Source organism: Nelumbo lutea, chromosome 3 (genome assembly GCF_056320005.1).
Source record: "Nelumbo lutea isolate HS-2025 chromosome 3, American lotus-T2T, whole genome shotgun sequence".
Lineage (NCBI taxonomy): Eukaryota > Viridiplantae > Streptophyta > Magnoliopsida > Proteales > Nelumbonaceae > Nelumbo > Nelumbo lutea.
The window spans coordinates 18,309,618-18,597,975 of NC_142686.1; the positions used below are offsets into that span (position 1 = coordinate 18,309,618).

Below are 288,358 nucleotides of genomic sequence, written 5' to 3' on the forward strand. Positions count from 1 at the left end.
GAAGAGCTGAGATACGTTGGTTATATCTTTAAAAGCTTTTGTTGTAACTAAATTGAATATTGAACTCGCACCAAGAAAGAACAAAGTTCTAAAGAAAATCTAATTTCCTTGTAATTGTATCACTGAGAGAACGAAATATTTTTGTGGTCTACTCTAATTTGTGTTTTGCTTCTCTATTGAGGTCAAACAATGAATTGTGTGAATTTGTTTTCTGCTATAATAGATTGATGTATTTGCTTGAAATCCATAATTTTATCTGTGTTAATTTTACTATGACTGACATGCATAGGTGACTACATCTGTTCTTATTGGAATGGTATGATCAAACTCGGAGTGGACTGGACAGTTAGATGGTTCAGACCATAACCATGGATTTTAGTTTTTCTTAAACCCAGTAAGACTGATTAGACAGGTTGATGAACAGCCCAAGTACTCTAACAACTAATTATACATCTTCTCCTCTTTCAATATTGGTCTTATCATTGGTTTTCAACCTCATCCTAAGTGTCAGAGATGGGAAGTAGCAGCAACTACAATGAGAGAGAGAGAGAGAAATTATTTCAATCCATGCTGTGTGCCTTTATGTTTCAACAGATTATTTATCTATTAATGTTTGGTATTTCAATCCATGTTTCCTCCCAACACCCCTATCGTCTGCGTTTGGATGTTTGTTTTAATTCTAGTAATATGATCAAAAGATTCAATACTCAAGTAGAAAAGTGCTTCAAAATGATTAACTAATGATTCCATGTCGATTGGGGGCATATTTATTATTGTTTGAAGATGAAGCATACTGGGGAGACATGTTGGGAGCCGAATCCTTGTTCGTTTCCTTCCAGATTTAAAAAGAATGATGGAGAGCAAGTTAATGCAAATGTAGCTGTGTAGCATTTATATGTCTTTTTAGAAGTGCTAATCCCTAAGGCTCCATTTCTGCATCTACATCTATTCCATTGACTGATTTTTCTAACTGAAGTACTAAAACTCATGACAATCTTGTTATTGCTTTAGGTAATTGTTTGGATTATTGAACATTGGGCTTCAGACCATATGAAGTTTGTATAATTGATAGGTCTCTTGATCCAATTACAAGGAAGGGTAGCATTAAGGTGACCAATGACTTCAGTCTTTCGTTTGTATTACATGTTCCTAAAGTAAATACAAATTTACCTTCAATAAGTAGTCTCAGAAAAGGTTATGCAGCTTAGTGAGGTTATGTTGTTGATTCTGCATTTTTAATAGTTTGACAGTTTGACAGTTTCACCAAATGGTGTGAGAGTTAAGCTTTTTAGATATGATAATATGAAAGAATATTTTGATAAGCATACCTTACATCATATCTGATGGGTATATGGAATTTCAAAATGCAGTAATGGACAAATTCTTGAAGTTTCTAGGAATCATGTTAATTTAGTATCAATTTTCCCATTCATTTTTTGAGGTGATGCTATCAAAACTGCTGTGTTTCTTGTTAATAGGGTTCCTTCTTATGTTCTTGGTCTTAAAACTCCAATTAGGGGGCTTTCGTTTTTTGGATTTAGAGAGGGGGAAGTTGGTCAATGGGATTTTGGTTCCCATTGACCAAGAATCCCATGTTCTTTTTTCAGTTTTATGTGGGGATCAGGGAAAATTTATTTTCATGGGTAAGCGATACCCCTCCTAGGTGGGTAAATAACTTTTCCACACGGGAAAAGTTACCAACACTTGAACGGGACAAAAATGCCCCTTTTAATAATGGATTTCTATGGCTAAAATGGCCATTACCTTATTTACCTGAGAAATAAAAGAACATGAGTAAATGCACTTACCTAGGTAAGTGTTTTTCAGGAAAAACTTACCTAAGTAATTGCATTTACCCGGGTAAATAACTTATCGAAAAACAAACGGGGCCTTAGTGTTTCAGTTTGACTATATATGACACTAGAAAGACATGATACCAGAAATTTTTAAATGAGTCCCCATCATGGGTAGGGCTGCAAATGAGTTCGATTTGATCCGATTCAAATTCCATTAATTCTGATTGGATTAATGTTCGATTCAGATATCCTTTAATTATAAATGAATCAGATTGGACCACAAAACTTGATCCGTTAAGATCTGATTAACAACATTATGTATTATATGACTTATATGAAAGTCGAGGAGGGGTGTTAACATTGAAGATAGTTATAGCAAGGTCAAAAAGAAAAACTCATCATTCCAAGCATATACATGGCAGAAGAGACCAAGAAGGGCAGTTGAAGAAATGGTGAGAATCAATTTAAGTTGATCTATGTGAAGCTAGTTCGGTGAATCTGTACCAAACCAAATGATTAACAAGTACGTATAGGCAAAGCCTGATGGAAGAAATTTCCTTATCTTGTGCGAGTCAAATGTATGCCAATTTGTGGAACTCTATCCAATTCTAATATGTGAATGACAAATTTTGGAAGCTTGGTATTTGTTGAATTCATATGGCATTGAATGCACAAAGGGTAGTAACAAGTAGACCTGTTCATGGGCCGAGTGGCCCGATGGGCTGACCCGACCTCCGAATGGGCTTGAACATGCTTATAGGCCCGCGGGCTTAAATTCGGGCCAAAAAGTCCGGCCCACAATAAATTTAAGTCGGGCTCGGATTTTGCTAAAATAGCCCGGCCCAGCCCAACCTAATATTAAGCTTAAAATTAGTTATGTGATTATGTCCATTTGAATAAATTTTTCGATTTAAGAATGTAAAATTGTGTTTTAAAATATAAAAGAAAGGGAAAAATACCATCTTGTAGGCCCATTTTTATTTTAAATAAAAAAAATACTATCTGAATTTTTAATTCTAATTTGAATAGGGAAAATTGTTTTTTTTTTCAATTAGGTCGGGCTTCGGGCTCGAGCTCGGGTTTCAGGCTTTTTACTAGGGCCGGGCTCGGGCCCAATTTATAAACCCATTGGTCAGGCCAGGCTCAGGCTCGGGTCTAGTATATTTTCCTTAGTGACAAGTGAAAGCCCGGCCCGACCCATGAACAGGTCTAGTAACAAATAAAATGCATTAGATAGAGATAGATGTGTAGTAACAAGTAAAATATGACTCCAAATTTTGTTATTAGGATATACCATATATACATTGGATGCGCAAAGGGTATTTTCGGCCATCAGCCCATACTGATCCCCTATACCTGTCATTTTGGCGGTTGGATGTGATTTCCATCCAAAATCAACCGTTGGTTTTCAAAGTATGCACAAAGAGTAGTTTGGACCATTAGATTTCAAAATATGGGACTCAAAAATCAAGGAGAGGTGCCACACCGAATCACCCATATGGCCCACTTCGTGAAACGCCCTTCCAAACAGCACAGGGTAGGAAACGTTTCTCATCGCTGAGTTGGCAAGTGCCTTTAAACACCATTTCTTGAAACGTCCGCAAATTAGCCCAACCAAATAATGAAAAGAGAAAACGTTTAAACTTTAAAGTGGAGTTTATCAGATAAACGCCCCCCTAAGGAATTCCAACAGAACCAAACATATAAGAAATCTCTCCTTTAAAAGCTCCCAATCATGATTAGATAGTATGTAGATCTGCCTATGTAGGTTAGTTTGTACATCCAAGGTATAGAGGAAACTAAGTGTTTGAGATTCTGCATATGCATAATATGAAGGTAGGACCGTAGGATAGGAGATAATGTTGATCTCAGACAAGTAGCACAAGATATTGAGGGGCTGCTTGATTTGTGAGAATAGGGGTCTGGAATTGGAATCGGAATGGGTCATTCCAAATTTTCAATTCCAACTGTTTGGTTGGGTGAAATCTCATTTCCATTTCTGGTGGAATGACCATTCCCTCCCCTCCTTTGGAAATGAAATTTCATTCCAAGTGATTTCAATTCTCATTCCGATTCATGTCTAAGCCTAAAAAGATCTCTGTAAAGAAGCTGGTATGATAATTCTGAGAGAAGACATCTCTCGCAGACTTGCACTTTTTTTTTTCCGATCATCACTTCCAAACTGTATAGAATCCATTAAAGCTACCATTAACCAGAGGAGAAATTAATACGTATGCTTAATTCATGATAACTGATAAGGAATTTATCTCTGGACTAATAATAAGTAGGGGGTTTGCGCCCAAATCATTCTCAAATATATATATAACCAAATAAAAATAGGGTTATAAAACTAGCGTGTTTTGGACTATGGATTTGTTTCCGACGGCATCTTCAGATATTTTTTTCGGCCCCATAGGCCTGAAGTGCAAACCCAAAAATAGCTGTTAACTAGGTTGTGCAGCGCACTTCCAAACCTATACAATTACGAATTTTGAGGGAAAGTGGAAATGCATAACCAGGCAGTTCAGTCGGTCCATACAAGGAATGCAGTTCGCAGCAGACCCTTTGTAGATCCAAGATATTCATCCATGAAACAAAGATTTCCCAGTAACAACCTTGAATAGTAACTAAATTATCAACCAGACAGCCACGTGGTATTTTGTTGGAATCTCTGGGGTTCTTTCAACCGGGTTTGCAACTCCACTCAGAGACCCAACCATTTAACTTCATTAGATGCCTAGTATCCACCTTCTGATGCAATGCAATTGAGGGAACTCCACAGCCATTTTCATGAAGCTAAGCTGATTGCTGGTGACACTTGATAATTGATATATAGCCTTCATGTCAAATGATAATCATACGGCTAAAGGCTGTTTTCATGATATAGTTCGACACTTGGGCTTTTCAAATGGGGAGATGAAGCAGAGCCTGTGATGTTAATAGAGAAATTGACATGTGTTTACTACTGTTTCTGTGTTGGTGGGTTTCTTGACTACTCGTTAAGTCATCATTTGTACCACAATCTTCTAAAGATGGAATTCAGATCTGTGCCCATAACATCCTACAGTACATTCTCATTGTGTACTGAAAACATCTCCCAATGATAACATCATCGATTCTGAAACCATAGACGTGAACTCCTAAAGATGCACCTGTTTCAGTGCACAGAAGGCAATTACATGAACTTCCACAGGATTTTCCATGCCCACTCTAAAGCGCAGTTGATTGAAGGCAGCAAAAATGATTCCAACCAAAGGTATTACAAGAAAAGAACAACATGAACAGAAAACCCGCAAATTTAAAGGTTTGAAACCACAGAGAGAAGATAAACAATCCCTTTTTAGGGTGTCTCAGTTTTCTGAACATATAGTAGAACGGGGAAAAAAACACATCGTTTGATGATGAGATGATGATGATGGTGGTGATACAGAATCTGCACCAATAACGCTACTAAACCTACACACGCACTGGACATGTTCTATGGAAAGTAGACTGGCCAATTGAAATAGTATGAATCTCGATGATCCTTGTCCATGTACTGGTTCCACTGCAACAGAAAAGAACAAATAAATACCCAGTCAATAGATCAAAGGGAATAGAAATAACCATCTATGAGCCAAGGTTTAAAGTATCAAAAACGTAAGGTGTATCGAAAAGATAATTTTAAGAGATGTATCAGGATACGCTTTGGATATGTATGAATACGAACGAAAAATCAAGATACGCATAAATATGCTAAAAAACTCAAATAAATCCTAAAAAAATATTAATAACGATAGTTACAAACTTTATATGATTGTAAATAAGTTATTTAAAAGTTAAAAAAAAACTATAATTTAATCGTCTATATAAAATTCGAGATATGGAGACACACTTAGTAACTATTGAACAATGATGGATAACTAAAACGTAAAAAAACAAAAAAAAAAAAACTAAAATGTATATTGATATACATTAGTTTTAAAATAATCAATATAATTTATCTTAATATTTATTAATACATAAATTTTAATAATTAATTCTAACATTTATTGATAAGCATACACTAAGAAAAAGAGAAAATTTACTTAAAAATAAAAATTCATAAACCTATAGCAAGCAAATGGGCGTGGCTTAGTGGTGAACCTCTAGTTGTTAAAGCCTATAATGTCTAGGGTTTGAATCTTGCTATTGCTAAGTTTGTAGTTTTATACTAACAAAACGAATTTAATGAGAAAGAGGGTTATTAATTAACGAAATTAATGGGAATAGAATTCCAATTAGGCGCTAAAATTGAAATTCAAATTTAAAATTATGCATTAATTATAGGAATAATTAACTAATTAATAAGAGACAAGTTGCACTTAAATATAGGAGTAAATATAAAATTAATGAGATAGTTCGGCCCTAAATATAATTTAATGAAATTAATGAGAGAGGAGGACTTGTATCAGGCTGTATCGGACTGTTTCGGAACCATATCGGCCGATACAGACCCAAAACAGTCTGATACAGGGCCCAAAACAGTCCGATACATGGAACGCATAGAAATGATCAGCCGATACGGTCCAATACGTTGCAAAATTTTGAACCTTGCTATGAGCTACCAACTCCAAAACCGGGGCAGTAATTCACACTTGTTTGTAGAGCTGGCACTGTGATACTAGAGACCACAAAAAGTCAAAAAGAGCCTATCTTAAGGAGTTGCAAAAGAACAGCACAAACAAGTATAAGGTAGACAAACAGCCATTAGCAGCCTCGAAGCTCAGTGGCATCAATACAGCTTCCTGGCACTGTCTTCTGAATTGCTTTTTCACAGTTCTATGGGCATGTTATCTGCCCATAAAGAAATTTAAAAACTGACAACAATACAGGGACTTGGCCCACCTAGACGGAAAAGCCATTAACAATCAATGAATGTACAACATTGATCTCATAAAGAAAGAAGAATCAAAGGGGTGTCCTCACCCTTGACACGCACACAAGGAAAAAAGAAGCGAGAAAAGGATATTAAAATTAATGAAAAGAACCTTCCTGCAAAAAAAAAATTGTTCACCTTGAACTTGTATGGTTGCCTCTTCTGCAGTGCTTTCTTCCAATGGTATTGCTCGAATAGCATTGCCCGATCATGCCAGCTGCATATGGAAGTATTTCTTTAAGGTGAAAAAAAAAAGATGATCAAAGAAGACTATTTTTATACTTCTAATAAAATCTTGGTTGGTTGTATACTTGCACCCCTATCTTTTAACTTGGTTGTGCCGTTCACTAAAATTAGAAGTGTTTGAATATAGCTATAACTCATGTTTCAAAACATTTATAGAAATGCATAAAAATGAAATTTAGGCCACTAAATATACGAAGGAATTCATCATAGGTGGCAGCAAACAGAAATAAACCATTATCATAAGTTACGAAAAGTTCCTCGAGTGTTCATATTAACTATAATTTGACAAGGAATTTGTCATTAAAAACAAAAGCTGCTTTAACCTGACAAAAAATTATCTAACCAAGGAATTTCTCTAACTCAGAGATATAAACATCCAAAAATTATCTAACCAAATTTCCTACATTTATTTTATCCAGCGAGCTCAGATCCTTATGGACAAAACAAACCAAAGAAAGATGGTATCTCTGCCCAAATGGAATCAACCAATCCCATCAGTCCATAACAGACCTCAGGTATCTCCCCTCATAACTGTTGAAGAGTGAAGATACCTATGATGACTGATGGTACTAGGTTTCCCAATGACTACCTGTCAAAGTTCATTTTCATGGAGCCTCGGGTAGGTGGAGCCATGGAGCCCAAGTCTGGTTATGGATCACTCCAGAGAGATAAATGGAAACAAAATGAACCCTGATGAACACCTGGACCACTCTAATAGTAATCAGTTCTGTCAAATGAACCCTGTCAAAGTTCATTTTCATGGAGCATCGGGTAGGTGGAGCCCAAGTCTGATGAGGGATCACTCTAGAGGGATAAATGGAAACAAAATGAACCCTGATGCACACCCAATGGACCACTCTAATAGTAATCAGTTCTATCAAAATGAACCCTGTCAAAGTTCATTTTCATGGAGCATCGGGTAGGTTGAGCCCAAGTCTGATGAGGGATCACTCTAGAGGGATAAATGGAAACAAAATGAACCCTGATGCACACCCAATGGACCACTCTAATAGTAATCGGTTCTATCAAAATGAACCCTGTCAAAGTTCATTTTCATGGAGCATCGGGTAGGTGGAGCCCAAGTCTGATGAGGGATCACTCTAAAGGGATAAATGGAAACAAAATGAACCCTGATGCACACACAATGGGCCACTCTAATAGTAATCAGTTCTATCAAATCCCCTCTTCAAGACCTTCCTCTCTGTCAGTGAAGGTTATGGCAGTTCCTTATTCCCAAATCAACGAACTGCTTCTCTCAGACATCTGAACATAATCCCACTCCTCTCTGTCAGTGAAGGTAATGGCAGTTCCTTATTCCCAAATCAACCATAGAACTGCTTCTCTCAGACATCTGAGCATAATCCCACCCTCATGGTTCAGGGGGGGAAGTAAGATGCATCAAACAATGTTGCAAACTCCTGTAAAAGCGTCCATCAAGACCCCAATTAAGGCATGAATCCCATTCTGCAGATAGCTGATTTATTCCTCAATCAGCTGCCTCTTTAATTGCACCCTTTGACACAAGAGCCTCAGCAACAGTGATCAGTAAGATGCATCAAAAAGTGTAGCAATCTCCTGTAAAAGTGCCCATCGAGACCCCAATCAAGCCATGAATCCCGTTCTGCGGATAGCTGATTTATTCCACAATCAGCTGCCTCTTTAATTGTACCCCTTGACACAAGAGGCTCAGCAACAGTGATCAGGGATTGCCCCCTTTTGATGGCTTTACCAAATATCAATTGCCACTTGAAAAAAACACTTTACATCTATGGTCTATATAATTAGCATGTTATCATATGGTGGCTATTGATTAAATGACCATCATCACATGTCTTACCCACACTTAGGGAGGGTCAGATACATGAACCTTATTCATCCATCTTGTTAGGACCATGTCTTAAATAATGAACTAGTGAATATTTTCACACTTCCTGAATTAAAGTTTATTTTGGCCTTTCCTTTGTTTGTTTAAATCTTCCAACTTGCACCAAACCATTAAATCTCGATTATGCATATATTGCTTCCTTCCACATGGACAATCTACCTCAATCAATTTTTTTTTGTATTGTCATTCATTTGTCTCAATATTTTTATGTTTCTCATTTCATGAATGTATTGGACCAAATATGAAACAAAATGAAATGAAGATTGCAAGCATGAGCTTTCCCTTTCTTTCTGACAAGTGTCAAGGCTCTGTTATTTCTAACACAAGGGACACAAGATTTTTTAACACCGAAATATTTCAACTTTTTAACCCCTTTGTGGCAAAAATATTGCATTTTGCTCCTAATTTCTTTCGGTGTAAAGGGCCGACAAAACAAAGCTTCCACCCTAAAAGGGGTAAAAAAATATAGCTAAGATTTTCAGTCAAAAAATATCCCATCCCTTTTATATTGGGAAAAAAAAACAGCTTAATTTTTCCAATGAGCACTTCTGAATTCAAGCTATTCTCAAAGATGTAATTATTCCATTCTTCCCACAGACCACAACAAGGAACAAAAGGCAGCAGGTTCCCATGAGACAATGTAACAGTAACTAAAGCCACAAGAAGGCCGACATATCAGCATGGATGAGTCTCCGGGAAGAGCCTAGTTAAAGCAGAAAGGGAGACAAAGTGAGATCATACGATTCTCTCATCTTAATCAACTAAGCCAGACAGTCCACGTGAAGAGTGAAACCTCCGATGGGACATAAGCATCCCAAAGCAACTCCCATAGAATGGATTCAGCAGCCGAGGGGCCAGCTAAGGAGTTATAAGAGGATTTCAATGAAGAAGAAGTATTGGTTCATATGCAGACGGTTTTTAATAAATGTGAACTGAACTCCGAAGTGCAGATCGGGAAAACCAGAAAATCGCAATAACAACTTATGCCATGGCTTATGAATTTCTAATGGAAGAAACAAGGCAGTTTCAACTGCTTGGCGGGAAATGCCAACTATGCATGGGGAGTAAGTGTGTCTGTATGTGCATATGCCCCTTTTCGGTACTGTATGCGTAGATGCTCGTACGGCAAAACTTGAACAGCCTAATGTCTGTGAATTACAACTGCTACACTATTTCCAAACCACAGTTTAAACTTAACATCATTCGTTATCTAATTAACTAATTATACAAACAGCCATAGTTTGGCCAGCAGGCACTATAACCGTGAACGACCGTAAATTTCAGTCTTTCCCCATAAATGATGGTTATACCATTATAGAAACCTCTTGTCACTGGAACAGAAGAAATAACAAAATGAGACATGATTACAGTAACATGAAACCCTAGAAAAAATCATGACCGAACAGATAAACCCTAATAAAGATTAAGATGAACACAAATGGATAAGCCTAGACAAATTTTAACGAAAGCAAAAAACAGAGTTTACTTGGATTGATTTGAGAGTTGCCACATGTATGGATGGATCCAGGCAATTGCAGAGAACGCAAAGGAACCAATCCAAATGTTCACGAATCGTTCTGGATCAGTGTGCGGAACACCAGGGTCACCTCGGTATGGATTCCCAAAATATTTCTCCATCTCTCTCTCTGACTCTCTCTCTCTCTCTCTCTTATCCACTTCGCGAGAAGCCTTGCTCTTCAAGAAAGTTTAGGCTCCGTTGGTTTGTGGGATGGAGGGGAAAATATCGAACATGCGTGTAGTATAGAAAATTTTCGATTAGAACCCTGTAATTTATTGGCCTAGTGTCACTTTATTCCAAAAAATGCGATAATTCAGCATCAAAACTTTTAAAACTTAATCTACTAACTGCCGTTAAGTATATGTTAATCAGTTGTTAAGTGGCATTTAAAAAAGATATAAATATTTTTAAAGTGCTATTTAATTTTCTTTATCAATCATATAAATGTTGATAAAAAAAAATAGTCTCAAATTCTTGACTTTTCCATTTAATAGAGTTGAGGCCACGTTTGAGTGAGCATTCTGTTGGCCCCAATTTTCTTAAATAGAAGAGGCAACAATCTGAAATTGCTAATTTTTTGTCAATATTTGGATGGTTGATCAAGAAAATTAGATAACACTTTTAGGGTATTTGTGTCTTTTTCAAATGCCACTTAATGACTAATTAACAAGTAGTTAATAGTAGATACTAGATTGTCATATTTTGAAAGTTCAAGTACTGAATTATCACATTTTAAAATTTAAGGATCAAAGTGGCACTAGGCCCAAAGTATGGGATACTAATCAAGAATTTTCCCTAGAAAATAATACCAAATAAAAGGTTTTGTGCTCTACATATTTGTATTTGTATTATTCTTGGGGTGTAAAATTCTATCATTTTGGTGGAAAAAAAATTAGGAATCAAGTGGGAAACTTGTTTAGCGAAAATAATACCTTTCTTATGATATTTTTAATAAGGCCTTATTCATTTCACGGATTTTAGTAGGGGGAAAGTTGGTTAATGGGATTGTGATTCCCATTGATAGACTCTTTTGTGTTCTTTTTTAAGGATTTAGGTGGGATCCATGGTAAATATATTTCCCCATGTATCATTTACCCGGGGAAGTGTTACCCTTCCCCCACTTGAGAAAATTAACCTTCTCAAGTAGAGAGTAAAATGCTCAAAATATAATATGTCAAAAATACCCATTAAAACAATATAATCCCAAAAACATGGACTTGGGTCCAAGGGTAAAAATGACAAAACATAGAAAAATTAACTATGTACCCAGAAAAGTGGGTAAGCCAAAAGAACAAGGGAAAGTTGAGAAGCCTCGTTTATCTAGGTAAGTTTAACAAAAAATAACATGGATATGTGCCCTTACCCATGTAAATGGCCTATTTGTTAACGAACAAGGCCTAAGAGTTAATATTAGACCCATGACTTAGATAAATTATTAATTATTTTATAACATATTAATAATTTCACCAAAAAAATAACATATTAATAAAATAATTTAATAATTAATGTTAATATCAAATTAACAATTAATAATACAATACTAAATCATAAAAAATTATTAATATTTTAATTAAAGTAAACTAATATGTAAATCAAAATAAATAATTAATAAAATAAGCAATACAAACAATTTTTAATTTATTAGTAAATTAATTTTAAAATATTAAAAATATTAAATAAATTGTGTGTATTAATAAAAATAATGATAAAATATAAACTAAAAAATTAAAATGCTAATTGATGATAATAATTAATTTTAAATAATCAATATCTAATTAATAATAAAAAAATATTATTAACCAATTTTAACAAAAAATAGTTAAAAATTCATGAACTAAGTAACTAACGAATAAATAAATAATGATTTTAGTATTAATCTAATTAATGATTAAATAAATAATTAATAGTTAAAAATAAAGTTATTAATTAATTCATAGAAAATATTAGGAAAATGAAATTTAAATTGTTAATTCTTAATTAACTAATAGAAACTATTAAATAATTAAATAAATAACAATAAAATATTACTAGTTACATAATTAATTAATTAATAGTTGTTGTTGGGAGTGATTTTAGTACCACTGTTTTTCCTTTCGAAACCAAATAATGGAATGTGAAAATTTCCCACCCATTTTCCCTTTCTCATCCCATAACATTCCATCATTTTCTATACTACCAAAATCTTCCCACAAACCAAACACAGCCTTATAGTCCATGCTCCAGTGTTCACTTCTAGAGTTATAATCTCTAACTTGGGAATGAAATATGTCGGATCTAGACATATCCAACCAAAACACATTGTCATCTGAATGGGAAAGGGATATGGATTTGGGTTCATGACATGTTAGACATATCAACCCTAGAGCAAAGTTCTTTTTGATCTACAAACTTTGTGGAAATGTGCATGGTGTTTTGAGGCAATTATGCAAGTTCGTTTTAATCTACAAGTTGTGTTTATTTGCGGTGTAAATACCAGATCGGAGGAGTTTTACATGTTGGTCTGGTTTTGTTGCCATTTGGGTCAGACCCGATAAGCTTGATTAATAACAATATTAGATTTAGGCCTTTTTTAAACTTATAATATGATCTACAGGGTATTGGGCATGTGCATGGGTTGGGATCGGGTTTTTCATTTTCTCATTAGACTAGGGGTGGATTTGAGCTGAGCTGAGCCGAATAGTACTAGGCTCAAGTTCAGGTTGAGACTATTCTACAAGGCTTGAGCTCGAGCTCGAGCTCAGTTCGAACTAGAACCTTGAGCTCGAGCTCAACATGAGTCAAAAGTTCAAAAGCTCGAGCTCAGCTTGGCATGGTTGGCTTGTTTATATTTTATAAAAATATTTTATTATATATTTTATAAATATGTTATTATAAAAAATATTTTATAAAATAAAAAATATATAAATTTTTATTTTATATTTAAAAATTTAAGAATTATAATATCTTTATTATATATATATATGTATATATATTATTTTTATAATTTTATCATATTACATATCTCTATATATATATATGTATATATTTGAGCCGGCTCGCGAGCATCACGAGCCAAGCTCTAGTAGGCTCGAGCTCGACTTGTTTAATAATCGAGCCACTAAATCGGGCTCAAACTCGAGCTCGAACTCGACTGAAACCAAACCGAGCCAAGCTCAAACAGCTCGTGAAAAGCTCGTCTCGTTGCCACCCCTACATTAGATAGACTTATCCTTATTGGCCCAAATTTAATCCATAATCGATGGCTTGAGGCACTACTAGGGGTTGTTTTATAATAGTTGGAATATCTTAGCTGAATAACTTATTGTTTTGAATAAGTTATTAAGGAGGTTGTGAGTTTTGTCATGATGAGCTGAAGTTAGGTCCATTATAATACTTTTTAAATATATATTATTTGATTATTTTCGCTATACCATATAAAGTAGATATTTGTTTTAGTTTTGGTGCAAGTCATAAAAGTTAATATAAGTATCATATGGTATAAGGTTTTACTCCATCTCAAATTGAAACGATGCATATCATGCGCCCTTACGCTAGTCCATTTAAAGGCAAAACAATGTCATTCAATTCCCTCACTCTAGATGTTATCAAATAGCCACTAAGGGTCCATTTGGGAGGGCTCTTAAGCTGGTGTAGTTGCTTTTAAGCACTTTGAATAAGTTATTCAAAAGTAGTTCTTAAAATGACTAATGGAGGGTTAATATAACTTATAAGGTTGTTTATGTGGGGGCTCACCTTGAAATGCCTAGAGCCATAACGCAGGATCTATTGCTCGCACGGCTATATGTAATATGCTACGTCCCATATTTTAGAACATTGGAGTGTTCACTTGTGATTGGATATAACTTTAGTAATATTAATGGATGTGAAGTCAAAAGAAACATATCTTTAATTAATATTTTAAAATAATACCATATGGATATGAAGAAACAAACAGGTCTTGACCTTGTTTCTTTTTGGATGTTTTAGACTTCTTTTCTTAATTAATGTTTCTTTCTACCAGAAAAAGGAAAGTTCAAACTCCAAAGGTGAGAAATATGAGTCAACTAACCAACTGGGTTTTTTAATTGACGCCAACTTTTGGTCTTTGATGGTGTTTTGATTTCAAGTGTCAACTTGTAGTTGTAGTCCCTCTCAAGCACAGTTCTTTGTATTTCCTGAAAAAACACATCACATGGAACAAAAATTATAAGCAGATTACCAAGTTCTATTGTTCCCACGAGAGAACCATCCATGAATAAGAATGAAAATGGGAATCAGCAGGAATAAGATTTCATTCTCAAGGGAGGGACAGGGAATGGCCATTCCCTCAAATGGGGAATTGCCATTCCAGCAGGAATAGGAATGGGATTCCAATTCCACCCAACCAAACAGTTAGAACCGGAATAACTCATTCCAATTCCAATTCTAGACCCCTATTCCCATAAACCAACGGGGGCCTAAGAAAACTATCGGATTCGAAAACCATATCAAAACCCAAAAAAGACAAGAAATAATATTACTCTAAACCATTGCCTCTCTACATCTTCCACAGCATTTGCTTGACCACGGAGTTGAATTTTCCTTTCTGAAATAATATTACTCGAAACCATTGCCTCTCTACGTCTTCCAGAACATTTGCTTGATCACAAAGTTTCTATAAATGTTTTTTAAAATATTAAACCTATTTTGAAAAACTTATTTTTATTAATATTAGGCCCAAAAATTGCCTTTATTAGCTATAATTCTTTTTTTTTTTTTGTTTTTTTTGCATATTGCTATTGATTGGCCAAAGAGACAAAAGATGTGTACTGTGTAGCCTAGCCACATGAATTAGCGGGATTAGCATGTGATCCATTTTATTATTTTATATAAAAAAGGAAAGCCACAACGGAAAGTGATTGATGGTTTACACAAAAATCTCTCTCCTTGTCGTACACGTGTAAACCCTCGAGAGGTCGCACTAGTTGAACGTTCATATGCATTCATAGCCTGACCTCATCTAGACGTAGAGAGCGAGAGAGATTTGATCATTTGAAATTTCGCAAAGTACTTGCAGACCTAGGAGGAAGTTTACCATGCATCACAAATTTCATGACACGATAGATCCCCGTGACTTGCAGAAATGCAGCTATTAACTGGTCCATATAATGAGCCGTCAGGATTACGCATCTGGAGAATGGACCATTAGATTACGATGGGCCATCATACATGTAATGTTTAGCGGTATTACGAAAGAGATGCCTAAAAGGTGTGAAATTTCGAAATTGCCCTATCATTGTGTTTGAATAATCTCCTCTCACCGGGTTAGTACACATCAGTTTGCGGTCTATAAATACAGCAGCCTGTCGATCTCAATCTCCGATCTTCATCTATTTTCTTTTTCCATCTCGCACCTCTCCCACTCTTCTCCCTCTCATATTTTTTTCCTTTTCTCAGTCCTTACCGTCGTTAGGGTTTTACGAGGGTTTAAAGCCATTAGTAATACAAAACCCTTGTTTCTCGCCATATTAATTATAGATTTCTCGCCAGATTAATTATTGATTTCTCGCCAGATAATCATTTATTTTTCGCCCTTGATAATAATTAGAGCCTGTGAATTCCTGATTAGGGTTTATCGACGCGACGACGACCTCGGGATCTCCCATTATTATTATTGTTGTATGAGATCCATCTCTGGTCCACCTGGTCCTCCAATGACGAATTGGATTCAAAACCCTAGGAACCACCGGTAAGGCGTAGATGGCATAAGGGCTTCATCTTTTTTGTCTTCCTTGCCCGTTCTTTGTTGGATTTGCATTTGAAATGCAATATCGGCCTAGGGTTTTCTTGAATCTCGGTGGTTTATCGGGTGAGAGAAGTATTTCTGTCGGAAATCCTAGTTGGAAACTAGGACTTGTGGGACGAGGAATGCTTTTCGGGGTGAAATACTGAGAAAGAAATGGTGCTTCTTGGAACTCTACACCTCCGGTGAAATGATATGAGGTTTTGAATATGAGCGATGGAGGTGGGGAGAGTGGAAGAGACAACGAACAGGACGCGAGGAGGAAATCGGGAGGAAGAGGAGGAGATGATTTCGGCCGAGCTATTGCCAAGATTGCTGTCGCTCAGATATGTGAGAACGTCGGGTTTCAGAGCTTCCAGCAGTCCGCGCTTGAGTCTCTCTCAGACGTCGCGATACGATACCTCCGAGATTTGGGAAAGACCGCGCATTTCTATGCTAACTTAGCTGGTAGAACTCATTGTAACGTTTTCGATGTTGTTCAAGGGTTGGAAGATTTAGGATCTTCGCAGGGATTCTCTGGTGCGTCAGATGTTAACCGTTGCCTTGCAAGTTCTGGTACAGTTCGAGAGATATCGCAATACGTGAGCTTGGAACAGGAGATTCCGTTTGCTCGTCCTGTTCCCCGTTTCCCTGTCACCAAGAACAGGAAGCCAACACCAAGTTTTCTGCAAATTGGAGAAACCCCACCTGGAAATCATATCCCCCCTTGGTTGCCTGCATTCCCCGATCCTCATACCTATATTCAGACCCCCGTATGGAATGAGAGGGCAACAGATCCTCGCACTGACAAAGTTGAGCAGGCAAGGCAGCGGAGGAAGGCAGAACGATCTTTGTTGAATTTGCAGCAGCGGTTGGCTTGCAATGGTTCAGTAGCACCTGCCCAGGCGGACCCTGCAGATGCTGGGAAGCTGAAACGAGCGGCAGAAAGTAATCCGTTTCTTGCTTCACCCCTGCAACAAGGCGAGAAAGATGTGTCTCCTGTTGTTTGTCCAGCAAAGCTTGCAAAAAACATGGCCGTGGAAAATCAGGTTTCAGTGTTGGAGGCTTTTGCTCCAGCTATTGAAGCAGTGAAGAGTGGAGTTTGTGAGTCTGTAGATGCTGGGAAAAAGGTTCTTCCCAACAAGAGGCCTACTGTACACTTCAAATTTGGGATTGGCAAGAAGGCTTTGGGTGCACCCGTGGATTTGAGTCTTCACAGCAAGAGTGCTGGGAAAACAGCTTCTTGGTTCGGGAAGGATGAAGAGAAGGATGACAAGAAAAGGAGAGCCGAGCAAATTCTAAAAGAATCTATGGAAAACCAACAGGAGTTTGCTCAGTAACTTTGTTTGTTGACTGGCTTGCTTGATGGGAATTTGTACACTTATTAAAGAAATTGGCAGCACTGGCGGCAGTGGTGGGTTGTCAAGGTCAGAGGTCATCTTGTTGTTGTCATGTTGTGGTATTGTTATTTGTGGGATTGCTGATGGGGAATTCCTCATGGTCTCACCTCAACAAGTTTTTGAGGTATGTGAATGTATGTTCCCATCTTAAGTGGCCCTTGTCGCCATTCTTTCTTTTTTCAAATGAAAGTATCCCTTCCACTTCCATGATCCAACATTGAATGGATGCATGGAGTTCTCGATATCTCAAATTTATGATTTGTTTTTTTTCGTTCCAGTTTGCCATGGGTAATAAAAAGGAATCAATATACAATATCAAAAAATAAACATGAATAAAGAGAACAAACTCTATAAAATAATTTTCTTTTCTTCCTTTCAAATAACCTTTCAGAGTTTCAGTTTGAGTGGTGGATTAAAAATTGGTTGTTCAAGTCTATGGGCTTCTTTTTAAGCACATGAGACTTAATAATTCTTCTTCCAGAAGATATCAACTTGATGCATTGGCATATTCTGCTTGCTGTGTGAGATTTTTTTTTTTTTTTTTTGGGGGGGGGGGGGGAAGGGGGTGGATTGTTCTTATATGAATGTAAGAGGACAATGTTTAAAAGATTTCACAGTGGCAGGGATTTCTTTGGTTACCAGTTGGCTGCTGTCTTTGTTGCCTGATGTGTTGCATCAACACAAAGTATTGAAATATCTGTGTTGACCATCCTTTTAAAAGGTTGGCAGAAGAGAGAATGATGAACTATAAGCAAATTGCGAAAAAAAAAGAAACAAAAAAAAAACGATGAGTGAGTTACCACTTACCACATGACAGCATTGAAATCTTTGATTTTAGAAGCTTGACATGAATCACCGCTTGTCATCCTATAAGAATCTGTTTACAGTGAAATCGACATCAATTTTATTAATCTGGAAGCAGCAGTAAAATATCAAGGGAATAAAAAATGGAACCTTACAAGAGAATTGTTTAGAAACTATTTGAATTTTGGCATATAAATGTTTTATAATCACCCTGACTTTATTTCTAGGGAGCTTAATTATTTTATGTTACTTTTATTACTTAAAATCTAGAAAAGTGGATTGAGTAGCAAGCAGAAGATAAACCTTCATATGGTCTTATTGACTTAGAGAAAACAATGTACCTCAAGAGAGATTAAATTTGAATGGTTTTGTAGGGCAACAGAGTCTCAAGTGGGACACAATTGATTGGAGAGTGGTCTCAAATTAAAGGTCCATAGTTAGAGAAAACAATTTTCTTGGGAGAGTAAATTTAACTATTTTCAAGGGACAAAGTAATTTCAAGTGGATTTATTGACATAACTAGTGCCATAATGGACCCACATTAAGGATCCACATTGCCGGAAGGATAAGTAGAAGTAAGAAATATCTGGGAACATGTCATGCTATTTTACTAAAATAGGATTAATCAAATTAGATTGCTGATGAAGTGCTCAAATACATGAGCAAAGAGGATGTTGTCCGTGACTTCGTGTATCTGTAATTAAGAGGATATTGTCAAAACAATTAGAATGGAGTGAATAAATTGGAGATATGCTTCAGGGATTGTTCTGCTATTGTGCACTCTTGAATCTGGAGTGGAAATTTTACAGAATTGTTAAAAATACTAGCTAAACTTTGCATATGAAAAGGTTGCATGATAAGTAAAACTACCTTAGTAAAATGTATGATGGAGTTGTGGATGACGAGATGGCTGGGTAACAAGAATGAGTGATACAAAATGAATACAATGTGATATGTTATATATTATATGATCAATAACAGAAGCTTTTTGTTAATAGAATAAAAATACAAGAGAAAACCAGGGGAGGGGTAAACTCTCTTAACCCTTCCCTAGCAGAAAACAAAAGCTCAATTTACAATACAGCCCAAAACAACTGCTCCTTTCCCACCCCTTGTTTAGCAAGAGCATCCACAATGCAGTTGGTACTTCTCTTTACCCACTGTAACTTAATCTCCAAACCTTGAGCCAACCAATTAGACAATCTTTTTTCATTAGCAAACTTCTATACTCCAATCTCCTCCTTTTGCAGCCAATCTATAACCACTTTTGAGTCTCCAATAATAAGCTTACGAATATTCAGTTTCTTAGGCTTCTTTAATCCTTCCATTACTATGAAAACCTCCACTAGTGAATCACCTAGACCAATAGGACCAGAAAATAAAGCCATAACTATCCCATTCTTGTCTCTAAAAGCTCCTCCAATACTAGAAGGCCTCGTCATACATTCACTGCTTCCATCGAAGTTTAATTTAATATATCTCGAAGCTAGTGGAGATCAAAGAAGACTGATCTTGGTTTTGAGAGGAGCTGAATTGCTACTTCCTTCCAATTCCTCCTAATCAGCATGTCTTTAGAGATATGCACAAACAATTCCTGAGATTTCACCCAATGCAACACTCTAACAGTTACTACTTCAATGATGTCATCCCTATTCGGCTATTCCTTTCCTTTTCATTACAAATCCTTGAGTTCCTTTCTTTCCAAATTGTCCGACAAATGGCAGCTCGTACACATCTCCATAAAATTCTACCCCTCTTCTTTGGCCTCTTGATAAAGGAAGAAGCAAACAAGCTTTGTACATCTAGCAAGTCCACCTACAACCAAACAAAGAGAAAAGCCAAACCCAAATAACTGAAACAAAAGGGCATGAGATTAATAAGTGATAGAAATTCTCACCATTAACCATACATGAATTTGGGGATGAGCACCAATTAGGTCTTTTTCTTTGAAGCAAATCACAAGTGTTGCACCTTCCCAAAAAAACTTCCCAACAAAAAGCACAAATTCTAGGAGGGATTGGTTTACCCTTGACTTCCAAGACTGGAAAGGCTTGCCCAAGACTATCAAAGGGCTGCACTAGAGCTCTGAAAAAAGAGGCACAGGAAAACACACTAGAGGAAGTCAAGGTCCAAATCTGTCTATCCCTCCTCCCTGTATCCAATACCACCCCTTCCAAGATTTGAATTAAGGTTAAGACATTATTGATTTTAGAGTCCCTAATACCTTGTCTAAGATGTGAGTCCCAATCAAACCCAAACCTTGAATTTGAAGGGACCAAAAAAGTAGACACATGCTCATTCTTAAGCAAAGAGAAGGAGTACAATGAAGGAAATTGTTCTTTCAAACATGCCTCCTCCCCTCCAATTATGCTCCCAAAGTTATACTTGGTTTCCAGAGCAGAGGTCGTGCTTGATATAAGGCAGTAAAGAAGTAAGGATAACATGTATTGATTTCCAAGGAGAAGATTGTGTATCCCATGCCAAAACTCCCACATCCCAACCATTAGCCATTTGCCTATGAATACTTAAAATCACCTTAACCGACAACTTATCCAAAGACATTCTCGACAAACATTTTTCCAATAGTGCCTCATTTCTCTTTTGATTACTCCCTATTGCCTAATCTACCCACATTCTTACTTCTAGACTCTAGTGAGCACCTCCTAGCCTACTCTATGGTCTCTTTTTTCTTCCTTGGTTCCCACCGAAAATCTCTCGTCAACTTTTCTAGCCTCCTACTCACTCCTAGAACCCTAAAGACAGATAAGAAGTACATAGGTAGGTTGGTTAATGTAGACTTTATCGATGTGATCCTACCACCCAGAGAAAAATGTTTTTCCTTCCAAGATATCTATCAACCACTGGGTCCCAAAAACTAGCATTTCTTGGATTATCCCAAGAGGCATCCTAAGTAATTCAAAGGCTAGTGAGAGATCATACATCCCAATATATCCATCCTCTCTTCTACCTCCCACATTCATATTAACCCCCATTACACAACTCTTTTCAAGATTCACTCGCACATCTTCTCAAATAATTGAATCACCAACTTTAAGTTCCTAACCCACCTAACATCATCACCCTCACAAAAGGTATAATATTGTCAACAAACCGCAAATGAGTGTTGGTACCCTATTCCTACTAATCCTCCAACCACTGACCAAGTTCCTAGAATTTGCCCTAGTTATTAGTATGCCCAAAACTTAAGCAATTAAGATGAATAGGAAGGAAGAGTGGGGGGGGGGGTCCCCTTGCCTAATCTCTCTAACCATAGGAATATGATCTACTACTATCCCATCCACCAAGATGGAGTAAAGACAAGTCTCAATACAACCCTTTATCCATTTACACCATTTTTCCCCAAAACCAAAACTCTCCATCACTTGCTGCAAAAAGGGCCAATCCACCAAATCATATGCCTTTTTCAAATCAGTAGTCGATCTAGACTACAATCAGTCTTGAATTAAAAAGAAAAAAAGGATGAAAAATTGAAGAGAAGAAGAAGAGAAGAGAGGAAGAAAAGAAGTACACGAAAAGAGTTTCAGAAAAAAGAGAGAGTAGGTCATAATTTCTGCCGACCCTCTCTTAGTATTTATAACTATTGGCTAACTGTAATAGGGTTGAATTGCCTTTATTGCTTACATGGCAAATAGAATAATAAATAACTAATAATAAAGCTGAAATAACTAACTGAAATAACTACCAACTAACACTGTCATATCTAACAGAAATATTGCTGCCATACGAACATTGTGGGGACCACATTAGTGTTCTTTACACTCCACCTCAAGTTGGGAATAGATATTTGTCATTCCCAACTTGTATAGATCTGCCTCTAACTTCTTCCTTGGAATAGCCTTAGTGAGAATATCTGCAAGTTGCATGTTGGAGGTGATATATGGAAGACACACTTCTTGAGATGAAACCCTTTCTTTGACAAAATGTCCGTCTACTTCATTAAGGGCTTCTCATAAGCAATACCCAACTCCTCAAATAGTGATTTCAACCATAGGATTTCAGCCACACCATTAGCCAATGACTTGTATTCAGCTTCTGCACTAGAATGAGAAACAACACTTTGCTTCTTACTCCTCCAGGAGGCTAGGTTACCTCCTACAAAAGCACAATATCCAGAGGTAGACATTCTATCATCAATACTCCTAGCCCAATTAGCATTCTTATAAACATCTATTTTCATGTGATTATTATTGTTGAATAGTATACTTCTACCTGGGCACCTCTTCAAATATGCTAATATCCTCTCAACTACAAGTAAGTGAATAGTCCTAGGAGAGTGCATATACTGACTGACAACGCTAACCGCATAACTGATGTCCGGTCGTGTGAGACAAAGATAGAGGAGTTTTCCAACTAACCGCTGGAACATAACTTTATCTTCAAGTGGCCCTCCACCCTCTGCACTGATCTTGTGATTCTGTTCGATAGGTGTATCTACAAGCTTAACACCTAACTTTCCAGTTTCTTCCAACAAATCTAGAACATACTTTGTTTGGGAAACAAAAATCCCATGTTTAGATCTAGCTACCTCAATACTCAAGAAGCATCGTAGCTCTCTCAGATCTTTCACCTCAAATTCTTGATGGAGTTGTTTGAGAGACTCAATCTCACCATTATCTTTCCTGTCACTACAATATCATCCATGTATACAACAAGCAAGGTCAATGTAGAGTCCACTCTCTTAATGAACAATGCATGGTCTGACTGGGCCTGTACATAGCCGAACTTTTCAAGGGCTTGTTTGAATCTATCAAACCAAGCTCTGGGGGACTTTTTAGTCCATACAAAGCTTTATTCAACTGGCAAACCTTCTTTCTTGTGTCTGCATCATAAAATCTAGAAGGCAACTGCATGTAGACTTCTTCCTGCAAGTCTCCATTGAGGAAGGCATTTTTGACATCCATCTGGAACAAGGACCAAGAGTAATTTGCTGCAAGGGACAATAAAACTCTAATAGTGGTCATCTTTGCTACTGGAGCAAAAGTCTCCAAGTAGTTTATACCATAAGTCTAAGTAAATCCCTTTGCAACTAACCGAGCCTTACACCTTTCAATGGAACCATCAACATTATGTTTCACAGTAAATACCCATCTACATCCAACCAGTTTCTTCCCTTTAGGCTAGTTAATTAGCTCCCAAGTATTAATTCTCAGAAGAGCATCCATTTCAACCTTCATTGCATCTTTCCACTCAAGAACTGACAAGGCCTCCTGCACTGATCTAGGGATAGGAATATCAGCAATAGATGTGAGGAAGGACCTGTAAGAGGGGGACAAGTGATCATAGGACAAGAATTGGGAAATGCAGTGGGATGTGGATGTGGTGCAACGCTGTTTGCCTTTACGGAGTGCAATGGGGAGGTCAAGGTCATCCAAAGGAGGTAAGGGATCAACAGTGGAAGGTATCTCAGTGGAACCCGGGTATGATAAAGGAACTGTAGTACCTGGATCTGGATCCGCAGAAGGAACTGGGGCTAGCCTGGACTACTGATGATCGAAATCAACCTGCCTTCACCGCCTTTGAGAGACTCTCAAATCCCGACACTTTTGACACCCCTCCCCATTACATCCATCATCACTCAATGGAACAGGTAAAGGAGCTTCTTATGAGTTAACCTCACACTCACTACTCTCCCCCCGAGGATAAACCCTAAGATAATAGGGTACATCTTCGAAGAAAGTAACATCCATAGAGACATCTTTTCCTAGAAGTGGGTTCATAGCAGCAATATCCCTTTTGAGTTTATGCAGAACCGAGAAAAATACATTTAGAGGCCTTAGGATTTGGATTGATGAGGTCCAAGAATCTGAACAAAGCAAGTACAACCGAAGGTTTTAAGGGGAACAATAAACAAGTCTTTATTAGGGTATAGGAGGGTAAATGGAGGCTTCATGTCAAGAACCCGTGAAGGAACTCGTTTAATGAGATACACTGCTATAAGAATAGCATTTCCCCAGAAACAAATGGGCACATTGGAGTTAAACATGATGTTTCTAGCCACCTCCAATATGTGCCTATTCTTCCTCTCAGCAACCCCATTCTGCTGTGGCGTATGAGTACAAGTACTTTGGTGGATAATCCCATGGTCAAGCAAATAGGAGGCTAATTGGTTGGCAAAGTATTCTTTCGCATTTTCGGATCTGAAGATTTTGATTTTGACCCCAAATTGGGTTAAAATCATCTGATGAAAGATCCGGGTCAAAGTAGGAACCTCATCTCTAGAACGCATAAGGTAAACCCAAGAAAATCGGGTATAGTCATCAACAAACAACAAGAAATATCTGTACCCCCCATAGCAGTGATGTGATAAGGACCCCAAACATCGGTATGCACAGTATCAAAAGGATTATTACTTCTTTTATTACTTAATGAATAAGATGTTCTACAATGCTTTGCAAGATCACAACTTTCACATCTCAAATTGGACATCTGAACATACTCAAATAAATCAGGAAACAAACTCTTCAAATACCGAAAAGATAAATGACCAAACCGATTATGCCAAAGCATAACTTGACTAACAGACTGAGAAACAAAAGACTTCCTATCTTCACTATCTTCCCAATGTGAACTCTCTCCAAGCAGATAGATCCCATTCGTTTCACGGCCAAGTCCCAGTCACCTTCCTCGTCTCCAAGTCCTGAAAAACACATCGGTCAGGGAAAAATATAATGACATTAGACAACTTGATGTCTCCCTTGCTAGAAATGGAACAAGGGAACCATCAGCAATGGGCACCTTATCTCTGTCAGAAGATAAGTGATATGTAGTGAACAGTGATGGCAAGCCAGTCATATGGTCAGATGCACCTGAATCTATTACCCAACAATGCTCAGTGTTACCTGGAGCTGAAGCATGATAAGTTGAGGCCTGAGTACCTGAATGAGCAAAAGCTGATGGTGATTGAGATGATTGAGCTGAATTGCCAAATTCCTTTTCCAACTGAGTCAGGGCAGCTCGGATAGCAGCTAGGGTGTCTAGGGGTGTGCCTTTTGTGCCCAATGAGGAGGCACAATCAGTATTAACAGCCATATTAGCATTACCCCTTTTGTTCCTGAGTTTTGCTGGGACTAAATGAGGGTGCAACTTCCAATAAGTGTCTTTAGTATGCTTGGGTTTCTTGCAATGTTCATATTACTAGATCCCGCTTGTCTTCCTTCTTTATATCCCTCTTCGTATCACCCCCGGACTTAGGTTTGACTGCTGCCAAGGCTGGTGGGAAGGGCTGATGCTGCATCATAACCTTTCTCCTAGCCTCTTCACTGCGCACTAAGGAGTAGGCTTGTGATAGGGTCGCATTGTCTCTTGTCAGTAGTTGCTGTCTCACAATATCATACTCAGGATTCAGACCAACTAGGAAATCAAAAACCCTATTAGTCTCAACCTGCTTTGTACGAGTCTGTGCATCCTTTTGGCTTTTCCCACTCAAGTGTTTCTAGGTGGTCAATTTCATGCCACAAAGATCTCAGTGTAGAGAAGTAAACCGAGACTGGTTTTTCTCCTTGCTTAAGGTTGTTAACCTCACATTTCAATTCATAAGCCCTAGCAACATTAAGGGGTTGGGAGTAGGTCTCTCACACCTGTTTGCAATCAAAGCAATAAAGCTAGAATTCAGCCTCAAAGTAATCACGCCCATCTCAAAAAAAATCATTAAACACTTTTTGAGTGTCTTGTTTTAGTATATCCCAACAGTCTTGATAAAAAGCTATTGTAAACCAAAGCCAATAAGATTATCATATATCTAAACATTAAACATCATGGTTTTCAAAATCGGATCGGACCGGAAAAACTGGGAACTGGTCAGGTGACCGGTTCCATTTTCCCCAAAACCGGATTTTCCCCAAAAACTGTTGATTTTGGTTAGCGAATTGCTGAGCCGGGCGGTTAATCGTTCTAATGGTTTTGACCATTTTTTATTATTTTTTAATTTTTTTTATTTTTTGTCAGAATGGGCCAACTGTTCGGTTCAAATGGTCAGACCATTCGACCCGGTAACCGGACCCATGACTGGTTCGGTCTTCGGGCCGGTTTTAAAAACCATGTTAAACATACAATGTGATATATTTTATATTGTCGGTCCTGTTGAGAATTTTAAAGATTGCAGCTGTAAAAAGGTCATTGTAAGGTTTAGAGATTATGATAGATATATGGTAATCTTATTGGATTTTGGATTTACTTCTCTTCCTATCATTCTAGGAGAGGGCAAATCAGGTCAAGATGTATTAGAAAGGGAACTTGAGGATCTTCACCAACATAACTCATCCTCCTAAAATCATGGTTTAATTTGGTTATAATTGAATGATTGGAGAATGAAAATTGCTTTGTCTATGGTAGTGGAAATTCTTGGGATTTGGGGTTGAGGAGAGGGTTAAGGGAGTCTGAAATGGGGTTGGTAGATGATCTTATTCCTTTTCTAAGTGTGCTGTTTTTTAATCAATCTTGTTTGAATAGCAGAATTTGGTCGACTCCCCCCTTTGGCTTTTTTATTTGTTCCTCCTACTTTGCTCTTCTTCAGTCTTCTAACTTGGTAGGATCCTTTCCAATGAAGGAAGTTTGGTGTAGTCTTGTACCCCCAAAAATAAGGGTGTTTTGTTGGGAGGTGGTGGTTCAAAAGATCAACATTTTGGACATGCTTAAAGAAGGCCAAATTGCTGCATTTTATCCCATGTTTTAGCCTTTGCTTTAGGACTGGCAACAGGGTGGGTTTGGGGTGGGGCACCCCTCCCTGTCCCTGCCCCGAAGTCACAATACCTTGCCCCGTACCCGCCCCATCCCTGGTGGTGGGGCAGGTTCGGGGCGGGGCATCCATTCCCCATCGGGGTCGGGGAATCCCTGAATTTTCCCCGCTCCAAGGCAATTACTTAAAAATTATCTATTTTATGGACAATTTATACATAGGATATAGGAATTTGGGGGTATTATAGAATTGAATTATAATACTTTAGGGGTAATTCAAAAATAAAATTATGGGATCCTAGGATTTTAAAAATTTAGGAAAAACTTAGAGATATTTTAAATATCAATATTAAACCTAGAGATATTTTACTAATTTACCTTCGGGTTCGGGGCGGGTTTGTGGAATTATATACAAAACCCGTCCTTGCCCCGTACCCGGTTCGGGGAAAATAATTTTTCCCCGTCCCCGCCCTATCCTTGTTTAGGGTCGGGGAAAACCAGCCCCATTTGGGGCGGGGCCCCGGTTTTATGGGGGAAATTGCCATCCCTACTTTGCTTAGGTTGTAGTGAGACAATTACATACCTACTAATATCCTGTCTGTAGGTTTAATTTGGGAAGAGTAGTGTGGAAAGCCACAAGAGCAACTATCCTTTGGTCAATTTGGGAAGAAAGGAACAATAGGATCTTTCAAAGGAAAGAAAGATCTAAGGAGCAAGTCATTGATTGCATAACCATTAAGGTTATACATTGGCTGAAATTGATTGAGTTGTTCAAAGATTATTTAGCTGAGAACATTTTTAGAGGTTAAAATGCATATTCAAATTCTTCATCTAAAAAGACTGGCTCTGGACCAATGGTTCCCTTCAACACAAGAAAGGTTGAAGTTGAATTTTAATGGAAGTTCATTCCTTGGGCAACCTGGGTCCCTCTAAAGTTTGGGGGAGCATTTAGAGATGGGGAGGGCAGATTGATTGTTCTGTATTTTGGACCACTAGGGTGACAAGCTCTAACTTTTTTTTGGAATCAAAGCAATGAAAGTAGAGATCAAGCCTGAATTAGTCACCCCTCTTTCAAAAAATTCAATGAACAACTTTGGATATCATTCTTTAAGTACCTCCCAACCTTTTTGGTAAAAAGCCATTGTGAAACTATCCAGACTAGGAGCTTTACATCTATCCATAGAGAAAATTGCTTCCCTTATCTCTTCCCAGTCAATATTCCTTTCTAGCCAAACATTCAGATCTTTAGGGAGCTTAGGCCAATCCAAGCCATCAAGTCGTAATCTATCATTTAGGGGTCGTCGAAAAATAAATTTGAAGTGATTCGCAAAAGCCCCTGCAATCTCATTCTGTTGGGTTAGCATAGTACCATAAATCACAATCTTAGAAATTGGATTTTTCTTTCTCCTACCATTTGCTAAAGCATAGAAGAAATTTGTATTCTTGCCTCCTTTACCCACTTGTGTTTAAGACTTTTGTCTCCAAATAAGGGCTTGTTTGGTTTGCGAGAACAGAGGTTTAGAATTGGAATTGGAATGGGCCATTCTGATTCCAACTGTTTTGGTTGGGCGGAATTGAAATCCCATTCCCATTCTTGGTGGAATGTCATTCCCCCATTTGAGGGAATGGCCATTCCCTTCCCCTCCCTTGGGAATGAAATCCTATTCCAGTTGATTCCAATTCCCATTCTGATTCTTGTATGAACCAAACAGACTATGGGAATAGACTGTTCTGATTCTGATTCCGATTCCAACTGCGAACCAAACAGATTTTATGTCAGAGGCAGCAACCAAAGGTTAGAAACTAAGCTGGCAGGAAAGCTCTATGGAAACATGAACAAGATACTTGGTGGAGTGTAAAAGGAAAAAATTGCCTAGGGTGGAAAGAGGTTTTTACAGTGTTAAAAACCCTTTCTTGTTGGAATCCCATTCCCATTCTTGGTAGAATGTCATTCCCCCATTTGAGGGAATGACCATTCCCTTCCCCTCCCTTGGGAATGAAATCCTATTCCAGTTGATTCCAATTCCCATTCTGATTCTTGTATGAACCAAATAGACTATGGGAATAGGCCGTTCTGATTCCAATTCCGATCCAACTGCGAACCAAACAGGTTTTATGTCAGAGGCAGCAACTAAAGGTTAGAAACTAAGCTGGCAGGAAAGCTCTATGGAAACATGAATAAGATACTTGGTGGAGTGTAAAAGGAAAAAATAGCCAAGGGTGGAAAGAGGTTTTTACAGTGTTAAAGACCCTTTCTTACTTGTTGGAATATAGAAAAAGGGGAGGCTATGGAAGTGGGAGAAGACCTCTCGAAGACTGCAGGTGAGGATCAAAAGCAGAATCTTTTTTGTTATGGCACATTTAAGACAACCCCATGATGAATGTTAATCTAAGGAAAGAACGTTGGGGATGGCTTGTTGGTGGTGGAGGCCAACAAGCCGATCATGGAGTGAAGTAAAGTTGCTGATCTTATAATATTTAACTTGAGTCTAAGAAGCACCTTGATTTTGACCCCCTTTGACACTTATTAGGCTATTCTTGGTCCTCTTGAAAATATGACCGGAGTTGAAGCTTTGAGTATTCAAGATGACTTAGGGACTTTTACTTTGTTTTAAGTGATCTCCTTCAAACTCAAAGTCTCTTTCAACTGAAGATGGTGTGGTGGTCCAAGTGATTGGGCTTCCTATCCCCCTTTAGAACCGTGAGATAGCAACGTCCATTACAATGCTATATGGTGCCCATCTTGATGGATAATTTTTGGGAGACCTCCATTTGACATTGTTGAGTGGAGTTAAGCCTGAGGAGATACCCACATTAATGTTGATGGGGTGTTTCTTCCGGTGTGGTTGGCCTCCTCCATTGAAGCTGTTCTATGGAGGGAGGCTCGACAGATTGAAGATGAGAAGATGGATTTTTGGCTTTACGTGGCAGCTTGGGGTTGGAGTACTTGGAGAAAGTTAAAACTTGCACAAAAAATAGAACAAGCAGCTTTTAGGCTTTCCAAAAGATTTGGGCAGCTTGGATGGTCAAAATGGTGAATCTCAAGGCTTAGTTCTGATGTCCACCAAGTCTTTTACTCAGGTGGTCGCTTCTGGCACCAAGGACTACCGTTTGAATAATTCAGACTGTTCTACTACTTAGGGTAAGGGGACGTTGGAAAAACTGGTTAGGGAATTAAAAAGGAAGGGTGAACCACTGAACCAAGTTGGAGGAGGGTCAGTCCAAAGAACTAGTTGTGGGCTTGATTTGTCGAATAGGCTTGTGGGCTAAAAGATCAAAATCCATAAAGTGTTAAATGGGCCGTTGTTAGTGGGCCCATCAATGGCTCTTGAAAAGGCACGTCTTTAAAAGCTTACATGACAAAGTATAGGCCTAAGGTAGGCGGCAATGGCAACCATCTATCTTCTTCTTCTAGCTCTTCAAGCTGTGTAAAGGCTTCCTCCTAGTCTAGCGAAACAAAGGCTCCTTTTTAGGCGTGTAGCTCTCTACAATGGTTTCCAACAAAAAAAACCTCAACCGGCTCACTGCTCATATCTAGACCGTTGCATTCGTCGTGCCAAAAAAAGTGAACTAGAGAATTTTGATTTGGCTTCTTTGTTAGAGGAGGAAGATTGCTTTGGCTCTGAAACTAAGGAAACATTGAGCCTTGGCAGTGTTGATCTACTATAGTCAAAGGACATTTTCGAAGATGATAGCCTAAACACTGAGTTGTTGTTTCTAGAGGAGGATGTTTGTGGTCCAATGGTAGGTGTTCAAGAAGCAGATCCTTCTTCCTCCCCAATTTGTGTGCCACACAAGGTTATGTTAGAATAAAAAAACATTACGGAAGCTGCATAGGGCACAACTAATCCAACAAACAAATCCTTTCATGTAATTTAGCCTGCTCAAGATATTTGTATAGAGGGGTAGGAGGAATCATCATTGTCACTTCACGCAGAGTCACCGATTAGGAGGCAACCTTCTAAGGTAGCTTCGGACATATTGATTAACATGGATTTGGTTGCAGCCTACTTCCAATGCTAAATCAGACAGGGGGTCTAGGCCTAGACTCAACGCCTCCTTCAGGAACTTTTGCTCCTGCTCCCACCCTTTCAATCCCCTTTGCTAAAGGTACACTTGTCGTTTTGGTTTTTGGTACTAACGAGGGTGCTTTGCTAGGTACTCCAACTACCTTATCAGAAGGAATAGTTAAGGGAGGGAAAGGTGGGACCGAGGTTAAGGGTTGTGGAGAAGAGGAGGGAGAGATATTTTTGAAAAAGAAACAACAAGAGGAGTTAGAGAGAATCCGGGAACAGATATGTGTTGTTTTGGAGGAATATCAATAGAAAGAAGATTTAATGGAGGTTATCCATGCAAAGATTGAACATAAGGAAGAAATTGGAGAATGTTTAAGGAGTGTTGGGGTAGAAAAGTAGGAAAAAAAAAGAAAAGATTAAAGGTGGAGAGACTAATCTCGAACATTGAAGGTGATATTGAATTTTGTGGTAGGGGGAAAGAAGGAAGGGTGCTAAGTAAATTTTGGGTTAGGTGTTTGGAAGGGTCTCTATTTCTTTCCTAATGCAAATCATAAGTTGGAATGTGAGGGAATTACAAAGTGCAAGTAAGAGAAGATTAATAATGCTGTTGCTTAGAAGAGAAAGGCTGGACATTGTAATGCTACAAGAGACCAAATTAGAAGGGCTAGAATTGTTTGAAATCAAGAGGGGTAAGTTGTGTCTTGGCTCCCTCTTGGGGAGCTTCACGGGGTATAATCACCTGGTTGAAAGATGTTGTAGAAGAAACTTTTCTCTGTCTCTGAAGTTTAGGATGATGGAGGACAGATTTACTTGGGTGCTAACCAATGTGTATGGACCAAATAATTATAGAGAGAGGAATGAGATATGGGAGGAGTCATATGGCATCCAAGGTTTATGCGAGGGTGTCCTTGGTGCTTGGGTGGGTGGAGATTTTGATGTAATTCGGTTCACAACTGGGTCAAATAACCCCCCAATTATCCATCACAACTAGTACGAGAAAATGCAATGAAATAATTATTTTTTGTGAGCTAAAGGAGATCCCTCTATTGCATGCCAACTTTACTTGGTCTAACTTTCAGGAAAACCTAACTTGTTCAAAGTTAGATAGGTTCCTATTTAATGAAGTTTGGGAGAACCACTAGAAGGGAATTGATGGCTAAAAGGTTGCCTAAAGTCACTTCGAACCATTGTCCTATTGAGCTAGGGTCTATTTTTTTGATAAATTATTGAGCTAGAACCATTGACTCACCCGGACTTTGTAAAGAAGGTTGAGTAATGGTGGAGTGATGAGCTAAGGGGGGTGAAGTGGAAAAGAGTTAGATTTCATAAAAAACTGAGAAATTTGTATGCAAAATAAAAAATTTGGAATAGGGACCAGTTCAGAAGAATAGATGACTTAACATTCTTCCTTTTTGACTCAGATTGAGGAATTGGATGTGAAGGAATCCCAAAGGACTATGATTGCATATGAACGAGAATTGAGATGGTGATTAAAGGAGTTGGAAGAGGTTCTCTTGCAAGGAGATATCTTGGAGGCAAAATCAAGATAAAATGGATCGAGGATGGAGATGGGAACACATAGTTGTCCAAATTCATGATACTATACAAGTTTTTATGAATCTAAGTTGCTAACTCACAATGCCATAGGTGGAAGATGGAGGAGAAAGTTTGTTCCAGCGAATAGGTGGAAGAAATTCCTAGGCGCGTCAAGAAGAAGAGGAAGAGGTTCTCTTGCAAGGAGATATCTTGGAGGCAAAATCAAGATAAAATGGATCGAGGATGGAGATGGGAACACATAGTTGTCCAAATTCATGATACTATACAAGTTTTTATGAATCTAAGTTGCTAACTCACAATGCCATAGGTGGAAGATGGAGGAGAAAGTTTGTTCCAGCGAATAGGTGGAAGAAATTCCTAGGCGCGTCAAGAAGAAGAGCTTCTTGTTTGAAGAATTAGGTGCTTGGCGATCAAAATTAGAGAAGACAAAAGAGCTGTTGTGGTATTAAGCAAGGTGGCTTCAAGGTGGTTTAAAGGTTTATTTGATGGCACATTATTTTCCATCACATAGATAGGATGGAAAGGGGAACTGTGTTTGCAAAAGAAAAAATTCTTAGTGGAGAAGAAGAAAAACGACAGGGTAGATTTCATCTAGTTGATTGAACTATTTGGAATGGGTAAAAGGCAGATTATATGTGATCCTGCTAGAAAAGGAAAATAGGTGTGGTTGTAGGTCGTGGAGACCTTGGACGAGTATGAACAAAGGATGTGGCTAATGGAGAAACAAAATGATTGTAGGACTATTTGTTTGGAACCCCCAAAGTTGGAACAAACCTCGAAAACTCCTTGTATCTGTGGAAACTCCCTTTGCTCATAGATGATGGTTGAAGGCAGTCAGGAGGAGTGGCGAAGAAGAAAGGTGAAGAATGTGGATGATTGGGAAGGCATGTTATAGGATGAAGTAGCACCTATGCTGATGATGAAAACGACAATACTTCGTCCCTTTGGTGATACGACAACGATCTTAGATCTGGATTGTCGAGCTGAGAATCTAATTAGAGTCTCCACAAAAGAGAGAGTAGCAATGGTGGAGAATTGGAACCTTTCTTGCAATGAGGTAGAGGTAGAATGTGACTTCATCTGCTTGAAAGTTGTGGGACTATCGTTCAATCTATGGATAGAGGAGATCTTTCTTCAGATTACAGTGACATGTGGAGGATCCCTTTAAGAAGTGGATGTGTCTGATCTTCGAGTAGCCATCATACGATTAGGAGGTTCCAAGTGAGAGAAGATGCCAATATTAATCAAAATTTTCTCCAATGACAAGTGGAGGCATGTTTGGGTAGCGTTGGAAGCTGAGTTGACACTATGGGAGAGTTGGAGGATGACGCTTACGTGGCAGGTAGAAGGCCACATGGCATAGACAAAAGGGGAGGCTTGAGTGCCAACCTTGGTTTTCCTCCAAAGGAAACCATATTGTTGAGCAAGCTTGATTTAGTCTCCAAATTCCCATTAATAGCCAATTATTCAAATCTTTTTGAATTTCGAAGGTAGGGGCTTGTATCCTATGTGGAAGTATTAAAAGGGGAGGACTTGGGAAAGAAGGCTTTTGAATTGAGGGTGAACCAAGTATTAAAAGGTCGATTCTCAAACCGCATTCACATGACAACTTAAGTATCACATGTGGGCTCGGGGGAGGGAAGATGGGGGATTCTAATCTGGCTGTATCAATGTCCCCATTGATTCCTATCAACAAAAGCTTTAGAAAACTGCCGCAGTTATAGTGGGTTAGATGTTCTCCTTCGTTGCAAGACAAGCCCAATCCTAGATACAATAGATCAGAGGAAGCGTTGGGGGACGATGATGATGGTGGTCGATAGATATGTTGTGAAGATTCTAAAGAGGAGAGTATATCCGATGACGAATCCAGTATTGGAGTGTTGACGGGCTATCCATGTGTGCTTGGATGATGAAGAGGAGTTGCAATGGTGCTCTGTTTGCGGTAGAGAGGGTCAGCGAAACTAAGATTGAACAGAGCCTTGTTGTTAAAGATTCTAAGCAGGATGAGCAAGAAGAAAAAGAGCACCGAGAAAACGTCAGATACTCAGGTTGATATAAGCTAGATCCATGAACAAAAGGGTCCCTCTTGTAACCGTTCAGATTGGAGACCCCCCTCTCTCTTGAGCAACAAAAGCAGGAAGGTCAAACGATGATTGAGCAAGGGATCTATAGAGCTTTGGAAGAGTCTCCTCCAAGGGGTATAGGACCAAGATCGAATAAGCTTATTGTAGCCATGGATCATCTTCAAATAGAAAAAATTGATGTCTCGGTGAGCAACCATGATCCAAAATAGGGCGACAAGGAATTTGAAACACTAGGTTCACCACTCTAGTGTTTTCGGTTTTTCTACTAGCTCCTCTTCTAGTTCTCATGCAGATGGCCAAACTCCAACTCCCATTGTGAAAAGGCCCATGGACTTGCATAATCTTGATGTGAGTGTGGTGGGGGAATTCCCATAAGGTGGTCTAAAGTCAGATTGCGGGAAGGAGGTAAATTCATCAGGGGAAAGCATGAGAGATGAAGAATATAGCAAGGAGGGAGGGAAGGGTAAAGAAAAAAAAAACAAAGAATTGGAGGAGGATGGCAATACTTTGCTGAAGGAAAAGGGGAAGAGTTTTAGATCTCAAGTAGACTTCTCAAGAGAAAAGATATAGGGGGAAGGGGACCAAGTGGTGAACCTAGCCAATAGAATGGGGCTTAACATAGAGAAATCTAAAGAGGTGAATGCTCAAACAAAGAAAGGAAAAAAGGGGAGTGGACAAGAAAGAAAAAAAAATGAATGAAGTGGAGAACCTCATTAATGATGTTGAAGGGGACAAGGAATTTAGTGCTGGGGGAGGAAGAAGAAAAGGAGGTCTATAGGAAGAGGAGTCACCGGGTTTTATCAGATAGCTTAATGAAGATCATTAGCTGGAATTTTAGGGGCCTAGGAAGTACCACAAAGAGAAGATTGATTAAGGAGATGCTGAAGAAGGAAAAGCCAGATATAGTGTTGATCTAGGAATCCAAAGTTCAAGAGGTAGACAAGAAACGGATCAAGAACTTTTGAGGAGAAAGAAACATTTAGTGGAGCTTTGCACCAGCTTGGGGTGCTTCGAGGGGAATAATAACAGCCTGGAAGGAAGATTTGTTCCTTTGTAGTGAAGAGCTAGCGGGAAGATTCTCAATCTCAATAAGACAGAAGAATATTTAGGATGGGCTTGAATGGGTCCTCACCAATGTTTATGGTCCAAATTCTTTATAGAGAAAAGAATGTGGTGTGGGAAGAATTAGCAGATGTCGGAGGACTGTGGGAAGGACCATGGTGCTTAGGAGGGGATTTTAATGTGACTAGGTTTGCTGATGAATCAAATGGAGGAAGACAGGGTTATTTCAAGCATGAGGAAATTTAATAGCTTTATTAAGGCTTTTGAGTTAAGAAATTTCCCACCAAGTCAATCTTATTTTACTTGGTCCAACCTTCAGGCTAACCCTATTTGCTCTAGACTAGATAGATTCTTATTGTTTCTTGACTGGGAAGAACATTGGATGGGCTTGAGGGGAAAAAACATTACCCAGAATCACCTTAGATCATTGGCCAATTTGCTTGTTTCCGAGGTCTATTGATGGTGGTCCAACTCCCATTAGGTTTGAGAATACATGGCTCACCCATCCAGAATTCAAGGGAAAGGTTAAGGAGTGGTGGGAGTCCCAAAGTCTACAATCTATTTGGGAAGGTTAGAAGTTTTTGAGAGTTGCAAAGGGGAAATTAAAGAATGGAACAAAGTGAAGTTTGGAAGATTGGAAGAGAAAAAGTCAGTCCAATTTCACAAATTGAGGAGATTGATAGGAAGGAATTGCAAGGGTACTAGAAGGTCATGATAGGGAAAGGAGATGGTCTTTATAGAAGGAGCTAGAGGTTACTTTGTTGAGAGAGGAGATCAGCTGGATGCAAAAGTTGGGAGATTGATGAATTGAGGAGGGTGATGGAAATACAAAATTGATGATCAAATTTTAATTGCAAATGAATGTATGGAGGCTCAAAAAAGGTTAAAGAGGAAGGGAGTGGCAATCAAGTTGGACTTGGAGAAAGCCTATGATCTAGTGGACTAGGGCTTTTTGATTAATATTATGAGGAGGTGTGGTTTTGGGGAATTATGTTGTAAATGGACTAGAGGTTGTTTGCAAACAAGCCACTTTTCTGTTCTAGTTAATGGTTCTACAATTGATTTCATTGAGGGGTTTCGTGGTTTTAGGCAAGGTGATCCACTCTCTCCCTTTCTCTTTACTTTGGTGACCAAGGTCTTAAGTAAGCTAATTTCAAAGGCTAACTTTATGAAGTTGTTTTAAGGGTTGGAAAATAGGAAGAGATAGAGTTTTGGTCTTGTGCTTGCAATTTGCAGATGACATTCTTGTTTTTCGTGATGGGGAAGGCAGAGAGAGGGTAGAAAATTTGAAGTTAGTAGTGAAACTCTTTGAAAGGATCTCCAATTTGAAAATCAACTAGTCTAAGAGTTTAGTGGCTGGTATCAATTTGGAAGTTGTTGATTTGAGAGAAATTGCTGATTTGTTGGGATGTGAGAAAGGAAATTGGCCTTTGTGTTATTTAGGACTGCCCCTTGGGGGAAACCCTAGATCGATTACCTTTTAGAACCCTGTAGTGGAAAGGTTTAAGAAAAGGCTGGCAAGCTGGAAAAGGAATCATGTTTAATTGGGAGGGAGAATCTCATTGATCAAGTCCACCCTAGCAAATCTCCCAGTGTACTACATGTTGGTTTTTAGGATGCCCAAGCTATGGTAAAAAGAATTGAAAAGATCATGAGGGATTTCTTTTGGGAGCCTGGGGAAGGGAAGAAAGATCACTTGGTTAGGTGGGAAAAGGTGATGCAGCTGAAGTTTGAAGGGGGACTTGGCTTTGGAAATGTTAAGTTGAAAAATTTGACTTTGTTGAGTAAATGGCTTTGGAGATTCCCTAAAGAAAATGAGAAGCTGTGGACTAAAGTTATTTCAAGTATCCATGGGCTGTCAAACAACAGTTGGGATGCGGGCTGATTGCATAGAGCTACTCTAGCTGCTCCCTAGAAGGCCGTCCATGACATTCTTCCTATGTTCCTTCCTTACATAAGGTATGATTTGGCTTTGGGTCAGAGAATTAAATTTTGGGAGGATATCTGGGTCGGGGATGCCCCCTTTTTGAGGTTTTTCCTTATCTTTTTGTTCTATTTGGTTTAAAAGGAAACCTATTTGTGGTTTTATCAGTTCATCCTCCTCCCAGTCAAACCTGAGTTAGAATCTAGGCTTTAGTAGAAATCTAGGAGAATCTGAAATTTTTAGTGTCTCTGCTCTACTTAGCCTATTGAATTCAGTGGTCTTGGGGGATGGTGTGTCAGATTCTAGAGTGTGGGCCCTCAATCAGTCATGATCTTTTTCCTGTAAGTCCTTTCTGGATTCTCTTGTAGCCACCTCCCCTCTCCTTTCCTGTCAAGGAGATCTGGTCTCAACCCATCCCTCCTAAAGTTAGTGCTTTCTGTTGGGAAGTGTTCCGTGGCTCCATTAACATTTGTGATTTGCTTAAGAGGAAAAGACCAAATTGGTGCTTGTCCCTAAGCTGGTTGCTCCTTATGTAAGCTGTATGGTGAGACTGATTTTCATCTTTTAATTTCTTGTCCTTTTGCTAACTCTATTTGGGAGTGGATTTCATCTCTGTTTGGTGGGGTAATAAGGGAAGAAGATGGAATATTTTACCCATGTATTCAGGTCCTGTTCAACATGGAGATGTGGTGAGATCAGAACTGATAGCAACAGTGTGTGGAGTAGAAAAATCTAAAGAAATGGGGATTGACAGGCTGATTATTGAAGGGGATTCAGAAATAGTTGTGGGTTGGCTGAAAAGGGGGAAGGAGTAATATGGAAGCTAAGGAATGAGCTCAGGCGCTTCAAGCAGATATCTAAAGACATGTTGGTCCAAATAAAGTGGATTAGGAGATTTGGAAACAATATGGCTAATGGTTTAGCTAAAGAAGGGATTTAGAGGCAATCTGTGTTCTGGGTTGTTTTGTAAATAGTGGGATAGTCATAGTTTTTCTTGGGCTTCTTGTTTTTGCCCACAACTTCTTGTTGTATATGCTATTTATTTTTAGGGATTATAGCTGATAAGGGTAGCTTTTGGGTCTTATTATCAATAAAAATAAAATAACATAATTTCTAGAATAAAGTAACTTTAAAAAAAAATAAAAAAAGGGTAAAAATACTATTCATCTCCTTCTTCCTTTAGATAACTGCTTCTTATTTTGGAGAGATCACAACTAATTTTCCTCCTTTCTTTTGTTTCTCCCCATCGCTTATTCTCTGCAGTCAACGAACTAGAACCAAACCAGCTCAGCCCACCGTCCCCTTCTCTTATTTTCCTCCTTCCCCTTCTTCTTCCCCCCTCTTTTCCTCCCCTTCTCTTCTTCGTTCTTCGTTCTTCCCTTTTTTCCGTAGGGCTGTGGTAGTGAGCAACTGACTCAACACTTTCTGTAGGATCATAGGGTTGTAGGGGCCACTATCTTTGATGCCAGAAAGGCCTTCTCTTCCCTTTTTTTAATCAAATATATTTTATTTATCAAGGGCTAGACCTAGAGAAGGCCTTATTTGAATCAGATTATTTCTCCCCTATTCGGTCACCAGACCTAGACTTTTTGTGTAAAACTCTAATGAATTCGGTTGACACACCATCTTTCTCCGTCATAGGAACACCCAGGGCAGATCGAATCAGTTGCAACACCGAAAATTGCAGTGAAGACCACATCCATGAAGGTCAAGACCTCCCTCATTCAAAATCTTTTCTATTTTTGTTAGGTGTGGATAAATAGCGAGAAACGCATGGTATTTATTGGAATACAAAACTCTCTCTCGTTAATCGTGAAAACCCAAAGTGTATTACGGACGGTTGATTTTCAAGAAAAAAAGGGATTTTATAGCTGAAGGAAGAAGGAGATGAATAGTATTTTTACCCTTTTTTGATATTTTTTTAAAAAGTTACTTTGTTTTAGAAATTATGTAAAAAAATTACTTTTATTGATAAATAAGATCCAAAAGCTGCCCTTATCAGCCATAATCCCTTATTTTTACTCTAATGAATCAATTTTGTGTTGCTGATAAAAAAAGAAGAAAGTAAAAAAGATAGAAAGAAAGAAATGAGATGGGAACACAATTTTTTCACATTGTGGCCAATGGGTGTAGGAGGAAAAGTTTTGTAGCACAACTTGAGATTGATGGAGAGGAAATTTCTTCTCAAGAAGAGATAGCCATGTGTTCTTTAGATCATTTCAAGTTAATATTGAGAAAGCCCTTTGATTGTTGGGTGGAAGTGGATGGTCTAGACTAAGTCTATTGGGGGGGTGGTTGGAATGAAACTTCAAGGAAGAGGAAATCAGGCATGCAGTTTTCTCAATTGATAGATCCAAGGCTCTAGGGTCGGATGGATTTACCATGCCTTTCTATTAAGATTGTTGGGATGCATTTAAAAAAGATTTGTTTCGAGGTTTTTAGAGAGTTTGGATAATTTTATTGTTGGCCCTGGAGTTGGCTTCTTTAGGTCTTATTCCCAAGAAGACAATTGCTTTACATCCTAAGAATTTCATACTTATCAGCTTGGTAACTAGTATGTACAAAATTTTGACGAAGGTTTTATCCTCGAGCTAAGCTTTTCACGAGTTGATCTCGAACAACTAGTGAAAAGCTCGACTCGTTGCCACCCCTACTCGTTCCACCATTCCTTTACTTCTTCCTAAATCCTGGATGATGTAACTACATGCTCTCAAATCTAAAAGGGGAAGGTCCCCGATCTCCAACCTTATACATATAGAGATTGGCTAATGATCTGAGGTTACTCTAGGAAGTGCCCTTAACACTGTTCCCCTATGTTCTCCGAATCTGCAATGAAAAGGAATCTCTCTAATTTTGAACAAATTGGTTCAGCCTAGAGATTGGACCAAGTGATGCTGTTGTATAATAGATTCACTTCCTTAAGTTCAAAAATGTTGATGAACTCATTAAATCTCCTCATACTTGTGGTAGTTCTCTGCCTCACATTATTAGGCTCCTCATTGAATTGAATTACATTGAAATCCCCTTCTAAACACCATGGTCCTTCCCAAAGTCCTCTAATATCACCCAACTCTTCCCACAACTCATTCCTTTCTCTCAAACCCCATTCATACCCATCAGTCACTTGTTTAAATTTGATACAGTGAAAACCTTCCAACCAATTATTCAATTCCCTCCATAACCTCGTCCTTCCCCAAGAAGGGCTTGCCCAGCTAAGACCACTTGCTTGCCCACCTGTTGTCAAAGGTTGTGAGCTTAGAATTCTGAATTAGAAAAATATCCAGGTCTTCTTTCCTTAGGACATCCCTTATTAAAGCTCTCTTCCTTACATTTCCCAAGCCTCTTGCATTCCAACTCACAATCTTCATTTTTCCAAGTTAACCTGCTCCCTACACTCTACTTCTAACTACCTACTTTACTTCCGCTCCCCTCCCTTTCACTAGACTCTTTGCTGCTTTGCTGAAGTGTTAGTCATTCCATTTGTTGATTGTCTAATCCACCTAAATGGTACCCCAATCTCGCTTTTTAGGATCATGATTTCCCTAACAGGTTGTCTAAAGGTCCAGGTTCCCAAACTATTTGTTTGCATCATTACCAACTTGGGGTCTCCCTCCACCTCTATATGTTGTAGTCGCAACTGTTTAGCCAATCTAAAACCTTGGAGTAGGGCCACTGTTTCTGCTCTTTGTGAGTCACCTACACCAATTGGGCCCGAGTAAAGGGTCGCAACACTTTTTTCCCCATCTCTAGAAACACCCTGAATTCCAGAAAGACTTGAGTTACTACAAAGCTTCCACAAAAGTTCGGTTTTACTCTATGCTATAAAGGTCGAGACCAATTTTCTTGAATGATAGGAATTGAGGATGATGAACTAGCAATGACAGTCCAACCTCTAATCATCTCATCTGCAATGAAGACCTTGAATAGATCCAAGGTTTTCAACTTTTGTATCATCTTGAATAAATCCTGCTTCTTTCTTCCCAAACCAACCACAGAATAGATGCTCTTGTTGTTCTCCACATTAACTTGCCCCTCTTCTTTGGTTTTCGGAAGAAGCTAGTGTCGAAAAGGTTCACCATACTCAAAGGAGGAGTTTACCTGCAACCAGAGAGAGGAGAATCAAACCAAAATATTAAATACATATGGTCATGTGATTCATAGATGTTGTCTTACCATCTCATCACTACTCAAGCAAAGGCTAGTTGTGGGGAAAACACACCAATTTGGTCTTTCTTTGAAGCAATCCATAGTGTTGATATTTTTGGAGAACAACTTCCCAGCAGAAAGCCCTAACCTTTGGAGGTAAAGGAGTACACCATACTTCTTTAACGGAAAAAGACTCTGCCAAGTTGGTAGATTGAAAGAAAGGCAAGCAAGAAAATGAGCTTTAAACCAAATTCTACTATCCAAGCAAGACTGATCCAAGAACACTATGTTTAAAAAAGAGAACAGTTCATCTGCAACCCCACTTCTGAATCCCTCAAACCTCTCCTCAATCCTAGATCATGACACCAAAGAAGGATACGACTTTGAATTTAGTAAAAGAAAGGGGATAAATGATAGGGAATCTGTCCTTAAGATGAATGACTGCAATCCAAATATCCTTCCACTCCAAAGGTTTGTAATATGGCTGTTCAAAGCTTGTATCTGAAGCTAGCTATAGTTCAAAAAGTGGTGGTTTATTGATTCCAGTTCACACAAGATACTTGATATATTACTTATCAAAAAAAAAAAAAGATGCATGATATATTATCCAGATTTATCCCCTCCTTAGAAGATTGTTTGCAGTTGGGCATGCTCGTAATGCTGTGGACCAAGCTAAGAAAGCCACTTTGGAGGGTATACAAGGGACCTACATACAAGATACATGATATGGTTCAAAAAGATGCATGATATATTATCCAGATTTATCCCCTCCTTAGAAGATTGTTTGCAGTTGGGCATTTTCATAATGCTGCAGACCAAGCTAAGAAAGCCACTTTGGAGGGTATATAAGGGACCTATATGTTTTACTTGGGAAGGAGTCAGCTGGCTGGGCACTCAGTTTCTTGAGCAAAGATTGCACTGAAAACTATTAGAGAACAAAAACCTATTCAGGGACCTCACCTAACAGCTTAAACTTTTAGGTTGAATGGTTCCTTGAGATGGTATCAGAGCCTGTTTGATCAAATGGCCTAGTATTCCATCCTCGCCATCACCATTATAATTAATTTCAGCTCAAGGTATGGGTGGGTCTGTGCTTGTCCATGCTTCAAGACCAATAGGCTTTCGTATGAGGGGGTGTGTTGGTGAATAAAAACCTATTCAAGAACCTCACCCAGTAACTCGAGCTTTTAGGTTGAATGGTTCCTTGAGAAGAACAAACTAGATTTATCCCAGGCCCAAATTCTCGTCTATCCTATCAGCACAAGGTGACACTTGCTGAATGTTATGCAAGAGTTCAATGAATGAGCTAACTTCCCAATTAATATAAATTCTTCTGAACTTAGGACATGAAATGATTGAATTACTTCAAAACTCATAGCATTCTTTCACCAATGTTTTCAAACCTTGCGTTGGCAAGTATAGAGAAGGAGACGATTAATTCAAAGAGATATCATCACACCATATGTGCAGTCAGAACTTAATTTATTGTGCCCCTTACCAACCGACTTTTTCTCTAGTTCTTTTTTAGAAGATATGAATCTCCTTCTCAATATCTTTCCATAGAGCATGACTGTAGGGTAGAGAAGATTTGCCAAGATCCTAGCCTATGTTTCTAGTGCCATGTTTCCCAGCAATAACCTGTCCCCAAAGGCTATTTGGTTCCACAGTAAGCCTATGTAACCATTTTACAAGTAGTGCTATGTACATCAACTTTAGATGCCTGATTCCCAATCAAAAGTTTGGTGTTCAATGCAAGGAAGTGTAACCAACTAATGGTGGCTCAATTGGTAGGATCTCTGACTTGTAACATAGACCTGGGATCAAATCCTGCTGCCACCAGGGTTTGGGGAGTTAAATGGGTTCGGGGATGGGCTACCCCCGTTGTGTAGCTTCATGAAGCTAAAAAGAAAAACAAGAAATAAGCAAGGAAGTTTTGTAAAAAAAGCTTGATAAGCTTCCCTAGTGGTCTACTGGTGATTCAAAAATTATAAGAAAAGGTGTATTTGTAGATGGGTAGTGAAAGCCATTCTCCTGATTAGATCTTTTTGTCTCTCTTTTTTTTTGTCTGATGGAGGACGTGCTAGCTTCTTGCCAAATTTTTTGAGGCACTCTTCTAGTGTTCCCTTCACTTTTCTGCTTGGTTATCTCATGGCACACTGTTGACTAATAGAAATAAGTGATTGCTGAACTTTTGTTTCATTAATGGGTGGAATTCAGTTGTTTTAAATTGTTAATAATCTACTACCACTTTATGATGTCTCAATAAGGGTGGTGGAATGCCTCTTCCTGTATTTTTGTATCTATTGCCTACCCTCATGGAAGGCTATCTAGGCATGCTAAAGGTTGGTTAATTGGAGGCTTGAATCTTTTGAGCAGTACACTTTGGACCATATGGAGTGAACAAGCATTTAATTTGCCAAGCTTTATTTGGCTCATTTAAGCCAGATTCTCATAGTAGGCCATTGCCCCATTCAAAATAAAAGATTATAAAGCGTCAAGTGTGCTGCAACAGTCCAAGGCCCATGACTAACATTTAATAAAGGAAAAAAGTAGCACTATCCAAAGTAGATATGAATGAAATAAGCATTAAATAATATGTTTGACCTTACCTTTGTCAACTGGAGGAAAAGGAGGGGGAGGATTCTGTGGAGGTGCACGTGAGCAGCTGTTTGCTGGTTGGTTTGGGAGGAAAGGAACCAAAAAGTATTTTCAGACAAGGAGAGAAGTAAAGAGGCACTCATTGAAACCGTTACCATAAGAATGGTCCACTGGGTGAAATCTTTGAGCAGTTTTGAAGGCATACCTGTTGATGACCTGTTTAGGAAATGGAAGGAAGTGGCTAACTCATCTTTACCAAGAATGTTATTAAGCCATTTTGGTCCCCTCCTACTTCTATGTTGATCAAGCTGAACTTTGATGGAAGTAGTGAGGGAAGCCCGGGCCCATCAGGCATAGGTGGTGTTTTTCGGAATGCGGAGAGGAGAGTTATTGCTCTCTGCTCAGGCCCAATTGGTTTGGGGGACTCCTTGAGGGATGAGATCATGGCTGTGATGGTGGGAGTTCAGAAAGCAAAAGAGCTAAACATCAGAAAACTGATCATTGAAGGGGACTCAAAGCTGGTAATTTGTTGGCTGCAAAAGAAGGAGTTGGGTTGGTTGAATTACATTAATAAAAGAAGTTCAAATGTATTTATCAAAAAAAAAAAAAGAAGTTCAAATTGGTAACTCAAGGCAAAGAAGTTAAGCTTCAGCGTGTTAAAAGATGTGCGAATTCTTTTGCTAAGCAAGGGGTGGGCAGGGATAATCTTTTTTGCTGTGATGTAACTTGTTTTTTCTTGTCTCCTCGGAGAGAGTTAAGAGTGTATCTCTCTTCGTGGTATTCATTGTAATTATGTTCTTGATTAATGAAAGCTTTTCTGTTATTGATAAGAAAAGCATCAAATAATATTTATTATTTATCATATCTTATTTGTTTTTTTGGCCATGTCTTATCTGTTGTGGAGACTTAAGTTTAGTGTTGTGTCTGTGTCAAACTCGTTGTTTATGCCTTGCCCCTATTGTGGGTATTTAATATAGATTAGACCCAATTTCTTATATGATATGATCTCAATGTCTTAAGTGTACCAGAATCGCCAGTTGAACGGGAATTGGACCGTTTTGCAGTTCAATGGACACCAATGAAAAAAAAAAAGACCATTGGATGAAGCTTGGAAATTTAAGGTTCAACCAAAGTTGTGAAAGGAACTCGCCATTTCTGGTTAAGTCTGTTTTTACTTTCAAAACATCTTATGTAGGGGTGGCAATGTTGACCCCAACCCATTTGACCCACTCAACCCACCCACTTAAATATCCATCCATAACCACCCATCACAACAATGGGTCAAGATGGGTTGAATGACCCATTAGGGTCAGGAAAAGAGGGTCAAGGTGGGGTTGGGTCAAGGGTACCCAAGAGGGTTAGAGCAAAGGGTCAGATGGGTTGGGCGATGTTTCATACTTTCATTAGAGGGTCTATAGTCTTTAGGGTTTGAAATTTCTAATGTTTATCAACCAGCCATTCTCAAACGTCTAGGGTTTTGACGTTTTCTCTCTTCTTACCTTCGTTAGTTCTTAGGCTTAGCTTTAGTCAATCGCTACCTCTCTTCTCCTCTCCTTCGTCTGTTCTCAGGCTTGAAGCATTACTCGATTGTTGCCTCCCTTCTCCTCTCTTCTCCTCACCTTCATTAGTTAGGGACCAATCAAGGATTGAAGTTATTAAGGGTTAGGGTTTGGATGCTCGAAGCTTCACGCTGCCCTCTGTTCACCTCTTCTGCCCCTTAAACGTTGGTACACAACTCTGAAAGATTGAATCTCTCTACTGCGACCCCTATTCTGAAAGCTTTACGCCGCCCCTATTATGCTCCGACCAATAGAAGATTAAATCTCTCTCCTCGTGCCTATTTGTAGAGAAGACAATAAATTAGGGTTTTCAAGTTCAAAGCTTCACCAATCACTTGTTCTCCTCTCCCGCCTCTGTTCACCAATCACTGCCAATGTTCAGTCACCAAATCCATGCTCTGTTTGGTTTCTCTATAATTTAATTTTTAGTTTTCTCTTTGTTCATTATTCAAAAATTGCAGAAAATAAGTGTATATGGGTATAAAATTAAGGCTTGGATTTTTGCTTAATGGTAGAACGTCCTCCTCCTCCTCCTCCTCCTCCTCTTCCTCCTCCCAATTTTGCATTTTCTAAAATTTTTTGCAAACATTTCTGCATTTTCTATGTTTTTGCTTTTTTTTTTTGTAATTTTTTTTTACATTTTCTGTGTTTCTATATTTTATACAATTTTCTATTTTTTCATTTTCTTTGCAATTTATTTTGTATTTTTAATTTTTGGCTTAAATATATATTTTTGAATTTTTTATCATTTTATGTTTTTGTAATTCTACTTTATATATATTAAATTTTTATTAATTTTTTGTATTTTTCTGCAATTTATGCATTTTTAGATGAAATAAATATATTTTTTGATATTTTATCATTTTTATGCAATTTCTGATTTTTGGCTGAAATATATATGATTTGGATTTTTTTTATAATTTTATGTGTTTTCTTGATTTTTATCATGTAATGCATTTTCTGTAATTTCTACTTTTTTGTTATATATAATAAATTTTTAGCATTATGTATTTTAGTTAAATAATATTTTTTTAGTTTTTATCATTTTATGTACTTTTTGTAAGTTCTTTTTTTGGCTGAAATATATTTAAAATTTTGCATTTATAGGTGAGGGTATGGGTGAGGGTCAGTAAGGGTCATAATGGATGGGTAAGTGGGTCAATATGGGTGGGTGAGGGTCAGGGTGGGTTTTGACCCATAAACAAAGATTAGTGATGGGTGATGTTCGGTTGGTGGGCCAATATGGGTGGGTTGGTATTCAACCCTTACCCAAGCCAAGCCAACCCACCCATTTGCCACCCCTAATCTTATGGCATATTATAATATCCAAATGAGCCAAGCTTAAAACAAATCTGGCCTCACCTATGCTCAATTCACAAATGCTAAGTTTAGGAACAACTGACCTAACCTGGATTGTTTGCAGCTCAACAATTTTCCTGGTAAGTTTATTGGGAATTTCCATATTTTGGTCAATTGCAATGCAATAAGTTATAGGTGTGCTAAATGCCTTCCAGCACTTGTTGACTTCATGCCAGGTTCTTATCTTCATAGTAATATTTTTTTCCCGATCCTATGAGGCTATGATTGGACTTTTCTAACAAAAAATTGTATGATTAGATTCCTCTCCATTTCAGATCTCTCATTATGGCTACCTCATATGCTCCATGGCTTGATCTATCAACGAAAAAAAGCAAGCTCCATTGCTCTGATCTATTGTGATTCTGCTATTAATGTGGATTCTGTAGTTGACAAGTTAGAATGTTACTGCTTTGGTGTTTCAGCCATTTTTGTTGTTTATATGCAGGTAGGAGCAAGTTGTACAAAAATTCTCCACCTAGAAATGCATTTATGCAGTCATTGTTGGTCAAAATTTGAAATCTCACAAAATATGCTTGTAAATTTACAATAACATTGTTTTCAAAGTTACGAATGAAAAATTTTCATGGAAGGGCAAGGGCACCATTTTGGTTATGATGATAATGCTTGAACCAAAGGATGGGAAATCTTCATGCTAACGAAGAAGATTGTAGGCATTTCATTAAGGATGATGGGGATGTCTTGAGTGAGTTGTCCTTGAGGCACTTATAGACCCCTGAATAACTATGGTCAATCGTCAATGTTGATGGATGGTACTTGTGGATTTTCCTTTGAGGTTCCATCTAAGTTGACCCAGAGTGAGTGATCATGTTCATTAAATTGTGGCTTCTTTTATTTTTTATTTTTATTTTTTGTAATTTTTTTCTTCGTCATTAAAAATTTACAACGGTAAGTTGAACAGTTTGATTCATGTTTTGCTGTGAGGAGTCTTCCTGGTCAGAAACATCTTAAAGTTGGCTCTAGTTGAGTGATATAGTTTCTCAATCCTGACCTGTACAAGTTCTTCCTCTTTTGCCACAAAACCAGTATGATAGGGGATGCTAGAGGAAACCTAATTTTTGGAAAGGTCTCCTCATTGAGTCACTGTTGGATACCAATTAGGGTTGAGCTTGATGGTTATTAAGTACTCTGTTGCAAGTTGTAAGACGCTAGAAGGGCTAGGAGCAGACCCAAAAAGGACATGGGTTGAAATAGTAAAATGATTTTTAAGCACCTCTTATTAGTTGGGGATAAGTCTTGGATGATAATGATGGTGATCAACTCTTTTACATTAATGCAAGCAATAGAATAAAAGGTTTCTCTTTCAAGGGGAATGTTGAACACTTTTTCCAGAGGCTCAGTTTGGAAGGAGTACAAATACAAATATGTAGAGTGCAAAACTTTGTATTTTGTATGTATTTGTACTGTACATATTTGTATTTATACTCCTTCCAAACTGAGTGAAAACGTAAATTGATTGGGAACTTAGTATGCACCAATATCAAATGATAAGTTGGGCAGCTGTAGACTAGGGAATGTTCTGCAACATGAATGCTTTTGTTTTCATTTGTTTTTGAAATTGTCACATTAGCAAGAAAAAAAAAAATCTTGAACTTGTTTAAGAAGCAAAAACAAGTTGTTTTGTTTCAAAAAAAAAAATCATGTTTTTGAAACCATCAAAATGATGGTTTTTAAGAAAAACAAGCTCTGTATTGCAGATATTATATGATTTATGAAACATGATATTATACTATATACCACAGACAACATGTTCTTTAAGCCAGATATTCAAGAAAACCTTTTGTTTTAGTTTTGGAAACAAAAACACATTATAACCAGGAACATGTTTTTTTTTTTTTCTGTTTTAAGAACCAGTTTATTTTCAACCAGATGGTTTTGATTTATGTTTAGAGCTCACAACAAGAAAAAACAATTCACATTGGAGAACACCCCCAGGTGTCTTTTCTTGTCCTTTTTTTTGTTGCAAATCTTTGCTCGTCATTTGTTCAAAAAGAAATGATCTCTGTTTGATTACAACTCCTATGCCTCAAGTAAGCATCCAATATCAATGAGGGTGGCAGAACAGAACCTTGACACCTCTCAGTGACATGTGTTTGTCTTTTTTTTGGAGTGATGGTGGTGATGGTTGATTGTTCAAGTCTTGAGGTTTATTTTTATTGCAGTGCAGTTAGTTCTATTTCCAAGTTATATCATCTTTTGATATGTTATATTCGTTGTTTTCAGTAAGCTGGTATTACAGATCCAAGGGAAAGCTTTCTTCAAGTCTTCTTTTCGCTTATGCAGGTGATTGTAGGCTTATTTTGGTTCTATGATGATATATAAAAGAGACCGGGAATGCACATTACCTGCAATTTTCCCCTTCATTTCTCTATTTGTTTTGTTTTGGCGTTGGGTGAACAATCTTACTAGATTTGGTTTATAGTTGTTTTACTGGTATCAAATGAGTCACTTTTTCTCTTTAATTCCTTCACAGTGTTGACCCTGAATCTTCAGACCCAGATGCAATGGATTCCCCGGGTTTTTTGGATCCAGGGCAAGCTGGGTTTCATGTGCACCATGAGAATGGCCACTTAAGTCCTTAACTAGTGCCTGTCTATTTGACCTGTGATCCAGTCTCCTTCCTGGTTTTGTGATCCAGTCTCCGGTTTTCTTTTTGAAACTCCAAAAGGATTGCTTGTAGAATTCAATTGGTTCTACAACATGTTTTTGACCTATTTCTGGGTGGTGCTTCGATGCCATATTTCTTCCGCGTCCTGTAGGTGGGGTAAGAGTTGCTTATGGTTCAGTTCAACATCTGCACTATTGTCTATCGTTGTTTTTTTTTTGTTTTTGTTTTTTTTTCATAAGCCTAGTTTTTTTATTGAAGCTTGGGTCCTGGTTAGGCTTAATTAGATGGATATGTAAGTGGGACGAGATGGGAGGAAGTTGTATTTTTGAGTTCTGAATTCTGATATGTATGTAAGAAATGGGCTTGTTCGCATGCTTACCAGAGAGGGTGTATCATGAGTTGTTATACTAGATGAGTGTTAATTTCCTTATAGCTTTATGGGGTGTTTTGACAGGCTAAGATTTCAAGTGAATTAAATGGTGCTGTCCATTTCCATCTCTTTACCGGTTTCCATTGATCCACGTTATTGGGTGTATTCTTTTGTTTGACCATCCAAGTGTGGTGGGTCCCACACTCCCACTTTTATGATGGGTTCCAGTATCATGGTGAGATGTGTGGTGTTAGGGGGTTGGAACGTGTTTTTTGTTGGCAGATCTCAACTCACAACTGAAGGTGTAAACCGTGCTGTGCTGGGCTTCAACTTGCACAAAGAGCGGATTGTGTCAAGCCTGGCTGTGCTTCCCTCCCCTGGAATACGTTGGGGGTTGGCCCGACATGGCTCACGGTCCATGGCCCGAGCCCGTGTGGGACTGATTTGTGCTGTATCGGGTTGTGGTTCTGGGTCGAGTGGGTTGCAAGCCATGCTATGGACCTAGGTTGGGCTACGATCCTAGGCTGAACTGGGCCAGATCGCTAAGACTTTTTTTTTATATTTTGATTTTTTTAACTTTTTTGCTAAATAAAACTAAAATGCTTATCTTTCTTTTGGGAACAAATTGGAAAAATAAAACTTCTAACAAAGAAATGAAAAACTACTTAATAAAATACAAAATGGACAACAAATTGAAAGAAAAATTGAAATTTTATTTCATTTAAATTCAAAAATTGAATGATATAATGCCACAATGGTCAAAAAATACATAACAAAATGTTGTAAAATATAAAAAATATAATACAATTACAGGTTGAAAATAAAAAATTACCTTATTGAAAAAAAATAAGAAATAATGTAAATAAAATTGAATAACAAAATTTACAATAATTTAAAAAATGTTACAAAATTATTGATTATAAATATTGCCTTCATCATTTTTCTTCAAGTTTCACCTCCATCTCCATCTTGATTTTGATAATTTGCTTCAGGTGAATCATCATGTATAGTGTTATGCCCTCTTTTGTCTTGTAATCTATCCTTGACATCCAGCCAATCTTTGAAGCAGATGTACATCTCTAGACTTTTCTCATTCATGTAGTTTCTCTTGTTATCTAACACTCTAATACTTGCATTAAAACAAAACAACAATGGAATTTTTGACATCGGAAGGGTTAGTAGATCATGTGCCATTGGCAACAATGATCGAATAATTTTTTTCATGTCCATTCCATCGAGCTAAAATATCAAAATTATCCATTCATTCTAAGTCGAAGGAATCACTTATAGGAGAAAAATTTGCTTGTAAATAAAAATTAAGTTCAATAAATGAACTTGTTGATGAGGTGGTAGTAGATTTCTGCCTCATACTTAATAAGACCGAACTCTGTCTTTTCCACTACTGGAACTAGTTATATTAGAAGTGAAAGTTGCACCTATACAAGTTGCAAATTTTTTTTGCCCTATCATTTGAGATTCATATCAATCATACATTTCAAATAATAAATCGTTAGTTTTTTTCTTTTTAATTTCTAATTTCAATATTCATATTTTCACAATATGAATCAAGTAAAATATCTAAACAATCTTTCTTAATCCTAGGATCTAACATTGCAGCAAAACAATAAATAGGAGAAATGTTCTCACAATATTTTTTAAATTTATTTTCCATTACTTCAACTATATGTTTAAATTGTGGATTTATTCTATATTTTTCAAAACATTCACTAATCATAAATAATTGATTAACTAAAGTACAACTAGTTAGATAATAGACACCTGGAAATTCAATAGTTGTTTCATAAAAATTGTGTAAAAAATCTTTTATACAAATGGTCATTTCACATTCCTCCTCAAGTATAATATCATGTGACATTTTTGCATTATAAAAATCAATAAGAATTTGTTTGTAGGAAATACAACTTTCTAACATAAAATAGGTAGAATTTCATTTATGTTGAACATCTAACATAAAATTTTTATACTTCAAATGATAGTTATGACATAAATATTTAAATTCCTGTTTTTTTTGCTCTTGAACTTTATATATATATATATATTTTAATTTTAGAAATATGATGAGAAATAATATTTAAAACATTTTGAATACATAAATTTAAGATGTGACATGCACATTTAATATGAAATAATTTACCATTTAAACATGATTTTAATTGAGATTTTAAAATATTTATTGTTGAATCTTTATTATTGACATTATCAAAACTAATAGAAAAAAAAAGTTTATTGTCAATTCCATAAGCATGTAAAGTATTTAAAATACTTACAACAATAGTTGGGCCAATATGTGGCCATGGTTATTTAAGTCTAATAAAACTTAAAATTCTTTTTTGTAAAAACTAGTTTTCATCAATAAAATGATCGATGACACAAATATAACTTGTATTAAAAAGTCCAAATATCAAAAGTTATTGCAACTCTAGAATTAAGATTTGATAAAATATAAATTAAATTTTGTTTATATGAATAAAAAAATTTCAAAGCATATGCTCTAATAGTTATTTTAGAAACTTTTTTAAATTGAGGATTTACAGAATTATGTAAAAAATTTTCAAGTTTAATATCCTCAATTAATAAAAATGGTTGTTCAGCATGTATAATATATTTTGTGAAGTCTTGCCTATTTTTTGTCAATATTTAAAAGTTCCAAAACCCCTACATCCGATTTGTGTTTGTGATTTTTTCTTTTTCTTTTCCTTCTTGTTCTTGTTTCTCATGTGTGAGCAAATGTCTGCCCAAGTGGCCAGTACCACTCTTTTTATAATACCTAAAGTCATTCCTACATTTTTGGCAAACGACCCTTTTTCCTTCCCCTCAACCTCCTCTATTTTAAATAATTTTCAAACCGGGTTAGTCAACTTAGTTCCCTTTTTTTTACTTTCTCGTAGTCTCAATAGTAGTACTAAGGGTGGGATTTCCAACAATGTTAGTAGCATCCATATCAATGCTAAAGATATCATGTTGCGACTGAACATCATCGGCATTGAACATGTTGGGAAATTGGTTTTGGGAGGAGTTTGTCATTTTTTTAATTCTAAAATAATAAAAATTAATTTAATTGTATTCACCTGGATTGTTAGTTCGAAATCTTAGTTTGATTTCAATAGTTAAAGCCTCTAAGTCCAAACCTCCCAAATTGCTAACTAGAGATATTAGAGCAAGCCTTCTTCTTGTTGAAACTTGAAAAAAGTCAAGACTTGAGAGTTGAGAATTGGATAGTAGAGAGAGAGGGTATTGAGATTTGATAGTGAGAGCATAAAGCTTTAGAGAATATGAGAAGAGAATTGCTGAATTAGTGTGATGAGAATGGTGCATGGTGGAGCTATTTATAGGAATTGAAAATAATTCAATTGCACAAAATACCCTAAAAACTAATATTTTTTTAGTTTTTTGGAAGGGGTACTTTAGTCATTGTAAAACCATTTATCACTTTATTCAAAATGCCCTCCAAATTAATTGTTATATAGTTATTAGGAGGCATTTTTGTCGTTCTTTCTCCCCCCCAAAGTCAAAATACATAAATACCCTTTGTATAGCTGTTTATAGCTATTGGGAGTACTTTTGTAAAAAAAAAAAACCTCCAAAAAATTGAAACTAACCGTTGAGGATCGGGCAGGCCACACTCAGCCCGCTACGGGCCCATGGGCTATGCTGTGTTCCATGCCGGCATGTGGGCCACGAGCGACATGGCATGCATAGTCATGTCATGTCATATCGACCCATGAACCTAAAACCCCTAACACAGCACGACCCACACAATAGTACCATATTTGACACGGCCTGTGTGCCATTATGCCAAGCCGGTCCAAAATCATGACAAGCCATATCAAGCTGCAGCACAACCCAATTTACATCTTTAGTCATAACAATAAAAGAGGGAGCCATCATGTATGAAATGTGTGGTGTCATTAACATGAGAGGGTCTTAATGTGTTATGATTGCAGGTGATCCGAGCTCCAATATGCACATACCGATAAGCCCATTATTATCTCTGATCAAAACTGAAATTGCGTGTTGCATTGATCTCCCGCCATTTGATGGGATTCGTGGAATAGCTGTTGGAAAAAGGTTGACATTAAGCCTATCCAAGCAATTGGGTAGCTAAAAAGAATATGGACAGGCCTGCCATTGATGCAGAAGATACATTTATACATGGCTTTGTTAGCTTTAATAGAAATCGCCTTGTTCTACATAGAAATTGCCTTGCAAATTCGAGGTTTAATGTTCTTCCAGATTTGTAAATTGTAATATTACCAATTATTTGAACAGTAGCTTTGTGAAAAACGAAACCCAATTGCCAGAAATTATTTGCATTGCATGGATAACTTGGAGTCTTGGACGAGACAACTTTAGCTGGCCAATGAATCCCTTGTCCATGACTATGCCATTAACCCCCGACGAAAATTTTGATCTTACTGAACCAGATAAATATAGAAAATGGAGACGGGATCTGCTCCTTACACAGACCTAACAGTCACATCCCGGAACATCTTCCCTACTTTATTATTCACGGGTGATGTTCAATTGAATATGTCCTAAACTGGTGGATGATGGTCGGTGCTAAATATAGACATGCTTAAATAATCTGTATCTGCTGTACGGTGTCCTTGAATTCATTCTTTTCTGACGCAGGGAAGGAAGTGCAATTACTTGACGCGGTTTAAAGTCGAAATATGGTTAAGTTATGAAGAACACCAAAATCAGTACGTGTATATCAACCTATTTTCCAGTAGTATTAACTTATTAACGAGAGAGAGAGATTGAACAACGAAGCAAGACAAAGAAGAACAAGGTTTTAAGATTAATTGAACGAGACCGGACGATGATACAGGAAAAAGAATGGACAACATGGATCTTTGTGTATTCAACTATTGATCATTAATTAATTATGTCATAAATGCTGAAAAGATTTCTCTTTCTTTACAAGCTAGCAAAAGAACTGCAGGTTTCATCCATGGATGGATTATTATGCTTTTACCCCCCACCCCTCACCACAAAAAAAAAAGGAAATGAAAACAGGAAACCCAAAAAAAAGATCTATTTGACAAACAGTTGCCTGCATCTCCTACTGGTCTTTGCTCTGAGACTGGCTGCCTCTCCACCCACTACTTCGTCAACCAAATCCTTAAATAACAAGCGTTCAACATCCAAGACCACGCCCGCAACTTCACTACGAAGATCTGACCAGTTATCTGATCGATGCATCACATCCTCCCATAATATGCTTTTAAGATTATCATCATTGTCGTCATACTTGCAGACCAAGTTGTTAGCTTGGAACTGTTCTACCTCAGAACACAGCTCTCTTAGAAGCTGCTGTGCATTCTGGGTCCTCCGACCCACTTTATTATCTCGGAGCCACGGCTCAGAGGGAGGCAACTTCTTCACAAGAATCTCATTCACGGTGTCAAACATGAGCTTCCGATGGAGCTTCTCCCTACTGGGTTTGCATCTTCCAACCTTTTCCAGGCTGTGCTCATTGGTTCCCTTAGTTTGCTCTAGGACGAAAAACAAGTCAGGATTGATTGGATGGCCTGATGGGTGGAGCTGAAAAGTTGTCAAGCCTGAGGTAAGATCTCTTAGTAGAAGACCGGATGTTAACAATATCTCAGAGATGTATCTGTGATCCGGATTTGCGTTTTCACACAGTGATGCAATGTAATCTGTAGTAGCCTCATTGTGATTGGAGTTCAGTTGTGCAAGTTTCTGAACAAGGTGCTCAATATTTTTCAATTTCTTACGGTTGATCTCAGAGCTAGGATTATGGACCAAATTGTCAGATGAGAGATCAAGTTGAACTGGATCCCATTCCCCTTCGCCGGGATTGTCTTCAGAATGCTTTGTCTCATCATCTGTATCCAAGATAAAATCCACGAGTATTTGATATGTCAGAAATGCTGTATATTTCATGATAAAAATTTAGGTTTTTGCTGTGCATTCTAGTCCTCTATATTTCGAAGAATTCTGGAATGGTGTTCAGAAGCATTTTTTTCCGTCAATAATTTTTTCTTGGTTGCTGTTAATGGTTACAAATATTATTACAAACAAAATATCAAAAAATGTTGTCTTGATGATAATATGATGATGATGCCTACATGTAATGACTACTATAGTATGGTTGAAAAGTAAATTTAAAATAAAAGCCTAGCTGTCAGATATGCTCAAAGTGCCACCTTTAAGTGTTTCCCAGAACCATTTTGGACACACTATCTGGGCTCAACACTGATACTCATCCCTTTCTGGTAGCAAGTATGGATCTTCTGTGATAACAAGTTTGATGGCCCACCCATGTATGCCAAATCTATTTTCATATGGGAAATCAAACACTGAAACAAAAATCAGGTTGGAGCATGGCAGAGATTGTTTTCTAACAGTTACCCATGTGAAATGCAAGTCTATCCAGTCAGTGTTTTCTCCATTTAGGGAAGACAGAACATTCCACCTCTGGTTACATTTACATCAAATGCGTAACATATACGTAAAAATGGTCAAATGAAAAGCGCATCAACCAGGACATGCAAATATATCTCTTTTATTTATTATTATTTTTTTTTGAGAAATGGTAATTATTTTATTCAAGAAAAGGACTGGGATGTACAAGAAAATAGGGCTATGCAGCTAAAAAAGGCCCTTTTCAGCAATCGGGTAAAACTATTTGCACTACACATAAAATTCCTCTCAATCCAGGTTTAGCTAAATAAACAGCCTTTGGCTCAGTTATAATTGAGAATATATCTTCGTCAAAACTATGGCAATCAAGGATTCCAAGTGCTAGAGGTATTTATTTCTTAGGTTTCAACTTTCAAGAAGTGGCACCATCTTTTTTTTTTCCAAGTACTAGAGGTATTTATTTCTTAAGTTTCAAAAGAAAATTGGAATTATCTTATTTTTAAGCCCACAGTTTCCACGGCCTGGGTGTCATGGGGCTAGTCGAAACCCAAAACACTTGGATGGCGTGCTGATGGCGCTGATGGTGGCTGAACCGTCACATGGGGGCAGAGAAAAGAATAGACTGTCTATTTGCATGCATTTTTTATTGGTATATATGCAAGTAAAAAGATACATTATGATTTCTGAGCTACCATGCTTGGAATTGTCTTGTAGAGCAATGTATTGCAATATAAAAATCAGTGTGTTGAGGTTTTTTTTCCAATACATTCTCCAATGCTGATTCATGACTTATACTACACAGAAGATGGCAATCCTTACCTGTAAAGGAAGTTGATATCTTCTTCACTGGAGATGGCAAATCATCTCTGTAGAATGAGGCATCAAGAACAGAGACAGGACTTGGTTGTTCTGGGGCCACTGTCGCAAGCTCTGCTAATGGCCCATCTTCACTTAGCCTCCCTGATGATTTCTGAAGGAGAAAGCATTAAACATGTTATGAAACGCACTAGTAAATTGAACCAACTGGATGAAATTAAGCGCACTTACCTTCTGTTTTAAGCTAGAAACTGAGTTGTTGGCAACATTCCTTGATGGACTCTGGCTACCTTGTCCAAGGAAATTACAATTGATATCAGCAGATCGGTCAGCACTAGTCACTTCTATATCCATCTGTGAGGACAAGCTAACATTGCCATCTGATTGTTGGGAATTTTCATCCCTTTGATGACTAAAATGTCTGGTTTCACTACTAATGTCACTCAACTGATCATCGCTTTGCTGCAAGTTGGAAGGCCCTTGTCTGAGCTTTCCACCAGGTGAACCTGATTCTGTTGGCTGTCTGACAGGTCGTCTTCTGGGTCTGGTTGCATCTGAGGATGGCATGGGGGGGCGGGAAGATTGCTTCTCCAACTCAAACCTCTTCTGCTGCAGTCTTGGGCTAACAGATCCCGAGTTCTTTCCAGAGATATCATTGTTTTCCCTGAAACGCTGCCGAGGATTTGTTGATATCTGTGTTGATCTTAGGTTCCTGCCATTAGTTCTCTTATCTGTTGGACTGAGAGTTCGACTGGTGGGGTCTCTAAGATTCTGTTTAGGGGGTAGGTCCTTAGCCACTCTGTTGTTAAGAGTGCCTCTTTTTTTATCCAAAGAATCACTACTCCTATGAATACCTGATAAACCATCAATTGGAATAACTGATGAAGCAGGAATACCTGATTTGTTGATCAGTCTTGCCGGTTTCATGATCACAATTGGGGATTCAAAATTCCGTGAAGGACTAGTCCCCTTGATTGTAACAGAAGTAGAGTGGTTAACCTGTGGCTCTCTCCTGTTTGCCAATCTGGGATTCTCATCGAAATTGGTGAGGTTTTGGTTGTTATATTCTCTCTTAGACACAAGTTTGGTAGCTTGATGTTCTTCTTTTTCGGTCTCCAGGAGCCCTTTAGCCTGCATTGCATCTAGTATCTGTTTGAGTGCCCTGAGATCCTTATCTGATTGTTTAAATTTGAGCTCTTTCAACCTTTTCTCAATCTCAACATAAACAGAAGGAGAGGAGTTCGATGTCCTGGCAGGGACTTCCCAATTCCTGAGTACAGCTTTCTGAAGACTACTGCCCCCATCAGGCTGTCTCCACGGAGCTGGCTCAATTGGAAACCTTGAACTAGAAAAGGGTTTCATGACCAAATCAGGACTTTTCAACTTTGGTGAGTTGGGGTCCTTGAGGGAGCTTCTGGGGGAACCAGAAAATCGAAATGGCTTGCTTTCATCAACTGTTCTCAATGACCCAGTGAAGGACTCACGATCTTCAACATAGCAGGTTTTAATCAAGGTCATTTGATCATCTGTGGCAGGGGTAGAATTTGGCAATGCTTCCAAGCCCATCAATTTTGCCACAACACTAGGAGGTCTTTTGCAAGTTCCCAGTTCTTTCTGTGAATTTGTGGCTCTACTGTTAGAGTCACTACTACCCCTCTGCAAATCCTTCAGAATAGAATTTGATTTTGAATTGGAATTAGAGCTCCTCATGGAACCTTCCCTGCTGTCCAATGACAGCCTTGGGAGATCTCTGAGCTTTGCACTGGATTTGAAGGTGTCACGTGATTCAAAAGATGCACGAGGTATCTCCCGTCCATCATAAGAGAACCGTGGAGCATCTTTGGATGCTAAAAACAAAGGCCCTTCTCTAGCTTCATATGATGATCTTGGTGATTCTTTAACTTCATTAAAATACCTAGGAGCTTCTCGAAGTTTAACAAGAACTCTGACCGATTCATTGAAATCAACAGGCACCTTCTGATTCCCATTTGTTCCAACCCCATAAGACCCAGTCAACTGCAGAGGCCTTGGTGAATCTCTGTGCTTCACAGTACGGCTTACTGTACCCTCTTTGGTTGTAGTTTTAACTGATAGACTACGGGGTTCTCTGTAGATTGAGTCCTTCACAACATCACGGAAGTCAATAGGTTGCCTACGCAGCTGTGGGGAAGCATTGGGTTCAATGGAAGTTGGCTCCCTCTGAGGCGTTTCTGAAAAAATGGATCGGTCAAATGAAGGGTGTTCTAGTTGAGCAGCTCTGTTACAGTCCATAGAAGACAGAGAAGAAGAGCAAGAAGAAGATGAAAAGGAAGCCCTGGATGACTCAATAGAAACTCTTTGGTTCTCATTCGTATTTTTGTTGGAATCTTTTTCCTGCAATTGCAAGTCAAATATACCTTTATACCTTCTAAAAGAAATATCAGATATGAAAAACTAAATATGGTGAAGCAATGGAATTTAGAGTTCTTACAGTATGTGTCTGTAGATAATCATTATTAGGCTCAACCCGAAAGCTTCCATTTTTTATGTGAGAAATACCTATGCAGGAACCAAAGCATTAAACTCAGAAAGTAGGGATACCAATAGTATGTCAGTCATGAGCATGAAACTTAACAAACTAACAAATAGATCCATTACCAACCCCATGATGAAGTAGGTTCTGCAAGGACACTTGACATACTTTATGGAAAAGCATTCTCTATGCACAGATGAATTTAATTTAGAAAAGCCTTTAAGAATAGGTACAAGTGCTCTCTGTATGTTAAGAAATTCAGCAACTAATAGAAACTGCTTTGAACATTAAAGTAGGCGGATTGTGGATATTTTGTTACCATTAACCCATTTAAGCAAGAATAGTTAAAATCAAATTAATGGCGGTTTTAAAAATTATGTTTTTTTTTTTCCTTTTGTATGTGTGTTTTGGGTTGGATGGGGCTAAAAATAAAAAGAGTTGAACAAGTTAGAAATGCTGGAAAAATAAACACAATCAGGGTATTTCTCAGATATTAACAGAAACTTTTTGGGAAAAAAAATTTAAAGCTATCATTAAATCATGAAAGGCATGATAAACTATATTCCATTAAACTTAAAAAGATTGAGCAGCAGAGATGAAATAACTCATATAAATCACTAAAGAAGAAAAACAGTAAAAGGGCTACCTGATGGAAGCCTCTTGTGGCTGTGGCCAGTGAGGCGCCTGCCTGTTATGATGTTGTGACGGTCAAAGAGTTGAAAGATCCCAGTCATGCATCCTATTTGCTTCTTCAGATTTGAATTATCATCTGCTAACTCATGTAAAAACTTGGCAGACATCTTCACAACCTCCTTTCTTCAACTATAAAGCAGTTCAGACCTTCTAAATCTCCATGACACCCTCTTTCTAGGCCAGTTACTTTCAGACTCCGCTTCCAAGAAAAGCAAAACCCAAGGCCCTCTTCAAAGTTGAAACTTGAAGTTGCTGTTTTGGCTAAAAAATTCTTGGAACAAGAGAAAAATGGAGTTTTGTTGCAGAATCACTTGGAAACAAAAGAGATTCCCTCCAAACGCATTAGAGGGAGCAAAGTTTCGTAGACCTCACTGATTCTTATAGCCCTGGAACCCAAATCTCAATAAGCATTAATCTGTTAATTCCTGTTCTTTCTTTCTTTCCCTCCTTCCTACGGAAGTTTGCAAAAGATGGCAAAAACTAGCTTTTTATTCGACAGTAAAAAGCCTCATAAATGCAAGGCTCCTCCTACGATCAAGCAAATGACAAATACTGAATCTGCCAGAACACGCTCCACCTGTCATGAAACTGGTTAAAATGAAATTAATTCCTCCAGACGCACCAAAACATGATTCTTCACCATTCCGGATGTTTTTCTTACGGCTACAGGCCTCAAATTCCACTCTTTTCCACAGCTAAATACAGCTAAGAAAATTTAAAATTTTGGATTCTTCAAATTCCCACCCTAACTCTGCAATTAAACTACAAAAAAAAAAAAAAAAGCAGTGTTTTCCTTCTATTACATACTTTATTTATAACGTCCGTCGGAGTTTATAGGACTACCCCAAGACAATAACGAGTACCAGATAGAATGGAGGAAAAAACAAAAGAATAAAGGGACCCAATACCCAAAATCACTTCTCCATTGTCAAATATCATTCCACTGGTACAATGGAAAAGAAAGAAACCTTCTTGGGTTTCATAGAAGATGCCAGACAATGCCTTGTGTGGCAACACACAAGAACCCAGAAGAAAAGGAGAAAACGTGGAAGGACCCAACACCTACAGGCTACAGGCTACATTTATCCCTCCCGCCACTGTCTATGTATCAATGCAAGGTGCAGAGAAAACTCTCTGAACCCAAGAAGATATGTTTTCTGGGTTTCCTCAGCGAAAAGTTAAAAAAATGTTGTGGCTGTCTTCTGGCTCTCTTAAAGACAGGCAGTGGAAGAAGATGGGATGATTCGTTATATGGGTATTGGGTAATGTGCGAGTGAATCTGATGAGAGTGAGACTTGGCAAAGCTTCAATTTTTATTATGACTTCTTATCTGATACTCCAAGCAGACAGACAGAGAGAGAGAGAGGGGGGAATTGCTTGATGAGTTGGGAACTTGAAGGCGAAGTTGTGTGAGTGGGCCAGATCCGGTTTGGTCTCTTTCTCACACTTCCATGTGAGTAGATAATGTGGGTGGGTCTGAATCAGTAGATCTGTCTACATGGGCATGTGAGTTCTGTCAGAAACTAGAGGGAGTAGCGTGGATTTTTGTTCTGAAAAGTGGAAAACCTGCAAAAGTCTACATACCTTTTTCAACGATCTCTGCTTGTAATTACCAAAAGACCCTTCAGTAGAATCTCAAGTTTGACCACAAACCCAGAAACAAGCAAGAATGCATGCCAAAATTTTTGTATTGTAGTGTAATGTACTGCTGTATATGTTTTATTGTTCTTCTATTTTCTATATTTGTCTGAACCTTGAATTTGATCTTATCTGATACTATTCCTTTCTCTTGATCCAAAGAAAGGGGCAAATGAATGAATGATATTGATTTGTTGTAATACAATCTTAGGTAATAAATTGGAGGATAAAGGATTGCATGATCTTGACAGCAAAGATTCATGGTGATTATCAATTTATTATCTTGATATTCTGCCTAAAAAATCTCTAGCTCTATGGTGTGACCCATTTACTGTGTTTTTTTTTTGTGTGGGGCCCTCAGTCCTCATTCTATTAAAATCATGTTTCTGGCTTGCCAGAAAGTCAATTCCTTAGTCTCTTGCCCTAATTCCTAACTTGACGTGTAATTGGAGTTGGCACTGTTTGGTGGGCTAGCTGAAATTTGTTTCTTGGGAGTATAAAGAGTTCTTAACTGCACTGCTTTTGTTTTATCTTGATTTTTTTTTTCTTTTTGTGGGGAATTAAGTGTATAATGCAATAACATCCCCTGTTAATGCAGAAAACAAAAAATGACAGAGCTTGAGAACTTGTAGTGTACTTTCAGAATTTTTATTCTCTGGTTGCAGCTGTTCATCCATCCTCTTGATGGTACTTGAGCAAATGTGGTCCAACTCCAACTCACTGATACCTGGAAGAGCTCTGGAATAAGATGACAGAGTGAAACTGAGTGCAATGCACCCTTCAAACAACCTGCTTTTCTGAGCTGCGAAGTTTCCATATGTGTACAAAATAAGCAAAATTTTCAGAGTGCAGGACCATGGTTCCTCAGAGAATGAGAAAATTTCAAGCAGGAGAGTATTTGTGTCTAGTTGTCACAGATAATGTTGTGGATGAAGCAATTTATACTTTTTCGAAAATTCCCTTAAATAGCAAGATTACACATAAGTGTGTCTATACACCCAACACAGAGTGCTCACATTATTTGGGGTGTTCTTGTTCATCATAGGGAGTGTACCTGGCTATTGGCTCGTCAGGAAGCAGGAAGCAGAAAGCAGAATGTGTTTGGATTCATTTGATTAGTAATAACCTGCACAAGAACAATATGCAGTAGCTCTTGTGGATTCTTTGCTTAAGAACTTGTCAAGATGGTGGGAATTTGGTTCTTTTTTTTTTTTTTGTGTGTGTATGTGTTAGAGTACTGAAGAATTAAATTATAAAGCATTATATATTAACACAAACTCTTAATATGGAATGGCTAAGTTGGTGAAACCCACCAAGTGTTGCTCCAGGATGTGGTCCTCTTGATATGAACAATTATTTTAGAAAATGATATTTTCTGATATTTGATTGAAGATGGAGATGGAAAACAGAAGTTTTCCTAAAAGTTAGTAGATATTGTAGGAAAATGGTTTTCCTTTCCAAGTTTAACAGAAAACCAAAAGAATTCGGGAAATAATTTATTCCTTATTGAGTATTGTTTTATGAGGAAAATTCGGTTTCCTTTCATCATTTTAGTTGCAACCAAAGCTGGAATAGTGTAACTCATTGAGTGCTGATCCAAGCACATTCCTATTTTTGATAAAAGGGCCAAAACCCCAATGGAAAAAAAATAAAAGATACCCATGACTAAATTCGTATAGAATGATATTCAGGATACATTTTCACTATTAATTAGGGAAAATCCCATCAAATCACCTTCAAACAGCTCTTATTTGGGACTCTATAACTGTAGTGACAAGATAACAAACAAACTAATAAATATTTTGAGGGAAAAGGGAGCATCATTTAACTTGTAATTAAGATTGGTAAAGTAATGTTGGGAAAGGATAAGAAAATGAGGGTATTTGGGTCAAGTTGGAAATTCCATGAGAAGTTTCTAATAGTTGATCTCTATTCCATTGTTGTTGCCCTTTCCACCCTCTAGGCTGTGTCACAGGGAATTAGAATGGTGTAGGAGATTCGTGAGGCACATGGATGCCCACAACACTTAGGCCTTGTCAAACACTGCCTGCCTCTCACCAGCCCACCCATAATGCAATGTGGGTCATCTCTTCTTTCCTCTTTCCTTAACTAATTGTTCATTTTGTCAAAATTTTTGGCATATTTTGTTAATCTAAAAATCAAACAAAAATAATTGCTTACTACTTGTAATCTATGGTAATTAGTAACTCGGCATTGCTAATATTTTATTTATGCCAATTATTTAATATAAGCCAGAGGCTAGCTAGAAGACTTTGAATGCATTGCTGATCCTTCTGCAATAGATTACATTTCTAAACTTACTAATATTTTTTTAGGCTGAAGTGGAATGTTTGATTGGCTGTCAACTGTAGAAATAAGGTTAGACAGTAAATTGTTTAATTTAGTTTTTATTGATTTAATAAGAAGGAACATTTTTGTTGGGGATTTGCTTGAGAGGCTACATGATGAAGTTGAAAAGGATTTCTAAACTTTCCCAAACAGCCACACCAAACCAAAAACTAATCAGAAGAAACGGGGAAAAAGAGTAATTTTACCCTTCCCCAAAGTTAAGGTAAATGAGTTTTCTCAGAAAATAATCTATGTAGCCTTATCTATTCATTTCATTTATCAGTTCTCTTGAAAAAGAAACTGAGTATATGATTGTTGTATTGTTGAAGTTTCTTCCAAATTGTCTGAAAGGGAAATAATTTCATCAAATTTATTAGGAACATAATCATTGGTGCTCTATGATTGGGAAATTTGTTTTCAGGCATGTATGCATGTATGTAGACATGTAGATGAGTGCATACATACACAAAATAGACATCCATGTTTATGGACCTGGATATGCCCCTGTAAGTAAAGCAATAGATGGTGATTGTTGAGATGGGGAGGATTTGAATGAGGGATCAGGGATGCATCATCACATGCATGAAGTGGAGGTATCACATGGATGATGACTTAACATCAATAGGCAGCATGAACTAACTTATCATGATAATCCTTGCCCATGTAAAACAAGGCACATTAGTTATTTGCCCACTTTGTTTGGCACATTATTTTTATCAGAAGGCACTTTCATTGGCACATGACGGTTCCCTACTTTTTCCAAGAATATTCTCCACCAAATCACCATGTGCAATACCCACATCAATGAATAGGGCTTAACAGTCAACAAAATCGGATCATATCACACCTAAAAAGTTTACCTGATCAAAATAATTCTAAAACAATGAGAGAGAGAGAGAAACTACATCTTAGGAGAACCAAAAGCATCAATCATTTATCTATATAACAACCCAAGGAGTTCCAACAAGCAGCCCAGATTTTGTAAAAGGGAGAGTTCCACATTAGAGCTTTGTTGGAAGGTGGGGAAGGAAGGTTCCTTTTCTTTTCCTTTTACAGAGGAGGGTAATTGAAGTTTAATATGAATCAAAGCTTAGGATGCAAGAAAAAGACTCTGGGTTTGAAGTCAAAACTCAAAACCATATCTATTTGCAGTTTTTATCTTTCACTTAATAAAGCGCATATAATAAATGAGTTGTGAAGTATGTGGATAGCTTCTTTTTGCCCATGAACTGAATAGAATAAGCGCATATAACAAATTTATGGCTGCAACTACATGTGAAGAGTTTGCTTCACCACTCAAGCAACCCCAAAACAGAAATGTCACAAAAAGGTTAGACCTGAACCAAAATTTAATTTGATTTTGCACCTTTTAGCCCTCAATATCTGGACATGAGGATTTATGTAACATGGATAGATCCCACATGGAGATCACTTATATTAAAACTAGGGTGTTCATCAAAAACCGAAAAATCGAAGGAATCCGATTGAGTTTTGGTTTAAAATGTTGCAAAAAACAAAAAACAAAAGACTAATTTAGTTTTTGCTAACCTAGAGAAAAAACCTACGGTTAACTTTATTTATAATATGTATTATAAATATAAAAAATCAAAGAATCGAACTAGTAAAAAAACTGAATTAATTCGAAATATTGCAAAAAACAGAAGAACCAGTTCGATTAACCCTAATCAAAATTCATGTTGTGATATGATGATATCAACCATCCATATCCACCTATTTACTTTTAAAGTGGTCTGATTATGTCATATTTCCAAAGTGGGGCCTATCCATTAATGCATTAGAGCTAGCAAGAAATTTCCTATCCTATCTATTTGTGGAAGATGGGTCCTACCCATTTGCTCAAATACCGACCAACTTGACTAAAATAATACGTGATATTAGTTGGATATTGTTGCTATATTGTCCATAGGAGTGTTCATTATACGATTCAAATCGCAAAATCAAATCGAACCAAGTTAAATTTGCGGTTTTGTTTGGTTTATACTTATAAACAGTTTGGTTCGGTTGAGGATTTTTTAAATTATGATTTGTGGTTTCAGTTTGGTTTATTGAATTTTATAAACTGAATCAAATCGTAAACCGAAATGTTATATATAAATTATTATAATATATGATATATAAACATTATATATAATATATTTGAATGGAATGCGTAAAATTATAAATATATAGTGAATTCTTTATTTTATAATAAAATAATAAATAAAAATTTTAAGTTTTAGGGGAGCTATTTGGGCTTTCTAATTGGGTTAAGCCCCAAAAAATCATAGAATGGTCCAAAGTCTTCAAATCGTATTAGAAATTGTACCAAACTGTAATAAAACGGTTTGATTCGATTTAGAAATTTCTCAAACTGTAATTTACTGGTATGGTCTGAGATCTTCTCTAAACCACACTGAACCAGACCATGAACACCCCTAATTTCCAGATTATGGATGGAATTGTAGAAATTAGAAGCAAAGTGCAGAAAATATGAAGCATGATTCTTTGGAATGGTTTGGTGAGTGAGACAGTAACATAATTCAATAACAGAAATTTGATTAATTTAATTGCACCCTAAAGCATGGCAAGTAAAAAACAGACCACATAATTGATTTCTAGGTGAAGTGGACCCCAATTCATCTGTCTCATATGCCAACTTGATTGTACTCAGATCATTTAACAAATGCTTCTGTTAAGGGAACTGAAAAAATTGTCTAAGACACCTCACACCTCAGCTCTCAATGCTAATAGAGACAGTTATTTGGCCCACTATTGTGGCTTAGGGGGGGCTTTCCGGCTTTGGTTTGTTTCATAATGGGCCCACTTGGTTGCTGTGGGCCTGAGCCTAAGATTGTTATGCTCCTCACCAAGCCCTCACACCTCCCGGATGTAATATCCCTTTGAAAAATTCAAGGGCATGATGTTATGTGGTTCTGATCCTGTTTGGTTCATGCCAAAAGTTCAATACCAACTCTTGGTACGAAGATGACGATGGTGGGAACAAAGAAGATGGGAAGCAAAGTCGTGGATTAAGGGAACAGATGGTCAGAAATTACAACTGTCCTCTGTGTTGCTTCTTCCGTACATGTGACTCATGGTAAGGAATAGAGCCACTTTCACATTTTTAGGGCATCCACCTTTAGAGAGGCCATAGCCCAAACTTGACTGATTCAATTGTCCAGTGTCCAATGTGTAAAGTCTACTGACTTGTTCACATGCTGTTAGTGATGATCTTGCGCTTTCCTTTCATGCTTTATCTCTTGATCTTATCAATTTAGGTATCTGGATCATAAGAGGCCAAAAGGATTTTTGGCTGGATTTCAATCCAGCAATGATAATTAATATTAGGGTTTTGTTTTGGCACATTCACCTATAATCCAGAAATGAAGAAACTTGAAGCTTAAGCCTATTATGATCCAGATACCTAAATCAGTTGTGCTTTGGTCCACTGAATGGACTAGGCCTCCAATGTATGAATTGGGCTAGGGTTGAATCTGAGAGTCAAGTGTAGTATGATTTAGGGCATGGTACTATTTTGGCCCACACCCACGAAATGGTGTGTGTTTTCACATACAAACAATGAGAAGTTAGGCCAAGGTTCCCTACTAGAAAAGCAAATATCCATATATTTATGACAAAAGATGATGCAAATATGGCCACGTGGAGCCATGATGTACTGCCAGCATGGATTGTAGAATACTTTTGCCATGTCGCAATGCAATCCACGTCACTTCTCTTACATAGTATGATGGGTTACATGGGACCTCCCTCAACCCTCATGACTCATGAGGGAGCATTCTAACCGATGGAAAAGATGGGAGGTGAGAGACGTGCCAATTCAAGGTAGGCTATGACCGACCTATGAGTGGAAAGAACAGTGCAGTGTGATGGATAGAAAGCCTTAGTTATAAGACGGTTCTCTTGATTCTCAATGGAAGAATCATTTCAAATGACGCGAAAGGTTGAATTATGCGCACTGCGCACAGACATTGTGTGAAGGCCGTAGAAAGTTGGCAACTACATCTACAAGTTGTCTTGGTCAGAAGGAGCAACACCCCTTGGTTGAATTGGTCCAGCACTTGAATAAACCACCAATTTTTTTTTCTTTAAACTTCTACTGTTTAATAAATCTATGCCATTCAATCGGCAAGCCCTATTCACTGATGGCTGGCTTGTTCTAATAGAGACTTGGGATCGAATCCCACAACCACCAGGGTTGAGAGGGTTATGGATATGGAAGATGGGCCACCCCTGTTGTGTAGCCCGATGAACCCCCGGTCCCCCGCCCCTCCCCCAAAAAAGGCAAGCCTGCACTACAAGAAAAGTGATTTTTAGCGACATTTGAAAATGCTGCTAAAGATAAGTAAAAACGCTACTAAAGGGTATTGCGGCATTTAGAAATTACGCCACTGATATCTGAGTCATTAAAAGTTTTAGTGGTGTTTATCCCATTTTTAGTGGCACCTAAATAAATTCCAATAAAACTTGCTTTCAGTGGCGTTTATCCAAATTTTAGTGGCACTTATATAAATGCCGACAAAAATCATTTTTAGTGGCGCTTTCTTCCTCCTTTAATGGCAGTTTCAAATGCCATTTTTAAATTTAACAATGGCATTTATTGGCACATTTAGTGGCAATTCGTAGTGCCACTAAATAGCAACCGCTATAGTGGCAATTATAAGTGTCACTATAAGGGTACCATAAAAGCAACATTTTTAAATACTTATCTGTATAGTAGAATTTATAATTGCCACTAAAGAGTCTTAATCATTTTATTCATTTAGGTTTTAGTGGCATTTACAAGTGCCATTAAATGTCTAAACGCATTCACATGCATGCTAAAAAATAATAAAAATGAAGCAACAAAAAAAGATGTTGCTTATTATATAATGGTAATTGGACCTATATCAATAAATATCAATTTCATCATGTCCTTTATATCAAATGCATATTATATATTTAATTAAAAAAATCAAATAATTATAAAATTTAACCAAATAAACCATTTTCATATAAAACAAATTTATCATAAAATGTTTATATATATAATTGTCACTTTCAAATCATAGATCCATAATGGATAAGTCCAAAAACCAACAAAAAATCATTTCACTCTATGATGTCCAAAATCTTCATCAAAATCCAAAGTATACATCTTCAATATCCTCCATGTTAACAAATTCATGAAAAAACAAATACATCTTGTTAATAAAAACTAGATATAATATTATATCTTTGGATCTAATAATAGATGGCTTAAAGATAGATAGATAAATAGAGAGAGATCTTACATAATAGATATTAAAAACTAAAAACCAAACATAGCCTAAAACATCATCAATCACAGTAAAAACTAAAAGGGTTTGACTATGATATGGAGAAGATATGATATCTGAAAATTTTCTGACCAGTCAATTGGAAACATAAACGTGGTAGCTAATCAGGTGTTATTTATCAAAATTCATGGGTGGGTTTTGATTGGCCAAAACTCTTCACATACCATATTTCCACATCATAGATTTTCCCAAACTAAAAACCTTTCAATTCGATGACTATCTATTCAAACTTTCAAACTAAAAACCTAGGCCACACATAAAGAAGGCTAAATCTATTCAAACTTTCAAAGTTCTATGGACAATCAGCAATAGATCCTTCATAAGTTATTGGGTATATTTGGAACCATGGTTGTTTCTCAAACAATCTTTATACCTCAGTTTTGTCTTGGAAATCATAAAAGTAGGTATTGTTGTGCACAGAACCTCCCAATTGAAAATATCTAATAAGTTAAATAAAATAGCAATCTAATGGATTAAAAGAGATTAATTTTTTTGTAGAATGTGATCATGGTTTTCTGTAGCTTGTCCTTTGCATGGACCGGATATGGCAAATGGTGGAGATTTGTGTATGGAAAGCAGAGTAGGTAAAGAATAGAATAGGGCAATTTTCAACAATAATGACTACATAGAAATCATACATGGATGGAGAGGTAAATACCCAAATGGGCTTTACCTATGACAGACAACTCTGGCACCACCTACTTGACAAATCAAAGGGCCAAAGCAGTTTGTGAAAAAGGGTTATGGCTTTTCAAATTGAAGTTTCAATGGATTTGTTGATTGAGATTCAAAGTAGATCTAAGATGAAGCAAATTTTAACAGTGGTTATTTTGGAACAAGGTTCCTAATGGACTTATGTAAACTTCCATCCTATTTCTGCCTTATCAAGTGATCATCTCTCCCATCTAAACTGCTAAAATTTGTCTCCTTGCAGAAGGTGAAGAAGATAAAGCATGTTTGGCCCCAACCCTGTCAACAAGCAACCTCTTTAGTAAAACAATTGTTTTCAATTTCAACATCTGAAGATGAAAGAGGACAAAATGGCTAGTTGATTCATTGTCGCTCTAATCCAAGCCATAGTTAATACTATGCAGAAGAGCACCTAACAAGTTTCCATAAAGGTTTAACATGTACACATACATGTTTCATAGTTTATTCAAAAAAGTTTATGTATTAATAAACATCCAATGAGGTATTGATGACTTGAACAACTATGTCCAATATCCTAATGGTAACTCTGAGGATTCACAGGGCATACATGATTTACATGGAGTCATTTACCTTCTTGTAAAGTTCCTGAAAGTAAGATGTTGGCAATTTCATGTTTTCAACAAAATAGTATTAAAACAGAGGAAATGATTTGGGAGTTCTTTAAGGGACAAAACCATTTAGTATGCACTATATAGCCATCAACATATATGAAGAACAATCAGAAATCACAATACAAGCAACAATGAGTAGTTGTGTCATGTGTGCATGTACAATTCCTCAAAACTGTTGCAAAATAATGGAACCTACAAGTTGCACATTATTCAAGCACAAGACATCAAAAATCGTTGAATCATGCCATTTGAGTTTCAACTTGAAAAGATCCAATTTTAGCTTAAACAATCTTCAAATGGATTGTCAAGAGAAAATAATGAATTCTATGGTGGATGGAAAAACTGTCATAGACTAATTAATAGGTTTGAATTCAAATTAGTTGGTGTTGGTCACAGACTAATTAACCACTCATAAAGGAGAAACACAAAAATTATAAATATATACTTCTACTTATGCAACGCAAACTCCAATAAAAAAGTGTGAATAAGGAGAGTGATCGTTTTGGATAAAGAATTAAATATGTTGATAAATGAAGATATGGAAGCTTAATATTGAAAAACCGATGTTAAACAGATCCTAAAAGTAAAAGCAATCTACTAATGTACAGTATACATAGATTGAGATACGATGTGCTTAGAAAAATACAATCGGGATCTACTTCAAACACTAGCATGTAAAATGGGCTATGTAACCAACCACAAGTGAACACACCAGTGTTTCATACACATGAGACCCGAATGTGGTATGGGCCCATGTGGGTCTCATGTTTACTGAACACTAGCTTATTCACTAGTGATTGGTTATAGCCCATTTTAGACATCAGTGTTTGCAGTAGGTTTGGAGTTGGAAAATGCTTAAAAGTGGGTGTGAGGCAATTGGAGATCCTAAATGTTTCCATCATATAGTACTGTATAATAACATGTCTAGTACCAGTGACATAATCTAACCTAGAATGCAATATGTGGTGAATAGACAAACTAGATCTTCAACAGTTTCAAAATATGAGATTATATAGGTCTCATGTTAGTGGCAATTGCTTGGTGCAATGGTAAAATCTCAAATTGATAAGTGTGAGAGAATATGGATTTTAGTCTAAGAGTAGCCACTTTGGGCAATGGAAAACGAAGAGATAAAGAGAAAAAAAAAAAGCAAGGTTTAGTTCCATGTCCATTCTACCTGTCTCCAGACCCAAGAGAGTCAGGACAATCATAGGGTAATGGCCCTTTTAGATTATATATTTCTCAAGATTGAAATGGGATCTTTCTCAGTTATTTGGGAGCTTATTGTTAATCATTTTTTATTAGTAATCATATCAGACTTTATTAATAAACCAACAAGGTGTAATTCAAATTACACAGCAATCAGAAACAATTTTCACTTGGCTAGTCAACAAGCTCCCCATTACACACAACTGCATTCCTTAAATAGCAAGACTACAATGCATATTTTCCCCATTATGCCCTCTCTAACAAATTCACCTCCACTAAGTTAACATATCTTTGAACCTACCTGAAAAAGAAATTTGATATGGACATAAAGGACCTCAGCTCTTCTCTAATGTAATATTGAACTAAGGTCCCCTCTTTGTTCATTCATCTATCCTATTACCAATTTGGAATCTCCTTCCAATTCATTGGAGAATGCATGCCAAAGATCTACCAAATTGTAAACCTAGTAGTAAAGAGCGAATCTTAGCTTGACTGAAGTTCAGTACACATGGGCCCTAAGTAGACTAGTGGTTCCTTCATGATTTTTAAAAGCACTCCCCCACCTTGGATAGGTCTTAATTGCCTAAAAAGAACTATTTGAAGTTTAGTTTCAGTAGTCCTATATGAGGTCAAAGCCAATGTAGGTTCTTTCTCAATCTCAAAGTATTTGCATCCATAAAATCCATTAAATTAATTTAATCTTACTAACATCATTCCACCACAAAAACAAGTTTGCAAACAACCAACCAATTTTGTAGTAAGAGAAAAGTAAAGCTTAAATATAATTTTTGTCTTAGTAAAAGTTGAATGAAATTTGTCCTGGTTGCAAACCAAGCTTCGCTAATAATCCTTGCAAAACAAGCTTTGGTAAAATCAAGAGTTTTTTTTCTCAATCTCAAAGTTGTTTCCATCCATAAAACCACTCAAGTCACAGAAATATGACTAACACACACAGTGATTTAAAAAGTAGCGACCTACACTGGCTGGTTCCCTAGCTTGTGGTAGAATTAATAAGAAGCTTTGATTTGGGAGGGGGGGAATACCTATTGCATCAGAGGAAGACTGTGCAGTTGTAGTTCAACTCTATAAAGGGATAAAGGAGCAGAATTGGGTTGACTATATATACACATAGTGACTATACTTGTTGTATGTCATCATTGTATATATTTTACTATCGAAAAGCACCACCATTTATCAATAAAAAGTTATTCAAGAAATTGTTGGTCTTAGAATATTATTAAAAATGCTCTATTTCACTTGTTCTCCATGATGTCTTTGGGAAAAACCTCTTGTTTTATCTTTGTATTGTACGGAGGCTACAGAGCTATTAGCTAATGGCTGTTGACTGTAATTTTACATTGGAACTGGTTTTCAGTTACAATGGCAGCCCAAAAGGACTCCACGTGTTGCTAATTGTCAGCCATTCAATGGGAGAGAAAACCCTTTTCTTCTTCTTGGGTTTCCCTTTTCATTAACAAACATGAGGCCGAAAGGCTCTAATAATGGGATTGGCTTACTAACTAAAGAGTTCAAACTTCAATGGTGGACAATACCATCTCTCCACATGGATAAACTCCAAGTGGAATGTTGATTTAGTCACATCCAAAACATCCATCTAGTTGGGATTCCTTAAGGTTGACAGCACCAAATTCAAATGGGTAGCCTTGCTTCAAATCCAACAAAGTATGTTTTGAATCTAGTGGAAAATCCAAAGAATAGGTACTGGTTTTTTTTCTATTAGCAAAGAACTACAACCTACAAAAATCCAGGTAATAGAAACTTACTTTATTGTTGAAGCAAAAACTTTCCCTAGTGCATATTTGTCCAAAGATCACATGTCTACAACCTACAAAAAGAAAATAAAAATCAGTAAATTAAAGGTTCTAAAAAGGTAAGAAAACTAAACTTAAATGAAAAAAAAAACTTACCAATGAAGTCAACCAAGCAACACTTGAACCATTGCATATATTATGATTTGCATGTGATGTAGTGATACGATTCAGTAATCTTTCAATGTTATAGGTCTCATAAATTTGAGGACCTAGCAAAAGGGGAGGAAGCCCCCGTGGCAAAGTTCAGGAAACTACATGAAAGATCCTAAATAAGTATAGAAATCCATTAAATGTTCTTTTCAATGTTCAGGAAACTACATGAGAGATCCTAAATAAGTTTAAGAAACTACATGAAAGATTCGATAATCTTCAAGTGATCTGTTCTTTCTAATCACATGTATTAGTTAGTATTATTATTTCATAATCTTCAAGTCTGTCAAATGTAAAATATAAATACCTACTTAATAGAAATTACCATTCTTATTGTGAGAATGAAGTTGAAGGACTTTCATTTGGGAATAGTGTGTACTAGATTTAGAAATTACTAGAACCCATGCAAAACTTACTAATCAGAATAAAACACGACCATGAAAGTTCAAAGAACAATTTGCATAAATAAAAAAGAAAGATCATTCTTTCATAACATTTTTTAGTTGTCTATCGGTAATCTTCAAGTGATCTATTCTTTATAATCACATGTATTAGTTAATATTCTTAATTCATAATCCTCAAGTCTGTCAAATGTAAAATATAAATACCTACTTAATAGAAATTACCATTCTTATTGTGAGAATGTAGTTGAAGGACTTTCATTTGGGAATAGTGTGTATTGGATTTAGAAATTACTAGAACCCGTGCAAAATTTACTAATTAGAATAAAACAAGACCATGAAAGTTCAAAGAACAATCTGCATAAATAAAAAAGAAAGATCATTCTTTCATAACATTTTGTAGTTGTCTATAATAATAAATATATTCTAAGATTATTTGTGGGGATAATGTTCTTGAATAGTGTCACATATCAGAAGAGGTCAAGAAAGGTAAACCTGAAATGAAAATCTAGAGCATCCACTCTTGAAAATAAGATCCTTCAAAGCTTTCTTTGCATCTGCACATTTTTGATGTGTTGCATATCTCACATAGTTCTGATTCTAGGTATGTTGCATTAGAGAATCTCAAAGAAACATATATGCAAACGTTAAATGTGTTAGACAGTTTTGTATGCCCTTAGCTTCAATCAAAATTGATGTACTTTATGAGTTTATTGTAAATGAATAAAAGTGCATATTTGATTCATGTTCCCTTGGTATGTTTCTGTGTAATACCCTTAAACTGGACACTTATTGAGACTCGTGTTAGTTTAGAATGTTCACAGCCAGTGAGTCGGTCTAGGGAGACCTATCCTGACAAGGCTGACACTGTGGTGCCACCAAGTCGGTTGGGGTGGCTTGTCTCAGCTACCGGGGTGAGACCCTAGGCACATACAGTGTGGGATTAATTGAATCTTTGAACTGGACCAGATTTCCAGTATTGCCCTGGACCTTGGAGATTGATGGGCAAAACTGGAAAGTTACACCCGACCCCTACACTCGATTATGATACTGCACTAGGTGTCGGATCGGGGTGTCTTTGATGTACCATTCAGTGAGATCCTTAGCGGGGGTCAAAACCTGGGTATGTTGGGACAATCCAAGAATTCATCTGAGTGGGTGATCATAGTGATAGGATCAGCCCCTTTGTCGGACAAAGGTAATGATCGGGGATGCGCTCTCACTGTTGGAAACCAAGACTGTCGGCAACCGATTTCAACCGTTGAGATTTGTTTTGCAAAGTATATTTTATATGAGATATAAAAGTATATATATTATGGTTTCTAAAATGTTTGCAAAAGGTTTTAATTCCCGGGATCCATATGAGTGGAGAGTGCAACACTGTTCCTTGCAGCCGAGGGAGAGGTCCTCTCTTGTTGAGCAGTGTATGATCATTAAGGGCTGAGAGGTTAAGTGTAAGACCATTAAGGATAATACCTGATGGGCTAATCTTGCATCTGCCCACAGTCCCTGGGTGTTACACGGTGGCTTGGCCCAGGGACCACTTAGGGTAAGTGTTGGGCCCATAGAGCCCATTCGATGGGTTTCAGGGGGTTCACTGTCTTTAACAGTGTATTCGACCAGGCCTTGTAACAAAGGCTGGGCCGAACCCATGTGGCTGATGTGTAGATCAATGCTTGGGTCCCACGTCATACAAGGAAGCCCAATTGGGCAGCAGTTAGGAAGGTTAAGTGAGCACATAAGCCTGATGGGCCTAAAGTCTATTTCGAACTGGGCTATTTATTTAGTTAATTAAAGGGGCGAATTCTGAGATGGATTAGCAGATAGGATAGGGTGTTAATCCTATCCACTCAGAGAGTCCAGATCTGAATGTGATTTAGATCTAGAAACCTCCTAATGGGATTAGGATAAAGCTGATCTAATCTGCAGATAAGATAAGGGTTTATCCTTATCACTAGAAGAGAAGGCTGAACCAAATATGATTTGGATAAGCACCTCCTAATGGGATTAGGAGCTGATCTTTTAAGTTAACAAAAGAAGGAAGGGGGCGGCAGCCTTGAGAGAGACCAAGAAACACATCAGATCTTCTTTAGTGCTGAAATCAATAAGAGAGAATTCTGCACCCTGCGAATACTCTCTTGCCGCCTCCCTGCTCTTGTCGCCCTGTTTGCCAGTTCGATCTCCAGCTATGGGAGAAGTCAAGATTGGATCTTGACGTCAGTTCTTTGAGAAAGGATTGAAAATGAAGCTGTGCTCACGTACCATTCTACTGATTCTTACGAAGGACAGAGTTCTTGGGGAAGAACACTGTTGATTCTGCTCCATCCTGCACTGCGCCATCTTCAGTGGGAGCAGTCTTTGGATCCTTCCTTGGGCGTGAACACCTTCGTTGGGAGATATTACTTCTCCGTATCAGGTATTATTCTCTCTCATTCCTTTTGGTTCAGATCTGGTTCAGTTTAAGGTTCAAGATTTATCCTTGAAAATATGATTTTCTAAATAGGGAATGTGATTCCCAGTTGAAGGGAGAGGAAAAAATTTTTAAATTCGCCCCTTATTCCACAATCTTTGGGCGTCCATGTGATGGATCTCTCATCCTTTCAAAATGGAGGTAACAAAACAAACTGATGCAATGCTAACCTGGATTGGGCAATGCTAAATAGGGCAATCCTTCTGGGCTGAATTGGGCAATGCTGACCTGGCAAAAGTGATCAAACCTTAAATGGAGGTAACAAAATAAACTGATGCAAAGAAAGAGGTAACATCAAGAGGCCAACATATATGCAAACACATGTTTCACAAGTTGCACTTTTAAGACATTAGGCTACTAAGAAAGACTAGGAAAAAATAAAGAAAAGATCATCAATTTTTTATTGGAACACAACAAATAAGGGAATAGAATTCTTGAGAATTGCAAAATCAGATGGACTCTAGATTAGGTTGAAAGGGGTTCTTGGTCATACTGAATAGGCTTTGCATACATACAAGTGATTCAGGTAAAACCTAGTACAATCTTTCCCAGTAACTGGATGCAAACTCAAACAAGTCCTTTAGATCAATTATTTTAAAACATGAAGGCAAGATGCAAGATGTTCTACCATCCTAAGGCATGAGGTGTAAGCCTCCCAGGCATGGAATTTTTAATTAATAGATAATTAAAAATAAAATCAAATAAATAAAAAAGTAAATATCCAAAGAATGGAAATTTTTATGAGAAATTAGAAAGTTTCATATTTGCAATTTCTAATAATAAAACCATCACATCTAAATATAGAATTGAAGCATTTGTATGCAGCTAACTTTTTCCCACATCAAGTGGTCTAGCCTTCTCTTCCAACATCTTTTTTGCCAAGAAATAAAATCCCCATTATTTTGAAGGGGACTTAAAACCATAACTACACACAAATGGCAATAGGGGGAGGTTAATTTGAACACCCCTTGTTAACTAAGTTCAATTTTGTAGGTAATTTATCTAAAATCAAAAACCGAAATAAAATCCCCATTATTTTGAGGGGGATTTAAAACCATATCTTCACACAGAATGGCAATAGGGAGAGGTTAATTTGAACACCCATGTTAACTAAGTTCAATTTTGTAGGTAATTTATCTAAAATCAAAAACCAAATATATACTTTTATTTTTTCTGGACATCACAAGCTCTAGGGTTTCTTTAGTTGTTTTATCAAATCACCATTTTGCACTACTTAGTAGTACAAATAATATTTATACTGAAATTTCTAATCAAGAGCAAGTGGGTGGCTCCTAAAACAAATAGAAAACAAAAAGAAAAACAGAAGCTTGTGTTTGGGGGCTTATGCAACGAGAGAAGACAAAAAATAGAAAAACAAGTTCTTCAAGAACTATTACAAGAAGAATGTCCAAATGTGAGACAGATTCAATTTGGCAATGACAAAAACAGGTTCTTCTCTAGAAACCAAAGAAGCAAAATGATACCCAATAGAGAAAGAAGATAAAAAACAAAAAAAAAAACAAAAACAAAAAAAAGCCTAAACTGAGAATGCCCAAATGTGAAGGATTCGATTTTGAGGAGATTAATAGTTGAATCAGCAACAAGAAACTTCTTCGATGGAAATTGTTCACCAGAGAGAGTTCGACTGAGTTCTTCCTTGAGAGAGTTGAATCGGTAGACTGAGTTCTTCCTTGAGAGAGTTGAATCAGTGTGGTGGTAGACTTTGACTCTGAGAGAGTTGAATCGGCTTAGAGAAGTTAAGGTGCGACTAAGTTCTTCCTTGAGTTCTTCTTGTTCGTTCTAGAATGAAAATTAGCAGGTAGAGAGAAAAGGCGCGCGGGAGGAAGAAAATTGCATCCCCACTTTTTTTCTTTCCTCTCATTATTAGATTTTTCATTTGCATTCTCAACCATTGATTTTAATTCAAATCAATGGTTCAAAAAAAATGATATATCTTAAAAGTCTAAATTTACATTAGTGGAATTTTAAAAGTGTTGTAAATGGCAAGTTCATAAAAGCCACTTAAACAAAGATATAGTGGCGTTTTATACATGCATTTTATGGCAATTTAAAATCAGCCGCTAAAAAAAATATATTTAGTGGCGATTTTTCTGCATATATTATGGCAATTCTTAAAATTGCCACTAAAACTAACGTTCAATGGCACTTAAATAAATGCTACTATAGAAAATGCCTCTAAATAATGATTTTCTTGTAGTTCTAGCTTGAAGACTTTTAATGAATGCAAAAGAACTTGACTCCATTCGCTTTTTTGGAAGCTATTTACCTGAATAATTTATCTGGGTAAGTGCATTTATCTGTGTTCTTTTATTTTTTAGGTAAATAAAAATAATCATTTTAGTCATAAAAATCTATTATTAAAAGGGACAATTTTGTTCCATCCAAGTGTTGACAACTCCCCTCCCCCCCCCCCCGGTGGAAAAGTTATCCACCTGGGAGAGATCAAGGTTCAAAGTATTAATACAATTTGGCATGCCAAATTGGGTATACCGGACTTTGTATCAACACTCCTTTATATTTTTTTTAGATTTTTTTTTTCAAAAAATGTTTGGGGAGTCAAAGGCTTGGTTACACCCTAAAACAGGTCTTACCTCGAAACTCTTAATATTTTGCGTATTAGTTATCCATCAATGTGATAAGTATCAGCTAATACATAATGAAATTTTGAACCTTAGGAGAGATACCTAGGGAAAATAATTTTTTCATGGATCCCACAAAAATCTTAATATATATATATATATATATATGGGTATTTTGGTCAATGGAACCAAAATCCCATTGATCAACTTCCCCCTTAAAATCTAAAAACCAAGCGGCCCCAAGTGTTTGACCACCCGCAGGATTGGACTGATGAATCCGTATTAGTTGCACCTAATGATTGTGTAGGGAGCTATTTAACCAATAATAACATGGGGTTTTTATAGTTCAGTCCACTTCAGAGATCTGAACCCCACCGTACAGGTCAGATGAATCCTAACTTTAGATTGATGACAAATCCACAGATAGGATGTGATTTATAGGGGGACTATTAATAGACTAGAAGAATGGCTATAATTTCAGATTTCTGAGGTGGAATGCAGTATAACTGTCCCTAATAATAAACATTGGAGAAACTGCTTGATGGCTGATGGAGACGTTTTTAATATATTGGTTAAACAGCCCGTGCAACTAATCCGGATTCTGGACTGATGACTGATCAAGCCGGAATAGTGGCTGGCATGGAGACACCAGTCACCAAGACATGGTGTCTAATTAGGAGTGCAAATTAATGGGATCTCAAATATCTTGTAATTTTTTAAGGCTCCATTTGTTTAAAACATAAAATGGGGCAGACATTTTTTCCAAGTAAATTATTTGAGATATATCTTTCTCCTTTTAGTAGAGAGGTGGAGTAGATAACTTGACTGCAAAAACTACAAGGAGCAAGTAAACAAATAGACCCGAAGAGAGGTCTCAAATCTCAACATTTGACTAAAACCCTAGTTGAGACATAAATAATTCATCTTTTAACACTCGAAATGAAAATGATATGTCATGTCTTTTAGTATCATATAATACACACATTAGAGGGGGATTAAGAGGGTAGGTCAGAATAGAGTGCATATGAAGCCCACTAACCTTACTATAGAGAATTTGTGGTTATATCGGTTTGATCCTATACCTCCATGCTTAGAGGGGGAATTGGTATCTGCTCCCCATATAGCACTCCTCACACCAACCTCACAGCTATATCTCATCATGTATTGGGAACATCTCCCATGAATAATAGCATACAGGTACTAAAACTGTTCCCCATGTGCAGGTGGAACACGATCTGAGGTTGGTGCGAGGAATAGATATGGACTCTTGGAGGGATCCCAAGCAACAATCTCAATTACTAGGTCATTATTAGCAAATGGCATGTCATGTCATGTCTTGGCTTCATTGTCTATCACATCTAATGGTATTAATTTTGATTATAACTAGTTGTCCTCTTCAAATTCCTAACAACCTTTACCTACATGATAGTTTGTAATATCTTTTTCTATCATTGTCTCTTCAAATTTTAGGCCCTGTTTGGTTTACAGGAATAAGGGTTTGGAATCGGAATCAGAATGGGCTATTTCAATTCCAACTGTTTGGTTGGACGGGATCGGAATCTCATTCTCGTTCCTGCTGGAATGGCATTCCCCATTTGAGGGAATGGCCATTCCCTGCCTCTCTCTTGGGAATGAAATCTCATTCTTGCTGATTTTAATTCTCATCCTGTCGGAACCAAATAGATTATGAGAATGGACCATTCCAATTCCGGAGGATTTCAATTCCAATTCCAACTGTGAACCAAACGGACCCTTAATAACATAATTTGATTAACTTTTATAAATAGTTTCTTCTTTCATTAGGGTTACTATAAATGAAATGGGTATATTAAGCCCCCTCTGAAAAATCCAGAATTACCCGTGGGAGATGTTCTGAATGCATTGTTGTAACATGAGGTTGGAATTATCGACAAAAAAAACATTGCTATGAGGTTGGTGAGGAGCAAATTTGAATTCCCCTTTGAAGCCTTGTGTACAAGCATGCTCAGTGTGTCAGGGCCCAGCTAGTAAACTATTGTTTTTGGTTTGGCATTTAAATGCAGAGAAAGTAAAACATTGGGTGCACTTACAAGCAGTGTTTTGGGAATCATCTAGGCAACCAATTTTATTTTACTCTTAACCCATTCCTTAGCAAAAAAAAAAAACGGTTGATTTGATTAATAATCCATTGACCCGGATAGTCGAATCATTGACCCGTTCGACTTAGACAACAGTTTATGGCCTTTTTATTTTAATTATTTTTTATTTTTTATTTTTTAAATTTAGAATGAACCATCCATTCAAAACAGATGATTGAATCACTAACCTGAAAACCAGTGGTTAAAACGGTTCCAGTTCAAAATCAGTTTTTAAAACATTACTTACAAATTGTTGAGAAGCCCAACTACCCTAAAGACTTGGTGATACCGATAATTTGAATTTTTGTGCGTTTATTAATATTTAATATTGGTTGCATATTGCCTCAATCAATTATGTTAAATTTATTAATTTATTTTTTATAAAATATACTTTCTCCTTTAATAAGATATAGTTACTATTACATTCAATCAATTGCGTTGTTTGTTACACCGTTTAACATATGCACCGTAGGTTTTTCCTGACTTCTCTTATGGAAATTTTAAAGGATTAGGAGCCAAAATCCACATATAAAACATTAACGTGATGGATGCCATGATTAATGATCCGCATATCATTTAATTCAGCAATGCACATTGGAATCATGAAACTGACCTCGACCCTATATAGTTGGGATAAGGCTATGTCTCCTGCTGCTTCTTAGCCCGATTGATCTCAAAAGACTATAACACGCATATATAAGAAAAAGAATAACAAATTGCTTCTATTTTCTCTCAAAACCAGATTTTCTTTAAAAAAACGTTGATTTTAGTCAGCAAACCACTGGCTCAGGTAATTAATCATTTGAACCGTTAGAACGATTTTGACCATTTTTTATTTTTTTATTTTTTTATTTTTTGTCAGAACAGACCAACAGTTTGACCTGACCGATTCAGTCTCCGAATCGGTTTTAAAAACCATGTTTGTGTGTGCGCGTGAACAGTTATCACACACGGACACCGAATTGTGAAGCTGTGCAGTGGAAATCAGAAATCTGCCCCTTTTTTTTTCTCCCTTGCCTATAACAATTTGATATTTTATACAAGGAACTTAAACCATACATTCCAATGAAACCAAGTACAGTGGTGCAAGTAAAAATCCATCAGCTTTGATCTCAACATCTGTCATCGCTCAACTTCTTTTGGTGCAAATTCATTGACACATTCAAGAGTTACCTTTTACATATGCTGCATCTACTGATCTACCAAGGAAGTAGAACTATTCAAGTTAAAAACCATGTAATTTTAAAGTCTATAAATCAGAATCAAATATTTCATTCCAAAAACTTGCAGTGGTTTAAGTAACAGAAGTCTGCCTATTGAATCAAGCACAAAAGCACAATCCGCTAATACCACAAGTTCTATCAGATAATGTAGCAATTGAGATGGAATAATTAGCTCTGCTTCAACTCTTTTGATTGTTTCTGTCTCTCCATCTAGGCAAGTAGATCCAATCCGCTAGCAATTCATGAAGATTGTCGGTCTCAGACGACTCTGGCCTATCCCCAGAGAAGCTTAGGGAACACTGGTTGGAACTTTGAACTGGAACCATCGACCTGTCTCTAGCCTCAGTGTGAGGAACCATTAAGGTGTTAAATTGGAATGGTACATTCCTAATAGGTTCCTTTAAATAAATTTTGTAAATTATCAAAATACAAAAATGAAAGCGATCTATTTCTTCAATCTTTTCGAGAGTACAGCATCGACAACCCTTCTGTAGAAGCGCCAAGATGGATTTGAATTTGTAAGGGCACGTTGACCAAATGGGTGTTGCTTGACATAATTTTGAACATCTGTAGCCACTGCCAAACCTTCCAAATATACTCGAAGATCTCCTCCTGGACCTGTTTTAGAATTATTCATGTAAAACTGTTGCTAGAGTTATATGCCAGACCATACAAAACTTCAGCAGATGTAAACCACTCATCATCCGGATCTCAAGGATTCTTTTCCAACCACAAAGTATTTTCATTTGCCCACACGAAACATGCCATTCTCAGTGTTCCACTGAAAGGGATATGAGATCCCAACAGTTAAACCCAGTATCATGATCCTACCTGATCATCCAACTTTAACTTTTTCCACACTTCCTCCATGTTAGAATACCATTCAAAAGAATGTGACAGATATATGGAAAACCATCTGTTGGAATTAATTCAGATGTAGGTTCAAGAGGCCCTCAATCAGTGTCACAACTGTCACTGTGGTTGGAAATTCTCCATAATCCATATCTTCTACCTAACATGCAGCTTGAACATACTGAAAACAGAGAAGTTAAGGACATACAGGAGGTCTCACCTAATGAATTATCTTTCTCATCCCGAAAGCTGTAGGAATGAGGGAAAACTGCCGTATATGGCTAAATGGTGAAAGAATAACAAAAGCAAAAAGAATTAGGCAAAACCCAAATAAGTCAATAATTCTTGTTAATAGAGCAAGAAAGCAATGCATAGCACTCACAGGGTTGAGGAGTGCTTTGTAAGGAGAGTCATCCAACAGCAATGTGTTTGATTCATTATATTCCCCTATGTTCCATGAGAGACCAGGTACGCATTTATTCCATAGTTTCTTCAACTCCTTCAAGACCAATGGCTTCTTCTCATTGCCCACAGTGGTAAAGCCTGTGGCAGTACAGTGGGATTGGTCCTGCAAAAACATGTGCAACAAAAACATATGAGAATTGCACTCTAATTTAAACTTGTACAGCGCATTGTTTGCTTCACCAACATGAAAAGTCAAAGTTTCCAGACTTCAACTAAATACAAGGCACTTGAAACAAGTTCCTAGAACTTTTCCCCCTCACAGTTTTCCCTTTTTTTCATTTTTTAACCATCAGGGTAGCTCATAACTATATAGAATTATCAAAGTTCTGTAATGACCTCAGGAATCATACTTGCATTTACATATCAACTAATTTCTTGTTTATTGACTCTGTCATGTCAGTTCCATATGGAGCAGCAAGTTAAACAAGACTGGAGATAATTGACACGTATCAACTAAAGCTCTTCTATATATGCAGTCTATCAGACACTTGGCAATCCATTTGGTTTTTTTTTTATCAGCTTGGCAATTCATATGGTTAGAACACTCAAAACATCAATTTGTTCTAGTCTAACATCAGCCCCATATATGCTTATCAAGCTCTGGTACAAACTACTGCAGTAAGCATTAGTACACCATGACCATGCTATGCTATATTTCTCTGCAAAGAGTTAAAAAGATGGACAGAAAGAACCCAAAGAATCATCAGCATAATTTGCATCTCATTTGTAACAGCCACTTAGGCTTTAATTACAAAAGTGATAGAATCCTTTTATCATAAGGATATTGACCATTTTTGCTACCACAATGAAGAAACAGGGACATGGATGGTGACTTTGCTAAATTACCTACTTCATTGACTTCAAAACAAGTTTCATTACCATTTGGCCAACTCATATTAGGGAAATGTTTATAAACCAAAACCCTTAATTATAGTGTAAAATAATAAAAACCAGCTGGCTTATCCTAAATAAGCTCACATAGAAATTTCCATTCCCCAAGGCCCCTAATTGCATTGAAGATTGAATAGAAAAAAAAAGATGTAAAATAAATAAAGAAAAATGAACAACCAGCCAACTCTATAGACACAAATATCCAGCATTTAACTTAGAAAACAACATATCAATTAGAATCTAATCAACACCTTTAAACAGAAGTGTTAGAATTGTTAGTAGTTAACAGGGGCAGTATTGTCTTTTCATGCTATTATTTCTCTCTTATATCTGCTGTAACTTTCCTAAGGCTATTGTAGTCATTTCAGCCTTAGTAGAATGCTAATACAACCTGGGTGGACAGTAAGGAAAAAAAAAACAGATTTCTCCTTTTTAGTCTTCCCTCTTTTCTTCTCTTTTCCTTCCCTTCCTCTTCCTATCTTCTTCTCTTTCTTTCTTCTATCCTTTTCTTCACCTTTTCTTACTTTAATAAAGTTGGAAAATGGTATCAGAGCCTTGAGGTCGAATGTACTGTTCGCGGCACTGTTCACGTCTCAACTTTTCGTGCCCTAAGAATAGAGAATGTTCTTTGTTCTTTGTTCTTTGTTGGAAAGGAAAAGGACTTAAGAGGACTCATCGCCCACTTGGAAAAGAGGCTTTAGTGCCTTGTTGCAGTGTTGTGTGAGTTGGTAGTATTTTTCTAAAAGCCCTCTATTCGGCAATTCTAAAAGCCCACCCTTTCAACTAATGTTATGCAACTTTATTCTTCTTAGTATAAAAGAATTTTATTAAAAATAAAGAAAAAATGAGATCCCCCTTCCTCTTCATCCTCCTCCGAAACCCCCTTAAGCATCCTTGTGTTCGGGAGGCTTACACCTCTTGCGTTCTGAACTACGCCTCACACCTCTAGGTAGTGGAATACCTCGTGTCACGCCTCTGCATTTTAAAACATTGGTTTCAAGTTGTGAGGTAAGTGCTCCTCAATTTGTGGTGATTTTGTGGTGGTTTGTGTTGTGGTGACACTTTGTGGTAAGTATGCAATCTTTCCCAAGTGTTTCTAAAGTAGAGGGCTGATGATTCTTTGTGTTTTTCCTAAAGAAAAATGTATGTTACAGTAGTTGCATACCATAAGTTTGACAATTTGCCTAGGTAACAAATCAATGATCTCCTCTCACTCATGGCTTCATCAAATGGTAGCACTAAACCTACAGTAGTTGTGCAATCAGATTTCATGACTTCTCAATTAACTATGATGAAACTCAATGGTACTAATTATATCCCGTGGGTCAAGTCGGTTGAGGTATCTCTCATTGCAAAAGAAGTACATCAAGGAGGGTCCATTGAAAAGTGAATCAAAAGGGTACAATGAATGGGTACAAGAGAATGCCCAAATTATGACATCACTTTGGAATAGTATGGAGAATCACATTAGTGTAAACCTTATGTTTCTAGACACGGCCAAGGAAATTTGGGACCATGCCAAGCAATTGTACTCTAGACAAAACAATGTCACAAGAATTTACTAGTTGCACCAAGACTATTTTTCTCTTCAACAAGAGGATAAAAGTGTTGAAGAATACTATGCTTCCCTAAAAAGCTTAAGGAATGAGCTCAATGTTTATCAACCCTTATCCGCTAATTTGAAGACTCAACAAGAACAACGAGAACATCTAGATGTAGCAAGATTTTTATCTGGGTTGAGGTATGAATTTGAACCAGTGCGGGCCCAAATCTTAGGGAGAAGTGATCTTACATCCTTGTCTGAGGTTTTCTCTCGCATAAGGAATGCCTCAAATCCACATAGTGATCATCCCCCACCTTTAGAGAGATCAGCCATGGTGGTTTCCAGAGGAGGTTTTACTAGTAGACATATGTGTGCTAGAGGTGGAGGAAATGTGAGGGGTTTTGGTTGTGGGCCCAGAGGTGCACGAAGAGGTGGTAGAGAGTTTGATAGTGCAAGGGGAGGTGGTGGTTGTAGTGGTAGTAGCTAGGGGTGGATTCAAGCCAAGCTCGAGCCTCGTACTATTCGGCTCGGCTCGGCTCGAGTAAAAAATTCATAAGCTCGAGCTCAATTTTGAGAAAAATCGTTTTATAAGATATAATTTTTTTTCATATTAAAAAATTAAGAATTATAATAATTAATAATTATAATATTTTTATTATATATATGTTATTTTCTATAATTTTATTATATATATTAATATATATATTCGAGTCGACTCGCGAACCTTACAAGCCAAGCTCTAGTAGGCTCGAGCTCGGCTCATTTCATAATCGAGCCAGTGAATTGGTCTCGAGCTCGGTTGAAACTGAGCTAAGTCGAGCCGAGCTTGAGCAGCTCATGAAAAGCCCAGCTCGTTGCCACCCCTAGTAGTAGTTGTGGTTCAGCCTGTGAGTGCTCACATTGTGGACAAGGTCACACAGTCAACTTTTGTTATGATCTTCATGGCCCTCCATCTTCCTAGGCTAACCAAGCAATGGTGGAAGGTGATTTTGGGAGTCTTAGTGTGACTGAAAATGCTCTTACTTCCAATATTGGTAAGGACAAAGGCATAATCTCTATCTCACGTTAGAAGTATGAAAAGCTTCGCCAGTCTACCTCTTCTAGTTCTGCCACTGCTACACTTGTGAAGTCAAGTACTACTTGTCTTGCTTCAAACCACATGATTGGCTCCTTAGACATGTTTGTATCCTTATCACCACCTTCTACCTCTCAAACCATTACCTTAGATGATGGTTCTTCTTCTACTATTACCGGTACCGGTAATGTGTCTCTTGGTTCTGGCCTTAGTTTATGCTCGATTTTTTTATGTTCCTAAGTTTCCCTTTAGTCTCTTGTCTGTAAGTAAGCTTACTCAAACCCATCATTGTTCTGTAACATTTATCTTTCAAATTGTGTCATTCAGGATCTCAAGACAGGGAAGACGATTGGTAGCGATTGTGAAGTTGGAGGATTGTACTACTTGGATGACCATGGTCCTTAAAAGGCTCTACATTCCTCTCTTACACCAAATCAGTGGCATTGTCTGTTAGACAGTGTATGCCCTTAGCTCCAATCAGATTGATGTACAGATACATTTATTGTAAATGAATAAAAGTACATAATTGTTTCATGTTATCATTGGTGTGTTTCTATGTAATTACCCCTTAAATTGGACACTTATGAGACTCGTGTTAGTTTAGAATGTTCTCAGCCGTTGGATAGACTTGAGGAGTTTATCCTGCCAAGGCTGACGTTGATGTGCTGCCAAAGAAGTTGGGGCAGCTTGTCTCCGCTACTAGGGTTAGACCCAAAGCACATGTAGTGTGTGTTTGTTTGAAGCACTGAACTCGGACCATTTTCCAGTTATGCCCTAGACCTAGGAGACTGATGGGCAAAACTGGAAAGTTACACCTAACCCCTGGACTTGACTATGGTATTGCATTGGGTATCGGATCGGGTTGTCTTTGATATGCCAATCAGTGAGATTCTTTGAGGGTCAAAACCTAGGTATGTTGGGGCAGTCTGAGAATTCACTTTAGTGGGTGATCATAGTGATAGGATCAGCCCCTTTGTCGGATAAAGTGAATGATCGAGACTGCACTTTCTCTGATGGAAACCAAAACTACTGGCAGTCGATTTTAACCGTGTTTGAGATTTGTTTTGCAAAATATATTTATATGATATGTATATATTATGTTTCAAGAAAAATGTTTGTAAAAATGTTTTAATTCCCGGGACCTATCTGAGCAGAAAGTGCAACACTGCACCTTGCTGTCAAGGGAAAGGTCCTTCCCTGTCGGACAGTGTTTGATCATTATGGGCTGAGAGCTTAAGTGTAATAGACCATTAAGGGTTGTTTACCTGATGGGCTATATCTTACTTAAATCCATTATCCGTGGGCCTTCATAGATGGCTGGACTCGGGGGCCATTTAATTGTAAATGTTGGGTCCATTTTTAGCCCATAGTGATGGACTCAGGGGTTCACTGTAATGACTGCACTTAGGAGTGAATTCGGCCAGGCCTTTTCATAGAGACTGGGTTGAACCCATATGAGCTTATGTGAGGTCATTGTTGGGGTTCCATGCCATACAAATTGAACCTAAATGGGCCAACAACTCTCTTGGGACGTGAGCCACTTAGTTAATGGGCCTAAAGCCCATGATTAATCAAGTGGTCACATGATTGCCTAAGCTGTCATGTGACTTGGGCGAATATGGGTTTGGAGCACCCATTCTCATAAGAGGATAAGACATATCCATTGATAGAGTCCAAATCCAAATAAAGATTTGGATTACAAACCTCCTAATTTGATTAGGAGTGGTGCTTCTTAAGGATTAAGAAAAGAGAGATCGATCTGCTTCAGATCACTTTGCTTTCAACTCTTTCTCTCTGCTCTTGCTGCCCAGAAACCCTAGTTCAACCTCCAATTCTTGGGACTGTTTTTTTATCAGTTCTACCTCTGAATTTTGCAAAAAAAAAAATGTAGAGAAAAACCGTGTTCATCTCCCTTGTTCGATCCAAAGAGTTGGATTGCAATTTTGCTGAAAACTGCGTTGCTGAACCGGCTTAACTCCAAGTTGCGCCATCTTCAGTGGAAGCTGGTTTTGGGCTTTGATTTGGGCGTGAAATACCACTTTGGGAGTTACATTTGTGGAATCCGTATCAGGTATACATCTCCCTCCTTTTGGTTTCAAATCTGATCCGATTTCGGTGCAAGAATGAACCTAGAAAAATGCTGAAACTAGGGAATGCGATTCCCGGAAGGCTGAAAGAAATTTTTGAAATTTCACCCAACCATCTAGCATGGTTCAGCCATCCATATGATGGATCTGACCTTCCTTCATTGTCCTCTTGGTCATCCTTCTTAGTGTGTTTTGAAAAAGCAAGTCCCAACCTTGGAGTCTGTAACTCAGCTAGATTGTGAGTTATGTCAGTTAAATTAACATCATAGAGTATCCTTTGTTCCTAGGGATGATAAGAGAGTCCTGAGTCCTTTTTCTTTAGTCCACTTAGATGTTTGGGGTCCTAATCGTGTGTTACCTTATAATGGATTCAGATATTTTGTAACATTTATTAATGACTATTCAAGAATGACATGGATTTACTTAATGAAGGATCGTTCAAAATTGTTCTCTATTTTTCTAATTTTTCATGCTGAGATAAGGAATTAGTTTGGTGTATGCATTAAAGTGTTTCGTTCAGATAATGCCAAGGAATACTTTCATAATAATTTTCAGTCTTATTTTGACTCTCATGGTATACATCAGTCCTCATGTTCACACACTCCTCAGCAAAATGGTGTGGCTGAAAGAAAAAATTGCCATGTGATTGAAACTGCTCAGGCCTTGTTGATTCAAATGTCAGTTTCTAAAATCTATTGGAGTGATACAATTCTCACCTCTTATTTTTTTATAAACCGTATGCCTTCTTCAGTCCTAGATGGCAAGTCACCTTTCTCTATATTGTTTCCTTCCACCTCTCCCTTCTCTCTTCCTCCTCATGTGTTTGGTTGTGTGTGTTTTGTTCACAAATTAGGCCTATGCCATGATAAACTTGACTCCAGAGCTATTAGATGTGTTTTTCTTAGTTACAATCATACCCAAAAAGGTTACAAATGCTATGATCCTGTTTTACGGAAAGCTTTTATTGCTCTAGATGTTACCTTCTTTGAGAATTTACCCTATTTCTCTAGACGTGAACCTTCTCCTTCTATTCCTCTTCCCTTTGAATCTGGTTATGTCTTTATTCCCTTGCCTACTATGGAGGAGCCTATTCAACCATCTATTCATAGAGTGTACTCTAGATGTGATAAATAACCAAAATTGTCGCCAGTAGTTGATCTAGCTCCAGCTTCTAACATGCCACCAGAGTCTTTGCCATTGGCAGATCCACCATCCACAAATCTTGATCTTCATATTGCCCTTCGTAAAGGTTAGCGTACTTGCACAGATCACCTCATTTCTCAGTATGTCTCCTTTGCTCACTTGTCTCCTTCACATAACGTTTCATTTCCCTTCTATCCTCTGCTTCTCTACCGTGTTCTCTACAGGAAGACCTCTCATCTCCTAGCTGGAAGAAGCAATGGATAAAGAATTTCATGCTCTTCAATCCAATAATACTTGGGATCTCACTTCCTTACCACCTAGGAAGCAGGTTATTGGTTGTCGATGGATATATACAGTTAAACACCATCGAGCAGTTCAAAGCTTGACTTGTTGCAAATGGGTATACTCAGACCTATGGTGTGAACTATTCAAAAACCTTCTCTCCTGTGGTTAAAATAGGTTTTGTACGAGTGTTCATTTCTTTAGCTGTCCACTTTGGTTGGCCCCTATTTCAGCCTGATGTCAAAAATGTGTTTCTCCATGGTGATCTTCAAGAGAAGGTATATATGGAGAAACTTCCTAGGTATGTTGCTCAGGGGGAGTCAGGAAAGGTGTGTCGATTGAAGAAGGCTATCTGTGTGCTGAAGTAATCATTGTGGGCATAGTTCAGTCGTTTTAGTAGTGTGGTACAAGATTTTGGCTTGAAACAATGCAATGTTGACCACTCCGTGTTTAGTAGAGACTCGTCATCTAGGAAGATCATTCTAGTAGTGAATGTTGATGATATTGTCCTCACTGGCATTGATACACATGGAATTGATGAGTTGAAACAATTCCTACAGCAACACTTTCAAACTAAGGATCTAGGAACCTTGAAGTACTTTCTTGGAATTGAGGTAGCTCGATCAAAGTGGGGAATCACTCTATCCCGAAGAAAGTATGTTGTAGAAATGTTGGATGAAACTGAGTTGTTAAGATCCAAGCTAGTTGACACTCCCAGTCTCCCATGGATCCCAATGTGAAGATTACTGATAGTCAGGGGGAGCCATTAGAAGACCCTACAAGGTATCAGAGCCTAGTAGGCAAGTTGATCTACCTTACCATCACTAGGCCGGGCATCTCCTTTAGTATTGGAGTCCTCAGTCAATTAATGCAGAATCCAACAACTGCTCATTGGGATGGTGTTATGATGGTGCTGAAGTAGAATGCTAATACAACCTTAGTATTGTAATCATTTCAGGGGCAATATCTACTGTAACTTTCCAAAAGGGAATTGTTCAGCCTTAGTAGAATGCTAATACAACCTGGGTTCTCCTTTATAGTCTTCCCTCTTTTCTTCTCTTTCCCTTCCGCTTCTCTTCCTATCTTATTCTCTTTCTTTCTTCTATCCTTTTCTTCACCTTTTCTTACTTTATTAAAGTTGGAACAATAAGCAATTATAACTTCTATTCCATCTTCAAGCATTGGATAATGAGAAGTTTCAAATTGATGGCTCAAGTATCAACTTGATGACTATTCCTGTAGGGAATGTCTTGCTAAAAAAGGATCAGATATGGAAATACAAAAACTGAGAACTAAGACCACAGTTCTTGTACCTGAAAATAAAAAAAAAAAAAGGATTTCAAATAAGTGAGCAGCAAACTAAGGTTGCGTTTGGTATCAGTGCCGTTTCTACGTGAAACCTTAGGAGTTGATCAATATAAATTGGTGTGAATTGTGAGTCGTCATGTCACATAATCAGAAATGTTTTGGGTTGACCAATACAAATTGTTGTTTGTTACCTGAAATGTCAAATTTGATTTTTCAACTCTAAATGGCAATGGCCAGTCCCCAATATGCATTTTTTTAGTTGAATGGAATCCCTTATGTGATGTGGCAACTCATATTTCTCAACAGTTTTTATTGATCAACCCCAAACATTTCATGAAGATTCAACAATGATACCAAACACAAACTAAATAATGTGCATTCTGCTTTTATGGCATTGTGGCATAGAGAATATTTATTCATTCTCCAATACTAAGAACATGGCAACAGACTGAAGGGAAAACACAAACACAAGATTAAATCTCTTACCCAGCAAAATAATAGATTATGCCTCATGTCTCCCATAAGATGGCATACCACAACATCAAGATTTTGTCTGCAGATAAGAAACACTACACATCATATATGAAACTCCACCTCCACAGTGTAGGGAAGTAACACCAGAAATATATTAAGCTGGGGAAACAATAACTAAACAAGAAGCAAATTAAGGAGCCAATGAAATATAGAATGGAGAAAGAAATAGCATGATCCATAGGTTTAAGGCATACTTTGCTCTCGAAGACCAAACACCCACATCAAATCTTTCAAAGCAGAATTTCAAGAAATCATCACAAAAAGGCCTTTTGAAAACTGAAACAGGAAAACAGCATTCCTGTTAAGAGTTAAGCAGCTACATCATCAAGAATAACTCCAAAGTAAACAAAGAAAAGTTGGATTCAATCCCCACCTGCCTTTTTCCCAACTCTTGTATATGCTGTGTAGCCAGGAGGAACAAAACAAACAATATCGGCAAGCAGCCCATTCATGTCAAGAATAAGAAGCTTTCTTCTGCAACTAACAGGTTCTCTCTCTAATGAGGTAAAAAATCTCTCAATTGGTTTATCCTCTCTTTGCATCTCACCTATAGGAACATCCATTAGGGCATTTGTAGTTGGTGGAGAAAGAACCATCTCATCCTCCTTGCCATCTCTTGGAGATGCCTCAACATCTTCCTCCTTGGTTTTATAACATTCCTTAACTGCCCTTCCCAACTCCTCTTTCTTCTGTTCCAGTTGTTTGGTCGAATGATAATGAACCCAATCTTGTACACAAAGGTCTTCCTCGGTTGTATTTTCTGGTTTCACAGCAGAAATGCTAAATCTGGAGATAACTAAATCATTGTCTTCATAAATATCTTGTTCCATAGTCCTATCGGTTCCCCTTATACATTTCTTTAGGGCAATTGTATTGTCAGGATTGTTAACAGAAACATTATCTGCAAGGTCAAGGAGCTCTTCTGAAAACTCTCTTGAATTTAGCTCTCCATGGTTCTCAACTTGATACGGTAGATTTTGCATAATCTGCAGTGAGGTACAAAGACCCTCCTCTTTGTCAATTGCCCCTGATTTACTACTTGAGGAACCAAACTTCTTCTCAAGTGACTGATCATCACTAGCAGTGGCATCTTTCATTTGTAGGTTTTGCATAATCTGCGGTGAGGTAAAAAGACCCTCCTCTTTGTCAATTGCCCCTGATTTATTACTTGAGGAACCAAACTTCTTCTCAAGTGACTGATCATCACTAGCAGTGGCATCTCTCATTTGTAGGTTTTGCATAATCTGCAGTGAGGTAGAAAGACCCTCCTCTTTGTCAATTGTCCCCAATTTATTACTTGAGGAGCTGAACTTCTTCTCAAGCTGATCATCACTAGCAGTGACATCTCTAATTTGTAGGTTTTGCATAATCTGCAGTGAGGTACAAAGACCCTCCACTTTGTCAATTGTCCTTGATTTATTACTTGAAGAACCAAACTTCTTCTCAAGGGACTGATCATCACTAGCAGTGGCATCTTTCATTTGTGGATTTTGCATTATCTGCAGTGAGGTACAAAGACCCTCCTCTTTGTCAATTGTCCCCAATTTTTTACTTGAGGAGCCAAACTTCTTCTCAAGTGACTGATCATCACTAGCAGTGGCATCTCTCATTTGTAGGTTTTGCATAATCTGCAGTGAGGTACAAAGACCCTCCTCTTTGTCAATTGTCCCTGATTTATTACTTGAGGAGCCAAACTTCTTCTCAAGTTCCTCCATATCATGTTGCCCATAAGGGTCCACTTCTCTAACAGCTTTCTGGAGTTCCCTGAGCTCATCATTCCTCTTCTGTACAAGGCATTCATCAAAATGGCTAAGCGTATAAACATCATTAGAAGCATCACCTCCATCAATAGACTTTCCTGACTTGTTCACCTCAAGGCTGTTCACCAAGGTAGCTGGAGTGTCTAAACAGTTAATAGACACAGATATTGGTGAACACTCTTCTAAACTTCTTTCCATGTAGATTCTAACTTCAGATGCTTTTTGTTGCACATTTTTAAACTCTATAACATTCTTCTGTTCTAGGCATTCTTCAGAAGATGGAGCAGATATAAGAGTGTCATCCCCCTTAGCAATCTCTTTCCCTTTCTTTCTTTTTATTTTGCTCTTACTTTTCTCCAAGGCAAGTGCACCGTCTGAACAACCAACCACAACATCCCTCATGCTAGTTTGTATAATCTGCAATGAACTGCTAAGATAATCCTCTCTTTCTGGTTTCTTACCATCTCCTGATGACCCAAACAACTTTCCTTTCTGCTTTTTATATGCTTGAACACTTAGTACTGGGGAGGAACTACCATTAATTAACATACTGATCTTCTTAGTAGAATTATCATCTGCACTTTTTGATGGGCCACTGCATTTCTTCAATGCCAGGCTACCGTCCATGAGCACTCCATGTTCCTTCCTTCCAATAGAATCCATTCTTGCTTCTTCAAGACGGCAATCAAACCTAGCTTTTTCAAGATGTTCAAAACTTTCCACCTTTGATTCATGTGGGCTACATGTTTCCGGCAGCTTTTGGCCATCAACCTTCTTCTTCCATTCTTTCTTTTTCTGATGTGTGCCCACCTCTAGCAACTTCAAGCTGCATTCTTCCAACAGCTTGTTTTCAAGGCTGTTAGAGCTCATGGTCCCCTGTCTTCCCTTTTCTAGAATTACAATTCCTTCATGATTTTCTCTTCTGCACAAAACTGATTCCATATCTCCTCTGACCAACAATTCTTGGCCACCTTTCTCAATTGGGTCCTGAAGCAGATCAGTCTTCGCAAGGATACCAGAGCTCTTCTTCCTCTTTATCTTACTTTTTGCACCATTATACTCTGTATGGTATTCTTCTATTTGAAGTGTAGTTTCAGGGTTTGTTATTAACCATTCCTGCTCCTTTATTCGATTCCCCATTTTATTTGACTTTAAATCTTTGTTTGAAGGGGCACTATACCCCTTATTCTTCCTCTTTGTCCTTGTGTTTATCATGCCAACTTCTTCACGGTTTTCTGTTCTATACAAAGTGGTTTCTAAATTTCTTTTAATTGGCATCTCCAAGTGATCATCCTCTAGCAGATTGTTATCCAGGTTACTATCTCCTAGGTATTTTGAACTGTTCCTTTTCATCTTTCTTTCTTCTGTGTCCAGTTGATCATTTTCTGTTGCCTTTGGAGCAGCCACTGGCTTCACTGGAGTGAGCAATTCCCTCATAATCTCTTCTAAATGCTTTTGATCCAATATGTTGCTTTGAGGGGAACCATGCCTCTCCTTTTTGCTCTTCCTCTCAACATTATTTCCTTTCTCATGATCCTCCAATGGATTCTGATGCATGTCATTATTTTGCTTAACAGGCAAATGCAAGGTATAATCCTGAAATGGATTTTGATGCAGGTTGCCATTTTCTGCATCATTAGACTTCTTTCTTCTCTTCTTAATATCTTTCTGTGTTGCAGACATTTCTCTACGATCCTCTCTTGTTTGAAAAACAGCCACTGCCTCTTCTTTAATCCACTGCCCCTTCAAATCCAAGCTACTATCCTCCAATATATTTTGATTTGAGTCATTGCTTTCAGAGAAATTAGGGACCTTCTTATTACTCTTTGGTTTTTTCCACGTCTTGTTTGCTTCTTTTTCACCATCTACTGTTCGCAAAGAAACTTCCAAACTTTCTTTAACATGCAAGGAAGGATTTTCATCACTCTTCTTCTTGTCCCTTCTCTTTTTTTGACCCCCATTCACCTCTACATGATTTTCTGATGTTTGCAGAACCAACTGCATATTTCTTTTGCCTTGCAGCACCTCCATGGTATTCTCCTCTAATGAATCTTGACCCAGTTCAATGTGCTGAGGGACACTATGCAATTTCCTTTTTGTCTCCACCCTTCTCACCAAAGAGCCCCCTTCCTGTGGCTTTTGATTTACGTCATTAGTTTCATGAACATCATGTATTTTCTTCTTATTCTTCTTTTTCCCTTTCTGCACCATGCCACACTGCTCAAGATGCTCTGCTGCAAAAGGAGCATAAGTGGGTAAGTGAAGATCACTATTGTCAAGAAGATCTTGGTCTATGTCAATATTTTCAAGAGAACCGGACCTTTTCTTCTTCACTTCTATCTTTTCTTCCTCCAAGTCCTCACTTGTATGATTACATTTTGTTAGTAAAGAAGTACCTGTATCTCCATGACTGGTTTGTTTGAGTGCATAATGATGAGCCAGGTTTTCATCTTCAAACTCATTGGACCTCTTCTTCTTCTTAATCTTCTCCTTCGGGATTTTCTTTGTGATACTTACTTCCTTCATAGTCATCGAACCGGCCTTTAACCTTGCACTGAATGGAGACCTCGTTTTTGAATCTTTTCCCAGGAGTACATTTTTTTGTCTTTCCTCAAGAGGAGCAGTTTCTGTACCCTTTACCGTCCTTATTAATCTCCTTTGGTCCTGCAACAATGCATTAACTATCCAAGTTCTTCTCTGAAAGCACCATCATTTTTCATCAAAAATTCTAATGGAAAACTTTGTATGAACATACAGACGATATCAGAATGGTTTCATTACCAAACATTTTTTTTCTAGTGGCGTTTCAGGAAATGCATACTTCTTCTTCGAAATACTCTCAGCGAGTTGTTATGTAGCAGTGTAGATTCTCCACCTTGCCTTATTTTATCTTCGTTGCCTTCTAGTTCAAGTTGATTTAAGAATCACTTCGCTTCTCTTCTAAGTCCTCCCTAAAAGGCAATCTAAGTAACTCCCTTTTTCTCTTCTTCAACTTGGCATCTTCTTCATCAAATCATGCGCCCGTCGAAAACATCCAGATCTACCTCTACAATTACTTCCACCATCTACGGATTTGATGCTTATTCACCACAATTCAACAAATAATACCATCTCTTCATTAGAGATGAATGCAACCAAATGCTCGAAGAATCAATGAAATTTCAGGTTTTAGATAATGCATAGAAGAAGCTCGGTTCAGAGAAAAAAAAAAAAAAAAACAATTCGATTCAGAAACAAAGAAATAGCTTGATAAATTGAAAATGTCAGAAACCAACACGGACTAGATGAAACTAAATATGGACGCTGTTTTCATGTCCAAACAGATTTCCAGGGTTTTCGAAGTTTACCTGGTGCAAGGGTTTTGCAAGCGTGCACCTGAGCACCTCTACTCGGAAAGGGAAAAAAAAAAAAAAAAAGGTAAAAAGACGTAAACCTCCTTTGATTTTTTTCCCAAATACTAAAAAAATCTCCCTTCTCAATCCAAATTGGACTAAAACCTCCCTTCTCACATCGATAAGCCGTCTTATGTAACAGAAGAGTTAACTTACCGGAAAATTTGTAACGGAAGTGTTGAAAAGTCTAATAAGACCTTGTTGAAAGCTCCGTGTGCATCAAACACAATTACGAACCCAAGTTAACATGGCCGCCGAGAGCCAAGAGCAGGGAGGTTGGCATTGACATTTTCCTCCCAATGTGTTTGAACCTGGTCGTACTCGATCGATTACATGCAATTACATTGTAGTGAAGTTACAACTGTTGTATTTGTTTGTGGTGTAAATATGAATTTGTGTAAGCACAGGTAAATGGGAAGGCAAGGAAATAATTTTGAATAATTCTTTATTGAATAGTTGGGAGATTAAAAAAGAAGAAAAAGTTAATATAATTTTCAATTAAAAATCGAATTTTAGCAATTTATATTAATTTTGTCTTATCTCATTCTTTGGGATAAATAACTCAATTTATTCATACTTGTTAAAGAACGGATACAAGGGAAAGCCCTTTAAAGTTTCAAATGCCAATAAAGTTGGAGATGGCTACCATGCAGAATGTCAAATGTGCAAACAATTTTTTACAATCTAAGAAAAAAAACTAAAAGCATAGATGGTTATTAATTATCGGTCAATTCAGGATGACAAAACTTGTTTGTGGATCTCAACTGTGGATAGATAAGATATTTTCTATGTGTCAAGATCACAAAGGCTCATCACTAATTTTTGTCTAGTGGATGTAGGGGTGTCAACAGTATTCGAAAATTTGATTTTGAATTTGATATTTGATATAATTGAATTAAATTTGGATAATTCAAATATATAATCGGTCAATTTCAGATATGACCTAATTTGATAAATATCCAATTCGATCGATTAGTTAATTCTTATATATAATATATAAAACATTTTATATAATTTATATATAATAATTAAGTTATATAAATAATTTATATGTTTATATATTTTATATCAATAAAATTTGTATTTTATCTATTTATTAATTATCTAAAATAATTAATTAATCGGATTCGAATCGAATATTTGAATATTTAATCAGATTCGAATTTAAATATTAATTTTCAATATCTTTCAGATATCGAATTGAAATCGGAATTGGAATTTATGAATGGATTCGAATTTGAATATTGTCTGATCCGATTCGAATTCGATCCGTTTACACCCTTAAGTGGATGTAGTGTTTTTAAGAGATTGATAAAAAATGATCAGGACTCACGCCCTTTTCTTAAATGTTAATTAATATCGTTACCCACACCACACGAACCATGACGTCCCCTACCTTTACCTCCTTTAAATTCTTGTAACCATCTATTCATTCTCTTATAGAGGTATAAATTGGGTTGGGTTGCCTGCGAACCACACGAACCACGACGTCCACACCACACCACACGAACCACGACGGCAAGGCATGGGTCCGTATGAGCCTAGGCCGTGAACCGTGCTGGACCGACTCCCCAACTTACCCCTAAAGGCGGCACGGCCAACACTTGCGTGAACCGCTCACGCCCGACCGACATGACCCGTATTACACCTCTAATTACTTACATGACGCTTATTAAGATTCTGATTGGATGTATAAAATTACAGACCCGTTGGATTGGAACCTCTAGTTCCAGAAATAAAATTACATAGTATGGATCTTGTATTAGTAACAGGGAATTCCCCGGCACGAAATATTCTAATCTGACGATTTTCCTGTGGGCCAATTTAATTGAGAAGACGTACTTTGCTGTAAAATCGTAACTGACAAGGGACTGTATCGTCACGCCACTCTTTCCTCGCGGACGCCATTCTCTTCGTTGGAGGAGCAATGGTGGCTTTGCTACTAGTCTGGTCTCTCTGGTCTCTCGTCGAGCCTACTCCTAACTCTTCCTCTATTTTTTCTTCTCCGGTCACCCTGCCAAACACCGCCGTCTCGGAGGCCTTCTCTGCAGAGGAATGCGCTGAAATTGCCGCCTCGGGGTTGGGGGTTAACCCACCGCCACGACCTCCTGCTCCCACCTTCTACGACGACCCGTATCTCAGCTACACCATCGACAAACCCATGAAGAACTGGGACGAGAAACGTCGGGAGTGGCTGAAGCACCACCAATCCTTCGTCCCCGGGTAAGTGAGCGAGTTCTCCTTGTGTCAGGATCGCAACCGTCTCCGTGCCGTAACCCCCATCAGCGACCACATGCACCTGAGGTTCTTCAAGAACAAGGTGGATTACAATCCCGGTGGTCCGGGCGGCAATGATTGCCCACCCGGAGACTTGGACGCGGCGTTCACGGACATGGAGTTCAAGCTGCCATTGGAGACATGGTGCTCCACGGGTGGACGGACTTGAAGGTGTGGGGAGGGTGCCCTTGCATCGCCGAACCTGAAGCTATCGAAGTCCTTCCTGGCGAGGTTCAGGGACGCAAAGAAATGGGTGTCTTCTCTCTCGCTCAAACGTCGCATGCTCGAGATCCCGTTGCACGCTCTCTTTTAGGGTCGTGTAGATTTCATTTCATAAAGCGAAATATTCCATTTTCTGAGCATATAAAACATCCGTAAACCAACCCAGTGCTTTAGGTATATAATAGATTTGTTCGGCGTTTGGATGGAGTGTAATTTTAATTACAATGATTTACAATTTTAAATCAATGAATGTTGAACTCCATTGATATACTTTTAGATGGATGAATATTTATATTCAAATGCAGTATAAAGCATTATTGGATTCATTGTAATACGTGAATAAAAGGAATTGATTGAATTGAGAGTGATCAAATAGGCAGCGTCTTTTCTTCTTTAGCCATCATCGCAGGAACGGAGACTATAACAATATTCCAATATCACCCTCTGAATTAAGGCTATCTTTGGTTTCAAGTAAAATCTATATAAGGTTTGTAAATATTTCCTTATTTATGCCCATGAAACACCAAACTCTGTATTGAAAATATCTCCCTGTGAATGAAGAGGGAGATATTCCCAATATACAGCTATTATGTCTCGTGGATAGGGATGTGGGAATAACTGGGTGGGTAGTAGATCCGAGTCTTTTTTTTGCCAAGATAACAGTGGCTTTTGGAAAAGCTATGACCTTTCTTTCTCAACCCATGTGATTTTCACCGGTGACATATAGGCCTCAATTGCTGCACATGAACATTTTTTATCCACCTCCATTTTTTTGTCCACTTCCATCATCGCCTTCTACCATTGCCTAGCATTACTAGTAAGCACCCCTGCAATTTACTTCTGAAGATTCATTGACAAAATCCTCTCTTTAATGTTAAACTCCGCTCCATAGCTATTCTCACCAGCAAAGCGAATAGAAACCAATATCTAGAACCACTGTGAGATTATTGCCCACTTAGAAGATTATAAAAGGGTGAAAATGGATTAAAAAAAATCACTTGCACAAAACAGGCACGGGCATGCTACACACGAGTTATTCTCACATCCATACCCACAAGTAATTACAATTGCACATTGAGAATATCTCTCATTCATTCATGGCCTGACATTCCCAATACAAGGTGGTGGTGGTGTTTCGTGGGTATGGTGTTCCGAGTGCAAGGGGAGGGTTGAGACTTGAGACAAATGCTCTTAATTCCAGCAGTTGCCATATCTGAGGGAAGGATAAAAAATAGGAATGGCAATGGGGTGGGGTGGGGTTGTGCATACCCCATCCCTAACTCCAAATTCAAATGCCCTGCCTCCGTTCCTATCCCGAACCCCACTAGGGCTAGAAATCTCAACCCCACCCCATCCCTAACTCCAAATTCAAAACAGGCACGGGCATGCTACACACGAGTTATTCTCACATCCATACCCACAAGTAATTACAATTGCACATTGAGAATATCTCTCATTCATTCATGGCCTGACATTCCCAATACAAGGTGGTGGTGGTGTTTCGTGGGTATGGTGTTCCGAGTGCAAGGGGAGGGTTGAGACTTGAGACAAATGCTCTTAATTCCAGCAGTTGCCATATCTGAGGGAAGGATAAAAAATAGGAATGGCAATGGGGTGGGGTGGGGTTGTGCATACCCCATCCCTAACTCCAAATTCAAATGCCCTGCCTCCGTTCCTATCCCGAACCCCACTAGGGCTAGAAATCTCAACCCCATATCCATTCCACGAGGAACAAGGATTCCCAAATTTGCCCCACCTTACCTCGAACACTCTTACTTGCATAGTTGCATAGTTGCAAATCTTTTGTTTTAACCTACATGGATCCATATGGGTTGTTAATATGTAGGGCAAATACAAATTCCTCCCCTGAAGATTTTGATAATCATAAAATCCTGTAGTTTCACTTTAACAAAAATCTTCCATCTATTTTTAAAAAATTCAACAAATACCTTCATTTTTTCAATGACCAAAATGAAAAACGTATATAATTACATTTTACCTTTAGATGTGATGGATATGATGATGGACTAGCTATTAGTGAGGAATTCTCATATCGAATTCAATCGCTGCCATGTGTTTTAGTCAGGGAGAATTGAACATGTATGAGAATTTCTCACTAACAACTAATATTTGTTTCAACAAAAATGAGATGAATGACAATCTGAATTGTCAGATGTCCAGTGATGGTACTCGGAATTTTGTTCAGCATGGTGAAGAGGTATGAGAATAAAATAAAAGAAAAAAAAATGTTATAGAGGGAAGATGGAAAAAGAAAAAGAAATGCAGAAATAATGGGAGAAAAAAAAAAGGTAAGAGGGAGTCTATAGATTCAAACCTAGTCAACGGATGGAAAACAGGGGATGGATTGGTAGAAGTAAAGAGGCTGTAGCTTCAGGTTACAAATGGAAGGAGTTAAGAAAAGAAGAAAGAGAGGGGTGAGAGAAAACGAGGACCATAGTTGCAACAGTGGTACGAGGCGGTCACGATAACTCAGCGACTATTGTTGTTCAAATAGATGAAACCGGGAATCGAGGGTGTGTTGGCAGTGACAAAAGAAAGTCAATCCATGGGAGATGAGGAGGAAGGGAAGAGAGAGAGAGTTGGAAAGAAAGGAGAAAAGATGGTCGGAGGTGGAGATCGAATTCAGTCACCGCCATCGGTGGAGAGAGAAAGATAGAGTTGAAGGTGTGGTGAATACTGTAGCCATCTTCGACGAGGAATTGAAGGTGTAGTGATCACAGTTGTAGGTAAACTTGTTGGAAGAGGGGAGCTTCTGAAGGCACTGGGACGCGATGACAGGGAAGCTGCCAGTGAACTCAACCAAGATCATCGTCCCTTGAGCCATGAAGCTGTAGATAAGTGATTCTTGCTAACTCATTTTCGAGTGGGCAGAGAAATGGAGGAGGAAATAATACCAACTCACCGCCGGACAACTCTTCTTCAATGGGGAAGCCTTCTCCTCCTACTCACTAAATCAAGTAATCAACATTTCTATTTTCTCATAAAAATCTATAAGCTGCTGGGTTGATTTTTGGAATTTAACAGATCCTTATTTAGAGAGCAAGCAAATTACAAAGTGGGAGTTCAATCCCATCAGTCAGATACATGGCTTTTTCAAATTTATACACATGGCATTTTCTAAGAAGTTGCTATTAAAACCACTACCACCATTTAGAGAAGTGGCATTCTCATTTTCTATATAGATAAATACATGACAATTTAGGAGAAATTATTGTTAAAGCCCACAACTCACTACTAGGATACAGTTCCCCACCATTAATTCACATGGTCTTCTCATTTTTTATGGAATGCTAGACGTGTGGCATTTTTCCGAAAAATTGCTACTAAAACCCACAATCCACTACCATCATTTTTAATTAATTAATAAAAAAATGTAAAAGTGGTTATCCACAGCCATTTCTACCTACATTCTATCAATCTTATTTAATCATTAATCCTTTACACATCATAACAAAATAAACTATTCATACTCTAATGAACATAAGGTGTTATCAGTGCACTTTCAAATGTGCAAGTGGGGCATGTTGTATAAGGCGCATATGTGAATTTGCAAATAGACCTGTTCATGGGCTTGCCTGTCTCGACACCCAATCTTAGGCTTGGGTAGGATTTCAAGTCCGTAGGTTCAGGCTTGGGCTTGACCTTTTTTTTTGGTTCGGGCTCGAGCTTTCTCTCAAAAGGCCGACTTAATAATGTATTATATAATATATATATTATATATTATATTATATATATATGTTTTCTTTATTAGCCTTCTATTTTTTCAAGCAATAGTGAGATCATTCGTTCTTTTTTAGGTTTGAGGTATTTTAATACAAATAAAACAGTTTTTTTATTAAATAAAAAACCCTTTTCCAATTTTTTGCAAGATTTGGGCCTGAATATATTATATTAATACAAAGAGTCAAGAGACAAAGCCTTGCCTAGCCTATGAACAGGTCAATTACAAATACCATCCCCACCCCATCTCTCATTCCCATACTTCGAGTTTTCCTGAAATCTACCCTGAACCACGACCAATGGTAAAAAAACCTGCTTGGCCGACCAGGGCGGAGATGGGTCAAAAGTTTTGGCTATATTTGGTTTAAAAAAAAAGGTAGGGAAAGGAAGGAAAAGACAAGAAAATTAATACAAGATTTATAAAGGTTTCCTACTTTTTCGTTCCTTTCCCTACATTTTCCTTCAAACCCAACATAGTATAAGGGTTTGGAAAGAATTTCCGTAATTGAAGTTTATTTTCTCGGTTCTCTGTTCCGCCAGTTACCTGTTCGAGGGAAGGGTCAAAAGCTGTTAAGCTGTTAGGGCTTCGACCACTGTGGCAAGTTTCTTCTCCCTGCTATCTGTTTCACCATTGAAGCAAACTTCGATCATTATATTATCTTCAACTCTGTTGTTTCTCGCCGCGCCATTGTTTTTCGTTGCCGTTGTTTCGCAGTTCTCACTTCTCAAGTCGCCAAGTCGCTGCTGTTTGTAGATCGGAGCGGGGGATAGGTAAAATCTTTGGTTCTCAAGTCGCAAGTTTCTTCTGCTGATATCTATACGTCACCAGAATAAACATCCAATACAACATTAGTCTCTTGCTGTTTGATGGCTGTGAAATCTTCTTTGATATTATCAGCACGCTATGATCACACTTTCGTAATACTGTGAATGTTTTTCAACACCATTTTCACTTGTTTAGACTTGAATGTTTAATGCGCGTTGGCTCAAAGGCTCTCTCTGCAGAGATATGCTACAGTACTTTCCACTTATGCACGGCCAATTGGCCATCAATTCAGAAAATGACTAGGCTCCTGTTTTGTCTACAAACCCAATTCGGTTCATCCCAAGTTTCCAAATATTCCAACTGTTTGATCACTGTTGTCGATGATAGTATTCGGTGACAGTATTAAACCAGGGGCTGCGCACTCTATACGAAACACACTTTACTTCACACTTTCACAGACTATGGTAGAAATTTGGAAGGAAAAAAATAACCAGGGGCTGCAAAATTTCTGTAACATTTTGGCATATTAAGACAAGAACAGTCTAGACCCAAAGCTATATCCTACTTAGTTTTACCTACTTTCAGTTTTTATGGCTTGTAAATAATAGCTAGAATTTTCTGTCACCAAAGCTATATCCTACACCATTTTCACCCGTGATTCTTATATTTCCATTCTTTCACACAACATGCATCTTCATGCATTTTCTGCTCGTATTTCATAACTTATAGGGATATAAAATGTTATCTTCAATAATATGACAACATGTGGCAATGTATCTTTCTATTACGATAATGTGGAATTATATATATTTCTTCTTAAGGCAGTTTAGTGATTTAAGAAATTGGAGTAAATCAAAAAGTATTTGCCTTTCATGCTCTGTTTCTCTCTAACAGGATAGCCAGAAAATGCCTTCAATGGCCCATTCAGAAGCCAGAGATTTCACCAAAACCAAACAACCTAATGGGAAAATTGTTAAGAATGGCCCAAAAGATGAATCCAGGTTCCCCCTTCCCTTTTTTTGTTGTTTCCCCCTAATGCTTACAGTTTTTTATTTTTTATTTTTCCCTCTATTTATTTTGGTTTTAATTCTTCCTCTTTCTGCTGTTAGGAGGCAAAAGATTGCACAACAGAGAAAAAGCCTACCTATCACATCAGGTGATTACTTAGATTCATGTTACTCTTAATAATTTTGTTTTTAACCAATGTTGTCAAAATATTATGTTTTACAATACATTCACAATTCGAATATTCGAATCATGAATACCAAGGGGTTCGATTCGAATCTAATGTGTTGCATGTGACAATTTCAAAATAATAATGATAACAATAATGATTTGGAGGGTGAAAAGACATGGCTTTTTGAAGGACAGCATTTTATTTGTCTTGTTCCATGGCAACATTAAGAATCTAGTCCAGGTCCAGCTTAACTTTCACACTAAGATGCTATTAAAACTAAACCAATTTTCTTGTGGTAGCTTTTACATATTTTTTTTTAGTTATTGTTTAATTTTCCTCTAACCAAAATGGTTAATATTATAGAAAAATATAAACTTTCTGTTCACCAATATTTATTTATGAAATTCAGCAACTGCTTTTTGAGAACAGGTAAGGTATAAATTCTATTATATCAAAAAAGAATGCCAATGTAACACAAGACTGTACATTGGAGATATGCAAAAGATCTAGAAAAACTAATTACAGAAACAAAAGACTCTTGATTTAAGTATTAAAATGCGTTCCTTTAAACAAAGGACTTGTTACCAGCCAAAAAAAGCAACATCCCTTTGATTACCCAAAACCTTGATTTCCTCACAGGCTTTATTTTCAGAAATATTGTCATTTCTTTTCCCCCAAATAGCCCAAATTACAGCTGCTGGAATTATTTCCCAAATTAATCTCCCTGGCTTTCTTAGGCCAGAAATCTGCTGGCCCTCTAAAAGTTGCATAACTGTTTCCATGCAGCAAATGTGAGTTCAAAAGATGCCTGGAACTTGCATCCAGAGGGAGTAGGTAAATTACAGTGAAAGAACAAGTATCCTACTGACTCCAAACAGTTGTTGCAGAAGACACACAGGAGGTTGTCCACAAACATTTCTCTCATTTGCAAATTTTTAGCAGTTAGGCACTTGTTAATGACTGTCTCCCAAAGGAGGAAAGAAATCTTTGATGGAGCAGCCCTGCACCACACTCTTGAACTAGGGAAACTACTTCTGCCTGGGGGAAGTAAACGGTTGTACATAGATTTCACTGTGAAATTCCTGGACCTGTCCCACTGCCATGATCTTCTATCAACCTGATTGCTGTTAAGACTTGTCCTATACAGAATTGACATCAGCTTAGACAGGGAATCAATTTCCCAATCATTGAGATTTCTTCTGAAAAGGGGGGTCCATACAATTGAATCATTACACATCTTGTAATTCTCTCTAATAGACGACTCCTTGTTTGTGGCTATATCAAGCATCATAGATCAAATATCTTTCAGAGGTCCCTCAGCTGCCCAAATGTCTTCCCAAAAACCCACCCTCGCTCCATCTCCCACCTCATACCTCACACCTTTATTGAATTGGTCAATTGATTTCTCTATGCCCTTCCATAAAGCACAACTATAGGAAGTAGAAACTTGCCTTGGATCCCACTCTCTGTTCCGGAGAAGCTATATTTGACTGACATTACCCTTCTCCACAGGGAGGGAACCTTGTTTGTTCTCGAGAACCATTTCCCCATGAGAGCCAAATTTATCTCCTTCACCCTTTTCACCTCCCAAACCCCAAGCTTCTAGGAGTGCATCAGAACAAACATTCTTCCAGTTAACTACGTGAAACTTGAACTATTCTTTCCATCCTCTCCACAAAAACTTCCTCATCTTCTTCTCATTTCTGTTTGCCATGCCACTTGGAATGGGGAAGAGAATCATCATGTAGGTTGGAAGGCTGGAGAAGACACTTTTGATAAGTACTAGTTTCCCTCCCTTAGACAAGTGTCTGGGCTTCCAAACAGCTAGCTTTCTCTCCATTCTTTGACGAATCAGTTTCCAAATAGATTTGGAAATGCACCTAGCTCCAAGAGGCAATCCTAAGTATTTTGTTGGAAGCTTCCCTATCTTACATCCTGATTCTTCAGCCCAAGAATTTAGAGGTGGAACGTCCCCACAGCTATTAGCTCTGATTTTTGCAAATTAATTCATAGCCCTGTGACAGTCTCAAGCCAAATCAGAGTTGCTTTTAGAACCTCCAACCAAGGTATTGCCATGATAAATAGGTACCGTGACTATTCATAATTTTGATTGTAGAGTTGTTTATAAGCTTCCAAGAAGGGGGGGGGGGTAGGGGAAATAAGGGAAAAACACAAATCTTACCATGTGATTTACTAATTTGTTCATTAAGGTATGTACTGTTCTATTACTCTGATGGCTTTGAGGTATATTCTAGCCGCTAGAACAATACTCTTTGTTACCTGGTGCTTTGAGTCTATTTAATTACTGTTGAAGCATTTCTATATTTTAGGCATGTTATGTTTATCAATGAAATATTTTATTTTTGAGTTTCTTCTTTTAGTCCTATTTGATAGTTAAAGTATAAATATATTAATATAAAAAAAGGAGGACAAGAAACCCCGTATAGAAAAATTAACATGGCTGATATACCATGCCACATCTACAATGTATACAACTTAATTATTTTCTTAGTTGTATTTGTTTAACTGTTTTCTTAGTTGAGAGACAACTTGTGGAGGAAGTGAGAAAGAATGATACATTGATCATAGTTGGTGAAACTGGAAGTGGGAAAACAACACGTAAGTTTTGTATTCCCTCAAATATAATATGTGACATTTTCTTTCTTATTCCAAACATTTTTTTAGTGTTGCTACATGCACTACTGGAGATTGATGGGTTTAATGACTAGTATAATTGGTATTTTTTTATCAGTAATGACTAGTATAATTGTTTTGTAATTGGTTTTCTTCTGATTAGCAAATATCTATACCTTTCTCTACCACTTTATTTTGTATTCATTTCTATATTCACCTTCAAATCTTTTTTTGGGGAGAAGTTAAATACTTCCATTTGTTATCCTGCAAAGTTCAATTGCCACATGTATGTGAAAAATATTAAGGAGCCATTGCAAGTATTTCACAGAGAGAGCTTGTTTTCACCATCTGTTATATATACAGTATTAGAGATTTTTTTGTCAGTAAACTGTAATCAATTCATTAATTATTGAAAGAGCATTACAAGTTAAGTTCAAGTAGAAGAGAAAGTTAAAGTCAAGTTTAACAGCCCCTATTACAAATCTGCCCAGAACAACACATCCCTATATACCCCTTGTTTTGCCAAGCTGTCTGCCATTCCATTTGCTGTTCTCTTTACCCATTTGAAGCTTGCATCTAAATCCTTCTCCATGCACTTGATTTCTCTTATTAGGTATCTGAAAATCCAAACACCTGGGTTGTTGTCATTCAACGAAGATATTACCAGTTTTGAGTTATCCTCAATCTCCTGATTCTTAAATTCACATTGTTTTGCTAGCTCTTGCAGAGCCCCCTATTCCAATCAGCCCCAAATACAGTCACCACTTTCCCTGTAGCATCTATTAATATCCCTCCAATTCCTGACAACCCTAGATTTCCTATTGAGCTTCCATCAAAGTTCAGTTTTAATCTATTAGAGTGGGGGAAGGGGCTTCCAGTCCATAATTACTCTTTCTAAAGGGGTATCACCCCAATTGATAAAAAAGGGGGTGTCACCCAACTAGACATCTTCCCAAAAAAAGGGATATCACCCAACGGATTAAAGATTTCAACATCTTTAATCTGTTTGGTGGCGAGGCAAAGGAGCAGGATTTTTTCACTTCCCATGGTTTGGCGTCGACCAGTAATAGTTCAATTGAGGTCCAAGTTTGTCTGAATGGGCGCTTAGAAAACTCTGCTACGAATTTAGAAGGTCTACATCCAATTAGAAATTCAAAGCAGGGTAGCGGTAATGGAATTGTCAATGATCACCAGAATCTCCATAGTTTTCTGCATCCTGTAAATCACTGCATTCAGTTCTGCTGTCCAATCCAGACAGATTGGACAGGTTGTTTGATGGTTCTACTTTCAGCTGGCCAAAAAGGAAGGGAAGACTAATGTGGAGGTGTACAAGGGCAGCAGTAATCTGGACCTTATGGGAGGAGAGAAATAAATGTATATTCGAGGAAAAGAAAAGGAGCAAAGAAGCATTAATTGAAGGGATTATGGCAAAAGTGGCTTTCTAGACAAAGACACTGGAGTTGTTTTCAGCTTTCTCTATTGATGACATAACAAGGAACTGGAGAACAATTGCAGCCTCAACTTCAGCCAAGTGGAAGGCACTAAAGGGTTGGGATCCCCCAGAGTTAGGATTCCTGAAATTAAACTTTGACGGAAGTAGTTTTGGGAATCCGGGTCATTTGAAATTGGAGGGGTTTTAAGAAATGAAAGTGGAGTGATCATGGGCATGTACTCAGGCCCCATTGGATTGTGTGATTCTGTAACAGCAGAACTGAATGCAGTGATTTACGGGATGCAGAAAACTATGGAGATGGGGGTAAGAAAGCTAGTAGTTGAAGGTGACTCCAAAATGGTAATAAGTTGGCGAAAACAGAATGAGAAGGCTCCGTGGTTTTTTAGAAACAAAATCAAACAATTCAAGAGGTTCTCAAGGGATATGCAGCTGATAATTCAATGGACTCCTAGGTTGGCAAATGGTCTAGCTGACCAACTAGCAAAGAAAGGGGTAAACAGGGCAGTGTGTTTATGGGCTCAGTTGTAAGACTGAATATTAAATTGTTTTTGTATTTTCTTGGTGGTAACCGAGGCTGCCTTTGATTTGTACATTTCTCTTTATCTAAGTAATAAAATTTGATGTTGATGCTGATAAAAAAAAAAGGATCGCCAGGAAGGGATAAGACACAGAGCTCAAGTAGTTTTTCGCAGGAGAATTCTTGCCCAGAATTTGGCTCCCATCAGGTCCATCCTATAAAAGACTGTGATCCTCCTCTTCTTGTGAAAGGAAAGGAAATAGAGTCTCCGTCCTCTCCCTCCCAAGGTATGGCAGTAAATTTGTTTTTGGGTACTAATGTGGGTCCTCTGTCTCTAGCCTGTTCTCCAGGTTCTCAGCCTCAATATTTGCTGCCAACCGTGGATGCAGAAGAGATTGACACTGGGAATGGGGATGAGGCTGTAGTTGAAGAAGTGGTGGGAGAAAGAATTTGGGATTTAATTGAACAATCTTTGGAAGAAATGAAGAGGAAAATAAAAACACAGAATGTGGAAAAATTGAGGAGGTAAATGCTACCACAGTAGATGGAGATATGAACAAGGGGGAAGATTTGGTGGCTGAAAAAAGGAAGAAGGCAGGGCAGAAAAGTTTGTGGAGAAATTGGGGTGTAAGGTGAAGGATTCTAACGACTTTAAAGGATTAAGAAAGCTGAGGAGAAGGTGAGAAAAGGAAGATGAGTGAGGTAGAGAGGCTAAAGCTTGATGTGGAGGGAGATAGGGAGTTTACTGAGAGGAGGGGTAGAAGAAGAGGGGGCAAGTAAATCTGGGGGTTGAGGTAGGGGCTACAAAATCAGAGTGAATTGATGAAAATGATCAGTTGGAATTTTTGAGGATTATGGAGCGCGAGGAAGAGAGCCATAATAAAGGAAATGCTGAAGAAGGAGAAACTGGATGTTGTTCTGTTGCAAGAGACTAAGCTCTCGACCTTTGATGACAGTTGGGCCAGAGGTATCTGGAGGTCTAGGGGCATAGGTTGGGCAATGTCACTGTCATGGGGTTCCTCTGGTGGTATGGTGGTACTATGGAAGAAGAATGTGTTGCAAGGAATGGAGGAACTGATGGGGAAGTTTTACAATGTCTCTTAAATTTCAACAAGAGGATGATGGTTTTGAATGGGTGTTAACATGCATTTACGGACCTAATGGGTATAGGGAGAGGAATGAGATGTGGGAAGAGCTTGAAGATATATGGGGATTGTGGGATGGACTATGGTGTATTGGAGGGGACTTCAATGTGATAAGATTTGTTGAGGAGTCTAATAAGATGAGACAAAGGGTAACCACAAGTATGAGGAAGTTTAATGAATTCATAAACAATTGCGAATTGAAGGAGTTGCCCCTCGTGAATAGTAACTTCACTTGGTCTAATCTGCAATCAAACCCAATTTGTTCTAAGCTTGATAGATTTTTATTTACAGTGGATTGGGAAGCCCATTGGGAAGGGTTGGTCTCAATGGCTTTACCTAGGTTAACCTCTGATCATTGGCCTATCTCCTTATCCAAGGTTGAGTTAAGAGGAAGTAGTCCAGCCCCATTTTGGTTTGGGAACATGTGGCTTAGTCATCAAGGGTTTAGAAAGAAGGTAAAGGATTGGTGGACAGAGGTTAATACTAGCGATCAGTGGGAGGGTATGAAATTTCAGCATAAGCTTAAAGAGTTGAAAGCAAGCATCACGATATGGAATGCACAACAATTTGGGAGACTAGAAGAGAAAAAACAAGAGGTAATTGACAATATTGAGATGCTGGATAAAAAAGAAAATGATGAACTCTTTGGAGAAAGAGAAAAACAAGAGAGTGGGAGGCTGAGAAAGGAATTGGAGGATATTATTTTCAAAGAAGCGATCACCCGGAGGCAGAAATCTAGGCAAACATGGTTAAAGGAAGTGGATAGAAACACAAAATTCTTCCATGCCTTAGCCAATGACAGAACGAGGAAAAGGTGGTTAGAAAGAAGGTTTGACTTAGAGGAAATAAATGAAGTAGTTTTTTTCGATGGATAGAGCTAAAGCACTAGGTCCATATGGCTTTACTATGGCTTTCTACTAAGACTGTTGGGACATTTCGAAGGAGGATATCCAAAACGTGTTTGATGAATTTTTTAACAGAGGGGTAATTAACCCAAGATTAAATTCTACCTTCATTGCCTTGATTCCAAAGAAAGCATTTGTTAAGGATAGGAAGATCATTGACCAAATCTTTATTGCCAATGAGAGTGTGGAGGAGCTAAAGAGATCTAGAAAGAAAGGTTTGATTTGCAAGCTCGGTTGAGAGAGCTTATGATCTGGTGGACTAGGATTTCTTAGTGGAAGTGATGAGGAATTTTGGCTTTGGAGATAGGTGGTGTAAGTGGATTAAGGGATGCATCAGTACATGTCATTACTCACTTTTGGTTAATGGCACAGTAGTTGACCACTTTCCAGCCATCGAAGGTATTAGACAGGGGGACCCACTCTCTCCATTCTTATTCACATTAGTAGCAAAAGTGCTAGGCATTCTTTTCCAGAGAGCAGATTTGAGGGGTTTGGTGAGAGGTTGGAGAGTGGGAAGAGAAAGAGTGCCTATTACTCACCTGTAGTCTACCGATGATACTGTCCTATTCTATGAGGGAGGTGATCTAAATTGGGTGAGGAATATGAAGGAGGTTATACAAGTCTTTGAGAAAATGACAAATCTGAAAGTTAACTTCAATAAGACTTGTGTAGCAGGCATCAACATGGAAGATGAAGAGGTATTTGAATGTGCAACAATATTTGGTTGTGAGGTATGCCTGTGGCCTATGAATTATTTGGGTTTACCTCTGGGGGCAACCCTAGAAGCGTGAATTTTTGGAACCCGATGGTGGATAGAATCTCAAAAAGGCTTGCCTCTTGGAAAAGGAATTAGCTCTCGATGAGTGGAAGAATTACCTTGATCAAATCAACTTTGGCCAATTTGCTAGTTTACTTTATTTCGGTCTTTAGATGCCTGCGGGGATCTGTAGAAGGTTGGAGAAGCTAATGGGGGGTTTTTTATGGAAACCGGGAGAGGAAAAGAGGGATCATAGGGTGAGATGGGAAATGGTGAGTAGAAGTAAGGAGCTAGGGGGTCTAGGAATTGGGAGTATTCAGAAGAGGAATTCAGCCTTGTTAGGAAAGTGGTTATGGAGATTTTTGGTGGATCAAGACAAATTGTTGACGAAAGTGATTAAGAGCATACATGGGTTGACGACAGATGGCTGGGACGTAGGAATTTCGGCCAGAGCAACGGCAACAACACCTTGGAAAGCCATCCATGCCATTCTTCCTTGTTTTCTACCCTTTGTCAGGTATAACTTGTGTTCTGGAAGGTTTTGGGAACATGTGTGGGTGGGGGAGACACCACTTAAAGACCAATTCCCTTCCCTGTTCTCCCTTTCTAGGTACAAAAACTTAACTGCCTCATCTTTAGTTTCATCTATTAGTTTAGGAGCTCAACTTAATTGGGATTTGGGTCTCAGACAAGGTGTTAGAGATTTTGAGATGGAGTTGGTCTTCTTAGAATTGTCAAAGGGAGATTCTCGGATTTTGACCCTTTCCTCTTCTGGCTCTTTCAGTTGTGCCTCCTTTTTCAATGCCCTAGCTCAACCCTCTCTTTCTCTTGCCATTCCATTCCTTTCTGAAGAAGTCTAGGGAAGACCGGTCCCACATAGGGTTGGAGCACTTTGTTGGGAAATAGCTTTGGAAAGAATAAATAGTTGTGATCATCTTCAAAAAAATAAGCCTTTTTGGTGCTTGTCCCCGCACTGGTGTGCCCTTTATAAAGCCAATGGTGAGTCTTGCTCTCATTTACTTATATCCTGCCTTTTTTACTTCATCTATTTGGGAGTGGTTTCTCTCTTTATTTGGTTGCAGGTGGACTCCCTCGTCAAGCATTCGAAGCCTCTTCATCTATTTAGTTGGTAGCCGGATCAAAAAGAGGGGAAAAATCTTGTGGAGGTGCACCAGGGCAACAATTTGTTGGACAATTTGGGAGGAAAGGAACCAAAGATATTTGTTGAAAATGAAAGAAGCAGGGACACAATTATAGAAGTGATTTCTTTGAGGGTAGCACAATGGGTAAAAACAATGAACATATTTGATGATGCTCCAATAGAGACCATTGCGAACAACTGGCAGGAAATAGCAGTGTCGACTCCAAGCAGAATCAATGTCCATCCTTTGTGGCTCTCCCCGATGGAAGGTTTTGTCAAACTCAACTTTGATGGGAGCAGTGAAGGAAATCTAGGGCCATCAGGGGTTGGTGGTGTTTTTAGAACAGAGGCAGGCTCAGTAATAGCCCTTTTTTCAGGATCAACTCCTTTAGGTTCCTCCACGAAACCTCACTTCGTTCCTCACAAAAGATGATATCATTTGTGAAGAGTAAACGAGAAATAATCACTTCTTGTCTACCCACTCTCCATCCCTTCAAGAGATTGTTTTCCTCTGCTTTTAAGATCAACCTGTTTAGCACATCTGCCACTAAAGTGAATAACATAGGGGAGAGAGGACCCCCTTGCCTCAAGCCCCTCTTGGCTGGAAAAAAATCCCTTGAAGCTCCATTGATAAAAATGGATTAATAGCAAGAACTTATGTAGCCTCTAATCCATATCACCATCTTTCTCCAAACCCTATTTCCTCTAAAACCTCCAAAAGAAAATCCCAGTAGAGAGTTTAGCATGTGAATACATGAAGAAGAGGCAAGCGAAAATCCCAGTAGCAATGTAAACTGCCTTTTCCCTTAATGATAAAAAAAACTGTTTTTTCCCTTAGATTTGTGCCCTTGAAGGAAGTTCAAAAGATTCTAAACCTTTTTTTCCCTTAATTTCCCGTAGAGAGTTTAGCATGTGAATACATGAAGAAGAGGCAAGCGAAAGATCAAAAGATAGATGTGGTAAGATAGATTAGATAAAACTGCAACATCTTGCATGTTAGGCATGAGACTAGACCAGTAAAGCTAGCTGGGACTCCATAACTTTCTGCATGTTGAGATGGTTAGGGCTCAAGACTGTACTTCTCTGGAGGTCAGCTGGGTGAAAAATAAACTTAAAACATGATTGCAATTATGTGGGTTACTATATAATTCAGGAGAATGAAAAATCCCCTGGGCCGGATGGCTTTTCAAACCTTTTTTATGTCAAGTGCTGGGAGTTTGTGAAGCAAGATCTACTCAATGCTTTTCAGGCCTTCCATTCAAATGCATCCTTGCAAAGAAGCTTGAATGCTACTTTTATCTCTCTTATACTAGAAATCACACTGTTTAACACTCCCTTCATCCTTGAAGGAGCTATGAATCTAAAAGCTTTTAGGCCAATAAGTCTCTTTAACGGTTTTTACAAAATTTTGGCTGAAAGGATGAAGGGGGTGTTGGTGCGATTTCCAGTAATCAATGTGCTTTTGTCCCAGGAAGGCAAATGCTTTATTCTGTTCTCATCTTTAATGAGTTGATTGACTCTAGAAGGAGAGAGGGGATCCCAGGTCTGGTGTGTAAACTGGATATAGAAAAAGGTTATGACCATGTAAATTGGAGATGCCCGGATCTTGTGTTGGAAAGAATGAACTTTGGACAAAATTGGAGGAACTGGATGAAAGTCTGCATCTCTTCCCCCAAGGTTTCCATTCTGATAAATGGACAATCTGCAGGTTTCTTTGAGAGTTTTAGAGAGCTGAGACAAGGTGGCCCTCTCTGTCCCTTGCTTTTTACATGTATCACAGAAATCCTCTCTTTTTAACTTGAGGGCTGCTGTTTCTGGGTTGTGGGAAGGTTTTGCAATCTCTCTAGGGGAGGAGAAGGTCAACATCCTCCAATTTGGTGATGATACTTTCTGCTTTATAGATGCATCCCCTGAGCAGTTGGAGACTCTACTTGGGATTCTCAGTTGGTTTGAAGTTGTTACTGGGCTGAAAGTACCTAAGTAAAAGTCAAATCATTCCAGTCAGCCAAGTGCCTAATTTGGAGGAGTGTGCCAGATTAATGGCTTGTTGGGTGGATTTTCTCCCTGTAAAATATTTGGGTCTACCCCTTGGTGCAAAATGCTCTTCTTCAGCTATTTGGGATCCAGTAATTGAAAGATTGGAGAAAAAGCTCTCTTCTTGGAAGGCTAAATATCTTTCATTTGGGGGAAGAGTAATACTTTTAAAAAGTACCCTCTCCAATTTTCCCATTTTTGGGGAAGGTTTAAGTTTCAAAGTAGGCAGAGGTGACAGAATCAGGTTCTGGAAGGACCCTTGGTGTTTGGAGAATCCTTTGTCTGAGAATTTCCCTCTTCAGTTTCAGTGTGCTGCTAACCAAATTGCCTTGGTTGCTGAGTCCTATAACATCTTGGGTAATGTTGTGACCTGGGTCCCCCAGTTCAGAAGAAGTCTGTTTGATTGGGAATTAGACGAGGTCTTGGGACTGCTGGAAACACTCCAAGCTCAGAACATTGACTTCAATCTTGAAGACGAGTGGACATGGAAGTGGAGTGGTGATGGCTTCTTCTCAGACAAATCAATGGCCATCAAACTTAACAGTTCAGGTGCAGTGAATTTTCCAAGTAAACAGACATGGAACCCAATCAGCCCCTCCAAAGTCAATTTCCTAGCCTGGACAATGGCCCTAAATAAGTGCCTATCTAGAACCAACTTAGAAAGAAGAGGAATGCAACTGTCAGATGTTTCTTGTGGCCTTTGTGGATTGCAGCCAGAGTCTACAGATCACCTATGCCTCCACTGCCTAGTTGCTGCCCAGGGGTGGGATCACTTCTTAAGTGCTGTGGGGATTTGTTGGGCCATGCTGAAATCTGTTAAAGACTTGTTATGTTGCTGGAAGATTAGGAGCTTGAAGAAAAAACGAAAGTTGGTGTGGAGAACTGTCCCGGCTGTTGTCCTATGGTCCATTTGGACTGAAAGAAACAACATAATCTTCTGTAATAAACTGAAAAGTCCAGAGGAGATAGTGCAGTGTGCAGTCAGTAAACTGTTCTTCTGGGTATCTCAATCCAGAATTCAAGCACCCGAATGTTCTGCAGTTACTTAGGACTCAGTCTATTTGGTGTCTGTAATTGGTGCTGATATCTGTTCTGTCCCTTTCTGGACAGGTTTCTGTTGTAACTTCTATCATCTTCAATAAAATTACCTTACCGTTTCAAAAAAAAAAAAAAAACAAAAAAAAAACTGGAGGTTTGGTCTCCTCCAAGTGATGGGTGGATGAAGCTCAACTTTGATGGAAGTGGTTTTGGCAATCTGGGACCTTCTGGAATCGGGGAACTGATTAGAGATGGTGATGCAGGAGCTGAAGAGTCAAAATTGGAAATTTATGAAATTTTATGTATTTCTGTATTTTTGGACAGTAGGGGTATTTTTGTCATATTACAAATTTCTGTAGGTTCCAATAAGAGGGTTTGGTTGCCTATCTATATTTTGTTTATGTTTAAAATTTCAGAGTCATTGCGTAAGTAGGATTAGGGTTATTAAGTCTTTTTTGAATTGAAAATGGGATATGACAGCTTAGTTTGAGTCCTACTAGGATTATTGAGTCTAACAGTTTGACCCCTAGGACTATTATGAGTCTAACAGTTTGACTCCTAAGGTAGTGGGGTTATTATGAGTTTAGAGTATAAATATGTATGGACGTTTTACACAAAGGCAATGGAGTTTATTGAGTTTTCTTCAGATTATTCTAACTATGGTGAGTGATTCCCATGCCCTAGAGTGATTCTAGGCACCCTGTGAGTGATCTCAGGTATTTTTCCTCTTCTTTCTCTCCCTATTTTCTCTCTTATTCCTTCAAGAAGCCATTACAGCCATCAACAACCATAAAATTCTGATCAAAGAAGACCATACATTCTCTAAGGACTAGAACTGAGCTGGTCCTACATCAGATGGGGGTGGGAATATTTGTGGCATGCTTTCGGGGCCTATTGATCAGGGTAATTCAGTGAGAGCTGACTTTTTGGCTGCCATTGAAGGGTGTAATTCTAAAAGCTAAGGAAATGGGAATTACAAGGCTGATTGTAGAAGGGGATTCAAAAATTGTCACTGGCTGGTTGAAGGGGTTTTATGGCATTTCAGAAATGATTTCAAGGGATTCAAGATGCTGTCAATACAAATGCAAATTCAAGTAAGATGGGTTAGGAGGTCCGCGAATGGGTTGGTGGATGGACTAGCCAAGCAAGGAGTAAACAGACATAATTTGTTTTGGGCTCAATGTTAAAGGGGTGGTGGGATTCTTTGTTGTAAAGGGTTTTGTCTAACAACTTCTTGTTGTATTATTTTCCCTTTTAAGCTTTAATAAAATTCTTTGCATTAAACATTGTGTTAGTTACTATATATGTTTGGATGGTTCATAAATAGTAGTATGGCTATTTTAAGAGTTCTACAATTAAAGTAACCTTGTCATGCCAGTTTTTGACATAGGTCCTTTCTTAGTGGGTCTCAAATTTCATATCGGTAAGACCTGATCATCTGAATAAGCAACACATGGGCCATGGAAAATTGTGGGGCCTCGGTACAGAACTTTGTGTCCTTTAGGTCCAGACCAACCACATTCTCCAAAAGATTAATGTAAAAGAAACTATATCCAACCTAAAAATGGTTAATGTTTGATTCATTATTCAGATAACAATAATCATTTTTTAAATCTCTAGTTATGTTAGAGGCAGTTTATATGCCATTTTTTCCTTGATCAGCAGCAGTTTATATGTCATTTGATCTACTGCTTGGTGCAAAATAGTAAAATCTAATACCAACAACATGAAAGCACAATTTCAAGCCTATGAGCAGCCACTTGGTGATTAGGTTTGTGCACAGTCCTCTCCTCCCATGACCTGGATATGGATAAATGAGACCAGCAATGGTAATAGTTGTCAACTTGTCAAAGCAAAATCTTCGTGCTCTTTTTTTGGTCTTCAATTATGGCAAATGTTTTCTTTACTTGTGCCAAGAAATCCTCCTCTAGGGGGTGGTTGTTTTGAATCTTTTAATCACTTTTTATTTCCGACTTTTGTTTCTTCTCACTTAGAGTCTTGGGTAATATTTTCTGGCAGAATTACCACAATTTTTATTTAATGCGGGGTTTTGCCGTGATGGGAAAGTTATTGGGATCACTCAACCTCGCCGTGTTGCAGCAGTCACTGTTGCTAAACGTGTAGCAGAGGAATGTGGTGTCGAGTTAGGTCAGAAGGTTGGGTATTCCATTAGATTTGAGGATGCAACTTCCAGCTCAACAAGGATCAAATACATGACCGATGGGTTGCTTTTGAGGTAAATATTATTTGAACTGGTTTATTTTATATCTGTTTTTATATTCTTCACCTTGTAAGGTAAATATTATTTATTCTTCACCTTCTAGGTAAATATTATTTTCTATATGCTATTGCTAATAGTCTTGCCAAGGGTTGGGATTGGGATTGTATCAGTGGTGGTTAGCTCTCCTAGTGCGGTGTTGTCTTGTATTCTCTTATGCGATATATTTCTTGTTGCCCTATATTTGGGATTGATAATGCTTATGCACTGCTTTCTTTCTCTTGCTTTTGTTCTCCTTTTTTCCTCATTGTCTAATAATATCCTTTTTGTTATAATTAAGGAATTCAACAAAAGGTGGCTCTACTTGGTGGGAAGAGTGTAAAGTAGAGGGGTGGGCAGGATTTCGATTCTTGTAAAAACTGAAGTTCTTAAAAAGAAATCTTTAAGCTTGGGGCAGGGAGGAATTTAAAGCAGCAAAAGAGGAAAAAAACAAAGTCTTCTTGAAGCTGGAGGATCTTGACATTATGGAGCAGAATGGGATTTTGGATGGAAGTGGTAGAAGTGGAAGGACATTTTTTAGAAAAGATTGGGAGAAGATTGTTAGGAGGGAAGAGATTTTTTGGAGGCAAAGGTCTAGATTGAGATGGTTAAAAGAAGGGGATAACAACTCCATTTTTTTATAGTTATGCAACAGGAGGCATAGGAGAAAGTGCATTTCTAAAATTAAGGTGGGGCAAAGAGAAGTGGAAAGCCAAGAAGAGATTGGGGAAACTACTTTAAACTTGTTCAAGAACCTGCATACCAAGGAAGGCAAAATGAGTTTTGAATTAAATAGTTGGAATGGATCGGCATTGCAGGAAGACAAGAGAGTGGCTAGAGAGAGATTTTGAGGAGCAAGAAGTAAAAAGGGTCTATCTTTAGTATGGATGGAGATAGAGCTCTAAGGCCTTATAGTTTCCCTATGTTCTTCTATCTGATGTGCTAGGGTATGATAAAAGTAGGGGATTTTCATCATTCAGTTATGGTGAATAAAGGTGTTAATTTGACTTATAAGTCTAATCCTAAAGAAAGAGGGAATGCTGGAGGTTAATGACTTAAGATCAATCAACTTGGTTGGGGACACTTCAAGATTTTGGCATAAGTGTTGATAAGGAGTTTGAAGGAAGTAGGAATGTGGCTCTTCTGGGGAAATGGTTATTGGAGGTTCTCTTTAGAGAAGGAGAAATTGTGGGCTAAAATAGTGGCTAGCATTCATGGGCTGGAGGACAACGGATAGGATCCTAGAATTCGGGCAAGGACAAGTGCATCACCTTGGAAAGCCATCCATGACTTGTTACCAATTTTCTCCCCTCTTATCAGGTATGACTTAAACTCAGGCAACCTTATCAAATTTTGGGAACAAACTTGGGTGGGGAATGCCCCTCTGAAGGTTTAGTTTCCATCCTTATATGCCCTCTCCGACTTGAAAAATGAGCCAATTTCTTCCTTCATTATCCCATCATCTTCAAACTCCGGGTTTGGGTGGAACTTGGGCTTGAGGAGGGATGTTAGAGATACAAACCTAAACAACATCTTGAGTCTCCTAGGTCTTCTTGAAAATATCTTCTTGGACCCCATAAAGGAAGACACTAGAATTTGGACCCCCACCCCCACAAGCTCTTTCTCTTGCGCCTCTTTCTTCAAAGTCCTAACTCAGCCTACCAGCCCCCTAGGCCTTCCTTTCCCTATCAAAGAGATTTGGTGCAGACCAATTCCTCCTAGGGTTGGTAGTTTTTGTTGGGAAGCGTTTCTGGAAAGAATCGACACTAGTGATCTGATTCAAAAGAAGAGACCCAAGACATGCTTATCCCCTTCATAGGTGTATTCTTTGTAAAGCTGATGGGGAGATTGGTTTTCACCTATTGGTGTCATGCCAGTTTGCAAAGACTATTTGGGAATGGGCTTCTTCCCTCTTTGGGTGTAGTTGGACCCCTCCATTGAACTTGTAGAGCCTTCTTCTTCTTCTTCTTCTTTTTTTCCAGGTGGCATCTGAAAAGGGGTAGGACTATGTGGAGATGCCTAAGGGTTGTAGTATGCTGGTCTCTATGGGAAGAAAGAAACTCTAGAATCTTCTCCAAAATAGAGAGAAGTGCTGAAAACCTGAGAGATATGATTCATATAAGGGTGGCATTGTGGCTGAAATCATAAGAGCTGTTCACAAATTATACAGTGGACGATCTGTGAAGGAAATGGGGAGAGATTGCTAGATGCACCTAGGTCAAAACAGGACTGAGTTTGTCTTGGACCCCTCCCCCCTCAGGCTTTATGAAACTGAACTTTGATGGTAGTAGTAGTGGGAACCCTTGCATTCAGGGGTTGGGGGTGTGTTTAGGGATGAGAATGGGAATGTTTAAGCCCTGTTCTCAGGTCCAATTGGGGTGAGTCGTTCTCTCAAAGCGAAACCTATGCAGTTGTGGAAGGTGTCCAAAGAGCAAAGGAAATGAACATAAGAAGACTTGTAATTGAAGGTGATTCAGAGGTGGTTCTGGGGTGGCTGAATAAAGACAATACTGGGTTATGGAATTACAACAATGAAAGGAGAAAGTTTAGGTGGCTGGTTAAAGACATGGATGTCGAGATCAGTTGGGAGAAGAGATCTGCTAACTCGTTTGCTGATGGTTTAGCTAAGCAAGGGGTGGCGAGGGAATCTATGTTCTGGGCTCAGTTGTATCTCTGATTCCTATTCATGGGGGCTCAAGTCTCAATTGGGGGAGATAAGAAAGTTTATCTCCTTCTTTGTAATTATTATTTTTGATTGATTAATGGAATGTGTTATTGATAAAAAAGGAGGTTGAAGGAAGTGTTGGGAAGCGTAACTTCTCTCAACCAATTTGCTTTTGTTAAGGGGAGACAAATAGTTGATTGGATATTAGTGGCAAATGAATGTTGGAAGAAAGAAGACAAAAGGGGTAAGTTGGGTGTACTTGTCAAACTTGATTTAGAAACGGTACAAATGTCAAGTTTGAAGGTGAACTTTGAAAAAAGTTGTGTAGTGGGTGTGAATTTGGAGGTGGGAGAAATTAGGGAGAGTGCAGAAGTGCTAGGGTGTGAGGTCTCAGGATGGCCATTGAACTACTTGGGATTGCCATTGGGTGACAATCCAAAGAGAGAGAGTTTTTGGAATCCAGTGGTGGAAAGATTTGAGAAGAGACTTGTCTCTTGGAAAAAGAATTACCTTTCTCTTGGAGGTAGGATGACACTGATTAGGGCTACTCTAGCAAATTTACCCATTTATTTCCTTTCAGTGTTCAAAATCCCAGTAAAGGTAGCTAACAAATTGGAAAAGATGATGAGAGATTTCCTTTGGGAACCGGAAGAGGAGAAAAGGGACCATAGGGTAAGTTGGAAGGTGGTGACCAGGAGTAAAAATAGTGGTGGTTTAGGGCTTGGGAACATTAGAGAAAGGAATTTGGTCCTTATGGGGCAATGGTTGTGGAGATTCCCACTAGAGAAGGAGAAATTATGGTTCAAAATAGTGGTAAGCATACATGGGTTGGAGCTAAATAGATGGGATGCTGGAATCTGGGCTAGGACCACAAGCGCTTCACCTTGGAAAGCCGTTCTTGACTTATTACCAGTTTTTTCCCCCTTTTCTCCTTTAAAGTGTTAAGCCAGTTCACCAATCCTGTAACCCCCCCCCTTTCCCTGTTAATGAGGTTTGGTGCAAACCAATTCCTCCTAGGGTTGGTAGTTTTTGCTAGGAAGTCTTTCTGGAAAGAATCAAGACTGGTGATTTGCTCCAAAAGAAGAGACCCACTACTTGTTTGTCCCCCCTCATTTGTGTGTTCTTTGTAAAGCTGATGGGGAGATTGGTTTTCACCTACTGGTGTCTTGCCAATTTGCAAAGTCTATTTGGGAGTGGGTTTTCTCTCTTTTTGGGTGTACTTGGAATCCTCCTTCAAATTTGCAAGGCCTTTTTGCTCCTTTTTTCAAGTGGCGTATGAAAAGGTGAAGGACAATGTGGAAAGGATTAAGGGTAGTAGTATGTTGGTCTTTATGGGAAGAATGAAACTCCAGGATTTTCTCTGAAGTAGAGAGAGGTGCTGAAGAGCTGAGGGCCTTGATTCATATAAGGGTTGTACAGTGGATGAAATTCCTAGAGCTATTCACAGATTATACAGTGGATGACATGCTGAGGAAGTGGGGTGAGATTGCTTGCTGTTCCCAAATTAACCCTGGGCAATCAGGGATTGGGGGTGTTTTCAGGGATGAGAATGGGGTTGTTTCTGCCATGTTCTCAGGCCCAATTGGAGTGGGTGACTCTCTCAGAGCTGAGACCCATGCAGTTATGGAAGGAGTCCAGAAAGCTAGGGAGATGAATATCAGAAAATTCATAATTGAAGGGGACTCAGAGGTGGTGGTAGGGTGGCTGAATAAAGAAGATAGTGGTTTATGGAGTTATAGCAATATGAGGAGGAAATTCAGATGGCTGGTTCGAGAAATGGAAGTTGAAATCAGTTGGGTAAAAGGATCATCTAACTCTTTTGCTGATGGGTTAGCTAAACAAGGGGTGGACAGGGATTCAATGTTCTGGGCATAGATGTAATTTAATTTTCTTTTTGCTGTTTTCTCTTTCTTTCTTGTTTCCTTTCTTGGGGCTCAAGCTGAAGTTGGAAGATAAGAAAGTTTGTCTTCCTCTTTGTAATTTTTATAGTGATAATTAATGAATTGTGTTATTGATAAAAAAATGGATTCAGTGGATAAAAGGGTGTACCGACTTTGCTTGGTTCTCAGTGTTGTTAAATGGTGAGCCTAAAGGTAGCCAAGGTCTCTGGCAAGGACAGCCTTTGTCCCCCTTGCTTTTCATTTTGTAAGTTGGTATTCTTAACCAGTTTATTGATAAAGTGAAGAGTTTAGGTTGGTTGAAAGGTCGTCAAATGGGACAAGAAGTAGTTCACATTTTATTTTGTTCATGGAGGTGAACTTGGAGAATATAACCAATCCAATAAAGGATAATTCATTGCTTTGAATTGGTATATGGGCTCTAGGTTAACTTTTCACAAAGTAGTTTAGTGGGCATAAATACATTTAATGAATCTTATGGAAGACTTTAAGGAGATTCTGGGATGCAGAGAGAAAAACTTACCCACTTCCTATTTGGGAATGCCCCTTGGTTTGAATCCAAGAAGTAACAGCTTCTGGAACTTGGTGATGGAGAAATGTGAAAAGAAGTAGCCGCAAATTGTCTCTCAAAAGGGGGAAGATTCACTTTAATAAAAGCTTCCCTTGCTAACTTACCTATTTCCTTTGTGTGCTTTCCTGGAAAAGTAAGGACTCAAATTGCAAAGATGCAAAGAGATTTCTTATGGGATAGGGGAGATCAAAGAAAGAATCTCCTTGTTAGTTAGGAGCAAGTGTGCAAACCAAAGGAATGTGGAGGTTTGAGTATCAAGCATATTAGGAATTTCCCTATTAAGTCCAATGCCATATGGACAACAGTCATCGCTAGCAAGTATGGGAAGCATGCAAATGGTTGGGATAGCCAGAACCAACGGAACTGGGTGAAAGCAACCAACCCCTGGAAAGGTATTATCTCTATCTATTTAACTTCATTCCCTTTATTAGATATAAAGTTGGGAATGGTTTTAAAATCAAAATTTGGACCGATCATTGGTGGGGTAAATCTACTTTGAATGAGTCCTTTACCAAACTTTTTAAGCCTGTATAGAAACCAACAAGCTCCTGTTGCTACCTGCCTGTTTTTCTTTTTTCATGGTATTAACTGGAACCTAGATCTTCAAAGACCTCTAAGGGATGTGGAATTAGAGGAGGTTGCAAATCTCCTCTAGTCCCTCAGGCTTTGTACCTAAACCAACACATTTGGAACCTTCATTCCACTGGTAAATTCTCAACCAACTCCTTTTTCAAAGCTTTGACAACTAGAGAGCTAAACCTTCCTTTTCCCTATAATATAATATTCGGTGTTCTCACATTCCTCCTAGAGTCTTTCTTTTTTTGTGGGAAGATAGTTTGAGGAAAATAAATACATGTGATCTGGTGCAAAAGAAGAACTGAGGTAGGTTATGCATCTCCCCTCATGCATGCTCTTTACGCCTTAGGGGTGGTGAATTGGTGGAGCACATCCTTCTTCATTGCTCAGAAAAATTAGGGAAATTTGGCACCACCCCCTTAATCTTGTTTGCTTGCCATGCCTGAGCATATTATAGGTCTTATTTGGCAATGGCAAGGTAGAGAGCACTTGGCAAAAAGGAAAAGGTTTATTGGCCACAGTATCTCATGCTGTTTTGTGAGGTGTTTGGGAAGAGAAAAACAACCGCGTGTTAGATAAGTAGAGAAGAGGGCCACATATCTTGATGACCTGATTTATGTAATATGTGGGTGGTAAATGTTAAGACTCAATGGCATCTCTTTGAATGATCTGCAGAGAGATGTGGACTTTTTATTTTCTCCCCCTATGGTTCCTTCTATTCCCTGGGTTTAAGGCTCAAGTCAGGTAGTGGTGGTAAAATCGAACTTTGATGGAAGTGCTTTGGGGAGCCCTGGCGTAGCTGGAACTGGGGGAGTGATCAGGGAAAGGATGGTTGCATTTGCTTGGATTTTAGTGGCCCAATTGGTATTGCTGACTCCTCAAAGGCAAAGGGTATTGGCTGCTCTAAAGGGATTTGAATTGCAAAAGCATGGTTCTTTCCAACCTGTCCATTGAAAGTGACTCTACTTATACCATTAAATGGCTAGGGGAAAAAGATGGAGGCCTCTGGAGGCTGGCTTATTACTTGAATGAGTCTAGAGACACCTTGCACTCGATGAATGCAAATCTACATTGGATTCCTAGAGAGCTAAACTCTATAGCTGATAGACTAGCTAAATCAGGGGCCCAATGGGAGTGTTTGTATGGTGGAAGAAGGCTAGCTGTGTAATCTTAGTGGTGGTTTCTTTTTTTATTTTCTTTTTCCCTGTTGTACATTTTGTCATGTACCTTTATTTTCAGTAAAGCATGGTTATCTTCTCTCTTTCTCTCTCTCTCTCAAAAAAATTCCTTCTAGATTTTCTCAACAGCGTGTGCTCATTCAATGTTAAACAGTACTCATCACTTGGGAAGTCATGTGGAAACTTGAAAGTATTTATGTTGAATGAGTATGTGTATGATCATATTGGATTGGGATCAGATTATGGAAATGGGTGTATGTCTGAGACTATAGAGACAAGTGACCTTGAAGAGATCTTGGAGATGAAAAGGAAGGTCTAGGTTTCCAAGGGACACATTTTGTTCTTTTCCTTTCTTTACTGAATTTATAAAACTTTGTCATGAAGAGTAGTATTATGGATGTCTTAGCATATTTAGAAATTTATAACTATTGAAAAATTACAGTGTAAACTAGCTTTTGAAATATTGGTAGGAAGCTTTTTTAATAACAATACATTAATATAATGCTAGACTGATTCACATAAGGGTGATGCATTGGCTGAAATCATTGGATTTGTTTACAGATTTCTCAGTGGATGATTTGCTAAGAAAATGGAAACAAGTTGCTAGTTCAGTCTCAGTTAAGAAGACCTCAAGTCCTTTTTGGAATCCTCCACCACACGGCTTTATTAAGCTGAATTTTGATGGTTGTCGTATGGGAAATCCAGGGCCTTCTGGAGTTCTGGTATTGGGGGAGTTCTAAGGAATGAGAAAGGGCATGTAATAGCTATGTTCTCTGGCCCGATCAGAGTGGGAGATTCTCTGAGGGCCAAAGTACTAGCAGCTTTGGAAGGGGTACAATGAGCTAAAGACCTGAATATTAATAAGCTGGTTATAGAAGGAGATTCTGAGATTGTAGTGAGCTGGTTAAATGTAGACAACTCTAGGATCTGAAACTACATCAATGAAAAGAGAAAGTTTAAGTGTCTGACTAAGGACATTGAAGTTAAATGCACATGGGTAAAAATGTGTGAATACTTTCGCAGATGGGTTAGCTAGGCAAGGGGTGAATAGAAATTCTGTTTCCTGAGCTCAGATGTAATTGTTTTTCTTCTTTTTTGGGTGTCTGTCGACATCCTTGGGGAGTTAAGATAGTTTAGCTGCTCTCCCTTGTAAGTTATTTTTTTCTGTTAATGAAATTCCTGTTATTGATAAAAAATACATTAATATAATGCTTGATATATTTACAGGGAAGCATTGCTGGATCCATTTCTCTCTAGGTATTCGGTTGTCATTGTTGATGAAGCTCACGAGAGAACTGTCCACACTGATGTATTGCTAGGTCTGTTAAAAAATGTACAGAAGACAAGATCACAATCCACCAGCCAAATGAGTAGCCTTGAGAAGATGAAAGCTAGCAATGGAACTGTGCTTGAGAAAGACAATCATGCACAAAGCCAGAGTTTTCAGAAGTCATACCACGGAACAAAGTTTTCTCCATTGAAGTTGATCATAATGTCTGCGAGCTTGGATGCAAGGGGTTTTTCTGAGTATTTTGGTGGTGCCAGAGCTGTCCACATTCAAGGGCGTCCTTATCCTGTAGACATACTCTATACTCATCATGCTGAACCAGATTACCTTGAGGCAACCCTGATTACTGTTTTTCAGGTGGTTAACTCATGTCATGCCATTTTTCTTTCTTCTATAACCTATACTATTTTTTTTTTCTATCGGTTTGAGCTTGTTATCTTCTGTATCTTTTTTTATTTATACTTTTTTCCTATTTAATGTCAGACCTTTTGTAATCCATCGAGACAACAGAAGTGTGGACACACCTAAAGAATGGGGTAGGGGTGGGGCTGTGGGGAACTGGTTCAGTTGATTTAACAGGATGTGTTTTTTCTTTTCTTCTGTTATTGTTACCTGCTTTCTTATACTTGTATCTATACAATGCCCTTGTTTCTGATGTACATCTTGCATATTATTTCTTATCAATAAATACCAACTATTACTGATCAGGAAAAAAGTTAAAACAGGATAGAAAAGGAGAAGAACTAGTGGAGTTGACTTGAACATCAAGGAAAGTAATGTCAGCCTTTTGGATTGCCCAGTCATTATCTATTTATCTCTTTATACTGCATTTTATTATCCTTTTGTTACAATTTATCAATATTTCCTGGTTTTCAACCCAGGTAGTTTGGCTGTCAACTAAGCTTGGACTACCTTCTTATCTAACATTTCTTTTATAATTATTTAGTGGCTATGCTCTTGATATAGCAATGGTCACCCCTGATTGAGTTGCTCATTGAAAACAAAACTCAATCAATTATTTTTTCTGATGTCTAGGCTGAGCTATGTGCGCTCCATTGTATTCCTGCTTACTTTTCTCTATTCTGCCTCTTTTTGAACATGGATTTTGTTATTTTTGTTAGATCCATTTGGAGGAGGGTCCTGGTGATATACTTGTATTTTTGACTGGGCAAGAAGAGATCGAATCTGTAGAGAGACTTGTCCAGGAGCGAGTTCAACAGTTACCTGAAGGCAGTCGAAACCTTCTGGTTGTTCCCATATTTTCATCTTTACCATCAGAGCAGCAAATGCGAGCTTTCAGACCAGCTCCATCCGGTATCCGTAAGGTATTTACGCTGATATATGTTTTGTTTTAGTAGTATGTGGATTAGGTGGTTGGTATATGTTTTAGACGGATGCTCAATGGCTTGTGAATTACAAGAAAACAAACCTAATTGTGGAGAACGCTCAACCCAGAGAGAATGTTGTGGTTTGTGAATTTTAGGAAATTTAGGGTTGATAAAAAAGGAATTATAGGAAATTTGGGGTGAATGTGGTGCAATTGTTTAAAAGGCGCGCCTAGGCGCATAGGCAAGGCACGTTTTAGGGTATGCGCCTCTCCTAGGTCCTAAGCACAACACTTTCAAAAGGCATGCGCCTGGTGTGCCTGATGTGCCTTGTGCCTTAGCCCAGGCGTGCACCTTTTTAAATTTTTGCGCTTTTTATTTTTTGAACCTAGCAATTGGGATGGGAGCTCCACCTTCGGAACTTGGCCAAGCCCCTCAAGACAAGTCCAAACAAGTCCATGTTAGGGTCTTAAATTCTTAATCCCCACACAAAAAATAATCATTTTATACTTTTAGTTGCCTTTTAAGAAGATATTTTATTATGATTGAATGAACAACATTAGCAAATAGGGGTTCTTGGAGCAATTAAAATTATAAAATCATTATTACTTGTGTGAGGATTAAGAATTTAAGAACCTAACATGGACTTGTTTGGGCTTGCCTCGAGGGAATTGGTACAAAGGTGTGTCGTAGAATCAGGAATGCAATATGTTTTACATCACACTAGCTATTTGAAGTAATGCAATTGAGGAAAAAAAGAGATTGTGAGTGTTACATGCTTGAAAATGTTTTATATGTTTGATTTTATTTTTAAAACTTTCATTTGAATATTCCTTACATGTTATGTTTATGTATTTTAATTTTAGATAATAGGTTTTTTAAAACATTTATTTTAAAATTAACTTTATATTTTTATTAATATTATGTTTACTATTTTTTTTTATTTTTTCTTTGCATTTTTGGCATTTTTTGAAATTTCTGACATTTTGTTTTTTTTTTGGCTTTTTTTTTGTATTTTTTTGCCTTGCTTCACAAGGTGCGTGCCTTGCCTTGTGCCTCAGGCGCAAATTGCCCCTTGCGCTTTTAAAACACTGATGTGGTGGGAAAAAAGAGGAAATTAAAGATACAATTATGAGAAGAAGAGATTAAAATCTGGACAGAGAAGAGAGAGCAAATATTGCAACTTTAGATATAAAGAGATAGGAAAGAGAGAAAAATGGCACTCTTACCTGTAGACAAATGAGTCAGCGAATTTGTTGGTAAACCTTGGAGTTCGTGAAACAGAAGCTCCCAAAAGTGTTCTCTTGTGATCTTGCTCAAGTCTGATGTTTCAGCTGCCATGCTCCTTGTCAGGTTCCTTTGTGGCCGCTCTACAATTACATCTCAGTCCCCTTCAATAATCAGATCCTCCTTTCTCAATCTCAGCCCTCAGAGCACTGCATGCAGTTCAGCCTTGATAGCATTATCAATGCCTAACAGACCAAAGAACCCAAATAAGTTCTATCATTCATGGTTTCTGATTGCACCTCTTACTTTTGATAGCCTGGAATTACTCAAGCTTCACTGATCGAAGTTTAACTTGAAATTCTGTTTTTGAGGTGCCAATGCAACCACTTGGCACTTGCTATTCCCCCAAGGATATATTTGGAGTAACAAGAGAACTCTAAAGTCTTTACTTGATGGATGATTCTTATCTCCATCAATCCCACTATAGCCTCTAGATTGATACTTGCCAGAAAAATTCTGGAATTTTGTTCTTCCCAAATTGTCTAGAGAACAGCTCCTCTTGTGCACCTCCATAATATCTTCCCCCTTCTTCTAGGTGGGGAGAAGAAAGAAGGCCGTTATAATGCATCTATATCCTGTGGAGGGGGGAAGGGGTCCACCTGGATCTAAACAAATAAAAAAAGTGTTCCTAAATACCATTCCAGAAATTGACAGGAGATTAGTAGGTGGGTAGTGGTTTGACAACTTTCCTTGCAAACAAGGCAACACGATTTTCTTTTTAATATTTACTTGTGCTTTCATCATGGTTTTTTGCATGGTTATGTCAGTGTAAAATTTTGAGGATGGTTGATATTATATGCCTGAATGTAGTTTTTGATGTTGTGAGTGGCTTTTTATAGGTTAGAACTTCTTGTTGGCTGTTGCATTTTGCACTTCTGTTATTGCAGTGTGTTTGTCTTGTAAAGCTTCCATTTTTCAAATTTATGTTTTCCTTGTTTTTTTTTTGATACTACAAGTTCATGTTTACCTTGTTAAAACTTCTATTTCAAGTTCATACTTATCTTGTTCAAACTTCATATTTCAAGTTTTGATTTTATGTACAGCTACCAATTAATATGCTTTCTGTATTATATAGGTCATATTGGCAACAAATATTGCTGAGACATCAGTCACAATTCCTGGAATCAAGTATGTTATAGATCCTGGGCTGGTAAAAGCACGTAGTTACAATCCAATTACAGGGATGGAGTCCCTGATTATTGTTCCAACATCCAAAGCGCAGGCTCTTCAGAGGAGGTAAGCATGCTAGATCATGGTTGACGATGATTCAAAGGGTTTGGATCTTATAATACTTAGAAGAACTTATATTTTCATGTTTATGTCATACTAGTGAAGGGGTCTCTTACCATGGTTGTCAAGGTGTAAAGCCAAGCTGCCTGGTTTTTGACCAAGAAAAAAAACTAAGCATAGTTATCCTTCTTTTCTTGTTTTTCTCTCTCCTCAAAACTAACTCTAGAAGTAAATGTGGGTTAGAGAATTAGAAGAGAAGAGAGGGAATATAGAAATAAGGGAGAAAAGAAAAAATGCAACAAAGGTTCACGTTGAGAATAAACGCACAAGGATGGAAATGTTAACCAACCAAGGAACAAACAGATCGAATTTGTATTGGGGGGCAACAAATGAGGAATTTGGGACCTAATTTGCTGTATATCATGTATATATGTGTATTTGGGGAATGGTAGCTATGGCTATCTAGGGTCTTCTGGAGTTAATACCCCTTCTTGTCTGTCTCTTGTTTCATTTTTTGTATTGGAAATGGTAACTTTCATTTTAATTAGTAAGTACAGAATAAGCACCTGAAAAAGGAGTGCTGAACTCCACATAGCAGTCCACTATTACAGTGCTGCCCTAAATAATTCAGCCTTGATTGATCCTTGTTTGGCTAAACCATCAGCCAATCCATTGGCCGACCTTCTAACCCAATTAAATTTTACATCAATTTACCTTGCCAACCACCATATTTCTCTCATGGTTTGCCTATGTGTACAGACCCCTAAATTTCCTTCCTGAATCCATCCAATTATTAATCTTGAGTTTTGCTTCAATACGATGGAGGCTTAATTGTTTAGCCAATTTCAACCCTTGAAGGAGGGCCAATAACTCAGCTCTTAACAAGTCTCCCACTCCTAATGGCCCCGAATATAGGATTTAGAATCTTTCATTTCCATCCCTTAGATCTTTGCCTACTGCCGATGGCCCCGGGTTACCAAGTGAACTCCCATTAAAATTCAGCTTAATTATTTGCTGTGCAGAAGGTGCCCAACTTTCCTGAACTATAGTTTTAGACCTTGAAGAAGTTCTACTGCATTCCAGCCCCTGGATGTATCATCAACTGAGAACTCCTTAAATAAATCCATTATTTTAACCCAATGTGCTACTTTGATGGTAATGCTGTCAATGGTTTCCTCTGACTTTCCTGCCCTTGAAAGATCTGGTTGTTTCTTTCTTCCCAAACAACCTTTAAAATTGCTGCTCTCCATAAAATTCCTCCCTTTTCTTGGTTGTCTAAAGAAGCTTTGCATCAAAGAGGCCTGCCACACTAGGAGGGGGAATCCACCTGCAACCAAAGAGAGAAGAAAACTACTCCCAAATACTAGAGACAAAAGAGCAGGAGATTAGTTGGTGTTCAGCTGTCTCACCCATAGTACAAGACACAAACATGAGGAGATAGGCACCAATTTGGCCTTTTTTGAAGTCCATCACAAGTGTTAATAAATCACTGTTTTCAAATAAATATAAAAAACAGAATAAACACATAAGAAGACTAAAAAACCTTTTCAATTCATTCTCTCCTTAAAACATGACTTGCAAGATGTATAAGGAGCCAATAGGGCTTAGGTTATTGTTTAACAAAGTTACAAAATTGCCACTGGCAAGCTTCAGCCCTTAGAAAATACCATAATTCCAATTGCTTACTAATATAAACTAAAAAAGTGCATTCAACCCCCTCCCTTACCCACCAAAAGGGTGGGGGACATTTTATTTGTAGTTAGAATCAAGAAAGCATGTAGTGTTTGTTTTCTTTCCTCTTCCCATCAAAAGATGTCATTTCATTTTTCTGCTAAGAAGATTACAATAGTATCATAGACAGGGAAAGAAAATATCAAATGCACACACACACACACATGATAGGTTGTTTGCTGGAAAATAATTGTTCTGTTACTCTGTTTAATGCAGTGGTCGTGCAGGGCGTGAAGGGCCTGGGAAATGCTTTCGGTTATACCCAGAGAACGAGTTTAGTAAACTTGTAGATTCCACTGTGCCAGAGATCAAGCGTTGTAACCTTTCAAATGTTATGTTGCAGCTCAAGGCTTTAGGTGTTGATGATATTATTGGATTTGACTTCATGGAAAAACCATCAAGGTGAATTAAATTGCCCTGGTGTGCTACCTTTTTCTGCAAGGATGTTTGCACTGATTATCATTGTTCCTAAATGAAAACCTTTATATAGCATGGCTTTAATCCTAATGCTGCATTATGAGCTGTATCTTTGTTTCTAAATCTTCAATTAAAGAAAAAAACGAAAGTGTGTTTTACACAACTTATTTATGGCCTTGCATAAAGTGTGAATTGAGGTGCATCTGGACAATGACATTTTTTTTGGTAGGAAACAACAAATTTTATTAAATATAAACAAAGCAAGATGTACATTTCTTAAGTACAGAATTTTAGCAGTCACCACTATCTCTCCCCATACAGGGTGTTACAACTCGTTCCAAAAAAAATGTTTCTATTAACACCCTGCTTGACTAATGTATCAGTCAATACTCACTGATTTTTATGTGTAAACCTCTAGTCAGGCAACTCAATTTCATAATTTCATTCCTATATGTCCACACAACTTTCTCATTATTTACCAACCACCCAATCACCACTTAGAGTTGCCTTCGGTTATGATTTTATTCAAGTTCATTTCTTTAATTTTCTGCATCCCTCGAATAACCACCATGAGTTCTGCTCTTGTATAAAATCATTGCGAAGGTATTATCTCTCAGGATCAGGCATGTTCTTCCTACCATTATTACTTCCAACCAAGGGGCCTGTGTAGATGTGTAAATCGGGTTGTGCCGCCCGCGGCCTGGCACAAACTTGGACCAGCCTGGCACGACACGGCACGACCGAGCGGGCTATGCCACTTGCTGGCCGGCATGGCCCAGTCTGCAGCCCGGCCCAGCATGGCCCATATATATATTTTACATATTATATATATATTATATTATATTATATAAATTATAATTATAATTTTTTAATTTTATTATACTAATTTATTTAATTATTGTATATATAAGCAATTGTATACACAAAATTCATATAAAATTAAAATTTTAAGTTTTTTATCAATTTTTTAAATAGATAGCTTTGGCCTGATGCACGGCCCAACCTGGCCTAAGGCTCAGCCCATGGGCCAACCTGGCCCGCGACATAGCACGGCACGACATGCCCACGTGCCATGCCATGCTGGCCCGACCCGACCCACTTTACACCTCTACCTTTGTGCAAGGCAAATTGTGGATCAAATTTTGATAACCAATGAATGTGTGGAGGATTTGAGGAGATCAGGGAGGAAATGAGTTGTTTGTAAGCTTGATCTAGAGAAAGCATATGATATGGTGGACTGGTCTTACTTGTGGGAGGTGATGGGTTGTTTTGGATTTGGAAGATGGTGCAAATGGGTGATGGGGTGCTTGAGGACATGTCAGTATTCAATCCTGGTGAATGGGACAGTAATGGATTTCTTCCCAGCCTTAAGGGGTATTAGACATGGAGACTTTCTTTCTCCTTTTCTGTTCACTTTGGTAGCAAATGTGTTGGGTAGATTGATGTCAAAACTCTAGGAACTTAATAAGAGGTTGGAGAAACTGGCAGGGAAGGGGTTCCAACTACTTATAGTTTGTTGGTGATACAATTCTCCTTTGTGATTTTATTATATGGTCTATGCTGCCCGTGGCCCGCGACACGACCCATACAATCATTTTCAATTTTATTATACTATTTTATTTAATTATTGTATATATAAACAATTGTAACATCAAAATTCATATAAAATAAAAATCTTAAGATTTTTTTTTCAATATTTTTAAATAAATAGCTTTTGCTCGGTCCACAACCCGACTTAGCCTAAGGCATGGCACAGGCCCACGCGGGCTTGGGTTGTGTCGGGCCGACCCCCCAAAATACTCCGACCCAACACGACCCGTTTTACACCTCTACCCGCGCAAAGAGCGGGCCGTGCCTCTCCCTTGGGATAAGTTGGGGGGTCGGATTGGCACGGCCTATGACCCGAACTGGGCCGTGGACTTGGGTTGAGCGGGCTACATGTCGTGTCGGTCTGGGCTACAGGCTTGGGCCAAACCAAGTCGGACTTTTTTTTTGTTTTTTTTTTTGACATTTTGATTTTTTTTTAATTTTTTGCTAAGTAAAACTAAATACTTAACTTTCCTTTGGGAACAAGTTGAAAAAATAAAAATTCTAACAATGAAACGGAAAATACTTAACAAAATACAAAATGGACAATAAGTTGGAAAAATATTGGAATTTTATTTCATTTAAATTTGAAACTTGAACAATACAATGGTCAAAAAATACTTAACAAAATGAATAAAATATAAAAAATATAATACAATTACAAATTGAAAATAAAAATGTCATTGTTGAAAAAATAACAAATAGTTTAAATAAAATTGAATAACAAAATTTAGAATAATTTAAAAAAAATGCTACAAAATTATCGAGTATACAAAAAATATTGTCTTCATCATTTTTCTTCAAGTTCTACACCTCCATCTCCATCTTGATTTTGATCATCTGTTTCAGGTGAATCATTGGGTCTATTGTCATGCGCTCCTTTGTCTTATAATCTATCATCAACATCTAGTCAATCTTTGAAACAGATGCACATCTCTAGACTTTCATCATTTATGCAGCTTCTCTTATCATTCAAACACCCTAGTACCTGCACAAAAACAAGACTGATTTAACTATAGACACTGGAGGGGTTAGTAGATAACGTGCCATGGTGGCAAGGACTGGATATTTTTTTTTTCATGTCCACTCCACCAGGCTAAAATATTAAAATTATTCATTCCTTCCGAGGCGAAGGAATCACTTAAGCTAGAAAAATTTGCTTGTAAATAAAAGTTAAGTTCAGTAAATGAACTTGTTGATGAGGTGGCAACAGATTTCAGCCTCCTACTTATTAGAGACCAAACTCTATCCTTTCCACTACTGGAACTAGTTGTTTTAGAAGTGGAAGTTGCACTTGTACGAGTTGTAGATTTTTTATGCCCTACCGTTTGAGATCCATATAAGCAATACATTTCAAATAATAAACTATTTATTTTTTTGATTTCCAATTTCAATATTTATATTTTCACAATATGATTCAAGTAAAATGTCTAGACCATCTTTCCTAATCCTAGGATCTAATATTGTAGCTAAATGATAAAGACGAGATATGTTCTCCCAATATTTTTTTAAATTTATTTTCCATTACTTCAACAATTCTTGTGAATTGTGGTTTTTTTCTATATTTTGAAAACATTCACTAATCATGAATAATTGATTAACTAAAAGACAACTAGTTGGGTAATAAATACCTGAAAATTCATTAGTTGCGTCATAAAAATTGTGTAAAAAATCTCTTGTACAAATTGTCATTTCCCAATCTTCCTCAAGTATAATATCATGTGGCATTTTTGCATTATAAAAATTTGTAAGAATTTGTTTGTAGGGAATACAACTTTCTACCATAAAATAGGTAGAATTCCATCTATGTTGAACATCTAGCAAACAATGTTTTATATTTTAAAGCATAATTATGTTATAAATATTTAAATTCTTGTTTTCTTTCTCCAAAACTATATATATCTATATATATATATGTATACTAATTTTAGAAACATGATGAGAAAAAATATTTAAAGCATCTTGAATGCATAAGTTTAAGATGTGACATACACATTTAATATGAAATAATTTTCCATTTAAACATGGTTTAATTGAGATTTTAAAATATTTATTGCTAAATCATTATTACTAGCATTATCAAGACTAATAGAAAAAAGTTCATTTCAATTCCATAAGCATGTAAAGTATTTAAAATACTTGTAGCAATAGTTGTGCCAGTATGTGGCCATTCAAGCCTAGTAAAAGTTAAAAATCTTTTTTGTAAAAGCTAGTTTTCATCAATAAAATGACTGGTAACACAAATATGACTTATATTAAATTTAGAGGTCCAAATATCATAAATAATTGCAACTCTAGATTTAAGATTTGATAAAATAGAAATTAAAATTTGTTTATATGAATAAAAAATTTTCAAAGCATTTGCTCAAATGGTATTTTTAGAAACTTTTTTACATTGAAGATTTACAGAATTAAGTAAAATTTTTTCAAGTTTACTATACTCAACTAATAAAAATGGTTGTTCAGCATGTACAATATATTTTGCAAATTCTTGCCTCATTTTTTCTTGTGAATATTTAAAAGTACCAAACCCCCAAGCCCAATTTGTGTTTGTGATTTTTCTTTCCCTTCTTGTTTCTCATGTGTGAGCAAATGTCTGCCCAAGTCATTCCTACATTTTTGGCAAACGACCATTTATTCCTTCCCCTCAACCTCCTCTATTAATAATTTCCAAACCAGGCTAGTCAATTTAGTTCCTTTCTTTTTCCTTCCCCTAGTAGCAGTACTAGGGGTGGGAACTTCGGTAATGTCAGTAGCATCCATATCAATGCTAACGCTATCATGTTGTGACTGAACATCGTTGCCATTGAACATGCTGGGGAATTGGTTTCAAGAGGATCTGACCATTTTTTTTAATTCTAAAAAAATAAAATTAATTTAATTGCACTCACTCGGATTGTTGGTTCAAAATCTCAACGTGATTTTAACGGTCGAAGCCTCTAGGCCTCCTAAATTACTTACTTGAGATACTTGAGCAAGCCTTCTTCTTGTTGAAACTTGAAAAAAGTTGAGACTTGAGAATTGGAGAGTAGAGAGAGCATTGAGAGTATGAGAGTGTATGAGAGATTGAGAGAGTATGAGAAAATTGTTGAATTGGTGTGATGAGAATGGTGGAGGATAGGGCTATTTATAGGAATTGAAAATAATTTAATTGCCCAAAATACCCTAAAACTAGCTATTTTTAGTTGTTGGGAGGCATTTTTGCTATTTTTTCTCCCCTAAAGCCAAAATACATAAACCCCCCCTCTATTATAGCTTATTGGGGGTATTTTTGTAAAAAAATCCTTTGGCGGGCCATGCTCAGCCCACTATGGGCCGATGGGTCGTGTCGGGTGCTGGGCCGTGTTGGCACGTGGGCCACGGGTGGCACGAAACACACAGTTGTGCCGTGGCGCACCGGCCCATGGACCTAAAACCCCCTGGCCCAACATGACCCGCACGATCGTGTCGTGCCTGGCACAGCCTGGTGCCGTCGTGCTGGGCCACGAGTGGCATGACCTGATTTACGCCTCTATATCAAACTTAAAGGTTAACTCTGAGGAAAGTCGGAGTGGTGGCTCGGTTTGGCATGTTAGCTAGGTAGTCCCATTAATAAAAAATAAAATAAATAAAGACTTTGAGAAAAGTTTCATTTTTGGAGTTAATATGGGGGAGAGGGGGATGGATGAGTGTGTTGATATTCTGGGGTGTGTGGTTTCCAGTTGGCCTATGAAATACCTAGGTCTCCCCCTAGGTGATAACCTTGGGAAAGTGAGCTTCTGGACCCCTGTGGTGGAGAGGTTTGAAAAGAGACTTGCCTTGCCTCTTGGAAACAGAATTATTTATCCATGGAAGGACTAGTGATTTAAAAGGTGTGCCTAGGCGCACAAGCGAGGAGCATTTTAGGGTAGGCACCTCGCCCAGGTCCTAGGCGCGTGCCTTTTGAATGCAATTAAAACTATCTTCATTCTAATAAAATATCTTCTTAAAAAGCAATTAAAAGTATAAAATCTTTATTTTTTTTGTGTTAAAACTAAGAATATAAGACCCTAACATGGACTTGTTTGGGCTTGCCTCGAGGGGCGTGGCACAAAAGCAACTCATAGAATCAGGACTATAATATGTCACATTAGCTACTTGAAGTAATGTAATTGAGAAAAGAAGAGATTGTGGGTTTTATATGCTTGAAAATATTTTATATGTTTGATTTTATTTTTAAATCCTCATTTGAATATGCTTTACATGTTATGTTTATGTATTTTAATTTTAGATAATAGGTTTTTTAAAACATTTATTTTAAAATTTAAGTTCATATTTTTATTATTGTTATGTTTCATAATTTTTTGATTTTTTGCATTTTTTTGGCATTTTTTTAATTCTGTGCCTTGTTTAAAAAGGCGCACACCTCACTTTGCACCTTGCGCCTTAGTGCAAATTGACCCCTGTGCCTTTTTTGCGCCTTGCACTTTTAAAACACTAGGGAGGATGGGTCACTTTAATTAGGTCCACTCTAGCAAACCTACCTATGTATTTCTTGTCGGTTTTAAAATCCCCAGTGGGAAAGCAAGGAAGTTAGAGAACCTAATGCTGGACCTTTTGTGGGAACCGGGGGAGGAAAAAAAAGGATCATAGGGTTAGGTGGGAAGTGGTGTGTAGGAGCAAGAAGCTAGGGGGTCTGGGAATTGGGAATGTACAGAATCAGAACTCAGCGTTGTGCAAATGGCTTTGGAGATTTCCTCTTGAGAAAGAAAAGCTGTGGGCAATGGTAGTGGTGAGCATCCATGGATTAGCGGCAAATGGCTGGAACACTGAAATTAGAGCATGGACTTCAAGGGCATCCCCATGGAAATCCATCCAAGCCATCCTTCCGTTGTTCTTGCCTTGGATCAGGTATAATTTACATTCAACCTTCTTGATTCCTTCCAACTCAAGGTTTGGGTTTGATTGGGATTTGGGATTTAGAAGGGCAACTGGAGATTCTGAGTTAAATATTACTTTGTCTCTTTTGGGTGATCTGGGTGGGGTGTTTTTGGATACCTCCCAAGCTGATAAAAGAATTTGGATTTTGGACTCCCACTCATGGTTTGTTTACTTGCTCATCTTTCTTCAATTCCATAACTTAACCGGTAGTTAGTGGGGATCTATCTTTTCCTCCGAGGATTGGATGCTTTTGCTGGGAAGCATACCTGGAAAGAATCAACACCTGTGACTTGCTTCAAAGAAAAAGACCAAAGAGTTGTTTGCCTCCCTATCGGTGCCTTCTTTGTAAGGTTGATGGTGAGAGTTGCTATCATTTATTGATTTCCTGCTCCTTTGTTCAAGGTTTATGGAAATGGTTTTCTTCTTTGTTTGGTTGCAGGTGGGTCCCACCACCAGATGTGAAAAACTTGTTTGCTCTGTCCTTCCTCAGGTTGCCAAAGAAAAGAGGAAGAATAATGTGGCGTTGTGTAAGGGCTGCTATTATATGGACAATCTGGAAAGAAAGAAATTTCAGACTATTCTCGGGGAACGAGATAAACAAGGAATCTATTCAGGAGGTGATTTGTTTCAGGGTAATGGATTGGTTCAAATCTTTGGAACTCTTCAACAATGTATCAATAGATGATTTGTCCAGAAACTGGAGAGAACTTGCTTTCTCAGTCCCAGTTAAGGAGGTATCAGTCTCAGTTTGGTCCCCCCTCCAAGTGGCTTTCACAAATTGATCTTTGATGGGAGCAGCTTTGGTAACCCAGGGCCCTTGGGTATTGGAGGTGTGTTAAGGGATGAGAAAGGGATAATAATTGCTTTGTTCTCAGGCCCTATTGAAGCTGGTGATTCTCTTAGATCTGAGATTTTGGCAGCTTTAGAAGGTGTGCAGAGAATTAAGGACCTAAATATATGGAAGTTGATCCTTGAAGGAGACTCCAAGCTGGTGGTGGAATGGCTGAAGGGAGACAACAATGGGTTGTAGGTGTACAGTAATGAGAAGAAAAAAATTCAAGTGGCTAACGGAAGATATGGAAGTTAAGGTTAATTGAGTTAAGAGATGCGCAAACTCCCTTGCTGATGGGTTAGCAAAACAAGGGGTTAACAGAGAGGTTATCTCCTCCATTTGTATCCTTTTCTCTGTTTAATGAATTATTCTGTTATTGATAAAAAAAGTTCTCCTCTTGTTGAATCACCCACACCAATTGGTCCCGAGAATAATGCAATCAAATGACCTTCATCTCTAAGGACCCCTAACAGAGAGGTTATCTCCACCATTTGTATCATTTTCTCTGTTTAATGAATTATTCTGTTATTGATAAAAAACGTTCTCCTCTTGTTGAATCACCAACACCAATCGGTTCCGAGAATAATGCAATCAAATGACCTTCATCTCTAAGGACCCTTCCCACCCCAGAAGGCTCTGGATTCCCAAGAATACTGCCATCAAAATTAAATTTTGTGAATCCCCTTTCTGGTGGTATCCATTTCTTTTGCATCACTAAATGCGATGCATTCTATTAATGCCTCCTTACTTCTCAAATATTTTAGCATTCCTCTCCTGCTGAACTGTCCAAATAAGTGCTGCTCTAGTACACCTCCACATGATTCTTCCCCTTTTCTAGGCTATGAAAATGATAACAAAGAAAATAAATTAGTCATGCTTGAAAGAGGGATTCACCTGCATCCAGAAAGAGAGAAAAACCATTCTAAAATACATGCAACAAATGGATAGGAGCTTAGTAAATAATAACAAATCTTATCAGAAGCTTTGCTCAGAGCACACTGATTTGAGGATAAGCACCAAATGACCTTGTTTTTTGTATTTATTAATTTATGAAGGTGCCCGTGTAGTTAAATCTATTGCACACTTTGGAAATGTAGAATTTGAAAAATATGCCTGGTTTCAAATATTTGAATTATGGGAAAAACATATGAAATGGTCTACAAGTTCAACTATCCATGATTTTTCTTTAAAACTATTATTTTTTAACAGCTATGGTCCTCAACTCAACTAAACCTTGTCCAATTATATGGGGTCAGTCACATAAATCCTGTTCTGTTCAATTCCTGCAATTTTTTTACCGTTTTGATATCTGTTGCTTATTTTTCTCTAAAAGAATGCAACTTTATTGTAACTTCCTTTTAATCACTTGTTAAGATTACAATAATTATCCACTTTTGTTAAGGGTCTATCCGTGTTCCCCTAACAGTTATTTTCCGTTTAGAAGTTGAATACTAAAATCTTGCTGCTGAACTTTTGCTTGTTAGTAATGCTGACTATTTCATAAAATTGAACAGGATGGCTATAGTCAAATCTTTGGAGCAGTTGTATTTGCTAGGTGCTTTGACTGATGACTACAAACTGTCAGATCCAGTTGGGCATCAAATGGCCCGTTTACCCTTGGACCCAATTTATTCAAAAGCTCTTATATTAGCTAATCAGTTCAACTGCTTGGAAGAAATGTTGATAGTTGTTGCAATGCTTTCAGTGGAATCTATTTTTTATATTCCTCGCGAAAAGTTGGAAGAGGTATTTTCCCATTCCCAACTTATTTCATTTTGTGTTTTGATGTGCAATTCCTGTATGATGAAGTGACTGCATTACATGTTTGGATATAGTTAAGGTTGCGGAATGGGTGGGCGATTTTCAAAAATTTCCTACATTTCTTCCAACTGGGAATCATATTCCCTGAATTTAGAATCAAGATTCAAGGATCTACTCGAACCAAACCAAACCAGATTTGAACCAAAAGAGAAGGGAGGATTATACTTGATCCAGAGAAGCAGTATCTCCCAACGTTGGTGTTCACGCCCAAAGAAGATCCCAAGATCAGCTCCCACTGAAGATGACACAGTGATGATGGAGCTGAACCAGCAGTGTTCGTCCTACGAATCAGGTTCTTCTGAAGAACTCGATGGAAGACTGAGAGCACCGCACGAACAATAAAGAACCTTTCTTGATCTTCTCTAACTGAGAACTTGAACTGGCAGAAAAGGTGGCGGTGGCTGCTAGAGGAGAATGCTAGAGAAGAAGGTGGCGAACTGTTATTTTCTTCTCTAGGGTTATCTGAGATTCTATCTCAAGAATGTAGAGTTTGTTCTCCTAAAACCCCTAGGGTTTGAATTCAAGTAATTCACAATTAGGGTTTCCTCCTCTTTCTTGGTGATTAAGAAACCTCCTAATCATATTAGGAGTTGCCCTTATCCAAATCTATATTTGGATTAGGACTCCTCTTAATCCTATCTGCAGATTAGATAAGCTATTAGGCTTAACCTAATCTCATATCCGCCCCTTTAAGTGACTAATCAAATCAGCCCAGATCAAAATGGGCTTTAGGCTCAATATGTATTAAGTGCTCAATAGTCTTCCACACTGCTGCCCAGTTGGGCTTCTTTGTATGGCATGGGACCCAAGCATTTATCTACACATCAGCCACATGGGTTCGGCTCAGCCTCTGTTACAAGGCCTAGCCGAATTCACTGGAAAGCCCAGTGAACCCCCTAAGCCCATCTCATGGACCTTATGGGCCCAACACTTACACTAAGTGGTCCCTGGGCCAAGCCATCTTATAAAAACCCAGGGATTGTGGGCAGATGCAAGATTAGCCCATCAGGTATTATCTTAAATGGTCTTACACTTAACTGTTCAGCCCATAATGATCAAGCACTGCCCGACAAGAGAGGACCTCTCCCTCGGTTGCAAGGAACAGTGCTGCACTCTCTACTCACATGGATATCGAGAATTAAAACCATTTGCAAACATTTTGAAACCATATATATCTATACATCATATATATAAATTTTGCAAAACAAAATTCCAACGATTAAAATCAACTATCGGCAGTTTGGTTTCCATCAAAGATAGTGCATTCCCGATCATTACCTTTGTCCGACAAAGGGGCTGATCCCGTCACTATGATCACCCACTCAGATGAATTCTCAAACTGTCTCAACATACCTAGGTTTTGACCCCCGCTAAGGATCTCACTGATTGGCATATCAAAGACAACCCAATCCGACACCTAGTGTAGTACCATAATCGGGTCTAGGGGTTAGGTGTAACTTTCCAGTTTTGCCAATCAGTCTCCAAGGTCTAGGGTAATACTGGAAATTTGGTCCGTTTCAAGGGTTCAAGTAACCCTACACTGCGTGTGCCTTGGGTCTCACCCTGGCGGCTGAGACAAGCCACCCCAACATTTGGCAACACACCAGTGTCAGCCTTGGTAGGATAAATCTCCCCAAACTTATCCAACGGCTGTGAACATTTAAAGCTAAACACGAGTCTCGTTAAGTGTCCAGTTTTAGGGTCTTACACAGAAGCATACCACACAACATGAATCAAACATGTACTTTATTTATTTACACTAAATATCAAAAGTACATCAAAACTGATTGGAGCTAAGGGCATACAAAACTGTCTAACACTTTAGAGTTAAATATGCTAACTATCTCCCTCCACACACACACACACACAAAGAGAGAGAGAGAGAGAGAGAGAGAGAGAGAGATGATAATTTGTGTTGATAATTTTCAACATGGATTCCCAGCAAAATACCAGGCTTTGGTGGTGCAGGTCCAATCCAAAAAAATTTCCAGGCTGCAGATTGTTTGGTCATCTCCAAGTGGATTAATGAAAATAGGTTTGAGGATTTCTAGTAGACTGATGATCTCAAGTGTTTCATGGTCTTTCAATCATCTCCTGAACCTGAAGTCCCATGAGACATTTGAGTGTGACATGAGGCTATCAATGAAAGAAATCTGTTTTGTAAGTGGATATGGCATATAATCTTGGAAAACAAACACACAAGGGTTCACTCCTCACCTTGGCCACTTTCCAAGGGCATCTATGAGTGACTCTGATCGCTAGTCCTACATCCCAACCATTATGATGCACCCCATATTTGCTTTTTATTGTAACCACAGGAAATTTATTTCTTCTGAGAACCTCCAGAGCCATTTGCCCAATAATGCTGTATTTTTGTCCTTTATTCTCCTGATTTGAAGGCATCCATTCTCCTTAACCCTGCACATGCTCTCCCAATTTAGCAAATCATCTTTCTTGCCCTCCCCTGGTTCCCTCAAAAAGTCCCTTAATTATCTTTTCTATAATTTTACTGCTCTCTTTGGTGCCCTAAGGACTGACAAGTAGAAGAGATGCATACTTGTTAGAATAGACTTTAAGGGTAAGTCATCCACCTAATGAAATGTTATTTTTCTTCCATGGTCCAATTATAGAGCTGTGCCCTACTCTATAATTGGCGTACATGTCTTTGAGACATTGCTTTAGTATCAAGCATACTGGTGGGTGCTGCCTGGCTGGCAAATGCTACTTTGTTGTCAAAAGAAACAGAAATTTTTTTTTTTTTTAGAAAGCCTTTTTACAAAGGATGTACAGCTCATTAAACTTGTTTGACCTTGTAATTGGGTTTGTTTTCAATTCCTGTATTTCAACTTCTGATTACATTCTCAGTTCTTCAAAAGCAGTCAGTTCTTTCATTAGAAGTTGGAATTAGCTAGATATTCTGATTATATTCTTGCCAACTGGTTAGGCAAGAGCTGCAAGGAAATGCTTTTTAAGTGCTGAGGGAGATCATCTCACTTTGGTGACTGTGTATCGGGCTTCTGCTGAGTGGTTGGGGAAGGTCAAAATGGCAAATAATAAAGACAAAACAGCTGAAAGAAGCCTTAGCAAATGGTGCAAGGAAAATTTTATCAATAACCGCTCCTTGAGACATGCTCGAGATATTCACAGGTTTTGAAAACTTTAAGCTCTATGCTGTGCTTTTAAATACTTTCAATATGGATAAGTAGCTCTTTATGAGACCAAGTCATTTATTTGAATTCCTTTCTTTTTGACCCATATTTGTTTTACTTTCCTTGTAATGGCCTCACCGGGAGGGTTTGAATGTTGGTCTCTCCAACTAATCTCCCTGCTTGCCTGTTCAATATAAGAAAAGACATGAAGAGGTATGGGACAAAAATTTGATGGGTCCCATCTAGGAAATTTCTTGTTCCAACTTGGAACTTATGTAGATCTTCCTAGCCATTTGATTCAGTTTTTCTTCTTTTTTTTTCCTTTTTTATGCGCTTCCTTACTTTTTTTATTCTTTTTTTGCAGTCAAATTCAAGGACATGTTGAACAAATGGGTTTTCGTGTTGCATCATGTGGGGATGACATGCTTCAGTTCCGTAGATGTCTTGCTGCTGCTTTTTTCCTTAATGCAGCATTGAGGCAGCCTGATGGATCCTACAGGTCTCATATTGTGATATACATTTCGAGAACTTAAAATTCATTTTCAACAAATGACGGATGTCCAATTCATTGTTAGTTATCCTTAATAAATTTTCTCTCTACCAATCCAGATGGTTTGTTTTCCTAATAATTTTGCACAAGTTGATCACTAAGGCTTTTTGACTCCATATTTTTCTAAATTGACAAGGTCCACATATTGACAGTGGGTTGTCCCTTTAGTTAGTTTGATAGAAAGTAAGAGAGAAACAGAAAGTTGAGGGTAAGTTTTACAAGATTTGTTAGGTACATTCCCTCAACTTTTTGTATTCTTTTATTTTCTATTAAACCATACATAGCTTTAGAGGAGAGAGATCTATTTCTAATTTTTTACCACTTAATATTGCATTCTGGTTGGAGTGCAATCTTTAGTTGCTATATTTTCTCTAAATTCTTTATTTACTACACTGCTTGTCTTTGCTTACTAAATTTACCATGAGATTGGTGAAAAGGATGCATCGTTTCCTGTGGCACTTAGTTATTCTATCGCTAAATTCTTGCCTTTACCATTAAGGAGATGTTTTAATAATTTTGTAGTAGTTGGGCACTATTTTGGTAGCTTCTGAGCACACTATTTTTGTTTAAATATTTTCTGTGTAAATGCCTTCTTACAGAGTATTCTAGTTCTCATCTTAAAAACTACAACCTGACAGGGCTTTGGCAAGTAGTCAGGTGGTGCAGATTCACCCATCTTCAGTGTTGTTCCGGACCAAGCCAGAGTGTATAATTTACAATGAACTAGTTCGAACAAATCATAATTACATTCGCAATATAACAAGAATTGATCCATTGTGGTTACCTGAGTTGGCTCCTCAGTACTATGCAACACAGAATTAGGGTTTCTGGTACAAATCCTGAAGGTAAGAGCTAGTTCATGGCAAAGAGCCTTTGATGTTTCTGCTGCACTGTTGGGGTTGCATATATTCAGTTTTTCAGTGTACTTTCTGCTTCCACTATGGGTGTGCCATTGTGTTCCTGCTGCAGCCAGAATCATTTTCCTGTCTGTCTTGATTCAGCTAGTGTAGGCTAGCATACAAATAAAAAAAAGTACTATAGTCTACCAATACATATTGATGCTGCATAGGACCATGGGTCATCTACTTCTAGCCCCAAAATCAACCCAGTTGGGTGGTCCTATATAGTGTATTTCTCAACTTCTTTCATGAAGCATTTAGCACACCAGGCATTTGGATGGTGAGAGAGTGGATGTTAGGGTCATTTAATCTGATCTTTTGTTTGGTCTAATTGTCTAGCATAAACTTTTCTCATATAGGACCTGTTGGACAAATATATATTACCCGTAGTTGTCAAGACCCACCAGGCAACAAGGTGCCCATGGAGGGTTGCCTCACCCAAGAATATTAGTATTTTCATAATTCATATACTAGCTTCTTTTTATTATTTTCTTATTTGTTTGGGATCAATACACACGCTGCTTCTTCTTGGACAAAAACAAGGGCTCAGCCCCTACTTTTTCTATGTTTTCTTTTCTTATTAGTGAACGATGGTTTTGCTATGAAACTTATGGAATTAACCTAGGAGTTAGGATTTTTGTTTAAAAGAAAATCTATTACCTGGGTGACAAGGTGTTCCTGCCACCTAGCTTTGCCTTGCGCCTACCTGTATCTTCTTACTTATTCTATATTGGTTATTTGCTACCATTTAGAACTTGTTGATTAGTCCTGCTCTTAATTCTTAGGTTTTGTGCCATTTTCAATGCTTGTATTTTTGATCTGTTTACTTTGTTGGCAATAGGTCAGCAGTGGATTTGATTCCCCGTAGATTCTATTCTCCTCTAATGAGAGATGGCAATTAGGAACCTGAAGATAATTACATTTTTGCTTCTTGTGTGGATGACTCTTCAATGGTATCCTCTCTAACTTCAACTTTGCACCAGAGCATCTCTAAATCCTTGGACGAGTCCTGATCTGTCAAAAGGACAAGTTGAGGACATGAATTTGCGCCCTGTCCTCCTAAGTGGGCCAACAGCTGTTTAGTGAGGAGAGCTATACATCTACACGTCAATTGCAGGCGGCATTTTTTCCGACCTTTCATTGGAACTCTAACGGTTCAAAGCACACAGGTTTCGAGGGACTTAAACGTGTTACCCATGGTTCTGTGTTTGCTGTCTCATCAGGTCAATTCGACTACCTTTCCTGAATGTACTTCTGACTAAGATGTGCTGTTACATCAAACTGGACCTGCCTAAGGGCATCTGTCTTGGCTTGGGCCGAGCCTAATGATGCCATTTTGCGAAGGAGGTTGTAGACTCTCAGCTGTCATATTGCTACTAGTTGGTACCCGGGTGGTTATTACATGGAATATGTAATTTGCTCCAGGAAGGTGGAAGAAAATTTATCTTGGTTATAAATCCAAATTTATGGTGCTCTGCATCAATTTGTGGTTGCAAAATTACAACTCTATGAGTTGTTGTATTCTTTCCAAAAGTAGATAATAGAAAACTATCCCGGTATATATGTTTCCTATTTCAGTGGAAGAGAACTTGGGAACTTTTGCTCTCTCTAGGCCGAAAGATGGCCATTGAGGGTAGAGATCAGTAAATCTCTTGTTTTTCTTATTTTTTGAGAATTTATTTCCCCTGCAAGCCATGACTCATGACCATTGTAATCATGAATCATCATCAGTTTCCTTCAGATCTGAAGAATATACTAGGTTTTTTCTTTTCTGGTTTCCTTTTCTAGTTCACATCTAAAGTTCTAAACAAGACAAGTGACGAAAGCTTTTCATTCTGGGCCTGTTAAAGGGTCTTCCAAACTACTAAGAAAATGGGCAGACTGATCCAAGCCCGGACCCTAAATTGTTTGCAAGAGCTAGACAGTTTTTAGCCTGGTAAGCGAACAATTCTTTCGCCTTCTCTTCTCAAAATGTCTTATATATCCTGAAAAAATTACAACTTCAGGCGTAATGGGGCCAAAACGACAGTGCCGTGTCATCACCCCCTCCCCAAAAAACTGGTTTGATACTTGCGTTAACCATATTGTATCAATATTTTGAACCTTGAACCTTGGATCGAATATGTACTGACCTCATTCAGATTTGGTCCAACAATATTAAAAATTTTAAATACATAAAATAATTTTATGAGAAATTGTCTAAAACTCGCCATGAGTTTTCAGTATTTCTCTTAAACTCAATTTTGTCAAAATGTCTAAAACTCACCATGTCAAACTTGCCTTCTGTTAGTGCACTGTTAGTGCTTCTTAACAGAGATGTCTATATCAGCATAAATAACAATTTTCATGACCAAATTATCCTTGGATGGTGAGTTAGAGGAAAAAGGGTCTTTTTCAGTTTTCAATTGTCATGTTTTCTTCTTTTTTTTTGCATTTTTAGTGTTTTGTTATAATTTTCAATGTTTTTTATAATTTCTGTTTTTATACATTCTTCTATTTCCTACAATTGATAAAGTTTCCTGTATTTTTTGTTATTAATTTGCAATTTCTGTGTTTTTCTATAATTTTTTTGTGTTTTTTCTACAATTTTTATTTTCTGATTTTGTTTTTCAATTTCTATAGTTTCTATAATTTGAAAGTAAATTTTTATTTTGTTTGCAATTTCTATAATTGTTTATATTTTTTGAAATTTCTGTATTTTTATGTATTTTATATTTGAAAATATGTTTTTTGAACTTTTTTCTGTTTTTCATGTCTAATTATTAAAATATATGTATACATTTTATATTTTTCTGTGAAGGTTAAAATGGTAATATATTAACACACGTTAGTTTGTTTAACATCAAGTTAGTGACATTGTGAGTTTTAGACATTTTGAAAAGTTGTGAGTTTAAGAGATGCTGAAAACTCAGGGTGAGTTTTAAACAATTTCCCTATTTTTATTGATAACCTTGGCCTGAATGTTAAATTTTTTAAATTACATATCCGCGAATCATAAAAGTTAATTTTAGAACATTTTAATCATGATAAGTAATAGATTTTCTAGTTTATTTTATTAGACTATTTGAATTCAAATATTAATAAACTTTGAAGGGAATATAGGTATATCAGAGTATGTAAGGGTGAGCATTATTAGGTTAAAGCCGAAAAAATGAGTTGAAAACTTCAGTTTTGGCTTTCAGAATAAAAAATCTGCTTAACCAAAACAAAACTGAATTAACCAAATTTCATTATATAAAATGCAATATATAATATATTAATATATTGTATATAACATATTATAATAAAATTCAATTTTAACCAAAATAAATGAAAACCAACAAAAAAATGGTTTGGATTATTTCGGTTTTCTTGTAATTTGATTTCAATTTGATTTTCATTGTTCATTTCGATTTATTTAGTTTGGTTATAATCAAATAAACCGAATACTCACCCCTAAGAGTACGATCTATTTATAGCCTCACACAAATCTTCTAGGAAACGGAGTTTAGATCTGCTCTTAACTAAACATGTTTCATAACCATACTTCTCTAATGGAGAGTCATATGAAGTGTGTTTGAGATGTACAGCAATAAATCAAGTTGGAAGCATGTTTTGTTGGGAGCAAATGCTAAATTGCTAAAAAAGCATGGGGCACCGGGTGACCTAATTAAGACCTTGTGCTCAAAGCAATTAAGGACTTCTTAATCAGGGTACTCCTGGTTAATGAAAAGAGTTAAAAGTGATAGGTAAAAATAAATGCTACCCTCTCAGCCCCACCCAAACATCCCAGGTGGATGAATAGGAGGGCAAACCACCTAGAATTTTATGAGGTTTTCTTTTCATGGTTCAAAAAAGGGTTTTTGTGTTTCAAAACCTTACCACCTCTTTTTAAAAATGAAAGTATTGATTTTAAAACATCATAGGTATTCTGATATGTATGCTTGTGGCTGTTTTCTAAATCACATAGGACCATGGTTTTGAAAACCAGATTGGACCGGATGGTCAGTCTGGTTGACCCAGGAACCGGTCAAGCAACTGTTTCCATTGCACCCTAAAATGACTTTTGGGCCAAAAACCATTGATTTAGTCAGTGATCTGCTGACCTGAGCGATCAAACCATTGACCTAGATAACAGTTTTTGGCCATTTTTTACTTTAATTATTTTTTAATTGGAATGGACCATTCATTTGAACTAGACAGCCAGACCATTCAACCCAAGAATCAGTCCCCAAAACTGTTTCATATCCGGTCCGATTTTTAAAACCTTGCATAGAACCACAACAACCATTCCGTTCATGGTTCGTATTTTTGGGCCCAACAGTGCAACACAATGTCAATTTTTCTGACTCACAGGCATAAGATATATTATGTTAAAAATATGAAATAATATGTGAAAATACATATAGTATATTACCAATTATATATAATTATATATTTTCAGGTGTATAAAATATATATTACATTTTATGCAATATAGGAATATAGCCCAAAATACACAATCACTTTGCCACCTCCACCTTTTTTTTAACCATGTGGTTGTGTTCGTAAAGTTAACTTTCAGTGTTCAGAACATGGTGATCTTGCTGGTACTGGAACCTAGAATCAGCAACAAAACAAAAATGCCTCCAAAACACTGGTTGTGTTTGTGAACCAGCTGAAACATGAAGACAACCAACCACGAAAAATAAACTCAAACATACATTATTAAAATGAAATCCATTATGAATGACTTTCTGAGACCTTAAAAAAGTTTTATTAAAGAATATATTACATCAAATGTGTAAACTGTGACTGCAAACAAGGAAACATGAGATGAAACATATAGTCAAAATTTCCAATGAAAGCAATGAACAATCGGCCGAATCTACATGGAAAAAATTAATTTTATCTTTGTGATTTGTTAAATACCTTCTCTTATCAAAGTTGTTTCTTGTGAGGGATTACGTTGAAAACTGTAGAAGTAATGAAGAATCAAAGCACTGGTGAATCAAGACTACAGGGTCTAATATTTTACAATTTACACATCATGATAATGATTGGAGAGATATATCAATCAAACTTGGGGTGAAAATGATATTTGGAGAGTGGATTACATGCATTTTTTGTATCTTTCTGACAACTGTAATGAAGCAGGCATTCCTTGGTATCTGCATCAATCATTTCACCTTGTTACACGCCAATTTTCTTCCTCGTATTAGCTCAGAGTAGCCTTGTAAAAGATCTCAAAAACTTCATTCATCACATGCACACAAACCATCCACTGTATATCTCTGCAACCAACCATGCAACGGTTCTATGATTACTAATCAAACAATACAGTTATACAGAACAATAACACAAGCAGTAAGAAAATCCTTACCACCAATGCTCACAAGAACCATAGATGGTGAATGATATCACAATTTTTTTGAACAAGAATGATATAACTTAACACTTCTACATACTTATCGACATAGCCCTGAAAAACAAGATTATAGATTCTGCTTAGATAATGATGTATGATACATAAAAAAGTTTTGTCATCCGTCTAAGCAAAACTAATTAGATTTTATTACAAGTTGCTGGAACAAAATTACGTTCTATCCTTTGGCTGAACAAACAATTAAAATTTTGATGGAAGTTCCTTGGGTAACCCAGGCATTGGGAGAGTTTTTATGGATGCAAATGATGTAGTCAAGGCAATTTATTCAAGGTCCTATAGGAGTGGGAGACTGTCAAGGCTGAAGTCATGGCATAACTGCAAGGGCTGAGGATAGCTAAGCAATGGGGGATTCAACAATTGGAAGTGAAGGGAGATTCAAAACCAGTCATCTCTTGGCTGAGAAATTACTATCCAGGATCTTGGATTTATAAGCAAACATTAAGGGAGATTGATATGTTGGCTAAGGAAATGGGAGCTACTTTAAATGGGTTCAAAGAACAGAAAATGGAATTGCAGATTCTTTGGCCAAGCAAGGGAATTTTTTTTTTTTGGCTTTATTATAGGTTTATAATTGGGGTGTGAGATGTTATCTAATCACTAAGGGTGGCTAGGGACATCCCCAGCTTTGTTGTACTTTCTCACCTTCTAATTTAATGAAATTTCCTGTTGCTGATAAAAAAAAGACAGTTCAAATTAAATAAGAAGATAAAACACATATGAATTAAATACCAAACTGCACGAATTCTTTTCAAATTAATTAATTTCAGCAAAAATTGCTCAAAAGACAAGTGCTCCATTAGAATTTTATGTTCCTTGTAAAAAGGTAATGTGGAGATGGTTGTTAAAATACTTGGCCAAACAAGGAAAGGAGCTGGCTGGCATTCCTAGGCATTAGTCTGGTAACAAAACCCTTCTGAATATTACCAATTTTTTTTATTTTTTTGCATTAGTTGATATGATCATCAATAACATAATCAATGTTCATAAAGAAAAGCCAATAATAATCAATTATATTGAGTGATACTAAACATTTCAGTGATGGATAAAGACTCTTACAAAAAAAAATGATGCACAAGGACCCATTAGTATAGCTGTGTATCGTGCTCTTACTCTGCCTATGAAAGGTGATTCATCATCCATGGTAACAAGATTATATTTGACCTATAAGAATAAAAATACTGCATATCACCTTTTCTTTTGGTGCTAAATTGCATAATACCTTTAGGAATAGAAACTTATGCCCCCTTTTATCCAGTTGCCTATCTGGAAATCTTGCCTAGGCATGCAAATGCAACTGGAAGGGCATGCAGACTCAGCAAACACATTAATTACCAGATAAGCAGCTGAATTAGAGTCTTCTAGATGGTTGACAACTAGTCTACTAGATGCATCTTGACCTTCAAAACCAATGCATTAGAGCATGTCTGCAATACTGCATACGAATGTGTTGTTCCACACATCTCAAAGTATGCAAAATTAACCTAAACTTGCAGAATTTAGCAAGGAAAGAAAATGGCTAGGGAAATGGGCACTTACCATCACAAGTTTAGTCAGTTTGTGTTATGATGATTCAATGTATTGATTTATGTTTGCCTGAGACTTTGGTATCTGATGACTTTCCATTGCTCCAGATACCTTATCAACAGTTTTCTTGACAATGGTCTTGAATACCTCCTTGCTCATGTTGCCCTGACGCCATGATGGCTTTAGAACCTCCTTTACAAAATCTGCAAGTGCAATCTTGAAAAGCTTCATTGATCTTGAATCCTTGCTCTTCTTGCTCTTTCCTGAGGTCTGAACTTGATCAACCTCATTCTCTCCCATGCCTGTGTTTGCTGGATCATCTGGATTTCCAGGACTCCAATTTTTCCTGTCCCCTACTTCTGGACTCCCATTATCCACAACGCCCACTTCTGCATCCATTGCTGTCTCACCAAATTCATCATTTTCTGGAGAATGGACAGCAGTTGAAGCTGCATCCTTTTTTAGCTTATTGGCCTCTTCTGCATTCAGGAGCTCATGTGACCCACTGAATTTCAACACAGTTTCTGAGTCACTAGCAACTCGGGACTGGAGAAGCCTGTCTACGATGCTAGTTGTCAATTCTCTTTCTTGAACACAACCAAACTTTCTAACTGAACTTGAAGATGGTTCAATGCTGTCAAAAAGTGGATCATATTGGTCAGTTCTTGATTCCCTAAGTAACAAAGTCTGGGTGCCTGGAAAGACTTCTGAAGATGCTCCTTGTGAGTGAACACATTCATTTGACCCCCCAAGTGAGGCAGGCAATAAAGAACTACCAGATTTAGCTAATATCTGTTCCCCTAACTTACTAGAATTTGGTGGTGATGCTGTGTGTCTAGGTCCAACACCACCAATACATTTCCCATCCACTGAAACATGGCTCAACCTATCAGGAAAATCAAATTTCCCACCATAATTTGTGTCAATATGTTGCCTGAAGTTAGAATTAAATATGGATCTTCCTGGTGGCTGTTCAAAAGTTGATGCAAATGGGTTGTAGTAACTTGGATTTGAGATCTTAGATCCTCCCTCAGATAAGCAGGACAACTGCTTGCTGTCCAAAATGCTCAAATATCTTGAAGTAGAAAGATCAGCCTTCCCTGTAGACAAGGCACCGAATTCTTCCCTGGAGTATGAACTCGAAGGTATGAAACCTTGCATTGGAAACTGGGAAATAGACCTTGGGTTCTGGAGCACCTAAAAATTTTGCACGTCATCCCAGACAGGTTGGGCAGCATGGTGTACTTCTCTGAGCTGAGATTGAGGATGCAAATGGTAACCTTCCTGAGGTGCAAGACGAAACTGATTAGTTTCAGACATCCCAGAATCTGTAAACTGCTCTTCTCTCCCGAAAATGGGGCCTCTCAATGATTGATTCTGCAGACTTTCTGCCGGAAGAAGCTTTGATATGAAACCTTCTGCATGCAGGGTAGGAGGTTGATGAGAATTATCTATTGGAGGGAAGGCCCGACGATGAAACTGTTTATGCTCCTAATGTGGATGCTGTCTCGGGAGGGCATGGGGAGGAAAGTCATTCCTTGGATGAAGGGAATTCTGCTGAAATTGCATTGGACCAAAACCAGGAGTTTGGATGGCAGGCCTCGAAGTGAATTCATTAACATATGAAGGTGGCCCCAGAAGAGATGTCCAAGGGGCTCTTGGTGGAACTGGCACATGCGAATGCTGGCCATGCATTGGAGCTTGATAGGGATATCTTTCCACCAGGGGTGCAGTCAGAGGCTGAAAGCTTGCCCCTAATGCATCTATATCTTGAGGAAAAGGAGGAGAAGGTGGTAGATGGGCAGTTGGCAACTGATTAACTCCAGCTGGAAAGCTAGATGGATGCAATTCCCCAGGAGCCAAAGACTGAGGTTCAAATTTCTGAGATGGAGAAGGCTGGTAGCAGGAGTTGGATTTGGGTATGGCTGACTTAATACTAAATTTGGCTGTGACTCATTAATAGGAGGTTGGCATGGTACAGATGTTGAAATTTGAGCAGGTAAAGGATGAGATTCTACAGAGCTACTATCTTGTATTTTGAAGTGTTAGGGAGGCTGCAGAAACAGAAAGATCAGCCTTGGATGGATGAGACATTGAATTTTCCTCCAAGGGGGTTTCTCCATGAGAAATATCCTCAGAAAAATTATGGGTTTCAGCTTTGGTAGAAGGTTGCTCTATGAAGTTGTCAACCTTGAAAGGCTGAAGGCTCTCAAGAGGCTGCTGAGTATTCTCATTTTCTGTAAGTTGAGCAGAAACTTCCCCTTGCACGTTGTCAACTTGTACTTCCTGCACTTTTACCTCTTCAGAATTCTCAGACTGAGCCACTGTAGCAGCAAGAGTAATTTCTAGTTGACCAACTTTACTGGAGATCATAGGTTGAATACCATCTCTTAGAGTGCTTCCCACAGACAAGTCCCAATGAGGTTGCATTTCTTGTTCCTTTATATCATCATGGTCATAGATAGACCTTTTTGCTTCAAAATTTTTAACCTCTCTGTGCTTATCAGAGTTTCTTGAATCTGGTGAAATTTCCCAATGTTTACTCCTATGGTGCGCCAGTCGATCATCAACAGAATCATGGTGTAAATACTGACATGATGTTCTGCAGTAGCACCTACCTTGGAGGAAGTCTAAGCAATCTGGAATCTGACCCCTATGCATCTGAAAGCAGGAGACCCGGTCCGGTTTATTTGTTTCTTAGGAGACCAGCTGAAAGAAAAAAGAACTTTAAAATCTCCCAGTCAACATTAATGTTCATGGGTTAATCAGTAACGTCATAATGATATCTAAGCATAGAAAATAAACTCCTAAAATCTAAATACTCTCAACCATTAACAAGTAATTAAAATCCAAATAAATGCCCATCAATAAAAGATAGTAATAACATATACCTGTGAGATCATCTTTGCTTCTGTCTTCTCTGTGGACTGCGACTCCTCTTCCTACCAGGGGGTGATCGGCTTTGGCTTTGGCTCCAGCTCCTGCTTCTCTTACCATGCCTCCCAGCATAGCGCGACCCATCAGACTCACTGTCACTGCCACCTTCTCTTTTTAATCTCACAAACTCATCAACTTTCAACTGAGTAGATGACTGTGTATCTTCTTTCTGTAAGTTCCCATCCTGAGGATCAATATCAGCAGGATCACCTTGCAAATCATCATTGTGTTCAAATGCCTGATGAGAAGCAGCCTGATCACTAGATATTTGGTTTACATGATTATTAACCCTAAACTCATTAGTTTCTCGAACAACATCTACTGGAGAGGAAGCTTTTAAAGTTGCCTCCAACACTATATGTGTTTCTGGAGAATCATCTGGCATCCTGACAGGGCATGCCACAACTGACTCACTGACTGATAAAAATCCTTTTTCAGTCATACAAGCACTCCCTGAGCCAATAGTTGTATCCAAATTGGTTTCTACATCATTGTCTGAGCTTTTAGGCCCAATGGTAGATGATGGTGAGACCTTTACAGGGCTGACATCTTCAAGACATGGCCCATCATCATCATTTTCTGCACTATCATCTGAAGCAGTCTTATAAGAGTCTGAATGGACTTCCACCTTTAACAAATTGATCCTTACAACCAATGCCAGCAGAAGATGAAACCCTAAATGGACTTGCATTTTTATGTAGAGGACTAGTAGATTTCTGTAAACTGCTGTATAAAGTGCATTCAGCTTCTCCATCCAAGATGATGTTAGAACTATGATGTTTGGTAGGTGGCCTTCCTGATGTGAATCAAATTTCAGAGAAAGTTCCATTTCAGTTAGAAAGAGAAAAGAAACATGCTGCCAAATTCTTATGCAGATGCAGGAGAGAATATATAAGATCCATGTTCAAAGACATGAAGTCAATCCCGAACACACAACAAGTCTCACTATGGATCAGTTTGTATACCCATAGAGGATAGAGCATTCCAGTACCCAGATTTTAATGGTTTTCCTAAACCTATTGACCATATTTTAAGAGAGGAGATCAATCTTGATTCAAGAATTTTAACCTTCCACCTTGAGACTTATCCCATTTTCTTTTTTGTTTCTTTTTTAAGGGCAATACAACGTGGGGTAGCCCATCCCCCAGTTGCAGGCAGGATCTGATCCCAAGTCTCCGCTACGACCAGCCGGAGACCTTACCAACTAGCCGGTTGGCACCTTGCACTTATCCCATTTTCTTCTTAAGTGTATATTTATTACCAAGGTTCCAATACATGAGAGACTAGAGTTTGCAATTGTTATTATGACAAATAGTTCCAACTTCATTAAAGATTATAAATGAGTAGTCCCACTAAGGATCAATTAATACTCCCTCCAAGGACCTAAGAAGCACCAAGATATCTGGGGTCTCAGAGTCCCTTAGGGCCCCTGTTTTTGTCTTAGGAAAAGAAGAAAAAAAAGGGTGGGCAAAACTAGTATATAAAACTTTAAGTTCTTGTTTATTGGTTTAGGTTTTGAAGTCCTCAAAAGTTCAAGACAGTACACACCAGCATGTGTATTGATCAAATCTTGACAAATAAGAAAATTAAAAAAAAAAAACTAGTATATAAACCCACAAAATGAATTATTTAGTGTAATGATACTTATTTTGTTATTATAATATTAGAATAATAAAATGTGCCGAGGTGCAAGGCTCACTAGGCACATGCCTTTGAAAAGGGGTTTGTCAAGGTTGAAGCAAAACACAGGCCTCAAACTGCACCTCACCTGTAAACATGCCTTTCAAAAGAAGCTAGCAAATATAGGGACCAGGGTAATCTTCTTTTATTAATTAATAAAAAGCTAAATAGAAGCACCTTTTGGGAGCTTGGGGTAAGAAAACCAAAGAAATAAATAAAATGAGTTAAAAATACCACTTCAGCAATAACCAACTAAACTTTCAGGTTTAGAAACCCTTGAACACAACAAGAATCTCCCTTTTCTGGACTCTTTGTGCAGCGTAAACAGGAACAAAAAAACAGCTATTTTTTAACAAACACTTGAAACTTGAAAGCACACATCATTTTGGAGGTTATGTAATCACCTTTCCTAGATAGACAGAAAAAACAACATATTGAGCCCTCGTGACAACATAAGAATATCTATCTTATTATAGGTATTCTCATCCACGTGACCAAAACAGGAAATTCTCTAAGAGAATATTCTTCAGTTTACAAATGGCAGCAAGTCTTGGGTTGCCATAAAAACAAATTTCATAACCAAGTGCATATTTTTGGGCCACAATTTTCTTTACCTTTTTTTCTTTCTTTTTTTTAATGGGCTTATGGGACAAATCAAACATCAATCCTTAAAACATAGCATCATTTGAAGTTATGAATCCAGGTTTGGGTGCAAACAGCTATCCTTCCAAAAAGATTTTGCCAACTCTAAACTCTAAGTGCTCAATTGATCACATTTATTGGATGTCAGTTCCAAATTCAACTTTGAAGCGCCTAATATAATGAATAGAAAAATAATAAAGCAATTCAAATCTGTTTAAAACCAACTTTGCTAAACATAAGTCATGCAGTTCAACACTCAAAAGAAGAAGAAAAAGATACTGACACAAAAAGGAAATATTGAATTGATACCTTTATATTCTTCATCCAGTACTGATGCTCTAACTGTTGTCCATTCTGTTGAATGCTGAGATGCATGGTATTGCTCTTTTACAACAGGGATTTGCGTAGAAGCAGACTCTGAACTTAATCCTTCAGTTGAATGTCCAAACTCCTGCTCCTTGTCAGACTGGTTGATATCATCTAAAAGATCATAAAACAAAAAGAGAATCTTTAATCTTCCAACTGCAACAATTCACAGACCAGGAAACCTTAGATGAAGTAAAACCAATTTCATGATTGACAAAATCGGGACTATTTGTTGCTTTCCTGAAAGCATTTCAACAGCCATTGCATTGAAAAACACACACACACTGGATTTAATTTATGGATGCCTGTCAGCATAGTGCAGTTTGTACTGTTGTATCTGTATCATTTTGGATACCAAGGTGTACACTCTTTTTTACTGTTAATGCAATTTAATATTACAGATCCAAAAAAAAAAAAACAAGAAGCATACCCAAACTGTGTCATTGAGTTCTACAAGTTTACATGTATTCTTCATATAAAAGGACGGCCCAGTGCACGACCAATGCAGGCCTGGGGAGGGACAGATGTACGCAGCCTTACCCCTACACATACAGAGAGGCTGTTTCCAAGATTTGAACCCTAGTCACCAGGTCGCAATGGAGCAATCCAGCCATTCCCCCCCCCCCCCCATGTATTCTTCAGATAAGCAGCTCAAATGTCTCAACTAGGCTACGAAAAGCAGTACCTTGCATTTTTCCTCACTTTCCAATCAAAGAGTACTGAAGAGGACCAATCAAATGCAAATGGAGTTCCAGCCTTCCAGGTTTAGTCTGCACCCATGCTGATTAACCCAATACATCTGAGATAAGGTAGATTTGTCATCCCTTTTCAGTTTTTTTTTTTTTAAGATAAATAAAAAATAGACTTTATAAATGAAGGGAAAAGAGAATACAACAAGGTGATAAGAAATCACCCAGCAAAAACAGAACCAGAATACGACAGACTCGCCCTAACAAATTTAACCCTTTAAACAGAAGAAGAAAAAAAAAAGCCCTACAAACAATACAAAACACCTTAAAACAAACCCAGGTACAACTACAAAAATCACAACAAATATCGCAGAGACCCTTTCCACCAATCACTAGAAATAACAAAAGCAACCAAAAAACTGTAGATCCAACACCCTCCAACTCTTGCCATAAAACACATAAAAAAAACACCCTGAGCCCACCCAACCCTCTGACGAAAAACTCAAACTCAAGCTTTATCCATTTTCTTATTGTGTCCACTGTCTGAAACAGAGATCTCACTTCTCATCTGAGAGATTTTCCTTAGCTTTATCATCCCTTTCAGCTAGCTAAGATGGATCCCTAGGTATACTAGTCATGACTTTAGAATTCCTACCAATTGACTGCTCAGTATTTTTAAGTTTCCTTTGTCTATTCTATCATCATAATCATCTACTGGGGTCGGCTACATGAATCTTATTTTGACATTCCAATTTGCTCACTGTTTTCCCATCATCTATTCTATGTTCACCTTAAAAATGTTAGGCCTTGTCAGGCCTGTAGTCAGATCTATTAACCTCATAGAGTTCAGGGTTTCAGTGTCCACCACATTATTAAGAGTTAACCACAAACTACTGAACTAGTGAGTAATAAGACTTGTACAATGCTCTCCGAATCGGCAATTGATGCTTTAGACTTTATGCCAATTATTCAGTGCCTAAGAAATAACTCCATCTGAAGCAAAAATTCTAGAGTTGATTGTATTCAACAACGTGATACTGGTGGAGCCTTGTACAAAGGTCCATGTTTGATTCTTATTGTGCATGTGTATTCCCAGGTAAAGGATAGAGAAAGATCTGGAAACTCAAGAAAATAATACAAATATCCCCATCCCTATCTCTATTTCCCCCATAAGAAAGGTATGATTAAGTAATTAAGAAAACAGGTATGCTCCAATTACAAGTGCTTAACCCATGTTAATCCTTCAAGTTGCAGTAGCATTCCCTAGCATTTATTGCATTTCAAAGACTAATTCTGAGATTCTTCCACATGAATACTAGTTTACTTGTTTGTACAGAAATTGAGTGATTGTAAGCTCAATTAAGATTCGGATTAGTCTAAAGTGAAATGAAAATGCTTCAGGAATAGAGAATGTGGATGTGCAACGACAATTCCAATTACCATATAAAATGATTCCCAATGTCATCCCTTAATTTATTTACTCTCTATGAGCAATGAAATCTTATTTTTCAGATTACAGCTCAGCAACGCTATACCTATTCATGAAACAATCAACTGATTAATATTGTTAATACATTAAATTAGATGACCATCCGAAGTTTCAATATAAAAGTCCAAAATAATAGAATTCCATGAATCATGACTAACAGGAAAAAAAAAGTATATCTTATGTCAACAAGTCAAACTTCAATATCAAACTTGGAATTCCATAGTTTCCATGTGCCACGCACAAAAAAAAAAACCATGGGCATCTCTAGAAAATAGAAATTAAAAATTAATAGAGTAAAATGGAACAGATAGTATAAAATACACCAACCTTCCATATCCATGTCAGAATCTGCAAGTGAATGAGATGCACTTTCGTCCATGGCTCTCACTGAAGAATCATATCCTGAATGCCTCGCTGATGAATCACATTGCAACACATTATTTAATTTTGATCCCAGATGGGTTTTTCTTTTGACCCACTGAAAATAGTCATGTGCAATTGCAGCTTCACTTCCACAATCACCACCAAATAAGAAAGCAAACTCTGGGTTCCCTGATTCATTTTTATGAACTACATCTTCAAATTGAGGGCCATTCTTAGCAATAAAATAGCACAAATCCTCAATTTTCTGAACAACTTCTTCTGATGACTTAGGTGGAGCTGGAGGAAGTTCCAAAGTTGATTGTTCTTTGTATGATAATCCATCTTCCACCATAGAACCTATCTTACCAATGGTTGCACCTTCACCATTTGGAGCATTGTTATGTGTGGGCATATCCCCTGAGGTTTGGGCAGGGCCCATTATATGATCAACAGAATTGTTAACCAGAACCTCAGAAGAATCAGATCGTTTATCAGAATTGGAACCGGATTCTGTATGGTGGACCAGGTTGGAACCAGCACCTAAGGACATAGTTGATGAAGCCTTAGAACACCTAGCTGAATGGCTTGGAGAGGAAGATGGAGGTGGCGATGGTGATGGTGATAGTGATGGTGGAAGAGGTGGAGGTGGTGGTATTGGAGGCAGATGAGCATCTTCAAAAGGAGAATGTCCAAAAGATGCAAAAGGAGCAGGGGTGACAGGAACATAACTTGACAGGGGTGGGGGAGGTAATGATTGGATGTTTTGAGGACCTTGAGTACCAGAAAGTGGCGGACAAAGAGTCCTATATGGCACTTGTCCTTGTGAGGGAGGAGAAGGTAATACTCTAGGAGGAAGTGGGCCCCAGGTCATCTCTGGGTGACTTGACCCCCGTAAAAGGAGGAACTGGTAGTGGAAGATGCACATTATGATTTGTTATGGTTGAAGGATACTGGGAATTCTGTGGAGTAGTTGAATAAGTAGGTACCAGAGGGGAACTTCCATGGCCTGATGGTGGATGAACTTGCAGGGATGAAACTTGCTGAACCAAAGGTAGTGGTGGAGGTCTTCCTTGCTGAAGTGGAGGAGGTGGCGCAGGAGGGCCATGCTGGTAAACAGGAGGGGCCCCTGGCTGAATTACATGAGGCGGTGGAACGGAATGCCCTTGCTGAATTATAGTGTGTGGTTGCGCAGGAAGGCCTTGCTGGAAAGGAGGAACAAGTGGAGTTTGTTGGAACTGTGGGGGTGTTGTAGGACCTGGTCTGAATGGAGGGGCATAGTTCCCTTGCCCATACATTTCAAAATCTATAACTTAACATGTAAACCAAGCATGAACCATTTCACTACCAGGAATAGAAGCATCAAAACCACCTCAAAGTCAAAGAGGGGCAAAATGCTTGCATTGCCAACTATATCCTATAATTGCAATATATTACAATTGGTCCAACACAAAACCATCCAGCTCAATACTCTTGGGAAATTTCCTGCAGAATGAAATAGGATTTTTCTCAGAATACCCGTTTGACAAACGGTTCATTTTTAATAAAACCTGGTAATAAAAATAGGGAATGGATTCTCACAATACATATTTGCTGTTAAAATATAATAAATAAATAGAATGGCCAATCCTCATGGAGAAGTAAAAGTCCATTTCAGAACTTCCCAAGCTCACTTTCAAATAAAATGTTTCAAAGAACAAAAAAAGGAAGTGAATTCTTTAACGCCCAACAATTTGGTTTGTAACAACCAAATCCAAGTGAAATCCTAGTATATGCCACCCTTACCTCCTTCAAAATACTTCGCCACCCAATACAAATCTCGAGAAACTACCAAAACATTTAATTTGGCCCAGCCCACGTGGCCCTAGCCACCCCTCATGGGCTGGGCTATGTAGTTATTCCGTATTCATATGCTTAAGCTTCAGTTTGGAAGCTGTATAAATGTAAATATATACAGTGTAAATGCATACAAAATATAAGATTTTGCATTCTACATATTTGCATTTGTATTCCTTCCAAATTCATTTTAAGGTGAAAAAAAATCTACAATGCAAAAAGAAAGACGTGATAATGGAAAAGATTTAACCAATCAAGCCCCAAAAATTTTGATATTAAAAGCCTTAATGATATTTTATCACTCTGTATGGGAAGAATGTAAATATAAATATGTACAGTACAGTACAAAATAAGCTTATTTGTACAGAATCGGCTTTCTCTTTTTTCTTAAGACTTAATTTGGAAGGAGCACAAATGCAAATATGTAGAGTGCAAAACTTTATATTTTATATTATTTTCTACATATTTTCAAAATTATAGAATATAAAATAATACAAGATTTTACACTTTACAAATTTGCATTTATACTTCTTCCAAACTAAGCCTAATGATAAAATCAAAGATGCTACACAAAACTGAGGGTAGCACATTCCTACGTTTTTTTTTAACATTACAACCAGCACGATACCCATCCGGAACATCAAACGCTCAATGCAGCTGCAATTGTCGAGGCATGCATTACAGTGCAATCGAGGGAAAAAGAAAAAAGAAAAAAAAAAGACCAAACAAACAAAAAAAGCCAAATGAGACTCCCTTCAAAATATGAAAATGACTATTGGGAAAGAAATATGATATTTTTGCATGCATTCTTTACTTGGTTTGTAAGGAAATTGAAAACAGCGCCCATGTTTAAATCTGGGAGAACTCTTGAGTCTTTGATGAGCTTTGGTGAGGGATCACTTGGATCATGTTCATATCATGACCACCATGATTATAGATTGCATCCACATGTTGTTAGTCTAGTAATAGAATTCTTTAATGTATGTGCTTTACATGTAGACTGTTGATAAACAAACTGCAAGTTGAAGCCACATGCCTGTTAATACGCTTGATGCACGCATCTCTCCTTGGAGCTATATTCACTATTGGGTCCTCCAAATATTCATGTGGCATCTGCTGACTTTTGATCTACTATTTCTCATAGAGACTACTGACGAGTTTACATCTGCGCCCTCACAATGTCCCACAGCACATTCCCGCCTTGTTTTGGAAACATAATGTCATCATCAGGAGATGTTTTCGATACAAAGCGGGGATGCGCTGTGGGGCGCCCCATCGTAGGGCACAGATCTGAATTCACTACTGACTAGGGTTGTCAGTGAATCGGGTTAAGTGGTAAATCTGCATTGACCCGATCCTATGGGATAGGGTTGGGTTGAAATAGGTTTATGCTAAAACCAACCTCTTGATAGGGTGTCAATTGGATCAAATTTGGTCCAATCAGATCCGATTCAATACAAACCCATTGCATATGGATCAGGTCCAATCCAATATGATGAAATGATGAATATTTTGGACTATTTTAGACTGGTCCAATTCAATGTATGGACTATCCAATTTGTTCAAATTAGTTTCAATCCAAATATGCATTCTTCTAAGGGCTATACAACAGGGGGTAGCCCATCCCCCAACCCAGGTGTAGACGGGATTCAATTCCAAGTGTCAGCTATGACCAGCAGGAGACCTTACAAAGTTACAAAGTAGCTGGTTGGCACCTTGTAAGACCTGATATTGATTCGATCTGGCCCAATTTAATATAAATCCATTACAGAAAGACCACATCCAATCCAATCCAATAAATACTTTCAACCATTAAATCTGAATTAGTCTAATTCACATCCAATTCATCAAAAATGATTTTGATTTGGACAGTTCCAACCCAAAACCTATTCATTGACACTCCAATTCCTTGAAATTCCTTGAATGTTTATATATAGATGCTTTATACATGGGATGAGTTGGGTTGGGTCGGTACCTATCTTTTTAACTGGGTTAGGTTCGGGTTGAGTCTAACCCGTTGTGTATCGGACCCACTAACATCTCTCACGAAGACCCACGACTGGTATCTCAATACGGGTTTGATCGTTTAACCAATTCATGGTGTTTTACCCCGCTGGACGCCGGTTCAGCTGCTCACGGATGTCCGGACCCCGATTGTGAAAGAACAAAAGTCAAAAGGGTTAAAAGTAGGTTACCTACACTGGTTAATTTGGGAGTTGGGAGTTTGAATTGGCTATTTCCAAGACGGTTGAAATTTGTCCACCCCAAACCCGATAAAAGAATAAAAGAACTTTGCCAGTTGGCACACAATTATTGAAACTTGAAAGCACAAATCACAAACCATCAATTTGTTTCAACTTAGGGTTTGGCGTTGGGTGGGCCCCACTAATAATATATAATTGATTTGATAATGGGCCAGGACTGTCAATAGTTCGGATTTGTTCCGAGTTGGGGTAGATTCGGTCTACCGGTAAAAATAATAATAATGATAATCCTAGACCTATTACTGACCAATTGTTGGACCAACAACAACCATATTATTATGTGGGTTTATTATATCCGAGCCGATAAAACCTCATTATATCTGAAACGCAGATCCAATGCACGTGGTTACAGGATGAGTGATTGGTGATAGAAATGGTAATTGTAACTGTGGTTACAGGATATTCGGGTTTCGGATTCCCCAGAAAAGCGGCATTGTAGTGTGGAAACACTGCAGATCGGTGGGAAGAAAAAAGAGAAATAAAACTTGGATATCTTCAGTATCGAGGAGATGAATTGAACCACTGAGAGTTTGGAATAAATGGGCATTAGTATGAGATCTGCAGACCTTTCATTCGTTGGTGTCTAGTGAAGGAACTGGGACCTTACAATCAAAGGATTGGTTAAAGATTTTATGACTTTTCGGTTGAGAAGTGAGAGAGTTGCATTAAATTAAACTTCGAAACATGCAACCAGAAACCACTCACTTTCCACCTCCCCGTGCTTAAAGCTGTCGAAAGGACCAATGGACTGGATACATGATGCTCTCTAATTTAATATCTCCATTATCAGCTTTGGACTGGAAGTGATACCTTGAGTGCTGCTTATCTTGTTTGCTTTAGGAAATGGTATCTGATCATCTGTAACCAGCTTTACCAAATGATGGAGAGATAAATTGGTATTATTGCTTCTCTTCAATGTATCTCCTAGCTACCACAAGAAATTGAGATTATTTATGCCCTTTTCAATTAATTCAAGAGACCCAGTTTGGGCAACCGGGCAGGTTTTGTAAATAATAGATCCTATTTGCCTCTTTAGACATCTCAACTTGTATCATCTCCAAAATACATGATTGGATTTTCAAAATCCAAATCTCATTACACCTTTCTTCACATTTTAGGGTAAGATGGGTCATATTTGCAAGTTTAGGCCTAGAATCTACATTGATGAGGGCAGATTTGACCATTTGCTAATATCTTGACACATGGCATCTCAAAATAGTTGGATGATACTCCGACATTACAAGGGTGATGACTTGCCTTAGCCAAAATGATTGAAACCTATTTGTCAACCTATTGGAGATCCGGTTGACGACCTACCTCAGCCGACCTGATAGAGTTCTAGTTGGCGAGACCTCATACACAATTCGGGCACCTCGACAGGGTGGCTAGAAGCACTTCATCTAGAGCCGACCTCTGGTACATCGTCATTACTGACCCAAGGGACCTCGGCGCAAGGAGCAACCTCCCTCGAGGACTTGTCGACTTGACTGAGGTCTAGGTGGCAATCTGCCAAACGTGCTCGCTAACCCCATCCGTGTGTGCATCTCGTCACTCTTAGGACTTTCGGAAGTCAGCTCTCGCACCAAATGTTTCGGAGGAAAGTGAATAAGGCACAAAGCTTGATCTACATGTGCCACTACCTTTGAAGACTTTGAACCAACCAGCCACATCTTCCGGAGATCTTGGTCGCAGTGCGTGAAGCCCATGCCAAACAACGCCTATATAAAGTGCCCACCCCAAGTGATCTACTCGCAGCTCTCTAGCATTTTAGCTCTTTCTAAAATCTCCACATCGCTGACTTAAGCATTAGAGTGCCCACCCCAAGTGAAGCAACCCAAGCACTTTGACACTGTCTCTTTGCAAGTCGAGCCGAAGAACTAGCCAGTTTGGCATTTGAGCCACCTTTTGACAGAGAACTTGCCAACTCGGAGTCCGAGCTATCCTCCAACAAGGAGCTGCCGTATCGCAAATCATCACACATCTAGTTTCTTATTATATATAAGTAATAAGCAATTAAAATAGCATGAACAAACTATTATTATATATAAGTAATAAGCAATTAAAAATATATAAACTATCAATTAGCTTTCATATAAAATATTATTACATTCAACATTTAGTACATTAAATTCATATACCTTTTTCAATAATACATTGGTTGGGGAGGGTCAAGTTTACCTAATATCACTATCCTATCCGTACCCGTATAAGCTATGGAATCCCAAAACCTATCCCCACCCCAATTAAGGGTGTCAATGAACCGGTTTTAGATTGGACCTCATTCAGTCTAAAATCAAATTGAACAGATTGGACATACCAACAAGGCACATTGGATTGGACCAGTACGGTCCAAAATATTTATTAGATTGAATTGGACCCGATCCATCCATATAAATTTATATTGGATTGGGTTGGATTAAGCCAATATCCGGTCCATTAATATAAGATAAGAATGTAGGTGTCAATGAACCGGGTTTAGATTGAAACCAATATAAATCAAAATGAATTTGGACAGATTGAACAATCCAAACATTTAATTGGACTGGTCCAAAATGATCCAAAATATTCATTATATTGGATTGGACCTGGTCTATTTATAATAAACTCACATTGGACTGGATCGGATTGAACCAAATCCAGTTCAATTAACACCCCTAACCTCAATATCCATTTTTTAGGAGAAAAAACCTCATTAGGGTGAACACGCATCATACCCATCAGTTGAGAAGGTAAATACATCTCTCTAAAATATCAAACACAAGATGAAACCCATATAATAACAAACACAAGGTAAATCAATCAGTTGACCAATGGGCTCAAAAAGTAGAAAAAAAAGGGGGGGGGGGGGGGCTGATTTGGATAGATTTCTAAAACGTAAATAGGCATGTCATTAAGCTCATTGGGATTGAGTGGCCTACCTTAGCTTATCTGGATCAGATAAAATATACTGAAGTAAAATAACAGTTTTGTTTTATCGTTTTGTAGAAGTCCAAATCCATTGCTTGCTTTTGTAGTTTTGCGTTGGAGATGTCTTTTTGGCGTTACACTAATCAGCCTCTTCTCGAATCTCAAGTACAACTTCACCTAACATCGATGATCGAACCATTTAACTAAACAAGGGCTGCGATTGGTCTAAATGTGATCCAAGTATCCAACACATCTGAAGTTGCATCCCCACTTCAGTGCTGGAAAATAAGTACTTTCTTTGATTTTCTCATGCCCATTGCTTAGACTCACTCTATTGTATACAGGGTTCGTTTGGTTTGGTTTGTAATCAGAATCAGAATTAAAATCTGAATCAAAATCCTTTAGAATTTGTATTGAAATGGTCTATTTTCATAGTTGATTCAAATAGGAATCGAAATGAAAATTGAAATCAGTTGGAGTGAGATTTTATTCTCAAATAAAAGTGAGAAAAGTGACCATTTTCAAATAAAAAAATACTATTCTATTAAGAATGCGAATAAGATTCAGATTCCACCCAATCAATTCAGTCGTTGGAATCCAAATGACCCATTCCAAATTCAATTTGAAAGCCCTATTCATGCAAACCAAATGAGCCCTCAATTCAATAGAGTTGACTGCTGCACATTCTTTCTCTGGTGTGAATCGGTGAGTTTAAAATTCAAATTTGTACAAGTTTTTTCAAACCCAGTCCTCAGTCACCCGTCTGTAAGTTCAAACCAGCTTCAGAATTCCCTTGAAGACGGAGAAATTTTGGGTATTTTAGACCATAAGTCTTGAAGGAATTTCAATTTCAAAATTCATTGTAGATGATAATGGGTCAAAAATACAATTTGTTTATTTATTTTTTATTTTTTACTTTTGGTGCTACAAAGAACTATTCTTTTCAACCGGTTAAGGATTACCGCTTTCTAAGTTGTTGTATTGTAGAAGTTTAGCCCACGTTCAATACTCGTGATTCAGTATTACCAATTTTTTGTTCACATTTCATATAGAGTCTCTAAATGGAAAAATAATTTACCTATCTCCAAGAAAAATAACACTTATCCAGAAAAAAATGGTAATAATTTATCAGGAAAATGTACTTTTCACAAACCCTAGAGTTCTCTGAAAAACACACCCCCTTATATAGTATGTGTTTGGTTCATGGCCAATTATGGATAAGCTGTTTATTTGTATTTTTTCACTTTAAACATTTATTTATACTTTTCATTTTAAATGCTTATTTTTGTTGTTATTTGATTGGGCTTCACTTTAAATGTTTTTTACTTTTCAACTCAGATTAATACTCATTAAAGTATGTTATATTAGCATTTGGTTTCAAGAAACATTGGGGCGTTGGGGGAAATTGATGTTTCCCCAAATGCCCCATGCACAAAAATCAAAGCGTTTTAGTTTTCTACCATTATTTGATAAACGATGAAACCAAACAGTTGTTTCATTTTGCTTCATATGCAATAAACGTCAACGTCTATGTGGCATTGATGTGGCGGCATTTTTTTAATAAACACCCACGGAACCAAACACATCCATAATGTAAAAGAATTGATCCACTATGGTTTAGTTTTACTAGTGTTTGGCAATAATACATTTATGCATTGACAATTACAAAAAGTATAATTTCCAAGGAATGTATGAACCCAAAATGAGAGGGAATTTTACATATAAAAAATGATGTACATTTGCACTCAAGTTGATTAAATGTTAAAAAGTCATATTTTTACCTTGAGATTTGTATTTGCATCCATTACAACTAAAACTCATTTAGCAAGACAATAAATTTATCATTGCAAAACTAAATCAACTTTGCATTTGTATAGACCAGAATGTACTCTAAGGCTGCATTTGATTGCAATGCAAACACAAATATGTATATTTTATATTTACTATCTTTTTGGTTTATGAATGCAAATACGGTTCAGATTTTAAATTGTTTTTGCACTCATCTTGTTTGTTTGAAATCGGTGCTAAGTGTGGGCCCCATCATTAAATGCTCTAACTACCTCATATGCTCTAATGTCTTAACTTTGGTTAAAATTTGATTATTAAAAGAATACAAAATTGTATAAAAAAAATAGGTACAGTAATATTCTCTTTTCAGAATATAAAAAATGTCAAAAAATACATTTTTGACATAATAATCATTACTTTTTTATATGTCAAACAAACTCTCACAAATGCGATATATAAATACCCCGGTTTGCATTTATATTGCAAACAAAAGAAGCCCCACATACTTGCATTTGTACCCTATTTGCATTCTTTGAAGCCTAATGAAATACATGATATCTCAAAAACTTATAACCAATCAACTGATATTATAAAGGGGTGATCAATCATATAGTATTCATCAAAATTCTTGAAGTGCTTTAGTTGGTCAAAGCTCATCAGGCACTATGTCTTATGTCTTTTCAATATCATAGATTTTCCCTTGGAAACGATGCAAATAAGTGTTAATACAAATATGTAGAGTGTAAAATGGTTCATATAAATTATAAAATTGGGCTAGTTTTGCACTAGCAAATTTACATTCTTACCAAACACATGCAAAAATGAATCATAATACAAATTTACCCTAAACCAAATTTTACACTCCATTTGCATCATTTCCAAAGGCAGCCTAATGAAAATGGTTATACAACAACATCCAGCACACTCTGGTAATTCGTCCGAATGTAACTTGATTTATTCATTGTTTGGCCAGCTTCGAAAGTGTCTCCGAATGTAACTTCATTTCTGTTTCTTCCCTCCAATAATTTCTGGTAATTCGTCCAAACATCTGGTCTGTAGTCATATACTCATATTTCAGAGTTCACACACTAATTCTTACCTATGGATGGAGTGGGCCCATTTTGTAGTGTTTCTAAATGAACCTGGATAAGTAACACTGTTCTTGGTGGGACCTATCAACACACGTGCACCTTATATAGATGATATATAAAGTGATGCTTAACCTTATAATTAGATTTAGTTGTTATTAAACAATTAAACATATTTTAGTGAAATGACAAAAAAGCCACTGCTCATTATGGCAAGTGTCAAATCATGGGGTGGGGTGTTTTTAACCTTTAATCTTTAAAGCATGTACTTTTTTTTTTATCACTGATCAGTGACCTGTGTGCGCCCAAATCACTCTCCTAAATCCTGAATTTATTTATATTAAAAATAATAAAATATGTGGGATGATGACGTGGACTGGCTCCCACTTCCAGTCACACCAGAGTAGACAAACTCAAGTGGGTAGCGTTGTGGGTAGCAGATACGGACTCAACTCTCAAGTGGGCCACATGTTCAATCCCTTGTCAACGTTATTATATACTCCATGATGTCGGCCCAAAAGGGCCACGTGGAAGAGTCCAAGAATTCCACGTTGGTATCACCCGGGCTGCCAAGTAAGATGCCACGTGGAAGAGTCCAATTCCAGTCACACCAGAGCAGACAAGCTCAAGTGGGTAGCAGATACGGACTCAACTCTCAAGTGGGCCACATGTTCAATCCCTCGTCAACGTTATTATACACTCCATGATGTAGGCCTAAAAGGGCCACGTGGAAGAGTCTAAGAGTTCCACGTTGGTATCACCCGGGCTGCCAAGTAAGCTGCCACGTAACACGTTCTCGTGTCGAAGCCCTTAAAGGTAGGTACGTTTAGTAATTTATGGATATGATGAGGGCCATTTCCATCGATTGAAATGATTCGCACACTATAAAGTGGCATCCTCGCCGACCTCATCGATTACTCGTTTCAGCAAATAAGAAAGAAAAAGACAGGGGGAAGTTTCGCCTGCGACCTTACTGTCCTGCCACTCTGCAACTCACCTTCGTCCTCCCTCTCTCTCTCTTATTCTCTGCAAGTGCTGAAGGTCCAGAGATCTTTCTCCTTTCACTCCTCCCTCTTATGCAGAAAAAATGGGAAACTTGTTCACCTGTTTCTCCCACAAGGAAGTGAAGAAGAAATCCTCCAAACGTTTTTCCAATCCTCCTCCACTCACTGGGTCCAGCAACCGGTTTTCTAAAATTCGATCCTCCAAGAAAGAAAATACTGAAGAGACTGTGCTTCAAGAACAGGCCACCGCCGCGGCCTTATTGTTACATCATCATCGGCAGAACGGTTCACTACCATTCGACCGCTCGACTTCTCTGAGGTATCCGGTTCCGGGTTCAAAGAATCAAGCTTTGCCTAGGAGTTCGAGTTCTAGGGCTCGTTCGCTCACGGATCCTATTCTTAAACCTCTTGAACTCGTTAATCAGGTATGGTCCTATTGGAGTTCAATGCGGAAATGGCAAAAGATGTGAAATTTCAAATTTTAATTGAAGTCAGGCTTTTTCAGTGATAATGATGAGTTGCTTGATTCTCTTTTGATCGACTTTTAAACGGTTTAAGACTTTCATTTGCTTTCTTTATACGAATATGAAGGTTAACTGCATTGTATGGATGATGTAAAACCGATACGATCTTGAAGGACTTCCGACTGTCTATGAGTTGGTCTCCGCCCATGGTTACTTCTGTTCTCAGTTGTGGTCTCTGCTTTATTTGAGACTCATGGTTACCACGTAGATTTTGTTATATCATCCCCTTTGTTTCTCTCTGTCACACTGTCTCTGTGTGTGCGTCTGCGTCTGTCTGTGATGCCATGATTTTGTTAATGAACAAGGGAGAAAGAAGAACAGCTGGAAATGGGCCCCCCAAAAAAGAGATCAATAATGCATTCGTCTGAGTATAATTTGCCTACTTTTTTTATAGCTTTTAACATAGTAATTTGTGATATGCCCAAGTCTAAACCCAAATTAAAAATTTGTTCTAGTACTTCTGCAATTTTGATGAATTTAATGAGTAATGACTTCGATGCCAAAAGGCAACAGTGAGGGGTTACCTTGAACCACCAAAGTGCCTGGAAGGTGCTATCTAAATTGTTAATAATATCTTCGAAAGCCATTATAGCCGCTGTTATATGCCCTTAAGTCTATTTGAAGTTTTTAAAATTACCTTAATTACACTTTTTAAATCACTTGATAACTCTTCATATATTTAGTATGTCTGGTAACTAAAGATATACTTTCGAAGTATTAGTGAAAAGATGATCGGTAATTGGGTATTAAACTTTTTTGAACTTCTTGCAGGTAATTCCTAATTGAGCCCCTCTTTTCCCCTCAACTCCTACCAGTATGTTCAACATTTCCAGTGGTTGTCAATCTTAGGTTCAAAGGTTCACTATTCCTATGCCTTTTTTGAGTGTTTGAGTATTAGAAAAGCCCAATATCCATTGGATATGGGACAAGTGGTAATGGCTGACGGTTCAACCAAGTGCCACTAGGTAATCTCTGAGGTCCAAAGGTAGATGAGGAAGAATTGTAGGTAACTATTTGACTAACCACAAGCAGTTCCAAAGGATCATTAAATACGATAATGACAACGGCAGAGATGTCAACAAATTGTACTTTTGAATTACTACTCAGATGGGTAAGAAAGCCAAGTGTCAAGAAACTCGTATCTTTGCATTATAGATATTTCATCCTTAGATCACTGTACTTATTTGTTTAGTAGTTATTACATCTATTTGATCGTCCTGCTATTGGAATTGCTGTTTCCTTGCTTTTCTTTTGTCTGTTGGCTTAAGAAAATATGCAACATGTGATAATGGTCCTACTGCCAGAGTCATAGTTCTGTCACCGCCGTGTGCATATTTGGTATACCCAAACTGCTTTATGTTTTCTTATTTACCGCACCCAAAAAAGCAGCTAGCACCTCTGCATCTTTACTATTTTCTGTTTGACTTCTTATAATTTCTGCTGTTTTCTGTCTCACAGGATCTAAGCATTGATGATCTGGAGACCAAACATTTTGTCCTTGTTCACGGAGGTGGCTTTGGTGCTTGGTGTTGGTATAAAACCATAGCACATTTAGAAGAAGGTGGATTTAGAGTTGATGCTATAGACTTAACTGGTTCGGGGATTCATTCATTTGATACAAACAGCATTATGAGTCTTTCCGAATATGTAAAGCCACTTACTAGTTTTCTTGAAAAGCTTGGAGATGAGGAGAAGGTTTGCTTTTTTCTACCAAAGTCCTTGACTAAAATTTGCTTACAAGTTTGCATATCAAAATACTGATGTTAAACAAATATTTTAGTACTTGAAGCTAAGAATGAATTTTCCATGCTAAATCCAAGTAATTATTTATTTTCCCCATATAATTAGTAGGTAATCTTTTTCCAGTATTAAAGCTGTGCTATTAGTAATTTTCCTTTTACTTGTTTTAAGAATTCTGGATTGAAATTCCTGATGTACAAATATATTGTATACTATACCCTTGATCTCCGTCCTTAAATTGTCATTATGTGGTTGATGGTGCAACTTGTATTGTTCTTGCAATTTGCAAATAAATATTTTATTTTGTTTCTTTCTGGATTATGTAGTCTCAGAACAAGTCATATGAGTAAGCAGATGTCATATGATTTTTCTGATATGGTCATTCTTTTGTTCGTTATAATAACCATCTCATAGAGAAGGAAACATCTTAAGACTCCATTTAAGCTCAGGGCGAAATAACTAATGTACCCACTGCTCTCCTACAAAGGCATACCTGGAGTGTTTCACTTTGGCATTTTCTGTAGCATTCTATCACATTAGGTGATTGCTTAGATTCATGTTGCTCTAATAATTTTGTTTTTAAGTCCTCACTATCTTTTGTTTAAGATTAGCACGGGGTAATTTTTTATAAACATTAATGGAGAATAAAATTAGTCGTAGTTGGATGCTAAATCTTCAATTACCATTTACTAGTAACCTATCTTTACCTATCTTTATCCTTTAAACCACTTGGAATGATCCAGGCATCCTCATTTATGTATTTTTCTTTGATTGCTAAGGGCAATATGGAATATGGGGCTGAAATGTAATTTATATTTTCCGTGATGGGATAGGTGGTTTCCTACCAGCTTATACTTGGGATGTTATGGCATGTTGTATATAATATTAATCTTTCATTCAAACTCGAATCAATAAATTTCACAGCTATTCAAAGTTTGTTTTAAAATATTGCGTCAGGAATACTTATAAAAGATCTTGGTTAAATATGGTCAACAAAAATGAGCAAGATGTATCATTCATCTTGGATTTGTGTGGAGGATATACTTCCACAACATATCATTATTCTATTAGAATGGTCCTGCAGTGGGAGTACTATAGTAGTTTGTTTTCTTATCAGTAGCTGTCAAATTTTATTAAATGGTATTATAAAGAATGCTGTACAAATGACGTAAGCAGCCAAAGCTTCCCTATCATTGGGCCAACCCTTTCTGCCCCCTCCCCCTTTCCTTTTCCTTTCTTATATAACAAATTGTCATATTCCCCTTATGGGGGATCATTCCCTAATACAATTCCTTGCTAGTATGATGAGAAATAAAGTTTTAATTTGTAATTCTTGCTTTAAAAGTAAAAATTGGTAGAAGATTCATTCTTCTATAAATGTTTATGCAGGTAATTTTGGTGGGACATGACTTTGGTGGTGCATGCGTATCATATGCAATGGAGTTATTTCCAGCTAAGATTGCAAAGGCTGTATTTATTGCTGCAGCAATGTTAACTACTGGACAGAGTACTCTTGATATGTTCTCTCAACAGGTTTGCCTGACATTCTTTAATTTCTGATATTTGATAAGGGGATTAATTAGTTTGAAAAACTATGCACAACTATGATCTGTTGAAAGTTGCAATACGAACCTTAAAATAGGACCTCTGTGTTATCCAAGCATGGTAACTCTTCAAAATTAGGCAAAGAAAAAGAAATTCTGGTTGTCCCTGAGAATAGGCAAGTTGAGGCAGTGAGGTAGAAAAATGACTAGTTCAATTTCCTGATGCGTAGAGCACCAACAGAATAGACAACTGCAGCCCTTAGCTCTAAATGAGGGTCATTATATTGCTTTGTTCATGCTGATGGAACTGTCATAAATCTGTCCTACTGAAAGGCAAGAAGAATTGTGATGCCTTTGGAACATACATGAGTCATGAGCCGTGGCGTAGCCCTTTACCCGCCTTGATGATTGTGCCTCTTAAACTATTCTAGAACTATGTATCAATACATTTGACCTGGAAAATAGGAATAGTTTCTTATTAGTTTTTCAGGAATAGAATGTAATATTTGGAATTGATTTAGGGAAACTATAAAAAACCTCCATTGGAGTTTTTATAAGGTGATACCAAATGGTTAGTTAGGAATATACTTCCAAAAGCTTTGTTACTTTGCTATTGCAATGTTGACTTATATATTTCTTAAGGACCATTAATGGCTTTATGTTACTCTCAATTACACTGATACTTGTAAGCTGCTGTTATGCCAATACTTCTTTATTTATACAAGCATGCAGAAGAGCAAAATACTCTTATCTAATAGGTTCTTTTTTGAAGTGATACCATCATTTTGTTTTGTCACCCAAAGTAATAGTTATCTAATGGAAAGAGGTTAAGTAGAGCAAAATACTCCTATCTAATAGGTTCTTTTTTTAAGTGATACCGTCATTTTGTTTTGTCACCCAAAGTTATCTAATGGAAAGAGGTTAAGTAATGCTGAATGAAAATTTTAGGGTTGGTTAGTTAATGATGTTATAGACAACTTAAGGCAAGTGGTTTTTGCAATTTGCCAATTTATTGTGCTTATTATGTTGTCTAATTTTAACGTTTTTTACTCTTCCAAGTTTGCACCCTTAGTACTTAGATATCTTTAGCTAAATACCAGTTCTTATGCAAATTTTAGTTCATGCGAAAATATAGAATTACAATACATGTCCTATCCGAGTCATTTAAGATTGTAAAACTATTGTGTTTATTATGTGAATCTTTGGACATATATACAATTTAATGAACAAGTAGATATGGAGATGCATTTGGATGTTTTTTTTTTTTTTAAATTGCTTCTAAAATTATTTCAGAACCTCTAGGTCTTTTATTTTTGTGACAACAAAAAATCTCCTCAAAAGTTGACTAATTATCCTAGCTTTTACAGGCAGATTCAAATGATCTAATGCGATCTGCTCAGATATTTCTGTATGCAAATGGAAACGACCAACCTCCAACAGCTATTGATCTTGACAAAGCTTTATTGAAGGATTTGTTATTCAATCAAAGTCCCTCTAAGGTATCAAGTTCATGTGTTAACATTTGTTCCTTTGTGCTATGAATTGCTATTAGACCCATTTGCAGTTCTTGTCATCAGCTTAGGACAAAGATGTTTAACCTTCAACATAGGAGCATATTGACACAAAGTACAAACCGCCTTGAATCCTTCTGGTTTGCTGTATAAACAAAATGTTTTAACATGCCAATAGTCTGGAAGCTGGTGTGTAGAATTTCATGGCAATGTCACTCCTGCCACAAAACCTTGGATGTGGCTGGACAGCAGATACAAGTTCAAAGTTGGGAGAGGAGTTTAAATCTCCCAAGTCACACCACTGCTGTGGGAACAAAGGGCTCTCTCTCTCTCTCTCTCTTTTACACACACAACAAGTATGAATTATAACATCTGATTTTCAAATTGGCATTTAAAATATAGCTTCGGTGAGATATTAAAGGGAGAAAACACAAGTTTGGGGGACACAAATAGAAATAACGCAAGTAGATAATCTTGTCTTAGGCCCTGTTTGGTTTGCGGGAATAGGGGTCTGGAATCGGAATTGGAATGGGCTTTTCCGATTCTAACTGTTTTGTTGAGCGGAATCGGAATCCCATTCCCATTCCTGAGGGAATGGCCATTCCCTGCTCCTTCCTTGGGAATGAAATCTCATTCCTGCTGATTCCAATTCTCATTCCCATTCCTATCTGAACCAAACAGACTATGGGAATAGACCATTCCAATTCCGACTGCAAACCAAACGGACCTTTACTGTTTGTTGCTTATTCCTATTTGTCTTTCTCTTTGCTGGACAAAGGTAGAAAGCGAATGCATCATAGCCATCAGATATTAACATACTATTAAATCTTTCTTGAATGATATAATTCGTTCTGCATTATTTTCTTGTTTAGATTCAAATTAGTTTTGATCCAGGATGTTGCTTTGGCATCTGTTTCAATGAGGCCAATCCCTTTTGCACCTGTTCTGGAGAAGCTCTCTCTATCTGATAAGAACTATGGTTCTGTCCGACGGTTCTACATTGAGACTCCCGAAGATCATGCGATTCCCCTTTCTCTCCAGGAGAGCATGGTAAATGCCAACCCACCAGAACGGGTCTTCCGACTAAAAGGCTCCGATCACTCACCTTTCTTCTCGAAGCCTCAAGCCTTGCACAAATTATTGGTGGAGATATCAAAGATTCGCTTGGCTTGAATAATTGGCTGGCTCATGAAGTCACTCCGCCCATATTATAGGCAGACAAGTAGATGAGCGATTGGTTGATTTTGGCAGATAGGTAGATGATGCACATGCAATCATATTGCTTGAGTAATGTACAGGTTTTTCAACCTAACACTCTGATGAGGAAAAGTACAGAGAATATTTTCATCTGTATGAAAACTTTTATGATTGCATGCATGCAACAACATGCATTCATGCCCATTAATTCTTTGCATTTTTTTGAATTACTAGAAGAAGCTCATTTAGGGCACAATCTGGTGTTAAAATTGCCAATTTCCTCTTATATGTAGAGCAGCTGTTTCCTCTGTCATTTTTTTACATAATTTTTACTCAAAATTTTACAGCATTTTGAGGAGAGGAGAATGAAATTGCTGATATGAACAAGTGCACGTTCATTCTCAGCCAAGCATTTGTCAATTTTCATGCTAAAGATGACATCTTTTTCTATTTCGTGGTGCTTGTGCTAGCAAACATACACGTCTGATCTGATGTCTCCAGGTCCAGGGGCCGCTAGCTTTGATGCACGTATAAGCACCACTTAATTCGATAGCATGTTGTGAAACGTATTTTTGTCAATACTCAAATAAGCACCACTTAACATCGGTCAAATCTTTTTGCTAGAGAATTCCTTGTCATGGACCATGGTAAACCCAATGTTTTCAAAACCGATTCGTCTGAACGGATCAGTTCATGATGTTTTAAAAAAAATTAAAAATTAAAATTTAGTAACCATGTTTTGGATTGAACAGGTTCACGGTTTAATCACCCAGGTCAGTGGGTTATTTAATAAGGCCCCGGGAACAGAATTGGAATCTCATTCCTATTTCTGCTGGAACGACATTTTTCCATTTGAGGGAGGGGCAGGGAATGAAATCCTATTCCTGCTGATTTCAATTTTTATTCTCATCCAACTGTTTGGTTAGGTAGAATTAGAATCTCATTCCTATTTCTGTGGAATGACATTTTTCCATTTGAGGGAGTGGCTATTCTCTGTTATTCTCTGCCCCTCCCTTGGGAATGAAATCCCATTTCAGATGATTTCAATTCTCATTCCCATCCAACTGTTTGGTTAGGCAGAATTCAAAATTGGAATCTTATTCTCATTTCTGTTGGAATGGCATTTTTCCATTTGAGGGAATGGCTATTTTCTATCCTTTTCTTGAATGAAATCCTATTTCTGCTGATTTTAATTCTCATTTCCATTCCTGTCTGAATCAAACAGATTTTGGAAATAGAACATTCCAATTCTGATTTCAAAAGATTTTGGTTCTGATTCTGCGAACCAAATGGATCTTTAATGGTTTTTGGGAAAATAATAATTGGAGGTGAAACGGAAATGGTACTTTGTCCAGTTGCTGGGTTGAACGGTTTAAGCATTGCTTAATAGTCTAGAATTCACTCTTATTCGAGCTGTTCAAGCATTGAGCCTGCAATTTAAACCTTGCGCATCAGGCTTAATACTCAAACACCTAATAAGAGTGAATTCTAAGTCTTGAACAAGGTTGTCCCGATCAACCTGAAATGCGCCCTGCAAGATGTACTGGCTGGTTAAATAAGGTCTTCTGCTGGTAGTAGGTGAGACTTAGAGCAAATCTCACCTGCACCTGGGTTGGATTGGGTTAGGGGTTATGGGTTTGGGGGATGGGCTACTCCCGTTTGGTAGTCACTTGAAAACCTTACCCACTTGGTGGGGACATCCTAGCTAGAGCTGCAAATAAGTTAGGATCAGATCTGATTTGGATCCGAATCTGATCTGATAAGAGCCAGAATCGGAAATGTCCCTTGATACTAACAAATTGGATTGGATCAGAAAAGTCGACCCTAGTTAACGGATCGAGTTTGGATGTAAGTTACGGACACACTGTCTGACGGCACATTGCGGCGTAGTCACAGGCAGTAGCACGCATAGCAGGCCGCGCAACAGCACGTACCGCCTGGCAGCGCGCAGCATGCACCGCTCGGTAGCGAGCAGAACGCACCGCACGACAGCGGCACACGCCACACGGCAGCAGAGCAGCAGTAGAGCAGGATCCACATGACAGCTCATCAGGGTGGGTCCACACTTATCTCTTCTCGCCAACTCGCCGCCAGCTACTCTATCTTATCTTATCTTATCTTAAATAGGAGTTGTGTTACCATTAGGAGTTTGATTTCAAGTTGGAGTTTGAGTTTAATTAGGAATTTCTTTTTGTAATCTCCTATTTAAGGAGCCACGAATTAATGAAAAGGCATTGAATTTTCGATCAAGAGAAGAGCTTAGGAGAGTTAGGGTGATCTCTTGGACAAATCACCCCCTAGTTCGCCACAATAGGGTCAGCACGCAAAGGGAAGGGCAAGGGAAGGCTAGGAGTTTTCCCCGTGGACCGCCCCATGACGAGATCCTACGCGCGGGCCCATAACATTTTGGTATCAGAGCCTAACGTCATAGGCGACATGGAGCAGTTATCATCCAAGGTCCACGAACTTGAACACCGACTCGTGGAAAATCACGCAGAGGTAAGAGAGGTCAAGGAGGATGTCAGGGAACTTCACCAGAGAAAGGAGTCTAGAAGAGGCGGCCACCAACCATAGCCACCGCCCAGAACTGGCCGAAGGCTTCGGTGGACGACAAGACACCACCCCAGTTGCAGTGGTCATACCCAAATACAGTCGTCTGGAGTTTACCTCCTACAGCGGCAACGGTGACCCACTGGGATGGTTGTACCGCTGTGAGCAATTCTTCCATAATCAGCGCACGGAGGAGAAGGACAAGGTCAGCCTGGCTGCATTTCACCTAACTGAAGAAGTGCAGCTCTGGTTCTACCGAGTAGAGCAGGAAGAACCAGGTCTTAGTTGGGAGCAGTTCAAGTCGTACTGCCTCCTTCGATTCGGACCCTCATTAACAAGCAACCCCTTAGGGGAACTCATTAACCTCAAGCAGACAGGGATCGTAGCAGAATATCAACGGCAGTTTCAGACCCTTCTCGCCATAGCCTCTTCAGTATGGCCAGACCAGCAGGTGGATATGTTCACAATTGGCCTATCTGAACCTTTGCAAGTTGACGTAGAGATGCAGAGCCCGCCTAACCTGGTCACAACAATGAATTTAGCCCGAGCCTTCGAGCGCAAACTACATATTAGCAGAGGGCCTTCCAGCATGGGATGCCCATCAACGACTTGGACAAACCTGAAGTCTGTTGGAGGAGGACCTTCGCTGGAAACCAACAAGGAACCACGACCTTTCACCAGTAACCCTCCCCGATCTGCAACCAGCATGGGGAGCAGCACGATGGCACCTCCCATCAGACACCTATCCAGAGCTGAGATGGCAGAACGCCGAGCCAAGGGCCAATGCTTCAACTATGACAAATTGTACTCTATCGGCCACCGCTGCAAGCGGTTGTTCTGCCTTCTGGTAGACGAACTGGAGGAGGAAGAAGAGGAGCAGACAACTCTAGAACCCGAGATCTCCCTTCACGCCATCACTGAAATTCAAAACTCTCAAACCATGTAGCTGCAAGCCCAAGTAGCAGGAAAACAGGTACGGGTTCTGGTGGACTCAGGGAGCACACATAATTTCATCAGCAAGCAAGCAACGCTCCACCTGAAACTACCGGTGGAAGATAGACCACAGATTCAGGTAGCCATAGGAAATGGGGAGAGAGTTCACAGCCCAAGGATCTACCGAAACATCCAAATACAGGTGGATTCTGAACCATTCCTCGCCGACCTGTTTGTATTGCCCCTAGACGAGTTTGATATAGTATTGGGAATCAAGTGGCTCATCACCCTCGGCCCTATCCTATGGGACTTCAGTGCCTTGACCATAGCGTTTAACCTACATGGAAAACAAGTCACCTAGAAAGGGACCAAGATGAGAGCAAAAAGACTACAAGCACTTACTCTCCATGGCGACGCCTTGCACACTGCCAAGATGGAGAAACTTCTGGCCGATTTTCCAGACGTGTTCTCAGAACCCAAGGGCCTTCCCCCTGTCTAATCAAGTGACCATCGGATACCATTAATGCCAAGGATTGGACCCGTGGTCGTTCGACCATACCGCTACCCACACCTTCAAAAGGATGAGATAGAGAACCAGTGTACAGAGATGCTGAAGCAGGGTATTATCCGCCCAAGCCGCTTCTCATTCTCTTCGCCAGTCTTGCTGGTGCCAAAACAGGACAACACCTGGAGGTTCTGTGTAGACTATCGGGAGCTCAACAACAAGACCGTCAAGGACAAGTTCCCGATTCCTGTAGTGGATGAACTGCTAGATGAGCTCCACGGGTCTCAATATTTCTCTAAGCTGGATCTCAGGTCAGGCTACTTCCAGGTTCGAATGACCCCAGAAGATGTGAAGAAAACAGCCTTCCGAACGCATCACGGCCACTTTGAATTCTTGGTCATGCCGTTTGGTCTCACAAATGCTCCATCCACATTTCAGGCCTTGATGAATGAGGTATTTAGACCCCACCTCCGCATGTTCGTCCTAGTATTTTTTGACGACATCCTGATTTACAGTGCGTTGTGGGTGGAGCACGTTCGTCACCTACGAACAGTTCTGGAGTTGCTTCGCCAACATAAGCTCTTCCTAAAACGAACCAAGTGTTCCTTCGGAGAGCAGCATGTCCTTTATCTAGGACATATAATCAGCAGGGAAGGAGTCTCGGTAGATGACACCAAGATTTAGGCCATTCGAGAGTGGCCCAAGCCTCAGTCCACTAGGGCTCTCCGTGGGTTCTTAGGTCTCACGGGGATACTACTGCAAGTTTGTAAGAGACTATGGACTCCTAGCTGCCCCATTAACCAAGTTGTTGAAGAAGAATGCATTCCAGTGGGATGAAGCAACGGACACCGCCTTCACAAACTTAAGAGAGGCACTCTCCTCTACCCCCGTGCTGCAGCTACCAAACTTTAATAAGGAGTTTATGGTTGAGTGTGATGCTTCTGGCATAGGCATCGAGGCAGTGCTGCAGCAGCAAGAGCACCCCATAGCCTTCTTCAGTCACAAGCTAGCAGATCGGCACCTAAAGCTACCTGCCTACAAGCGTGAATTAATTAGGCTTGCCAAGGCCGTCCAACACTAGAGGCCATATTTGTGGGGCAGACCGTTCGTCATCAAGACAGACCATTACAACCTCAAGTACCTTCTAGAGCAGCAGCTTACTACCCCACCCCAGCAGCATTGGGCAAGTAAACTGCTAGGGTTTGACTTTCGCATAGACCACAAGGCAGGGACTTCAAACCAGGCCGCTGATGCACTATCAAGGCATGATGAAGACACGGTCCACCTTTGCGCAGTCTCCCGGCCCCGCGTTACCCTATTGGAGAACCCAAGGAGCGTACTGCCCCAATCACCAACTTGGAGGGGTCGGGTGCAAGAATTACAAGCAGGTACAACCAGCCCGAACTGGTCCATCCATGAGAGACTTGTGTTGTACAAAGGGAGGGTACATCTCCCAACAGATTGCCCATTAATTCCAGCCATCATCGCCAGCATCCATAACGCCACCCACGAAGGGGTTCAGAAGACATTGCACCACGTCCGTGCCAATTTTCATTGGTATGGTATGCGCAACTTAGTTAGGGATTTCATCCAGAACTGCTCTACATGTCAACAACAAAAATGGGAGAATTTACACCTGGCTGGCCTCCTGCAGCCCCTCTCACTCCCAACACAGATCTGGGTCGATATCTCCATGGTCTTCATTGAAGGCTTGCCTAAAGCCGGAGGGAAATCAGTCTTATTCGTAGTGGTGGACCGCTTCTCCAAGCATGCCCATTTCATCCCGTTGTCCCACCCGTACAGTGCAGTCTCTGTGGCCCACGCCTTCTTCACACATACCTTCTGCCTACATGGGCTGCCAGAGTCCATCGTTAACGACAGGGATGCAGTCTTCACCAACACCTTTTGGAAGGAGCTGTTCCGATTACAGGGCACTACCCTGGCTTTCTCATATGCCTACCACCCACAAACGGACGGGCAAACGGAGGTTGTCAATTGGACCATAGAGATGTACCTCCGCTGTTTCGTAGGGGGACCAACCACGACGTTGGGTAGATTGTCTTCCTTGGGCTGAATACTGCTACAACACGTCCTACCACTCCTCCCTTGGCATGACCCCTTTCCGGGTTGTGTATGGCCGAGACCCTCCCCGTCTTTTATCTTACGAACCAGGTTCCACACAGTTGGAAGAAGTAGATCATAGTCTCCAAGACCGCGATGCCCTCCTGGCCGAAGTCTCCCTACGCTTGTAGCAGGCGCAAGCGCGTATGAAGCAAACCTACGATCAACACCGCCGCGAGGTCACCTTCGAGCCAGGTCAGTTCGTTTGGCTGAAGCTCCAACCGTACTGCCAACTCTCCCTCAGGTGGCGAGGCTCCCCCAAGCTAGCTCCTAGATTTTATGGGCCCTTCAAGGTTCTCCGGCAGGTCGGGAAGGTTGCCTATCAACTCGATCTACCAGAGCACAGCAGAATCCATGATGTCTTCCATGTGTCCCTACTAAAGCCTTTTACAGGGACTCCCCCTAAGCACGTGCCTTCTCTACCCCCTCTAAAGGATGGCAGACCCATCCTCCACCCTCGAGCTTTTGTCTGGTCATGCATCAATTAGGGTACCTTCGAGGTTCTCGTAGAATGGGAAGGACTACCCTCAGCGGAGGCCACCTGGATTCCCTGGACCGACCTTCACAGTGCCTACCCAGCTCTCAAGCTTGAGGACAAGCTCGTTGTCCAGGAGGGGTGTGATGTTATGGACACACCGCCTGATGGCACATTGCGGCGCAGTCACAGGCAGCGGCACGCACAGCAGGCCACGCCGCAGCACCGCACAGCAGCACGTATCGCCTGGTAATGCGCAGCACGCAACACACACCACACGACAATGGCACGCGCCACACGATAGCAACACTGTAAGACGCACATGCCGACCGGTAGCAGCAGTAGAGCAGGACCCACACGACAGCTCATCAGGGTGGGTCCACACTTATCTCTTCTCGCCAACTCGCCGCCAACTACTCTATCTTATCTTATCTTATCTTAAATAGGAGTTGTGTTACCATTAGGAGTTTGATTTCAAGTTGGAGTTTGAGTTTAATTAGGAATTTCTTTTTGTAATCTCCTATTTAAGGAGCCACGAATTAATGAAAAGGCATTGAATTTTCGATCAAGAGAAGAGCTTAGGAGAGTTAGGGTGATCTCTTGGACAAATCACCCCCTAGTTCGCCACAATAGGGTCAGCACGCAAAGGGAAGGGCAAGGGAAGGCTAGGAGTTTTCCCCGTGGACCACCCTGTGGTGAGATCCTACGCGCGGGCCCATAACAATATACCCTGATTTGATCTGTCACAATCCGATCCAATTTGTTAGTTATGAAATATTATATATTATATATTATTTATATTTTATATATTTCTATATATTATTTATATTATTATATATCATATATTATAATATATTTTTATATTATATAAATAATATTATATTATTATAATTTTAATTAAATCGGATTCTAATTGTATATTTACAAATAAAAGGAGCATGGTACTTAAGTGCTGGATATTGGAAACAAGGTTCAAAATATCGATATATAGTGATATGCTGGTAGGGTGTATTGGCCTGTATCGGTACTTTTTTTTTTTTCCAAATCTAATTCAGAAAAACCAGTCTACCCCTGAACCACTCGCCGACCTGAAACACCCTCTCTAGAGATGTATCGAAAGGCTCTGATACACGATATTTTGAACCTTGACTGAAAAGTTCACTTGGTACGTTTTAAAATCACTTCATTAGTTTGAAGTTTGAACCCCGATCTCGGCGCATCAGAAATGTTTCGGAAGTTCTTCTTTATTGTCGATGGGTATGGCTCAGAGATTCAGACCTCAGAGAGTTGTATTGTGCGTCCGACGGTGATACCAAGTTTTGTTTACATGCAATAGGATTTTAGCCCATATTGAGGGACTGCTAATATTCTCGTTATCCATTCAAAAAGTAGATGGGCAGGGTTTGTCACTAGTCTTATTTGCAAATTTGCACCATTACAGCGATAGAACTGAATGTGAAAGAAACTATGATGGAACCGATAATTGGCACTAAAGACAACCAGTTAACTCAACAATGGTCCATACTGCTCATGGGATTGCGCCTCCCAACTACCAGCGTTGGAGATGTCTATTCCCTCTGAAAGCTAGGTCGCGTAAACACACTGAGAGCCCAGGTGCTGGAATCCAATGTTATATACTTCTATCTCTTGATAGGTCACAAGAAAGAGCTAATGACGGTTGGTTTCTGATTCTGAAAAGAAAAGCCAACTCGATTAGGGTATATCAATAATTGGCATTTAAATGTTAACCTGCCATCATCTGACCTTAGAGGGTTGGGTTCATGATAGTTACTGGTGTCAACATTATTGGAAAATTCAATTTTGAATTCGACATAATTCAATCAAATTATGATGAATATCTAATTGGTCAATTGGATATTTTATTCATATCAAATAGTTAATCGAATTTGAGTTTGAATATGGCCTAATTTGATTCGACAAATATCTAAATTTGACCGATTATTTAGTTCTTATATATAATATATAAAGTATTTAAATGTTTTATATAATTTATATATAAAATAATTAAATTATATAAATAATTTATATATTTATATATTTTATATAAATAAAATATTTATTTTATATATTTATTAATTACTTAAAATAATTAATTGGTCGAATTGAATATTCAAATATTTAATCAAATTTTAACTTTTAATATCTGTCAGATATCAGATTCAATCCGTTTACACCTCCCTTGGTCGGGTTTCAAACAGGATTCAACTTGCATTGGGTTTAGGTTGAGCATTACTTGTACCAAATTAATTGGTATCACCAAGTTATAGCTTTCTTAGTTTTCCATATTGTCATTGGTGAAGTAATATTATTTTTATTAAGTTGTAACGGCCCATTACTTGGTGTAATAGTAAAATTTCATGCTAGCAAGCATGAGGAGGCCCAATTTGCTTTTTGGCAAGCTATTTACTTAGGTAAGTGTGTTTATCCATATTCTTTTATTTTCCAAGTAAATAATATAATGATTGTTTTAGCCCTAAAAATCCATTGTTAAAATGGGCAATTTTGTCTCATCCAAATATTGACAACGTTCCCTTAGGTGGAAAAGTTATTTATCCACGGAGATTACTCGGGGAACATAAAATTTTCATAGACCCCACATAAATCTGAAAAAAGAGCACAAGTATATTGGTCAATGTGAATCAAAATCTCTTAAAGTCTAAGGGCCAGCCACTTTGTGTGAGAAAATGCAAAAGCCCAAAGGTTAGAGTTGTATCCCATATATCCCTCTCAAGACCCTAGGTATGTGGGACCAACATTGGGTAATGGCATCAATAGTCAGTGATATTGTTTTATATAAATCTCCCATCTTTGTTAGTAGAAGGTTTGGAAATGTGAATTTTTGTGCTGAAGTTTAAGCAAAATCCAAAGCAGTGTTTATCATAAGCCAGTTACGAATCTACATCAGTGATAGATATTTCGAATAGAATATTCACAAAATTTCCATAATGAGTGGCATAGTACAATTGAATGTTTTGTGAATGTTAACCTTTGCCAAGAATAGGGATACTACTGTTTTAAGAGATGTATTAAGATATGCTTTGGATGAACATGAATACAATATTTTTTTGTTAAGCATAAAAGTTAAGATATAACAAGGGAAAATCTATGATGCAGGAAATATATGGTATGAAAAGAGTTTTGCCGAATCAAAACCCACCCATTAATTTTGATAAATAACATCTTATTCGCTACCACATTTATCAGATATCATATCTTTTCTATACCATAATCAAACCCAAAATGAATACACCTAGAAAACTCAAATAAATCCAGCCAACCTTGCGAGGGCTTCCTGGGAAAAGGTTTGCTTCATGGCCTCCTTTTGGGTCCTTAGTAGGTTGTAGATTATTCTTTTATTAGATGTGATAGTCATAACTCACAACAAGTTTCTACCAAACTATTCTCTAAAAAAGGGGAGGCAAAAGAGAAATGACGGGCTAACTACCTGAAGGTCCACCTGCCTAAGTTCTAGTAGGATTGTATGAAAGAACTTGGTGGTTATTCTTTTATAGTCTTCTCCAATTTGTCACTGAAGGAATCTTCACTTGTAAACGCTTCAAGGGATATCCCTTTCATTAATTAATGAATAATCATTTAAAAAATCCCCATTAGGACCACACACAATAATCGTGTTAATAGAATCACTCTTAAAAGACTCAACTCATGCCTCCATTAAAATATACAGATTATGTGTTGTTAAAATGCTATTGGTCAGTAGATATTAGAGAACTAGTTATAACTATTGAATCAAATTGATTTGCGCTAGTACAAATGCATGCGAGTACAAAATGAAAAAAAAAAAAGCAAATTCTTATTTAGTTTTGTTTTGGGTTTTATTTTATTTTGCTTCATGCCTTAATTTATTTTATTTGTGCTGCAAGCGAACAAAATAAGCTAAAATTTAAAATAAAAATAAGTGAAAATTTATACTCAAATCGTTTGCACTGTCATAGTTTTGTATTAGTACAAATTTATTTGCATAACTAACAAATTCATAGCCAAACAATGGGTATCTTCATTTAAACTCATGTGAGATTTCGATTGGTTGAAGTGTTTCAGGTATGATTCCCTTTCAGTACATGGAGATTGCCATTGAAAAATGGAGATGGATTTGGTGAATCCATGCATTATGGCCCAAAGAAGCCCCACATGTTCCTCTTACCACCCACTACTCTATTAAGTATTAATGGAGCAAATTTAATCCCAAAACACTTGCCACGTGTCCAAAACGAACATTTCTTAGTGGGTTTGTTTTGAATTAAAAATTAGAATATCAAGTTAACACTCATTAACCATGTGGCGAATCTTCTGAATTTTTTTTATTTGATTTAGAATGCTAATTAGGGTTTTCTTGTTTAATCAAAGAATGCGACCCACATCAATTTAATGTTTTGAAAGCTTTTGCACTTTGTTTTTTTTTTTTTTTATTTGAGTTAGCTAGGAAGCTAAGTTAATTTTGATTTGTCATTGATTGATAGTCAGAGTGAGACCCACGCATCTACACATATTTCATTGAATTACATAAAATTTATAAAATGCAGTGTGGATTAAATACATGGCCCATCTAATCCCTAATCCATATATGTGAATGTGACATAAACAGGATGGGCCATGCGCACGGAAGAAAACTCCCAACTTAACTAAACTTCTCCCTCTTCTTCTTTTTCTTATTTAATTAATTAGGATTAAGAAACTTGGAAGGTAGTCATTTTCTTTTTGCAAAAAAAGTGAAGCAGCTTCATTACTATTGAACTAACTGTTCAGTTGGCCTTTACAAAACTTGGGCTTGGTGCAAAGGGCCCACCTAATTTCCAAACTAAGTGGTCCAGATCATTATACCAACAATTGGTGGGTCTCTTGGAAATTGACTGGGCCAATATTCAATCCGCCAAGAGAACTCGGATCTGCTACCCGAGACGCTACCTACACATACCCGTGAGGCATTACAGCCCGGCATTGAGATTTGAGAGCATTCCCCACGAATGACAAGTGAGATGCTTCCAATATGAGTTAATTAAGAAACTGGTATTTGGATATGCTCCTCACGGAGCGCACAACTGTGCATTAGGAACATTTTACTATGAATAAATATTTTTAAGAATGAAGATATTCTACATGCACGGCTAAATGAGCTGCGAGGTTGGTACGAGGCATGAGGGACAGATCTGAATTCTTTGGATTAGAGCCCAATCTTTTATCCACAAATTATTCGCATGTCCCAACACCCTATCAACATGATCGAAGTGAAACCCACCCATGTATAAAATGTGCGGTGTGAGATCATGTTGGTGGGGTGTTGGAGCGTGTTTCGTCCGTAGATCCCAACTCCCATAAAAATGCTATTACAACCGGGAAGATGTCTCCATGAATGATAAATTGATAATTGAGGGTCTGAGATGTTTTCAATGTGCGGCTAATAGGTACCAGATCCGGATTATTTGGATCCGCATCATGCAATTATTGTGTTTACCAGAAGGAACAGAAAAAGTAAAAAGAAAGCAGGAATTCACGGTTCCGATTACTCTACATTTTAAGAGGAACAAAATCCATTGGATTCGGGCCAGCCTGTCAGCGGGCACCGACTTCATGACTTACGCACATCAACAACTTTGGGATCAGCGGACCCGACGTGACCATCCACCCACCCACCCATTCCTTTCCTTTTTCTTTTCCTCTGTTTCTCAAAATTTTGAATAAAACACCTGAACCCGCTCTTATACCAAATACTTCCTAAAATGACCTAAATGCCCACTGACGCCTACCGATAGGCAACCGCCCCGTCCGTTTTCCAGTCAACGATAGGACAATTTAGAAAAAGGAGGGATCACTACCGTCCGATTGATCACGACAATCAGATCGTCAGCCGGCAACCGCTTGAGATTTGCCCTTGGAGAATTGAAAGCGTTCGAATGGATGTAATATAAATAATCCCCAACTTCTCTCTCGCCATTTTTCGTAGGTCTCTTTCTCGCTCGTTCTCCTTCTCTGCTCGTCTGAGGGAATCTACGTTTATCTTCCTGGTTCATATCCGACGAGCCAGGTGCGAAACCCTAGATCGCAGATTCTCTTGTTAGGTTCGGCTGTCTGTTGAGTTTTTTCTACTATTTTTACCGTGTTATCTCACTGAGGATGTGTTTAACTGTAAGTTTTAGGGTTACAAACATTTTGCTTTTTTTTTGTGCATTTTCCTTCAATGGTGTTTAATGTTGTCGATCTGATTTTTTTTTTGGGTGCATTTTGAGTAGATTTGTTGCTTTTTCTAAGGATGATTTTGGTTTTTTCTTTCTCATTTTTTTCAGAGATTACATAGTTTTGATGCCTTTCTCTTGTTATCTCGAAAGCGTTTTTTTTTTTTTAAATATTTCACTTTTAGGCACCGAAAGGAATGAATTCAAAAAAATCTGTTTTTTTCTTTTGAAGATTTTATTTTGTATTATTTTGTATGTATTTGTACCTGTGCATATTTGTATTTGTACTCATTCCAAACTGAGCCTTAGGGGATCTTCCTTAGGTTAAAAAAGAAGCCTGCATGCAGGAGTATACAGTACAGTCCCATGCCTTGTTGTTTTAGTGGAATTCAAGGTTTGAACTTTTCCAAAGTTCAATTTCAGAAGGATGCCTCCTGTCGGTATTGCATCATACATTGATATAATAATTGAAACGAGTTAAAATCTCTCGTGCATATTTCTTGGTTGTTCACTCGTTCTTTTAGATTACTTTTTGAGGCGAGGTTACATTTGTTGCTTATTTCTCAACCTTTGCCCTTTTTTCATTTATTATACCACCGCCATACCAGGATGCAAATACTTGTGATATGGTTTGATTTTTTTGTTGTGATACTACTGCTTTGGGATCTTGTGATGCTTAGATTCATTGCTTCATATGCTACATTTCCACCATCTATTTCCGTTCTTTCTTCTGCACCATCTCATTTCTGCTGTTTATGCTATACATCAAGAATTCCATGTCTATGAAGAGGTGGTTTTCATTTAGTTCAGTTCCATTCTGGTCATATTCAGAGACCTGGATCTGTTGGTGTAAACGTTTAATAGCTTGTGGAACTTCTGAATTTGTCCATGGTTCAATGACTAAGATTATCCCAAAACACCACAAATTTACTAAGAAAAGGAAAAATATTACAAAGAAAATTGGTTCAATTTAGAAGTTTGATGGCTGAACTGTCTGGGTTTCTCAAATATTCAATCTTTGGCATTTTGAGATTAGGATTCATTTACCTGGCCAACATAGGATGGTTGATGGCCTGAGTCTGGTAGGTGTTTTTTTTTAAACATTTCTATTTAATGTGGGCCCTCTTTCAAGTTTTGTTTATTTTATGTGCAGAATATAGCCCCCTCCAAAGTTCTTAAATCAGTGCCTTTTATTTTGTGGCTGGGAGTGTGCGTTTCTGCTTATTGAATGCACCATCAAGTTTCACATTACCATTTATATTCATATTTGTATCTGTTGATATTCTGTGCAGTGTCTCAGTATTCTAACTTAAACCATAGAAAATGGGTCGTGGAGTGAGTAGTGGTGGAGGCCAAAGTTCATTGGGATACCTGTTTGGGGGTGGCGAGGCACCAAAACCAGTCACCAATCATGCTCAAGATGCTCAGAACCAGGGACATGGTGCAGGTAATGGACCCACCCAGAAGTCTACTCCTGCACCAGTTGACAACAGTAAGCAGATTCCAGCTGGTATCCTGGGGAACCAAGCAAACAACTACTTCCGTGCAGATGGCCAGAACTGTGGGAACTTCATCACGGTATGATCATGGCTAAATTGCATTTGTATTAATTCCCTGCCATAGATTTTAACATTATTACCTAAATCACATTGTCTTGTGGTTCAGTTTTAGATAAACCACAACTTGGTCATTGGCCTTGACTGCCCTCTTTCATTTTCCTTTTCTTTTGCTGGGTGGTGGATTTTATTTAGAGATAAACCAAAGCTTCAATACCAAGACCTGTTGCTTAGAAAAACTCAGGTCGCAAAAGATAGGGCAGCTACACTGAGGTGTGAGGTGTTCATTGTGTGGCTTTGGGTTGGTTATGGTTGCTGTGTAAGGGTCTTTTGGATGTGCCTCTTTCTCGGGTGATATCTTATCACCTTTCTTTTGTAAACTCTTTTTTCTTTTAATAAATCTTTTCTCTGATTGTTGAAAAAAAAGAACAGGGATTAGGATCATGTACTAACTGATCCATCTATTCCTGAAATTATCAGCATATTAATTTCTTTTTTTCGTACTTAGCGTACTAAACTGCTTTATGCAAGCTTCAGTTTATTTAGGAATGCTATTTTTCTCTTTGTCTAATGGAGTCTTGTATAGTTGTATGTGATAATAAATGTTAAGCCAGTGTTGCGTGATTGATTATTGACAGCTACATCATTGTATTTTGTCTATGTTCTTCCTAGTCCCTACCAAGGAAAAAGTGATTAGGACATCTCAGCCCTTGTCCTAGTTAGAGCTCAACTGTGTTTGCCATTGGACACATGTGAGCTGAGAACTGATTGTTTTTATGATTAAAAGCTTTGGGTACAAGTCTGAGGCTGAGAGACCCTTCGGATATTCTAGTTTGGTTGTTTGGAGTCTTTGATATTGTAAGGTAGAGAATGGGCAGTTCTCAGTGGCATCCTTACATGGCAACTTGATTGAAGGTATTCACTTGTAGAACTGTCTGTCCTCCACCTGTTTCATCTAATATTCACTTTTATAACTTAGATGGCTGCATGGGGAAGTCTTTTTTGATCATTGGGGAAGTGTCTTGCTATGAATAAACTCGTGGTTAGGCGAAAAGACACCCCTTGTCCTGGGTGTGTAATGTCCTACCTTGGAAACCTCTGATCATTTGTTCACCTGTTGCTCTCTATCGGCTATAAGATGATCAAAGAAGACTGACTTGTTCTGTCAAAAATCTCTTGAAAAGAGGGAAGCTGGTTTAGTTTTCTGTTCCATCGGCTATATATGTTGGTCTGTGTAGAAAGAGTGCAGTTCCGAGATGGGATTAACTGAAAGCAATAGCTGTTAGCAGGCTGTGGAAGTGTGGAACCAATGATAACACTAACACTAGTGATAAAATACAGGGGGCCCACAACCATTCAGCCTCACTGTGGGCTCCATATGTTTTATAACTGGTGTGAGGAGTTATCATTAGTTCCCAAAGCCTTGTACGCAGCCATCACGTTCTGCTAATTTGAATTATGCAATTCCAGGGTGCAGCAAGGTATCGGAAGTTGAAATCTACATTAGAGCAGTAGTAGCTTCAGCTAGGGGTGTCAATGGACTGGTTTTGGGTTGGACCCCGTCCAAATCAAAATCCATTTGGACGGATTGGATGGACTGAACAGACCAATATGATATATTGGATCGGACCTGGTCTGTTCATAATGAATTTATATTGGATTGAGCCAATATCCGGTCCATTGATAGAAGATTAGAACATAGGTGTCAATACTGGACCGGATTGGACCAAATCCAGTCCAATTGACACCCCTAGCTTCAGCCATCTCTTGGCTTTTAGGTGTTGAAGTGTTTCAAGGGATGTGCCAAACGGCATTGTATATTACTTTGTCTTTACTGTTTCATCACCTGGTCTGTACGATCCCTTGCTGTATTTGGACTAATATGTGCAGGGAATCATAAATCGTAGGTAAGGGTAGTTTTATAGGGGTGCGAACCATACAGTACCTATACCTGCCCAACCTGTGTGGTTTGGGCCATAATTGTCAAACTTTAACATTTTGAACTGCCATTGACTTGGATGGTCAGACCTTTTGACCTGGGAACTGTCCAGACAAACCGGTTCTGTTTTATCCCAAACCTGATCCTTGGCCAAAAAACTGTTGAATCAGTTAATGACCCATTGATCCTGGCTGTCAAACTGTTGACCCGTTTGACTAGTTCAACAGTTTTAACCATTTTTATTTTAATTATTTTTTATTATTTGTCAGAATGGACTGTCTGTTCAGACCGGGCGGTCAAACTGTTGACTCGGAAACTAGTGGCCAGAACTGTTTTGGTTCTGGGTTGTTTTTTAAAACATTGCATAAAGTTGATACTTTTCTTATGAAAATTATGAATAATTATTAAAGAAATATGATTATGAAACCTAGGGAAGTAATAATTATTAAAGCATACTTACCATCTTTTGTCTATGGTACAGGATCGGCCTTCTACCAAGGTTCACGCTGCGCCTGGCGGTGGATCTTCCCTGGGTTACCTCTTTGGTGGTGGGCCTGGTGGCAACAAGTAATGCCGTTTCTCCTTGAGATCATTGAACTATTGTTTACTGTTTGTCTAGAACTCATAGTAATTTGGAAGAAACAATATTCCATCCAGCCTTGTCCTATATAGACACTGAACTGTGTGATCATGTGATGTTAATATATAGCCCTGTTCTTGTGGGAACGCTTGTGACTGGATTTGCTCCGAAGGATAATGTGATTAGAAGCAAAAATATCCATCAGCAAGCTTAACGTTAAACGACTTTTCTATTTTCTATTCTGCTGATGCCTTTTATTTTGTTTTAATGTGGATACTGTTAAATGTTTTTTCTGCAACATGATCACATTTTGCCGATTGACGTGGCAATTGTTTTGTTCCGAGAAACAGAACCATTTTGCCGGAACTCCCTGGATTGGTTTTAGTAGGTTTTGCACTTGCGAGTTTTTGCTTTTCTAACCCCCTTTTGTCAAGTTTAGCGAGGCAAATGTTCTACGACGTATATTTTATTTTAGTCAGTTGCCCTTCAATAGGGTTTGGAGGTAAGCCTGAGCCGAGATCACATAGATAGACAACTGCAGCTCTGCAAGCAGCCAACCTTTGTGTGATGCTATTATTATTTCTTACAAGAGGGAAAACGCCGGAAAACCCGACTCCTAGAATAGCTCTATCAGATTACGGCTTAGAATTTTATGGTGCTATCTCCTGCCCCACGCTCCCGGCAATTGCAAGTTGCAATTCATGTTTTCAATTCTTAGCCGTTAGTTTAGTTTGCCCAAGGTTATGCCCGACAGTGCATCAGTAATTTTTTTATTTATTTATTTTTTAAATCAGTTCAGGGGCTGGTTTAAGATTCCTCCACCTCATAAACCAGTCAAAATCCTGATACACCCTCTATAAGGGCATATCGGGATGCTCCCGTATGATACAGGCTGACACATATCGATAGTTTGAACCTTGAGTTTGCCCCTTTGAGATTTAATAAAAAGAATAAGATGGGGTTGGGAAGTATTTATTTGAAAAACAATTGATTAAAAATAAGTTTTAATAAACACTCGTGCGTTTCAGTGAAAAGGCACCTATGTCAAATAATAGGGCTAGTATAAGTTAGTGGGCCAAAAGCCGGCCAAGAAGTAAGTAAACTCTTAATAATGAGCCCAAAATTTGGGTTTCTCAAATAAATGCTAATAAACACATTTTCAGGCTTATTTCTCGTCCCGGCCCAAAATAAGCAGTGCTCCCAAACTTGGCCCAAGTAGAGGCGAAATATCGGATGCAGCACCTTCATCCTTCAACAGTGCACGGGGAGATCTTTTCTGTAAAAGATGTAAGGGACTTTAATACTATTTTTCCAAGTTAAGCAGGGATAAATCGTAATTTTTATTGAATGAACAGAAGATGAGATAAATTTACAGATGCAACATTCTTCAACTGATTAAGGATCTTTTTTTTTTCCCTTCTGGTAATGGATCATGAGAGTACACAAATCTGGGGGAAGCCCTTCCCCAAGTGGGAAATTTACCCAAGGTTACATCAGCAGAGGAATAATCAAGATTAAGGAACCTCTTCATACAACATCAGAGTTTTAGGGTCAATCAAATTTTCTTAGAACCTGAGCATTTTCAGTATGCTTGTTTTTGTGATCGGCCTCTGACATTGGTTTCTGGGATGTACTGGATACGTTTGGACCATTGAGCCGTTTATGCTCCCATAGCAACTGCCACCACTGCAGACCATCTCCCGCACTGTTAGGAATTTTCTGATGATGCTGGAGAATGCCATTGCTCGAGGCATCATGCTCTTTGGTGCCCGGTGCCCAGCCATATGTTAGATCTACCCTGAAAAAAAAAAAAGGATTTCCTAATTTCCCATGAAAGTTGCTGCAAATATGACATGGGAATCAATTTACAAGTTATAACCACACAATCATTGGCACCACTTGGATTAGAGCCTGAATACCTAAGAATCAAATTGATTTGTTCTTAGTAACAGTGAACTTAAAAAAATGGTCCACAGAAAACGTCCCATCGAGATCATATATTGGTGCAATCTCAAATGCTTGTTAAAATGCCAAAGGCACATGCCATTTAGATAGATCATACCAATGTGATTTGACGATATGTATTTATACAATTGTAATTAACTGGGAGCGTCTCAAGGGGCAAGTAATTTATCATTCATACCTTAGTTCGGAGGCAAAGAAACCATGTCAACAGCACCTTGATTATTTGCACCATCATCTTTTGGATATGGAGGAGGTTCAGCTGAAGGTTCCAAGTTTTTATAGACCTGCTGAAAATGCTCAAATTTAAGAAATGCAATATCAAACATTTCACACATTGATTGAGCCCCTAGATGCACATAATGGTTAGTTCCAGCCCTTATAAGCTACAAAAAGGATTTTACTAGCTACCATCTGAGAGGGTTTAGCCATGGCGATCTGGCAGTGAACCCCAATGATGATCTGAACGGACCATGGATGAGTCATGTTTTTGGGCTCAAACCACTTCAGATTTATGCATGATATGAAAGTAATACTGATATTTTCAAACATAAATTCATGCATTTTTGCTTCAAGAAATAATATAAAATGAAGTTAGTTATTTTGTACAGTTTGGTGGGTTTTGCAAGAATTAAACAATAGCAATTTTTCAAACCCATGCGTCCAATATCTTTTGGTTGTGGCAGTAACTCATCTTCAATTTGCAAATGCTGTCATTTTTTTTTTTTTTTTGTGAAAATAAGGGTGAGCAATGGGCTAGAAATTTGAGACTGTTGGTGAGCTTCTTTGAGAAAGTGACAAACCTCTGTGAATCTAAACAAGAGTGGTTGCGGGGTTTTAATATGGAGCAAGAGGAGTTAGGGTTGTGGGTAGGGGAATAAGGTTGCTTGATAACTAATTGGCCAATGAATTAGGACTTCCTCTTGGTGAACCTTGACAAATTTACAACATGGAAGAGGAATTATATTTCTCTAGGGGGTAGGATAACATTCATTAAGTCCACATTAGCAAACCTTCTGGTTTATCTCCTTTGGTGTTTAGCATGTCCCAAGTCATTCTAAAAAGGATCGAGAAATTATGAGGTGCTTTCTATGAGAACCAAGGGAGGAAAAGAAAGATCACCTAATCAGGTGGGAAGTTGTGAGCCAAGGCAAGGAATGTGGTGGCTTGGGATTAGGAAGATTGAACGAAAAGAATGTGGCTTTGCTAGGTAAGTGGTTGCAGAAATTCCTGTGTGAAACAGATAAATTGTGGCAAGCCCATTCCGATACTTTCTCTTGTGCTTCCTTCTTTGAAACCTTATCTCAACCTTCTGCCTCTAGTGGTCTATCTTTCCCTGTTAAAGAGGTGAGCAAACCCGTTCTTCCTTGGGTTGATAGTTTTTGTTGGGAAACATTCTTGGAAAGTTCATTCATAAAAAAAACACTCTTGGAAAGAATTAACACAGGTGACTTGCTTCAAAGAAAGAGACCTAATTCTTGTCTATCCCCACATATGTGTATTCTTTGCAAAGTTAACGGGGAAACTGGTTGCCACCTATCGATTTCTTGCATATTTGCTAGAACTATTTGGGAATGGCTTTTCTCCCTTTTTGGGTGCAGCTGGACCCCCCTCCCCTTGAATGTGCAAAGCCTCTTCTCTCCTTCTTACTTTAGTTGGCCTTTAAAAAGAGGGGGAATTATGTGGAGATGTATTAGGGCTGCAGTCTGTTGGTCTATTTGGGAAGAAAGAAACTCACGTACCTTCTCAGAAAAGGAAAGAACCATTGAGAATGTAAGAGTTGATACACTTAAGGGTGGCTCACTGGCTGAAATCCCTGAACCTATTCACAATTTTCTTCTTGGATGACTTGCTGAGAAATTGGTTAGAGATGGTTAATTCTGTTCAGGTTAATAAGGTTTCTTTTCCCTCTTGGACCTCTCCCCCCTGGATCCATAAAGCTGAATTTTGATGGCAGTAGTTTAAGGAACCCAGGGCTCTCTGGTACGGGGGGAGTGTTTATGAATGAGGAAGGGCTTATTATAGCCATGTTCTTAGGCCCTCTAAGAAAAGTGGTTATTGAAGGTGACTCAGAGGTGGTGGTGGGATGGTTAAATGAAGATAACTCTGGCATCTGGAACTATAACAATGAAAAGAAAGTGTTTAAGTGGCTGATTAGGGATATTGAGGTGAAATACAGTTGGGTAAAGAGAACTGCTAACTCACTTACTGATGGGTTAGCCAAGCAAGGGGTGAATAGGGGATCTTTCTTTTGGGCTCATTTCTAATTTTGTATCCTTTGTTTTGCTCTAGTGGGGAGTTATTAAAGTTTATCTCCCTCCCCTCTTGTAATTAAAGTTTCTTGTTCTTAATAAATTATGCCGTTACTGATAAAAAAAGATGACGGTTAGCATTCATGGGCTCTCTAAGAATGGATGGGGTGCCAAAGTGTCCAACAGAGCTTCTAGCGCTTCTCCTTGGAAAGCTATTCATAAGATCCTCTGGTTGTGTCCTTTCCAGTTAAAGAATGTGGCTTGGGTAAAGCTATTCATAAGAATTCCTGTGGGTGGGTGAGTTTCCATTAAAGGATTTGTTCCCATCATTGTTTGCTCTTTCTTCATTCAAAGGAAAGCCAAATTTTGAGTAATTAACTCCCTCCCCCTCCAGTTCTGGTTTTGGGTGGAATTTGGGTTTTTGCAGGAATATAAGAGATACAAAATTAGGTTGTCTCAAATCTTTTACAAATTCTTAATGGGGTTTTCCTTGATGATAGTAAAGGAGATTGTTGTATTTGGTCTTTTCATCCTTTAAGGGTGTTCAGCTATGACTCTTTTTTCAAGTTTGTCTTCTTCAACTCTCTCCTCTATGTTTTTCCCAGTTAAAGAGGTTTGGTGCCATCCTATCCCTCCTAAAGTGGGTGCTTTTTGCCAGGAGGTCTTCCATGGTGCTATTAATACTTGCAACTCGTTGCAGAGTAAGAGACCTGGTTGGTGCCTCTCCCCAAACCGGTGTATTTTGTGTAAATTTAATGGTGAGACTGCTTATCATCTTCTAATTTCCTGCCCCTTTTCTTGTTGCATTTGGGATTGTTTTTTTTTTCCTCTTTTTGGGTGCGGGTGGAACACTCCAAGTAGTTTGGTCAAGTTCTTTGACTCTACTACTTTTAGGTGGCCAAAAAGAAGGGGGGGGGGAGGGGGGTATTGTGGAAATGCACAAGGCTAGTAGTGATTTGAACAATATAGGAGGAAGAAGTGTCCCACTCTTCCTCAATCATATCAGATTTTATCTTAATTTAGGTAGCAAAATTAAATTTTGGGAAGACTTATGGGTGGGTGAAACTCCTTTGAAGGATTCCTTTCCTTCTCTATTTGCCCTATCTTCTCTTAAGGGCAAACCGGTCTATGAGTTTTTGTTCCCTTCTCCTTTAGTTAATGGGGTTTGGTTGGAACCTAGGCTTTCGTAGAAATGTGAGGGATTCAGAATTGGGCCTTGTTTCAAACCTACTACACATTTTTGAAGGGGTTTTCCTTAGCATAAACAAATAGGATGTTAGAATTTGGACTCTACGTCCTTCTGGGGTATTCAGTTGTGCTTCTTTCTTCTAGTCTTTGTCCTCGTCTTCTGAACTAGTTGTGTCCTTTCCTATTAAAGAAGTTTGGTGTTGCCCATCCCCCCATAGTGGGTGCCTTTTTTCGGGAGGTTTTCCATGGTGCAACTAACACTTGCAACATGCTCCATAAGTACAGAGAAAGAGACCTAGCTGGTGCCTTTACCCAAATTGGTGCTGTTTTTGAGTCTAACGGTGAATCTGCTCATCACATTTTTATTTCCTGCTCATTTGCTTGCGGCATATGGGATTGGTTTCTCTCTCTTTGGATGCAGGTGGAACACGCCAGACAGATTGGACAGGTTGTTTGATGTCTCTACATTCATTTGGACAAAAAGAAGGGGAAGACTTCTGTGGAGGTGTACAAGGGCAGCGGTGATCTGGACTTTATGGGAAGAAAGAAATAAGCACATCTTTGAGGAAAAGAAAAGGAGCAAGGAAGCCTTAATTGAAGGGATCATGGCAAAAGTGTCTCTCAGGATTAAGTCATTGAAGTTATTTTCAGCCTTTACATTTGATGACTGTCAGCACCCAAAAATCGGGTGCTGACAATGACATAATAAGGAAGTGGGGAACAATTGCAACTTCAACTTCAGCCAAGAAGAAGTTATTAAGGGTTTGGGACCCCCTGAGTTAGAATTCCTAAAACTAAATTTTGATGGAAGCAGATTTTGGAATCTGAGCCCGTCTGGAATTGGAGGGGTTTTAAGAAGTGAAAGTGGAGCTATTGTGGGTATGTACTCAGGCCCCATTGGAATGAGCGATTCTGTAACAGAACTGAATGCAGTGCTCTATGGGATGCAAAAATCCATGGAGATGGGGGTGAGAAAACTAGTAGTTGAAGGAGACTCCAAAATAGTGATAAGCTGGCTGAAACAGAAAGAGAAAACTCCTTGGTTTTTCAGGAATGAAATTAAAATCTTCAGGAATTTTTCAAGGGACATGCTGTTGATAACTCAGTGGACTCCAAGGTCAGCCAATGTTCTAGCTGACCAATTAGCAAAACAAGGGGTAAATATGGAACAGTGTTTTTGGGCTCAGTTGTAAGACTAAAAGATATTAAAACTGTTTTTGTTCAAAAACAAGGGGTAAATATGACCAATTAGCAAAATTTATTACTTAATGACCAATTAGCAAAACAAGGGGTAAATATGATTTGTACATGCCTTGTTTCATTAAGTAATAAATTTTGATTCTGTTACTGATAAAAAAAGTAAAGAAACTCTGATAGGAGGTATTATGGTGAAGGTGGCGCATTGGATGAAGTCACTGAATTTATTCTCAGACTTTACCCGTGATGATATAATTAGGATGTGGGGCATAGTTACAGCCTCATCATCATCAAAGAAGAAAATTTAAGAATTTGGGACCCAGCTGAGAATGACTTCCTTAAAACTTTGCTTTGATGGCAGTAGATTTGGCAATCTGGGTCTTTTTGGAATAGGAGGGGTAATAGGGATGAAAATGGAGTAATATTGGGCTTGTTTTCAGGGCCGCTTGGGGTAGGGGACTCAACAACAGCTGAATTGAAGGCAGTGGTTTTTGGGGTACAAAAAAGCTGGGGAATTAGGGGTGAGGAAGTTGATAGTCGAAAGAGATTCAAAAGTAATCTTAAGCTGGCTGAAACAAAGTGAAAAGACTCCATGGTACTTCAGGAATGAAATCAAAAAGTTTAGGATACTTTCAAGGGATATGCAGTTGGTTTTTTAATGGACCCCAAGGTCAGCCAACAGTCTAGCAGTTCACTTAGCAAAGCAAGGGGTTAACAGAGAGCAGTGTTTTTGGGCTAAGTTGTAAAGTTACAAAGATGAAGTTTCTTTCTGTTCTTGCTGCTTTTTTGTTAAGTCTGTATGGGGGATAGCTGAAGCTACATAAAAGTTGTAATATTCCTCTCTTAATTAATAGTTTTTTCTAATGCAGATAAAATAAATATTTCAGTTGTGCAATATATTGCTTGTTCAGTCTAAGCTTGGATTTGCAAGACCTGCATTACTTTAATTGACAAGACCATTTACAAGCAGTTGGATACAAATGGCTGGGTGCACTGCTGGAATCAACAAGACCATCTGCTATGGTAAATAGAAAGGTATAGGATATTAATAGTTGGATAAATGGAATTTGGATTAGCAAGAATTTATCATGGTAGACTGCTAGCTACTGCGGTATTTTAGGAATAAGTATAGAACTGCTGTATCAAGCAGTCTAAAGGACTTCCCAATTAACACAAGGAGCACAAGACTAACAACATGGGCATGTAACATCAGCAGGGATTGGATTGTTTTCCTTAGTCATGTTAGCAATTTTCAATTGGGGCTCCTATAATGTTAATTCCTTCCCAAGAACATCATCTGTTCATTCAAGATCTATTACCTGCTGGTCAATGGGCTTAGCCATTTTTGTTCCAGGCTCGTCACCATCATTCAATTTAATACCACCAACCTCCAAACCTGTCCTTTTCCTGTCATGCATACAGTATACCCATTTGAACCAAATTTTGCAGCAATGCAGCTAACTGCAACCAAGGTTCTCGGAAGGAGAAAGAACATACAAAATAACTTTATCCTCACCTGCTGAGGTAGTCATTAGCTGCATGGGAAAGGGTCGGCTTAAAAGAAAACAGTATCCCTCGAAGAGTCTTTCCATCAATATTAGTTTCAATTGCATATCCACAATTAAGAACATCAGTAACCTTAGCTTCAAACATCTTTTCTTCAGGATGGGTAAAGTCATTCAATGGAAGAGTCTGTTTGTCTGCACCCAAATGGCATCCTATCATCAATCCAGAAGTTGTGATAAACTTTTAAATAAAAACTCGGTTTTTTATGTGGTAGTACTCACTATAGGCACAGATTAAGAAACTTTTACAGAACCCCTAAACCAATTTTTATTCACCACATGCTGAAAAATATATCCTAATGGCTAAGCTCTTACATAAGTTGGACCCAGACTTGCACTGTTTCAGAAACATTTACCAAACTTTTCATTCTATCACCTAATTCTTACCAAGAAAATCATGCTTAAAAAAACTTGAATGCCTCAACCATTAACTGGAGCAAATAAACATCTGGGTGCACAGAGGTAAGGAGAGAATGGTGAATACAAAAGACTATACTATTGCCAATCCTAAGTTCTTAGTTAACCAAAACATAAATGGGTGTGATATGATGAATACTAGCTGAAATTCAAGTAGTTAGAAGCATCTTAAACAGATTCAAACCTTAGGCCACATCTGGGAGTGCTTCTCCAATGGGCTTTTTTGTGCTTCATGTTTGGGAAGCCAAAAGCCGGTAAAAAAACATTTGGTGAAGAAGCTCAAAAGGGATTTTTGTATCTAAAAAGCCCATTTAAAAAGTAGAAAAAACTTCATTTAGCTTTTCATGTTTGCAATAACTTATTTTGAACAAAAAAGATGGTGACTAAGCCAAACACTAAAAAAGCACTTTTTCAAAAAACCCATTTAGGCCAAAAAGTACTCCCAAATGCTGCCTTAGTACCATAAAAAAAGGTTGGCTTTTGGTTGTATGCTTCGAGACTAGGGGAGCTGCTCCTTTTTTTTTTTTTTTGATAATTACTAGGGGATCTGCTCTTGATTTGGACATTTTGGCTCCTGTTATGCCCATTTTGACACTAGTCTGGATTCATGAGAGATGCTTACTGCTCACATGGAATGGAGCCACTACAAAGAAGTTCCAGGGGTTACAACTTTCAAACGAAGCTTCTGGTTCATATTGGTCATGTGTTGCGAATGGGAATTGAGCTCTATGTTCCTCAATAGCTCATTGGTAGGAGTGGTCAGCTGTTAACTGGTCATAGGTTCAAATCCTACCTCGGGGCATTCGAATCATTCTGAACTAAATAATTGAGAATCAAAGGGTTGTGGTATTTCCTTTTCATTATTGTTTTTTTTTGAACCTTGAAACTAAGACTTCCCAAAAGCATGTGCCATTGAATTTGCAAAGACTACATATGGACAAATTGAATTAACAGAGGCAAAAATAATGGAATGAACATTCAGATGGGAAATAGTACCTTAATGCCTTATAAATGGACAAATCTGTGCTGCCAGAAAGACATGACATTAGAAGGGACTTGACCAATCAAAACCCCCTGGTGAATTTGATAAAAAACCACCTGATTGATCACCACTTTTATGCTACCAGTTGATTAGTTACAAGTTTTTTCAGTATCATGTCTTTCCAGTATCATAGTCAAACCCCTTATAAATATAAGAAAAATATTTTCTATCCTCGCTCATTATGTCCATGTTTATCCTCAAATGGCAGCTTAATTTCATACAGCTAATCAAAATTTTATTACATAAACATCTATCCAAATTTGTAGCTATATCATTGTGTAAATGCCTTGTAGATCAGAATATTGAGGAAAAAGAAGACGTATAAAACCACTTGCTCACTTGCTCACTTTTTATTGGATGAACTTGTAACTATACATTTCTTGGTGTTTTGTTGTCAAATATAAACAGGAAATTGAATGAACAAGATGAGTGAAAATCCCCTTGAATTTCGAAGTGAAACCTTAACTTGAACAAGTGATTGCCTGTGACTCATGAGGAAATGGAAGCATCAATAAGCATAACTTTATTTTAAATACCAGCTAAGAAATTTCTCAAACTTCTCACTCTTTGATGAAAGAAATTTTTGGTCCATACCAATAGCCAAATTGTCATTGATGTACTTTGTTAGAAGGTGGAAAGAACAAGCATAGAGGTGTAATGTAGGCCATCCACACTGTAGAGGGCTGTGCCTGCCTGGCCCAGCACATCCCGCGGATCGATCCCAGGTGGGCTTGTGCTGTGTCGGGCTGTGGGTGGCATGATTTTTTTTAGAAAAATCGAAAAGAAATAATGAAGAAGTTAAAATAAATTAACAAGATAGACAAGAAACTGAAAAAACAAATCTTAAAATTTTATTCCATATGAATTTTGATGTATACCGTTGTTTATATATGAAATAATAAAATGAAATTGAAAAAATTACAACAAATTTGGAAAAAAATAGTATAATAAAATGTATATATATATATATATATATATATATATGGGTTGTGCCGTGCTGGCACATGGGCCATGCCTACCTGTAGGTGGCCCAGCCCACCTTACTGCTCTAAGCAAGTAGTTAGAACCCAACACATAATTTGCAATAGAAGACCAGGACTAGAGATATTGAACACATTGCTGCATTATCGACATGCAAGATCATCCATTCTAAGCCCTAAAACCCTTAAATTATCTGAAGGTAAAAAAGAAAAAATAAGCAATGTTTCCATGTTAAGATAGGCTTTCTCCAAGCAACCAGATTTGACAAAGTATTATGAAGAGAGGTATGGTTGAAAGATCAAAGTATCAACTATTGACAATAATTCTACTTTCCTTCTTTCCTCTTCTTTTTTTAATGATCAATAGTGAAAATTCATTAATGATAAAAAAGGATAAATATAAAAAGAACGGGAGTCTGAAAATTAAAAGAGATCTACCCAGAGAACCCAACTAAGTTTACAATTAGCAAACCTCATGCCAGTAACAAACAACTCCGCAATCTGTTTCCTAGTACCTTTCCATGCATGCAAATTAAGTACTAGGTAAGCTGATTTTGGGGTCTAATGGAATGATGGAGCCCAACCTATCTGCCAAAGAGTTTACCTCTATTATTGATAAAAAAAAAAAAGATTTTATCTCTATGGTAGAATGGCAGGATGGCTGATCCTTTATGGGCCAATAGAAGATCTAGTCATTATCCCCATCTATAAAAAAACGATCAAAACACATGGTGAATGGAAGTTTTAAGGCCTAAGAACAATAGAAAATTTTCAACTTTATTGAATCTCCCTCTCCCATGGAACCAGAATAAGCAATAATTGTAGCACTTGAAAAATTTTTGAAAATCCTCCAATGCCCATAGATTGTCTTTACATCTTCTAACTAAGATCCCAATGCAAGATCTCAACATACCGGGAATGGAAGCGTCAATCATAGGCTACAAACATACTGAGTATCCTTAATTTGGAACTTTGCCATTGGCATTAAGTTTTATTTATCTTAGGCTTTCTCGAGTACTTGCTTACCCGTTATCCTGTAAGTATTTATATTTATTGTTATGGAAAGGTAAAGATTATAGAGAAAATTGGGAAAGAACATTCCCTATGAGTAGGTCATGTCTATATGCATCAGTATTGGCACTCTTTGGTTGATCAACTAACAATTTTATGCCCATGAAGAAAGGAGTACAAAAAACCCTTCAATCTTTTAATCCATGCCCACCAAGTAAAAATTTCTCTCCTCTCTAAATAGGATTCATTAAAATGGAAAAAATGCATAAACTTCTATACTACATGAGCATTGACACTTTAAGTGCCAATTTGACACACTACATGCCAATTCAATGAATATCTCTTACAGAGAAAACTAAGCATACATATTTACTAAAAATATTTCAATTGAACTAACATATAGAAAGTAATGGTACATGGTAAGAAGATATGCTAATTTTTCCAAATGGAGTTTTGCCTTTCTAAGGGCTGGTTTGGAGAAGACTGTAATATGTGAGAATGCTAAGAGACTCAGCTTTAACAACTCAGAGTGGTTAAACAAACAGTGTTGAGGAGGAGATTTGGGATATCTTGTGAAGTGTGGAACGAACAGTAATATTGTTCCAATAGAGCCTTATAATAAATAATTGCTATAAAATATAACAAAATGAGAGTAGCAAAAAAAAAAAAAGTGTGCAGCAAAACCTTTGTCATCCCACTGAAAGACAGATCATTGAGGTAAGAGTTCCCAAGAATCTATGTCCTCGCTGAAAATAACCAAGTGAATATCAGTGAATGCTATTGCTATGAGCTGATAGCAAATGAAAGTCTGGTCCCCGTGGTTGAGAAGGCCTGTCAATGATTGGGATGCGAGCCCCTAACCAGGATGTTGCAGTTAGTGGAGAAGGTTAAACCCCGAAAACAGCTGAAGATCAACTTTGGTGGAAGGGAGTGATGCAGGATCTTTGTGATTCAGTACTATTCTTGCAACCAACAAAGATGGTGTTTGGTAAAGTGGGCGTTTATCACCCCATTTTTCGAGAATAAACGCCCACACTCAACCCATATTTGGACGTGTTGTTTGGTGCAAATAAATAAACATTTATGCCATCTAGGCAAAAACGCAACTGCAGGCTGTTTGGAAGTGTTATTTAACTGGTGTTTTGCATACGTTGCAAACTTGCTATAATGTGTGACATGTGCAGTGGTCACCGTCATTGGAGAAGGATGTCTGAAAAGTTCTGATATTACTATTTTAGCCAAAAGTACAGAAGTATATGAAGAAAAGAGAAGCGGCAGGGGTTTAACTCAAAATGCTCACCACCGATGTGAATCCAGTGAGGATCAACGACAGTGACAAGTAGCAGCGGAGGGCTGATGGCTCAGAGAAGAAAAATTGAACAAAAAAACTTCAAAATCAAATCCAACTAATGAAGAAAGAGATCTGTTGGGGTTTTAACCCAAGAAACTCACTGGTGATGTGAATCCGACGAGTAATGACAGTGATGAGTAGCAGCGGTGGGCGGATGTCCAATGAAGGAAACAACGAACAAAACTTTAACCTAACACTTGTACACCAACAAGTGTAAACTGTGATCTACAGCATGTCAGCAGACATGTGAGATCCACATTGGCTCCACATCAACGAGCCATTGGCAATGGGGTATTGGGGGGCGTTACCGTTGCCCAAAACAGTAGTGCTCAGAAAATCGAGGTGTGGACGTTTATTGCTGTTTTTTCGTCAAATGCCCCAACCAAACAGCACAACTCGCCCTGATAAACGGAAACATCTAAGTGGCACTGTTTATCGGATAAATGACCACGGTAACAAACACAGTCAAAGAAAGAAGAGAAGAGATGGAAATAAAGATGAAATCCCTAGGCAATCATACCTAAGGGTGAGGGCAATCACACCAAATTCTGTAGAGAACTTCTTTGTTCATTAGCCAAAAATTGCTCTTCAAATGAGCCTTACAAAATAAGAAAGAAACTTCCAAAGGAGGAAACTTGCCTCCCAAGTTAGCTTGCCCAACAAGCCACATACAAAAAGAAACTAGATTAGACTAAACCTGCCCCAAGCCATTACAGACATAAAGCCATACAAAGGGAAATTACTATGCTAAGAGCTTTCCCCAAACATAGCTTCTAAACATGCAAAATTGCAAAAATACCCTTGCTGTCCAGAAATGTATGAAAATCAATTAAGTCCTGTCCAGCAGCAAACTCAACCACAGAAAGAACATCTTAAGGTGGATTGAAGACTCTAGGATCATCCCAAGTTAATCTACTGCTAACCAAGCTTCCATGTGGACCCCGCATCACCATAGTGATGCCAAATAAGCATAGGAGCAGCTTTGGTTCTCTTTTGATATACCTTAAGTTGATTCCTGTCAAGGAGACAATTCAGGCCAGTTCTTAGTGAAATTGATGTTCCACAATCTGATATATGCCAGAGGAGATGTCGTCCCTTAAAGCTGGATTTGGAGTCACACTCATAAGGTCCCTTCAAAGGCATCCTTTTTCTTTTGGATGGCAATGAAAGAGAGGATCCCTACTATTGACGTTTTAAGATCTAAAGGGATGGTGGTTGTCAATTACGGCTGTTTGTGGGGCGGGAATGAGGAAAGTAAGCCATCTGCTTATCCATTGTAGCTTTTCTCGTCAAATATGGCATCATATCCTACAGCTATTTGGTTTTCAGTGGGTGGAACTTCTGAGTATCAACTGCCTGACAGTTTTTTAATTCAGGAGCTTTCAGTAAGAGAGGAAGGGTTCTATGGAATATAGCTTCTTTTGAGATTTTCTGGTGTGTGTGGAGAGAGAGGAATGGTAGGACATTTAAAAACAAAGCATCTTTGGCAGGGATTCCTCGTGGGAAGGTTATAACTTGAAAGACTGATTGTCAGACGGGCTCAAGTTTGTAGTTTTTTCCATGGCTTCAGTCCTTTGAAACAAAATGGGAAAAAAACTTGCATTATTTCAGAAGGGTAAAGAATTGGGGTAAAAAGAAGAGTTAGTTACAAATAGCAGTATAAGGTGAAATTTGTCTGTAGGAAATATTGAATTATTAATCAGGTATATGGAAGTAAGGCCCCGTTCACGTCTCAGTAAGTCATTTACCTGCACAAATGCACTTATCCGGGCAAGTGTTTCTTGGGAAACACTTACCCAGATAAGTGCACTTACCAGTATTTTTCCCTATGTAAAGTTGTGCAATGACTGTTTTATGCAAAAAAGTGGCACTATTGAAGGGACAATATTGTCCCATCACGTATTAGCAATTTTTTGCATGGATTGGTAAGTGATTTATCCAAGTCTCAGGAGGGTATTACTTGCCTAGGTAAATGAGCCGCTCAGGGATCATTCTTTTCCACAAGACCCATTAATACTGAAATACGAATGTGGGTTTATTTCTTTTCCATGGGACCCACCAACATACCCACCCACACTTTGCGGGAAACAAATGAGGCCTAACAAAGAACTCTACGTAAATATAATCCTTTTCCAAGTTCCAATTATTAACAGAGAAATCATTTTCAAGAAGAGGAAACAGTAATTTTTCAAGTGAAAAAATCAAGCATATAGTCGAGGTATGTGAATCTTTTAATGAAAAAAAAAAGAAACAAATAGAGACATCTTCATGCCTATCATTTTCTAATTGATAAAAAATGCTTACCATGTTTCCATGGTGCAAGAAGTTATCAATAAAAACATTGTTGTTTCTAGGAATCTGGCACAAAAGAGAGAAAAGAAAGGCATACAAGGGGAGTGGCAAACGAAAAAGAATGGATCAGTTCTTACCTTCTTTAAAACATGGCAAAGGCATGGGCTGGGACACATCAGGCATCACTCCAAGTTTGGGCACATCTTTACTGATTATTGGTAGGCTTGCAGGAACATATTGTTCTTGGCACTTCTTCTTTAATTCTTTTCTGAGTGAAAACTTCTCTTGACCTTCTTCATCTTGTCCATTTTCCACTGACAAATCTACTAAGACATAACTTGAGTTTGAGTTGATAAAATTTTACATTGAATAGAGAGATAAGTGAAGATAGCCAAACCTGTGTGTAAGTAATACATATCATCCAAGGCCTCAAGCTCATTGTTACAACCACCTATGAACACAATAAGACCTTTTTGTGGATCCAGGCAGTCCCCAGCTACAGAAAATCTGGCAGAGGGTCCTTGTCCTGTTGCTATCACTTTAGTCCAAATACCACTCTCTGCTCAGATGTAGGGGAGAGGGGAGGAAGAAAGATGATCAAAAAGGCAATTGATATGGGATTACCAGCTAAAAATATAGATATAAAGAGTAGGAAATATTTAGCAGAAAGAAATTACTAGACTATATGTATGATAACAACAACAATGTGCACATCATATCACCATCGCACCACCAGAATAATATTACAAAGTGAAAATCTGAATCTGCCTAAAGTAGACAAGTAGAGGTACTTAAAAGTTAAAACTCATTAACGGACAAGTGACAAGAGGTTGGGTAAACATTTTAAACCCAATTGGTGGTTGATTCGTTGGTTGGCAGGGCAGGTGGCTACAATGACCTGGTCAACCCAATAGCATGAGTAGTCCTTACACAAAACTGAACAGCATATGCATACTTGTCAATGAAACTAGCCTGGATGGATTGCAAGGTTCAACCAGTTGGCTTGGCAAAACTTTTGAAGTTTTGATGCATGCCTGGTCTGGGTTCAAATTGACCTACTTTGCCTCTGCTTCTTGACATGTTCAATCTAACCATCTTTTCCAGTTCTGCATTAGAACTTTAGCTTGGACACATTTCTTGATAGGTCTCATTTAGGAAACCTTCAAATACAAAAGTGTGACAAACAGGACGATTCTAAACATCTGACCAAATTCCTTCTTTCTGAACTGTTAGGTGGTTAGGATCAACAATTAGATTCATGTTTAATATTCTTCCATATAAAATCCACTTGCATGCTTACTGCATGAAACATAGGTTGATAGAGCAGAGTCTACTTGATATGAGAAGAACAGCAGGACAGGGAACTGTCGACAGAGGACTTGCCTTAACTAAGGATTTCCTTCTGTTAGAAGGTTTTATAGGTTTCGCTCCAGTGAACTACTCTAGTATGATATCTGACCTTTATTCTGGGAGAAGTTCAGATGCTGTAATGAATCCATTACATAAAACTTTTATTGTGAATACATACCAACATTTAGCATATGAAGATCATCATAAAGATTTCGGGCATTAGTAAATCCTCCAAAAACAAACAAGTTTTTGCCAAAAGCAACAGTTGAGTGTCCAGCCCGAGGAGGTAACACCTGGCCTGAAGTATATAGTTCCCTCCAAACAAGGGTATCTGTTAAAACATGCAACAACAAAATAAATATAGAGAAGAAACAGAAAGGCAAGAAGCATCCACATAACATTTTTCTTGGGCAAGGTTTAAAATGTTAATGTTGGTGGAAACATCAGTCATTGAAATATAGGAAACATGCTGGAAATGTTGAAAATGTTGTATGGAAATATTATAAAAATCATAGACATGGTGGAAACATTGTGAAATATGCAAAAAAAAAAAAAAAAAGAAAGAATGATATCTTGTGAAATGATAAAATAAAGATAGGTGGAAGAATGAAATTAAGAAATATGGTGCTACAAGAATGAAATTAAGAAATTTAATTGGCTGACAACAAATACGCTGGTTTCAATACAGTGGGTGTGGAGATCAGCAAATTCTTTGGCTGATGTGTTAGCCAAACAAGGGACAAATAGGGAAGAATTGTTTTGGGCTCAGCTGTGACTTATGTAATTTATTACTAGTTTACCTGTGAGCTATTGGGAGAGGCTGCAGCTCGCGCCTCTTCATGGGATGTTGTATGAAATTACAATTCTAAATCAATTTCTGAATTAATAAAATTCCTATTATTCATAAAAAAAATAAAGATAGGTGCACCCTTTTAAATTATTATCTTGTTCTAAACTATCAAGCTAAAAAAGTAAGGTCAGCACTCAGCTGATAAAATAATACACTGTAAAGTTGTCTTGTAAACTTTAAGAGTCAAAACTACATGATAGAGTGAGCTCAAGAAAAATTTGAACTCATAGAAAGTGCAAATGATTCTAATAGATTTACTAATATAATGTATTACATGGAAAAAAAACTTAAGGTTTAACTTCATGTTTGAAAAAAAATAATAATTCAAGCTGGTCAAAGTGGTAAAAATGTCCATTAGGTGGGCATTGATATTGCTACTACACATATATTGTTGTCAATTTATGGTATGATACATCTCTTATACTCCACATGGTGCTGGTAGTTTTCATTGGGGAATATGCTGATTCAAGTAATATTTTGTGTTGGGACCCATGGTGGAGATGGAAATATTAGGTAATATATGGACATTTCAAACCATGTTCTCAACAAGCCAAGCATGAAAATTTTGAGCATGAACATATTATTTCTTTGTTATCATTGCTTGCCGAAACAAGGGTGTTTAAGTGAAATGAGACCTGTGTCGAGGATATGAACATCAGACAAGTAATAATCAGACGCATCTTCACCACCAACCACAATTATTTTGTTCATCCAAGACGAACATGTGTGACTATCACGTGCAGAAGGTGGAGTTCCCGACGTAAGGGCACGTTTCCACATAAATGTCTCTGAAAGTTTTAACAGGAAAAAGAAAAAAAGAGACAAATTATCAACACAACTTGCTTCTCAAGCTATCATGCATCTGCATGCAATTGCACCCTGACAATAATATATGCATTTGAGATGCAATGAATATATACCACCTCCTTAACTGAGGTTATATTGGAACTTACATAAAGGGCATCTTTTTAAGAGCAATGTTGCAAAGAGAACTTGCACAAATGATATTTGTGTGATTTGTCAACAGGCAGATCCTTTTTCTATTTTTATTTTATCAATCAGATCCAGGTTTTAGGTGGGCTACACTGCCAATACTGAGGGTGGGTTAGGTGTGGCATTCAAAATAGTGAGCTATCTTGGTTAATTATGGTTATTTTGTTTAGCTTAATCCTGATGCAGTTGCAGTTGCACTGTATCATTGCCTTGCATAAGTCACTCCTTTTTCCCCTGTAATCCACAGTAGAGAGTTCTTGTACAAATAACTTTGTTTGCACAAATGCTGTCTGCAATATTGCTCTTTCTTCAATAAATGGAAGAACGATAAAGCTTGTCTAACCAATAATGGAAGTGACTAAAGATTGTAAGTAACAATAGATAATGGAATGGACCAATCAATGCTATCTAAGTCTTAATGCTTGAGATGATTATCTGTAAATGGAGAATGTTACCCGTATCTAGTATGTAAAGATCATTATAATACACTTCAGTTGAACCATTCCATGATTTCCCACAGCCTCCAAATATGAAGAGTCGTTTCCCAATAAGTGCTGCACTATGTCCTTCACGTGCTTCTGGTCCCTCACCAACTACGCTTGGGGTCATCCATGTATTGGATGCTAAGAACATGTTTCACTCATTAGTAGTCATGACATGAGATAACCCTTGAATTGAGTATACAACAAAATAAAGATTAAAGCACATGGTTGGGAACATTTCATAAACCACAAGAAGCTAAATTAGCTCAAATGTCCTGAAGGCCACAAAAAAAAAAAGCTAATAAGCAATATCTACAACATTTTCCATCTATCTGTCACTTTCAATTACATTTTATAACTCTTTGAATATAAATCTAAATTTGTAGATTTAGCTGCAAAGTAAATCAAAGATAAACACATCAGAAGGTATAAATTTGGCATCAGATGCAATGCAAACAGATTGATATACTATATAAGAAGATATAATGAAATAAAAAAGGACTTACAAGTATCTAGAATATGCAAATCCTTGAGTGGGGTCTTCCCATCGGTACCACCAAATACGAAGAGGCTGTTCCCGACAGTCGTACAACTGTGACTGTCCCTTGGAGAAGGTGGGATGCCTTTCACCATTGGCTTACTCCATGTCTGCCTAACTGTATGCCAATAACAATAACAATAATAAATAAACGAAAAGAAAAGAAAGAAAAAGCGAAGGAAATTAGCCAATTCCAAAGGAACATGAAAATAAAGAAAAAAATGAGAAATATCATCTTGAGACTGCAAATGCGTGCTATAAAATCCTAAGTATTTAAAAATTTAACTGCAACGCATGAAGCCTGAAGATCATGCTCCAGAGGACCAGAAAAGAGGGCATCTGTTATATTGCATTATTAATTTATTATTAGAACCAAAACCCATGAATATAAAACCCTGAAAGTTTCAAAATCTGCTAATGTTAAAATGCCACTAAAAATTTATAAATTCTGGGATAAATCCCTCCTATATAAAAGTTCTGCAATGGAAGGCAAAGATTCAAAGCAGGTGAAAACAGAAAACCCAGATAAGAAAGACCTCGTAAACCGAAAATATACAACTGCCCAAGTCGCAGACTTCACTACCAACAACAAATAAGAAGAAAAGTTGAAGTCCATAACGAATAAAACTAAACTGAACAGACACAAAATGCAAAACTCACAACAGCAGAAAGCATCCAGCAAAACCATAATTTCGAATTCTCACCAGTGTCAAAGACATGCACGTCGTTGGTCTGACAGTTATCCTTTCCATAGCCACCGAAAACATAGAGATATTTCCCCCCTTTAACCGCGTTGCATGAATGGCCCCACCTCTTTCCAGGTCCAAAAATCCCACCTTTTCTACCTGGAGATTTCTTCCCATCTAGAGCTTCTCTCAATCTGCTGCTCAACTCTATCTTCTCCCACCTCATTGTGACACCCAGATATTTCCTTCTCTTAATTTAAGTAAAAGGAAATCCAAGCGATCCAAACAAAACCAAGGGAACAGAAAACCCAAATACCCAAACGAAGCTTGGGATCAGTTTCTATTCTACTTACGAGCTAACAAAACAGATTTTGGGCGTACAAAATACCAATTCATTACAAAACCCAGCCATCACCAAAGAAATGTCAATAGACGAAGAGTGACTGAGAGATATAGCAAAAGAAAGTTTGAGATGAAATGCCAAGATTTCGAAGTTAGAGGTTTACAAAAGAGAACAAATGGGCAATGGTCTGACCCATGAAATGAATACCGCGTTTAATTTATGACATTAATTTTGGATATGGATAGGTGGTAGATTTGATCAAGTCATTTTGTTGTCATTTTTATGCAACAATGGTTTATAAGACGATCGTAGATTGAACCGATTTTTTCATGAACAGTGGGTCAACGGTTCAAACCATTTGATCCCTATTATAGGCTAAATTACATATTACTGTAGTAGTACCTACTAATATTACTATATTATCGGCTCAGTTGGTAGGATCTCTGATTCCTCAGAGACCTGGGATCCCTCCCATACACTTGCCACCAGGATTGGGAGGGCTACCCTAACTGTGTAGTCCTAATCGTATGAAGTGAAAAAAATGCCACTGCAGCAGCATGTAACGATATAAGCAATTTAAAAGTTTTGAAAGTGCCATAATTACTCTTTTCATTATGTTTTAGACTATTTTATCATTTTCTTCAAAAACATTTAAATTTAGGCTATATTTGGTTTGAAGGTAGGGATACTTTGACAAACCTTATATAGGTTTCCCTACTTTTACCTACATTTTCCTTCAAACCAAACGCAGTTAGAGTTCTTCCCAATTTTCATTCAAACTTCTCAACCATGGAACTGGAAGATGAGATCCAAGCGTGGTGTAGTAAGATCATATGTAGGCAATTCTCTAGCCAAATCATTATCATATGTAGTTCATTGTTTTGCCTGTCACAACATGTGAAAGCGAGTGTGGGCACCTTGTGGAGCCGGTTTTGAAGAAAAAAATACAGATTTTTCACCTTGATTTTCTTCCCTAGTAACAATGAAAATTATTTGTCTTCTCCGGCAATGGTAACAGTCTAAAACCCCTTTCTTCTTACGTGAATAACTGTGAAAAGGATTTTCTTCTTAGGTGAATAACTGTAAAAAGGATTAGTAGAGAACCTCTGCCCTATTGGTGGCAATGACATTGTTTGCGATTCTTTTCCATCGATGATTTTCATTGTAACTATGCCAATGAAAAAGTACCAGAAACCATGTGATGCTTGTTGGCCTATTTACATGGAAGATGCAACCAAACAGCTTCAATGGGTATTTTTGTCTTTTCACCTACCATCCAACATTGGTTAACGGTTTTGGCCTAAAGTGGCAGTTTTTGGGAGTTCAGTTAATGCGATGACATGTTTTAAAGTTCGGGTGCTAAAGTGAGACTACCCGCAAAGCACAGGGTACTAATTTGTAATTTAGCCTAAATAGATACAATGTGTAGACAAAATAATATAATTATAAAAAAGACAAATTATTTAAACCTCTTCTATGTTTTTCTGCAATACTTTAACCTTTCCAAATTTCTCCCTCCACAATTTGAAGAAATCATTAAATCATAAAATCATAAAAGCATACTTTAACCTTGTTTGTTTTTTGGGATTTTTGAACTGCAATCCCCCTCAGAAATCAAATTTGCAGCCCCCTCCTAGTCTATTAGTAGCCCCCCACTATAAATCTCATCCTGCCCATGAATTTGACATCAATTCACGGACTGGATTCAGTCCACCCCTAGTCTACTAGTAGCTCTACCTAGGGGTGGACTGAACGGTAAAAAACAACTTATAATATGCATAATATAAACAAGTCCCTCCTCCTCCTTTTTCTTCTTTTCTTACAGTAAAAAACTAGAAAATAGAAAACATTGTAGGAATTTTTAAAGGGGCAAGCGAAGAGTATTTTAATCCATTTCATAGGAAAGGCTTTTAGATCCATACTTTTTTTGTTCGTAGATTCAGATTTCTACAGAAAACAAAATAGACAACAATGGAGGAGAGCTGAATAATGGATGAACCATGGATCTAGGCTTTTAGATTCAGACTGCAGTGGCCATTAACCTAGGTTTTGGTTTCAACTTTTGATATCTGCAAGAAAACTTCATTTACTTGATTCTGATTTACATTGCATTTGTGCATCTATAATAGGATTTCTGAAGATTAATTTTTTTTTCTCAATTTATTTCAAAAGATTAATAGTGTGGGCTTTCGAATCCAATAGTCTTGGGATATAATCTTTCAATCTCTATATATTTTTCACAGTTCCAGGTGAACTTTCATTATTTCATTTTATAAAGTAGGAAAGATTAAAGGGCTTGACTTTAATAGGTAAGTAATACTTTGGTCATTCGGTAACTTCATCCCTGAACCATGACCCACCCCATTAGATATAAAAAAACCATTATACCAGTGTTGTCTCAACTATCTGGGGGTCTTGGGAGGGGTAGACTGGTTACGGTCTTAACCTTTGATATTCTTTTTCACACAAATTGGTTGTCATTTAATTTCAACCCATTAGTTCATCATCATCATCATCTAAACCTTATCCCAACCATACGGGCGGGTTATATAAATCACGTTTCACCATTTTGTTATGTGAAGCACACCTTCATGGTTAAATTATGGGTGCTTAATTATTTTTTATTATTACTTCCACCTAAGTCCTTTCTGGTGTATCCATGATTTAATTATTTGTGGGTGCAAATAAGTACACCTCCATGATTTAATTATTCATATGATAAAAAGGTAAAATATCATCCAATCATGCTGTTTTTTTTTTTTTGGCATATTCAATTGTGGGTGCAAATAACACTTTACTCTTCTTGTTAGGTTCAGTTTTGGAAGGAGTACAAAAACAAATGTATATAGAACATAAAACCTTGTCTTTTGTATGTACTTGTATTGTACAATTGTAGTTATACTCTTTCTAAACTGAGCTGATGGAGGGAGATTTGGCCCGACCCCTTGGCCGCGCAACACGTGGAAGCAACCGAGAGTGACCTGGCAGGAGCGCCAGCTCGGCATAGCAACGTGCTCACGACCCGAGCTCCCCCAAAAAGGAATCCGAGCTCTCCCTTAGAGGTCCTGAGCCTTACAAGGAGCGCAAAGGGCAAAAACCCGAGCTAACCCACCTCGGGGCAGTTCGGGCCACACTTCTATCCAAACTCAAGACTTCACCTCGCACACCACTCAGGCACTTTGGCTCCAGGTCACATGACTAAACAACCATACCTGACACCAAAGAAGTCCGTATTCTGAGGCGGCGCGCCTGACTGATTAGGGGTCTAACACATGACAGCCGCACTCCAACGGTCACCTACTACTGCCATTTCAAGTCATTGCAGAGACGGCCCTAACAGGGAAGGCAGTGGTGGCTATGACACCCGATCTGGCATCTGGCAGAGATGATGACACCCGATCTGGCAAAGGTGATGATACTCGATCTGGCAGAGGTATGGGAGTGAGTGTATCAGGGTGATTATAAAAGGCCCCTTTCCCCCAAAGAAGAACACTAACTTGAGTTTCGGAGTGTTCTTATTGGTTTCCTGCCTGAAAATCTCCAGTTTCTTCCTTGTTTCAGGCATCTTCAGTTCCATCAGAGGCAAGGTTACCGGTAGCTAGGACCGACCAGATTGCGCATCATCAATTGGCGCCGTCTGTGGGAAAACTTCAAAAAGCCTCCCCTAACTTTTAACTCTCTCTCTCTCTCTCAAAGAAACCTTAGCTTCCATGGCTTCCTCTAGCAGCAACAGGCACAACGCCGACTTGAATGCTGTAGGGGAACACCTTCAGCCCGCCACTGTATGCATCAAACAATTCATTGTCCCCCTCTCGATGAACGGAATCCCTAGCCTCAATGTGCCAAGCACGGTGGCCCCTGTGAGTGTTCCCCTTCCCCTCCCTATCGAGACAACCTTCGCCGAACCGACCGCTGCCCCTCTAGCGACCAGCCAGAACCAGCTTGATGACTTGATGCAGTGCATGCGGGCAATGCAAGCCCAAATGCAGCAGTTCTAACAACATTAGCTCCACCAGCAGCAAGTACTACACCACATTTCTCAGCATCACTACCAACAATAGTTCCCCCAACTGCCTCTGAACCAACCGCAACTCCCACCTCGGCACCCTGCTCCCAAGCCGGTCAAGCCCTCCCCTCAGGGCGGGCGCCTTCATCGAGGGGAAGCCTCCCAACTTCAGAACCCCTCCAGGAGCCAAGCCTCATCCCCGAGCAGGAGGGAAAGACTAATTACCCCCGCCTTGCAGCTCGCTGACAGATTGGGAACCTCCTTGCCGATCAAGTCAGCACCTTGACACTCTAAGTTCGAGCTCCCGCTCGTAGAGAACCAATTCGGCGTCCTGGCCGCGGACTACCAATAATCCGGGCCGATCGAGCTCAGCAACACCGAGGCAAGTAGCGCCAATACCAGGCCTAAGCAACAGTGAAGACGCCGAACTACCACCTGCATCCTGCCCGAGCTCTGAGGTAAAGAAGAAACAAGCTCGAACGAGGTAAAAGTTGCTCCTATTCTTTCAGTCCCTTCCCCCTTGTCCTTGGAACTCCTTGCAGTTCCCATGCCCAAAGATTTCAAACTCCCTCCTCTAGACAAGTATGATGGGTCCTTTAACCCCAATGACCATGTCGATGCTTTCCAGTCCCAAATGCACCTGGCAAGGGCCAGTGAGTCCTGCATGTGCGTGGCCTTCACTACCACCTTCAAGGGAGTGGCCCACACCTAGTACAGGAACCTGGCCCCTGGGTCGATAAGAAGCTAGACTCAGTTCGTGCAAGTCTTCACCGCGCACTTCATTACTAGCAAGCGGTGCCCCCGAACTGAGGAGAGCCTCCTCGGAATAGTCTAGAGGGAAGGAGAGTCCATCCGGGGCTATGTCAAACGGTTCAATGACGCGTGCTTACAGATACCGTGCCTAGACCCTGCGGTACAGCTCGTGGCAGCCAAGAGGGTTGTGACACACAAGGAGTTCAAGTGGCACATGGTAGTCAACCAGCCCGCAACCGTAGCTGAATTCCTCAAGCTCACGAACAAATTCATAAGAACAGAGGAGGAGATCAATCAAAGGACCGAAAGCGGGATCGAAAAAAGGAAGAGGAAAGGCGAAACTTCACCAAATGGATTGAAGTTGAAACTCTCGTAACCATCACAGCTTGAAACGTCCAGGACTTCTTCTAGAAGAGCATAGTGTGCCGCTTCAGGCTACCTCGGGTGTTGATCTCTGATAATGGCAAGCAGTTCGAGGACATCAAATTCCAAGAGTGGTGCCAAGACATGGGGATCCGACAAAACTTCACGTCGGTTGCGCACCCACAAGCAAACGGTCAGGCAGAAGTCACAAACAGAGCTATCCTCCGCGGACTAAAAGCCAGGCTAGATCAAGTTAAAAGGTTATGGGCAGACAAGCTGCCCAGCGTCCTATGGGCATACCGAACTACAGAGAAGACCACCACCAGAGAAACTCCCTTCAACCTCACCTATGGCACGGAGGCAGTCATCCCAGCCGAAATCGAAATCCCCTCACTTTGGTTGGAAGCATACAGTGACAATACTAATAACGATGAGCTACGTACCAACCTCGACCTACTTGACGAGGTGAGGGACCTCGCATACATTAGGACTGCAGCATACCAGCAAAGGGTAGCTCGGTACTACAACACCAGAGTTAAGAGATGAAACGTCCACGTCGACGACCTGGTTCTCCGCAAGGTCATGGTACCTGAGCCCGACGTTGGCAAACTCGGGCCGAACTGGGAAGGGCCCTACCAGGTAAAGAGCGCACTCGGGGGAGCATACGAGCTCGAGACCCTAGAGGGTAAACAGATACCCCGGGCAAGGAACATCGTCAACTTAAAGACGATATTACCTATAAATTATCAAACTAAGCGGACCATGAGCCACTACCAGAGCATAAGGGCCAGAATGCCAAGCTAACAAGGACCTCGGCACCGTAAGGGCCAGAATGCCAAGCTGGAGATGACCTCGGCACCTCATCAATGAAGAAGGTTGCACGAGTATGGATCCCGAGGTGCATAGCCAAGGCGGAGAACAGATCAGGCGTATACCTTACTATGTTAATTCGCCCCAGGGCCTGTCTAGCAGTTCAGCAACATAGTCAGTTCGACGAAAGGAGAAAATGGCTGCCCAACACTTAACCAAAAAAGGGGATTATTCATTGCAAAATAATCTTGCTTACATTTCATCCAAAAAAAAAAAAGAGACAACAGCAACGAGCTCACAGGCCCGGAGGTACATCTTCTTCGCCTTCGGAAGGGACTTCGACAATACCCGAAGGTTCCGCTTCATCATCTGAATCCACATCATCATCAGCTGCAGCAGCCATTTCCTGAGTGATGCGCGAAGTAGTTATGGCACTAATGTCGAGCTCGGGGTATGTATTCCTTATCATCCATCGGATCAACTTGAAGCCCCTTCTGTACGAGCCCACCATCATGTCGTCAAAGCGCGGCGAAGCGATGTAATCGTTAATGGCCATCATCTTCGCCTCCTCGATGGCCTAAGAGAAGATCTCGGTCTTCTCCCTGATATCATCCTGAAGGTACTTGACCTGATGCTCCAGGTCCAACTTCAGGTCCGCCATGTGTTTCACCACCAATCCTAAGGCCTCGTTGTCCCTTTGAAACCTCGTTAGCTCGACTCGCGCAGCGCGGGAAGCCTCTTCGGCAGCTTGCACTCGCTTCAAGCCCCTCTCCGCCTGAAGTGTTTGGGCGTGGATAAAGGAGTTCACCTGCCAAAACGAGAACAAATCAACCCGACAAAAAAGAAACTAATTACCACCATGGTGTGAGAAGCAGCACGCACACCTATGTGATTTGAAGGAAGATCGGCCCACGCCGCGACCTCCTCAGGGTAAGTAGCCTTCTTACTTTTTCGGAGAGCATAGCTCGGTGTCAGCACACTCCCAACCTCATCCTGACTTCCCAAGCCTGAAGGCACAACCCGGGTATAAGCAGTATCGCCATAGGGGACCCCTGCCGTTTCCTGAACTGGAGGGACCACCTCGGGCTCCCCGGGAGGCTCCATTCTCGATGCCTCGGGCTCTGCAACCCGGGAAGGATCGGCATAGACCCGCTTCCTCCTCCTCATACCATCAAACAAGCTCGCACCTCGAGTCTTCTCTGCCTCCATAACACCTGCAAAAAGGAGCTCGGCGTCAAAAGACGAGAATAAAAACAAAGCAAAAGCAAGCCTCTGAGCAAGAAACCGACCCGAACTCAGACCGACCTGAATAAGCTTGGCCTCTATCAGGTAGTCTTGGCATTTGAGCCCAAGCTGGGCCCAGTCCTGGAGGCCCTTCACCATGTCTTTATCTAACGTGGCACCGAGATCAGGAATAGCCAACCCCCACTCGGTAGGAAACGGCCACCCCATAGCACTTTGAGCCACGAAGTAGTCTCGCTTCCATGCGGGGACCTTATTCGGAAGATCGTGCAAAAGCTTGAACCTCGGACGGGGAGACAAGTAGTAGGCCCGTCTACACCCGGGCAGGGGACCCGCTTGCTTCTTGAGCATAAGAATGGCGAAAAAGATTTCCAGGTCCAATGGAAGGAAGTGTTCGCAACAAAGGGAGATGGTCCCAACAAGGTTACGAATGGAGTTTGGGTGGAGCTGACCGACTGTAACGCCGAAGTGATTCATGACCTCGACGATAGGGGGATGGAAGGGAAGGCGCATCCCGATGACAAGCTATTTTTGGAATATCACGATCTCGTCTGGACCGTGCTCCCAAGGGAAGTCGCCCAAGGGTAAAATATAAGTATACTCCCTAGACAGGTTATACTGAGCAATAAGGGACCGAAGTCCCTCGGGCGTCATGGTGGAAGGCCCAAACTTATCTGGCATTCAACCTCGATGGGAGGTGGATGCCAAGCTACTTGAGGTGACTCGGCCTACGGGCTCGAACTCGAGCTCTTCCTCGAGCTCTACCTCGGGCCCCACCTCGAGCTCACTAAGGCTGTCAGAGGTAGCAACTCGGTTCGTGGAGCCAGCATCTGACCCCCCTAGAAGACTATCTAAACTACCTGAACTGGACATTGAATCAAAAAGAAGGCTGACTCACCAGGGAAAAGCTATCAAACTATGAAGAATGACGCGAGCTGACAGCCTTGGACACGAGCTCAAGGAACGGATGCTGAAGAATGGCGAAGGAAAGTGACCAGGGGCCCCCCACTATTTATAGCCACTGTACTCGCGCATCAACGACCATGATCAAAACCATCCAACGGCTCCCAACAAAACAGGCTGCGCACCCCCCCGAGGTGAAATCAGTTTAGCGTGAATGTTTGACGTCCAAAAATTTATAATCATTTGACATCTGCGTGTGAGCTACACGCGACCTGGGATTGACCCTTGATCGAACCAAGCCGACCCTGATTGGGCCGAAAGCGCAAGCAGGTCAGACCAGAGAAGCTCCAAGCCAAGGCCAAAGCGTCGCGGGGCAAATCCACCCGTCATCCCATGAACTCCCCACACCGGGCCAGGACCCCGGGCACGAGGAGTGGGGGCAATTGATGAAGGGAGATTTGGCCCGACCCCTTGGCTGCGCGACACGTGGAAGCAACCGAGAGTGACCTGGCAGGAAGTGCCAGCTCGACACAACAATGTGCCCACGACCTGAGCTCCAAGAAAAGGAGCCCCGAGCTCCCCTAAAAAGGAACCCGAGCTCTCCCTTATAGGCCCTGAGCCTTACAAGGAGCGCAAAGGGCAAAAACCCGAGTTGACCCACCTCAGGGCAGTTCGGGCCACACTTCTATCCGAACTCAAGACTTCACCTCGCACACCATTAAGGCACTTCGTCTCCAGGTCGCATGACTGAACAACCATAACTGACACCAAAGAAATCCGTATTCTGAGGCGGCGCGCCTGACTGATTAGGGGTTTGACACATGACAGTCGCACTCCAACAGCCACCTGCTACCGCCATCTCAAGTCGTTGCAAAGACGGCCCTGACAGAGAAGGCAGTGGTGGCTATGGCACCCGATCTGGCATCTGGCAGAGGCGATGACACCCGATCTGGCATCTGGCAGAGGTGATGACACCCGATCTGGCAGAGGTGATGATACCTGATCTGGTAGAGGTATGGGAGTGGGTGTACCAGGGTGATTATAAAAGGCCCCCTTCCCCCAAAGAAGGAGACATGTGATTTTTGTGCTTTCAGGTCTTGAAGTCTCTCATTTCCCTTACCTTCTTTAGAGCACTAACTTGAGCTTCAGAATGTTCTTACCGGATTCCTACCAAGAAATCTCCAATTTCTTCCTTGTTTTAGACATCTTCAATTCCGTCAGAGGCAAAGTTACCGACCGGATCGCACATCATCATGAGCCTTTGTCAAATAAAGAGTGAAAAAGAGATGATGTGCCTAGGTCCATGGAAGATCTATGCGAAATTCACTATTCTCAATCTACTAAATTACAGCCTTAGCATATAAACCGGCTTTGTATCATCATCACGCTAGGTTTTCAGGCTTTCCTGACCTGATCAGTACAATTGAGAATAAATAAAAAGTAAGCTCTGTACCAAAAATACTTCAATAAAGATACTAAAATACCATGAAAGATCCCCATCTTTCATTGTTGTTTTTGCTGCTGCTCGTAACTTGTCCGTTTAATATAAGACACCTTCACCAATTAAGCGCCTCTCCTTTTGTTCTTTGATCTTAATCCTTAGCTAGGCTTAGCTTGTTGGTCTGCAGTACGAATTTAATTTGCACCGGTGTAAATTCATGCATGGGAGTACAAATTCAATGAATGCATATATATATATTTAAAAAAAAGCCAAAGTCAATTACTGCACAATTTCTCTCTAATATTTGCTTTCCAATCTTCCCTACCACCACTATTGTCGCTGCTATGCACATACAGTTTATTAAGTAAATAGGTTGCAAAGTGTAAATGATGTAAGTCATATTACAAATCATTTTTGAGAACCCAAAGTGAAAACATTTATGTTTTCTTTAGAAATCAAAATCATCATCATCATCCAAGCCTTATCCCAACTACAGGCGTCCTTTCATTAAGTCCATAACCACCTAGAAATCATAACGGTGTCTAACATGAATCCTGTCTCTCTAATTCTTATTCTCGCTCTTCAGTATACAGAATGGTGAGGCTGAGCAGGATGCACGTAACGACAATTGACCATAATATAGAGAGCATGTTGTTTTCTGATAAGGTTCAAAGTATGGACGGTAGGGCGTATTGGCCTCTATTGATATTTTTTTAGGTTTTATTTATTTTTTTTGGAATCGGTTCAGAGGGGTCAGTTTAAGGCCCAGCTATCATCTGAACCAGTGTCTGACCCGATATAACCTCTGGAGGGACATATCAAGAAGCCATCTGCATGATACGTATCAGTCGATACAGGCTGATACTTATCGATACTTTGAACCTTGTCCCTGATAAGCTTCTCACTAGAGCACACCTCATACCAACCTCACAACATATCCTACTGTGTACTAGAAACATCTCCCGTAAAAACATACAAATACAGTAGATGTTACTGATGTGCGGCTGCCGTGTGTTATGAAGTTGGTGTGAAGAACTCTGTCTTAAAAATCGACCCAGAACCTTTTTTGCCTTTGGGTTAACTGTTCAATCATCTGATTTGAACGTTATCAACCTGCAAACCATTGTTTAAGTTGAACGATTTGTCTGTTATACTGTTTGGTTTGTGTGGTAAACAGACCCGAAAAGCATGGGATTTATCGTTGGAATCTCAACAAAGTATAAGGCTCAGTTAAGGAGTAATCCAGAGTAAATACATACAAAATATAAGGTTTTATACTCTACATATTTGTATTTATACTCATTCGAAACTGAGCCTAAAAGTCATGTGGTGTATGGATAAGCTTTTGCTTTTGGGCACAAAGTCTAAGTGCCTGTTTGGGAGGGCTTTCACGGAACAGCTTCTGCCTTTCTGACGTGGGCCTCACATGGGCAGCCCGTAAGCTATATTTGATAAAAATCCGAAAAGCAAAATATATTGTCATTCAGCACAAAAAACAAAAAAAAGTATTTTCCCATGAAGATTGTTTTAGTAGCTTCTTCAAAGCAGAAAGTGGGTTAATAAAAGCTTCTACCCTGTGAAAGTGGGTCAATAAAAGCTTCTACCCTTCCAAGTGGGCCCTAAAATTAGGGCTTTGTGCTTTGTGGCTTTAAAAGTGAAGCTTATTCGATCATATTCTTGAGGAAAATGTTTTCATTGTTTAATAACATTCAAATAATAAGCACATTTAATTAATATGAATATATGAAAGAATCTCATTGGAGTTGATTTCTAATAAACGACCCAGATTTCATAATTCTTGATCCTAGTTAAGATTTAAATGGACAGAATTAAATATTTGATATTTGAGACATTTTTTATGAAGATGTTGCTAAGTTGGTTCAGCTGCATTGAAGCCTCTCGATAAGCTATTCAAAGAGGCTGTGCTTCAATCCTCCAAATGGGCACTGAAAAGCATCCCCTTAGTTTATTAGGGGAAACCTATTCTGGATCGAAATAATATTTGATCCATTTTCAACACCACTGATTACAATAATGGCACATTAAAAATGAGATTAGAAAAATGACAGAATTAGTTAAAATCTAGGGGTTATATCACAATGAAAGTAATATTTTTAATAAAATTTCAAAAATAAATTAACTTTTTAAAAGTTATTTGATTAAAAATAATATCAAATTAACGGCAGATACTGTTCATCTTCTTTTGCATATCGGTAAAGCCTCTGCCCACCTCCGCCGCTGATTCCTCAACTTCCTCCGCCTTCTCCGCCACCGTTTCTAGCTTTCACCTTGTTGGCTGTGTCCTTGGCCGCCTCCCATGCACCCTACACCGTCTGCTTCGCCCTTTCTGCCACTGAACCCGCAACGTCGCCCGTCTTGCTTGCCACGTCTTGTGCTGTTCCCGTCACCCGACTTGCTCCTTTGTCTTTATCCACCGCCGTTCCGGTCATCCCACCCGTTTTGTTTGTCACGTGCTGTGCAGTTTCCCATGCCCGCTGCGTTCCTTCCTTTGCCTTGTTGACGGCCGCCCCAGCCATGCCGCTCGTCTTGTTCCCAATGTCCTGTGCGGTTTCCCTCGCTCGGTTCATCCCTTTCTTGGCCCTGTCAGCTGCCGACGAAGCCATCTCACCCATTTGTTCCTCATGTCCTCTGCAGTTTCGCTTGCTCGCTGCGTTCCAAGGTTCTGCCAATTCAACGACACATGTTCTTGTTAAGGGATTATAGCAGATAAAGTGGCGGAGGCGGAGGTATTACCGGAGGCGGCAACGGGCGGCGGCCGAGATGAATAATATGCAAAAAGAAGATAAACAGTAGTTTTACCCTTAATTTATTTTTAAAATTTTATTAAAAATATTACTTTTATAGATATTAAGACCCAAAAGTTATTCCCTAAAATCTAACATAAGAGCCTACAGTTAAAAATTATCTGATTTCCCCATTAAATAAAATCCAAATTTCATTTTTTTATGAATCTGGTCATATACATCATAACTCTTGGCCTTAAACGAAATGAATAAGTCTCCATTTCTGTTCTTCCTCTTCTCCCTCTGCAAGTTATCACTAAGTCCACCAAGTTACTGTCTCTTCTGCTTTCACCATATTAAAATTCCTTGCTCATTTCAACACTTCTGAAAATAGAAGAACCTGCAGCATGGGAATGCCATTGCTGTCTGCACCTCATTGGCCTTAACAATTGTTTACAAGGAAAAGAAGAGATAATGAACGCTGTGCCAACTATATATAAGCAAACTCATGGAGTCATCTTGGGGCTACCACATGAGTTGCCACGTGGAAGATTCCTGGGTGGCCTGAATCTCTTGGTCCTTGCTACACTGCTCATCTACCAAACAGATTGGAGAGACAAGAAAGAAAAAAGAAAATTCTTAGCATCCTGTACTCTTCCCAAACTGAGCCTAAAACCTCAAGAATGATCTCAGAAAATTCTTGGTTTCCCACCATTGAATAAAACATATTTAAAAAAAGTCAAAGTCAATGACAGCATAATTTGTCTCTAATATTTGCTATCCAATCTTTCCTACCACCATTTTTGTCGCAGTTGACTGCATATGATATGTAAGTTGTGTTGCTTCTTCCTCTTCTCTCCTCTGATCACCTCCTAGCTCCACAAATTAAATATCTTCTCTTTGCCTCTTTCTTTGGCCCATCAAAACAAGACTTTGTTCTCAGACATGGAAATAGAAGGGGCAGAGCCAGAGTTTCCAATCAGGATTATCTCCTTCTGCTCCTTTGCCTTACCCACCATTGTTTTCACTCATGGATGGCTTGCCTTCACAGAGAGTTTCTTGTCCAGAGCATGGTCTTCTGTGGTGACCGGGTTATCACTTCTCCTCTACTTTTCAAGGGTTCTTGATAAATGGAAGACCCCTCCTGTCAAGATTTTCTGGTGGGAAATCTTATTTCTAGCCATTTTGCGCATTGTCGATGCCTGCAACGTGACTAGATTCAATACCTCCATTCAACTGTTGTCCTTTGGCTTACAAATGTTCTGCTTCTTCTGGTTTTGCTTGTTAGGTCTTATCATCTACAGGGTTTTCGGTTTTGAACCTGATGGAGTTTCAAAGGTAAAAGAGTTCCTTTCATCACCAGGTAGCCCTCTGTCGCTTGAAATATCAATTCTTTCATCTGGTAATGGACTGGCAACGATGGCCGGAGATTTCCTTGCAGAAGGAAAAATAATTCTCATCTGGAAATCAGTGGTTGTGCTGTTGACACTGCTAGCTGGTGGAATTGCATTTTATTATGCCTCCCGCTACCAACACCGGATTATTGATCCGGTCCTCTTCTCAACATGGAAGAGAAGAATATATAAATACTCTCTTCTTCCTATTCTCTTCCGATTTCATGCAAATTATCTTTCCTCTCCCTCGATCCCTTGGCCTATCAGTTCACGTATGTTCTACAACAAGAAAGAGGCGGGCAAAGAAGCAGAAACAGAGTGGCCAATCAAAGTTGTCTCCTTGTGCTTCTTGGCCTTGCCCATCGCCATATTAACTCATGGGTTGCTGGTTGTTACAAGGTGCTTCTTTTCGAGGGGATGGTCGTTTGTGGCAACAGGGTTCTTAGTCATGTGGTACTATTCCATTGTCGCTCGGAAATGGAAGGTCAGAGTCAAACCGTTTTGGTGGCAGTTCTTCTTACTGTTCGTTGCGGGTGCTGTAGATTCAGGCAGTGCTAGTAATGAATACCTAAGCGTAAAGATAATGGTGTGGGCCCTGAGCTACGCGGTGCTCGCTGTCTTGATTGCGCGTCGGCTGGTTTCGTTGTGTATGGACGGCTATCCGCCGAAGGAGCCGCTGGTTTTAGAAGAAGATGGTTGGCTGTTCGAAGCACTGGTTCTATCGATCAGCAACGGAGTAGCAGCGATGTTTGCTGGGAATTTCCTCTTGGAAGGGGATATCGGATGGAAAATGATGGGAGGGATTCCCATGGTTGCAATGGGCGTTGTCACGTTTTGTTTCGCATCCTGCTACTACCAATGTATCATCAATTCTATCCGTCTTCCCCACTGGTTGCAACGCCATCTGAAGATATCGGAGAATGCAGAGTCACCGGTGGCTCCTCTGCCGCAAGCTGGAAGTTTGTTGAGAAACGAACAAGGAAATGTTTCAGATGATGTCCGCAGGGTGGGTTAGGGCTAGCTGTGCCACCGGGTTGCTTCCCTTGTTCCAACTACCTAACCCTAGATTTGTGAATATACATATATTCACTAATATATATATAAGGGGCCAATTAAACCATTCGACAACTGATATTTTGCGGCTTTTGGGTGCGTCTTGGACTGAGAATTGAATCTAATTAGTTTCTGGTTTGCTTCTGTCACTAAATTCTTTGCCATTTCTGGAGCAATTATAATAACCTAGCACTAAATTGACCACCACCATACTGGATTGGTATTATCAAGCATGATCATAAATCAATTAAAAATCGAAATAAATGCATTTCAGATAGACAAAATGGTTAGTGCATGTCAAAGTTTATGATCTTTTGGAACAACATGAAGGAAGAATGGCAAGTCAAAGAGGGGCACTTCGTTTCCTCTTTAAGTATTAAAAAAAAATCTTATTTGTTAAAAAGAGAGCTCTTATAGAATTCTGAGAGAATATGATGCTAGTAAACATGTGAATTAACTTTTATAATTTCTTTTGAATATTTTGAAGGGTGATCCGGGGTATTTGTGGGGCAGGTTTTGAAATAGCTTAAATTGCTGAAATCTCCCCTTAGGTTTTGTTCATTACTGAAATTTCCCCCAAAGTTTGGTAATTGTAATTATCCATCTTGAACTTTTTGACACAGTTGCAAGTAGACCCCTTCTATTAAAATCTTCTCACAAGATTTGCAAAATTTTCTAAGTTATCTAAGTAGTTGCTACTGAAGAGAATTTAAAGTTGCAGTGTTAACTTTGGGCGATTGATATGAAGGGCAAAAGTGGAAAATAAACCAATTTATGAAAAGAGATTGGAAGGGTTTGGGCTAACACTTCATATAAAGAGAAAATTAGGAAATTAAGCATTTTGGTCAAAAATAATTGTATAGATATTTTGGACATTTTTGTCCCTATTTTCAGAGGACTCTAACAAACAGGGTCAACCTGCAACTATGTCAGCAAGTTTAGGGGAGGTGATTGCAATTACCAAATCTCAGGGGAGGTTTCATCAAATTACCTTTTAAAATATTTGGTGATTGTGATCCCTAAGGCTGTGTTTGGTTTGAAGGAAAAAGTAGGAAAAAGAAGAGAAATGTGGGAAAACCTTTACAAACCTTATATAGGTTTCTCTATGTTTTTCTTCCTTTTCCTACCTTTTCCTTCAAACCAAACATAGCCTGAGTGTGCCTACCTGATCCGAACTCATCCCCTGTATAAATCCAGTTTTGGCATAGAACCCCCCCTCCATCATCATCTTGGCTACTATTTGGACAATTTTGGATTTTATGAATGCCTTTTTTTTTTCTCAAAACAAAAAAAACAAGTTGCATTTCTTTCTTCACCTATACTTCATTAATTCTTGCAATGGTGGCATTTTCTTAAACCTCAAGAATAATCTCAGAATTGGCGTCGAAAAAGAAAAAAAAGAATAATATCAGAATTTATTGGTTTCCCACCATTCAATATTATATTTTTAAAAAAGTCAAAGTCAACGAATGCTTGTATAACGCGGAATTAGTCTCTAATGTTTGCTTTCCAATCTTCCCCTACCCACGAATTTTGCCGTAGTTGACTGCATATGCATAGTTCATTAGTTCATAAGCAAACAGCATTTAAGCAACACACAAGACTTTCTGCTCGACATGGAAATAGAAGGGGCAGAACCAGAGTTTCCAGTCAGGATTATCTCCTTCTGCTCCTTCGCCGTATCCATTATTGTTTTCACCAAGGTTTTTAAAACTGAACCAGACAATGAATCAGTCAGGGGTCTGGTTCCCGGGTTGAATGGTCTGATTGTTCAAACTGAATGGATGGCTCATTCTGACAAAAAAATAAAAGAAAATAAAAACGGCCAAAATCGCTCAACGGTTTGAATGGTTCAAGCGGTTCAAACGGTTTGACTGCCTAGGTCAGCGGTTTATTGACCAAATCAACGTTTTTGAGTAAAATGGAACTAGTCACCTGACCGATTCCTGATTTTTCTGGTCTGACCATCCAGTCCAGTCTGATTTTAAAAACCATGGATAACTTGCCTTCATCGGGAGTTTCTTGTCCAGAGCATGGTCTTCTTTCCTGACCTGGTTATCACTTTTCTTCTACTTTGCAAGGGTTCTCCGCAAGGCTATGTTTGGTTCGAAGACAAGGTAAGAAAACCCATACAAGGTTTGTAAAGGTTTCCCTACTTTTTCCTTCGAACCAAACACAACCTAAATGGAAGACTCTCCTATCAAGATTTTCTGGTGGGAAATCTTATTTCTAGCCATTTTGTGCATTGTCGATGCCTGCAACTTGACTGGGTTCAATACCTCCATTCAACTGTTGTCCTTTGGTTTAAAAATGTTCTTCTTCTGGTTTTATTTGTTAGGTCTTGTCATTTTCAGGGTTTCTGATTTTGAACCTGATGGAGTTTCAAAGGTAAAAGAGTTCCTTTCATCATCATGTAGCCCTTTTATGCTTGAAATATCAATTCATTCATTTGATTTATTTTCTAAATTTGCCCTTTATATCCATTGCTCAAAGATAAAGCTGCAATTTTAAATTCTCTTTGTTTTTATTGTTTATAAAGTTTGTATTGTTTTCTTTTGTAGAAACTAGCCTCAATAATAACTTAATGGGTATTTTGGGCATTTTCATGTTAGAAGGTTTTATCAGAGGGAGTCTACTTGGAACTGTATCAAAAAATTTAGGGGAGATTTCAGCAATGATGATAAACTTCAGGGGAGGTTCCAACAATTTACCTCTGTTTCTGTACATTAAAAAAAGCTTGACATCAATATCCAATAAGCCAGGAACCGCAAGCAGAATGAACTAGTATCAGATAATTTTGATGGGCAAAATATTTTTGCAACAGAAAAACAATTATTTATGTCAAATAGGAAATGACTCACTAGGTGACCTAGCATATTCTATACTTCAACCAACCGAGGGTTGGCTCATTAGTGTGTTAGTTGGTTTGTTCCAGCATTCATATAGAATGAAATCCCGTAGCCAACACTTTTGAGGAAAAAAGGGGTCAAGAGGAAGTCATAATACAAAAAAAAAAGCAGGTTCTATACTTCTGTGGAGGGACTGCCATGGATCAAAGAGCATGCACAAATCATTTCACCGTATTCTCTTAAATAATAATAATAAAAAAAAAAAACCATCACCCAAGGTAAGTCACAGGTCTCTGGGGTCTTGAGACTTGAGAATGAGAGGATAGACCTCATCTTTGGCATTTATTTTTTTTAACACAAATTGCAATATATTTATAATTAGGGTTCAACTATGATTCTGGAAAAAAACTTGTAACCAATCCACCAGTATCATAAAAGTGGTAAGTGGTAGCCATATCTATAAACATCTGAGAAGAGTTATTAATACGGAAAAAATTGAAATACGACCCTGGGGGAAAAGGCGAGTGAGTGTGCTCACTAAGTGGCCAATCAAACTTCTCTCCTTGTTCTCCTTGGCCTTACCCATCGCCATATTAACTGATGGGTTGCTGGTTGTTACAAGGTGTTTCTTATCAAGAGGGTGGTCATCGGTGGCAACTGGGTTTTTACTCGTGTGGTTCCGCTCCATTGTTGCTGGGAAATGGTGGATCAGAGCCAAACCGTTTTGGTGCCAGTTCTTATTGCTGTTCGTTGTGGCCAATATGGACTCTAACCGTGTAAATGAATACGAACTCATCACTGCATTGATGTGGGTTGTGATCGTGTTGGTGCCCTTTATGTTTGTTTGTGATTTGGCTGCTTTCGTTGTGTACAGAAGGTTATCCACCGAAGACCCCGCTGATTAAAGAAGACGATGTTGGGTTGTTGGAAATGCTCAGTCTGTTGATCAGCAACGGAATAGCAATGATGATTGCTGGGTATTTCCTCTTGGAAGGGGACATGAGGTGGAAAATGGTGGGAGGGCTTCCCATGGTTGTAAGAGGTGTTGTGTTTTGTTTGGCATCCTGCCACAACCACTATATCATCAATTCAATCGTTCTTCCTCCTTGGTTTCAAAGCTATCTTAAGATTTCGGATGCAGAATTACCAGAAGCTGGAAGTTTCTTGTGAAACGAACAAGGAAATATTGCAATTTCTGTAGATGGAATCATTTTACTTATATTTTTGCTTTGGCATGAGAATGCTCCTAACACAAGATGGTTTTATTGTTGGGATGTCCACAAAATGTGAAAATGAATATTTGGTGTTTGGATGAGCTTTTGCTTCTGGGCTTTGGGCTGTGTGAAAAAAAGACTGCGGATAAAACGTGTTTGGGAGTGTTTGTAAGAATTGCTTTTTTTTTTTTTTTTTAAATGCATTTATTTGAATCTCAAACACTTGTAAGATCCACAGTCCACAGCACCCAGGTTTTGTGCTTTTGGGCCTTAGAAGCACCAACTCCGGGGCTTGTCCAAACGTATATTTGAGGAAAATGTTTTCATTGTTTATTAACAATTCAAATAGTAGTAAATCCATTTAATTAATGTGAGTGTGAAAGAATCTCATTGGACTTGATTTCTAATAAATGGCCCGGATTTCATGATTTTTTATACTAGTTAAGATTTTGGTTCCATGTAAATGGACAGAATTAAATAGTTTTAGAACAAAATATTTGAGCCATATTTTTGCCCTTTCCACAATGAAAATCAGAACAGGCAAAAAAGCAGTTTTTTCTGTAACAGGAAAGGAAATAATTGCTGCAATATTTCAAACTGAGAATAATTTAATCCATTTTAAGCAGCCTAAGCTTAGAAACAAGAAGTAAAATACTATCCAACTCATTATTCATTCCCTTTCTCCTGAGTCTACGATTTAGTGTTCCCCAATGGAAGTGCTAATAAAGTTGATGCAGTCTCTGGTTCTGGTTCTGCACCTTGGTCGTACCCCTCATCAGTTTCACCCATGGATTAGTTGCTAACTTGCCATTATGTTCTGTGTGTTCTCCACATCAGGTAGATCGTAGAGATCAGGTTGTTATTGTCTGCTTCTAATTAATTGTCTACCAAAGATGGATGAGCTCTTCTTCTAGAGTTCTTTCACTTTGAAATCTCCCATGATGCAACTTGTTCCTCCACCCCTATCTGATATAGACGGGTAAGCTTTACAAGTTACCAATTATTGGTTTTGGTCTTGCATCTTCTGTAAGTGTATTTGATTGGGTATGTAGAAAACATGGCGAGATAGATAGTGGGAAGAAAACAGAGCTATTACATGTTCATTCTGTACCAGTTAATTGATAGAGGAAGTAAAAATAGGCCTTGGCATTTGCAAATCTGCATTTGATTAAAGAATGATGCTTAATTTTATTTTTCAGAAAAGGTTAACTTTCATTAAAAACACAAAGGATGTACATGAGACGATTTTGGTGGAAGTAGTAAGAAACGATTTAAGTATCCATAATTTAACAATGGATATGATATTGAACAGAACGGAGTGGCGAAATAGGATTCATGTAGCTGACCCCATATAGTTGTGTTGCTGCCAAAGATGGGGCCGAGGGCAACAAGAATTTCGCTGGTGTCCGCGACCGACAGGTCCAACTTGTAAGCAGGAGAAGAGTACACGTCAAAGGCCCTAGGTGTTATCTCAGGGGCGGAGACTCCGACGGTCAAGTTAGCCAAGTGCCAAGAGAGAGGTTGGATCAGGCTTGAGACGAGGCCTCAGAACTTAGTCCTTAATAACTATGGAGAATTCTCATGAGATTCTGAATGAAAGAGAGTAAGTGCCTTTACCTTGAAATGAGCACCCCCTTTTTATAGCTGAACTTGCCTTGAAGTGGTTGGAGGCAGTTAAAAATGTGCAACCAGGATTCCATCTAGCTGATGCCACATGGAGTGGTCCGAGGCCTGCCAAGTACACCTACATCAAGTTGGGACAAAGCTTAGATGATGATGATGATGATTATGATGAATGAGGCCTTCCATAGTTCACTAGTCCTTCAGAGCACAGTATCCAGGAAGCATCCAATTAAGTTGAACCCCGCATTCCCAAAGGAAAAACAAGGGTTAATAGGTTCTTTTTGAACTCCTTGCAGGGTTGTTAAACATATAGTGAACAAAGGGGCAAGTCTAAGCCATTAGAACAACTGATATTTTGTGGGTTTTTGGATGGGTCTTAGACTGAGAATTGGGACCTCTAATTAGTTTCTAGCTTGCTTCTGTCACTCAATTCTTGCCATTTGTGGAACAGTAATATGCTAGTACTAGCTTGACTATCGGTAATTCGCTACAGATAAGTCACCAAACTGGTTTGGTAACATCAAGTTGATCATAAATTGCATAAGATACAAAAACCCAAATACATTTCAGTTAGAGATTGATGGTTAGTGCATTCTCCCATATCCTGAAATTATGAAAGTGCTAAAAAATAAACTATACTTCAAGGGATATGGTGGTGTCGCCATGACATTGATATCCTGAATTGATGATCAGATGTCTGTCCTACACAAGTTCTATCAATTTAATTAGGGTCACATTTGAAGCCCATCTGTGAGGGCTGAGAAGAAGATTCAGCTAAGCTGATTTAGCTGCTTTGATGCACTTAAGATAAGCTATTCGATGCTGAAGCAGATATCCCTTCAAATGATAAATGAATGCTGTGCCAACCACATATATAGAAAACTCGTGGAGCCATCTTGGGATACCACATGATCAGTTGCCACGAGGAAGATTCCTGGGAGCTGTGGATCTCCCTGCTACACAGTTCATCTACTAAACTAGCTAATTCTACTTGCAAAGAAAAAAAAAAGAAAATTCCATTCTTCATCTACACTTCATTGATTTTTACAATGGTGGCATTTTCTTAAACCTCAAGAATAATGTCAGAAACTAATGGTTTCTCACCGTTCAATATATAAAACATATATTTTAAAAAAGTCAAAAGTCAATGAATGCTTGTATAATGCAGAATTTGTCTCTAATGATTGCTTTCTAATCTTCCCCTACCCACCATTTTTGTTGCAGTTGACTGCATATCCACAGTTCATTAATTCATAAGCAAATAACATTTAAATTAATTTTGTTACTGTTAGGATTTAAACTCTGAATTACCGATTAATTAGTATGGCAAACAAGAAAATAATTGAGGAATATGTGAATTATAAAGCAAATAATAAGAGCAAAAGAAAGATAAAGACGGCACCAGATTTACGTGGTTCGGTCAAAGAGACCTACATCCATGGGAGAAGAAAGAAAACTTGTTTATTCATGTCCTTGATGAGAGAACTATAAACTAACCACCTTACTAGTGCCGAAATGCCTTTACAAAGCCTTGAAGCACTCAAAAGCATAGATGACTGCTTTGATCTGGTGTGAAAGAATCCTTAATGGCAATGGTGAAGCAAGGAAAAACCGATTCCAAACAGAATAGGAGCAGATCTTGCTGGAAGATGGCGATGGAGTTCTCCCAATCTCTTCAGCTTTCTAATGTTCTCTCCATGCAACCTACTACCCCAAGGAGGCACCCTTTTTATAGAAGAAAATAGGGAACATGGTCCTTAAAATTCTGGCAAAAAAATAAATAAATAAATAAATAAAGGGGCAAAGTAGAGGAATCAAAATAAATGCAGCAGTTTTGGTGGAGTAATTGTGACTATTGAGTCACAGCAGTCATACCAAAAGACAATAGTTATTGTGGCTGTTGAATTCCTTAGCCACACCAAACGTCAACAGTTACTTCTTTCTCTTCTCTCCTCCCATCTCCACCTCCAAGTTTCACAATTCACAAACTCAATATCTTCATTTTTTCTCTCCCATCAACACAAGACTTTCTGCTCGGCATGGAAATAGAAGGGGCAGAGCCAGAGTTTCCAATCAGGATCATCTCCTTCTGTTCCTTCGCCATACCCATCATTGGTTTCACTCATGGATGGCTTGCCTTCACAGAGAGTTTCTTGTCCAGAGCATGGTCTTCTATGGTGACCGGGTTTTCACTTTTCTATTTTTCAAGAGTTCATGCTAAATGGAAGACCCCTCCTGTCAAGCTTTTCTGGTGGGAAATCTTATTTCTAGCCATTTTGCGCATTGTCGACGCCTGCAACGTTGTCCTTTGGCTTACAGATGTACTGCTTCTTCTGGGTTTTGTTGCTAGGCCTCGGCATTTTCCTGATTCTAGCCTCTGAAGCTGATGGTGTTTCACAGGCGGCATACGAGATCCTGTCAGCACCAGGTGGCTCCTTGAAGCTTGAAATATCAATTCTTTCATCTAGTAATGGACTGGCAACGATGGCCGGAGATTTCCTTTCAGAAGGAAAAATAATTCTCATCTGGCGGTTGGGCTGTTGACACTGCTAGCTGGTGGAATTGGATTTAATTATGCCTCCCGCTATCAACTCCGCATTACTGATCCAGTCCTCTTCTCAACATGGAAGAGAAAAATATATAAATATTCTCTTCTTCCTATTCTCTTCCGATTTCATGCCAATTATCTTTCCTCTCCCTCTATCCTTTGGCCTATCAGTTCACGTCTGTTGTACAAGAAAGAGGCGGGCAAAGAAGCAGAAACAGATTGGCCAATCAAAGTTGTCTCCTTGTGCTTCTTGGCCTTGCCCATCGCCATATTAACTCATGGGTTGCTGGTTGTTACAAGGTGCTTCTTTTCGAGGGGATGGTCGTTTGTGGCAACAGGGTTCTTAGTCATGTGGTACTACTCCATTGTTGCTCGGAAATGGAAGATCAGAGTCAAACCGTTTTGGTGGCAGTTCTTCTTACTGTTCGTTGCGGGTGCTGTAGACTCTGGCAGTGGTAGTAAGCGTAAAGATAATGGTGTGGGTCCTGAGCTACACGGTGCTCGCTGTCTTGATTGTGCGTCGGCTGGTTTCGTTGTGTATGGACGGCTATCCGCCGAAGGAGCCGCTGGCTTTAGAAGATGATGATTGGCTGTTTGAAGCACTGATTCTGTCGATCAGCAACGGAGTAGCAGCGATGAATGCTGGGAATTTCCTCATGGAAGAAGGGCAGATGATGTGGAAAATGATGGGAGGGATTCCTAATTTTCTATGGTTGTAATGGGCGTTGTCACGTTTTATTTCGCATCCTGCTACCATCACTATATCATCAATTCTATCCGTCTTCCCCACTGGCTGCAACGCCATCTAAAGTCATCTGACGCAGAATTACTGCCTTACTGGTAGCTCCTCCACGGAAAACTGGACGTTTGTTGGTAAACGAACAAGGAGATGTTTCAGACGTCCGCAGGGTGGGCAAAGTAGTTGGATCAAGTAATCGACTCTAGATCCAATCCTGTTTGGCAGCCGAGAACAAGTTTACATCCGTATTGTTGAGTCTCTCCCTCCCTCTCCCTCTCCCTCTCACTCTCTCTCATCAATAATCGAAACGTCTACAGAAATATCATTTTTACAAATCAAAAGTGAATAATACATTTTATGAAGTTGCCAAGTGGCCCAGCTATGAAAAGAGGGAAAGAAAAAAATCTGGGGCAGTCAGTTTTTATTGACTTTATTTTTTATCGTTTTTCAATGACTGTTGTAACTTAGACTAACATCACGTCGAAAAAACCTCGCGGATCAGATAAAATTTCTAATCAAATCGGATTATATCCTTTACCAAATCCGATCTGATATTATGATCTATTCCATTTGCAACTCTAAAACATATTCTATCGTTCTTGTTTATAACATTCTAGACATGGTGTCATTTGTGACCTGTGCCAAGTACTACTTGATCGTCACTAAAAAGTGGAACACCCGCTAGCCAAACCTTTCTGCTCTTGCTGTCATCATCTTAATGTGTGCCCTCCTTGGTAGGTCTTTCCTTTTGGTATAAAAGATAAAACTTCAATAAGCCTAGAACCACAAACAGAAGGAACTAGCACCAGATATTTGCAACAGGAAAATAATTATTTATGAATGTTGTTTATGTCAAATAGGAAAATGACTCATTAGGAGACCTACCAGATTCTGTGGAGGGGCTTGAGACTTGAGAGTGAGAGTTCCCATTTTCTTGATTGATCATTGGAAGTGGAAGCAAAACAATCATTAACACACACCCAAGCAACAACGATTCATTTAGCTCAAACAAATTACAAATACATGTGGAGCGGAGAGCCCTGTTGGATTCTCGTGTATTTTGGAGGGAAGGTTATCTAAAATACAAGAATTTTGAACTCCCTCTCTGTATTAATTTTGTCTTTATTGGTTTTGACTTTTATTAAATTTGGTCTTCTTCTAGCATTTTGAAGCGTGTGAAGGCCTATTGTCTCACATTGCTTGGGAGTAGATGCAGACTTCAGAATGAGGAGAATACACTGTACTCTGTTCACATGGGTTTGGGCCGGGGGATAGGTGTGTGTGTGTGTGTAAGAGTGCAACAACATATCCTTTTTGTTTAAATTTTGGCTGTTTACAAACAGCAATATAATAAACCATTACAAAGAAGTAAAACACACAATATTCCACCAAAAGAACAAAAAGAGGAAAATTTAATAAAAGTGTATGGTTGAACTGATAATCTGAGAGACAAGGCACAGCTGATATATGCCTTTTGACCTGTTCAACTCATACAATTAAGGGTTTTTATAGTTCAGTCCACCCCTAGGGTGGTGATAGGATTTCTAGGGGTGGACTGAATCCTGCCTGTGGATTGATGCCAAATTCACAGGCAGGATGCGGCTTATAGGGGGACTACTTGTAGACTAGGAGGGGGGTGCAATTCAGATTTCTGAGGTGGATTGCAGTCCACTTATCCCTACAATTAAACCACTGACCCACTACCCAGTGGGAAAAGCAGTTCTGTTTCCAGTTAGGTTTTCCAAACACTAGTCCAAACCAATAGCACAACCAACTCATGGGCAAGCATGAAAACAACATAATAAAACTGTTTTTAAATAGCCTAATGGTTTATGAACATTACAGCCATTGACCAATAGAATTGACCACGATCAGACTTACTGAGACAGGTCAGTAAAGAATTGGTAAATGATACTAATGATTTCCAGAATCCAGATTAAAAAGGGATTTCAATGAGGGGTAGGTTCTAGCAAACAAGGTAAACCTGTGCTAAATCTCATCCTTGTTACGAAGTTCAAAATAGATTTTCCATGTATATAGCAAAGTTCCTTACTATAAAGTAATAGAATAGGAGAATATCCAAATTTGCAAGTGTATATTTTTTACTGTTGAAACATTCTAACGTCTATGCAAACGCAGTTAGAAAAAGTGCTTTGTTACAAGTTTAAGGGGCTAGAATAGCTAAGACCAGACGGAAAAGAACTTGGGTGGAAGTAATAAGATATGATTTAAGCGCCTATATAACAATGGATTTGGCACTGAACAGAACGGGAATGATGAAAGAGGACCGGAATTAATAATCATAAGAAGGGTAATATAGAGCAAAACCAGGAACGTTACTGTACTTAATATTTGTTTACAAAAATCTTAATGGAATAAAAAGAAGAGCAAGACTAATTTAGTTGGAGAACATAATTGATTGTTGATTGAGAGTACAAACCATGGCAGAAAATACACAATATTGCAATGGAAGCAAAATAACAAAGCAGGGGATCCCAAAATAGTACCACAAAATTTATCCTGGAATTAGATTGATAAATGTAAGAAAATAATATGCCAAAGACAAATTCGTTCAAGAATGTAGAAGAAAATAAACCCTAAATCCAACAGATTAGGGTACAAACTACAAAATACTAAGAAACAAATCCAGCTAGTTCCATCGTCTTACAAATTCTGACTCGACAAAATGGATATGAAAAGCAGAAACATGGAAAAACACAACCACCTTAGAACCCTAGCTTGGTACGGCGCCAGTGCCTGCGTTTTGCATTGTACCTGAAAAATGCGAAGGAGGAGATCGATTAAGACGCAACCGGAGATCAAAACCAAATTGAGATTCACATAGAAACAAGAGAGAGATAGAGATCGGGAACAAACCGAATAGTATTGTCTGTCCTCATACGGATCCAATGAGGGATGGGCCTGTTCTGCCTCATTTTCTTCGCCAGCTTCTTCTTGATTCTGAAGGTCTTGTGCGACGGCTACATATCCAAAAAATCGAAGATTAATCAAGCTCAAATCAATTGAATATCGTACCAGAAGGAGAGAAAATTTGAGAGAGCCAGGGAGATCACCATTTTCGCTTCTGGGTCCAAATTCGGCGATGCGGGGAAAGGGGTTTGCCGCTTTTGCCACGAAAGGTGAAGTGATAAAACCCTAACGAGCAGAGGGAAGGAAATCATTTAATACTTTCTTGGCCATAAGGAATTGGAATAATATAATGATCCTGACCGTTAGATTGGACATTTCAATTCTTAGATCGAAACTATCTTAATCCGATGGTTAATAGGTTTTGACATTGGTCCCACACATTCATCTATAACTATGGGACACACATCAACAAATTATTAGCGCTTTTCTTGTACACAGTTGCTACGGTCTATAACACCTTGTAGAGTCGACCAACTCTTTCTTTTTCTCGGTCTCTTCCTCTAGTAAAGGTTAGGGTTTGTGTTCAGTGTTCTTATTCGTTCTCTGCAGCTGCAGTTCAGGAAATAAGAAGGTTTTCGTGGGTCTCTTTCGAGGATTCAATGACGTCCATTGTGGTAACCTCGGAGGAAGATCCTTCGCTTTCTGTAGTCCGATTCACGTCGGAGCTCGCCTGGGCCGATGCAGGACCAGAGGTACTGAAATTTCTCCTCGAAAAGAAGAATGCTCCCTAAGTTTTCGTTCAAAATTTCACATTGTTTGCATGCTTCTACTAATATATGTTGTTTTTTCTCATATCTATTGTTCAGTGAAACGATTGAAATTTAGGGAACAAGAGTGCTTTTTTTTTCCTTAGAAATTGTGTTACGCGAGTAGTTTTTCTTCGATTTGTATTTCTTTTTCGTGTATTGAAATTCTGCTTGTTTCTCCTATTCTATTCTTAGTTCCAGTTTCATATTATACATCCAAGTTCAGAAGAAAAAAAATAGTGAGAAATTGCTTGTTCTGACTGATCATTTTATGAACTTTGCAATTAAAACTTCTGGTTCTTGCAACACATCTTTATGGTTGTTGTACGTATTTCAAATATAAAAAAATGCAATAAGCTTCCAGTTTCTTTCAGTAATTGTGCTTCATATATAATGTAGATGGTGGTGACTATTGCCGTTAGTAAAAATTTTATTGCATAAAGATAGAACCATGGCTGATCAAATAAATAAAGATAGAACCCAGTAATAGTATTAAGGGAGGATAGAATTCATTTCTCTCGGATTTTCATGGCATTAGTATTTAGTTATAATCATAAGTATAAGATATATATATACTTTTTCTCGATAAATTTTGTATAAGATAGAAACTTGTTAGCATCTCTATGTGTGGACATTCTTGGACCATCAGAAGCCTTGATGGAACTTCAAACGTAAAGTTGCTATTTTTATCTAGCTCAAAAACTTGACTGTAGTTCTATATTATGAACCTAGAGACTATTACCATGATCCTCAGTTGCTAAGTGCTTTGGCATCTCTGTAAAAGTAACGAGTTTGTGGACCTGACTTTACCTGGTCTTGAATTACAGGATTCAATATTTCTACTTCTGAATCATCTGGTTTCTTCTGTTTTGCTAGGTTGCAGAGCCACAAGTTGCTAGATTATGCATGGAGGCACAAGAATTCATAGTAATGGGTAGATGGCTGGATTTGGCATCTCTTATGCTAACTTCTGCTGACTTGATATTTTCAAGAGTGTCAGAGAAAGGTAGACTTATTTTAGTTTTACTGCATTTTCTTCTTTTCTCTTTCTTTTCCGTTTTTTTTTTTTGGGGGGGGGGTGGGGCGGAGGGTTAAAGGGGTTGAAAAGTTCTCCTATATATTGATAGATGCATTACAGATGTGTAAGATGGCAATTACCTGGTACTGGAAAAGCTCTTGTCAGTCAAACATAAGTCATTTTATTTATACTATATCACAATGTTTTGCTATGGTGTAGAGGTTTAATAGTACATAAAAACTGCAAGTCATATGGACTGAAGCTAAGAAGGGGCATTATGATCAAATCCCTGTAAAGTTGTTCTCTTCAGTTGAAAGTCTCTCTTGAATTGTTTCTTATATTTACCAAACTAAAAGGCTAAAGGAAAATGATGAACAAGCAGTTATTTCTGTAAAGTGGGTAAAAGGCAGTAAAAGATCTTCATCTTGATTTTTTTTTCAGAACGATAGTATATTGTTTTCTCCACATCTTGTGGATCCTTTTTATGACTCTAGAACTGCACTTTCCTAGGGAATTTTAATCCTTTCTGAATTGGTTAACAGTAGATCCTACATTGTTGTGTTTTCTGGTTGCAGATCTTGAGTGTATTTTTGCTATTATTTGCAACCTTGTGACGAAAACCGAAAGTCCAGATGAAGCACTAGAGATGGCAAAGCTTATATCTGCAAAAGTTTCCCAACAAGCAAATGATAAGCCAGCATTACGCTTAAAGATGTACTACTAATCAATAGTAGTCTTTTGGGTTTTGGATTTGTTTATTTATTTCTTCTTGGCAATTTCTTATGAGTTTGCTCTCTTGATTCAGATTGTTCACTCTGTACAACCTCTTGGAGAATTCATACAGCAGATTCTATGTTTACATGGTTGCCCTTACCTTAGCTGTCAATGGCAAAGTTACTGAGCATATTATCCCTTCTTTCAAGAAGATTGATAACTTTTTGAAAGAGTGGAACATCGGGACCTTGGATCAAAGACAACTCTTTTTCACCATCTCCAATATCTTAAAGGAAAATAAAAGGTAACTGTAAGACTGTAAGTACAAAATGTAATTTCTGTTTGCATGGATCAAAAAAATGTAACTTCTGTTTGCAGACTTTGTTTCTTATCAACATTTGTGTTTTCTGTTTGTATTTTATCTTTAATTTCAGCTCTGCAAAAGATTCATTCCATTTCCTGACCAAGTACTTAGCAACTTTTTCGAGTGAGGATGCATATACATTGAGTGAAGCTAAGGAGGAAGCTGTGCGTGCTATAGTGGAGTTTGTGAAGGCACCTGATATGTTTCAGGTATCTTATTGGTTTAACTGAAAAATTGAATGATTTTATTGAGTGATATTGATCAACAAAATTTAAAATTAAAAAAAAAAGTGTTTCTTGAGTGGCATATTACCTACTACCTATAAAAATGTGCATGACAACTCCAGAATGCCTGAAAAAAAATCATCAGTGCTTATGGGGATGAATGTGATCTACTTGACCAATAGATTTGTCATGATCTAATGATCTATGTTACCTATACGGCAAGGCCATGGCTGGACATGGTATTGGATATGGAATTTATGCTAAAATTGAAGTATCCAACACCATAGTTATGGCGTCCTTGACAGGTATCTGAGTATCACAAGGTGTGGTTTGAGTTTTCGCAACCATTCATCAGTAAAAGGATTATTTGTTGGTCATCGCTATTTACGATCTTTTTGGGGTAGAGACTGGTATGAACCTAACATCCAGCATTTTAGTAGAAAGTGATTATTCAGCATTAAAGTTCATAGTGTTTCTGTTTTTGATAGTTTTTAGTAAATTACTGAGGTAGCTGCTGAGGCTATCCAAAAAGATGTATATGCTGTTTTCCCTTTAACTTAATAAATTGCTTTCTTGGTGCTGATAAAAAAAAATGTGGTCGTTCAGAATTGAAACCAAACTTTTACACTTTATCAGGTTATGTTTGTGGTTTTTGATATTCAAATTAATTTAGTTTTCCACCTTGTTTGTTGCAGTGTGATTTGCTAGATATGCCTGCCATAGGACAGTTGGAGAAAGATGGCAAATATGCACTGGTGTATCAACTTCTGAAGATCTTTCTAACACAACGGCTGGATGCATACTTGGATTTCCATGCAGCAAATTCCACTTTACTTAAAAGCTATGGTAAATTTTTCATTTAACTGATTTTATTTTTATTTTGTTGGTGATTGTTTATCTAATTTTGTTTTCTGGGAGGGGCATAAATCACCCAATCCTCTATATTTTGAACATTCTCTCTTGTATGGTTGTATAGGTCTTGTTCATGAAGACTGTATAACAAAGATGAGATTGATGTCATTGGCTGATCTTGGCTCTAATGATTCTGGCGAGATTCCATATGCTCTCATCAAGGAGACACTTCGAGTCGGTTTGCTATTTATTTTACTCCCCTGCATCTTTAATTTTTTTCTTTTTTGTCACCTTGTTATATTGGGGTGAATTTTACTCCACAGGTCACAGATGATGAGATAGAACTGTGGATAGTCAAGGCAATTACTGCAAAGCTACTCGACTGTAAGATGGACCAGATGAATCAAGTTGTAATTGTAAGGTGAGTTCTACAGTTTTGCCATGTTTATGTTGAAGATTTAGTGCTAGGAATGGAATTTTCATTTCATTGCTTCACCATCTTAATTTATTTTTGGATGTTTTTGTGATGCTTGTTGTGTAGCCACTGCACGGAACGTGTCTTTGGGTTGCACCAGTGGCAATCCCTTAGATCAAAACTGGCAACATGGAGGGTAAAGTACTTTGTTCTCTACAATCATTTATCCATGAATTGCCATGCGAACAAATAGATATGCTGACTACTTGGGGTTCAACCATCCATGAATGTCTGTCTCAAGTTTAATAATAATTGTCGTGTTAGAGAGCTTTCGCCTGATACCAACCTAACTATGGTTGATGGATTGAATTACGTGAAACACTGAACATTGATGTCTCTTTGGATCAAAATCGTGTTTGCTGAAACTCTGCCACAATGTTTTATGTCAGGGTAACATTGCAAATGTTATAAACACCATTCAAGCTAACAAGCTAACTGAGGAGAGCGCACAAGCAATGCAAGGTGTGATGATACGTTGAAGGAGTTATTATTATCGTGCTTATTGGTTTTGGTATCTATTCATCTGGATTCTGTTTAAAAGAGGCATTGTAAGGCTAATTTTGTATACCTAAATCTTCATTCATTGTAGTCGAAGCTTGGTTGGAACATATACAGATTCTGTTGAGTAGGGATATTTATTTTGCTTATTTGCTTTTGCCTTTTGGCAGTGTTGAGATGTTTGATAGAAATTAGAATGGACAAGTTTCTTGTTGAACACAAAGGAAGATTTCTGCCTTTCTACGTGCCTTTTTCTAACTAAGCGGGTCACCTTAATACTCTTTCAAGTTACTCTTATTAAGGTCAGGGTGGGGTACTGGGGTTGGGTAATGGTGAGGATAACCATTCTATCATCAGTCAGAGTATGTTTTGGGGCCTAAAACGACTCCATCTTGTCCCCTTTTTCCTACTAGTAGTTTCTTTTTTTGTCATAAAATAAACTTTACTCAAGAAGGCAAAAGGCCTTAAGGAGGGTACAAAACATCATACGTAGCAAAATCAAAGGCCCCAGACCAGAAACTGAAGTGGGTCCTTGTCATCCAACTATTTCGATCTTCAGTCGGCATTTGTAAAGAATCGGACAAGGTTCAAAGTACCGATAGGCGTATCGGCTGGTATTGGTTCTTTCTTTTAACTTTAACTTTTTTTTTTTTTTTTATTCAGAGGGGCCGGTTTAAGTCCTGACTATCCTCTGAACCAGGCTCTGACCCGATCTATACATCGGCCTATACGGTAGATACATAACGATTTTTTTTAACTTTGGAATCGGATGATGTGATAACATTTCTGTCTCACGAAACCTAAATTTTATCCTAACAAAGAATGGTGGACGCTTTTACATGGTCATGAAGCTCGATTTGAACAAAGCATACGATCGGTTTGAGTGGCGTTTCCTAATGGGTATGTTAGAAAAGCTTGGTTTCAATGAGCATTGGTGGAACCTCATTCATTCATGCATCTCTGTTACGTTTACGCTGAATTTGAGTGACCTTTCCTAGTGTCATGTGCATTTGCATGATGGTCTAGATGTGAAGCCAATGCAAGTATCAGCAATATATAGTAAAGGTGGGGTAAATCTAAATCCCAGCTTCCAAAATCTTATTAGATGTAAACACACACAAGGCAGGAAATACTTGGTCAGTCCTATATTTTCTCTGGTTAGGACTTTGGTTCATCTAAAAGGATTCAGCTTGGTTCTGATCAAATAGATACTTAGGGCCCATGTGGGAGGACTGAACTGAAGATTCGGCTAATCTTGTTCAGCTTCTTTGGAGCATTCTGGATAAGCTATTCAAAGCAATGAAGCAGCCAGCCCTTCAAATGATTGACTGACAGTTAATTTGGACTCTTCAGATTTTTTTCCCCATACATAGCTTATAGGCTCTTTGCGCGCAGCCCACCTCAGAAAACCAGAAGCTGCTATGCTTCAGTCCTCCCAAGTATGTAGTTAGTCTTTGGACTGGGCCTGAAGTCGACTTCAATATATTCACATTTTGAAGCAATACCTAATCTGACCTAAATGTGCAAGCAAAATGGATATGGACAACCAATTAAGCGTGTGTTTTGTTCTGTGGGTGTTTTGTGATATGCATTTTTCAAAGCATTGTCATGTCATTGTCAAATAAATCAGCATTTTTTCCATCATGTTCATCGGTATGCATTGATATTTACAAAAGTGGGTTTTGATTTATGTGCGCACCAACCATGTGAAAAGTTTCATTTTAACACTTCTCCCAACAGTTGAACATTTATGCACTGTTCCACTGATATAGCGCCTAGTGACACTTAGTTGTCAATAATTGGTTTATCAAGTACTTTTTTCGGTTTTGAAGACAAATCAAATACAAACGTTTATTTAATAAACGGAAGCTTTACCAAATACATACTAAATCTGATTGCATCCAACTAGGATCCTTAAAGACATTGAGAATCTGGATGGAACTGATTAGGACATGTTTGGAAATACATTTTGGCGTAAATGGGCTTTTAAACAAATACTTTCTGGTTGTTTGGGTGGTCACCCTTTTTTTTTTTGTTCAAAACAAATACTTTTTGCTGCTAAAGCCTAAAAAGTCCATTTCAAACTTTCTTATCAAATGATTTTTTTGACAGGCTTTTGGCTTCTTCAACATAAAATGTATAAGAAAAATCAGGAAAGCACTCCCAAACGCAGACTACATCAATGCATATAGGATTTAAGAGCCCTACTCCCATATATAGAGATTGGGTCGTATTTGCACTCTACAAATATGTAGAGTGCAAAATCATGTATTTTGTATTACTTTGCAAGTATTTGTACTCCTTCGAAACTGAAGCCTACATAAATGGCCCAATTAGGAGGCCATTTTTCCTGCATAAAATGTCTCATAACATGGATGAATCATGAGCAAACAACACTGCGAATTGAACCATCAAGTTTGTAAATATGTCATGGGGAACATTTTTTATATTAGTCATAGTTAATTATATGGTTTCTTGTATGGGCATTGTATCTTAGCCCACAACTTTCATATCTATCTAGGTCTAATTTGTCCAATAATGCGTCTCCCTTCATCGTTCAAAGAAAAGCAATCTTCACGTCATTCAAACTTCAGCGGGAGATGGAAATACAGTATAGAAAGAAACCCTTAAATTGGCTTTTGCTTTTGAAACCATCTGCCAAACTTACATGTATAGGAATTGATTTAATTTTTAGAAATAGATTTTAAATTCAACATTTTTTATAAAAGATAACAAAAATTGTCTCCATACATCATACATGCATATATATTGTAATATCTGGAGATATAAAAATTATTTTTGACAAGTTATTACCAACTTGAATGCTAAACATTTCACTAGGAAATACTCATCTATAATTAAATATTAATTATATGTCGTAAGAGATGTATAGATTGAGTTGAGAAGCCTTTGCGTTGGGGTGACTGATTTATTAGTTTATACATTAACAATGAAATTTAAATAAAGAAATAAAAATATAAAATAAAAGGATTAAAAGCTAAAACTGGTTGCTGTGCTCCTGGTTTCAGATAAGTCAACGGTCAACTGAGCCCACCGAATCAGTGCCCCGGCCGATATGTTAACCCACCTCAAGGCCCACATTCACGCAATTAACATACCAATCTTCTCTATATAAAGTCCTCAGATAAGCCCCACTTCTCAATCAAAGTTGGAGATTCTCAGCTCACAACACTTGGTGGAGAAGCCCAAAACCCACGAACCCTCTTCTCTCAAAATGCCACGTTGGAGTTGGATGAAACCAGATGTTCGTATTTTCATTTCATTACAAAACCCATCTCTTCTTCTTCTTCTTCTTTTGAATTGGTATTAATGAAATGTTAACAGGTCTATCCGCTGGTAGCGGCCATGACGTTTGTGACGAGTATGTGTGTGTTTCAGCTCACAAGGAACGTCTTCCTGAACCCTGACGTGAGGTAATTTTTCTCATTCCTAGATAGATTGTTGACAGGTGGCGGATGTCTATTGGAGTGAAACTTGCCACGTCATGCCAAACACAAAACAGGACCAGATCCAAGACCCCAAAAGCCTTCCATCCGAGGATCAAGGCTGAAATCTCCCATCTACGTCTGCATAGAAAACGTTACGTTAAAGGTGCAAAAAAATAATAAAGCTCTGATATGGATTGACTGACTGCACTTGCAGAATCAACAAGGATCGCCGGAAAATGGCAGTGCTCGAAAACCAGGAGGAAGGAGAGAAATACGCCGAGCATGGTCTCCGCAAGTTTCTCCGCACACGCCCGCCTGAGATCATGCCTACCATAAACCACTTCTTCTCTAAACCTGAGAACTAATTCTCTCACTTCTCACTTCTCACTTCATGGTGGCTATATATGCATGAATTCCTTTCTCAATTCATATATATATATATGTAGATGTGCTTATGGCCTGTCCGAGCTTAACTATCCAGTTCTGAATGATAATGGAGTACTGAGTTCAAAGCTTTTGAATGTCTGTGAATAAACATTCCTTTTAATGCTTAATTTTAAGAGCTTTTGAATTGGTTTCTGGATTCAAATTCTGAGTTGAATTGGCCTGGGCTTGGCTTTGCTTGCACGATCAAGCTTATACGAATGACGTATAATTTTAGTTATCAATTAAAGGATGGATTCCTATCTGACGTTTTCAAGTTGAGGATGCAAGAATTCTATTTGTCTTTACTTGGACGATTCAACTGTTTATTTATATGTTCGATTCACGGGATGAGTGAGTAAAGACAAATTTCATTAAAAAAAAACAAAAAGGTAAAATACAAAAACCTCCCCTTTAGTTTAATTTTAATAAAAACCTCCCCTAAATTTTTAAAAAACTAAACAAAAACCTCCCTTCCGTCATTTAGCCAGACCAGAAACGTAATAAACTTATGAAATTACCCCTAACTAATCTGCACGGCGTCATTTAAAAATTTTTAAAATCCCAAATTGCCCTCATTTGAGCGATGACACTTCCGCAATTGGTTTCCATTCTTTTTCAGAGCAAAAGAAAATAACACCACTACACACTTACAGCGGCGCCATTGCTCGGAATACCAAGAATTGCTAAAATTTAAAACAGACACGCAAATGATTAAGAAAAAACAGATGGCTAGGTGTTTCAATATAAAGCAAACTGGATCATGTCAATGAATCGCTGCTTCTATGGTTATGGCAAATGTGAATGAGTTCGATCATCTCTTTCTCTCTCCCACGCTCTCTCTATCTTCCTCCATCGTCTCTGAAGCTCTTTCATTTCAATACAAGGATAACAAAGGTGCCCTTTTAAACACACGTATTGAGTATCGACTGGGCCAAAATTCTTTCTCAATTCAGGGCTTGCCCATTACAGTATACATGCCATTTTCAAATTCACTTCCTCAATGAAAGTTCCTGCTCCTCTCTCTTTGTCTCTTTAATTGCACCACTAGTTTGTAATCTGTAGTTTCCCATTCACTTGGGGCTGGGTGAAGCCTAAGATGGACTCCCATGTGATTCTTTCTGAGTTTACGAGCGAGCGAGCAAACGAGAGACAAAAGATAGACAAGCAGACAAATAACCAATGGCTGTGTATGTGAAAGGCCCCATCTTTATTGGCTTGGTGTTGCTTCTGTTTATGGGGATCGCCATCTACTTCAAGCTTTGGCTTATTGATTACAATTTCTCTTTTGAAGACAAAGATTGTGATGAGGGCAGATTTGGCCTTCCAGTGGAATTGTGACACATGACACCTCATGCCAACTAAGTATGGCCTCTTGGTAGCTCGCCATAAGCGGCTTACCACAGGCAGTTCGCCATAGGCAGCTCGCCACAGGCAGCTCACCACAGGTAGCTTGCCACAGGCAGCTCACCATAGGCAACTCCCACAAGCAGCTCACCACAAGCAGCTCGCCACATTTAGCTCACCATAAGCAGCTAGCCACAGGCAGCTCGCCATAAGGAGCTTGCCACAGGCTGCTCGCCATAGGCAGCTCGTCACTTGTAGAGAAGCTCGGTACAGTAGTATCGCAGGAAGATCTCCTGCCTTATGACCTGGCCTAGACACCGACCCGCCGACTGACACAGGCGCTGACCAGACGACCTGGCCCAGACATTGACCCGCTGACTGACACAAGCACTGACCTGACAACCTTGGCGGCTAAGATAGGCCACCCCAACATTTGGCAGCACACCAATGTCAACCTTGGCAGGATAAATCTCCCCAAACTTATCCAACGGTTGTGAACATTCTAAACTAACACGAGTCTCATAAGTGTCCAGTTTAAGGGTATTACATAGAAACACTACAGGAACATGAATCAAATATGTACTTTATTCATTTACAATAAATGTCATAAGTGCATCAAACTGATTGGAGCTAAGGGCATACAAAACTGTCTAACAGTTGAAGCGTTTGATATAGATTCTAATTGACTCCCCTCATCTCCGAATTATGTTTAGGAGGCTTTCTTCTTGGGACCTCAGACACTTCTTGCTGGTGATGAAGTGCGAGGTGAACAACTCTACGAATTGCACCCAACTTCTGATCATCCCTAGCACGAGGTTCTTGTACCACATGCGAGCTACTCCTTTAACTGTTGTAGAGAAGGCTACGCACATGCAAGACTCGTCAGCCCCAGCTAGGTGCATCTGGGACTGGAAGGAGTCTACATGGGCTGAGTATCTCCCGATCTGTTCAAGTTGCCCTGGGAAGCAGGCGGGGTGACCTGTCTGTCCCTCCTGTTTCTGGACGAGACCTGACACCCAAGAGGAAGTGGGACTCGGGAGGTCTCGCCTCGGCGGGGAGAGTGATTCTGCTGACGACGGCGGGATTGATTCTAATGCGCCGCCGGGTGTCGAGGTGGAACCGGTTGCGGATTCTTCTGTAGCGGAGGGAACTGTTGCTGGTAAAAGTGATGGAGGACTTGTTGCGGATAGTGCTAGAACTGTTGGACCTGTTGCATTTGGACCTGGATGGCCCAAACGTAGTGTACTAGGTTGTCAAGTTGGGATTACCAGACTCCAGAGGGAACCACAGATGGTTTAGCGAATGTCGCGCCGGCTACCGGAGGGAGTGGTGCGTTCACTTGTGAAATCGCTTGGGGCATGGTCAGCATTGGGACCCTAGACGCAGTAAGCGGTATGGTAAAATGACCTATGCAAACAGACGGGATCTGAGACTGCCCCCAAAGACGTTCGCCTCATTGTTTTGTCTAGCGTTGCTAGAGGAAGCCATGGATTTGATTCTGTTATTGATGGTGGAGAAAGGCTTTTTGTAGCGTTTCCCACAGACGGGGCCAAATGATGTTGTGTGATCTAGCTACTCCCTGCTGGAGGTGATCTAGCTTCCAGGCGGACGACGGACAGTTGATCTGCAGGAGGATCAGAGAACCTGTAGTTTCTAGCCTGACGAGGTTGCTCCGATGCTTAAGTCAGTATACTTGTTGCGAGCTGAAAATAACTTAAGAATGTAGAGAGCTAGAAAGCATATAAATCACGTGTGCCTTGAACCACCGGGGGTGGAGCCTTTATATAATTGAGTCCTCGTGGGTTTTACAGATCGGTTTCGGGATTATCGTCATGACAGGATCCATTGCCGCGTAAGTTGGAAGATAATGTTGTCAACCGATAAGGTTCATCACTTCTGCCTGAATCGGTCGGGGAGATAATACTAGCTGTTACGCGACGTGATCCCGTGAGGCCCAGGATCCGTTGGAGGGGTTTTTGGGATCACCACGTAGTGGCATGTCAGTATCTTCGAACTAATGTCTCTAAGTCCCGTACTGGGTTGAGTGCCGAAGTGGCTTGGCATCGAGGTGTTCTTGTTGCGATCTGGTACCGAGGCAATCTCGTCTCAAAGTGGCCTTGTCCCAATATGACTTTAGCTCGGGGTGGTTGGATACTCGAGCTCGATCTACTGCGGACTGAATATGATAAGCTGAGTTGTCATCTCTTGATCAGATCATGTTCACGTGTCCCCTCTTTACTAGGTCGGGCCAAATCACCCTTCATCACATACATTTACAGCAGTGCAAAAACTTAACTTGGCATTATAAACAAAGTGAGTCTAATGCAAGTGGAAAGGAATTTTATTGATCTCGAGATAACTTTTACCAAGACATGTGATCATGGGTCGGTTAGGGGACAGCTTTGCAACAAGGCCTATAGCTTGTGGCCCTTGCCCAGGTTTCAGGCCTGAAACATCATTTCAGGTCTTGATGTGGACCGGGGCCAGCTTTGCAACAAGGCTTATAGCTTGGCTAGAGCCCAGGTTTTAGGCCTGAAACATCATTCCGAGACCTGATGTGGACCGGGGCTAGCTTTGCAACAAGGCCCATAGCTTGTGTTATGGGCCCACGCATAGGATCTCGTCATGGGTCGGTCCACGGTGAGAAACTCCTATCTTCCCCTTGCGCCTTCCCTTGTGTGCAGACCCTATTGTAGAAAACGAATGGGTGATTTGAACAAGAGACCACCCGAACTCTCCTAATGGGTGGTTTGTCCAAGAGACCACCTGAACTCTCCTCACTCTTTTCTTGACTGGAAAACTGAATGCTTTATTTCAATCTGTGGCTCCTTAAATAGGAGATTACAAAAGGAAATTCCTAATTAAACTCAAACTCCAACTTGAACTCAAACTCCTAATTACCTACTCCTAATGGTAACACATCTCTTACTTAAGATAAGGATAAGGATAATATAAGATAAGGGATAAGGGATAAGGAATGGTGTACCTGGTGGCGAGTTGGCAGGCAGAGCTGATGTGGTAAGATAAGTGTGGGCCACCCTGATGAGCTGTCGTGTGGGCCCCACCCTACTGTTGCTGTTGGGCGTTGCGCGCGTCTCATAGTGCTGCTGCAGTGAGGAGCATGCTGCTGTCATGCGGTGCGTGCTGTTGCCTAGTGCTGCTGTCGTGTGGTGCATGATGCTGCCTAGTGCTGTTGCTGTGCGGTGCGTGCTGCACGCTGTCGGGCGGTGCGTACTGCGCGCTGACTATGACTGCGTCGCAGTGCGCTGCCGGGCGGTGTGTCCATAACATCACACCCCTTCTGGACTATGAGCTTGTCCTCAAGCTCAAATTCTGGATGCGTGGCTTGGAACTCTGCGAATGGATCAAACAGTTGCACACTATTTCTCAGTCCACCAACAGTATGAACAACAGGGGTTGCCCCGTAGCTCAGTGCATAAAGCTGGATTATTTGATGCAGACCCATGCCCCCCTCTTTAATTTTCAACTCCCAGTCGTAACCATGGCTTACAGTGACTACACGATCTGCTGCACTCAGGCCAGCCGCAAGGACATTGAAGTGTTCCCCACCTCCTGAGTCATATTGTTTGAAGTAGTTTTGTGGAAAATCCACACAACAAAAATCGCGTACTGGACCACGGCCCCAGTGTGCTATGTTGTGGATCACAGGAACGCACAAGGTATACTTACAGAAGAGAACCTCAAGAGCAGTCTTACAGAAGAGAACCATTCGCTTTAAAATATCCCCTCGGCCTCCTCCATATCTGGCCCATCCACCTTATATCTCTTGTGCACTCCTGTTTCTTGGGCTTCTGCATAGTTACCATCCCTAACCAAAGGAGGAGACTTTACAGTTTCATCCCCCGTGCGCTGATTAAGAAAGGATTGCTCGCAGCGGTACGACCATCCTAGTGGGTCGCCGCTACCGCTATATGAGGGAAACTCCAAACGGCTATACTTGGGAATAGCTGCGGCTGTCGGGGCAGCGATTTGTTGTTCACTGGATACCTCTACCCATTCTGGACGACGATTGTTTGTGTTGGTGATTCACTCAGCATTCCTTTCTTTGTTGGAGAAGAATGCTTCCAGCAGGCGTCGCATCTCCCGGACATCTTCCTTGACTTCACGAACCTCCATGTTGGTTTCTGCTAGCCTATGCTCCAGTTCATTGACCTTGAATGATAGCTGCTCCATATCGCCCGTGACGTTTGGCTCTAATACCGAATGTTATGGGCCCGTGCATAGGATCTTGTCACGGGTCGGTCCACGGTGAGAAACTCCTATCTTCCCCTTGCGCCTTCCCTTGCGTGCAGACCCTATTGTAGAAAACGAATGGGTGATTTGTCCAAGAGACCACCCAAACTCTCCTCACTCTTTTCTTGACTGAAAAATCAAATGCTTTATTTCAATTCGTGGCTCCTTAAATACGGGATTACATAAGGAAATTCCTAATTAAACTCAAACTCCAACTTGAACTCAAACTCCTAATTACCTACTCCTAATGGTAACACAACTCTTACTTAAGATAAGATAAGGATAAGGATAAGATAAGATAAGGGATAAGGGATAAGGAATGGTGTAGTTGGCGGCGAGTTCGCGGGCAGAGGTGATGTGATAAGATAAGTGTGGGCCCCACCCTACTGCTGCTACCGGGCGGTGTATGCGTCTCGCAGTGCTGCTGTCGTGCGGTGCATGCTACGCGCTGCCTATGACTGTGCCGCAGTGCGTTGCCGGGCAGTGTGTCCATAACAGCTTGGCCCCAGCCCAGGTTTTAGGCCTGAAACATCATTCCAAGATCTAATGTTAAGTGTCAATGGACCGGTTTTGGATTGGACCCCGTCCAGTCCAAAATCACTTTGGACGGATTGGACGGACCAACAAGACATTGGATTAGTCTAATCCAGTCCAAAATATTTATTAGATTGGATTAGACCTGGTCCGTGTTTAACAAATTTATATTGGATTGGATTGGATTAAGCTAGTATCTAGTCCATTAATATAAGATAAAAATATGTGTCATTGGACCAGGTTTGGGTTGAAGCCAATCTAAATCAAAATGAATTTGAACAGATTAGACGGTCCAAACATTGAATTGGACCAATCCAAATTGGTCCAAAACATTCATTGGATTGGATTGGACCTGACCCATTTATAATAGACTCGTATTGGATTGGATCAGATTGGACCAAATTCAGTCCAATTAACACCCCTACCTGATGTGGACTGGGACCTAGGCCCGGCCTCAACACAAAACCTAAGCCCAAGCCCAAGTCCAGAATCGCCTCTACATGTCATCCTTTACAAATTCTATTTATAGGTAGCTTAATTATAGAACAGCCTGAACATCATGTCTAATCGTTGTTGAACATGGACACGTCCATGGGCTTGATTTAATTTAGTTTAATGTGAAACAACCCCATAGTTCAAGAGGGTTTATGAAGTTTTGAAGTTTATCCAAATTTAATTCATTACTCTTCTTCAAAATAATTAAGGGCCTGTTTGGTTAGTAGTTGGAATCAAAATTAAAATCCTTTAGAATCAGAATTCAAATTGTTCATTTTCATAGTTTGTTTGATTCAGATAGAAATGAAAATGAGAATTAAAATCAGCATGAATGAGATTTCATTCTCAAGGGTTAAGGGATGGTCATTCCCTCAAATGGGGGATTGTCATCCGACAGGAACGAAAATAGGACTCCGATTCCGTTCAACGAAACAGTTGGAAACGGAATAGTCCATTCCGATTCCAATTCCAGACCCCTATTCCCATGAACCAAAGGGGGTCTAAATAACAGAAAATTTTCAATTTCATAGACGTTTTTTTTCGGGGATTTTCTTACGTGTTGTTTAATCTAATGAAAGGCAAAAGTGGCCAAGCTATCTCCAAGCTTCGCATCATGAGCGACAATTTCTTCTTCCAGTTTCCTGTCATGTTTGTTTATGTGTGTTATTTGTCTTCCATCTACATTTTATGTTTTTTTTCTTTATGACGGCGTCCACCACAAATTTTTATGATATCTTGAATTTGATAACATGGTTAATTGATATAATTTAAGGCCCCGTTTGGTTTATTGGAATAGGGGTTTGGAATCGGAATCAGAACGGATCATTCTGATTCCAATGTTTGATTGGGCGGCATTGGAATCCCATCCCCCATTTGAGGGAATAGCCATTCCTTACCTCTCCCTTGGGAATGAAATCCCATTCTTATTAATTCCAATTTCCATTTCAATTCCTGACTGAACCAAATAAACTATAGGAATAAACCATTTCGATTTTGATTCCAACTGCAAACCAAATGGACCTTAAGTTTTTTTCTCGTTGTTAAAATATAACAAACTGGAGAAGCAAAATACAAAAAGTTAGTTAGAACTGAGGCTGTTTGGTTCGATAGAAATTAAGAGAGAAAAAGAAAGTTGGGAGAAAGTAAAATTCTTTAGGCTGTGTTTGGTTACGGTAACAGTGCAAATTAATGCAAACATGTATTATTCATGAAAATGCGAAATTGATTTGGTTTTGCATTGATGAATTATGTTTTCTTGTCCAATGCATTTGGTAGTGATGGATACAAATATGATGCACAAAGTTTCAAGACTGGAATCTACCATTTCTTTGTTGAGCACTTTTGGGTATAAACACGTCAAAAAATAAAAATATGCTATCATTCTCAATACAAAGAAGTATTCTCACCAAATGTCTACAAAATTGATCTAGAGTGCAAATGCACTTAAGTTCAACATTTGCATTCTTACTAATTTATTTTAGTAGAGACGTGGATTCGATTCCTATTGCCACTATCACTGATTTTGAGGAGGGGTTATTAGTGTGGTCTTGCGCTATAAGAGATTCAGGTGTATCACCAAATACCAAAAAGAAAGAACGAAAGAAAGACATGCAATTTGTGGATATGCATGACTGTGTAGCGGATCCGAGCTCTGAAACAGAGATGATAGAACATCAATGGAAATAAATTCAAAACATCACACGAATTGCTTATTTAATTATCATCACTAATGTACCCATATTTCATTGGTGGGTGGCAAGGGAGTGCTCTGTGAATTCATTAGAATCTAAACGGGTACAGATCATGTAATGATTTTCCTTCAACTTTGTTCCCTTTTCTTTCTTTCTTTTTTACTTTAATATTATAACTGAATTAAAAAAGGAGTAAAAAGATGAAAAACCAATTTCTGAAAAATTAAATAAATAAGCAGGGAAGAGAACAGAAGAAGAAGAAGAATATATGACCTTGCAAGCACCCAAAGTTCATTACCATTAGTTAGGACCACACTTGGTCAGCTGTTGGTTGACCTTCTATATGATTTGATGCTCAAAATATTATGTACAAATAATTCTTTTTGGGCCAAAGTGTCACCAAAGAAATATTTTTCGATATGATACTTCCTTTTTCTTTTTCTTTCTGAGATAGTGTGGAAGATATGGCATTTATGGTATTAGTCAATCATATACTTTCTTCTACCTTCTATTGACCAAAGAAACTTTCTTTTTCCACCCACCTTCAAGTTTGAAACCTTTTGATGGATGAGGAGACACACAAAATCTCGAATTCTCTCAAGGGAAGACTAAAGAAGTGGTCCTCCTGGGGAAAAACCTAGGTTGAACTAGTTGGTGAACCATACATAATAATAACAATAGGATGTCTAGATCACCGGATGTGTTTGGACCCATGCAGTTGGGAACAAAGTAGCTAGGTCTGGTCCAGGCCCCTTCATCATGAGCCCAACTCAGTCCTAAAGTAGATACCCTTTCTTCTAATCTAAATGTTGACCCCTAATGTGGCTTGTGTATTGATGAGTGATGAGTTGTCATTGGACCAACATAGCCCATTGATGATGGAGATAGGTTATAATGCATATGGTTTAGAACATTAATTAGGCTGGCTGATAATCAATTCCTCTTCTGAAAAAGATTTCAGTTGATGATGAATTCCAACTTAGAGTCCAAACTAGCTTTTTTATTTGGGGTGGGGGTGGGGGGAGGAGCATAATAGCCTTTTGATGGATGAAGTTCTAGACATTCTCTCTCTCTCTCTCTCTCTCTCTCTCTCTCTCTCTCTCTCTCTCCTGTAAATCTGTAATGGGATTAGATTGGAAAACTTACCAGATTCAATCAACCCAGGGGTCTCTATATGTTTAAATAGCAGAACCCCTCCTAGTATATATACTGTGAAAACATTGAACTGAAAAAATAACACAATTATGGAGTATTGAAGTTTTGAAAACTTGCCATTCAAATTTTTCGAGTATCAGTGTAATTTGAACCATGCTCTCTGGTTTGACATTCAAGCAATTTCGGTAACTCAGAGCAGCATATATTATGAATAAAATGGAACCAATTTAGGCTATTTAGCTTTATCTTTTGGTTTCCTACTCTCACATAAGGAGTGCCCTTTAAAATAAAGGCCCAATACCTGATTTTTTTTAAAGAAAAAGAAAAAGAAAGAAAGAGAAAAAAAAAAGGAAAAGCATTGATTCCTAAAACAAAAATACCGAAACTATGTTTCTTGGTCATTCAGTACATTCTTGTTTTCAAAACTAAAATCATACACATGTTCTTGAATTTCTATTTTTCAAAATCATGTTTTTGTCTGGTGATTCTGTATTTGTTTCAAGAAGCAATAAAGCACACAATAATCACAGTGGCTGCATTATCAGTACTTTGAACCATGTTTTATTATTATTTTTTTTCTTTTTGGTGATGTGATATTTCCTGGTAACAGGAAAACTAGAACATTCATGTTGGGAGAACGCCCCAATAATGAAGTACATGAATAATATGATTGGTTGGTCAAGTTCTTCAATTTGGAATGATGCAACCAGCACTAGAGCTGTGCATACAGTTGTGCACATCTCGTGCCTGACCTTTACATAAACAAACAGCTGGCTGGGTAGGTAGAATCTGGGGGCCCAGCACTCATTGTGCTTTAATCTTCAAAAGGGTCAAGCTACCTTTTGGGCCTGAATTGATTGGCAATGGAATTAATTATCCTAGCTACCTGATGGATTATTGATCCCTCCAACTTTTCATTCAACTGTGACTGATCCAATCTTATTAGGGTTGTAGTCTTGAGTTAGATACTCAACCAAATTACTCATTACTTCTTTATTCAGCTTTCATTCGGTCCAAATTTCATTGCTGATTAAGGTTGCATGAGGTGCTTAAAATGGAATCTAAGTTAAACCCAATGATGTAGCAAGATTAGTAGAGATTAGGATTACACTTTAAAGTGTTGGATAAGTTTGCATCTAGAGCAAGTTCAGGTATATCTCAATTATGAAACCCCAAAAGGACTCATGGGTTCCCTCCACATGCTCAAAATTGGCCTTTAGTGGTTATACTTCTGGCCTTGTGGGGTTGGGGTTTATGGCTTTAGAACCGGGAAAATATCTGTTTGTGGTACTTGTCCAACTGAAGAAAGGGGATTTGTATGGCTGAGAATAGCTTCAGTTTCCAAGACACCAAAAGCATTGTCAGAGCCAAACTTTTTGAGAGAACTTCATAATTGATGTAGAGACAGAACACATCCAAAAGCTAGGAACCATGGTAAGTAGGCTTTAGGGCATAAAGGAGAAAAGAAAACAAGAAGGAAATCCTATGTACGATTATAACATTAAAATCAACCAGGAACAACTCCTTTCAATCGTCTTCTAACAAAGGAACCATAACAAACAAAGTCAACCTCAAAGAGATATGCCCCAGTAGTTGGATGCCAACGTTAAGCCGATAAGCTCCATCTTCTCTCCTGCTTGCATTGTGGGGTTGTCGGCCGGGCACATTCACAGCTTTGAGTCAATTCACACTCCACACTCTTTTACACCGCCGGCTCATATTGTTGTTTCTCACTCATTGGCTTGAAAATGTCTGAATTTTATTCCAGATAATGAGTGATAACACTACTTAATAGTTAAGAGATAAAATTCTCATTGAATCATCACCATGGTTCAAGGTATCAATATCAATGTTTTGTGTATTTAGGCCTCGTTTGGTTTGGAGGAATAGGGATCCGGAGTGGGTTATTTTGATTCCAACTGTTTGGTTGGGCGAAATCGGAATTCCATTCCTATTTCTGCTTGAAAGGCATTCCCCCATTTGAGGGAACGATTATTCCCTTCCCCTCCCTTGAGAATGGAAATTCATTTCTGCTGATTTCAATTCTCGTTCTCATTCCTGTTTGAACCAAATAGACTATAGGAATAAATCATTCTGATTCTGATGAAGGAAGATTTGGCCCGACCTCACAGTTATGCGACACGTGGCAAAAGCAACAGCTCGGCACAAAAGCAAGTCTAAGGCGCAAGCACCAAGGGGAGAAACCAGCGGTCCGAACTCCCTACTAGGGGCCCGAACTCACCTTTGCCCCAAAGCAGAAAGTAATCCGAACTGGCCTGCCTTGTAACAGCTAGGGATACCCCTCACCAAACTGGCCTACCTTGTAACAGCTCGGGATACACCTCGCCAAACTGGCCTGCCTTGTAACAGTTCGGGATGCACCTCGCCAAACTGGCCTACCTTGTAACAGCTCGGGTTACCCCTCACCGAACTGACCTACCCTATACATACCTCCGAACTCAAGACTTCGCCTCGCTCACCACTCCACCACATCACCTTTAGGGCACCAAAACCAAACAAACCGTACTATGCCTGACACTGAGGAAGTCTTTACCCGAGGGCGCCACACCTGATTGACTTGGGATCTGACGCTTGACGGTCGCACTCTAAACGGCCACCTGCCACCGCCATCTCCAGTTAGAGAGACGGTTAGGCAGTGACGGTTCCGCCCCAACAGAAAGGACGACGGCCGAATTGACAGACGCAAAGGTAATCATACCCGACCTGACAAGGGCCTTGGAGCGAGTGCGCAAAGTGATTATAAAAGCCCCCTGCCCCCAACAAACAAGGTATGTGAACTTTGCGCTATCTGGTCTACACTTTGCCTTTGAGAGATTACTGACTTGAGCTTCGGAGCTATCCCACCGAGTTCCCCCCGGAGTTCTCCCATCTTTCCCGTTTCAGGCTCCCCGACACTCCAGCCTAGAGGCGAGTTCGTTGACAGCTAAGACCGGCCGGGTGCTCCATCAATTGGCGTCGTCTATGAGAACGCTTCTAAAAGCCTCCCTCTAAATCTCTTTTACCGACCCTTCTTTCAAAAACTCCAACACCGAAATGGCCTCCTCCAGCAGTGCCGGACGTGGAACCGAAACAGCCACTACCGAAGAACAACTTCATGTTCCGGCGGTGTGCATTGGGCAGTTCACCATCCCCCTTTCAGTGGATGGGATCCCAAGTCTGAATGTGCCACAGGCGGTGGCACCTCTGAAGGAGATGACAGCCATCGTCCACTGCCTCTGCACATGGCGACACTACCTGCTTGGCTCCAAGTTCGTGGTCAAGACTGACAACATAGCTACTAGTTACTTTCAGTCTCAGAAGAAGCTGAGCCCTAAGCAAGCGCGATGGCAAGATTTCTTAGCGGAGTTTGACATGACTCTAGAGTACAAGCCAGGGCCGACAAATAGGGTTGCTGATGCACTTAGCAGGAAGGCCGAGCTTGCAGCACTATCCACAGGTGAAGGTCCCTCTCAAAGCCAGATCAAACTAGACCTCATCAAGCTCATCAAGGAAGGACTCCAGAAGGACCCCATTGCTCAGAGCCTATTAACAGCGGCTCGTGAAGGGAAGACTAGGCGGTTTTGGGTTGAAGAAGACCTTCTTTTGACAAAGGGAAGGCGGATATTTGTGCCGAGAGTTGAAGACTTGAGGAAGACTCTCCTACGTGAATGTCATGACAGCTTATGGGCAGGACATCCTGGGTGGCAGCGTACCTTGGCACTTCTACAACATGCCTACTATTGGCCTCATATGGAGCAAGATGTTCGAGAATACACACGGACATGCCTGATTTGCCAGCAAGGCAAGCCCGAACGTGCCAAGCCTCTTGGACTCCTACAACCTCTTCCAACTCCCTCACAACATTGGGAGAGTGTTTCCATGGAATTCATCAGCGGTCTTCCTAAAGTGGGAGACTACACATCCATTGTTGTTGTTGTTGATAGATTTTCCAAGTATGCCACTTTCACCCCAGCACCAAAGCACCTTTCAGCTGATGACACGGCATACCTTTTCTTCAAGCACGTGGTGAAGTATTGGGGAGTCCCACGGAACATTGTTAGTGATCGGGATCCCCGATTCACTAGTGCTTTCTGGACAGAGCTATTCAAGCTTCTTGGCTCGAACTTGAACTTCTCCAGCAGCAGTCATCCAGAGTCAGATGGGCAGACAGAGAGAATGAACTCCCTCCTTGAAGAGTACCTCCGCCATTTTGTATCAGCCACACAGAAGAATTGGGTTCGATTGCTGGACATTGCGCAGTTTTCCGTCAACACACAGAAGAGCTCCTCCACCAATCAAAGTCCTTTTGAAGTCATCACCGGCCAACTACCAAGATGTCCGCACAGCATCATCGATGACCATCATGGAAGAAGCCCTCGAGCCTTCACTTTCACCAGGGAATGGAAAGAATGCCTTGACATCACTCGAGCCTCCCTAGAGAAAGCCTCTAAAAGAATGAAGAAATGGGCCGATTTGGGTAGACGACCCGAGAACTTCCAAGTAGGTGACCTGGCCTTAGTAAAACTCCATACCCATTGCCTTAGGTTCTTTCGAAAAGTTCATCCCGGGCTTGTGAGAAAATATGAGGGACCCTACGAAATCCTAGCCAAAGTAGGAGCTTCAGCATACAGACTCAAACTACCTCCATGGCTAAAAGTACACCATGTCTTTCACGTAAGCCAACTTAAACCCTACCATGCCGACAACCAAGACACCTCCCGAAACCAAAGTCAACGCCCACACCCATCCTACCGACCACCCAAGAACCGATCCCTTGACTCCATCCTCAACCATAGGTTGTCCCAATCCTCCCAAACATCAGAATGGGAGTACCTGGTGAAGTGGAAAGGACCTGCAGAAGAAGACACCTGGGAGCTTGCAACAGACCTCCTTCCGTTCGCAGTGAAGCTGGACGAGTACCTGAGGAAGAATCTTCGAGGACGAAGATTGAATTGAGTGGGGGAGACTGTGACGGTTCAACCTCCATCAGCGCCATCAGCACGCCATCAGCACGCCATCTAAGTGTCTTGGGTTGGGTCCTTGTACTCTTTTGTAAGGGGGGTATGCCCATGGCAATTATGTAAATAGTAGTATGAATGTACAGTATTTTGATGTACCCTTTTGTCACTCCCCCAAAAGCTTAACGTACTCTTTGAGGGGAGGTAGGTAGTCGAGTGAGCTCATAAGCGTGTAAAGGTTAAGCACGAGATCCCCTCGACACTGTACTGTGTGCTTGTGCTTACCACTGATTAATGCAATACAAGTTGCCTTTTGTCTAATTTGTGTACACTCTTGTTTCCTTTTGTGTGTTGTTGCTTGCATTTGTAGGCTTTCTCGACCCCAATCGAGTGCCGCACGGGGCCCCGTCGATCAGCCCCGTGACAACGTGGCAAAAGCAACAGCTCGGCACAAAAGCAAGCGTAAGGCGCAAGCACCAAGGGGAGAAACCAGCGGTCCGAACTCCCTACTAGGGCCCTGAACTCACCTTTGCCCCAAACCAGAAAGTAATCCGAACTGGCCTGCCTTGTAACAGCTCGGGATACCCCTCGCCGAATTGGCCTGCCTTGTAATAGCTCGGGATACACCTCGCCGAACTGGCCTGCCTTGTAACAGTTCGGGATGCACCTCGCCGAACTGGCCTGCCTTGTAACAGTTCGGGATACCCCTCGCCGAACTGGCCTGCCTTGTAACAGCTCGGGATACACCTCGCCGAACTGGCTTGCCTTGTAATAGTTCGGGATGCACCTCGCCGAACTGTCCTGCCTTGTAACAGCTCAGGATACCCCTCGCCGAACTGACATGCCCTATACATACCTCCGAACTCAAGATTTCGCCTCGCTCACCACTCCACCACATCACCTTCAGGGCACCAAAACCAAACAAATCGTACTATGCCTGACACTAAGGAAGTATTTACCCGAGGGCGCCGCACCTGACTGACTTGGGATCTGACGCTTGACGGTCGCACTCTAAACGGCCACCTGTCACCGCCTCCTAACACCGCCATCTCCAGTTAGAGAGACGGTTAGGCAGTGACGGTTCTGTCCCAGCAGAAAGGACGATGGCCGAATTGACAGACGCAAGGGTAATCATACCCGACCTGACAAGGGGCTCGGAGCGAGTGCGCGAAGTGATTATAAAAGCCCCCTGCCCCCAACAAACAAGGTATGTGAACTTTGCGCTATCTGGTCTACACTTTGCCTTTGAGAGATTACTGACTTGAGCTTCGGAGCTATCCCACCGGGTTCCCCCCGGAGTTCTCCCATCTTTCCCGTTTCAGGCTCCCCAACGTTCCAGCCCAGAGACAAATTTGTTAACAGCTAAGACCAGCCGGATTGTACTCCATCAGATTCCAATTCCAAAAAATTTTGATTTCGATTCCAAACCAAATGGGCACTTAAAATTTTCAACCATTGTAACTATCAATATTTAGCATTCGGGTGACCCTGACAAGTGACAATACATGTAGATGCTTTGAGTCTTTGAAGCTTGATGATTACTCGAACTCTTATTGAGATAGCCATGAACATCTTACTATATATTACCAAATAAGCATAAAATATTCATAATTTTTTTAAACAGAGTACGATGTTTATGGTTTAACAGAATGTATATGGCAGTAGAACGGCGCAAAATATTCATAATTCATGTACCCAACCCCATATAATTGGGATAACGTTTGACGATGACGATAGAAGGATATTTTTGGTTTTTTCAAGTAAGAAAGCCTTTTCATTGTATGATGGCTTGAGTTGAAAATAGAAGGTGATGATTCAAATTAGACTAGAATGCATGCATATGAATTGCTACGTAGTCAGGATATGAATATCTTTCATGGGTTTTACTTTTACTGAAGCATGAGAGGAGGAGTTGTTCTCCAAATATTGATAAAAACTCTAACTCAGTTTCTCATCCCACATACAATATACAAGGATAGAAGGATAGAAACAACATTAGTCAGTATGTGTGCTAGATAAGATAATTTTTTTTTTTTTATTACTCTTCAGCACTTGATCTGCAAGGGTTGAGATCAAAGCTTACCCAACTCGAGCTGTTGAACCTTTACCCCTACCCAACCCAAAGTCTTCGTATTAATTGAATTTAGATTAATTGGTCTGATTGCCGGATAGAACTTTGGCTCTTATTAAGTTATAAGGCGCAATTACTTCTTCGATAGATGTTAAAACCACCTCATCCAACATTCAAAACTTTTTATCTGCAGGCATGGCCAAGTTATATATCCACCGTACAAAACAATTAAAGGATCCTAAATTTTTTTATATGTACATTTATATATGAATACATACATATTTATATAATATGAATTGAAATTTATTCAGTACAGAGCGCAGCTCACACTGATATCACAGGCATATCCCACCGTGTACTGAAAGCTTTTCCCATGAATATATAATAACGTAGAAGTATATATAGTGGATGTTCCCAATGTGAGAGGCAGCTGTGAGGAGCATTTCCGGCCGGACTTATATAATATTTTATGTATAGAAATATACACACTGGCTTCCAAACTTAAGTAGGATCCATATTTTTCAAACCCTAGCTGGCTAGCCCTAGTCCTAGCCCTAACCCTAAATTCAAGCAGGACAAGTTGCACTGCTGTATATATAGTTTTTCATTGGTAAAAGAAAGCAGAGATAGAGACACAGTAGTCAGAAGACAGGAAAGGCCACACTGAATACAGCCCCATCCCACAATTTATGCGTGCGTGGAACCAAATCAATGCATCCACATCAATGAAAGAAATACTTAACCTTATCCATATGACCTATTTAGACACATAGATCTAGATCTTGAGATCTTTGTATATCTCTCTCAATCAACAACAGCAAATGGGCACTCAAGAATATGCAAAGCGTGGTCCCCTGAATGTCTGTACTTGATCACTACCGGTTCAAAATCATTGAATGGGATCAGCATTTGGGTACAGTACTTTGGTTGCCAACTGAATGGTGGGACGTATCTGTGTCTACGAGACAAGTGCAATGGCTACAGTCTACTACTTCTTCCTTCCTGTAATTTCATCCCAATATTCTTGGTGTAAAGGCACAAGGGTCCTCTGTCGAGACTGGTAGGAGGACAAAGAGAAGTCACAAGAATACTAAATAGAGTGGCAAAATCAATGAACCATTGACCAACTTTGCCTTTCACTTTGAATGCTTAATAATGAAAGTCTCGACCGTAGTACAATAGCCCACAGTTCCAAAAGATTGCGGATCATAATGGTTGGATCCATGTGTAATAGAGCCAATGGGTCTTGTCGGTTTTAGATCACAAGAGAAATAAAAATTGAGAATTTGGCAGAGAAATTCCCGCTCTAAGTACCTACTTCATACTTGATCATCACTGACTTAACTGCAAAATGAGCTATGAAATGGGAAATTATTCTCCTAAACTTCAAGTAAGCACATAAACGGACACCAATTACCCAATGGGCGGGATTTTTCAAAAAAAAACGGTGTTGCATCAGATTCATATAGGCGTTTCAACAAACACCCATATATATGAATATTTGGTTCAGACGTTTATTGAAAAATCGGATATGTCTCGTAAATCAGGACCTCACCAATGCATGAACACAGTGGTGAATCGTTTTCCCTAACGGTTGACTGGTGTGTATCCTATGTAGTGCTTATCTGTCAGTACATACATGATAAACGGTGATAAAAATCACCTTACCAAACAGCATAATATTACTCACTGCTTATGTGACAGAAGCTTTTTTTTTTTTTTTGTAAAAAACGGCTCACTAAATCTGAGTTTTGATTATGTGTTTAAGCCAAGGTTTAAAGTGTTAATACATAATACATAGTAGGGGTGCATGTTGGGTTGATTTCAGCCCCAACCTTGCCAACAAGTTGTTGACCCTCCCCCAAACCCTAACCCTAAATTTTTAGGTTGGGTTGGGATCGTGTTGGCCTTTTGCTAAATGTTTTTATTTCTTAGATTCAAAGGTTGGATTCAAGTCAGTTTTAACATTGTTATGTATAAAAAATCATAGTTATCTTACTTTACAAAAAATATTGCTTTTCAAATTAAAATTGTTGACACACATGCAGATAGAAATATAGATACATATTTGTGTATGCAATCATGATTCTTCATCATCATCCATGCTTTATCCAATTATATGGGGTCCGCTACATGAATTTTATTTCACCAATCTTACATATATATAAATAAACAAATACTTGCATAAATACATATTTATATAATTCTTAATACATACAAATTAAATATAAAGTTAAGTAGGATTGGCCAACACAAAAGCCTCAACCCTAATCCAACCTAAAACTAAATCAAGTTCATACTTTTAATCATAACTCTAATTAGAACTTCAACCCAACCCAATCCCTTCAAACTAGGAATTAGTGGAAATGGAAAAAAAAAAAAATCAGTATAGAGCGTATCAATATTATGAACCAGCCTTACACATGGGTGATACGTTGAACCCTCTTTAGTCTCTTACCACGATTTGAGTGTATCAATAAATGGCAATACGTTGTCCATGCTTCCTTAGACTCATCTGTCTATAGAATAGCTCTTTAGTTTATTTCTTTTGTAAAGAAACCAAAGCTTATAAAGAGATTAAAATGGGAAGTAATGCAATTAACCCCGTGAACATTGTATATTGTCTCCTTAGTTTCACCTGTTAATATATATAAATATAATCCAAAACTGACTTTTTATTTTTTTTTTTCAAAATTTCAGTTTTACAATGTTTTTATATTGTTAAATATCAACAAAACATCGGTTTCCTGAAAAAACCTTTAAAATAGGTATACCAAAACACATGTTTTTAAATTATTTTGTATCGGGCATATGGTATCGATATGGGAGTGATTATTAAATGAGATGATTTGATTAAAGTAGGGACCTTTGAACAATCCCCCACTTCCCCCTATTTTGCTCTACCTATGGCTATTCTTATGTTGGATATTCTTTGTAAAACAAGTGGGAAGATAGTGTGGAAGTCTTGAGAAATGTCTTAAGTTGTGTTTGGATTATGGTGAGTTTTTCTTTTTTTTTTGTTCTCAATTAATTAAGGTGGAATTTGACTTAGGATGCATTAGGAACCAATGTAAAATGTCATCAGTGTAAAAGTACACCAATGGCATTTTATATCGAACCATTAAAAATGAATCGTTTGAATTTTGAAAAGCGTGCAAGAAAAAGTGGAATTTTACAACGATAATCAATGTAAAACTCTGCTTTAATGAACTTTTACATCGATTTACGATGTAAAACTCCACTCCTTCCAAACGCCGACAGCATCGAACCAGCGTAAATATTTACATCAATTCCAAACACAGCCTTAAGTCTTAAAAGAAAATTTTTTCAAACTTAAAATTGTGCTTTTTAATCCCTCTTATTTTTTTATATTAGACCTAATAACATTCTTATTTTCTATCCCTAGGGTGTTGCTCATGCATTTTATCCATTATTTATTATTAGTAATACACACTCTTACTTTACTTTGTTTAATTTTGATAATAATGACATAAAAATATTATATTTTATTAAAATAGTATTGGAATAACAAAATAATATTAAAATGCTTTGATAACATTTTATTATTTTAATATTATTCTAAAATATGATTTTACATTATTCTAATTTGATATTGTTTTATTATTTTAACTAGTATTGTATTATTCTATTGTTATTTTTATTATTTTCATTACTATTCTATTTTAAATTTATTAATTTTTTTATTATTTGAGTATGAGTTTATAATTTATTATTATTTTATGTTATTTATTTGAATTTACTAATAATATATTTTCTTATTATTAATTTGTTAGTATGAATAATTTAGGTTGAATGGATTGACGACTCGATCCCTAGGTCAGCAAGTAGCCGATCAAGTCAATGGTTATTGGAATGGATCCCATATGCTGATCAGTTTTGAAGCTAAAGATCAATGATGTTTGAAAATCATGTTTATCACTTCTTTCTTACCGAAACAATGCAACACCATCAAATTTAAAATTATTCCACTCCCACAACGAATCCACATCTGCACGCCCCATTACGAGCTTTCACTACCTACAACCATGATCATAGAAAAATTCAACAACCTCCACCTCTGTGAAAAATTAACACACCATTGTTTACAATAAATTCAACACATCACATAAGCTGTTTTATTTTTTCAACTATTAGAGTGTTCATAATTCCAGGAGCCGCAACCTCACAGGACAATTCTTTTTTTTTTTTTTTTTTTGAGATGGGGGAATGTTGGTCAATGAAATTTTGGAGAAGTACAGATTTGGCTAATGCAGATTTCTGATTTACATTGCAGAGCTATAAACATTCAAAAGGACCACAACTCACACTCTATGCACCAACACCTGCCCGTGAATTGGCATCAATTCCGAGCTAGCACCTACCCTGACAGTATTTTGAGCTCATAAATTCTGACCATGGGCTGATCAGTCATTCTCCCATGAAATTTTGGCTCCCATTGACCAAGATATCCATATACTTTTTTCATATTTAAGTGGTATCACTTACCTCGGTAAATGACACCCATCTCCCATGTGGGTAAGTATTAAATAACTTTTCCACCTAGGAGGAAGTTCCAAACATTTAGGAAGCCTTCTTTTTTTCGATTTTGAGAGGGGGGGAAATTGGTCAATGGGATTTTGATTACAATTGACCAAGAAACCCATGTTCTTTCTTCATATTTATGTGGGGATTAGGGAAAGTTTATTTTCTTGGGTATCACTTACCTGGGTAAGTGATAGCTATCTCCTAGGTAGGTAAATAACTTTCTCACCATGGGGGAAAGTTTCTAACACTTGAATAGGGCAAAAAATGTCCCTTTTTAATAATGGATTTTTATGGCTAAATTGGTCATTTTCTTTTTTACTTGGGAAATAAAAAATATGGGTAAATACACTTACCTGGGTAAGTGTTTCCCAAGAAAAACTTACCCAAGTAATTGCATTTACCCGAGTAAGTAACTTATCAAAAAGCAAACGGGGCCTTAGGGGAGACAAAATTGCCACTTTTGATAATGGCTTTTTATGAATAAATTGGTCAATCTCTTATTTACATGGAAAATAAAAGAACATGGGTCCAGTAAATGTATTTACATGTAATTATTTCACGCAAAATATTTACCCAAAGTAAGTGCATTTATGGGATAAATAACTTTCCAAACAAGTTACACCCTTACAAGCTTATTATGTGCAAGCGTTGAGTGAGTGGGTTGTCAATACAACCATTTGATCTGATTGAACTTTTACATGAACTAGTAAATATACATGTGCTTTGCATGTGACAATTCTAAATGATAATAATGATATAAATAATGTATCCAAATTTTTCTATAAAATTCATGTATTTTTTTATTTTTTTACATTTTTGTTTTTCACTATTAATCGGATTCAAATTTTAAAATCTAAATCTGATTACGTAAGGATCACATATTAAACTACAAAGTTTTAAGTATCATTGGCAAACCTACTTATTTGGCTGAACTCTTCTTTTTGTAATGTTTTATCTTCTTAGTGTATATTTTTTGTTTATTTATAAAAAAAAATGTAAGATTTAAATATGGGGAATTGAATGAGGTGAAAATTGTAGTTCAAACTACATTTTAAACCTCACAATTAAATAGGAATTAAATTCAAATAATGGGTATTTCAATTAAAAGAAAGTTCTACAATTTTATTCATATTTTTAATAGTTGTGTAAATATGGAGTTATAGATGTATTCAATTTTTTTCTATTTTTTTATTTCTACGTGTGTAAAAATAATGTTGTTATTTACACTTATTTTTGTTTAATATGTTAAATATGTGACATTATACATGTGCCATTTTTTTGTAAAATTTTATGTATTTTTATTGTTATTTTTATATTTTATTAATTTTTATTATTTAATTATAACATTAAAGGTTGACAGATATGATCCAACAGTTGAATTATTGATCTCTACTAAATAGGAAAATAATTTCATTTTTTGTTAATTTTAGATTATGCATTTCATGTTCATCATCAATAAAAATAATTCTTATTTATTACATTTGTTATTTTAATTTAGTTAATAAAAATATCATAAATGTGTTTATTTTTTTATATTTTTTATATTTATTTCTATTTAAAATATTTAGTATCTAACTATGACTTCATGAATTGGCCAATTTGTTTTTTAGTAAGTTCTAAAATATATGGGTTTATATTATTAAAAGTATTAGACAGAAATCTAATTAGCAGCATTCATTAATAAAAAAATAACTTAAATATGATATTTAATACCTTAAATACAAGAGTTATTGAAAGAGTATTAAATGAGGTGGAAAACATTAATTGAATTATATTTTTAACCTTTATAATTAAAGATGAATTAAATAGCAAATATAAACATTTTAGTCAAGAAAAATTCTACACCCTCATTCGTGATTTTTATAATAGTATCGATATAAATATAGATTAGGATTAATCGAAGGTGAATTAAGCATTGGTGCGAGGCATATGCACAGTTTATGATCGAATACGGTGTTATTAGCGGTTGCACAACCCCTAATATATCCGGGGTTGTGCAAGACCATTACAGACTACAGTCAGCCAACCATAAGACCCTACACCCACACATGAGAAACATCTCTCCATAGCTCAGCTCATGGGTGGTCAGCATCCATCTACTCAGCAAATCCTAATTAAAGACAGGGAGAGTTTTCTCTTTGGGTTGGTGCAATCTGAGCCTGAACCGATCCAAGAGGCCAAGCTTTAATTTTGCACTGGGGTTTGTTTGTTCAATTCTACGAAACTGTTTGATGAAATCGAATTTGATGCATACGCCGTGTTTTCACATCCCTTTTCAACCGTACATTCAGAACATCTCTACGAACAAAAAGATGAGATAGTTTCAAATGTACGGTTAAAAAGACTGTAAGAATGATGTGAACACAATTTTGTAAGCACTGAATCCGCCTTCTGATTGATACGTGTGAGATGAATCCGTTATGAGATGCAGGGTGGCGGCCGCGCGCATGCTCTAACCACGCGCCGCTTGAATTGCTTTCTTTCATAAACAAATGATTCAGTTATAGGCTTTGTAGTAGCAATCATGACCGCGAGTAGCTGCACAATAAAGTGATCGTACCGTCAGTACGGACAGCCTAACCCCAGTATTACACGTGTCAACTGGGGCCACCCTGATTGCATGCTTCGTCGAATCACTGAACGGCGCTGTAATGACTGGCCCCCACGCCCTGAGCCCCACTTTCTTCAACATCGATTCCAATTTCAAGGCGAAAAAGCTAGTCCCACGCATTCGAATGCGCGACACCACTAACGGCAGACAGCTAGACACCACTAACGGGGATTAAGCCCATTCGCACGCTTCAGCCCATTCGCGCGTCCTCCGAATGCGCGAACGGTGCGCGGACAAAACGTGCCTGGACTGAAGCCGAATTCCACGCATTCATGATTGCATAAAGACACGTGGCGCTTGATTAATACATTAGTGATTCATATATTCTTGAATTTTGAATCCACTTCTGTACATCTCTATTCTCAAGATGGCGCGGCATATGATGATGATGATTCGTCTCATATCCTGCGGTTACCCTACGCTCCCTTTATGCCCTTGTAGGCCCCTCTTGAATAAAACAGCACGTGTTCTATTACGAGAGAATCTGGGCCCATCTCTGGTTTGGATTTCTACATCCCATTCGTTACAACTTACAAGTGGTTTATCCTCTTATCCCTTTCCCTTTCAGGCCCTTGGTGACGATGGATTAGTGACACCCCCCGCCCTCCAACCAAATATCCTGGTTCAAACCGACCCTTAATTTAACCGGGTTGGGTCATCGATTATCATTCTTTTTTGGTAGGACCGTAGGAGTTCATTCATCATCAATTGAGCGCCCTGTGGGAGCCTCAAGTGCAGCGGTTTCTAGCTTTTCAACGTCACTCGGTATCTGCTACCCACACATTGTTCCCATACCTATCCATAGAATATCACCGCTATGTATTGAAAACATCTTGCATGAATAACAAGTTAAATATTCCCAACGCACAGCTATAATGGAGTAGAAATGTGAGAACAGCTCATTAATAACAGATCCAAGCCCATTTAACCTAACACATGAACAGCAAGCTATGCTTGGTGAAAAAGCTAACTAAACATTTAGCTAAAATTGATGATGTTGATTTTGAAGCATTCTAAATAATCTAATCTAATGAAGCTGAAACGGATAGGACTAAATATGGCTGACCAGTAATAGATTTTGGCTTTCCCAATTCTTTTCAACAAACATAATTTACAATTAAACGTATTCATGGATGAGGTTCGAACTTGGTTTTTATTAAAATTCTAATGGAAGCCCAAACTTGCAGTGTAAACTTAAAGTCGAAACCCGGCTCATAAACAAGTCTACTTACAACCTATAGGCTATCTGCATAGGGCCCACCTTGAAAACCCAAAAGACGTTGGCTCATTTGAATCATTATCCACTAAAACTAAAATTCATCTCAGCCCCCCCAAACGCATCTTTAGCAGTAAGAACTCTGGCAGTCTGGTTCTAATGGAAGCCCAAACTTGTACTTTAAAGTCGAAGCCCGGCCCATAAACAAGTGTACTTACAACCTATAGGGTATCCGCATAGGTCCCACCTTGAAAACCCAAAAGCCGTTGGCTCATTTGAATCATTATCCACTAAAACTAAAATTCATCTCAGCCCTCCCAAACGCATCTTTAGCAGTAAGAACTCTGGCAGTCTGGCCCCGCTTTACTTTTTAGACAGGCGGGGTTTGCCACTCGCCACTCCAGTGGTGACCGATACTAATCAGCATTCAGCAGTGTCCAAGTTTCTGAAACCAATTTGATTAAAATGCCCTTTATACTTAGAAAAACAAGAATCAAAGAGCCTTTACATAAAAGACCGGACCATGTGATGGATTGGATGCTATGTTATGATCCCACCAAATGAGCCACTAGGGTGGGACCTACTCGGTGGCCCAACTTTTATTTTATTCTCTTCGACTGACTGATTGATTTTGATTTACAACACAATCTAAAAGAAGAGAATAAACTCAACGGCTGCGATTATCTTATCATTTTGAGTTGGACATCCAAAGAAATCTCCAGTGGGCCCGGTGCCTCGTGTGTGCGGGTTAATGTCGTCCTTATTGGTTCGTTGCCGGATTCTGTTCCCGCAAATGCTCATTATGCGATCCACCATAAAGTAGAGGGCAGAATCGTAATTGTAGTTCCCAGATTTCGAAGATGATACGATACGCAGTAAGCGGAATCAGCGCTTTACTGTGACATTTCTGCCGTTGAGAATTCACAAAGACAGCGCCTCATCATCTCGTCTTTCTTTAACTCAAGCTAAGGGAGGAGGGTTAAGCGGATCGCTCTTTGCGTCAATTGATCTAGAAGATGTACAAAATACGAAGGGTACTTTAGTCAATAAAACATCCCATTGTTTTCAGTAGGAAATTGGGATTGGGCCCATGTGGGATTATGTTGATTTACGGAAATACCTTGGTTTTGGGGATGTCTTATTTGTCCCGTCAGATTGGAATCCTCTAACAGTCCCCTGCTATCTTTGATGAAGGAAGATTTGGCATGACCTCACATATACGCAACACGTGGCAAAGGCAATAGCTCGGCACAAAAGCACGTTTAAGATGCGAACACCAGCGGTCTGAACTTCCTACTAGGAGTCCGAACTCTCCCTTCGACCCCAAGTCAGATAGTAACCGAACTGACTTGTCTTGAAGCAGTTCGGGACACACCTCACTGTACTGGCCTGCCTTATAACAGTTCGGGACACACCTCATCAAACTGGCCTGCCTTATAGCAGTTCGGGACACACCTCGCCGAACTGGCCTACCTTAGCTATACAGGACATACCTCCGAACTCAAGACTTCACCTCGCTCACCACTCCACATCGCCCTTAGGACGCCAAAACCAAACAAATCGTACTATGCCTAACATCAAGGAAGGTCATACCCAAGGGCGGCGCACCTGACTGACTTGGGATCTGACGCTTGACGGCCGCACTCCAAACGGCCACCTGTCGTCGTCTCCTGACACCGCCATCTCCAGTTACAGAGACGGTTCCGATAAAAGGCAGTGACGATTTTGCCCCAGTAGAAAGGGACAACACCCGAACTGACAGATGCAAGGGTAATCATACCCGACCTGACAAGGGCTTCGGAGCGAGTGCGCGAAGTGATTATAAAAGGCCTGCTACCCCCAATAACAAGGTACGTGAACTTTGCACCATCTGGCCTATACTTTGCCTTTGAAAGAATACTAACTTGAGCTTCAAAGTTATCTCACAGGATTCCCCCCAAAGTTCTCTCATCATTCCCGTTTCGGGCTTCCCGTCGCTCCAGTTCAGAGGCGAAATCGCTGACAACTAAGACCGACCGGATTGATTCCATCAATCTCCAACATCTATATAACCACCTCCTCACACTCTTCTCCTACGCTTTCCGCTCGTCTCCTGGGATACGCTGCACCCCTATTCCAGCGCCACCCGCAATCCCTTGAAACCACCAAATCTTCACCATTTCTCTTCGTTTCTAAATCTCCCTTACCCACAAACCACGAAGATGTCGTCGGAAAACCACCTTCTGTTCCTCCCGCAAGCTTCTCATTCTTCTGTTCTAAACTTTGAAGTAGCGACCTGTGTTTTGCTCCTTGTCATCGTGTTTTCTTTTTGGCTCGCACCAGGCGGTCTTGCTTGGGCTCTTTCCAAGGCCAAGTCCCGAATAGCCATACCAGGACCATCTGGTTTTCCTCTCGTGGGTCTACTGTTTGCCTTCACAGGCTCAACGACCCATCGAGTTCTTGCTAAGCTTGCACAATGCCTCAATGCCAAACCACTTATGGCCTTCTCTGTTGGATTCACTCGTTTCATCATCTCTAGCCACCCGGAAACAGCTAAGGAAATTTTGAACAGCTCTGCTTTCGCCGACAGGCCAGTGAAGGAATCGGCCTACGAGCTTCTCTTCCACCGGGCAATGGGTTTTGCTCCGTACGGTGAGTACTGGAGAAATTTGAGGAGGATCTCGGCTACCCATATGTTCAGTCCAAAGAGGATCGCTGGTTTCGGATCTTTTAGGAGGGAAATCGGTTCGAGAATAGTGGAGGAGATACGGGATATGATGGTGAAGAACGGGATGGTTGAGGTGAAGAAAGTGTTGCATTTTGGTTCTCTGAACAATGTGATGATGAGTGTTTTTGGGAGGACTTATGACTTCAAGGAAGGTGGAGATGGGTTTGAGCTTGAAGGGTTGGTTAGTGAAGGGTACGAGTTGCTCGGGATTTTTAACTGGAGTGATCACTTTCCTGTGCTGGGTTTGTTGGACTTGCAGGGCGTAAGGAAGAGATGCAGAAGGTTGGTTACTAAGGTCAATGCTTTTGTTAAGAACATCATAGAGGAGCATAGGAGGAGGAGGGTTAACGGAGCTCTAGACGACGAAAGTGACAGAGATTTCGTCGACATCTTGCTTGATTTGGAGAAAGAAGACAGGCTCAATGACTCTGACATGATTGCCGTTCTCTGGGTAAGATGTTACTAATTTCGTTTTTTCCTTTGATTTCGTATGATCACTCTGGTTTACTATTATCTGTAATGTTTTTATCCTCATTTGGCTCTTGTTTCATGATCAAGCTATTTCGTGCATGAATCAGGATTTTAATACATATTTTTTATTTCATTATCCTGGGCAACAACAAGAGATTTCAGTTGTTTTCGTTTCAGAGCTAGGACTTGAATCTGTTTTCTAGTATTCTTTATTCATTTGATTGAAATGGTTAGTTAGGAAATTCCTTGTTCACGAGTTTTAAAATTTTACTGTAACTGTTTGCTTTATTAAATTATTGGAACAGTATACGGCAATAAGTTGATCGTTCATTTGAATATCTTTCAGGAAATGATATTCAGAGGGACTGATACAGTAGCAATTCTCTTGGAGTGGATTTTAGCACGAATGTTAATGCACCCAGATATCCAAGCCAAAGCCCAATCAGAGATCGATGCTGTTGTGGGAGCCACCCGATTCGTATCAGATTCTGATCTTCCTAACTTGCCTTACCTCCAAGCCATAGTGAAGGAATCTCTCAGGATGCACCCTCCAGGTCCCCTCCTCTCCTGGGCCCGGCTCGCCGTCCACGATGTCCACATCGGTGAGTTTTTCATCCCCGCAGGAACAACAGCCATGGTGAATATGTGGGCAATAACCCACGACGAAGGAATCTGGTCGGAGCCGGCTGAGTTCAAGCCCGAGAGGTTTATGAAGGAAGAAGTGAGCATTATGGGGTCTGACTTGAGGTTGGCTCCCTTCGGCTCCGGGAGGAGGGTCTGTCCCGGCAAGGCTATGGGGTTGGCTACTGTTCAACTCTGGCTTGCTCAGTTGCTTCAGAGCTTCAAATGGGCTCCTTCTGATAGTGGGGTCGATCTGTCAGAGTGCTTGAAGCTTTCTCTTGAAATGAAGAACCCATTGGTCTGTGTAGCTGTGTCAAGGCTTGCTTGAAAGATGGTGTGGAGTGGTTTCTGCTATGAAGAATGAAGGAATGAATGGCTGGCCCAATTTGGTGGATTCACGTAAACAGTTTTAGGGTAGATAATTAGGCTAGCACAACTTAGGAGCCTTAGTTTTGGTTATGATGCTTTTAGGGTTTTTAAGTAGTTGGAGTACCAGCTGTCTTTTTCCTGTTCTTTTTTGTGAGGAAGATGGTTTTTTAACGGTTGAACTGTTGGTTCATCAGTTGTATACTGCTGCACTGGTCTGTGTTCATATTCTGAAATTCTATGTGATGTATCCTGCTTTTCATATGATATAAATAGGAAAAATTATATTCAGAGCTAGCAGTTTGCACAATGTTCTGTTAGGAATGGGCTGCTCTATCTTGGGTTGTCTGATTTTTCCTCTATTTTCTGTGGATCTTTTGCAATTGGCACTGTGAATTTTCATTTTGCCTTGATAGTTGAAATGGGTCCCTTTTCTTGGGTGGCATTTCTATCTTCATAGACCATAGTGGATGTAAGGTCATCTTATTCGCCTGTATTAAATTTTGAGAAAATGACTTGGTAACAACAAATTAAAGGGGTGGTGTAATTGGCCCTTTAGAAGGCAAACTGGGGAATAGATCTTGGTGAACTTGTTTGTTGTCTCCTCTCTTTTTCTTCTTTTTGTTTTGTTCACTTAACTTTGTAATCACGTAATTATCAAATGAAAAGTTGGAATAATGTGTCAAATTAGTTTCCATTATATATATATATAGATAGACCATAGGAAAGAGAGAGAGAAAGAGAAAACTTTGGAATCCCAACTGATATGGTATTAATTCAGTTTATACGGTATAAGTAATGCAATAATGTATATAAATTCAGAGGAATGCTCTTTTGAGCAATGTGGGTCCTAGATTTGTATTGTGGGATTAGTACAGGCTCCTTTATCCCTAGGCCAAAGAAAGCAAAGAATAGAAAGCCCCCTCCATCCTTCATCAACTTTCACAACTCTCATCCATTGGCTACCTCTTTATGCTCGCATGCTTTGTGCTTCTTTATCCTTTCCATACCCTTTGAATGAAAACATGGTTATTAATTTATCAAACGAAATGGGATTCCTTAGGGTTTTTTTTAATTGATTATCTTTTTTAACCCTCTTAAGTGTTCTTTCGATTTCCACTTTAGGGTACAACCACCAAATGATTGAAGAATAAGAACCCAAGCCCGACTATGATATGGTTCAGCTCTTTTGTGGGGATCCAAATCCTTAGCAGAATATATTGTTGGAAGAGCTTTACCCTTAAAAGCTCTCCTCCTTTTCTTTCTTTTCCTTCATAAAGGAATGCACATAGGTGTTGAATATCCAAACTGCACTATTTTTTTATGTCCAAATATGTGCAACTTGTCTCGTTTCCTCTTTTCACTGATTCTTCTTCACATCCTCTCTAATATTCTTTGGCTAGCTTGCGTTGCGTCATCAATTTCCATTTACCAATTACCCACATCCACAGGGAGAAATATAGCTGATCACCCAGTTTTGGTAGACTTGATCCATTATTAGTTCTTATGTGCATGCAATCTGGGTAATGCTTTCCATCAGATTTCTCTGATGCAAAACGTTGAACCAATCAAATCTACCAAACCAGTTTCACTTGCATCTGGTTTGGTAAAAGTAGGACGCATTTTTGGTCTGAGAGTGATAAGCTGGATATTTCTTTTGCACGGAGATGATCATGACATCTGCAAGTAACACGAAAAAGTAAAAAGTTTAAAAAGAAATATCTAGGGAATCTATGGTATTCCTTAACCATTATTTGTGCTTCAAATCTAGAGAATGCAGGTGGTCTCAATTCCACTGAGAACTAATTAGGGATTCAAAGGGAAATCTCAATCTTTCCTCTTCTCTTTCAAGTTTTCACTTTTTTCCAATGGAGGGCAGTAATGGTCATGAGAATGATGTTAGGGATGGGATTAGTTTCAAAAAAGTGTAGAGTCAATGTTCTAAAAATCGGTAAATATAGTATGTAGCATGTGTACCTTCATAAACCTCAACTTGCAATATGTTTCTTGGGTGGGTGAATCTTTTCACCTTTGTAGAGATGAAAATCCATGGATGTTAAGTTCTTTTTTTTTCGATTTCTTCTTCTGTCATTCTATATAAATATAATTTTATTATTTTCTCCTTTTATCTTTGGGTGTGATCATACCAGCACTAATACCAGTTTAGATTTCCTCCTAACAAATAGGGGAGATGTTCCCATTGTGCGGCTGCAACAAGCATTGAAGTGGGTGTGAGGAGGCAATCCGAATTCCACTAATATATTTGTTCTCATGAGAAGTCTGAAGTTAAACGTAATAATAATATGTATAACCTCTTAAAAAAAAATCCCTGTGTTGCATTTCACCCCAATTTACCTTTTAAAAATAATTCTATATTTTTTTTTAATTTATTGAGTCACACTAATATCTATTTTGTTGCATCATTTCCAAAAAAAAATAGTTTTTATTTCTAATAGGTGTGGAATATCCTTCAAATATCTAATCCATTCTCTTGAATTATCACTAGCTGAGCTTTCGTAGACCCTCTCAACAGAATTGGATCCGACTTCTGAGGACGTTAACCATCCTTAGACTAACTTGGGGCCTGGGGCAGCTCAGCAGTTACATTCCGGAAGAAGATTTTAATCCAATAGGGACGAGAAGTGCTTATTCATGTGCAATGTTGACGTAGTAGCTGACTAAGCATACACTACACTGGATGAAGCAATTCAGAGGACGTTGAACGAGTCCAACCAATGAGCTAAATATAATTTTAGTTAAGTCAACTAGCCAAAGTCACATTAAACAATAGCAAAACCCACCACACCAATGAGTTGTTCCGTGGTGAGCTGATTTGGATTAGCAAACTGAGGGATTAATAAAGAATATATGAACCAGAGGTGCAATTATATGAAGCCTTAGGTGGGCCTGCTCATCCCTAGAGCCAGGAACCTTGCCTATAGAAATCTAGAATAAATATGTGAAGGAAAAGAGGACAACTTTTAGCTTCCCTTTACCTTACAGAATTGATTAATATATCAAACAAAGCAACAGGGGCATCTCAGAAGATCATAATGGAGCAAGCCTGATTCAATTGGAAAGATGAATGGGGGAAAAAATAATAATTCAGGAAGAACACTCTACATCTATCTCGAATGGCTATGGAGAATGGAGGATGATTTGGTGATCATGACTGGTCATAGATTCTTCTGTTTTGGATTCTTCCCCAACACTTCCAGACTGTTTGAAAATCCAAAATGTCCCCTTCTTCATAAAGACCATTCATGAAATGTAGTGGCCTACTCCCTACTGCTATTTTATCTAAACCCACCAATGTGGGTCTTCTTCCCACAGCTGATTCAGCCCAGTTGGATGGTCATCACAATATATCTTCTTCTGTGACCCTCTTTTGAATGGGTCAGTCAGATAAAATATTCAATCATACTTTGTGCACTTTGTGAGGATGATGGTGATGGTATGGTGATGTTAATGATGACAACAACTAAAGTAACAGACTACAAAGATGTGTAACTAGTTTAGTATTACCAAGGGTACAGCCTAGAGGGAGGAGAGAAGACTCTCAAGTGTTGAGACCTCAATGCCCTACCACACTAAGGCTGCATTTAGCATTCCTTATTTTAAGGACGTATATCCTTTTTGCAGTTAAATATTCAATATTAATAGATGATTAGTTATGGGTCATGCGGATATCATTGCATAAGTTCTTTGGGTAGGTGAGCCACAACAGTGACGCCTTTATGTGCCAAGGATGCCACCATGAATCATCATCTATTCACCTCCATGAAGCACTTGTGCTACAAATAATGTAGTCGGCCCATCTTGCACTTGGCCCAACCCCATCTTTTGCACCAGTTGATCTTAAATTTTGGGCCTTATAGTGGGTCTTTGTTTGGAAAATGGAGCCTTATCCCAGTTCTTGTTGGGTTTATATTGGGTTGGGCTGGAGCTCATGTTAAGATTAATGACTTAGGGTGAAAAATATGAAGTCAGGTTTGGTTTAGGGTTGAGGCTTTGTGAAATCCCATCTAACTCAACGTGATATGTCTATTCATATTTGCATTTATAATCATCTGTATCCATGTATATTTATAAATATGTTTGCATTTAGGGGAGCCCTGGTTGAGAACTTGATTAAATTTGAATGGGCTTAGTGGGCCTGATTTTATGTAAATCCTTCAAATCGGGAACCCAATTTAAAGAAGTAAAGAAGTGAGAACATTTTCACAAGTAGAAACTACCAGGAGCGGTGCTAGGATTTTTTATTGAGGGGGCCAAAACCTAGAAAACATGGATAGAGGGAGCCGAAAGCTAAGAAACATTGGTAAAGGGGCTAAAATATAAGTAGAACTTAAATAGATTTTATGAGAATTTTGAAGGCATGGGGGATGCCTGGCTCCACCCCTGAAAACTACTAGAAGGTATTGCAACCTTGTTTAACTACTACGGGTATGTTTGGTACCATTGTAGTTTGTAGCTGAAACCCTGACACATCAGCACCACTTAGGCATTTTGAATTGCAATGGAAATTTTATGTTTGCTTGAGACTGTTTTAACTACAAATTGTCAAAAAACATTTTGTCTGAAAATAACGAGGGGAAGTTGGAGGAAACGTCAATTTGAGGTTTCCCCCAACAGCCATTGCGTCTCACAATGTTTTAGCTGATATGGCACTTACCTGTCATCCAATGTGGCATGGTAATGAATTGATACAGTGCATCACGTATCATACAACACTTCAACGTGATCAGTGTTACACTGGAGAAAAATAAGATCTGATGAAATCCTGCATTTGGGAAATTCCTGTCAATTAGATTGGCATAACAGTAATTGGAAGTGTGATTGGTGTTACATAGAACTAAAATGCTTATTTTAAACACTTCAATGTAAAATAAGACATGCCAAATACATATCTACTATAAATGCGGCCTAGTCAGCATTGCTGTTGAGACTATATACATTAAGGTTTTGTTCGCTTTTCAGTAAGTTATTTATCCGGATAAATGCTATTACTTGGGTAATCTGGTAAGTGCATTTACCCATATTCTTTTATTTCTCAAGTAAATAAGGCAATTACCATTTTAGCCATAAAAATCCATTATTACAAGGGACATTTTTGTCCCGTTCAAGTGTTGACAATTTTCCCCCAAGTGGGAAAGTTATTTACCCTCCTAGGATAGGAAAATTAACTTTCCTTGATCCCTACATAAATCTAAAAAAAAATATATACAATTTTTGGTCAATGGGAATGAACGCCCCTAAGCGTTAACCAAACAAGTTTCTCATCTAACCATTAAAATTTGCACCACCCACACTACTCAAAACATTTTAGACATTTCAGCCTGAAATGGCAATGATACCAAACACAACCTACGTTTCCGTGTCTAATTAGGGATCACAAGAAAGAACCTTCCTTGCAGCA

General features: G+C 38.8%; 13 protein-coding genes and 3 long non-coding RNA genes across 44 annotated transcripts; 8 read left to right on the forward strand and 8 right to left on the reverse strand.

The window, feature by feature from the left end:
- Positions 1-5,074: 5,074 nt before the first annotated feature.
- LOC148863330 (actin T1-like protein) lies at positions 5,075-10,713 on the reverse strand. Its single transcript, XM_088976005.1, has 3 exons — positions 10,311-10,713; positions 6,832-6,910; positions 5,075-5,343 (listed from the first exon to the last, which is right to left on the reverse strand). Exons 1-3 carry the CDS (start codon positions 10,460-10,462, stop codon positions 5,275-5,277), a joined length of 300 nt encoding a protein of 99 aa, XP_088832131.1. The 5' UTR covers positions 10,463-10,713; the 3' UTR covers positions 5,075-5,274.
- Positions 10,714-15,682: 4,969 nt separating this feature from the next.
- Positions 15,683-49,766, forward strand: LOC148863331 (transcription initiation factor TFIID subunit 8-like). Of its 4 annotated transcripts, none has more exons than XM_088977055.1 (2): positions 15,683-17,607; positions 49,528-49,766. In XM_088977055.1, exon 1 carries the CDS (start codon positions 16,314-16,316, stop codon positions 17,421-17,423), a length of 1,110 nt encoding a protein of 369 aa, XP_088833181.1. In that variant the 5' UTR covers positions 15,683-16,313; the 3' UTR covers positions 17,424-17,607; positions 49,528-49,766. The 4 variants fall into 4 exon arrangements, with proteins under 4 accessions (XP_088833181.1, XP_088833179.1, XP_088833178.1 ...); XM_088977053.1 differs by lacking the exon at positions 49,528-49,766 and adding an exon at positions 47,562-47,875; XM_088977052.1 differs by lacking the exon at positions 49,528-49,766 and adding an exon at positions 47,732-47,875.
- A 5,392-nt stretch (positions 49,767-55,158) lies between these two features.
- Positions 55,159-62,014, reverse strand: LOC148863332 (protein LONGIFOLIA 1-like). Its single transcript, XM_088980914.1, has 5 exons — positions 60,668-62,014; positions 59,980-60,047; positions 57,741-59,882; positions 57,513-57,663; positions 55,159-56,155 (listed from the first exon to the last, which is right to left on the reverse strand). The coding sequence occupies exons 1-5, from the start codon at positions 60,819-60,821 to the stop codon at positions 55,341-55,343; spliced, it is 3,330 nt and encodes a 1,109-aa protein (XP_088837040.1). The 5' UTR covers positions 60,822-62,014; the 3' UTR covers positions 55,159-55,340.
- A 21,364-nt stretch (positions 62,015-83,378) lies between these two features.
- LOC148863333 (uncharacterized) lies at positions 83,379-98,632 on the reverse strand. 6 transcript variants are annotated; one of them, XM_088974213.1, is made up of 7 exons: positions 98,083-98,632; positions 93,915-97,965; positions 93,736-93,817; positions 93,494-93,560; positions 84,596-84,781; positions 84,434-84,494; positions 83,379-83,979 (listed from the first exon to the last, which is right to left on the reverse strand). In XM_088974213.1, exons 2-7 carry the CDS (start codon positions 97,831-97,833, stop codon positions 83,807-83,809), a joined length of 4,488 nt encoding a protein of 1,495 aa, XP_088830339.1. In that variant the 5' UTR covers positions 97,834-97,965; positions 98,083-98,632; the 3' UTR covers positions 83,379-83,806. The 6 variants fall into 6 exon arrangements, with proteins under 6 accessions (XP_088830339.1, XP_088830343.1, XP_088830342.1 ...); XM_088974217.1 differs by having other exon boundaries at positions 93,915-97,532; positions 97,622-98,566; XM_088974216.1 differs by having other exon boundaries at positions 93,915-97,535; positions 97,622-98,513.
- A 6,749-nt stretch (positions 98,633-105,381) lies between these two features.
- Positions 105,382-150,439, forward strand: LOC148863334 (RNA helicase family protein). 4 transcript variants are annotated; one of them, XM_088980536.1, is made up of 14 exons: positions 105,382-105,704; positions 106,594-106,700; positions 106,809-106,855; positions 109,415-109,495; positions 120,520-120,736; positions 128,873-129,290; positions 130,055-130,258; positions 132,621-132,781; positions 134,723-134,908; positions 143,756-143,987; positions 147,007-147,209; positions 147,576-147,710; positions 148,400-148,606; positions 149,502-150,439. In XM_088980536.1, exons 2-13 carry the CDS (start codon positions 106,606-106,608, stop codon positions 148,581-148,583), a joined length of 2,163 nt encoding a protein of 720 aa, XP_088836662.1. In that variant the 5' UTR covers positions 105,382-105,704; positions 106,594-106,605; the 3' UTR covers positions 148,584-148,606; positions 149,502-150,439. The 4 variants fall into 4 exon arrangements, with proteins under 4 accessions (XP_088836662.1, XP_088836663.1, XP_088836664.1 ...); XM_088980537.1 differs by having other exon boundaries at positions 149,644-150,439; XM_088980538.1 differs by lacking the exon at positions 109,415-109,495 and having other exon boundaries at positions 105,421-105,704.
- A 2,933-nt stretch (positions 150,440-153,372) lies between these two features.
- On the reverse strand, positions 153,373-164,996 carry LOC148863335 (uncharacterized). Of its 2 annotated transcripts, XM_088975854.1 has the most exons (6): positions 163,719-164,996; positions 161,157-161,327; positions 158,480-159,321; positions 155,601-158,297; positions 154,002-154,100; positions 153,373-153,912 (listed from the first exon to the last, which is right to left on the reverse strand). In XM_088975854.1, exons 1-3 carry the CDS (start codon positions 164,677-164,679, stop codon positions 159,128-159,130), a joined length of 1,326 nt encoding a protein of 441 aa, XP_088831980.1. In that variant the 5' UTR covers positions 164,680-164,996; the 3' UTR covers positions 153,373-153,912; positions 154,002-154,100; positions 155,601-158,297; positions 158,480-159,127. The 2 variants fall into 2 exon arrangements, with proteins under 2 accessions (XP_088831980.1, XP_088831981.1); XM_088975855.1 differs by lacking the exon at positions 154,002-154,100.
- A 9,550-nt stretch (positions 164,997-174,546) lies between these two features.
- LOC148863336 (putative methylesterase 11, chloroplastic) lies at positions 174,547-181,467 on the forward strand. Of its 2 annotated transcripts, none has more exons than XM_088981013.1 (5): positions 174,547-175,063; positions 176,621-176,857; positions 178,292-178,435; positions 179,814-179,945; positions 180,852-181,467. In XM_088981013.1, the coding sequence occupies exons 1-5, from the start codon at positions 174,722-174,724 to the stop codon at positions 181,128-181,130; spliced, it is 1,134 nt and encodes a 377-aa protein (XP_088837139.1). In that variant the 5' UTR covers positions 174,547-174,721; the 3' UTR covers positions 181,131-181,467. The 2 variants fall into 2 exon arrangements, with proteins under 2 accessions (XP_088837139.1, XP_088837141.1); XM_088981015.1 differs by having other exon boundaries at positions 174,551-175,063; positions 180,830-181,467.
- A 12,247-nt stretch (positions 181,468-193,714) lies between these two features.
- LOC148863337 (protein SPIRAL1-like 2) lies at positions 193,715-198,243 on the forward strand. Of its 4 annotated transcripts, none has more exons than XM_088977193.1 (3): positions 193,715-193,900; positions 195,240-195,525; positions 197,924-198,243. In XM_088977193.1, exons 2-3 carry the CDS (start codon positions 195,271-195,273, stop codon positions 198,011-198,013), a joined length of 345 nt encoding a protein of 114 aa, XP_088833319.1. In that variant the 5' UTR covers positions 193,715-193,900; positions 195,240-195,270; the 3' UTR covers positions 198,014-198,243. The 4 variants fall into 4 exon arrangements, with proteins under 4 accessions (XP_088833319.1, XP_088833320.1, XP_088833318.1 ...); XM_088977194.1 differs by having other exon boundaries at positions 193,715-193,833; XM_088977192.1 differs by having other exon boundaries at positions 193,715-193,799.
- Positions 198,244-199,338: 1,095 nt separating this feature from the next.
- LOC148863338 (uncharacterized) lies at positions 199,339-219,023 on the reverse strand. 13 transcript variants are annotated; one of them, XM_088977198.1, is made up of 11 exons: positions 218,197-219,023; positions 217,461-217,610; positions 216,928-217,095; positions 216,115-216,267; positions 214,808-214,960; positions 213,677-213,838; positions 213,417-213,602; positions 206,138-206,321; positions 205,941-206,028; positions 200,166-200,271; positions 199,339-199,820 (listed from the first exon to the last, which is right to left on the reverse strand). In XM_088977198.1, exons 1-10 carry the CDS (start codon positions 218,402-218,404, stop codon positions 200,167-200,169), a joined length of 1,557 nt encoding a protein of 518 aa, XP_088833324.1. In that variant the 5' UTR covers positions 218,405-219,023; the 3' UTR covers positions 199,339-199,820; position 200,166. The 13 variants fall into 13 exon arrangements, with proteins under 13 accessions (XP_088833324.1, XP_088833326.1, XP_088833322.1 ...); XM_088977200.1 differs by having other exon boundaries at positions 200,166-200,274; positions 213,417-213,593; positions 218,197-218,791; XM_088977196.1 differs by having other exon boundaries at positions 200,166-200,274; positions 218,197-218,791.
- A 16,220-nt stretch (positions 219,024-235,243) lies between these two features.
- Positions 235,244-237,392, forward strand: LOC148863339 (uncharacterized). The gene is made up of 3 exons (XR_016110761.1): positions 235,244-235,618; positions 236,702-236,855; positions 236,954-237,392. It is a non-coding gene; the product is annotated as an uncharacterized LOC148863339 (long non-coding RNA).
- A 1,067-nt stretch (positions 237,393-238,459) lies between these two features.
- Positions 238,460-239,167, reverse strand: LOC148863340 (uncharacterized). Its single transcript, XR_016109918.1, has 2 exons — positions 238,911-239,167; positions 238,460-238,824 (listed from the first exon to the last, which is right to left on the reverse strand). It is a non-coding gene; the product is annotated as an uncharacterized LOC148863340 (long non-coding RNA).
- A 1,067-nt stretch (positions 239,168-240,234) lies between these two features.
- On the reverse strand, positions 240,235-242,489 carry LOC148863341 (uncharacterized). Its single transcript, XR_016109917.1, has 2 exons — positions 240,792-242,489; positions 240,235-240,681 (listed from the first exon to the last, which is right to left on the reverse strand). It is a non-coding gene; the product is annotated as an uncharacterized LOC148863341 (long non-coding RNA).
- Positions 242,490-244,704: 2,215 nt separating this feature from the next.
- LOC148863342 (large ribosomal subunit protein eL39-like) lies at positions 244,705-245,408 on the reverse strand. Its single transcript, XM_088978135.1, has 3 exons — positions 245,278-245,408; positions 245,081-245,184; positions 244,705-244,978 (listed from the first exon to the last, which is right to left on the reverse strand). The coding sequence occupies exons 1-3, from the start codon at positions 245,383-245,385 to the stop codon at positions 244,930-244,932; spliced, it is 261 nt and encodes an 86-aa protein (XP_088834261.1). The 5' UTR covers positions 245,386-245,408; the 3' UTR covers positions 244,705-244,929.
- A 141-nt stretch (positions 245,409-245,549) lies between these two features.
- LOC148863343 (uncharacterized) lies at positions 245,550-250,248 on the forward strand. Its single transcript, XM_088978134.1, has 10 exons — positions 245,550-245,826; positions 246,757-246,886; positions 247,474-247,612; positions 247,704-247,916; positions 248,047-248,185; positions 248,896-249,046; positions 249,177-249,286; positions 249,376-249,473; positions 249,594-249,663; positions 249,917-250,248. Exons 1-10 carry the CDS (start codon positions 245,734-245,736, stop codon positions 250,004-250,006), a joined length of 1,233 nt encoding a protein of 410 aa, XP_088834260.1. The 5' UTR covers positions 245,550-245,733; the 3' UTR covers positions 250,007-250,248.
- A 2,923-nt stretch (positions 250,249-253,171) lies between these two features.
- LOC148863344 (uncharacterized) lies at positions 253,172-254,063 on the forward strand. The gene is made up of 3 exons (XM_088979681.1): positions 253,172-253,290; positions 253,371-253,459; positions 253,689-254,063. Exons 1-3 carry the CDS (start codon positions 253,261-253,263, stop codon positions 253,837-253,839), a joined length of 270 nt encoding a protein of 89 aa, XP_088835807.1. The 5' UTR covers positions 253,172-253,260; the 3' UTR covers positions 253,840-254,063.
- Positions 254,064-280,644: 26,581 nt separating this feature from the next.
- Positions 280,645-283,234, forward strand: LOC148863345 (cytochrome P450 78A5-like). Its single transcript, XM_088975311.1, has 2 exons — positions 280,645-281,932; positions 282,299-283,234. The coding sequence occupies exons 1-2, from the start codon at positions 280,976-280,978 to the stop codon at positions 282,899-282,901; spliced, it is 1,560 nt and encodes a 519-aa protein (XP_088831437.1). The 5' UTR covers positions 280,645-280,975; the 3' UTR covers positions 282,902-283,234.
- The last annotated feature ends 5,124 nt before the right edge of the window (positions 283,235-288,358 follow it).

Bases quoted from the DNA above. Each gene is read 5' to 3' on its own strand.
- LOC148863338 (XM_088977196.1), bottom strand. From the start codon at position 218,404: ATGAGGTGGGAGAAGATAGAGTTGAGCAGCAGATTGAGAGAAGCTCTA. The intron at 214,961-216,114 runs GTCTCATTTCAC...ATGTTTTAACAG, and splicing joins TGTTCATATCCTCGACACAG to ATACCCTTGTTTGGAGGGAA. The intron at 213,603-213,676 runs GTTTGGCTATCT...ATGTCTTAGTAG, and splicing joins TATGTATTACTTACACACAG to ATTTGTCAGTGGAAAATGGA.
- LOC148863337 (XM_088977193.1), top strand. From the start codon at position 195,271: ATGGGTCGTGGAGTGAGTAGTGGTGGAGGCCAAAGTTCATTGGGATAC. The intron at 195,526-197,923 runs GTATGATCATGG...TCTATGGTACAG, and splicing joins ACTGTGGGAACTTCATCACG to GATCGGCCTTCTACCAAGGT.
- LOC148863335 (XM_088975855.1), bottom strand. From the start codon at position 164,679: ATGTGCATCTTCCACTACCAGTTCCTCCTTTTACGGGGGTCAAGTCAC. The intron at 161,328-163,718 runs GTTGGTGTATTT...ATGATCTTTTAG, and splicing joins TTCTGACATGGATATGGAAG to ATGATATCAACCAGTCTGAC. The intron at 159,322-161,156 runs GTATCAATTCAA...GATTCACATCAG, and splicing joins ACTGGATGAAGAATATAAAG to GAAGGCCACCTACCAAACAT.
- LOC148863342 (XM_088978135.1), bottom strand. From the start codon at position 245,385: ATGATTTCCTTCCCTCTGCTCGTTAGGGTTTTATCACTTCACCTTTCG. The intron at 245,185-245,277 runs GTGATCTCCCTG...TTGGATATGTAG, and splicing joins TGGACCCAGAAGCGAAAATG to CCGTCGCACAAGACCTTCAG. The intron at 244,979-245,080 runs GTTTGTTCCCGA...CGCATTTTTCAG, and splicing joins AGGACAGACAATACTATTCG to GTACAATGCAAAACGCAGGC.
- LOC148863331 (XM_088977055.1), top strand. From the start codon at position 16,314: ATGAGCGATGGAGGTGGGGAGAGTGGAAGAGACAACGAACAGGACGCG.
- LOC148863336 (XM_088981013.1), top strand. From the start codon at position 174,722: ATGGGAAACTTGTTCACCTGTTTCTCCCACAAGGAAGTGAAGAAGAAA. The intron at 178,436-179,813 runs GTTTGCCTGACA...TAGCTTTTACAG, and splicing joins TTGATATGTTCTCTCAACAG to GCAGATTCAAATGATCTAAT. The intron at 179,946-180,851 runs GTATCAAGTTCA...GTTTTGATCCAG, and splicing joins TCAATCAAAGTCCCTCTAAG to GATGTTGCTTTGGCATCTGT.
- LOC148863345 (XM_088975311.1), top strand. From the start codon at position 280,976: ATGTCGTCGGAAAACCACCTTCTGTTCCTCCCGCAAGCTTCTCATTCT. The intron at 281,933-282,298 runs GTAAGATGTTAC...AATATCTTTCAG, and splicing joins ACATGATTGCCGTTCTCTGG to GAAATGATATTCAGAGGGAC.
- LOC148863334 (XM_088980536.1), top strand. From the start codon at position 106,606: ATGCCTTCAATGGCCCATTCAGAAGCCAGAGATTTCACCAAAACCAAA. The intron at 120,737-128,872 runs GTAAATATTATT...ATATATTTACAG, and splicing joins ACCGATGGGTTGCTTTTGAG to GGAAGCATTGCTGGATCCAT. The intron at 130,259-132,620 runs GTATTTACGCTG...TGTATTATATAG, and splicing joins CTCCATCCGGTATCCGTAAG to GTCATATTGGCAACAAATAT.
- LOC148863344 (XM_088979681.1), top strand. From the start codon at position 253,261: ATGCCACGTTGGAGTTGGATGAAACCAGAT. The intron at 253,291-253,370 runs GTTCGTATTTTC...AAATGTTAACAG, and splicing joins GGAGTTGGATGAAACCAGAT to GTCTATCCGCTGGTAGCGGC. The intron at 253,460-253,688 runs GTAATTTTTCTC...CTGCACTTGCAG, and splicing joins TTCCTGAACCCTGACGTGAG to AATCAACAAGGATCGCCGGA.
- LOC148863332 (XM_088980914.1), bottom strand. From the start codon at position 60,821: ATGTCTGCCAAGTTTTTACATGAGTTAGCAGATGATAATTCAAATCTG. The intron at 57,664-57,740 runs GTAAGTGCGCTT...TTTCTCCTTCAG, and splicing joins TTTCTAGCTTAAAACAGAAG to AAATCATCAGGGAGGCTAAG. The intron at 56,156-57,512 runs GTAAGGATTGCC...TCTTGGATACAG, and splicing joins GATATCAACTTCCTTTACAG to ATGATGAGACAAAGCATTCT.
- LOC148863343 (XM_088978134.1), top strand. From the start codon at position 245,734: ATGACGTCCATTGTGGTAACCTCGGAGGAAGATCCTTCGCTTTCTGTA. The intron at 249,474-249,593 runs GTGAGTTCTACA...CTTGTTGTGTAG, and splicing joins AATCAAGTTGTAATTGTAAG to CCACTGCACGGAACGTGTCT. The intron at 249,664-249,916 runs GTAAAGTACTTT...GTTTTATGTCAG, and splicing joins CAAAACTGGCAACATGGAGG to GGTAACATTGCAAATGTTAT.
- LOC148863330 (XM_088976005.1), bottom strand. From the start codon at position 10,462: ATGGAGAAATATTTTGGGAATCCATACCGAGGTGACCCTGGTGTTCCG. The intron at 6,911-10,310 runs GTAAACTCTGTT...TTCCATATGCAG, and splicing joins CAACTCTCAAATCAATCCAA to CTGGCATGATCGGGCAATGC. The intron at 5,344-6,831 runs GTGAACAATTTT...TTTCTGTTGCAG, and splicing joins GGCAACCATACAAGTTCAAG to TGGAACCAGTACATGGACAA.
- LOC148863333 (XM_088974213.1), bottom strand. From the start codon at position 97,833: ATGACTATGAAGGAAGTAAGTATCACAAAGAAAATCCCGAAGGAGAAG. The intron at 93,818-93,914 runs GTGGGGATTGAA...TTCCTGTTTCAG, and splicing joins AAGAGTTGGGAAAAAGGCAG to TTTTCAAAAGGCCTTTTTGT. The intron at 83,980-84,433 runs GTGAGACCTCCT...ATTCTAAAACAG, and splicing joins TGAGAAAGATAATTCATTAG to GTCCAGGAGGAGATCTTCGA.